This window comes from Halichoerus grypus, chromosome 5 (assembly GCF_964656455.1).
Source record: "Halichoerus grypus chromosome 5, mHalGry1.hap1.1, whole genome shotgun sequence".
NCBI classification, from domain to species: domain Eukaryota; kingdom Metazoa; phylum Chordata; class Mammalia; order Carnivora; family Phocidae; genus Halichoerus; species Halichoerus grypus.
In genome coordinates this window covers 104,494,144-104,758,679 of record NC_135716.1, presented here as the reverse complement: position 1 = coordinate 104,758,679, position 264,536 = coordinate 104,494,144, and the positions used below count along the sequence as shown (strand labels likewise).

General features: G+C 40.8%; 3 protein-coding genes, 1 long non-coding RNA gene and 1 pseudogene across 13 annotated transcripts in view; 3 read left to right on the top strand and 2 right to left on the bottom strand.

Moving 5' to 3' along the window:
- The window catches only part of RTCA (RNA 3'-terminal phosphate cyclase), a 23,307-nt gene extending 15,153 nt beyond the window's left edge, over positions 1–8,154 (top strand). For 5 of the 6 annotated variants that reach the window (XM_078072695.1, XM_078072699.1, XM_036069535.2 and 2 more), the window contains 3 exons: positions 2,097–2,191; positions 3,976–4,080; positions 7,797–8,154. In XM_078072695.1, coding sequence (XP_077928821.1) covers positions 2,097–2,191; positions 3,976–4,080; positions 7,797–7,895 — 299 coding nt within the window. In that variant the 3' untranslated portion in view covers positions 7,896–8,154. Of the gene's footprint in view, positions 1–2,096; positions 2,192–3,975; positions 4,081–6,094; positions 6,201–7,796 lie in introns of those variants that run through there. The other variant, XM_078072694.1, reaches the window with a different exon arrangement.
- Positions 8,155–50,520: 42,366 nt separating this feature from the next.
- CDC14A (cell division cycle 14A) lies at positions 50,521–220,341 on the top strand. Of its 5 annotated transcripts, XM_078072693.1 has the most exons (17): positions 50,525–51,192; positions 51,986–52,076; positions 72,473–72,548; positions 86,360–86,452; positions 114,283–114,362; positions 132,846–132,912; positions 136,159–136,221; positions 148,208–148,295; positions 156,661–156,891; positions 165,459–165,597; positions 186,032–186,191; positions 194,770–194,885; positions 196,713–196,760; positions 198,788–198,910; positions 199,607–199,940; positions 201,335–201,345; positions 205,916–207,831. In XM_078072693.1, the coding sequence occupies exons 1-17, from the start codon at positions 51,144–51,146 to the stop codon at positions 205,980–205,982; spliced, it is 1,836 nt and encodes a 611-aa protein (XP_077928819.1). In that variant the 5' UTR covers positions 50,525–51,143; the 3' UTR covers positions 205,983–207,831. The 5 variants fall into 5 exon arrangements, with proteins under 5 accessions (XP_035925414.2, XP_077928819.1, XP_077928818.1 ...); XM_078072690.1 differs by lacking the exons at positions 201,335–201,345; positions 205,916–207,831 and adding an exon at positions 218,316–220,341 and having other exon boundaries at positions 50,544–51,192; XM_036069521.2 differs by lacking the exon at positions 205,916–207,831 and having other exon boundaries at positions 50,521–51,192; positions 199,607–202,133.
- On the bottom strand, positions 98,387–98,484 carry LOC118521172 (U2 spliceosomal RNA; annotated as a pseudogene).
- Positions 147,621–157,440, bottom strand: LOC144381894 (uncharacterized). The gene is made up of 3 exons (XR_013448023.1): positions 157,335–157,440; positions 154,624–154,773; positions 147,621–147,745 (listed from the first exon to the last, which is right to left on the bottom strand). It is a non-coding gene; the product is annotated as an uncharacterized LOC144381894 (long non-coding RNA).
- An 18,396-nt stretch (positions 220,342–238,737) lies between the features above and the next one.
- On the top strand, positions 238,738–242,419 carry GPR88 (G protein-coupled receptor 88). The gene is made up of 2 exons (XM_036069520.2): positions 238,738–238,867; positions 239,253–242,419. Exon 2 carries the CDS (start codon positions 239,322–239,324, stop codon positions 240,474–240,476), a length of 1,155 nt encoding a protein of 384 aa, XP_035925413.1. The 5' UTR covers positions 238,738–238,867; positions 239,253–239,321; the 3' UTR covers positions 240,477–242,419.
- Positions 242,420–264,536: the final 22,117 nt, after the last annotated feature.

Here is a 264,536-nt window from a genome sequence, read left to right as displayed (position 1 = left end):
AGAACCACTGTCCTGTTTCCTGGCTTAGTCTGGCAGAAGAGACAAACAGTGCAATAATTTTGGTATTCCCAGGGTTCCGTAGATTGTCCGTTAGAAAAGCATTAAAATTTCAGAGGAAATTAGGATTTTGCTCTTTTTTTAAGAACATACTACTAATAAGCAGATTTCTCATATATACTTCATTTTGTTGAGTTGCCACAGACCTCTAGTAATAGCTGGTAATGATGTAGATCCATTCATACCATTATTCACTATCAAGGCGGCTGGGTAAGAGGGTGTGTGAACGGCTGTGGGAAACACTTTGCCACTTGGCAGAGAAACCTTAGCACGTCTGCTGCTCTCTAATACTGCCAAGTCAGGAACTCTTTCCTTCTCCCTCATCCTCCATGCAAATTTTAGCCATTCTTAAAGCACTCACTTGAGTCCTTTATGCTTCATGAAACCTTCTCTAATTGTTCTAGAACCTATAATCTTTTCCTTCTCTGAACTTTCACTGGGGATATAGTTTATACCTTAGAGCTTAGTCCCTGCTTATCCTCTGGTTCTCTAATATATGAGTATTTTTTTATGTTGTCTTACCAGAGGAACCAGTTCCTATTACTTAGTGTGGGACACACATACTAGGTGCTCAGTATTAACTGTTATTATCAATAGCTTATTATGAACCAGTCATGGTAACATATGCTTTATAAATATTATCTCTAATTTCTGTAACAACTTTGCAGCTTAGGTTTTATCATATCCATTTCCATCTCCACTTGGAAGAAGAAACAGAAGAGGCTGAGTAGTTGAGATTGATACCACATATTCCAGACCACTTCATTCAGTCATGTACTTGACTGATGGATGTTGTAAAGATAGTTAATTTATTATATTATAATAACTGCTGTAAGGAAAAACAGTTAAAATTTTGAAAATTCCACTTTTCTGGGAAATCTTACCAAGGCATATTCATAATCAAATGAATTTCCAAATATAAAATAGAAATAAAAACTAACCACATTGTCATGTCTTAAAAGACATTTTTATTTGTAGCCAGGGGCTTCTTTTAGTTTAAAATAAATACTTTAAAAGAATCATTTGAGGGATGCCTGGGTGGCTCAGTTGGTTAAGCAGCCGACTCTTGATTTCAGCTTGGGTCATGATTTCAGGGTCCTGGGATCCAGCCCTGGGTCAGGCTCTGTGCTCAGCAGGGAGTCTGCTTGAGGATTCTCTCTCCCTCTTCCTCTGTCCCTCTGCCCCTCCCCCTGCACTCTCTCTCTCTCAAATAAATAAATCTTAAAAAAAAAATCATTTGATATTCCACTACTTTTGACAGACTTATTTTATATTCAGCATTGTATGAGGATTTGGGGTAAGTGTGGAGAATCAGAGAGTAGGGCATGGGGATAAATATTCTGCCTTATTTTCAAAATAAGATAATGCCTGTTTAAATCTTAAAGGAATAAAATTTTACAATATTTGACATGAGAATTTTTATCTGCTCTTCCTTAGATGAAAATTAATTCTCTGACTTTTAAAAAAATCCTTTAATTCTAAAAGAATTGCCTGCAGACTAATTATAACATGTATAAATTGCAAATTTAAAATTTTGAAGTTGAGGTATAACAATATAGGATCATAACTTAGTTATAAATTGGTTTCATAATTTTAAAATTGTTTTTAAGATTGATTGATTTATTTTGAGAGCATACAAGCGGGAGGAGCAGAGGGAGAAAGAAAGAATCTCCAGCAGACTCCATGTTGAGTGCAGAGCCCCATGTGGGGCTCAATCCCAGGACCCTGAGATCATGACCCGAGCCGAAACCAAGAGTCAGACACCTAACCAACTGAGCCACCCAGGCGCCCCTCATAATTAGTACTTCTAAAACGGCCAAAGCAGCCTGGTTTTTCCGCCACTAGGTTCATTTAAAGATATAAATTATTTGCCTGTGCTAAACTCTCAGAAGATTAAATATACTTAAAGGTCTTATCCTAAAAATTGCGTTGGGTGAATTCAGAGGCCTAAAAAATGTTAGGTCGGTGCTAACTGGGATATATTAATTCAACTTTTTGCCTCTTTGTAATTTAATTTTTTTCCATTGTGTCTGTCCTAGGTGTAAATGCAGACAAGGTTGGAATTGAAGCTGCTGAAATGCTATTAGCAAATCTTAGACATGGTGGTGCTGTGGATGAGTATCTGCAAGACCAGGTAATGATACTTTTAGGATAAAAACCTTTGCACCTGTTAGATTTGAATATTTGGTAATTAGATTGAATATAAAATTCATTTTAAGTTAAGTAATCTCTATACCCCATGTGGGCCTTGAACTCACGACCCTGAGATCAAGAATTGTACACTTCTCCGACTGAGCCCGCTAGGTGCCCCAGAATGAATATAAATTTTAATCATTGACTTTCAGAGACTGATTGGCATGTCCTAGTTCAACCAGTTTTTAAATATTCTGGAATTATATACCTCAAATTTCAGTTTTCATCTTCACCTGGCTACAGCATTTGGCACAATTGATCACTCTTTCCTTCTTGAAATACTTTCCTCACTTGCTTTCTTTTTTTAATTTTTAAATTTTTTAGAGTTGGGGATGGGTGCAGAGGGAGAGGGAAAGAGAGACTCTTAAGCAGGCCCCATGGCCAGGACAGAGCCCCAGGACAGGGCCCCGCAGGTTGGATCTCACAACCCTGAGATCATGACCTGAACCGAAATCAGGAGTTAACATGCTTAATCAACTGAGCCACCCAGGCGCCCCTCTCACTTGCTTTCTGAAACATTATCATCTTTCTTTTTCCCTGGCCATGTATTCTAGTCTCTTTGCTAGTTTGTTATTACCATTGTTTTCATCTTCTCAACTTCTAAATTTTGGAGAATCCCTAGGCTCAGACTCCTGCGTCTTTTCTTTACCTATATTCACTCCCTCACGTGTTTCAAAACCAGTGTCACAGCTTATGTACCACCTGTGTACGAACAACTCCCACCTTTATATCACTAGCTCAGGCCTTTCTCCTTAACTCCAAATTCATATCCCTTGTATCTGTCAGCATTTCCACTTGGATGTGTCCTAGACCTCTCAAACTTAACACATCTACTTACATGGAGAGATGCTGGTGAATATTTCCAAGGAAGATCTTTTTATGGCCCACTGTCTTGATAGATTTTCTTTTTTTTCTATCACACTTTTCTCTCCTTCATCTCAAACCAGCAATCTATATTTAGAAATATACTCTTCAGGATTTCTTAACCAGTTTCTTTCTTTCTTTCTTTTTCTTTCTTTCTTTTTTCCTTTCCTTTCCTTTCCTTTCCTTTCCTTTCTTTCCTTCCTTTCTTTCCTTCCTTTCTTTTCTTCCTTTCTTCCTTTCTTCCTTTCTTTCTTTCTCTTTCTTTCTTTTCTTTCTTTCCCTTCTTTCTTTCTTTTTTTTTTAAGATTTTATTATTTTAAGTAACTCTACACCCAGCATGAGGCTTGAACTCACAACCCCAAATCAAGAGTTGAATGCTCCTCTGACTGGGCCGGCCAGGCGCCCCCCCCAACTAGTTTCTTAAGACAATTTCCCTTATTTCTAGTCTCTTCCTTCTTACCCTGGTGTACTCTATAATCCCAGTAATTCTGTATTAGTGTGTTTATTTACCTGTTCAAATGTTGTAATTTTAGAGAGTGGAAGAAGTTTGTCATATATTCAGCTTGTAGAGACAGTTGGTCTGATTAAGTATATTAACTTTTAACTCTATATTTTTTCTTAAACAGTAATTTTAGAAAATCTATGTTGACAACTGCTGCTAAGCATTTCTGTACCATACCACAGACTGTGGGTGACACAGGTTTTCTATCATCATCTTAGGACTTTTGGAAACCTAAAGAAGTAGAAATTCTTTTAGCTGTTTTGATTTCTAATAGTATTTTCATGTGGTAAGCAGTAGAATTTTAACTCCAAATATTGGTAAATGTGTGAAATTTTTCTTCTTTGTTCTTTTTTTAATAGCTGATAATTTTTATGGCATTAGCCTGTGGAGTTTCCAGAATAAAAACAGGACCAGTTACACTCCATACACAAACGGCTATTCATTTTGCTGAACAGCTAGCAAAGGTGAGTATTCCATTAGAAAGAGTAACTGATTTTTACTGTAGCCAGTTTTGGGTCAGATTGTAATAAACAGAAAACTTAATGGTTGGGTGCCTAGGTGGCTCAGTTGGTTAAGCGACTGCCTTCGGCTCAGGTCATGATCCTGGAGTCCCAGGATCGAGTCCCGCATCGGGCTCCCTGCTCAGCAGGGAGTCTGCTTCTCCCTCTGACCCTCCCCCCTCTCATGTGCTTTCTCTCTCTCAAATAAATAAATAAAATCTTTAAAAAAAAAAAAAAACTTAATGGTAATCATAATTGCTATCACTCAGCTAGTACTTCCTGTGTGGCAGACATTGAGCTAACTCAGCAATTTACCTGCATCATCTTACTCTGCATAACCATTTTATTATTTATTTATTTAAAGATTTTATTTATTTATTTGAGAGAGAGCATAGGCAAGGGGAGAGGCAGAGGGAGAGGAAGAAGCAGACTTCTGCTGAGCAGGGAGCCCGATGAAGAGTTTGATCCCAGTACCCCAAGATCATGACCTGAGCCAAAGGCAGATGCTTAACTGACTAAGCCACCCAGGCGCCCATATTTATTTATTTTCAAGGATTCATTTATTTATTAGAGCACAAGAGCTAGGGGGAGGGGCACAGGGAGAGGGAAAGAGAATCTCAAGCAGACTCCCCTCCAAGTGTGGAGCCCCACATGGGGCTCGATCCCACGAACCCAAGGTCACGACTTGAGCCGAAATCAAGAGTCCAACGCTCAACTGACTGAGCCACCCAGGTGTCCCTCTGCATAACCATTTTAGGTGGCTGTTTATTATTATTCTTCATTTTGCATGTGAGTGAAGTGAGGTAGAGGGATTCAGTTAATTGCTCAAGACCATATAGTTTCTTAGTGGCAGAACTGTACTTTGAGCAAACCCAGGAAAGCATGCATCAGAGCCCGCAGTGGTACTGCCTTACAGAATAAAGATGTTTTGATGAGAACTATGAAATCAAATCATAAGGGATTTATAGTTGGCCATAAACTTAAGTATTTATATAACATTTTAAATGTTTTGTTTTCTTATGATTCTGTGGTAGAATGGGATATTTGCTGAAATTTTAATACCAACCCTCTTAACTTTTACCAGAATAGATTTACAGTTTTTAGTGAAATAGGATTTAGTATTGTATAAGCTCATATTTGTACCTTTTCTACAGCATTCTTAATTTAAAAGAGTGACTAACATGTATATTTCATCTGGAACTAACATAATTTCCTTATAGAAAATTTGGAAAAAAACCTGCCATAATTCCCTTTTGCCAGTAAAACCACTGTTGACATTTAGGTATTTTCCTCTTAAAAGGGTTTTCTTTTTGTATTTTTTTTTACACTTAATGCATACAGCTCCATTTCTTGCCTTTTTCAGTAATGTTGCATAGTTCCATTTTGCTGTAGTCTTTGTAATTTCATAAAGTGATATGAAATTTATAACTCAGAATTTTATGAAGGTGCTGACCTTACGTATTTTTAAAAATTATAAAAGTAACTCACACTATTTAAAAAAAATAACCACTGTAGAAGTGTACTAAGCACAAAGTCACTGTTGCCCTACTCCCAACAGTTTATTTGTCTGATTTTTATTAACATACATCTTTTTTCTTATAGAAAGCATAGATAAGGGGCACCTGGGTGGCGCAGTCAGTTAAATGTCCGACTCTTCGTTTTGGCTCAGGTCATGATCTCATGGTTGTGAGACTGAGCCCCACATCAGGCTCTGCACTGAGCACAGAGTCTGCTTGAGATTCTCTTTCCCTCTCCCTCTGTCCCTCCTGCTTATGCTCTTTTTCTCTCTCTTTCTAAAATAAAGAAATAAGTCTTTAAAAAAAAAAAGGGAAAAACAAGCATAGATAAATATTGGTTCAATTGTAGGAAAAGGCTAATAGGAATTAAAGGCAAATTATATTTGATGTAGAGAGATAGTTAACTGTATTTTTTATTTTTCCATTAATGCTGTATTTGTAATTGTTGTCTTTCTTTGTAGACTATGATCTCCTTGAGAGTTAAGGACCAAGTTGTATTCATTTAGTCTTCCCTTTTATAGTACTTTGCATATGATAGACACTGACATGTTATTTGAAGTGAGTACACAGTGAAAAGTGCTGTGACTTGGCATTTATAGCTCTGGTTTCTTGTTCAGCTTTGTTGTATTTTAACTGAGGGACTTCGGGTGAGCTGCTTTATCTTGCTGTGCCTCAGTGCAGATAATTGATCTGTAAAATTAGACTGGTACATAATCCCTTAAGGCTCCTTCCAGCTTTAAATTTTTGTAGTTTTCAATATGTTTATATATAGGTTAGAAATGATTTCCTTGATTGTTCCTATGTTTCATGTTTATATAATGCTTACAATGTTAAAAATACATATACACATATATAATAACATAAATAATTTGGCTATATAGCTCAGAATTCAGTGTTTATTCATTCAACAATAATTTTCAGTACCTACTGTGTATCAGTACACTGCCACATAATACTGAAACTGGAATAATTTGTGAATATTACTATTTAACAGGACCCCAGAATGATGGTTTTCAAATTGTGTTTCATAGAATCCTAAGGTTTTAGGCACACCTGAAATCCCTTTGCTACAAATTCAATCCACTCTGTTTTGATTTTAATTGTTTTGTTAGAATGAACACAGTAGCTTTTTTTTTTTTAAAGATTTTATTTATTTGACAGAGAGAGAGACAGCGAGAGAGGGAACACAAGCAGGGGGAGTGGGAGAGGGAGAAGCAGGCTTCCCGCCGAGCAGGGAGCCCGACTTGGGGCTCGATCCCAGGACCCTGGGATCATGGCCCAAGCTGAAGCCAGACGCTTAACGACTGAGCCACCCAGGCACCCCAACACAGTAGCTTTAAAAAAAAAAATGTTTCTAGGGGTGCCTGGGTGGCTCAGTCGATTAAGCAGCTGCCTTTGGCTCAGGTCATGATCCCCGGGGTCATGGGATCGACCCCCACATCCGGCTCCCTGCTCAGTGGAGAGCCTACTTCTCCCTCTCTCTCTGCCTGCCGCTCTGCCTACCTGTGCTTTCTCTCTCTCTGTCAAATAAATAAATAAAATCTTAAGAAAAAAAAAAAGTTTCCAGAATACAGTGATAGAGATATATTTCAAAGCCAAACTTGAATTAGTTAACAAGTGAAAAATACAATGTTAAGCCCAATAAAGATGAAGGGCCTCCCCCCACCTTCCTTCTCTGAACTAGATTTTTTTTGAATAGTGTATTTAGGGAATTAAATTGGCAAGAAAAATTTGAGGGAAATTAAAAACTTGGATACTTGACAAAATAAGAAGTATAAACGCTTCAGTGCCATGTTTTAGAAAAAATTTAGGAAGTAAGTAGTGAAGGTATGTTACAGCTAACAGTTGAGATTTTAAAAATGATAATTGCCTAGCCTACAAATATCCTGGGGATTTTGATTCAGTGGATATGGAGTGGGGCCCAGGCTATACATTCTGACAGAACTGCACAAGTATTGTTTCTGAACAAGAGTCATGGTTCTGGAGCAAAATATCTTATATCCAGGCTACTGAATTTCTCATGAGTCATTTGATCTTTGTGCCTCTAGCTGCTTCAGTAAAATGAGTTTGATATTAACTGCCTGCCTTTTTAAATTGGATTTATGGGCTCTCCCTCCATCCCTCCTCATATTACTTATATACTAAATACTTTTCTGGTTTCAGGCTAAATTCTCTGTGAAGAAATCAGAAGATGAAGATGCATCTAAAGACACTTATGTTATTGAGTGCCAAGGAATTGGAATGACAAATCCGTATCTATAGGGTATTTGCCTTTTAAATAATACCTCAGTGATGTATTGCACTAATTCATAAATCCTAGAAAACAATGAATGAGAAGTAACTTATTAAAGGACCTGACATAAAGATGGAATGAAGTACAGAGTGTCGTAGATTTGCTGAGATTTGCTGAGAATGCTTCATCAAATTAATCTCCCTTTATCTCCTGAGATAAGGACAATGAAATATGAGAGCTGATGGATATGTATGATAGCTGATTTCAATATTAAAGTATTGAAATAGAGTATTCTTTCCACCTGAAGTGTGTTTTTCTTTCTTATATAATAGAGGAAGTAGATTTGGTCTGTAATTTGGGTCTCGTGCTTATCACTTTACCAAAACCTCATGTAAAGTATGATGAGACAGCTTTTTGCACAAGTACTTGTTGTGTCAACAATAACATTTAATAAGCGTTTTCTTATTCGACTTATGTGTACCTTCTTTACAATAGGCACTTGGTAAATACTGGTTTGAATCCGTGGAATGTTTTGAAAGCCAAACAATGAGGATTGCAAAATTTGAACCCTAGTAAATTTGTCCAAATTCAGCCTCGATATGTTTTTGTTTGGCTTTCAAAACATTCAACAGACTCAAAATCTAATTAAAAAATAATTGAGCACCTTTAGAACAGTGTGTGCTTTTCATCCCACTCTATTATCTTATACCTAGTCTGCTTCCACATTTAGATTACTTCCTGGTCCCTGCAGGCAGTTGAGGTTGTGACTCAGATGAAACTGGTTTGGTGTAGCAGCTAACTATGCTGTCCTGTAATACAGTGAGGAAGTCTTTTAAACTTGGTTCTGTTTTGGACTTTATCCAGGGATGATTAAAACATAGTCCAAGATATAGGGGCGCCTGGGTGGCTCAGTCGTTAAGCGTCTGCCTTTGGCTCAGGTCATGGTCCCAGGGTCCTGGGATCGAGCCCTCATCGGGCTCCCTGCTCGGCGGGAAGCCTGCTTCTCCCTCTCCCACTCCCCCTGCTTGTGTCCCCTCTCTCGCTGTCTCTCTCTCTGTCAAATAAATAAATAAAATCTTTAAAAAAAAAAAACAAAAAACATAGTCCAAGATATAGATCCAGGGGATGGTATTATAATACATTCAGAAAGTGTTGAATTAGTCTGTATAGAACAGTGTAATAAAAAAAAATTACTCCCATGTATATAATCATGATTATGATACCAGTGATTTTTGTGGCTTCGGACGGTTAGGTTGAATTTGCTCTAAAGATGTGATAATACTATTGCTTGCTATTTATGTTCAGATGAAGGAGATAAATTTTATAAGCTCATCTGTATAACAAAGTTTTTGGAGGGATTGTGATAAATTTGATGGATCTTTAGGGTAACATGATCCTTGCTGCTTCTGGCAGGGTGTGCGGCAGTGTTAAATAGGTAGGCTGGAACACAGAAATTGGGAATTTTGGAGGCGCCTGTTAAGGTTAAGCGACTGCCTTCGGCTCAGGTCATGATCCCGGGGTCCTGGGATCGAGCCCCATGTGGGGCTTCCTGCTCAGTGGGGAGTCTGCTTCTCCCTCTCCCTCTGCCCCATCGCTCTGCTCTTGCTTTCTCTTGTGCGTGCGCTCGCTCTCTGTCTCTCCAATAAATAAATAAAATCTTAAAAAAAAAAATGAAATTGGGAATTTTGTAATGAGAGCTTTAAGGTCAGATGTGTACATGATGACTTTATGATTAATCTTGGCTTCGGTGTGTCACTATTGTTGAGCCTCATCTCGGGTAAAATGAGGGTGGAACAACTGCAAAGGAATTTTTGCGAAGTCCTAGAAGTGATTTAAATTTCTATTTTTCCCAAATAAAATTGTATTTCTCTGTTTTTTCACCCTCTTATTGTTGGTTTTATTTTTTTTCTTTTATAATCTTAATAATGCTATAACTGTGCATTTTCTTTACTAAGTCTGTTAGAGTTTTGCTTTTGCCAATTACACTGCCTTTCTAATTTGATTTCTGTTGTCTTAATGCCTTTCTGCTTTATTTATTTATTTTTTTATTTAAACTTTATGTTTTTAGTTCTCTCTACACCCAACATGGGGCTCGAACTCACGACCCCAAGATCAAGAGTCAACATGCTCTTCCCAGTGAGCCAGCCAGGTGCCCCCTTCCTGCTCTTTTTAGATTTACTTTGCTTATATGCTATCATTCACTATCCATTAAGCTCCTACAATGTGCTAGTCATTGTGCTAGGCAGGGCTGGCAATAATGTTGAGGAAGACAGACTGTTGTCCTTGAGTTGGAAGTTGTATTTCTGTTTCTACTTCTATGTCTAAAAGTCTCTTTCAGATATTTCTTTCTTCCGTTTTTTAAGACCTCTTCATACAAGTAATTCTGTTGATTTGATGCTATATGCACAATGGTCGTTAAGAATATTCTTTAAGCCAGTAGCCTTCAGATGGGTGTATTTATAACCACTTGAGTTTCACAGAGCCTTCCCATGAAATTCAAGTTTGCAGATGACAGTTTTTAGAGAATTGTTTCTAAATTTCTCTGCTAAAATATGTACTTCCTCCTAAAACTGAGTTGCCTGCTGTCAAGGTAGGACTTTGTAGGTTCTCCTTTTTAGCTTCTTTCTCACAACTGCCATTTTTCCTCTTTACAAAAGAAAAGTGTATTTTTTATCCATCCTATTTTTACAACAGTGCATTCCCCAGAGTATAAGAAAATCTCCAAGGCACCAAATAAAGGGACAATTTGAAATATTAGTCTCCAAAAACCCTACTCAAACTAAGATATAAACTTGCATCTTATAAAATATATTTGCATGATTTTAAGTAAGGAGGTGAAAGCATCAGTGTTTACTTTCTACACATCAACCTTACATCTTTATTTATTTATTTTTAAGATTTTATTTATTTGAGAGAGAGAGAATGAGAGAGAGAGAAATCCCATGGGGGGGGAGGGTCAGAGGGAGAAGCAGACTCCCCGCCAAGCAGGGAGCCCGATGCGGGACTCGATCCAGGGACTCCAGGATCATGACCTGAGCCAAAGGCAGTTGCCCAACCAACTGAGCCACCCAGGTGCCCCAACCTTACATCTTTAAATAAAACATTTTTCTGATTATTGGGAGAAATATTTTCATTAGCTTTGCCAAAGGCTACTAGAAAGTTTAAATCCGTTTTGTTTTTTTTTTAAACTTTGGGAGTTTATTGCTTAGTAGGAGTTATCAATTACTTCTTTGCTTTCTATTCATTCCTACCAAATGGAGTATGTTTTAGCATCTATATATTTTTAACATTCTGTAAATATGCACATAATTATTAATATATATATTTTAAGCCCCACACTTGCTCAATAACCTGTTTTGCAATTGATTTCCAGTGAGCTCTGCCTCATCTCAGTACCATAGATACATGATCTCATTTTTTTAAAAAGAGCATCAGGGGCACCTGGGTGGCTCAGTCATTAGGCGTCTGCCTTCAGCTCAGGTCAGGTCCTGGGATCAAGCCCCACATCGGGCTCCCTGCTCAGCGGGAAGCCTGCTTCTCCCTCTCCCACTCCCCTGCTTGTGTTCCCTCTCTCGCTGTGTCTCCCTCTGTCAAATAAATAAGTAAAATCTTAAAATAAAATAAAATAGAAAGAGCATCAATCTGGGGTACCTGGCTGGCTCAGTCAGTACAGCATGTGACTCTTGATCTCGAGGTTGTGAGTTCAAGCCTCAAGTTGGACATAGAGCTTTCTTTAAAAAACAAAAAAACAACAAAACCAGCATTGGGGAGCCTGAGTGGCTCAGTCAGTTGAGTATCCGACTCTTGATTTAGGCTCAGGTCATGATCTCAGGGTGGTGAGATTGAGCCCTGAGTCGGGGCTCTGTGCTGAGTGCCAAGCCTGCTTGGGATTCTCTCTCCCTCTCCCTCTGCCCCTCCCTCCTCTCTCTCTCTCTCTCTTTTTCTCTCAAATAAATCTTTATTTTTTATTTATTTGTTTTTACTTTATTGATATATTTGAGAGAGAGAGAGAGAGAAGCGCACAAGCGGGGGGAGGGGGAGAGGGAGAAGCAGGCTCTCCGCTGAGCAGGGAGCCTGACGTGGGACTCGATCTCAGGACCCCAGGATCATGACCTGAGCTGAAGGCAGATGCTTAACCGACTGAGCCACCCAGGAGGCCCTAAATAAATCTTAAAACAAAACAAAACCCAGCATCAATGTCATTAAGAGATCTACATCCATAAAATTTTACTTTTATATTTAATACTTGAAAACACATTTGTAATGCTCAACTCTGTAGTAATACTAATTGTAATTAATCAAGCCAGGAGAAATTTAAAACGCTTTTAAGAGTCTTGTGTTTACTGAATGTTTTAAAGCAATGCAAATTAATATGCATATTTTTATTGCAGAGAAATAGGACAAGGTGAACTTTTAAGCATTAAAATATGATAAAATTATGAGGGAATTGGAATGTATTTCTTTTAATGGAGATAGTGGATATCAAATAGCTATAGCATTTAGAGTCCGGCGGACAAATTTGAGAATGATGGAGTAGTTTTATTTGAAAATGGCCATATTTATAAAACAAAATGAGATTCTTTGCTGTAACTATTGAAACTTATGATGAAAAATTTTGATGCCCAGTAACTGGTAAAAGAGTATTTCTCTCTATATCTGTGAGGGTATTTCCAGAAGAGATTAGCCTCTGAATTAGTGAATGAGTAAGGCAGAGGGTCCTTCCCAATGTGGTGGGCCTTGTCTAACCCACTAAAGACCTGAATGGAACAACATGGCAAAGGAAGGTTGAATTCTCTCTCTACCTGTTGGACCCAGGACATCAATCTTCTCCTGCCCTTAGTGCTCTTAGTTCTTAGGTCTTCTCACCCAGACTGGAATGTACACCATTGGCTCTTTAGCTCTCAGGCCTTTGAACTACACCCTGGCTTTCCTGGGTCCCCAGCCTGCAGATGGCAGATTGTGGGACTTCTCAGCCTCTGTAGATCTCTCTCTCCCTCCCTCCCCCCACTTGTATGTGTGTGTATAAAGTATACCAGTTCTCTTTCTCTGGAGAACCCTGACTAATGCAGCTGGTGTCACCAGAGCCTATGAGTTTGAAGGAGGTGTTCTCTTGGGGCTGATGATCAGATCTCTTAAGAAGGGGTACATTTTAGCTGGTGATGAGACGGCAGGAGCATTGCAGCTGGTACTCAGACTCTCAAGGGAGAGGGATGCTCCCAGACAGGTGCCTGCAGCCTGGCCCCGCAGGTGAGGGAGCGCAGTGGGGCTAATATTCCTACTGCCAAGGAGGCACTGCAGAGTATGGGGCAGGGCCAGCTGAAAGAGGCTGGGGGCCATGGTTTGCTGCCGCTGTTGCTGGAGCGATCCTGATAGAAACTAGAAGGAAGAGTTTTTTTCTCTCGTTTGTCTTCCACGCTCCACCCAGGTTTCCCTGTTGCAGAACTTAATCAGAAGCCAGCGGGCATAGGAGTCTGGAAATTATAATTTACATGTGAAAACAGAGTTGGACAGAGTTTTTTTTTCTTTTTTTTTTTTTAAAGATTTTATTTATTTATTTGAGAGAGAGAGAATGAGAGAGAGTGAGTACATGAGAGGGGGGAGGGTCAGAGGGAGAAGCAGACTCCCTGCCGAGCAGGGAGCCCGATGCGGGACTCGATCCAGGGACTCTAGGATCATGACCTGAGCCGAAGGCAGTCACTTAACCAACTGAGCCACCCAGGCGCCCCTTGGACAGAGTTTTGAAAGGTGTACTAGGAGCTGAAACTGTAAATAGCAAGATCTATGGTGTTGGTCATTCATTATCCATTTACTTGTTTCTGTCTTACAACAACATTGACGTCTTTTTGCTTTTGCCTAGCAAGATACAACCCATCCCTTTTACAAAGTTTTTTCCATCTTCTTCCTCAAAAGAGAGGCCCGAAGTCCCAGCAGTCACCATAACCATCTCTGAGTGATGTTATTTTCTATTTTATTGAATCCCATCTGATTCTCGAACATATAAATTGTGAAGTTAATCACCAAGAAGAGTCCTTATTCAAACTAAAGAGGGATGATGAGGGGGAGGGGAAAAGTAAGTAAATGTATATCAATATATACATGACAAATAAGGAAGAACATTTTCATAACTGCTACAGTCCTGTGTGCTCATCATGTCTGTTATACACTCTGTTCCCTTTATCCTCAACGGTCACTGCAGCCAGTCGGGGCTGTTTTCCTGGTGGAGGTCATCCAAACCCTCCTTCCCAAAGGGTCTAAACCTTTGTGGTCTGTCTCATGTATTGCTGTAGTTTTGCCTTAGCTTTTACTACTACTGGATTTGAGAATACTGAGTGCCTCAAAGAAGCTCTTGGGCTCCTGACATAGCCCTTGTCTGTGTCCAGGGTTAGAATGGCCACTCAGTTTACCCTTCGTAATTGGGATCAATTGTCCATTGCAAAAGCAATGATCCCTCCTTTGTTATTTCCGTGGCATGGAAGTCTCATCTTCCAATTCTTTGGCGCCATTGTCGTGACCTCTGGCGGAAGCATTTCTCCTTGGGGGGATTAAAACCTCTAACCCAGCAACAATCTGAGTTTCCGGGATGGGAAACAAAATTTAGGAGATTGTGGTGAACTGTAGTAGAGTGGAGGAGCCACTCACTGCTACCCTGTGGTCCACGTATCCTGGCTGTGGAAGGAAGAGTGCCCTGTATCAGGCTCTGGTCCCAAGAATAGCCCACATCCTATAGGATAGTGCTTGAACCTTTCAGAGTATTGTTTCCTAACTGGCACTGTAACTGGATCTTCAGCTCTACTGCTTCTGAGGGATGTCCTACCTGGCAAGACCAGCACACTCGATGGGAATGACCTTATCGGTATACTCTTTTTAGCTGAGAAGTGAGTTCCCTGATGAGAAGCAATATTGTGTAAAACATCCGTAAGTCCGCAGATAATCATTATATTTATCTGTTGCTGCATCACAGATTGTTTCAAAACTTAGCAGCTTAAAACAGTAAACATTATTTCATAATTTTTGTTTGTCAGGAATATAGGACCAGCTTAGCTGGGTGGTTCTGGCTCATGGTATCTCATGAGTTTGCAGTCAAGCCAAGCCACTGGGTGGAGCTACAAGTCATCTCAAGACTTGAATGGAGTTAAGTATCCACTTTCAACCTCACTCATGATTGTTGGCAGGCTTCAAACAGGGCTTCAGTTCCTTGCCATGCCACATGGGCCTTCCCACAGGACTTCTCACAACAAGGCAGCTTGTTTTCTCCGTGTGAGTGGAGAGAGAGAGGAAGCAAGGGAGAGAAAGCAGGGGAAAGCCCCCAAAATGGAAGCCAGTGTCTTTATCACCTAATCCCAGAAGTGCTATCCCAGCCCATATTCTATTAATGAGAAGCAAGCCACTAGTCCAGCTGATACTGAAGGGGCCAGGATGACTCAAGGGCATGGAAAGCAGGAGGCGGGAATCATTGGAGGCCATTTTAGAGGCTGCCTACAAAAGTCATGCTAGCAGAAACACCAGCCGTTAGGGTTTTGGAATAGATAAATATTTTTTCAGAAACCGCTCTTGGTTTGCTACTGGACCCTAGTAGAGACAGAACTTCTGATCTGGGACATTTGGAAACCACGTAACCTAAGCTTCCCATGAAGAACTGGATGTTTTCTGACCCACCAAGATACAAAGTTGGTTGAAGGCATCAGCAATCCAACATCAAGTGGAGACGGCATAAGTGAGCTCAGATGCAGAGTGAGGTTAGCTCCTAAAGATAGAAGCTCTTTGCACGAGAGGTTCCGTGTCCCGCACACCCTACTCCTGCTACGTCACTGCCTCTTTACCAGCCTATGACCTTGCGGGGAGGGAGGCGGCAGTTCCCTGAGGAAGAAAAAGCTAAGGCCTCGTTTACAGATAGTTTGGCACAATGTGTCGGCATCACCTTGAAGCAGCATTTCAATCCCATTCTGGAATGGTCCAGCGAGACAGTATTGATGTGAGATCCTCCCAGGCACAGAACTTGGAGCAGTACATTTGGTTGTCCACTCTGACAGTGATTGGCAGTTTGGCTGAAATGTTGGGAACTCAGAAAACAAAGATTTGGCAGATGGTAACGAAGAAGATAGGGGAACTGAAGCATGTGGATGAGACTTTCAGAATGAGCATAAGGTGTGAAAAAAAATGGTGCCCATGTGAGTACGAGACAAGAGAGCATCCACAGAGAGAAGACTTTCAATAACCAGGCGGACAAAATGAACTGGTCTGTGTATGACAGTCAGCCTTTTTTGGCAGTTACCTTAGTGCTTGCTCAGCAGCCACAATGGTGGGGATGAGGTTATGCGTGGGCCCGACAACATGAACTTTCCTCGCCAAGGCTGGGCTGGCTGTTCTCACTGCTGAGTCACTAACCTGCCGATAACAGAAACTGACACTGAGCCCTCTATACAGCACCTTTCCCCAAGAAAGACCAAAAAACCACCTCCTGGCAGGTTGATCACAATGGAGGCAGCAGTTTGTCCTCACTGGAAAGAACTTATTCAGGGTGTGGATTTGCCTTCCCTGAGCACAATGCTTCTGCATATGTAACTATGCTTATACTAATGGAAGTTTGACACAATATTGCTTCTGACCAAGAAGCTCATTTCTAAGTCATCCTTACATTAGGAAAAGGCAGGTTTCTTTAAAGAAGGAACGAAAGGAAGAAAAGAAAGAGAAAAACTAGAAGGTAATATGTCAATGGGAAATACGGTAGTATGTATATATACTGCTCTTTCAGTCTTTTCCTATTTTCTACGTTATGTATCTGGAATCATACATTGAAATAAATTATAAAGGCCATTGAAGATAATTTTTAAACTGCATTCCTGAAAGATTGCAGTTTCCTGACTAAGAAAGGATTGGTTGGAGGGTGCTCTATTTTAATCCTGATTTCAGTTCTCCTATTTTCAAACCACCCAGGCCCAGACTGCTGCAGTCTCAGCCGATGATATTTCTCTATAATCTTAGTGATTCTCAAACTTCTGTGAACATAAGCATCTTCAGGGAGACATAAAATGCAAACTCCCAGTCCACCCCTCTGCCCTGGAGATTCTGACTGGGTAGTTCTGGGAGGGACCCAGGAAACTGTATATAGCTGACTCTTGAACAACTCAGGTTTGAACTGCACAGGTCCACTTATACTCAGATATTGTTCTTTTTTTTTTTGACAGACAGCGAGAGAGGGAACACAAACGGGGAGTGGGAGAGGGAGAAGCAGGCTTCCTGTGGAGCAGGGAGCCCGATGCGGGGCTCGATCATGACCTGAGCCGAAGGCAGATGCTTAACGACTGAGCCACCCAGGCACCCCAATACTCAGATATTTTTCAATAAATACAGGACTGTAAATGTATTTTGTTTTCCTTCTTTCCTTCTTTTTTTAAATTAACATATAATGTATTATTTGTTTCAGAGGTACAGGTCTGTGATTCACCAGTCTTACACAATTCACAGCGCTCACCATAGCACATACCCTCCCCAATGTCCATCACCCAACCACCCCATGCCTCCCACCCCCCACCACTCCAGCAACCCTCAGTTTGTTTCCTGAGATTAAGAGTCTCTTATGGTTTGTCTCCCTCTCCTTATTACTTTCTTAATACCATTTTTTTTTTTTCTCTAGCTTACTTTATTAGTAAGAATATAGTATATAATACATATACAAAGTATTTGTTAATTGACTATTTCTGTTATCAGTAAGGCTTCTGGTCAACAGTAGGCTATTAGTAGTCAAGTTTTTGGGGGGTCAAAGTTATACATGGATCTGCAACTGCATAGGAGGAAGCCAGTGTCCCTAACCCCATCCCCACCCCTGTTGTTCAAAGGTTAACTGTATTTTTTTAAAGGTTTATTTGATTTTTTAAAATTTATGAGAGAGAGAACAAGCAGGGGGAGCGGCAAAGGGAGAGAGAGAAGCAGGCTCCTCGCCAAGCAGGGAGCCCAATGTGGGGGCTCGATCCCAGGACCCTGGGATGATGACCTGAGCCAAAGGCAGATGCTTAACTGATTGAGCCATCCAGGAGCCCCAAAATGTTTTTGTTTAGGATTTTATTTATTTATTTATTTGAGAGAGAGGGTGAGTGGGAGGGAGAGGGAGAGAGAATATGAAGCTGACTCCGCACAGAGCCAAACGCGGGGCCGATCCCACGATCGCAAGATCATGACCTGAGCCGAAACCAAGAGTCGGATGCTCAACCAACTGAGCCATCCAGGCACCCTAAAAGTTAACTGTATTTTAAAAAGGGCCCCAAATGAGTGATCGTTGTTTAGGTGGTCCACATTAACATGGTTTAAAGAACACTGCTTTGGATTTACAGGAGGCTCCAAGGCTGAGGAAAAATCTAGGAAGAAGTCAAGTAAGACTGAGGGGAAATACAGGTGCAAGTTCTTATTCTGTTGTCAACAGGATCAGATTCCAGAAACACAACCCAAAACCCTTTTTGCCTTTGGTTAGCATTGATTCAAAATGTAGCATGTCATTGCACTCACGTTACCAATCTAGGTATGCAGAACAGGTCTCTATCTGCATGAGAAAGGCTACACAACAAAATGGGTGCTGGTATCAGATTGCTCTTTCACGACCGTATCACAGCTCCCTCTAAAACCAGTGGAGACAAACAGATCTGAGTTTGAACACTAGCTTCATCCTTATTCATTGTTGGTTTTAGGTGAAATGACTAAGCCCTCAGAGCCTTGGCTTTTTCATGGGAAAAAATATCTTTGAGCTTTTACAGAAGTATGACTTAGGTTGAAATATGTAATCGTTCTAGACTTAAGTTCTTTTATAGAATAAAGAAGACTAGAATCTCTGATATTCTCTTCAGCTCTAAAATTCTTTGTATGTTTTATTAGGATCCTGTTTCTATTATAAACTAAGTGAAAACATTCAGATGATACTTGCAGAAAACCTAAAATCATGACGTTGAGATAAAAGTCATGAAAATAATTCTGTTTCTTTGGGCAGAAAAATTTAAAATAACCAGTATATTCCTCAATTGAATAATGACAGATAAGGCAATGATTACTTCAGGTGAAATGACACTTCATGGTGAAGATGTAAGGTTTCCCGAACTGAAGGCAATCTTTGGGGCCTGCCCCCCAAGGGCTGCTTATCAGATGAATCCTGTGAATGTCCTCAGTGGACTTCCTGTCAGGGAAAAAGAGTGTCCAGTGATGAGAAACTGGAGTTCTGTCTGAAGTTAGTGGCTCCAAAGTGGGGTATATGAAGAGTGGATGACACTAAATTCCTAAGGAGCCTTTGAGTTAAAATAGGGCATGGTGTCTCATCTCACTCCTGCTGTGTCTCCCTAGATTTCCCTTCATTGCTGTCACCACCAGAGAATACAAAGGGAAAAGGTTTTCCTATCGAAGACGATGAGCCTGGAATCCTGCCTTTTTCCACTTTCCCTTTTCTGGCACCCACCTTGTCCACTCCAACACACATTGTTTAGGTTTATGTAGACAACTGACGTATACTGCATAGTGGGGATTCTGAGGCACAAACACTCCATAGTTGAGATTTTTTCTCAAGTGCACTTCATATCATTCAGTTGGCTTTATATAGTTATTAAATCTCCCAGTTATGCATGCTCGCCATCAGACTTGCAGATTTAAAGTATTAAGCAGAGTCTTTTTGGCGTTGCACTTGGCTAAGGGACCCCACCCTTGGGAGTATAGTTATTCTGATGGCTCTTTTGCCCTTTCCATACCACGGGCCTTTCTGTTTTGTGGAGGACTTCTCGCTCTGAGAGGTAGCAGATAGATGGCATCATTGAGTTAAGGAGAAACTGAGAGTAAGTAAGTAAACCAGGTTCAAGAAAAGGCCAGGAATGAAGCGCAATAGAAAATGGCAGGATTCTCTCCAATCACATAGTGGGAAAAAGTTTGTGAGAGTCAGGGGTCATGGAGCAGTTACAGGTTAAGCCAGGAGAGCACTCAGGAAACCACACAGACAAGAAGACCTGGAAACAGAGCTGAAGTCTACTGCAGAAAGGGAGCACCATATAGTGTTTTCTTTTTGTTATCTCATGGAATTCTTATTTTTTTTTTATTAAAGATTTTATTTATTTATTTGACAAAGAGAGAGAGTTAGTGAGAGCAGGAACACAAGCGGGGGAGTGGGAGAGGGAGAAGCAGGCTTCCCGCGGAGCAGGGAGCCCAATGCGGGGCTCCATCCCAGGACCCTGGGATCATGACCTGAGCCGAAGGCAGACGCTTAACAACTGAGCCACCCAGGCACCCCTCTCATGGAATTCTTATTGAATGAGGGACCCAGCTGACATACTTTCCCAGACAGGCTGATCCAATGCAAGGCTGAAAAACTTACCTTGCCTCCTCTGAAAGAATTGATTGCATCCTGTTTGTGATCTAGATCTGTACCATTATTAATTCTAATAATGTGTCTGTAGATTCTTTTGCATCTTCTATTTGGGCAGTCATATTGTCTGTGAGTAGTGGAAATGTCTTCTTCCTAATCCTTTTTACCATTATGTTTTAAGCGATTATCTGTTGAAAAGGAGGATTAGCATGAAGGAATCTGGCCATAATATGAATAATAAAGAATTCGAGACTTCTGTTATAAGGCTCCATCAATGTAGACAACTTTTTTTTAATTAACTTTTATTTTTTTTAAAGATTTTATTTATTTATTTGACAGAGAGAGAGAGCACACAGCAGGGGGAGCAGCGGGCAGAGGGAGAGGGAGAAGCAGGCTCCCCGCTGAGCAGGGAGCCTAATGTGGGGCCCCCTCCGACCTGAGCCAAAGGCAGATGCTTAACCAACTGAGCCACCCAGGCGTCCCAACAACTGTTTCCTTTGCTCACATCTACCAAGATGGAGATCCTGAATGGTCATGAACTTGTAGCCTAAAAGGTTCTTTAATAATTAAGATTCTCAAAGACTATAAGTTCTAATTCTGTGAAGTCTCTTTGATGTTATTAAGGCAAACTAACAGCAGGAATGACAAACAAATTTCCCATAAAAGAGAAGCAGAGCCAGTCTTTCTTTCTTTCTTTCTTTCTTTCTTTCTTTCTTTCTTTCTTTCTTTCTTTCTTTCTTTCTTTCTTTCTTTTATTTATTTTTAGAGAGAGAGAGTGCATGCATGCAGGGGGTGGGGGCAGGGGCAGAAGGAGAGGGAGAGAGAGAATCTCAAGCAGACTCTGCACTGAGCTCAGAGTCCAACCTGGGTTCGATCTCATGACTCTGACAACATGACCTAAGCCGAAATCAAGAGTTGGACACTTAACTGACTGAATCACCCAGGTGCCCCAAAAGCCTTTATAAATAGGAACCAAAGTCTTAAAGATATGGTTTATTGATCTTTCCATTTTCTTTATCCCCAGGTGACTGCTGAAGCAGAGCATAAGCCTCTAGCCCTACCTAGACTAAGTGGATATTTTGACATATTAAATGTATCTTCTTGGGGCTCCTGGGTGGCTCAGTCGTTATCTGCCTTCGGCTCAGGTCATGATCCCAGGGTCCTGGGATCGAGCCCCGCATCGGGCTCCCTGCTCCACGGGAAGCCTGCTTCTCCCTCTCCCACTCCCTCTGCTTGTGTTCCCTCTCTTGCTCTCTCTCTCTTTCTGTCAAATAAATAAAATCTTTAAAAAAAAAAAATGTATCTTCTCCGCAGCAAGCAGGACTCCATTTCTGTGATTGTACCAAATAAGGGGCTGCCTGTGTTGGACAGGAAGAGGGAGGGGAAGAGAATTAGGGGAGCAAGCTGGGACAGGCAGGGGAAGCATAGCTGGAAACAACTTTGAGTTGTGGTAGGGATGGAGAGAAAGCAAACAGTGAGGATGCTGACTTTTCCATAGAACATTAAATTTGGGGAAAACAGCAAAGTATAAAAAAAATACAAAAATAAAGTCATCCATGGTTCAGCCACCACCGAGACTTAGATTTTTATAGGAGTATTAAAGTAGAGATGGATAAGTAAGCTTTTTAAAAATAAAATTAGAATCATAGTCCATATAGTTGTGTCTAACTCCCTAACTCCCCCCTGCCATTTGTAAACCTTGAACATTTCCTCAGGGAAGTATACATTCCTTAAAAATGTTGGATTTAAATCCAATAATCCAGAACAGAAACAGAGTTCACCAAGCCCAGACCAATGTGACATCTAGGCCACGGAAGAGTCTAATTCCCTCGGGGTAAGCAGGATTAGAAAAGATACCAGAGTAGCAGGGCTGAAGGCTGTCTTGTTCTTCAGTGGACACGCAGTCTTCCCAGGCCCCACCCCAAGATGCTGTGAGAAACTGGAGCCACTCCTTGAAAGGAGACTCTGTGCCCTTGTCTGTCTGTGCTCTGGGTTTATTCTTCCCTGAATTAAAGTCCTAGACCTGAGACAAAGACACAGCTTTTCAGGTAAGGAAAGAGAAAACAAGGAATATGATAAAAGAGGAAAAGAATAAGGTGATATTGAAGGAAAAGAGAAGTAAGGAAAGAACCAACATAGAGGAGGTGGTGAAGCCTGCCCTATATACTTTTTGCTTCTTGTTTGCTGTAAGAGAAGCAGGTGTCAATGAGAAGAATCTTGATAGCCACTGGAAAACTGGGTGGTTTTGCTTGTTCTGACTTTGTTACAGAGTCTCCCCTAGAAACTTGAACAGCAGAAGTCATCTTTCCTGCATGTAAATGGGGGGTAGCCTAAGGTCATTGAGTGATAATGTCAGCTAATGATTCTCATGTCTCATGTCCAACTGTGCCATCTTTCTACCGGAACAACCCTATATTTTCAGTCATCAACTCAACATTTTCATTTTACTCTGTTGCTTCAAATGCAGTTTGAATAAAATCAAACTCATTGCCCTACCTCTGTCGTCCACTCAAGTTCATCTTCCCTTATTTTTACATTTAATAGTTTTTTTCACTTAAAAAGACATGTCTTACATATCTTTGTTGTGGCTAGATGCTATGTTAGGCTAAGGAGAAGCCTCTCTGGGCTCAGGGGATTTACAGCCAGTCGGTGGGGGGCATGGAGGGTGACTAGGGAGACACCTTACAAGTCAACCCACTGAAGTGTAATTATGCTGTGGGACCAGAAATTACCCTTAAATTCTGAATATAATCAACCATTTAACCCCTTCTTCTCCATCTCTCAGTCCATGCCCTAGTCTGAGCCCTAGACACTTTGGCCTGGATAACAACATGGCTTTTCTGATAGTGTCTCTGTCTCTGAGTTTTCTTCTCCTCAATCTAACCCAGCACCACTGCCAAACTAGTCTTGTACACAGCTTTCAACAACCTCAGTGACTGTGGAATCAAGTTTATACTTTTCCACCAGCTCTTGAAAGCCTTGTGACTTAGCTTCATCAAGGCCAGCCCAGGACTTTCTGTCTTGTCATTGTGATATCTTCTGTGCACTTAGAAAATGCTATTGAAGATTTGCCAAGAAGAATGACGATTGAGATGAAGCCATTGGATTTTGCAGCGAGGAAATTATTGGTAACTTCCCAAAGTAAAATATCTTTATAATGATTAGACCAAAAGCCATTAAACAGGTGTTTAAGAACAGTGAGGGATCAAGAAAGAGATGCACAGGTTGTAAACTGTGCTAAGAATTTTGGCTGTGAAATAAGAAGGAAACTGTTGTTCAGTGTTTTGGTCATTTCTAATGTAGACATTGATGCTTTGGGTAACCAGTGCCAGAAGTTGCATATTTTATTTGACTCATTGTACATGGTGATGAGTGTACTTTTGTAGGTAAAGAAAATCTACCCTAATCAATAATGAACACTGTATTCAATACAAAACTCAGAGGACTTTTTTTTTAATTTTTTTTTTTAAGATTTTATTTATTTATCTGACAGAGAGACACAGCTAGAGAGGGAACACAAGAAGGAGGAGTGGGAGAGGGAGAAGCAGGCTTCCCGCCGAGCAGGGAGCCCGATGCGGGGCTCGATCCCAGGACCCTGGGATCATGACCTGAGCCGAAGGCAGACGCTTAACGACTGAGCCACCCCGGCGCCCCACTCAGAGGACTTTTTAATGAAAATGTTTCTCTTCTTCCTGTCACATATAATATATCCAATTTGGGGCCAAACTTCTTGTGATTAAAAATGGCTTTCAGAAAATGTAGTTATAAAATAAAGTTAATATTAACATAAGTAATAAAAATATAAAACACTTAGGAACGCCTGGCTGGCTCATCAGTAAAGCATGTGATTCTTGATCTCGGGGTTGTGAGTTCAAGTTCCACGTTGGGTGTAGAGATTATTTATAAACAAACAAATAAATAAGTAAAACAAAATTAAATAGTGCTTACTATATGCCAGGAAACTTTCTTAGTGTTTTACATATATTAACTTATGTAATTCTCACAGTAAGCTGTTTTAAGAAACGAAGAAATAGATTAACTTGCCCAAGGCCACACAACTAGTAAATAGCCATGATCCAAGCCTAGATGGTGTGGCTCTATAAGCCAGGCTCTTGACTACTTCACTGTACTGCTAAGATTCAGTTTACCTCCCTACATTTCTCTGATACTCTCAAGGCATGGCCTGTGCATTAATCATAGTGTTCTTGGTCGATGAAGCCCTAGGATCTCAGGAGCCAGTTCAAGTTCCCTAAGCTCTTCATGCTTAGGTGTGTATATAGAGAGCTTTTTTTATTGTTTTGCATGGCTAACTGTTATTTTGGATGCAGTTGAAAGAAGTTGACCAAGAAGCCATGGAAAAACTGAACAGAAGTGACTCATGGGGGCTGACTTAGACAAAATTGTGAAAGGAGATTTTGCTTAGATGCTCCCCTCTTTCCCCCATGACCTTTGCTCCCAAACCAGTGCCAAGCTATGGGGTACTAGTGTGAGACAGGGTTTTTGTTTTTGTTTTTTTTTAATGTAAGCTCTACTGGGCTCGAACTCATGACCCTGAGATCAAGAGTTGCATGCTCCACTGACTAAGCCTGCCAGGTGCCTCTGACAATTATTCTTGAGTGGTGTGAAGTCTTAGTAGAAGAGAATATCACCTATTATTCTGCCTTGACAAGAATATTTTGGAAAACAGCATTTTGTGGTAAGGATCAGCATACCTTTCCCCTTGGGTAGCAACACAAAGGAGTCAAGAAGTTTGCTAAATTCAATTCTAAAGAAAATAACAAGCAGCAGGTTATCTTACTGAATTCTGTCCTAGTTTCCTCCTAGCAGGAATCTAAAAGGACTATGGGTTTGAGAACTTTTTGGATTTTTTAATCTTTTTTAACACTCTTGTGTTTTTTGTTTGTTTGTTTGTTTTACTTTGGCATTTTCCTTTCAATTTCCCTACTGTTAACAATAAAATCCTTATAAATTGAGAGTTCTTGTGTTTTTCTTTGAAGGCAGCAAGATGGGGATAGGTGGAGAGACCACAGTCAACTCCAAATTTTGTGCCACGTGATAGGATCCCAAGAAGTAGTGTAGAGAATGTCTGCAGACAGGGTCCAGTGCAGGGAATAAACATGACAAGCACTGAGAAATGCTCTGGATCCAAGAAAGAGCCAAGGTGGAGCAGTAGGAAGGTGGTCATGGGACTTCTCAGCAGTTGGTTACTTTCAAATATCAGAACCGATATTCTATTGAGAGTATTTCAGTAATTTTTGCCTTTACAACAGAGATGTCACCGACTATATTTCTAATATTCTAATATTCTATATTTCTAATATTCTAATATTCCAGAAATTCTAAATTCCTAATATCTATTTCTATTCCTCTTTGTTATTTCACAATTCCATGAAATACCAAAAAGCTGGTGAAGTCTTGTCAAGATGCTCTGTCAAAAGTTAAGTAGAAAATTAAAGTTAAGTAGAAAAGTTGAAGTAGAAAATTGCTAAAGAATTGCTAGAGAATTGCTAGAGAACTGAGAAGGAGTATATACCCCTTACCCCACCCCCACCACCAGAAGGTCATGGAATCACTGGGGAGTCCCCCTTAGATGGCTCCCATGGATTCGAATCATTAAGGGAAACCTCTCTTGGAATGTTGGATTCAGCGGATCAGGGTCTTACAATAGCAGAGGGAGAGAATGGAATGAAGGACTGTAGCCTTTGGAAAAAGAAGGAATATTTCTTTCTCTCAAATTTGTGGGAATAAATAAATGGTAGTTAGAGATACAGGGAAACATTGAGGTGACTGGATAAAAGTTAGCCACAAACAGGGGTGCTTGACTGGCTCAGTTTTAAGTGACCCACTCTTGATTTTAACTCAGGTCGTGTTCTCCAGATCGTGAGGTCAGCCCCGCAATGCGTTCCACATTGGGCATGGAACCTGCTTAAGATTCTCTCTCTCTCTCTGCATACCACCCTCCCCCCTCCCCATGCCCGTGCGTGCTTATGTGCTCATACTCTCAAAAAAAAGTTAGTCATGACATTTGGATTCTGGTATTGAATCTTCAGAAAGACTGTTAAAATGCAAATACCACTTTGGAAGGGAGTCATATTGGCCAATTAGCATAGATAATCACATCATTTTGGCACTGATCAATTTTCAGAATAATTAGCCACCACCTCAGAAAGCATAAGAAAACAGGAAGGCTGGAGGCTGTCCCTAGACAAAATTATGTGATAGAAGTTAATTTTCTTCGTCTTCTCACTTCCTCATTCAGCGCCCTTATTGTATGTTGAATTCTCCTTTTTTTTCTTTAAAGATTTTATTTATTTATTTGACAGAGAGAGAGATAGAGAGCACAAGCAGGGGGAGTGGCAGGCAGATGGAGAGGGAGAAGCAGTCTCCCCACTGAGCAGGGAGCCCAATCGGGATCTGATCCCAGGACCCTGGGATCGTGACCTGAGCAAAAGACAGATGCTTAACCGACTGAGCCATCCAGGCATCCCTGTTGAATTCTCCTTAACCCTACTTTACTTTTTTCTTCCGAAGTCAATTTTGATGCTCTTCCCCAAATATTTTACTTTAGATGTCAACCAAAATGGTAAGTTTAGCTGCAACCCTCATCTTTGTGTTTCTGAGGTTCAAACTGCCTGATTGACTCTAGGAATGACCTAGATAATGGTGGAACTTGAGTTATGTTTATGCAACTGATTTCACCCCATTACTGGAGAATACACATTTTTTTTCAAGGAAACATGGGCATATATGAAAATTGACCGTGTACTTACTTGTCCATAGAACAAATTCCTAAAAGTTTGCAAAGAATGGGGGTGCCTGGGTGGCTCAGTCGTTAAGCGTCTGCCTTCAGCTCAGGTCACGATCCCAGGGTCCTGGGATCGAGTCCTGCATCGGGCTCCCTGCTCCTCGGGAAGCCTGCTTCTCCCTCTCCCACTCCCCCTGCTTGTGTTCCCTCTTTCGCTGTGTCTCTCTCTGTCAAATAAATAAAATCTTAAAAAAAAAGTTTGCAGAGAATGAATACCAAATATAACACATTCATGGACATCAGTGCATTTAAGTTAGAAATCAATAACAAAGACACCTTAAAAATCATATACATTTGGAAATTAATCCATGGTTAAAGAGAAATCATAGTAATAATTAGAAAATACTGATAACTGAATATTAATAAGGATTGTATAAGTAAACACTTGGAGAGGCATCCAGAACACTAATTAAGAGACTAGGAACTGCTTGGTCACATTATCTTCATAGAAATGCAAATGGAAACAATGAGGTACCATAGCACACTCTTGAGAGGTTGGCAAAATTTTAAAATCTGAAGTGTTAGCAAGGATGTGGAACAAAAGGACCTCTCATGTGCTGCTGGTGGAAGTATAATTAGTTCACTGCTTTGGAACAGAGGCTGATATTACTCAATAAACTTGAAGATGGGTGATCCTACAACCCAGAATTTCTCTCGTAGATATATAACTGATGGACTCTTATATATGTGCACCAGACTGTATATACAAGAACGTTTATAGGAGGGGGCGCCTGGGTGGCTCAATCAGTTAAGTGACCGACTCTTAATCTCATTTGAGGTCTTGATCTCAGGGTCGTGAGTTCAAGCCCCCCATTGGGCTCCATGCTGGGCATGGAGCCTACTTAAAAAAATAGTGTGTTTATAGGAGTATTATTGAAAATAGCTCAAAAAGGGGCACCTGGGTGGCTCAGTTGCTAAGCGTCTGCCTTCGGCTCAGGTCGTGATCCCAGGGTCCTTCGGGCTCCCTGCTCTGCGGGAAGCCTGTTTCTCCCTCTCCCACTCCCCCTGCTTGTGTTCCTGCTCTCACTATCTCTCTCTGTCAAATAAATAAATAAAATCTTTAAAAAAATAGTTCAAAAAGAGCAAACAAGTCAAATGCATATGGAGAATGCCTAAGGGAAGTGTGGTACAGCCCTACAGTGGAATATTACATAGCAGAACAAGGAATAACCAATGAATTACTACTACATGGACAAATATCAAAACTACTCTGAGCTGAGAAGGCAAGTCACAGAGACATACATCCAGTGTAATTCCCTTTATGAATGTTTCAAAAACATGCAAAGGGGCGCCTGGGTGGCTCAGTCGTTAAGCGTCTGCCTTCGGCTCAGGTCATGATCCTGGGGTCCTGGAATCGAGCCCCGCATCGGGTTCCCTGCTCAGCAGGAAGCCTGCTTCTCCTTCTCCCACTCCCCCTGCTTGTGTTCCCTCTCTCGCCATGTCTCTCTCTGTCAAATAAATAAATAAAATCTTAAAAAAAAAAAACATGCAGAACTATTATCTTACTGGGCTACAATAAATCCCAAGATAATGGGAGAACTCAATTTTTAGAAAAGTGACTACTCTGGGGTAGTGTGGGAAAGAACAAACAAAAAAGTACACAGAATGGGTTTCCAAAGTGCTGGTGATGTTCTATGACTTAAGCTGGGTGGTAGGCACGTGGAATGTTGCATTGTTATTCTAGAAAATATACACAGAAGTCGTTATGTGTATGCCATTTTGTATGTACGGTATGTTTATATTATCCATATATGCAATGTATTTCATAATAGATTTCACAACCACAGAAAGGATTACTCTGGTAGCTATGTGGAAGAGAGTAATAGACTCAGAAACAAGTAACGCCGTTCATGCAGTAGCGACAAAATAAAAAAGGACAACAAAGGTCACATGCCTTTTGAAATAGAATTTAAGACTTTTGAATTAACTAGATGCTGAAGGTTGGAAGAAAAGAAAAATTTGACGATTATTCAATTTTTGAGCTTCTGAGACTGTACATTTTTACGAATTAACAGAAAATTTCTGAAAGGCTAGCTATGAACTAGCAACAATGTTACTTTCTTTTCTTTTTTATTTCTTTTAAGATTTTATTTTTTTATTTGACACAGAGAGAGAGAGAGAGAGAGAGCAGGGGGAAGCCAGAGAAGCAGGCTTCCCACCAAGCAGGGAGCCCAATGCGGTGCTCGATCCCAGGATCCTGGGATCATGACCTGAGCCGAAGGCAGACGCTTAACTGACTGAACCACCCAGGCGTCCCCTCTTTTCTTTTTTAAAGATTTTTTTTTTTTTAATTTGAGAGAGAGAGAGGGAGCACATGAGCAGGGGCGGGGGCGGGGTGCGCAGAGAGGGGCAGAGGGAGAGGGAGAAGCCAACTCCCCGCTGAACAGGGAACCCCAAGCGGCTTGATCCCAGGACCCTGAGATCATGAGCTGAGCCCAAGGCAGACACTTAACAGACTGAGCCACCCAGGGGCCCCAACAACAGTTACTTTTATTGGAGAAGTGAATGGTTCCAGGCGAGGAGGGAGGGAAATGTACTTCTTTTCACTGTCCCTCTAGAATTCTGAACCACATCCGTGTATTACTTGTTCTGTAGTAGAGTATGATGATGGAAATGACTTCACCTGTGTTCTGTGATCCGCTGCTGAATTAGGGTAAACAGTAAACCTTTTGTATTTACTCTAGGTCAGGGTGGGAGTGAGGGCTGACCACCCTCTGGTCAAGGGCTGAAATTTGCTGAGGTAAAACATGGGTGCTAGAGTTGCCCTTCAGGAGGTCTGTGGGTGGGGCAGTCATCGTGATTGACGTGTTTGGTATAGCATCACAAAGAAACTGTATAATAAAGCCGAGGCATTCCTTGTGGCTGCAACAGCACCATTAAAGATTATGAGTAGAGGTTGGTCCTTGACATTATCTTACCTGCCCTTTCTGTGTTTTTTCCTATCAGGATCCTTTCCTGTATATAATCCTACATACATGTTAGCTGCTCATCAGTAAACTGCTGACTGATAAAGCCTTAAGGTATTAACCGTCCAAGGCATTAATGCTCCAAGGGTGGTCAAAAATCCTAAAAAACAACAACAAACCCCCCCCAAAAAACAAAAAGCTCAAAACTAAAAAAAAAATCCAAATGTTATTGTGAGTTTTCTAATATTTATGTCTTTTCCATTGTACTATTTGACTAATTACTAAGGCTGATCCTGCCTCTCACTTTAGGATGTCATTTACGTAACATAAACATTTTGATCATTGTTTTAATTTTTATTCATACCTCACCTCATTTCACAAAATATTTGAGGTGCTTTATGATATGCCCATACCATAAAATGGTGAGTTTCAAATAAGAAATTACAAATCAGGCCCAGAGAAATAAAAACTAGAGGAGAAAGTCATGTCCAGGCGTAAAAGTAGAACATGAGTGAGCCACTAGAATTGAGTTTCAGGCTTGGTCTAGGATCCTTGGCAAAAGAAAAACGGGAGACATGATAGGTTATTAGTTATCTGCTCTCCCTTCCCCCATCATTCCTCCAAAGCCCACTATTTCCTTAAGGGAAGCATGTAGTTTTTCCTAACACATGACCTGAGAAGAAACTTCTCACATGGGGCTATAAGGTTTTATTATTACCTCTGAGTCTGCATAGCTCTGCATAATAAAGCGTGCAAAGATAAGAAGAAAATACATTCTAGCTGAATTAAAATTGTGCAAATGGTTAATTTGTGCGTTGGGCAATGCAGAAAACAGTAGGCGGAGCTGACCTGACTTGAGAGAGCTATGTATTTGCTTACCAATTTATATCTCAGTAGCAAATAACTAGGGATTTAAGAATCCTCATTTGTGTGCTTTGGAAATATCATGCAATCACCTGTTACAGTTGCATCATTTTGGGGGATTCATATGAAAATAGGTGAAGTGATGTTCACTTGAAATTTCTGTTTGCTGAACTTTGTGATTTATGTGTCGTTTTGTAACATATTTAAGTTGTGCTCTGCATGATTAAATGCCTTCATTTAATGGGCCACTGGGGAACTAATCCTAGTTTTCTTTCTTTTTTTTTATTATGTTATGTTAATCACCATACATTACATCATTAGTTTTTGATGTAGTGTTCCATGATTCATTGTTTGCATATAACACCCAGTGCTCCATGCAGAATGTGCCCTCCTCAATACCCATCACCAGGCTAACCCATCCTCCCACCCCCCTCCCCTCTAGAACCCTCAGTTTGTTTCTCAGAGTCCATCGTCTCTCATGGTTCGTCTCCCCCTCTGCTAATCCTAGTTTTCTAAGGAAAAGTTTCATTCAGTTTGTTTATCAATGATCAGGGTGAAGGCAGAGTATATTGATTGAAACGGTAATGGGCACAAAGCTGATTAATTCAAACAGTGGATGACATAAGCCAGGTCTCATTCCATCTTGGGCCCTTAGATGACCATATCACAAGTTACCTGAAACAAATTCAGATCCAGCCAAAGGCATTTCTGCCTGTCTGTGGAATTTTTCCACACCATTTCCTGCTCTGAGCTGCTCTTCCGTGTGGTGCTCTGTGGCTCCAGTCGTTCAGCCCCTCTCATCCCAGGGTTTTGCTGCAGGTCTTCTTGCTTACTGACCTATTTGGACCCACTTCTCCAGCTACGCCCTTGGCGCTGTTTCCTGCAGATGATCTGGTGTTCAGACTTTGGCTCTGTGCCCCGAAGCTCTGTGGAAATGTGCTCCTGCCTTCCCCCGCTCCTGTGAGCCTGGCCCAGCTTGGCCCAGCTTGGCGTGTTCCCTCATGGTCTGCAAGTGTGTGTGGGGTGTGATCAGTGTTTGTCTCCTTCGTGTGTTGACTGGAGTCAAAGAATGAGGAACCCTAAGTGCTACTCAGAGCTGCATCACAAAGTGAAAAAGCGCAAAAGTATCTTCATTCATTGACCATTCGTTCGTTCGTTCATTCATTGGCCATTGTGTGCTGGGCACTGAGAACACTGAGGTAAAAATGACAGACACTGTCTTATCTTCACAGCGTTGAATTCACGGCAAGGGAGGAAATAATGTTAAGGCAGCTTTTGGTGTGTGTGATTTATTTACTATTTAGTTACATGGTGGACACAGTTGGTTCAGTCGAGAGCGATTTGACAAGATGGTGTGTCCTTAACGGCAGCTAATGACTGATAGCACAGTGGTCCTCAGACTGGGGTGCTTTTGCCTCTGGCCCCCCACCCCCACCCCAGAGACATTTGGCAATGTGTGGAGACACTTCTGGATGTCATAACTAGGGTAGTGCTACATGGTGGTTAGAAGTCAGGAATGCTGCTAAACATCCTACAGTGCATATCGGGACAGTCACCCATGACAAAGAATTATCAAGTCCAAACTGTCAACAGTACTGAGACTGAGAATCCCTGGCTGGTGTATGTGTCAATCAGAATGTTTTCGAGGGAATAACTATTAGGAAGACTTCGTTTAGCCTGATATTTGTTATTACGAATGGCTGACATTTATTGAGCCCTTACTATATGCCGTCCACTTTAAGTGGGTTATCTCATTTAATCATCAAAAACTCTACAGGGTGGGTATTATTATTAGCTCTATTGTATGAATGGAGAAACAGGTTTAGTGGAGATAAGAACCTAAGAAACTTGCCAAAGATCTCGTTGCTAACAAGTGGCAGAGCAGGGAGTTGAACCCAAGAAGTCTGGTCTTCATTCTTCACTACCACAAACAGTTAGCATCTCTAACTTAGAGGCCAAGCCTCCTTTCAGCTGTTCCTTAGCTCATTAGAAATTGCGTTAGTAACAGACTGAGCTAGCTCAGCCCTCTGTCGTTTATAGGCTTCTCCTGGAAGCCAGAGGGGAAAGAGAGGTTGACACGACAGTGTATAATTCAACCAATTTGGAAAAGAGAATTTAACATAACCTTAAAACAGCAACATTTAGTTTATGATTAATGGTTCTCCCACATGGGGGTGCAGCTGGCACATTAATCTGACCCAATTAAAGAGAATCACCCAAGACTGTTAGTCATATCGAATTCAGCTATGATTGTGTCGACACAGAATAAACCACAGTACTATAAATAGCAGAATCGAGCTAACAGGCTCTGAGTCAGTCGGCTTTCATTATCTTACACTTCAGTTTTACTTTTCATTATTTTGCACTTCTGCTTTACCAAGAGCTTCCGGGCAGTTTCTGGTAAAGTTTTAGGATCAGATCACCCTTTTCTTTTTTTTTTTTTTGTCAGTTGGTGTTTTCTGAAGGCAAAGCAGCAGTCATCCATACCTTTACTTGCATTACAGTGCCTGAAGACTCCTACACTGTAATTTGATCTAGTTCCTCGACCCTATAATCTAACTGATAGAACGTAATCAAACACTCTGTCTGCCCATGTGATAGGGCAGAATTCTTCTGTCTTCTCACCCGAGTACAACAGGCTTGTGCCGCCCAGAAGGATGAAAAGGTAGCTCAGAATATGTGGGGTCCTTATAGCCCAAGCGGATATCCTTATGAAGAAGAGGAAGTATGGGCCCCACAAATTGCAGGTCAGTGTGGAGGGGGTGTGGTTTTGGCCACAGTAGTTTCCTGAAATGACTTGCTCTGAGAAATATATATGTGGGTACCCATAGATCTGGCTGCTTCATTTTGAGGTCCTGGAAGTATGTATGCGTGGGTGTGGGCATCTTTAACATGTCCAAGGCATTTTTAGAAAGAGTCACTTCCCTGGAATTCGTCTCTGGTGGGTGGACCATGAAATCACCCTTGTACTCAGGGCCGGTAGTGGGTTAAATGTCAAGAATGTTGATTTGTTTGTTTGTTTGTTTTATTATCTCTGTAGTATGAACTGTTATGTAAGGGGAGGTTGGCAGGTGAAGAGTTTTTGTGGGGAAGTGCCTTTTTCCTTGTTTGTTATTAAGACTGGTGTATTGGGCGCCTGGGTGGCTCAGTTGGTTAAGCAACTGCCTTCGGCTCAGGTCATGATCCTGGAGTCCCAGGATCGAGTCCCGCATCGGGCTCCCTGCTCAGCAGGAAGTCGGCTTCTCCCTCTGGCCCTCCCTCCTCTCATTCTCTCTTTCTCAAATAAATAAATAAAGTCTTAAAAAAAAAAAAAAAAAAAGCCTCTGTGCTTACTACCAATGTACTTCCATAGCTAAAACAAAATTAAAAAAAAAAAAAAGACTGGTGTATTACCTTTGTACCATATAATTCAATAGGTCTCATAGACACTATTGCATTAATCACCTTTGAATTCCTGGGTTATGGCTGCCTGGCTATTTTTGTTTGTTTCTTTTGTTTTGTTTATTCTTTTGTCCTTTACAAGTTATAGAGAGGTTAAATATGTTAAACTGAGCAATAACATAGTGCGGCTACCATTTATTTACCGCAGTGTGCCAAGCTCAGTACCGATCTGCCTTACATGTGCTTTCTCACTTCACCAGGTGAAGTTTTTTTTTGTTCTTTTGTTTTTTAAAGATTTTATTTATTTATTTGACAGAGAGAGAGAGGGAGAGATAGCAAGAGCAGGAACACAAGCAGGGGGAGTGGGAGAGGGAGAAGCAGGCTTCCCGCGGAGCAGGGAGCCCGATGCGGGGCTCGATCCCAGGACCGTGGGATCATGACCTGAGCTGAAGGCAGACGCTTAACAACTGAGCCACCCAGGCGCCCCACGGACAGGTGAAGTTTTATTGATTCTTTTATTTATTTATTCTCCTTTTACAGAAAAGTGAAGTTCATGTGATTCACCCCTCTCCTGCAGTGGGCTCCCTCTTTAGGCTCGGGGTTTAGCTGGAGGACTGTGGAACATGGAGACAATGGAGTAAGAAGTGAAAGAATAGAGTTGCAGTAAAGGAGTGGAGCTTTCTTCCAGAAAACTGATTGGATATCAATTTGTTTCTAATTTTTCTCAGTCAGGTTCTGCTTCTGCATTTCACAACAATTCTAAAAGTGGCAAATTCCTCTAGGAAGACGGATGTCACTTTCCAGATAGATAATACAGTATTTGTGAATTTCACTTTTAAGGGCAGACACTTAAAACATCTTCTTAGTGTTACAGATCTCAGGCTTATTTCAGATAGAATTTCCTACCCTGTCCTTTTCCCATTAAGAGGCAAATAGAAACTTAATTAAGACTCTTAACTAAGAGGCTTTATTATGGGATGCCTGGAGGGCTCAGTCAGTTAAGCATCTGCCTTTGGTTCAGGTCATGATCCCAGGGTCCTGGGATCGAGCCCCTCATCGGGCTCCCTGCTCCTCGGGGAGCCTGCTTCTCTGTCTCCCTCTGCCTGCCGCTCCCCCTGCTTCTGCTCTCTCTCTCTCTGTCAAATAAATAAATAAATAAAATCTTTTTAAAAAGGAGGCTTAATTACTGGTAGTGAAGTGGTCATTTGATCAGAGATATGTTGAGTTACATGTAATATGTTGAGATTCTTCTGACTACTGTTGACCCTAAAAGTAAAACAGCCAGGGGCGCCTGGCTGGCTCATTTGGTTGAGCGTCCAACTCTTGGTTTTGGTTCAGGTGGTGATCTTGCAGTCGCAGGATTGAGCCCCAAACCTGGCTCCACACTTGGGGCGGAGTCTGCTTCAGATTCTCTCTCCCTCTCCCTCCCCCTCTGTCCCTTCCCCTGCTCACGTGTACACCCTCTCTCTCTCTCTCTAAAATAAACAAAATCTTAAAAAAAAAAAAAAGTAAAACAGCTGGTTATTTTAGCAGCAAAATGGGATTATTTGGGAATAACAGAGGAATTGCAGTTCAGGACCTGCATCCTGTGGCAAACCATAGGCAAGTCTGGAGATCAAAGGGATAGAGACTTTAATAGAGAAAATTTTGGTGAACATTGGAAGGTTGCTGCTTTGAATGACAGTCCACTGAAGGAAAGCAAGAGTTCAGGGTGGTGACAGTTTCTCATTAGCTGAGTTGTGTTTTTTTTTCTCTTCTCTTCTCTTCTCTTTTCTCCCTTCCTATCCCCCCACCTGAAATGTAACCTCTTTAAAGGGATTTTTGTTTTGTTTTGTTTTGTCTGTTGTTCACTGTTCTACTTCCATCATCAAGAACAATGCCTGGTACAAGGAAGATGCTCAATATATATTTGTTCAATTAATGGATCAGTTAAAATGTGAATTTTCAGCCTCTGGAGATGCTTAGAATGCTCACCTTTTATCTTTTTCAACTTTTTCCTATTTTTAAGGCCGTGTGCCAAAGCATCACCTGGAATGCTTGCTTAAAAAATGCAGATTTCTAGTACTTATCCCCAGATATAATTATGCTAATAATCCCAGATCACATGTTTAAAAACTGTAAGGTCTGTGTCATTTCAGACTCTTACGTAGTTAGTTACAGACAATAAAACTCAAATGGACCCAAAAGAAGAATTTAGTGGCTCACAAAATAAAAAATATTATGTGTAGCTTCTTCCATCGTGGTTGATCTAGTGATGTCACCAAGTCCTGTTTCTATTCCTCTCTGCTCTGCCTTTCATGGCTGCCTTTATTCTTGAGTTCTGCTTGGTGGCAAAAAGGTGGCTACAGTTCCAGATGTTAACTTTTCTCCCCACATCATTCATCATTCAGCTTTTTTGGAAGCTGCTCTGACACAGAATTTGGGATTCACTCTTTCTCTTTGGCCCTGTTCTGCGAAAGGGAGGTATAAACAAGACAACCTCCAAAGGCCTAAGGAGCCTAAGAAGGAAGAAAGGGGCCCGACAAGTCTGGCTTGATAAATGGTTTATTAAGGGGACTTACGGACAGAAGCATGTCTTGGGTTATTGCAAGATGAGTAGATCTCCACCACCTTGCTCTGGAGACCAGCTTTTATACCCGAGAGCCTGGGTTTTATGAGCTAGGAGACCACTTGGAAGGAAATGTTTGAATCATAGTCCTATCTCCAGAGCAGATCAAGGATGTTATGCCTCAAGGGTATACTTAAGGGTGTGGTTAAACAAGAAGAAAGAATGTGGAGCGGTGCTTTGCTCAAGAAGGCTTCAGGTCACAGAATGATCAATGATCATCATGGCAGATTTGTCCAAAATGGTGTTGGATGGTTCACACAGGCCCAGACCACATTCCTTCTTCATTCCCAGCTTAGTCATTGTGACCATTATGGAGGATAGGATATGCTGAATGGCTGAATGGATAAGCCAGCCAGAACCCACGTCTAGAGCTGAGGGGGAAGGCTGAGATTAATGCTGCCACAACCACATATTTGGCAGTGGTTGAGAAGCAAATGTTTCAAAAGCAAATTAGGGTGCTGTTGGAGGAAGAAGGGAAAAGGAAGACAGTCAACATAAGACTAGCTTCATGAAGTCTTTCTCTTCAGATAATTGACCTTCTCTGTTCCCAGGACTGGTCCTGATAAAACACAATGGTGCGTGGGTTGGTTTCTAGTCTCTATTTGGCAATATTTCCTCCATTCCTCTCTGTATTTCTTTCTTTTTTTTTTAAGATTTTATTTATTTATTTGTCATAGAGAGAGTGAGAGAGGACAAGCAGGGGGAGGGGCAGAGGGAGAGGGAGAAGCAGGCTCCCCACTGAGCAGGGAGCCCGACATGGGGCTCGATCCCAGGACCCTGGGATGGTGACCTGAGCCGAAGGCAGACGCTTAACTGACTGAGCCACTCAGGCGCTCCCCTTTCTGTATTTCAAATATTCACCACTCTCCACAAAACCCCTACCTAGTCCCACTCCCCTCCTAGGTGATCCTAACTTCTAATTCATAAAGAAAATAGAGGTAAGGAGAGGCAAGTGTACCATTTCCACCCTTGCCTATCCAATTCATAAACTTAAATACATTTGCTCTCATTCATACCGCCTCCCCTATAATCTTAGAGTTGGGGTTGGCAACCTACAGTCTGGGGGCCTGCAATATGATTTGTAAATAAAATTGTATTGGAAGACAGCTATGCCCGTTTGTTTATGTATTGTCTATGGCTCCTTTTGCAATCCAAAGGGGAGATGAGTAGTTGCAACAGAGACGTTGTGACTTAAAAAGCCTAAAATATTTATTATCTGGCTTTTTAAAAAGTTTGCTGTTCCCTGTCTTAGAAGATGGGATGATCCTCACATGATCAAGCCTAACCTTTCTCATTCTTAATCCAGTCCTCTTCCATTTCTTCAGATTACTTAGGCTTTCCATCTGGCCTTGGCCTTTCCAACTCCACTGTCCTCTTTCCCTCTAATCCATCAGTGTGCTCAAAGATACCAGCCTTAAAACAATAAAACAAAACAAAACAAAACATTCCCTTTGTCCTTCAACACTCTCACGTGCTTGCCTTATCTCTCACCTTCCTTCTGACCCAAGCTTCTTAAAAGTGTTGCTTTCCTGATCTGTCTCATACTCCTCACCTTCTAGTCACTTCTCAAACCACTTAGTCTTACTTCTGTCCTCACCAGTTGTTGTTAGTTAATTAAACTAATCAGTCGATTTAATTAATTACACAGTTAGTGAATTAACTAAAATATTTGTTGGGGTACCACCATGTGCCAGGTTCTGTATTAGACTCTGGGACACAATGGTGAACCAAATTGGCAGAAGTTCTTGCCACGTGACATTTATAATCTAGAGGGGGAGGCAGACATGGAACAAAATAAGTAAAATATCCAGTACGTTAGAAAGTCGTAAGTGCTATGGAGACAAATCAGTAAGGGAAGGGAGACAGGGAATGCTGGTAGGGGATGAGAGGTTCAGATTTTAAAAGCGGTCATGAAAGGATTCTCTGAGAACATGACATTTGAGTAAAGACCAAAGGGAGATGAGAGAGAGTCCCTGGCAGAGGGAACAGGAAAGGCAAGAGCCCTGAAGTGGGAATATGTCTGGGATGTTCAAGAAACTGCAAGGACCAGTGTGGCCGGAGTGAATAGGAACAAGGGGCAAAATGATAGAAGGTGGAGTTGGAGGGGGTAATGAGAGGCTGTGTCCTGTCCCTTAGAGCCTTTTTCATGCCATTTTAAGGGTTTTGGCTTTTACTCTGAATGATTTGGGACAGTATTAGAGGGTTTTGAGCCAAGAAGTGGTAGGATCTGACTTAGCATTTTATTTTATTATTTTTATTTAGTTATTTATTTTTTGAGAGGGAGTGTGTGTAGGGGGGCAGGGGGTTGTGTGGGGGGACAGAAGGAGAGGGAGAGAGAGAATATTAAGCAGGTTCCACGCAGAGCATGGAGCCCCACGTGGGGCTTGATCTCAAGACCCTGAAGTGATGACCTGAGCTGAAGTCAAGAGTCGGATGTTTGACTGACTGAGCCACCCAGGCGCCCCTAACTTAGCAATTTGATCCTTTGGCTGCTCTGTTAAGACTAGGCCATAGTTGACAAGGGCAGAATGAGGGAAACCAGTTAGGAGATTGTTGCAGTTATTCCCAGATGATGGTGGTTTGCCTGTGGTTTGGTAGTGAAGAACTGTTCCAGTTCTGAGTATATTTTGAAGGTAGAGGTGCTGCAGGTTAGATGTGGTACATCATATAAAGAGGGGAGTCAAGGATAAATCCCAAGTTTTTGGCCTGAGCCACTGAAAAAGGTAGAATTGGCCGAGATGAGAAAGTTTGTATTTGGAGCAAGTTTTAGGGGAAAGATGAGGAGTTTGTTTGGCGGCACATTGCTTGAGGTGCCTTTGAAGCATTCAAGTGAAAATGTCTAGTGTGCAGTTGGATATATAAGTTGGGGGATCAGTGGAGAGGTCAGCGTTAGAGATAAGCATGTGGAGGTCAGCATACAGATCAGAGTTAAAGCCACACGACAAGATGAGATCATAGCAAGAGTGGCTAAGATAGAGAAGTGTATAGACTTGGGAGACTTCGGTTTTAAGAGGTTGAGAAAATGAGGAGGAACAGAGTCTAAAGAAGCAGTAGTCGATGAGACAGAAGGGACACCAGGAATATGGTGTCATGGAAACCAAGTGAGGAAAGTGATTCAAGGAGAAGGAAGCAAACAATGGGGTTCAATGTTGCTAATAGGTTAAGAAGTGACCATTGAATTTAGCATTATGTGGGTCATTGGTGATCTTGACAAGAGCAGTTTTAGTGAAATGGTGGGTACAGAAGCCTGACTGGAGTGTGTTCAAGACAGAATGAGAGGAGAATGGGAGACAGAGAAGACAGAAAAATTCTGAGGAGATTTGCCATGAAAGGCAGTAGTGACATCACCTCTAATGGGCAAATCCAAAGACACATGTCACTTCTAATTTTGTTTATCTGTTATTGTTGACACTATGTGCTCACACCTCCCCTGGCTGTGAGAGAAGTAACCTCCCCAGGAGGATCCTGCAAACAATGGCTGGTAGGAGGTGGTAGATAAATATCAGAGTTCTTTTGCCCTTTGGGTGAATTAGGAGGCAGGTGGCTTTACACCATGACCCAGTGCACCCAGGGGAATCAGCTCTAGTTGCCTACAATGAATGGTAGCTGGGTCTGAAGACACACCCTCTACTGGTTGCCTTCCCTCCCTTGCCCCATTTCCCCACTCTTCAGTTGGCATCCTCTGCTCCTCCCAAATAGATGACTTGCACTTGAATCCTTTTTCAGAATCTGCTTCTTGGGGAACCTAAACTAAGACACTGTATAGTCAGACATAATCTAAAACTTAATAAAGTTTCAATGGACCCATGTTATGCAATAAATACTGACTTTCAGCTTATAGTTCACATATTTGCAGTTAAAAGCCCCTTTCTTTCTTTCTTTCTTTCTTTCTTTCTTTCTTTCTTTCTTTCTTTCTTTCTTTCTTTCTTTCTTTCTTTCTTTCTTTTCTTTCATAGAAAGAGACACAGCGAGAGAGGGAACACAGCAGGGGGAGTGGGAGAGGGAGAAGCAGGCTTCCCGCGGAACAGGGAGCCCGATGCGGGGCTCGATCCCAGGACCGTGGGATCATGACCTGAGCTGAAGGCAGACGCCTAATGACTGAGCCACCCAGGCGCCCCAAAGCCCCTTCTTAACAAATAGTTTTGGGCAATTATAAAATAGAAAGATTGAGAAAGCTTCCTTTCCCAAATAATCCCTAGGCCTTTCTTTTTCTACCTGTGAAAATAAATATATATTTTGTCTTCTTCCCATTTCTTTTTTTAAAAAATATTTTATTTATTTATTGAGAGAGAGAGAGGGAAAGCGTGCATGAGTGGGGGGAAGGACAGTGGGAGAGGGAGAGACAGAATCTCAAGCAGACTCCACGCTGAGCGCAGAGCCTGACGTGGGGCTCAATCTCACAACCCTGAGATCACGACCTGAGCCGAAATCAAGATCAAGAGTCGGTCTCTCTCTTTTTTTTTTTTTTTTAAAGATTTTATTTATTTATTTGACAGAGCCCGATGCAGGGCTTGATCCCAGGACCCTGGGATCATGACCTGAGCTGAAGGCGGACACTTAACGACTGAGCCATCCAGGCCATCCCAAGAGTCGGTCGCTTAACCGACTGAAGCACCAGGCGTCCCAGTCTTCTTCCCATTTCTGACACAGAGCTTCTAAGACTTTGGAATTTCCTGAAGGATAGGGGTGAGAGGAGCATCTTTGCTTATTCATAACAAGTCATACCTGAGTTTATGCTATGAGGTGGTTCCTGGTGGGCTCCTAGATCGCTTCAGGATGGGACTGATTACCAGAGGGACCGACCATGTGATTAGAGGGGTTGGAACTTTCAGCCTCACCTCTAGACCTCAGGGGGAGGGGAGAGAGGCTGGAGATTGAGGTCAGTCACTAATGGCCAATGATTAAAGATGGGAATCCAAGCGCTTTTGAGTTGGTGAACACAGGGAGGTTCTGACAGGGTGACACGCCCAGAAAGGGCATGGAAGCTCTGAGCCCCTCCCCCATACTTGGCCTTATGCACCATTTGGCGGTTCCCGATTTGTATCCATTATAATAAACTGGTAATAGGAAGTACAATGTTTTCCTGAGGCCTGTCAGCTTTTCTAGCAAATTATTGAACCTGAGGAGGGGGTTGTGGGGACCCCTGATTTATAGCCCGTTGGTCAGTGCAGGTGACAGTCTTGAACGAGTGCCTGGCATCTGAAGCAGAGCAGTCTCATGGAGCTGAGCCCTTCACCTGTGGGGTCAGTGCCAACTCCAGGTAGATAGTGGCGAATTGAAGCTGGTGTCTGCGGAGAATTGGACAATTGCTTGGTTTGGAAAGCACCCACATATTTGGTGTGAGAAGTGTTGTGGGTAGAAACAGGAGAGAACTACCAAAAACGAAATTCTTTTAAAAGGGTATGTTTCCTGCATTTTAAAGGCATTAGCACACTATGAGCATTGCCTGCTACGGGGACGAGAGCAAAGATCTGATTTCATGCCAGGGATATTCATTTTGTATCTGTGGTTTTTAATCATGTAAAATCTAGGAAATTATTAATTAGATAGTAATACTCAGTGCTCTTAAGAGATTTTCCTTTTGGAACACTTTAGGAGGTTATTCAACCTAGAATCTGAAGTAGATTATTTTACAGTCAAAGTGGTTAGGGACAACCAACATGCCATATAAGAAGTCAAGTAATCAAATCATTTATGTTAATTTATTATTTCTGAAATTTTTTTAAAAAAGCTTTTCAGAAATCAAATTCTTACAAATCCTGTTACTTTGTTAGTTAATTAAAATATTTTAATCAAGTGTAATTCTGGTATATTCTATATTTTACATTTGCTTAGGGTCTTTGTACTAAAAAAAACAGTATAGAAGAAATATACATTGTCTTATCCACATTTATCTGCAATATTTGCAAATTAAATTTCAGGAATCTCAGACAACTCTTCCCTTTATGCACCTAATTATGTTCTGTAAAAAATGGGCAAGTTCTACTTTGTCTTTTTAATAGTGAGAGCAAAAAAAGAAAGAAAGAATGGAAGATCCTATTAAGTGAACCTAAGTCTATATTCTTGCTATAATTCTGCTTCTTTGAGGATTAATGGAGTAAGCTCCAATCCGTTTACAATTAGTTTAAATACTTCACAGACTATTGCTGGCAATTTTAAAATCTCTACCTGACTAGGCTTTGCCTACTTAATATATTTCATTTTGGGACCCCATTACCCTCTGGATAAAGTCAAAATTTTTAACCTTTCATACCAAGATTCTTTTCCCTTTCCTCCCACTTCATTCTCTATGCTGGAGCCAAATGGAAGTTTGAACCCGCCTTTTCTCTATTGCATCCCAGCCTATGCACATACACTTCCCTCAGTCTGAGACTTTGTCTTTGTGTCTTTCTCCTTCCCACCTTCCTGCCACCTTGCTCCCTCTATAGGCTGGCTTCCACCGCCTGGCTAGCTCCTATTCAACCTTCAAGTTTAGGATTCTCTGGTGTTTTTGTTTGTTTGATGTATGTATGTATGTATTTATTTATCTATTTTTAAAGTAAGCTCTACTCCCAACGTGGGGCTTGAACTCATGACCTTGAGTTGAAGAGTTGCATGCTTGGGGCGCCTGGTGGCTCAGTTGTTGGGCATCCTACTCTTGGTTTCGGCTCAGGTCGTGATCTCATGGGTCGTGGGATCTAGCCCTGTGTTGGGCTCCACGCTCCACCGGAAGTCTGCTTGAAGATTCTCTCCCTCTGCCGCTCCCCCTGCTCGCCTGCTCTCTCTCAGGTAAATAAATAAATCTTAAAAAAAAAAAAAAAAGAGTTGCGTGCTCCACCGACTGAGCCAGCCAGGCACCACAGATCTAGGATTCTTTAGGGAACTCTTCCCTTGCTTCTCAGCTTGGATCCTATTCAAAGTTTCTCTACTACATGTATCCTGCTTATGGAGCCTGCTTGCTTACCTACATCCCTCTCTAGAATGTTGCTTCCTTAAGAACAATAAGTTGGCCTTGTTCTTGATTTTAATCCTAGCACTTGGCACAATGCCAAGTACATAGTGCACAGTTAATATTTGCTAAATTAATGGATGCCTAAATATGAAAATGTATATGTGATGTTATGAGAAATAAAACATAGTTATGACGAGAAATATTTAATCTAAAATATCCTAATATATTTTAGGATAAGCAGAAATTATTTTCGTTTGTGTGCATGTCAGATTACTCATGTTATGATTATCCTACATTCATAAATCTGAATTGTACTTCGAGGATATACTCTGAAGAATGACATAGATCCTAATGTAGGAAGGCTTGGTCCATGGAAGATATAAAGTATGTTTTTCCCCCATGGGAATCAATACAAGTACAGGTGTTAACAGCAACAGCAAGAATAACCATCAGTTCTGTGCAATTATACAGTATTCTGTGATTGGAAAAATGGAAACCAAGGGCCTCTTGTTAGTTTATTGAAAAGATTATTTTCTCTTGGAGTTTCTGCACAGGAGTGAACACCAGAAACCTAGGGTTCCAAAGGGGCCTCAAGGGTCCCCATGGGAACTGCAGGGAACAACATTTGTGTCCCAGGCTTCTGGAACAGAATGATTAAAAGAATGTGAGCCAGAGCAGGGGAATTTAGGAATCCACTGAGGATGCCTGAATGGGGTCCTTGGCCCCCCTCACACTCTAGAGATAGTATCATGGCTATAAGCAGTCAGAAATGAAAAACAAAGTTAACTTGTACCTTGTGGGGATGTCCTCAGTTGATAAAAAGAACTTCTCCGTGAGTGTCTATTTTGCTTATGTTATTGGCCAGAAGTAAATTAAGAATACCTAGATCCAAAGAAATATAATAGTTTGAGGCTTGTGAATATCTGATTTTGGAAATAATTTTGTATTTAATATAAGCTTTAACATTAATAACAAATATTTATACAATGGCATCACATCATGGCACTCTTATTTAATTCTACTATTATTCCTGTGAATTAGAAATTATTATAATCCCTATTTAATGCCAGAGGAAACAGTCTAAGATAATACACACAGCTGGTGATAGAGTGATGCCTGAAACCCGGCTTCTGAGGATAAATCCAGTAGTTTTTCCATGACTCCCGGCTGCAAAGGAACTGCTTTGCATAAAGAAGTGATTCAGGTAAGTTCATTCCCCAACATTTTAATTACTCATTTATCTATTCATGCTCCATGCATCTGTTTTGTGGCAGTTTTCTCATTTGTAAGATGGGAATAATAATAGTAGCTACCTCATAGGCAACTGATGTGAGGGCTGAGGTATAAATTGCTGTGCACGGTTTTCAACAAAACTTAACTGTTAATTATTATTACTTTCCTGATAGAAACATGTATAGAGTATAGTAGGGACATGTATTAGATGGGCATGTGAGGGCACATTGGAAACTTGAGATCAAAACGTTATCACTAAAGTGATGGTGATGAGGGTGGTGGTAGTTGAGGCAGTGGTGATGGGGGTGAGGAGTGGCACACAGAATATTATTTTATATATTTTTGGAGAAAAAAATGTTCACTTCTTTATTTTCTCTTCATAGAAAGAGTAGAAATGACAAGTGTAGATAGATAAATTCTGTAAGGTTTTTTTTCTTAAGATTTTATTTATTTATTTGACACAGAGAGATATAGCGAGAGAGGGAACACAAGCAGGAGGAGTGAGAGAGGGAGAAGCAGGCTTCCTGCCGAGCAGGGAGCCTGATGTGAGGCTTGATCCAAGGATGCTGGGATCATGACCTGAGCTGAAGGCAGACGCTTAACGACTGAGCCACCCAGGCGCCCAATTCTGTAAGTTTTTTTTAAAAAAGATTTATTTATTTATGTGAGAGAGAGAGAGCATGGTGGGGGAAGGACAGAGGGAGAGGGAGAGAGAAACTTCAAGTAGACTCCGCGCTGAGTGCAGAGCCCGACATGGGGCTTGATCTTATGACCCAGAGATCAGGATCCTGAGATCAGGACCTGAGCCAAAACCAAGAGTTGGATGCTTAATCAACTATGCCATCCAGGTGCCCCAAATTCTGTAAGTTTTAAAACTGTATTGAGTTGTTAGCCTATTTGAAAAAATTTAGCAAATTGGCCAATAAATTGAGCACTGTTAAGTATATTGACCTAGCCATGGAACTTTCTTTCATCTTCTAAAAAGATGTCATTCTTTACTGGCTGCATCAGTCAAGGATAAGATGATTATTGAATTGAGTTGTTATATTTAATGTTCACTAAATTTCTCAAACTATGTTCTATAGAATACTGGTTATACTATTAAGAAATAGTAGAAAAAATAATTCAGATTTTTATAGAAGCCATATCACAACAATAGCAATGGCAGATAATGCAATATCTCTTATTTTTCCATTCAGAGCTTAAATTATTTCAATATTTCCTTTAAAAATTTGAAGAAAAGATTAGGCATATACATTATTATTGCTTGACATTTTATCATCTCAAAAATTTAAGAACCCATGAGCTAAACAATGTAAGATGAGCTAAGTTAGAAGAAAATTGAGAAAAAATTATTGGTATTAGTGCAAATAATGAATACTGGTCTTGTTTCTACCACCAATCAGTTATGTGACTTCAGAAAATTAATTATCCACCACGGACCTCAGTTTCTTCTTCTGTTTTCTTTCCTCTATCTGCCACATCATTTTTACAAGTGAAATATTTTGTAGTAGCCCTGCGTGCTTATCCATCATTCTCCACCCCCATCCCTAGGTGGGGCCTTTGCTACCTTAGGCTCTATGGAGCCTGTTTGAAAACTGGAACTAGCCGATCTCTCAGATCCTTCCAGATTCTTACCATCTTTGATTCTGGTTTGGAGTTCTTAAACAGGCATTGGTGATCAGTGTGATGCAGAATTTGTCTGGGTTAGGCCAAGATTTTAGCATCTGTGGGCAGCTGTTTCACGAGTCACATTATCTACATATTTTTGGTATTTTGATTGTTCTGTAATAACAGTTTGTAATAGTAATTATATATATAATATATTACATATAATATATATATAATTATATATAATATATATAATTATATATATATTTAAAGCTGGAAGAATCATTGAGAAGCACTATTATATTATTATATTATAAGTGTTATTATATATAATAATGTATAATAATATACAATATAAAATAATTATAACTAAATTTTGCTTTAAATTTAAATTATAACTAAAAATTGCTTTAAATTATTTTTGGTACCAGGCAAGGAACCAAAATATTTAAACAATTCAAATTACTTTGAATATCAAATTACTCAGAAGCACAGTTTTCCTTGTTTCACAGTTAAACTGAAAATTAATTTTTAGAAAGAATTCAAAGTATGGGGGCACCTGGGTGGCTCAGTCATTAAGCGTCTGCCTTCGGCTCAGGTCATGGTCCCAGGGTCCTGGGATCGAGCCCCACATCGGGCTCCCTGCTCCGCGGGAGGCCTGCTTCTCCCTCTCCCACTCCCCCTGCTTGTGTTCCCTCTCTCGCTCTATCTCTCTCTGTCAAATAATTAAATAAAATCTTTAAAAAAAAAAAAGAATTCAAAGTATGTATTCTATAGTTTTTTACTTGCTCATATAACATCATCATGACTGAAAAGAGCAACTAAAAGAGCATGTTCCCATAATATATCTTAATAAGAAATGATACTTTGAATAGAATATGTAAATATCACAGTTGTCAGGTCTTTGATTAGCCTAAGCAACTTTTTCCTTACCCTTCTCCAACAAGAGAGAATAGTTTCCTTCTTTTTGCAACTAAATGATCAAACTTGGTTCTTTTACGTTTTTCATCGCCTTCATTCTCATCTGAATCTTCTATCAGTGTTTTTTTCTGATCTCAGAACTAGTCACACTAGGTCATCACTGGCCTGCATTCAGTTCTGGGACACACTTATTAAGGGAGATAGACACATTGGAGAAGAAAGTGACTGGACTTGAAGCCATGTAATTTAAGAAAAGGTTGAAAGAAATGAGGATTTTAATCTGGGAAAAATTAAGAGGAAGAAGTGGTCCAGGGGAGCTGCCTTTGCATTTTTGAAGAGGTGTTATGTTCAAGAATGACTAAGGGTGTTCAGTACGGCCTCAAGGGACAGAATTAGAACCAGACATATTTTGGTGACAAATTTTGGAGCTGCCTCCTACAGTGAGTTTTCTAGCTCTGCAAGTACACACACATAGTCTGTAGACTGCCTCTCACTGTGTGAGAGACAGGATTCAAGTGATGTTCGCAGAGTTACTGTCGTTGAGACAATTTTATACTTAACTGTTAGATTTCTATGTATAATATTCCTTCCTTTTCTTCATTGAGTGACATCTTAGTTCTCTCAGTATTTTCTTTATGTGTGAAACACGTTTATTGTTGTTAAAAATTAAAGTCATTTCCTAACACTTTTATTAAGTTGGATGATTGGAAAGAAGTTTCTTCCATTATCTTCCTCCATAGACTGAAATCATGCCTTTATTATGAAACTGCAGCCAGTAGGAACACTGACCTCATGATAATTGAGGGAATAAAGCATTTTATGATCTCATTAGAACCTTGAGGTGGATGTGTGCTGTGCGTGCGCACTAGCTTGTTTACAATTTTCCTTGTAGAATATTCCATATCTTTTAGATTGTGCAGATTTTGGTTTAAAGAGATTTGATTATACTGATAATCACTTATTTTTCTTTCGTGCAACATTAAAAAATTACTTAGAGAGTCTTCAAGAATTTCATTATAATACCCATATTGTAAATATGCTAAGGAAAAAGAAACTTTTTCATTTTGAGTTCTTAATTTTAAAAACTTTTATTTGTTCAGGTCATAATTCACTCTTCATGACCAAAATTTCTAAGCCAGGGAATTATGTGAAAGAAATGTTTTTGTAAATTCATTTTAGAAAATAACAAGAGGGTGTTCAATTAAAGCTGCTTTCTCTGAAAATGCAGATTTAGAGTTCATTAGACTACTTCTTGAGATTAAAAGTTTATATGTTGTATGAGAAGGTGGACTTCTTTTTTCCTGCAATTTTTGCAATACAGACTGAGATGAAAAGTTTTTAGGAAATTTGCAAGTGAATTTAGATTCTACAGGAATGTTAAATCAGCAAATTTGGAAACAGATTACCACCATGAATTCAGACTTCTAAACAAAGGGGTTAAGTTTGTTGAGACATTCATTCGCTTTCCTTTGCCATCTTTCACATACAAAAGCTGTTAGATATTTTCAATAAAATAATTTGATTTGGCCAACATGATTGTTGACACCAAGACTGGGGGAATATCAGGCAAAATTCAAGTAATTGTGTGAATGTGGACATCATATTTGAGAGATATTTTCCTCCTTTAGAACTCCATAGCCATGGCCAGTGGCCTGTAAGACATTGAATGCATCTCAACACAAAACACTCATTACAATTCATCTTTCAGGACTTTTATAGTTTTAAAAACTCTTGATATTTCATGTGAAGATTAAACGGTGCTGTATGGGCATAGGGTATAGGAGGTGCTTCTCAGTGATTCTTCCAGCTTTAAATTTATATGGTCTAAAGAATTGGATGTTAGGTTTTTCTTTTTACTCTCTTACAAGGACATGATCGATTAGAATTGAGATGTTCTATTGTTTTTGAATATCTAAGAAATACATATTTTTTCTTCTTATGCGAGCAATTAAAAAAAAAAATCAAACCACCCAGGTTTCCAAAAGCAGCTTATATTTATTTTCTGTTCCTGTTTCGCTTTTTGGACTAACGGGCTAAGACCGAGGAGTTGAGTTCTACACGCTGGCCTCACAGCGCTCCTTCGAAGTCGGCCGGGCCGCTCTTCACTTGTGCGCCCCCTTTCTCCCAAAGGCGGGCGCAAATCCCTTTCTGTTTCTGGAGAAACCGCTCAGAGCGCATGCTCTTCTGATGATGGAGCCATAGCGCCATTTTCATATCCAAGGGACTCTCCTGTAATTAGGCGCGTCCTCGGGCACCAAGTATCAAAGTTGTTCAATGTGAGGAGCTTCACAGAAACAAGACAAGGGCTTTTTTGAGACGACCCACTCCCTGCAGCGCTTCAGCTAAGACTACGTAAAGAGATTCTTTTGTGTTAATTTCCCCCGTGTTCAAGTGGTCCTCTCCTGTGTCGCTGGCCTCGCTCCCTCGCCCCCCCTCCTGGGCCAGAGCAATATAGAGGTTAGGCATTTGTGATGATTTTGCGCCCACAGTGGTGGCCCCACTGAGAGGACGTGGGGGACCGCATGGAAAGGTTTTCCCCCGTGAGAACAAAGCACAAGTTATATCAAAGTCCAGTATGTGTAGAGGAAACCGGTACATGTTCTTTTGAGCGAGGAGGTAGCGCTTTTTTAAATTTTATTTATTTTTTTAAATAACGATTGAGATGCGTCAGTGGTGGGGGGATGCGGAGCGCTTGAAAGATCTGCTATAGGAGGCAGGGCGCGGAGATCTGAAGTCTTTTAAGTGTGTGTGTGTGTGTGTGTGTGTGTGTGCGCGCGCCCGCGCGCGCGCGCAAGAGTTTAAGAGAACGTGGGTGAGGGGGTGAAAGAGAGACAGAGAAGGAAAATCTAGAGGGGGAGAAGACTTAGTGGGCGCATCCTTGCTTATTAAGCCGCAATAGCCCCTTTCCCGACATCCACTCCCTACTCCACCGTTTCATTCATAAGTTTCTGGTCTGGAAGCCCCGCCCGTCTCCCCTGGGCCGAGGGCCCCGTTTCCTGTACAGCAATTGGTGGACGGCAACAAAGCCTTAGCAACTGGCTCCTAGTGACCCGCGGGGCGCCTGGTAACTGGGGCGCGGGGCCGGCACCGAGAAAGGAGCGGGGCTGTCCCTTTAAGGGATGGCCGCGGAGCCGTGAAAGTGGAGGGGGCTGAGGGAGGGCGGGGAGGAAGGTCTGAGGGCGGACCTAGGGGGGAGGAGGAGGAAGAGTTGCTGCTGAAAGGAGGTGGCGAAGGAGGAGCCGGAGCAGCTGCTGCCAGCCCGCGGGCACCGGAGTTCTGCCCGCTGCCGCACGAGTAGCCACGGGCGGGATCGGGTCCAGACGTCTCCTCCTCCATGATCACTTTGGGAGCGGGGGGAAGACTTTGCCCGGCCGTGAGAGCTGGTCTGCGTTTCCCTGGCGCGGCGGCGGCGGAGCAGCGGCAGCAGCCGGGTCCGAATCGGAGCGGCCACAGCCTGGGGCGTGTGCGCCCCGCGCGGAGCGGGCTTGGGTTCCCCACGGAATGTCCCCGGGGCGCCCCGCGCGCTGACCCCCCAGCCGCCTCCGCCTTCGGCGCCTGCTGCCTCTCTCGGGCGGGTTCGGTGTTCGGGACTGCAAGCTTCCCGGCTCCTGGGCGGTGGGGAAGCCCCCGGGGGCGGGTGACCTCAGCTGGCCACGACCCAGCCCTCCCCCGTGCGTATCTCGCTTAAGATGGCAGCGGAGTCAGGGGAACTAATCGGGGCTTGCGAGTTCATGAAAGGTGAGGAGCAGCCGCCCCGCATCCTCCAACCCTCCCTCGCCCCCAACTCTTCACTTCTAACCCCTACGTCCCAGCCGCTGCCTCCGGCTTCTCCAGGGGCCTCCGGTGTCCTGCAGCCGCTGCGCGCGCTCTCGTCCCCTCTCCGTACTATCCTCTCCCCGAGGACCCCCTGCTTCCGGCTTCTCTGTCTTTCTTGAGTCCCTGGTTCCCTCTGCAGCTCCCTCGGATGGCCTCCCCGCCCGGTAATGGGACAGCGCCGGGCTCGGTCCGGCTTCTGCACGCAGCAGCTGGTGGGGGTCCTGCTCCGGTTGATTTTTTCGGTCTCCTTTATCCCGCTCTTGCTCGCCTCGGTTTTCGGGACATCCCCCCAGGCACACCTCCCTGTCTCTTCCTCCCTTCCTCTTCTTGAAGTCTTCGGAGCTGCAGGCTCGCCTCTCTTCCCCTTCCGCAGCTGCTGAGGTCTGGAGATTTGTGAGCCAAACTTGCATCTCCAGTTCTACGGGTACCCCTAGCTTCTGTCTGCTCCCGCTGGCCTGAAGCTGGGAAGATTATGGGAACTCTGCTCCCCAGCTGAGTGTCTCAGTCGGGTCCCCTTCTCGCCTCTCCGTTGTGCTCTTGGGTCTCTGGGTTTCTGGGAGAGATCAGGTTTCTGCAAGAATTCCACGTGTTAATGGGGTCTTTAAATAATGGGTAGCAGTTATTATTTTGATCTTTCGTGTATTATCACCACTCCCCACGTTCAGCTTTCCTCCTTCTCATATGTTTTCTCCCGTCTTTTAAACTTGTCTTTCAGATCGGTTATATTTTGCTACTTTAAGGAATAGACCAAAAAGCACAGTAAATACCCACTATTTCTCCATCGATGAGGAGCTGGTCTATGAAAAGTAAGTTTCTATTTTTTTTTTTCTCTTAACTTTTTAGCCTGTTGGCTCTTTGGTGAAGGAACCCTATGCACCTTTATGGCAGTTTTATTCACTACCCGCCCCCCCCCCCCCCCCCTCGTGGTGCAAGTTAACACCACCATTTTTTGAAGACTCAGATGCTTGGGGAGAGGTGCAGGCGAGTTAACATAATGTGAACCTGTCGACAGCCCAGTCATTTTAGACCTTTGTCTCCGTGAGCTCTTCCTGCCACCACCACAAATTGCAACCGCAGATACCTAACACTCCCCAGAGTAGGACCAGGGAGACTCTGTCCTTGCTGGCGCTGTAATTGGCCTGTGAATCAGCCCCGGAGTATTTATGGAGCACCCACAGAGTACAGGGAAGTGTGTGCATTACAGGTGCTTCAGCTTTCCAGTTCACAAGGCTTCTGTTGTCTCGCAGGATGTTTCTGTTTCTGCAGCTCGTTTTTGGAAAGTGGGACATGTTTAGCTGAAGGGGGCTGTACCCAAGTCATATCTATGAGTAAGGTTTTACCTGTGTGAGAAATTATCGGATTATTTTCTTTGGGTGCCCCAAGCTTCCGAGTATTACTTTCTTTGTCTTTGAGGAAGTGGTATAGGAGTGCTGATTTACTTTCTTTGGTTACTTTGCTTCTGTGGGATTAGGATTTGAGAGTGTAAAATAAGAATAGGAAACTGTTATCTGTGAAAGGCAATTAATTTACAGGAAAAGGATATCTTAATACTTTAAGGGCAATAAAAATTTAATTAAAGGGAGATAAATCTCTACTCAATAAAAGCAACAGATAATAAGGAATAGGAAGGCTGAATTGACTTGATTATGTTCTCATTAAAAGAGCTGGTGTTGGGGCGCCTGGGTGGCTCAGTCGTTAAGCATCTGCCTTTGGCTCAGGTCATGATCCCAGGGTCTTGGGATCGAGCCCGCAGCATCATCGGGCTCCCTGCTCAGCGGGAAGCCTGCTTCTCCCTCTCCCACTACCCCTGCTTGTGTTCCTGCTCTCACTATCTCTCTCTCTGTCAAATAAATACATAAAATCTTAAAAAAAATAAAAGTGCTGGTGTTTCAGAGTAGTCCAGTATATTTTAACTTAAACATTTAATTTGAATTTCTTGTTGTTTAACCAAACAGGCAATTGAATGAACATAGTTAAATGAACCATAGTGACTCTAGTAAGCTTCCTAGGACAAGTCCCCTTAAAAGGGATTTTGGTTAAAAAGGATTTTGGGGCGCCTGGGTGGCTCAGTTGGTTAAGCGACTGCCTTCGGCTCAGGTCATGATCCTGGAGTCCCGGGATCGAGTCCCACATCGGGCTCCCTGCTCGGCAGGGAGTCTGCTTCTCCCTCTGACCCTCCCCCCTCTCATGCTCTCTGTATCTCATTCTCTCTCTCAAATAAATAAATAAAATCTTTAAAAAAAAAAAAAAAAAAAAAAAAAAAAAGGATTTTGGCCGATCTGCCTAAGGATGTGTGGGTACCACCAAGGCATTTGAAGAGTGAGAGCATTCTCAACTTTTAAGAGCGTCATCTTTTATTTGAGGGCAAACCGTCTTTAACTGTCACTTCATCATAGGGATTCTTGAGACTGATGTCTTCAGGATGTTGCTCTTAGTGGTACTGGAGGCAGGATGCTTCTTGAATGGCTGAAGTCAAAGTGGGAATGAAAGAGTCCTTTGCGGCTGCAATGAGGTCTAAATCCCTGGTGTCAGATTACAGCCCTGCCGCTAGACCCAGTGGAGGACTGCGCTGCCTGCTCCCTGACCCGGATACCTGGATGATGTCACTGCTAGCTGTGTTTAGTGACTGAGCACTCTATTGTTGGCAGTGTGCATTGTTGTGGCTTTCTTTTTGTGAGGTTAGGGTTCCGGGACCTCTTGTGCGTCTGAGGGTAGGGACTGTGGATGTGTCATTATGTTCCATTCTGCAGTGACTGACATGCCAGAGGCTGTTAATATATCACGGAACAAGCTTCCGTCATTGAGGTCTGAGTTGCTTCTTCAGAGATGGCTCAATGGTAGATCTAGCAGGAAATTACATTTAGCCACTCAACGCAGTTGCTCGATGGTTTTTTGATTGTAGCATTGATAGGTGAGGAACAGTTTTTGAGTATTTTAATGCTGCTATTTTAGGATAGGGCGACAAATCCCATTCCTCTTATATTTACTCTACTGTATTTCTGGTGTCTTGTAAAGAAAGACTCGCTGGAGAGACCATCCCATTTCTGTTGTGAGTTTTGACGTCATCTGAAACTGTGAAGAGGACCCCAATCTGGGCAGAGCATACCCTTCTCTTGGTTTGGACTTGCCCAGCTACCGTGTCACAGCAATGGCTGTGCTTCTAATTAGCCATGATTCCATCTTTTTTGTAACCCCAACATATTACTCATGGCTAAATGCTGGAGAGAATACGGTGACGATGAATGCACATATGACCTTTGAGGAGCCACAAGCCTGAAGGGAGAATAACAGCAGTGCAGTGAGAGGTACAGAAAGAGAACTGTCTTCAGGTTAGCATAGCCCCTGTGCTAAGAGGAGTTCCTAGGCAGGTGGGAGCACATTTGGTTGAAGTGTTTAGAAAAGGGCTTCATGGAGTTACAATTGGTTTGAAGGATGGACAGAGTTTTATCAGGCAGAGATGTGAGAGGAGAGATCCCAGAAGCAAGAACACAAGGATGAGGAAGGAGGTTCTGGAGTGGGTTCAGGGACTAGTAAGTCCCCCAATTTGCCTGGTATGTATTCAGGTCCCAAGGGGATGTGCAATATGAAGTTGAAAGGTCAGTGGGGTGCGGACTGAATGCCAAGGTGGGGATCCACCTTTTCATCAGACGTCAATGGACTCCTGCGGGTTTTGGGGCAGTCCATGGTATGACTGGATCTGGGCTAATGGCAAATAATGGCAAACATTTATTGAGTGTTTAAATGCATGCTAGGTGCTGTTCTAGGTGCCCCACAACTATTAATCATGAATTCATTTTATTTTCACAACAATTCCACGAGGCCGGTACTATTATCATCCTTAGTGTACAGAGATGATGAGAGTTAGGGTACAGAGAGGTTAGGCAACTTGCTCAAGGTCCCAGAATGAAGATGTAGCAGAGCTGGAGTTTGAAACTGGGCCCTCTGGTTCTGGAGTATGTAGATCTCCTCTCAAAAAGTTAATACGATAGAATCATTTAAGATGGGTTAGGGTGGAAGTAGAAGCCCATTTAGAAAAATTCTGGAACGCTCAAGGGGAAGATAAGTGCCTAGATTAGGATTGGTGGCAATGGTGGTGGACAGAAGAGATCTGAATCCATGTGACTGGCAGCAGATCAGGTGGGTGGGTTGGGGGCTGCTGAGGAAAAAGAGGAGGGAAAGAAGTCCTTAACACAGCCTGGGTTCCAGTGAGCCTGCTGGGGCCATTCGCTGAGCAAGAAGTAGGGTGGAGGAATTGGCATTAGTGGGGACATCAGGCATTCCATTTTGATCAGGTTGAATTTAAGGATTTTAAGGGACATCACATAGACTTGAAGTTCTTAAATTTGGGGAGTTTTCCCCGAAGGGTTGATAAAGCTGCGAGAATGATGTGATTTGGGGGAAGAAAGAGAAGATATCAAAGTGTGTATTTCACAGGCAGGGTTAGGAAGAGAGGAGCAAGGGAAGGAGGAGGAAATAAACAGAGAAGGAGGTGGACAAACGGCAGAGAGCGAGAAGAAAGGGAGGAAGGACAGAGGTCCGGGAATTCATCTTGTCAGCGCTACTTCTTTAGGAAGTGTAGGATGAGAGATTCTGCAAAGCCCCTGGAAACATGTATAGTAACCTGTGTTCTATCTGTGGAGGATGTCTTGTGGGGAGAAAAATGTTGACTGTCAAATCATACTGTACACCTCTCCAAGGAAAGGAGTGTGTTTACACACATTATCACACAGGTCTTGTACGGCCCTGTAACTGTGTACTACTCACTGAATGTATAAATGAAATGCTGCCTCTCTGGCTAAATTATCACCTTGGAAATGCAACTATTATTTTTGAATCAGGAAATACTCTTTAACTATTAGGCTGTGGGTACTCTGGACGCAGCTGTGTTTTGTGCAGATGTTGTTAGTTCTAAGCGGATGATAGCGCTCCATGACTGAAATGGCAACCTTCTGAGAAGCTGGTGGAGAAAATTTAACAAAGTGGCCCCATGAGGTGAGGCTATTTATTAGAAATGAAAGTCTGAATTTTCTGTTTGATTTTAAAACAGAATTTATCACATTAATATAAAGGCCTGAGGAGTTTTAGTAAAATAAAATGTGGTTGATAAGAAAGCCATACATTTATCCTCGGGTTATAATTTCACAGATCAGAATTAAAATCAGAGTATAGGCTAACACACCCGTGGGACAGAAATAGCCCCATAAAAAGGGAGCCTTTCAAAGATTTATCTGTATTTGATTAAGCTACAAATAACATGCAACTCTCCAGAAAGGCTAATTCTTTGGTTTTGGAATTGGGCCCTGTAATCCAAATAGAGGCTTACTTTTTATAACTTGGCTCAAATATTTTTGGCTCAAAAGTTAGCAAGATGAAATATGTTAATTGTTATAACCTTTGTGTGCCCCTCCTGACTATGATGATGGGAATAGGGTTGGATGTTAATGCATGGAAAGCCAGTTTGCTGTGAGGGATAGTGTAGAGGGTCTTCATTTTCAGCCTTGTCCATTTTCATTTCTCCTCTCATTTTGTTTGCAAAGGAAAGGTATTGAGAATGCAGGAGAGAACTTTTCATGGACATACTCTGGGGACTGAATATTAAGCAGTTTCTGAAGTGACTCGAAGCATTTCACCAAATGTTTTAGCATGGAAGAATGAGCAGCCTCTAGTGAGGACTAATTAGCTAAATTGAAGATTTAAATCATTTAAAATCTTCAATTTTCACTTAAACTTTATTAAAGCACCCTGATATTAATGCAACCAGAGATTCTTGAGTAAATAATGTATAGAAGACTGATTTCTTTTATAGTCTGCAGAGTAGATGTGAGTCAGAATGTGGACCTAGGACATCCTTGAGAGAAATACAGAAAAATTTCCCTTGCCTGGAAATATTTGTGGGAATGGAGTGAGAAGGAGCCCTTTTTGTTTTCAATTTAATATGTGGCAGGGGTGCCTGGGTGGCACAGTCCTTTGGGTGCCCGACTCTTGGTGTCGGCTCAGGTTGTGATCTCAGGGTTGTAAAATCAAGCCCCTTGTTGGCTCTGTGCTCAGAGGGGAGACGGATGGAGTTTCTCTGTCTCCCTCTGCCTCTGCCCCTCCTGCTCGTGCTCTCTCTCTCTAAAACAAATAAATAAATCTTCTAAAATTTTTTAAATTTGTGGCTAGTAGGTTAATTGAGTGGCTAATGCCATTTATGGACATGCACACATAGACAAATATATGATCTTATAGCGTCTTAGGGCCATCATTTGGTACCTCAGTTTTCATTATCAATTACTATGATATTGACAGAAGAGGAGATATAGTTGAATTTGGAGACAAATTTCCCCATGGGAATAAAAATCAAATCATAACAATAGCTTACATTTATAGTCCCGTGCCAGGCAGTGTTCTGTGTGCTCTGTATGCATTCACTCAGTCTTCAGAAGAACCCTGGGAGTTAGGTGCCATTATTATCACCGCTTTACAGATGAGGAAGCTGAGGCTCAGAGGGCAAGCAGCACCAAAGGTCATTGAGCTAGTAGTTAAGTTGTTGAGTTGGGATTCAAGCCATGGGTAGTTGGCCTTGGAGTTCATACTCTTATGCTTCTAGCAAGTTCCCAGTTGTCTTGAGCTGGAGGCTCGTGGGAAGGGTGCAGAACAGCCCCACCCCTCCCTGGCATGCCTGGCCCTTCTAACTTGGGTGGTGATGGCTTTGGTAAGAAACGTGCTGCTGACAGTGTGGGCACCAACTTTATGTCCGGGCCATGTCTGGGAATGTGTGGTGGTAATGAAAATGATTTTTCCACTTTTGTGCGTGTAATTTTGCTTTTTTTTCCCTTTCAGTGGACTACCCCCCCAAAAAAGAAAATAAATTGAATTAATTATCATTATATATTAATAGGATGGATGAAAACAAAAGAAGCCCAGCTTCTGAAAACTTCTTTTGCAGGCTGCCTGGTGAAATGTTCTTGCTTCTTAACTGGTATAACTTAAGATATAATAGTTTCTGTATAGAATTCTCCTAAAAACTCAGAAAACTTTTTAGCTTTAAAAGATGGTGTGTTCATACTTTCTTCTCCCTTTCGCCTTTCTTCCATCCTAACCTTGCAAAAATAACTCAGCATTGTTCAGGGCTACTTTTTTTTTTTTTTTTTTTTTTTTAAAGATTTTATTTATTTATTTGAGAGAGAGAGAATGAGAGACAGAGAGCATGAGAGGGAAGAGGGCACAGGGAGAAGCAGACCCCCCGCTGAGCAGGGAGCCCGATGTGGGACTCGATCCCGGGACTCCAGGATCATGACCTGAGCCGAAGGCAGTCGCTTAACCAACTGAGCCACCCAGGCGCCCGACTGAGCCACCCAGGCGCCCTGTTCAGGGCTACTTTTTTTCATCCTCTGTTTTGAACACATAAGTTTTAGGTGTGTATGTATGTGTATCTGTATATATAATTGACAGTACTACGTAGTATGTGTGATGAGGAAATGCACATTTCTGTGTATACACTGACCAGCCAATTCTAAATTCAGTGACATACTAGAGTCAAATTTTACTTTCTAGTTATTGATTTAATTAAATACTTGCTCTTTTGGGGTGCCTTGGTGGCGCAGTCGGTTGGGCAGATGACTTGGTTTCAGCTCAGGTTGTGATCTCAGGGTTATAGGATCGAACCCTGAGTCAGGCTCCATGCTCAGTGTGGAGTCTGCTTGAGTTTCTCTCTCCCTCTGCCCCTCCCCACTGTGCTCTCTCTCTCTCTCAAATAAATAAATAAATCATTAAAAAAAACACTTGCTGTTTTGACCTATTAGGCATTCATAGTGGGTAGTCTGTCTCTAATCTTCATAAGGACAATTATTATTCAGTTTTTTCAATTTCCTTAAGATGAGCCTGACAAATACATAAAATTTAACCAAGGTGCTAAGGACTCAGTTAAAACTAACAGCGCTGGTCTTAATCAGGCGGACTGACAAAGAATCCTAATGGGCTGTAGGAATGTCCAATGGAGAGCCGTCTGCCGTCCAAGTTCTTTCTATGCCAAGTCACCATGGGGTGGCTTCATTATTTTGTTTGAAGTAGATTCCTAAGACATCAGATGTTCTCATTTGTAAGTTCATAAACACATTCCAAAGCCCAAAGCAAATGACTTTTACTAACCCACAGCTTTAATACACCTTTGTGCTTAAAAAAAAAAAAAAAGACCCTTGACACATTTTCATAGGAAGTGAAAAAAGCAACACTTAAAACTTAGAAGTGGTTGAAAATTGCTGGAGAAGGAACTACCATTTAGGTGGGCTAGATTTCTGGGCAGAGCTCTGTGCTAATGCTTTGGGGGTACACAAATACATAAACAAGGCAATGAATACAAATACAGTGAAGGGCAATATATGACAAAAGCTGCAAAGGTATGTGTTAGGAATCCAAGAAACGCAGAGATTATTACTGCCCAGGGTGATAAAGACTTCATAGAATGGTTTGAGCTAGCTTTTAAAGGGCATGGAAGAGCAAAGAGTGTATTTCATCATCTCTGTGAGGACAAGTACTACTGTTTTTGCTTACCATGGTATCCCTACAACCCAGCGCGGTGCCTGACGCACAGCTGGTGCTCAAGAAATTTTAGCTGAATGAATGAATGAGTGAGCAAAGGAGGAAGGAAAGAAAGTGGAGATTCCAGTGTTTGGGGTTAGCAAGATTCTGTTAGGTGAGGCAAGATATTTGAATGCAGAGAGGTGCCAGGGGAGGCTGGACACGTAGTTGGGGACTGGATGGTGGAAAACCATTTGGACCTCACTTGTGCTGGTTTATCAACGGCAGAGAGACTGGTCAGAGCTCTCTGGTTTAGGCTGGGAGGTGGGGGTCTGTTTAGGCTTTGGCAGGATTGGATTAGGGTTGTAGTGGTGGGAACAGAAAGGCCAGACCCGGAGAAGAAGCTAAAAGGGGAAGAAGCTAGAAGGGATGGATTGACTGTATTTGGGATTGACCAGGTTGGGGAGGAGGGTGAGGAATTGAAAGTAAGTTCAAGGTTTCTGGCCTGGGTGACTGGGACAAAGGGACACCTTAAAGGAGGCAATGTATATAAATCAGAAGGAGGGTTTGCCGTTTTATTGCTTGGTTTTGTTTTGGGGATGGGGAAAGGACGTAAAAAGGGGGGTTTATAATGAAAGTAAAAGAGGAGTCTTTGTCTTTTATGATCTTTAAGGAAAAAAACAGACAATGCCTGCTCAGGATTTTTAGATATTTACTTGTTTAAACACTGAGAAGGTGGGTGGGACGCTGATCTTAAGTTCCTTTCTGACTCCCTAATTTGAACTGGGCTTTCTAAGCTTAAGTGTCAAATCATTGTTTCTTTTAAAATAACCTTTTTTTTTTTTTTTTAAAGATTTTATTTATTCGACAGAGAGAGACACAGCGAGAGCAGGAACACAGCAGGGGGAGTGGGAGAGGGAGACGCAGGCTTCCCACGGAGCAGGGAGCCCGATATGGGGCTCGATCCCAGGAGCCTGGGATCATGACCTGAGCCAAAGGCAGACGCTTAACAACTGAGCCACCCAGGTGCCCTAAAAAAATCTTTAAAAAAAAATTTTTTTTTTTTAAAGATTTTATTTACTTATTTGACAGAGTGAGAGATAGCGAGAGCAGGAACACAAGCAGGGGGAGTGGGAGAGGGAGAAGCAGGCTTCCCGCTGAGCAGGGAGCCCGATGTGGGACTCGATCCCAAGACCCTGGGATCACGACCTGAGCCGAAGGCAGACGCTTAACGACTGAGCCACCCAGGCGCCCTAAAAAAATCTTTTTTTGAGCTTTAGTTTCTCAATTTACCTAAAAAAACTTTGGGTTTGTTAATCATCTAAATACTTCCAGGACCACCAAAGAATCAGATGTTGAATGAGAACCATCAAAATATCATCTTATTTATTGAAAGTATGTACTATTTATTCCTGGTCCTCATAACTTGGAAACATCTGGTGAATGATCACAATTATTTGTAATTGACAGTGAATTCCTTTATAGTAAATAGTTTGTGTGAACTATAGTTTTTGAATAAAATGGTTTTTTTAAAAAGATTTTATGTATTTGAGAGAGAGAACGAGCAGTGGGGAGGGGCAGAGGAAGAGAGAGAGAGAAGCAGACTCCCTGCTGAGCAGGGAGCCCAATGACTCAGGGGCTAGGTCCCAGGACCCTGAGATCATGACCTGAGCTGAAGGCAGAGGCTTAACCGACTGAGCCACCCAGGCACCCCTGAATAAAATGTTTGATGTATTAATTTATACATTTAATATTTTGGTCTTAAAGATGTTTACATCCTATTGATGAATTGAAGAATTTGCTAGTTTGGACTTGTTCTTTTGTTAAAAAATTTAATTTTCTTTTGGAGAACCAGCAAAGATGGTTTATTTCACATTTGTTCTCCTTGATGGATATAGTCTAGTAATAATGCATTTGTCTGGTTGTGTCTGGAAATGTGGCATTCCAGGGAGGCAGCTCTTACAAAGAGTTGGGAAATCACATCTTGAAATATGAAAGCAGTTTTATCATTTGTGGGACTTTTTTTTTTTTAAAGATTATTTATTTATTTATTTGACAGAGACACAGCGAGAGAGGGAACACAAGCAGGGGGAGTGGGAGAAGGAGAAGCAGGCTCCCCATTGAGCAGGGAGCCCAATGCGGGGCTCGATCCCAGGACCCTGGGACCATGACCTGAGCCGAAGGCAGACGCTCAACGACTGAGCCACCCAGGCACCACTTGTGAGACTTTTCTAAGATGAATCTGCCTTTCTGCCTTCTTGAAGAGTTTACTGCTTATGATTTGCTTTTTTTTTTCTGTAATACTCAGACTCTATTATAAGTGCATTTTTTTATACAGTTTCCCTGTAATTCAAGGATGGTTTTAGCTGCTCCTAAGGAATGAAGGGCTCTCTGTTTATGTAGCAAATGGTGCCTGTTTGCTAAACATCTCGTTATCTTTTAGTGGTTTTAATTTATTCAGTGAGTTTTTATCGATGGCTAACTACTAGGAGTTGTGTACGTTTTAGGTGCTGCTTACTATTGGGTTAGCTTTTGACATTACTGTCAGTGGGGCAGCCCCTAATAGCGGCCTTGTCCCTACGGTCTGTCTGATAAGTCTAATAGACTATGGGTGTAGAAACCAGACATCATATTTTATTAGCCTTTGGTACAAAATAAGACTAAATAGACTCTGTGTGAGAGTGGGACTCTCTTATAAACACGGCTAAAGGGCATGGGTTTTGTGGCAGCCTTTAGAAGAAACAATATGACTTTGTTTTTTTGGCTTACTTAAAATTCTCATTTTTATTCCAGATTGAGATTTCTGAATTGAGGATCCTTGAATAACTGGTTTCTTTCTTTCTTTCTTTCTTTCTTTCTTTCTTTCTTTCTTTCTTTCTTTCTTTCTTTCTTTCTTTCTTTCTTCTTTCTTTCTTTCTCTCTCTCTCTCTCTCTCTCTCTCTTCCTTCCTTCCTTCCTTCCTTCCTTCCTTCCTTCCTTTCTGAGGGAGAGAAGATGGGGGAGGGGCAGAGGGAGAGAGAGAATCTAAAGCAGGCTCCACGCCCGGCGCAGAGCCCAATGTGGGGCTCAGTGTCACAACCCTGAGATCATGACCTGAGCTGAAATCAAGAGTCAGCCACTTAACCGACTGAGCCACCCAGGCGCCCCAAATAACTGGTTTCTTATTCTATACATTTCTCTTTCTTTTAAGAGAGTGTGTATTGGTATAGCATTTATATTAGTCCTGGTAGTCAATGAATGATTCTCTGCAGCTGAATTAATCTGAAACGTTAAAAAAATTTTTTTTTCTAAATGTGAGATAAAAGGTTTAAAAAGATCTCTTCTAGGAAGCTGTGAATGGTGGGCTTGTAAAATAGTGCCTTTCCTGTTCTGATAGACCCTCCCTAGGGTCCGACATTGCACTTTGTTCTGCAAGCCCCACAGCAGATTGGCTGCAACTCTAGAAAACCAGAAAGTAAAGGCTCAGGATGATTTTAATGCGGCAGAACTCTCAGAACTGAAGGGGCTGATAAGACAAAAGGAGTTGGGGTAATGTATAGTCAGGGTGAGTCTTTTTAGATTGGGGGTTACTTCTGGAGCGGGCTACCCTGGGAACAAGCTGGTAATAAAGATACAGGCTGAAGGGGGGATGGTGGGGCTGGGCTCTAGACCTTTCCCTGCATTTGAGAGGTGGGCCATCTTGCTATTCTCCTTCCCCTTTACTGCCTTTACATCTTAGGTCATTTTTGTCAATTTTGTCTAGTTAGTTTTATTATGTGCCTAAAGCTAATAAAATGTGACATCTGGTATCTCTCCCCACATTAATCTGGTGTATGGTTTAGAAAGATTAAATGGAAACAGGCAGTGTTTTTGCAGATGAACCAGCCACATCTCAGTCTTTCATTCCTTACTCAGTCATCTCTGTGCCAGGCACTAGGGATATAACATAACACTGAGCACATGCGAACCCAGCCCTATGTTCATGGAGCTTCTATCGTCCAGTGGGCAGTAGGGAGGATATTAATCAAATATTCAGACATAGGATTATTTGTAAGTACTCTGAAGCAAAGATCTACTAGAAGCACATAACAATGGAGCCTGGCCTGTGGGGGTGGGATGGGAGTGTGGGGGTGTGTGTGAAATGGGGTGAGGGCCAAGGTGGGTGTGGGAGAGGGATCAGGGAAAGAGTCTCTGAGGAAGTGTGACTAGAGCTGACACCTAAAGGGTAGGTAGAAATTAACTAGGCCTGGGAGGGTGATGTGCTAAAGGCCTGAGGTGGGGACTAAAAGGAATAGCTTGGCTGGAGCTTACTAGTATTAAAACCAGGGAAATGAAGCCCCAGAGATAGAGAGGTAGGGACTGCACCAGCCTGGACCTCACAGTCAAGTATGAGGGTTTTGCTTTTAATTCTAAGAGTTTAGAGGGGTAATATGATCATTACTGGGTTTTAGAGTAATTATTTTCCTTTTCAAGGCCTTAGTTACTTTATGAAATGTGAGGAGGGTTAGTCTTTTAGGTACAGGGCATCAGTCATCATTCTGTTTTCTGTTTTCTATCAAAGCCACGAGTGTACTGTCTGCATAGTCCTCTTGCCTTCAATACCTGCCATTGAATAAAGGGGTTAACTTACACTGCTTGAGACTGTTTCTGTGGGAGTGAATTTTAATTTTACCAGTGCATTCCTGAAGAAATCTCCTATTGTTTTCATTACTGTGAGTCTCAGAGGGGGTTTTCATTAATTGACTTGCTCCAAAGAGGGAAGTCACAGAATGACAGACTCTGATACTGGAAGCTTGCTTGACACCATCTAGTCTGTTGTTTGGCTTAAAGGCAAAGTGGCGACACTAACCCATTTTACAGCAGCAGCAGGGCCTTGCTACTTGCCGCAGGGTAAGAAGGTACTAAGCGGAGAAGGCTTCCTCATACTTCCGGTATTGTCTGCCTGTAACTTTCCTAAAAACCGAGAATAATGTACCAAAGACCAGGAGTCAGAGTTGATATTGGGGTTCTCTCCTTCCTTTGTGATCTCAACAAATGTCAAACTTCATGCAGGCAAGTAAATGGTAATGAGATCAAGCTTCCTATGAAGACACTTTCTGGTCTGTGGGTTTGTTCCCCAGCTGTGCAGAAAGCGTAGTGAATTTCAGGGGGAAAGCTGTAAGGTTCTTCCCCTTCTTGGAGGAGCTATTCTGAGGGAAATGCCTTTGTACCCAGACTCAACACATTGAGAGGGCAGAATGCATCCAATAGGGCTAGTAGCCCTTGGGAGACATGTGCACTGTTGAATGGGTTTGTCCAATATGTATAACTAGAGTCTTAGACTCTTCAGACTCTAGTATATATATATGTGTGTGTATATATATATATATATATATGTATACACACAGTACATATTATAATATACATATAATAGTCTATAATGTATATAATGGCTAGAAATGTGATATATGATATGATATAATATTTGGAAAGAACTTTAGAACCTTAATTCAGCAGCTTCCTCTGATGGACGAGGATGTGGAGTGCCAGGCACACGTCAGGGACACTGAGCAATCAAGTTGGGGCTAGAACCCCTTGTTTCCCAGTGGTCTTTGGTTTTCTGTCAGACTCTGTGTGACTTTTATGGAGTTGGGGAGCTTCTTCAATGCGCCATCTCTCTTCCCTGAAAGTCAATGTCAATGTGACTGTGGTTTGCTATGCCATAAGGGCTTGAGTATAAGCCTTGAACTGTAAGGGCTTCAGACTGTACTCTTAGATTAGTGTTGGCTAAGCAGTTGAAGCTTTTTTGAAATTTGATTATTATGAGTTTTAGCCATGTACAAGAACTTTATCATCTGACTGGAGGGGTGTGGATAATATTCCAGTGATAGGGAAATTATTAGGTGGTGTGTGGAGCCCACGGGGCTGCACTGATTAATTTCACTAAAATTGTATATATGTACACACATATATGTAATCTCACTGTGCTTCAGAGGGTACTGCTACTCAGTGTTTATCACACTGTGATAAGGTTTACTTGTCTTCTCATTAGGTGGTGAGCTCTTTTTGAGCACGGAATAGCAGTCTGTAGGCTTTCAGTAAATATTTGAGTGAGTGAGTGAATGAACAGACAAAAACTGTCAGCAGTTGTGGTAAAAAATTGAAGAGTTGGTATGCCTTAAAATAATCTTATAGAATTTTTCCATCCTATCATAAAGCAGTTAAATTTTTTTTTTTGTAGGGGCGCCTGGGTGACTCAGTCAGTTGAGCATCCGACTCTTGGTTTCGGCTCAGGTCATGATCTCCGGGTCATGGAATTGAGCCCTGAGTCAGGCTCCCTGATCAGCATGGAGTCTACTCAAGATTCTTTCTCCCTCTCCTTCCTCTTTTGCCCCTCTCCCAAATAAATAAAATAAAAAAATTTTTTTTTTGTATTGTCAGCACTCTGATTAATATACCAACTTATAGTGCCTTACCCAGAGTAAGTGGTCATAAATTTTGTTGAATGAATGAGTACTGCTTGGAATATAGCTTATCTTTTTGCTGAGGGGTTGAAAATTTTTAGATGAAACTTCTGATATGCAGAATAAGGTACAAGAGTGCTTTACACAATGAGTTCTCTGAGAATGGACCCACTTAAATTCGGGTTTGTTTGAAAAACCAAACACAAAATAATGATATGTCATGAACTTCATAAATCTTATAAGAAGACTTAGATACTTTGGGTATAGCAAAAAGGCTTCTAGGCCCAATTTATATTTTACTTCAAATCTGTAGGGCCAGCAGTGTGGGTATTAGGTGACCCTGTGGGTATTGGGTGACCCTGGTAAACGGTTGCTCTGATCCTTGGGCTCCCATTTCTTTGTCCTCCCCAGAAGGAGATGACTCTCTCTTCTCTCCTCTCCCCACTTGCAAGGCTCCCAATTCTTTTAACTTCCTTCCTTTCAAAACAGGAAAGAATTTGATTTTAGCTATTTATACTTACCAAATAAAAGACAGATGAACTGACTTTTACTGAATAATTCATGAGTTTCGCTCTGGTTATTGACCCATAATTTGCCAACCTACAAGGGGAAATTTACAAATAGGTAAGAGAAGTTCATTTGTTCGTTCGTTCATTCATTCCTTCGGAGGGAAAGCTGAAGGTACTCTGAAATAATCAAATAATATATCCATGGTTTTCCCTGCCCAAATGAGGCCAAATGAGACCAGATTATCCCTCCCTCCCCCACCCAAGAAAAAGTGGTGGCCATTGCTTGGTTGTGGCTCTGGAGGCCTCTTCCTGGGAATTGCCGGAATGGAGAAGACACTATTGTGTCGTTAACTTCAGACTTAGGAGCCCACTCAGCCCTCAGGTTTTTCTTTCTTATGTCTCTGCAGGACTCATCTCTGCCATTTCTCTTCCTCTTTCACTGTCCCCGGGTTGATGACTTCCATTTCTTCTACCCTGAGCCCAACTCCTTCATTCTCCTGCCTTGGTTGCAAGTTGCCCAAGTACATATTTTTTTTTTAAACATTTTTTTTTTTAAGATTTTATTTATTTATTTTACAGAGAGACACAGCAAGAGAGGGAACACAAGCAGGGGGAGTGGGAGAGGGAGAAGCAGGTTTCCCGCGTAGCAGGGAGCCCGATATGGGGCTCGATCCCAGGACCCTGGGATCATGACCTGAGCCGAAGGCAGATGCTTAATGACTGAGCCACCCAGGCGCTCTGCCCAAGTACATATTTTATACTTTTTAGCACATTTGACTTACTTCAATTGATATCAATTGGTTTTTGTATTTTAATATTTCTCTCTAGTAATGGTCTGGCTTATTAAATGTGTTCCCATTTTCCCCCACCTCTGGTGAAGAGGATTCTTATAAAGAAGCATGTTGTTGCTAGGTATTTACCCCCAAAATAAAAAATACTAATTCATAGGGATACATGCACCCCGATGCTTATAGCAACATTATCTACTATAGTCAAGTTATGGGAACAGCCCAAGTGTCCATTGATGAATGGATAAAGAAGATGTGGTATATATATATACAGTGGAATATTACTCAGCTATAAAAAGGATGATATCTTGCCACTTGCAACGACATGGATGGAGCTAGAGAGTATAATGCTAACCAAATAAGTCATTCAGAGAAAGACAAATACCATATGATTTCACTCATATGTAGAATTTAAGAAACAAAACAAGTGAGCAAAGGGAAAAAAGAGAGAGAGAGGCAAACCAAGGAAACAGACTCTTACCTATAGAGAACACACTGATGGTTACCGGAGGGGAGGTGACGGGGGGATGGGTGAAATAGGTGATGGGGATTAAGGAGGGCACTTGTTGTGATGAGCAGCAGGTGTTGTATGGAAGTGTTAAATCACTATATTGTGCACCTCAAACTAATATTATACTGTATGTTGACTAACTGGAATTTAAATAAAAACCTAAAGAAAAAAAGGAAGCTTATTGTTGGAAGGTGTCTTCTTTACTCATGGCATTTTATTATATCAAAATTGGTGATAACCCAGAACAGTGTGAGCAGCTATGACCATATTTTGCCCCAATGATCTTGACATTTTCAGAATGTATTTAACCAGTTAGAAACAATATAAAAACATAAAACTATATTATTATAAATACATATATATTCTTAGAAATGCTAACATTGTGAGGAAAGAATATATGAAATGGCCTTAGGATAGAGTTTGTTGGGACGCCTGGGTGGCTCAGTCGGTTAAGCGTCTGCCTTCGGCTCAGGTCATGATCGCAGGGTCCTGGGATCGAGTCCCCATCAGGCTCCTTGCTCTGTGCTTCTCCCTCTGCCTGCCTCTGTCTCTCTCTCTCTGATAAATAAATAAAATCTTAAAAAAATATATTAAAAAAAAAAGAGTTTGTTGGCTTTATATTTGCCTGCAACATTTCTGATTTTTGAAGATCTGTTCTAAATTGCTCTTGGCTGTGCAAAGGTTTTGACTGCATTTCTTAGTATGACTTGAGGCTCATCCCTCCTTTTGTGAAATATGAAAGCTGGCCCATTGAGCTTTAAGATTTTGTAAGGTGGGAAACTGGGTTCAGATTGCTTTTCATCTCCCCTTAACCTGCTGCTCTGGCCAAGATGCAGGTATAGCTTCTTACAGCTGTCTGATTCTCTTACAGCAACTTGTTTCTTTGAGAGACAGTAGAAAAGAGTGGGGACAGGATCCTCTTCTATTTTTCTCTCCTCCCCTGCTCTAGGTCTCAAATTATCTTTTTGGAAATATGACCTCCTTGAACAAAAGGGGATAGGAATTCCCAGAGCCTAATTTCACTGTGGGGAACTATGTAGGCCTCTGAAGGGGAAGGACATCAATTTCTTCAAACACTTTATCCATACCTCACTCAGGTTACTTGGCAATTTCTCTAGTGTTTTATAGTTACTTTTGTCCTCATCTTTTCATCTTGAATGGTGTTTTCTATGAGTGCAGAACATTTTCCGCAATGATGGAAATGTTCTGTATTTTCATTTTCCAAATCAGTAGCCATTAGCTACATGAAGCTTTTGAATGCTTGAAATGGGCTAATTAATATGATGGGAGTACTGAATTTTAATTTATTTAACTTTAATATTAGTTAATTAAAATTTTTTTATTTGACTATAGTTGACACAATGTTACTTAGTTTTAGGTGTACAACATAGTGATTCAACTTCTCTATACATTATGCTACAGTCACCACAAATTTGCTACTGTCTGTCACCATACAACACCTTTACAATACCATTCACCATACCACACCATACAATACCAGTCCCTGACTAGATTCCCTGTATCTTATATCCCCATGACTTATTCATTCCATAACTGGAAGCCCGTATCTCCCACTCCTCTTTACCCATTTTGTCTGAACCTCACCCCTCTCCCCTCTGACAACCAGCAGTTTGCTCTCTGTATTTATAGGTCTGGTTCTACTTTTTGTTTATTTATTCATTTCTTGTTTTAGATTCCACATATGAGTAAAATCATATGGTATTTGTCTTTCTGTCTGACTTATTCCGCTTAGAATTATACCCTCTAGGTCCATCCATGTTGTCACAAATGGCATGATCTCATCCTTTCTTATGGCTGAGTAATATTCCACTGTGTGTGTGTGTGTGTGTGTGTGTGTGTGTGTGTACACATCTTTATTCATTCATCTATGTGTGTACACTAGGGTTGGTCCCATGTCTTAGCTATTGTAAATAATGCTGCGATAGAAATAGGGTGTATAACTTTAATTAATTTAAATTTAAATAGCCACAGGTGTTGGAGAGTACAGATCAACTTAACAACATGGTCTGTATTTGATGTACTTTTCCTGTTTTATTGGAGTATACCAGTTTACTTATCCGATGTTTGGTGAAACAGGTGTGTTTGTTAACCATGTTGCTTCCAAAAGTACACGTGGCTAAGCTGGCTGTGCAGTTAGAAACGATACAGTTATGAGTTTGAAACTAAAGTTGGTTTCTGATGGTTAGTATGAAACTGGAATTAGATGCTTCAAATTCTTTGTGCCTTCCTGAAATTTATTCAAAGTGAATCTAAAAAGCTGATAAAACCACCATAACTAAAAATTCTAGATTTACCTTAACATTCTACAAGTGTCAACATTCATGTTTGAGTAGGAAAAAACAGGGGTTATTAGCTAAGAGTGTTACTTCCAGTAACTCAAGGACAAGGAAATCTCTTGTGATAGAAACAGGGCTGTCTTAATCATGCTGGTAGGTGCTTATTTTTATATATTTTTCATTTTGATTCTTTTGAGTGGATTCTTGTTTACCATCCAAGACTGGTCAGTAATTAGGTGTAATAAACATAGTTCATTTTGAATTCATGGGTATTTTGTTTATACTTACAACACAGCATCACACTGGGAACTTTAGAAATATATCAATAACTTTTTATTTCAAATCATTGCAAGTTTCCTTTTTTGGCAACTCTGTTTTTTCTCTCATGAAGCCTGTATATCGGGACAGCAAATTTTGGTGTTAACTAGAATATAAGTTCCAAAATATTACCAATCTGGCTCCTGGCCGATTTGATGTAGTTTAATGATGTATCTATGATACTGTAATTCAGGTAGCAGAAAAAAAGTAAATGACTCCCTCAAAATAAAGGTCTTTTGGGGATGGATTTTTGAAACTTACTGATAATTTAATAAATTTTTGAAACTTGTTGATATTTAGTAAATTTGTGGTCTAGGCTAAATTGAATCCGAGCACATTAGTGAGCAAAATATTCAAAATGAGGACTCGTTTGTTGAAGTTTTATATTATGAGCAGGATGTTCTTCTAAGCCTATACGGTATAAGATAGAGCCCCGGAGTGAGAGGCTTACCCTGTAGTTGGGCAGATAGGAACTACACGTAAAAAAAAAAAAAGATAATTCACAATATGTGATAGTGTCTCAGATGGTAAGTTTTGGGAACTTTGAGAGAAGGGTAGTGTTTCCTAAGGGTGACTGGAAAGGTAGGATTTGAACTGGATTTTGAGGAAGCTAGAGAGAAGCAGAAAGAGAAAAAGGAGGGCATTCCAGCCAAGGAGACCAGTGTGAGCTGAGGCTTGGATTAAGAATATGCATATGGAGTATTTGGGAATGAGGAATGGACATGTTTGTTGGAATACAGATTCCAAATGGGGCCCTTTAGGAGATAAGGCCATCCTGTAAGTGAGGGGCATGATGTGTAGGGCTTTGATTGCTGGGCCAAGGAATTATTTTGAAGGGAGTAAGGAGCCATTAAACATTTTTGACTGGTGGGAAGGTATGTGAGAAGTGAGATGTTATGAAGATTAATCTTTGGAGTGGCATACAGGATGATTGGGCAAGGGAGTGGGAGAATTTAAGCAGTAAGGATGTGAGATGAAGACTCTCTGCCCTTTCGTTGCTAACATTGGAATGGAAAAGCAAGGGATGACTTAAGAGTAGTAGCTTTTCTGGTGTACGAGAATTAAATTGATATTTATTTGTTGCCCTGTTGTGACTGAAAGGTTTCATGGCCGAATAACTGGGAGAAGCAAGTGTTTTGAGTCTGGTGGGCTGATTTGAAGGAAAGATGTGTTGAGTTTTAGATGTTCTGAGTTCCAGGTAATGGAAGGACCTGTAGATGTGAGGTTCACAGGTAGTTGAAGATGAAAAGGCTGATGCTGGGTCTCAAGTGTGGAAGCCATCTAATCTCTCTTCCATAGGGTTATCAGTGAAATTCATGATAGTGGGTGCGAGAGAGCTGCAGACTGCTGACTGTAGCCTGGAGACATCTGGGGTGGGGAGAGGGAGAAGGGCCAGTGTGTCACATGATGCAGAAAGTTCAAGGAGAAGAAAACTGAAAGAAGACCACTAGATTGAAGATCCTTGAGAACTGAGAGCGATGTTTGAGGGGAATAGTTAGAATTGGTAACTGAGTAGATGATAAATAAAAGTAGGAAGTGAACATGTTATGTTCTTGTTGCTTCTTTTGTTGCCTGCTTTTTAGTCCTTTTTCTGAATGTCCTGGCAGGGAGATAGAAGGAGGTAGAACTTGGAACTGTCCAAACAGTTCCCTGTTAAGAGACCGGAGACTGGTTATAGTAATTGGTGATCCTCAGGAGGGTAAAACCATTAGTTATTTGGATTCTATATATATTGACCCTCATTCTTGACAATAACTAAAATTTGTTTGCAATTTTAATGAAAATAAAAATGAGCGTTGATGTTACTGAAAATTATATTTCTACTAAATACTACTTTTTTTTTTTTAAACAATCTCAGTTTTTATGCAGATTTTGGACCTCTGAACTTGGCAATGGTGTACAGATACTGCTGTAAACTAAACAAGAAACTGAAAGTGAGTATTATGGTGATGTTTATATTTTGGTATTAAAAACTGGAACTTTGAAATCTGACCACTGGGATTGCTGTGCACACACCATTTAGTTAGGTAATCTTGATCTTTGGATATTTATATGAGTGGTTCACCCAGAAGTTGAAACTGATCCACCTGAGTATTCCATAAAGGACATGTTAACCTCTCATTTTTCAGGATGAATTGAAATGTGAGCTGGAATGAAGTCATTGGAATAGTGATCTAAGAAAGAAAGCACAAATCCTTTCAGGTTGTTGTTTAATGAGTCTATCAAATTCCTTCCTAGGATGATTTTTCTGAAACCAGGTGATGAAGGGGCTCATCACTGCATGGCAGGAGCTCTGGAGCTTTTCCTGTCTGATCAAGATAGAAATTTTTACGTATTTCTTGAAGGTCATCTTTGTAGAGTTAACAGCCAAGTGAGATTGATGAACTAGTAGTGATACAAGAGGGACTTTACCTGTTATGACAGAATTTGGGTCATACATTCGGTATTCATCTATATTTTTGATTTTACATTTTTTTTTTCTCTTAAACTCTAAACATATAGGAAGAAAAGCAATATGTATACTCCTGGTTTTGGTAAATTTATTTCACCACATAGAAAGAAATATTTCTCTTTTTCTTCCAATTTTCTAAATGAGGATCTTAAGTGTAATGTTTCAGTTTGGAAGGTCAAATACTACACAGCATGCTGTTAAAGATGACTGCTAAATTACAATGCTCAGGTTGTTTATTCTTTCTGCTGGTTAAAATGTTACTGGTGTGACGTAGTACTATGCCTTGTACATATTAGCTGCTTGGTGATCATCTTTTGAATTGACTGGTTTTTATTGAACTTAGGTAGAAAAGACAGTGTATGGTGGAGAATTTGCTGTAAAATATGTTGTGAATTTTTGAATTCACAGATTTTTGCCACTGATCTGAAAATGCTAAATGATCATGAATGAATGCCAAAGAAATATTTTTTTTTAGTTAATCATTGTATAACATAAGATCTGTTGCAATCAACTGTTTAAAGACTTAATTTGTAAAGTATTAGCTGACTTGAAAATATGTATGTAAATGCCTTTAACTGAACTGATCTACATTTTGCAGAAAAGAAGCTACTGCCTGTAGTTTAGAAAATAAACTTGAAACTTTTGTAATCACCAAGGAAGCAAATAATATCCTTAAAAGGATTTAAATATAAAAATATAAAATGACTTTTTAGTGGGTGAATTAACAAGGAAAGGAGAGTTCATAAATAATTGAAGCTTATTTCTTCCTTTTGAGGACCTAGGAATTTTTTTTGCTTTCTTGATTAGTCCTGTTAGTATGTCGTTGGTATGAACTGGGTATTATAATTAACAATTTGCAAACTGACTATTATTTAGAAGATTGAAGAGAAGAGAATCATTATTTTGAAAATAAAATTTTTGGTCTGACTTAGTGTTCTTATAGCAGTCACGTAAGAGTAGATGGCTTGAGTAAGGCTATTTTTCTACCATGTTCGATACCAAACCCTATAAGTAAGTGTATACATGGACTTGTTTCGATTTGTTTTCATTTACAAAGCTTTCTTTCAACATTATATGAAAGTTTAATAGAGTTCAGCAATCCCTTGTTTCATTTCAGTGATCAGGTAATCTGATGGATTCCTAGAAGGACTTTTTAGCTTTAATACGGCTAGTGGTACCCTGTTACTTGCTGAAGGAATGAATGTTAAAACCCAAATGTTAATAAGCCATGGATTATTTTGAAGCATCCAAGTACAATCTCTATGTTAGGAGAAAAAGACTGACTACCAATCCAAAGCTACAATTGCTTCAGCCTTGTGGAATCTCAGTTTCTTTAGCTATAACATAGGGGTTACAGAGCTCCCACAGAGGGGTGGTTAGGATTATATTAGAAAATATATGTAAAAAGTCTTTGCAAATTTCAATGACTTATGGCGAAGAAAGTTACTAATGGAACATTTATGACTTTGGGTAAGAAATAACAATAAGAGTTTTTCAACCCAGTTTATGAACGCCTTCTCAGCCCCCCTAGCTATTATTTCCATATTCAAAAGCTGTCCGATATAATTTTAGGAATGGAAATGACCATTTAGTCCAGCCAATTAATTTTATCGGTGCAAAAAGGGAGGCCCAGGAGAGTCAGGTGACTTGGCCAAGGCTGCAAGGGAAAGTGGGGGCTCGATTTCAAGGCTCTCGACTTATTCCTGCTCTTCTCCACCTTCGTTGCTAGCCGAGCCTCTGTGGTTTATAATCTTTCCAGGCGTGCTCACAACACTGCCCCAGCTGACTTCACCTTGTTGTCCCATAGTGGTCTCGAGACTCCTCCGCCTCGTTTGCTCCAGTGACTCCGGCTGCTTTTCTTCTAGGAAACCAGACTCCAGGCTTTTCTGCTTTGAATGGACCCTTCTCGTTCCGTACCTCCCATATTCTGTCTCCCTCACCTTCATGTAATCTCCAGGCCCTCAGGCTCCGTATTTTCTCAGGCTCCCTGTTGGTGTTTCTCGTCTGCAGCCCGTGTTCACTCATCCTGGTGAGACCTTTGGGCACCTTGCTTCCGTGCCTTTTGTCTTGCTTGCCTTGACAGCTGCCGCCCTTGGCGTCTTTCCCGGTGGATGATTTCATGCGCGAACTTACTGATTTACTGCATATCACAGTACCCCTTCGACTCCCAGCTGTGCACTTTACCCTGAGCCACACCAGTTGCTCCACACAATGGCTTGTGACGTCCAGTCTGACTTGAGTGCCCCTTTTCTCTGGTTTGATCACTCCTTTACGCCTTCAAGGAGGCATCTCCTCGCGCTACCGAGGAAGGTGGGAGGTGCCTCCCGTTTCCCCAGAATTCTCTGTGCAGATCTCTATTATTGAAGAATTATAATTACCTGTTAGGTTAGCATTGCTCTCTCTCACTAGACTAGACGCTCCTAGGAGATGGAGATGTGACATATAATTCTGTGTCCCCAGTGCCCAGCACAGGGTCACCAGACCCACAGAAACTTCTGTCGATCTTATCGTGATCCCCTTGACTTCATGATCTCCTTGACTTACAGGTCCCCTTTTAGCCTTTTGCCTCTGGAGATTTCAGAATACTCTGCCCTCACTGTTTACATCCTCACTACGCACTGATTTCTTAATCCTTTGCTGTCTCACTTTTGCCTTACTTACCCTGCTGAAACTGCTCTGGTGACATTTTTTAAAAAAAGATTTTATTTATTTGAGAGAGAGAGAGAGAGAGAGCACCAGCCGGGGGGAGGGGCAGAGGAAGAAGCAGACTCCCTGCTGAGCAGGGAGCCTGGTGTGGGGCTCAATCCCAGGACCCCAAGACCACGATCTGAGCAGATGCTTAACTGACTGAGCCACCCAGGTGCCCCGCTCTGGTGACATCTTAAACACCAGATCTGATGGTGTTTACTTGGTCATCAAACTCTACTTCTCTGAATAATTTGCCACTATTTTAACCGATTACAACTTCTTGGAATATTTCTCCTGTGTGGTTTCCTAGCTCTTTTAGGCATGTCTTATTTTCTACTTTGGCAATTTTTATTTCTTCCAATAAAGCTTTTATGTTTTTTTCTTCTTTATTTGATACTTTATATAGATAGGTAATATTTTGCAGTGCATTCTACATTTTTTATTTTTATATTATCAGAAGGTATTTTTTTCAAGTTGATGATTTGAGGTGGTGATTTATTGCTATTTTTTGTGTGTCAATATACATTCTATTCCCAGTGACTTTCATTTTAATTATGTTGATTAGAATGGAAAATTATCCATCAAACATATACTTAGATTCAAAAACCAAAAGTAGGGGTGCCTGAATGGCCCAGTGGGCTAAGGGTTTGCCTTTGGCTCAGGTCATGTTGGGCTCCTTGCTCAGCGAGGAATCTGCTTCTCCCTCTTCCTCTGCCCCTTCCCCTCAGCTCATGCTCTGTCTCTCGCTCTCTCCCTTGAATAAATAAATAAAATCTTAAAAAAAATCCACAAAACAAAAACCAAAAGTGGAAATCACTACCATCAACAAAAAAACCTATATTTTAAAATTTAAACTATATTTTAAAAAGTGTAAGCACTAATTGTTGTGCAGTGATAGGTTGTAGTTTGCAGTTTCTGGTCAGTAGTTACTGTAATGAGCTAAGCAGTCCAAAGAAGGAAGATTTATTGAAGTAAGAACAATTGGTAAAACTCTGTATGTTGTTTAATGTAAAATGCCATCAGTGATTGATAGGCTAGACCAGAATTCAGTAATTTGGTATTTTAAGAGTTCCATAAACCCCTGAAATTATATATAAAATTTTATGTGTATTTACATTTTCCTGTGAGAAGATGCATAACTTTTAAAACAGTTCTTAAAGGGATTCTTGCCACAGACAATGGTAAAAACACTGGGTTAGAATATACAGTCTTCTAAAAGGGAAGACCGTTCTAACAACATAGTGATATTTTAAAAAACAATACCTTCTTCAAATTTAGTCATGTAAGAAAATCTTTCAATGACTGATACAATAATAGGAAAGTTTTATAAACATGATTGAACTAGTTTTTCCTAAAATGGTCAATACAGTTTTTTTTTTTTTTTTAAGATTTTATTTATTTGACAGAGAGACAGAGCGAGCGAGCACAAGAAGGGGGAGTGGGAGGGGGAGAAGCAGTCTCCCCGCTGAGCAGGGAGTCAGATATGGGGCTCGATCCCAGCACCCTGAGATCATGACCTGAGCCGAAGGCAGACGCTTAACCGACTGAGCCGCCCAAGTGCCCCAATGGTCAATACAGTTTTAACTGTTGATTTCACTTTTCCTCTGAGAAAATGAAAACCTCAGTCTGTGAAAGAAAAAATCTAAGAGCATCACTGAAAAAAGGGGACATTTTCTAGGGCAGTGATTTCTTTTTAATACTGCTTTTATGATTCAACAGGACAATTACAGTAATCTTGAGGACTGCTTTTAAAAGGTTTAAAAGAATATTGACAGAAGTGTAATTTTAAATGTACAAAACATCCCACATAGCCATTTCAGGGTAAAAGGAAAAGGGGGGGGTGGGCCTGGTGAAATGGACAATTGTATTAAAGCACTGAAAGTACCTGGCAGATGGTGGGGGCTCGGGGACTGTCCTTGTTGTTGAATGAATCAGTGCAGCAATCCTATCTGCTAACCAGGCACCTGCCATGGTATCAGGTGATTGTACACAAGAACTCTTTTGATATAATGATAGGGCCACCCTCTTTTTATAACTACAAAAATATGTTGAGATTTCTTCATGAGGTTACCTTCTGTTTCAGATTCATGGGCTTTGGGGGGAAGAAAAGCAAGTTACATTTTGGATACAGTTCATGTAGTTTAAAGAGGTATCAGGGGTTCTAAAGCAGTGTTAATTCACACGGGAGTGAGTGGACATAGAATTTGCAAGGCACGGAGTCCTTCCTGATGCCCATTTAGAAATCCTCAGGCAATAAGAACCCCTTTAATGGAGAATCCCCAAATGCCATCAACCAAATTATCATCATGGTCAAATAATCTTTATGAGCAACTTTTCTCTGACATGTTGACTTCTGCTCTGATCAAATGTGCCATTTCATTAATGAAACATATTGGGTTTGAAATAAAACAGACCATACAGAGACACCTTTTTCTTTTTAAAGGAACTACTCAACCTATTTTGTTTTAGCTCAAAATAAAAACATAAACCATATTTTGTTTTGTACAGCCAAAGAAAATTTTCAAGAATATCCCTTTCCTGGGAAAGTTGGAGGTAAAACATGTAGAGGTCATGGCTGCTGACAGGAAGACCTGTTCATTTTCTCGCTTTTGCAATGAGATGACAACTGATTGCTTTGGAGACGCTGATTGCTGCGGCCATTACTGGGCTAGCCTAGTCACCTGTAAGAGAATGATGCCTTGATCACCACGGCCCCCGTGCCATAATCTACTTAATATGAGCACCATCACTGGCCGAGCTTGCTTGTTTAGGGAAGTGCATGGGCTCTCTCTCTCTCTCTTTTTTTTATTAAAGAACATATTGTCCAGCCTGCACTAATGTCTTCCTTAGCTCAATCAGGCTGATTCACACAGTTTAATTAAACATGGTGTTCCAACCAAATGACTTGAAGATTTTACTTTTAAGCATGGCAAACAACTTTACTAAAAGGCTGCTTAAAAATCTGTTTTTCTAAATTATGCATTAACTCTTTTGTGTGTGTGTGTGCGCTAGCGCGTTTTGGCTTTGAGCTTAATTACACCACCTGGCGCCACCTTTTGTTTTTGAATGGTTGAGTAGTTTGTGGTCTCCTGCCCTAAGCTGAGCAAGTGCATGATTTGTATATGTCACCACCATCCGAGGATAGCCTGGGCTATTTGTGATTCGTGTAGCATGTCGACATTTTCTCTCTCTGAGTTGCCGTGGCATGTTTTTCTCCAAGAGTGAGCCCTCCAGAATGCAACCTTTCACATAGTGTTCTTTTATGAGATAGAAAATGTCTGACTGGGGTCAATACCCTCATCTTAATTTGTATTGTTCTCTCATAGCCGCCGTCATACTTTGGTTTACAAGTACCATTAAACGTTTATATGCTAGATTGCACACTTGTCATGATTTACATAACAGTGGTAAAACTCTGACTCTCAGGTAAGCAATCCAGCTCTGGAAATTTCCATAGGTTTGATTATATTAATTGGTAGATATTCAGTACTATATTCTATCTTTTATCTATTATTTTTTACCTTGTTAAAGGAAATAATTACTATACCTGTAATTAAGATCATTCTGTTGGTCCTTGCTCTGCTATGAATGCATCCTTAGGTAGTTGTTCTCTTTTGTTTGTAATAAGCCTTGGTCAATATTTCCCCCTTGGTTAGCATCAAATATTCATTAGACTGTGAATGCTTATGAGGCTAGAGAATGAGGTTCTGCTCCCTTGTTACTGCATCGTTCAGCACTGTCTTTGACACATAGCAGCTGCTCAATTCATGCCGATAAAACCAATAGAACTTTCTTCAGCCACAGCATCCTGGCACACAGATTTGGCGAACTGGTTGCCTATGGGCTGCATTCAGTTCTGTAATGTTTCCTTGGGCATGAATGCTGTTTAAAAATTTTGAATTCATGGTTAACATCTATAATTTATGAAAATTTCCACTTAATTCTGGATTTTTGGCTTCTCTTAAATATTAAAGTATGCGATTATGGGCCCAGATTCCTACATGGGAGTAGGAGGTTGAAGCTAAGTCTTCTTGGGATAGGGCATGCTTTTCTAGTTTACCAACTTACCTACTTCAAATTCTTGGCCCCTGAGGGCATCTGAACTTTGAATCTCTGGAATAATGCCATTTAAGGCAGCTCAGTTACTGAATCATTAAAGGAACTTTTCCTAAGGTGTTATCATCTGGAATGCAAGAATTTACAAATTGTGATACAGTTTTCTGAGGAATCTGGGGAAATGTGTTTTTTATAACATGCTTTTAAAAGGCATATGGAGGGGCGCCTGGGTGGCTCAGTCGGTTAAGTGTCTGCCTTCGGCTCTGGTCATGATCCCTGGGATCGAGTGCTGCGGTGGCTCCCTGCTCAGCGGGGAGTCTGCTTCTCCCTCTGCCTCTACCCCTCCCCCCCCAGCTCATGTGTGTGCGTGCGCTCCCTCTCTCTGTCTCTCTGACAAATAAATAAATAAAATCTTTTAAAAGGCTTATGGAATGATTTGGAGTTCCTAAGATAATTTAAATATGTCTTTTGGGGCTACTTGACCAAATAGACAGTGTTTTAGGAGCCATGTAAAACATTTCCAGGGGATGACCAGTCACATTTTTATGTAGCATAGCAGATATCAGCGCGCTGTCCCTGGACCAGCAACATCAGAATTACTGAGGAACTCGTTAAAAATAAAATTCTTGGGCCCAGCAATCTTTTTTTTTTTTTTAATTTTATTATGTTGTGTTAGTCATCATACAGTACATCCTTAAAGCAATCTGTATTTTAATAAGCCCTCTAGGTTACCCTAAACCTGCCTGTTAACAGGATGAAATATAATAATAAAATATAATTTAGATTGATATTTGTTTTTATTTCTGAAAAGTTTTAGTAATATTGACTAATTCAACAAATTCTTTTTTTTAAATGCATGTTTATTTCTTTTTTCTTAAGATTTCTGTTTTTGTATTTTTTTTTTAAGATTTTATTTATTTATTTGACAGAGAGAGACACAGCGAGAGAGGGAACACAAACACGGGGAGTGGAAGAGGGAGAAGCAGGCTTTCCTTAGAGCAGGGAGCCCGATGCGGGGCTTGATCCCAGGACCCTGGGATCATGACCTGAGCCGAAGGCAGATGCTTAACGACTGAGCCACCCAGGCACCCCAGTGCTCCTTAAGATTTCTATTTTTAAGTAATCTCTACATCCAGCATGGGGCTTGAACCCACAACCCCGATATCAAGAGTCGCATGCTCCACTGACTGAGCCAGCCAGGTGCCCCTGTTGGCCTGAGAATTATTTAAATTTTGAACCATGAAACTTGTGGCCTTATAATTGAGATTTACACGAACTATCAAACTCAGTGAGAGAGTTCTGGATTTCTTCCATCTACCATACTTGCTGAGAGAACTCAACTGTCTGGGATCTGACATAGGAGATACTGACCTAGTGTGATAAGCCAGGCCCTCTCTGGCTCCTAGCTTTTGTTCTCTTGGTAAAAGAGAGACATAGAATTCTCATTATTCTTAAGCCTTGCCCAGGACCTCTGGTTTGGGAGTCACACTGTGTCTGGTCAAATTGGGCCCCTTTGGTACTATTTCTATGCTTTCGGAAATGATGGAATGTAGCAATAAATGTTAGCTGTCATTATTATAGAGGGCTGGCTACATCCACTTAGGTTAAGAAGGTTCGGAAGGCTCTATACTGTAGTTTCTAGATAGAAATCTAAAATACATGTGAATAGGGGCTACAGGTTATCATTTGTAATTGGTCATGTGCAGGCTTGCTACAGAGCAGGCAAATAGTTCAGAGGTCTTAGTATTCCTTCTGTGACATCCTCCCCTTTATATTTAAGACTACATTCATTTGTTTTACCAGCTTCTAACTTTACTTTGTTATCATACAGTGTTTTTGTAATCTCTGAACTTCTCATGTAAAGCAAAAACCGTCTGTAATAGAGCAGGTAGCTCATTGAAGCCAGAGGTGATGGTCTAACTTTGCAAGTGCTCTCCTTTTTTTTTTTTTTAAAGATTTTATTTATTTATTTGAGAGAGGAGAGAGAGAGAGAGAGAACAAGCAGGGAGAGTGGCAGAGGGAAAAGGGAAAAGCGGGCTCCCCACTGAGCAGGGAGCCAGACGTGGGGCTCGATCCCAGGACCCTGGGATAATGACCTGAGCCGAAGGCAGACGCTTAATGACTGAGCCACCCAGGCGCCCCTGCAAGTGCTCTCCTTGAAGGGCCTGGTCAGCATACCCAACCACAGAGGAATTGGGCCAAAGTAAGGAAGACACAGTTCAGTTTGGAGGCATGAAGTTTTCTTGGTATTAGGGCAGAATCTGAGAAAATATCTACTGGGCTCATTCATAAATTAGAGTCCTCTTGTCTACACACTGTGCCTTTCTCTTCCTCCATGGTAAGTTCCTCCAGGAAAGATCTTGAAGATCTTTCTTCAAGGATGTTTCTCTAAAGGGACTTGAGTCATTGGTGTCTCCAGTGGATTGTATTGTTTCTTCTGGAATGCTTTAATATGTAATAGGTCGTTTTTTAAAACTTTTTTTTTTTTTTAATTTTTAAGTAATCTCTACACCCAATGTGGAGTTTGAACTCATAACCCCTATTAAGAGTTGCATGCTCTACCGACTGAGCCAGCCAGGTGCCTCATCCTTGAAATTTTTCATTCCAGTACCAGAATATCTGCTATGTTACAATAGCATTACTGGTGTAAGCCTGGGGCAAGGTGACCTATGAGAGGAAGGCCTGGCTGTGACCAGGAAGGAAATTAGGGCAAGGCCAGTAAGATTTAAGAGTTTTCTCTGTTCTCATTTATTGTGAATTAGTTTTGATTCCTTGAGTGAGAACTCAAACTTTGTGATCTGACCTGGGAGACATTGGCCAAATTTCACTAGGCAGATGATTTCTTGACTGTAATGCTTTTGAGACTTAACTGAGAAAAACAATGGCATTCCGAAAACATTTATGTAAGGTAAATGCTAGGAGCTTAAAAAATTTTCCTAAAAATTAGAAAGCTGTAGTTAAAAAGTCAGTTATTGTAATGTACACCATGGTGACCATAGTTAATAATACTGTATTATATATTTGAAAGTTGTCAAGAGAGTAAATTTTAAAGGTTCTTATCACAAGAAAAAAATTTTGTCATTATGTATGGTAATGGATGTTAAAAAAATTGTTTCCATCTATAGGCAGCTTCCAATAGATATTTTAAAATAGTTAAAATTTGTAGGTGTATTTTACGAGAATATTCTTTATCTGATGTAATTTCTGAAAGCTTGTAAAGTTTAAAAATTCTTCTAAAGTCCTCAATAGTTTAATTTGTATTATATTTACTTTAAGAAATTTATGGGTTTATAGTGAAAAGAAAGTTTCTACTAGAATTTCATCCTGTAGCTTCATGGTTTCTGTTGCAGGATGGTCTCTGCAACATATACTAAAGTATATCCCATATACTTTCAAAGAAGAGTGAAAAAACAAAAACCAAGGAAATGCAAAACGTTTGAAAACAACCAAAAAGACTATTGGTGATAAAAGCACAGCCTTATGAGTTTGTCCCTTTTGGTGAATGGATTTGTAAAATAAATTTAATTCCACATTATTAAATGATAGCAGTAGTTTGTTGTGAAATCTAAATTCTTAGTGGAAAAGGGCATTAAAACAGACAATCCAAACTCCAGATCAGTTGTGGATATTTTCTTCCCCACAGGTGTTTTAGGGAACTAGGAAATGTAATTAGTGAGAGGCCGGGAGCCGAAAGAGCTGAGTCCTTATGCTCAGCCTGACTCATGTTTGCAGGGGCCCGGCCTGTGGAAGACAGTCTTTAGGTTTGGGATCAGACACCTAAAAATCTGCTTAAGTTTTAAGGGTCTTGACTCTCCTTTCGGTAAATCAAAACTAACTTATTGATGGAGAACAATAAATGGCAAGAACAAGCCAAAAGACAAACCAACAAACAAATAATAAAAACAAAAGGAAATGTCCTGCAGACAATGGTTTCAAATTGAGGAAGCAGGGGCGCCTGGGTGGCTCAGTCGGTTAAACATCCGACCCTTTTTTTTTAAAAGATTTATTTATTTATTTGAGAGAGAGAGAGGGAGAAAGAGGGAATGAGCGGGGGAAGGGGCAGAGGGAGACAGAGGGAGAGATCTCAAGCAGACTCCCCAGTGAGCATGGAGCCCTTTGTGGGGCTCAGTCTCACAACCCTGAGATCATGACCTAAGCCAAAACCAAGAGTCAGATGCTCATCCAACTGAACCACCCAGGTGCCCCTAAATGTTGACTCTTGATTTCGGCTCAGTTCATGATCTCAGGGTCATGAAATTGAGCCCCACATGGGGCTCCATGCTCAGGGGTGGGTCTGCTTCTCTTCCTCTTTCTCCCTCTGCCCCCTCACCCCCCCCCACCCCGCTTGTGTGCTGTCTTTCTCTCTCTCAAAAATAAATAAATAAATCTTAGAAAGAAAACAAACGACAATTTGAGGAAGCAAGGAGACAGGTGTCAGCATGATTGATAGTGACCTTGACATCTTTAGATAACTTCAGTGTGTTGACTGAACTGAATTTAATGAAATGTATTTTTAAAGCTTTATTTCATAGGGGTATTTTCATAAGTCTGTCTGGAAATGAGGACTTCAGTAATGAGACCCACTTTGAGGCAAACCGTTACTTTTTGAAGTTCAATTTAAAAGAGCAATACCATTTTCAGAATCCGTGATTCTTTTTTTTTTTAAGATTTTATTTATTTATTTGACAGAGAGAGACACAGAGAGAGAGGGAACACAAGTAGGGGGAGAGGGAGAGGGAGAAGCAGGCTTCCCGTGGAGCAGGGAGCCCAATGTGGGGCTCAATCCCAGGACCCCCAGACCATGACCCGAGCCGAAGGCAGACGCTTAACGACTGAGCCACCCAGATGCCCCTGTGATTCTTGATTAGGAAAGAAATGCCTAAAGGGATGGTGAAGGTTTGCAGGCTCATTGCTGGTATACAATACAGCTATGTTTTCTGTGGTTACATCAAAACCAGAACACTGCAGTTTCCTGTAGAATAGACCTCAGAGTTGGAAGAGTTTCTTTTCCTTGTAGAAAATAGCCAGGTGAACAAAGAAGGGTAGGTAGTTGAGCTCTCTTACATTTTTAAAGGAGCTGTAAAAGCAGGTATTCTGTGGGTTGTGGTCAGTGTGTAAGGTATAAAAAGCTGCTTTTACAGTCAGCTTGAATTTATGGGCAAATATTAAGAGGTACCTATGTATCTGTATTTTGAAAACCATTTGTCAAAATGCTGTAACTGTTTTGGAATATGAGGAAATTGAGCAGATTTCATTTAGTTGCATCAGTGTTCTCATTGTTTTATGTTTATTTGAGTTTGATGAATACTTTGATTTCATTTTAACAGCTTTTTTTACTTTTCATGTTTAGCAGGTATACAGCATACCAAGTTGCTAATTTTTGGATTTAGTTGAATACTTGAGCACGCAACATTTGCATGGCATATAGCAGGTGCTTAATAACTGTTTGTTTGAGTCCATGTATTGTATTAAGATGTCTGCTGATCCCACCCTTTTGGTGGTTCATCTTTTCCCATTAACCATTTATCTTCAGATAACTGAAAGGGGATTTTTTGTAGAACATTCTAGAAAGAAAATATGAGTATTGATGCTCTGTTAATATTAGTATTGGTGCTCTGAGTTAAATAGACTGACACATTTAAAAATAAACTGTAAAATATGAAAAGTACAGATAACTTTTTTGGGAGTATGGTATGTAGGGAAGGAAAAAGGATGAATAATTACTCAGCCTTAAAAAAGAACTTGCCATTTGTGTCAACATGGATGGACCTAGAGGGTATTATGCTAAGTAAAATAAGGCAGAGAAAAACAAATACCATATGATTTCACTTATATGTGGAATCTAAAAAACAAAACAAACGAACAAACAAATAACAACAACAACAACAACACAAACAGACTTATAAATACAGAGAATGAACTAGTGGTTGCCAGAGAGGAGGGGTGTGGGGGGGATGGATGAAACAGATGAAAGGGATAAAGAGGTACAAACTTCCAGTTATAAAATAAGTTGCGAAGATGAAAAGTACAGCATATTGATGTAATCAATAATGTTGTACTAATGTTGTATGGTGATACACGGTAACTACACTTATCATGGTAAACAATGTGTAATCTATAGTATTGTGGAATCACTATGTTGTACACCTGAAACTAATAAAACATTATATGTCAACTGTACTTAAATAATAAAAATTCAAAAAAGAAAAAAAGATGAATAGATTTTACATATAATATTTAGAGTAAATTTTCAAAAATGTTCCCACTAGTAAAGATGCCAATAATTTAATTCTTTCCCATTGCATGTCTCCCTGCTTGGAGAGAAATATGTGTTCTATTGTCAAATCGGCATCATGATTGGGCTGCAAAAAGTCAACGCCAGTAACCCTCCACCCCTCAAAAGCTCATGTACAAATGCCATAGAAATGAAAGTTGAAAGTTGGTAGATTTCACTGATTGTGACACATCTTGGAAGTTGAGATGATGTTTACCTTCTGTATATTTTAACATTGTCTCTATGGTTACACTCTTTTTATTCCCTCTTTTCAGTCATACAGTTTATCAAGAAAGAAAATAGTGCACTACACCTGTTTTGATCAACGGAAAAGAGCAAATGCGGCATTTTTGATAGGTGCTTATGCTGTAAGTACTTTTTCATGATTATTTTCTATAATCAGGCCAATGGAATGCTAACACTGTCACATAAAATCCAGGCCACTTTTTCAGTGGAATTGGGAGATGGTGAAAATTATTAACACCCTGGGAATGGATATGGAACGGAAAGTGTGGACTCCTATCCATTGGCTGTTTAACTCCCAGATTTTATTTCCTAGTAGCTAATGAGAGAATCTTAGAACCAAAATGGGTAGCTTGGATCCCGCAGTTGTATAGGTGTTTTTAAAAAAAGAATATCCAGAAAGAATATTTCTAGGGAAAAGAATATATAGTGGAAGATATTTATTTTTATTTATTTTATTTTATTTATTTTTTTAAGTAGGCTCCATGCCCAGCGTGGAGCTTGAACTTATAACCCTGAGATCAAGACCTGAGCTGAGATCAAGAGTTGGACATGTAATGGATTGAGCCACCCGGGCGCCCCTATAGTGGAAGATGTGTTTTTTGTTTTTGTTTTTGTTTTTGCAAGAGAGAGGGGTGCGAGGGGCAGTGGGACTGGGAGAGAGAGAATCAGCCTTCATGCTGGGCTCAATCTCACAACCCTGAGATCATGAAGAGTCGGATGCTTACCCTACTGAACCATCCAGGTGCCCCAGTATAGTGGAAGATTTTTAAAGACTGTTGAGGTGTTCCTCTTTTGCAAAAGAGGAAATCGTAGATTGCATGGGGGAGGGTTGTTATTATTATTATTTTTATCAATCCATTTATTAATCTATACATGTGTTTGTAGAGGCAAACCAAACATAAAGCCTGCATATATTACAGCTTCCCTAAGAACTGGACAAGACTTTCCCAAAATAATTTTGATTGGAAATTTTATTCTCTGTAAGCACTAAAATGTAAATGTGAGTTCCACGTGAATGTGCTGCAGAGTTCTGGTGCGACTATTTCTAGAATTTTCTATATATACTGGGATTGGGCAAAAAGTTGGAAGGCAGAAGCCATCAGGGCCAAAACTCATCTGTAACCTGTACTGCTTTTTAGGGACATGTGTGATATGCACTTAGGAATATGCTGGTCTAAAGGCAGGGGAGCGAGGCATCATTTCCCATCATCCTTGGGGAGGGTGTGCTTCTCTGAAGCCTGGAAGCACACTGCTGTGTGACCTTTCAACAGCCTCCTTCTGAAGATCTTGCCGGAAGGAGGCACCACCTACTATACCTCACATTCTGCCACATCAAACCAAAAGCTCTGGGGGAGAAAACCCAGAGGTGGCGTGGGAATGACTGTCAGATATTGTAGGGTGTAGGCTGAGAAGAGTGGCAGGCCGACAGCCTGACTGCAGCCCGGGGTCTTGTTTCCAGGGCTGAGATGTCCAGCTCTGCCCATCTTTTCTCCCCCTGATGTAGCTCCAATAAAGCCTGGGGCCATCCCTTGTGGTACTTTTCTTTCCCACTCTGTAGGCAGCATGGTATAATATCAAGAATCATGACTAAAAACATTTTTTCATCCTGAAGTGGCTCTGGGATGATGGGTAAACCACTTTATCTCTCTTCGCTTTATTTAGTTTCCTTATCTGTAAACTGATAGGGTTGGCTATAATGACCTCTAAGTTTCCTTCCAATTCTGAGGATACGAGGATTATTTGTAGTGCCAGACAGACTACTGCTTTTATTTTAAAAGTGTGCACGAAAAGCTGGCTGTTGGCGTGAAGGTTCAGCGAAGTGCTGGTAAGCTGAATTAAGCAGGCATGCTTATTTTTCACTTTGCGTTGATAATTATTACTCATTTGAAACTGATCATTGCCACCATGTTTAGAATATGGAGAGCTTGTACTAACCTTTGGATTCAAGCCATCTGAGCAAGCGTGTCTTTCCTGAGGAGTTTTGTGATGCCGTGTGAGCATGTTCCCCGGGAGTCCATCATAAGGGATTGCCATCAGGAAGAGGTCATCCGCTGCTCTCTCTCTCCTTCCTCTCTTCCCTGCCCTCTCCTCTTCCCTTTCTTCTTTCCTTCTTAATGCCCGGCCTTCCCGTTTCTGGTGTCATCCTTAATTTCATCAATGGCACCTCTAGGGCTTTGAAAGGAAGCTCAGTCGCAATAGGTGCACTGAGCTTGGATCTGCTGAAGTTTCCACCACTTTAATGCAACCAAATGAAGGAAAAGCAGTCTCAGCAGGGTTGAAGAAGTGCTGAGGGCAGCACGAGCTTGCCTTACATGCTCGTTAACAGTCCAGAGAAGCCATGGAAAGTAATTATTCTTGTACCATTTATTTCCTAATTGATTTTCTTTTCCAATTTTGGGAGTGCATTTCCCAGAAAGCTTTTCGACACACTTAATAAAAATGAAAACCAAGAATTATATTCTTTCCTTAAAGAGAATTTGGTGCCTTACTTCGTGTTGTGTGTATGCATTTAATTGTTGGCACAAGTTTTGTAGGAAGAGAGTCAGTAATGTGCATTATGTATACATCTCCGTGAAGTTACACGTGTATTAAATGTTGCTATTTGGGAAGCCGGACTCTTCTGGGGGAATCTTCCTATTATTAAGGTCAAATATCCAACTTTGTGTTTGTATCTCCACATTATGTCTCTAAATGATATCTCACACTTATTGTGGCAAAACAGAACTTTATTCCTTTTCTCTACGAAACTATTTATTGCCATGGTCGTTGCCTGTTCAGTAAATGGACCACCATCAGTGACTTGCTGAAGCAAAGAATAGTAGTCATGTTCATTAACTCCTGTTTCCTCTTCCCATGTTATACTCATCAGTAAGTTTGGTCAGCTCTGCTTCTAAAACATATATTGAGTCAGAATACTTCTTTCCATTTCTGTTGTTGTCCCCTAGCTCCAGCCATTGTCGCTGTTCACCTGGATGATCACCAGAGCATCATACATTGTTTCCTTTTTACAGTCTTGCTTTTCTTTAATCACAGTTGCCACACAATTTTCAGAGTAATCTTGTAAGACTATAAATTAGATCATTCATGGCCCTGTTTCAAATCTGTCTAGTGCTTGCTCACTGTTCTTGGCGTTAAATTCAACCTCCTTACCAATGCCAGTAAGATCCTCCCTGATCTGGCCCTGTCTACCTCTGTGTTCTCCTTGCTCAGGATGCCCCCATCACACTGGCCTTCTAACCATGAAAATCTCAAGCTTATTCCCACCAGAAGGCCTTGATATTTCTGTTCTCTCTGCCTGGAGTGTTTTTACCTAAAACCTTTGCCTTCCTGATTCCTTGTAATGTCACTTCCTCAGAGACATCTTTTCAGGTTTTACTCTGCTCCCCCCATCCCCAGTCACTCTCTAGTCCCTTGTTGCTTTGTTTTCTTTACAGCACTCTACTCTTAGAAATTATCTGATTGATTTATGTGTTTATTGTTTATTATCTCTTTCCTAGACTAGAGGGTAGGAATCTTGTCTGTTCTGTTCATTGCTGTGTCTGGGAGGCGATAAAACATTTAACAAGGAGTTAGGCCCAGCCATTCACCAGTTGAATTGGAAGCTGGCCACCATGGAGCCTTCCTGTTACGCTGAGTCATGGGGAAGTCCAGGGTGGGGGATGTCCCAGGGAAGAGATGAGGTGGCCGGTGTGGAGGGGCATGGGATACTGCAGACCGCAGCTACTTACCAACTGGTTTGGAACTATTTCAGTATTTCAACGCTGAGCATCAGCTTAGAACCGTGCCCTGCACATAGTAGGTGCTCCGTAAATATCTACACAATGAATGAATAATGCGAAGACAAAATATGGAAAAAGGAAGGAAGGTAACTTCCTTTAGGTAACTTCAGAGGGAAACTGAAAACGATCATATTGGACATAAAGTGTTATCTTCCTCATTACCAGAACGTTGTGATCTTGACTGAGTCAACTATGGCCTTTACAGATGCAGAACCAAAGCAGAGATCACAGTCCAAGGGCAGTACCCACTATGTAAAGTCCCATCACTACCTTGCCTTTTTTCTGGATGAAATTTTTTTTCCAATTTTTAAAATTGTAAAATACACACAATATAAAATTTATTGTCTTGCCATTTCTTTCTTTTTATTTCCTTATTTAATTTTTTAAATCTACTTTTTAAGGACTTTATTTATTTATTTGTCAGAGAGAGAGCACAAGAAGGGGGAGTGGCAGGCAGGGGGAGAAGCAGGGTCCCTGCTGAGCAGGGAGCCCGATGCGGGATTCGATCCCAGGACCCTGGGCTCATGACCTGAGCTGAAGGCAGATGCTTAACTGACTGAACCCAGGAGTCCCTTTAATTATTTTTTTAATTGAAGTATAATTGACATAACATTATATTACTTTCAGATGTACAATTTAATGATTTAATATTTGTATATATTGAAAGATGATCACCATGATAAGTCCAGTTAACATTTGTCAGCATACGTAGTGACAAAAACATTTTTTTCCTTGTGATGAGTCTTAACCTCTTTCAGCATAACAGCTCAGTAGCATTAGGTACATTCGTATTGTTCTGCAGCTATCATATCTTGCTTGTGAGTGTGACGTCTTGTGCCAAACACGCACGTACAGAGTCACGGCTTTGCCTGTGTTTTCTCCGTTAGATCAGGACTTTAAGTATGTCACACAAGCTTTTGTGTTTCTATTTTCTTATCTCTAAGTGGGGGAGAGCCTTTTTATGTTTTATCTCATAGAACTGTCATGAGTATTAAGAAGGAGATAAAATATAGAACACCGTGTTCAGTAGGAAATCCACAAACCTGTCTCTGTGGGTGATTCTAAAGCCAGGGTTGCTAGAACAATGTGGCCACTGGAGATCACAGTGACCTGAACAGACAGATGATACGCACTGTTTCAGGGAAGTCTCTACTCAGGAAGTATCTCTTTATCCCTAAGCTGTGACATTATCCTTCTTGAGATGAAGGGCACAGGTTTTAAGTAGAGATCAACTTTGTCAGGAAGGTGTTTGCCTTCCAGGACAATACTCAGGGCAGTGCTGGAGTTGGGGGTCAGGATGCTTGGATCATAGTGGTAACCACAGTACTCTGACATGAGTTTGAAGAAGATGGCCTGAATATATTGTAAGCATGAATTAATTAGGTTCTTGCTACATGCTTAAAGACCAAATCCTCACTAGTTACCATCTTGCTTTCAGTTCACAGAACTAGGTCAGGGAGAATTTGGATCAGGCCCATGTTACTGGAGGATTGGAAAAATAATATGTGTGAGAAGTTACAACAAATGTGATGGTTTAGCTTAGAAAATGAAGTTCAGAGTTAAAGTATTAAGATTCCTTTTTTTCTCCCAGATATGTGGAGGATGCTTAAACAGAGGCGGTAACCACAATGTATTTTCCTTAACCCCCTTGTTAAGTCCTCACATTGCTAAATAAGGGGTCTAATTATGGATTAACTGGACCTGGGCTGAGCCAGATGTCATGTCTGAATTAGAGATGACAAGGCTAAGGTTTGTAGACTTTGTAATCATGTCTGTGTCTGCTATTTATTCTGTAGACTACACTTAACGCCTTAGTAGGTATATTCTACTTCTAAGTCTACTACTAATTGCAAAGAAGCCATTCTCCATCTGGCTTAATGGTTGAGAGCAGAGACATGAGCAGGGAGCCACAGGTTTGGCCTTGAATCTGCTTGGTAGTTTTATGTCTTGAGCTAGTTATTTAACTCATCCAAATTCACCAGTTTTTTTCATCTTTAAAATAGAGATAATAATACCCCACCTAACATAGTTGTGGTGAGGACTGCAGGAGGTCATGTTCATGCAGGTGTCCTGGGGCAGTGCCTGGCATTTTAAGCATTTAGGAATGGCTGGCAGCTCTAGGCAGAAAAGTTGTGTGGCCTTCCAGAAAGTTTTCTGAGCTATTGTCTCACCTCCCCTGAAGAGCTGAAGCCTCCTGCTCCTTTCCACCCCATTTTACACTTACACCCTTTCTTGGCTCAGTGACACTCAGATGGTTGTTAATCTGTTGATTGCTTAGGATAAATCACTGGAAGGTATGGTATGAGATTTTTTTTTTGTAGGTTGTTGTTTGCATTTTAAAGGAAGAAACTGTCCGAACCAAGCAGATTTCTCATTTTTGATTAGTGTATTCAGGCATTCTTTAGTTCAGTAAATATTTATTTAGCTCAGATGAGCTTGACCTAGTGACCCAGTGCTGTGGTGGGCTCTGGGGAATACAAAAAGATGAAAAAGAGGAAAAAGAATGAATGCCTGGCTTAAAATGGGGGACAGATAAGTAATAAAAAATTGAGAAAAATGTGCAGTAGGTGCCAAATTGGATAAATATAAATCGACAAGTGTTTTTCCAGCCCTTATTCATGAGGCCTTGTTCTGGGAGTTGAGGATGTAAGGTGAATAACTCTGTGCCTTCTGGGGAGGGTGTTTGGGGACCAGGGTCAAACCTGAGGGGAGGGAGGGATCAATGATGACCAACCCCCGTAGGCCAAGTTTGTGAAGGAATATTGAGGGGGGGTGGGGAGAACAGCATGGAGGGGAAGATGTTTCCTTGGGGGGGTGTTGGGAAATGATTAAATGTATTTTAAATATCTAGTTTGAAAGGGGATAATTCAGTGAATTTAATTAAAAAGTTTTTTTTAATTAAAAAAGTGGCATAACCACATTATAGAAGAAAAGTAGGAAAATTCTCCTGCAGTGACATCATTCTAAACCTGAATATTCACTGAAGTATAATTGCCACATAGTTTTGTCAGCCTTTTTTCACTTGGCCTTCATATGTTTTGCCTTTTTGCTACTTAGATGATGAAATAATATTCCATTTAGAGGGCATACCATTGTTTGTTTAACGTTTTAGATGCCTTTGCAACATTTTCTTATAATGTGACAAATACCATTGGGCATTATAAATATTTCTTTTTGTGGATTTTTGTCTTTAGATCACCAGAAGTAGGATTAATAGATTTTAAAAATGTAAGCATTTAAAAAAATATTTATTTATTTATTTGAGAGAGAGAGAGAGAGAGAGTGCGTGTGCACGTGGAGGGGAAGAGCAGAAGGAGAGAGAGAATCTCAGGCAGACTCCCTGCTGAGTGTGGAGTCCAATGCTGGACTCCATCCCATGACCCTTAGATCATGACCTGAGCCAAAATCAAGTGTCAGATATTTAACCCATTGAGCCACCCAGGTGCCCCTAAGCATTTTTTAGGTTCTTGGAGCATTATTAACATACTCAAGCCAGTTTGTACTAAATTTGGCATTAGGTGAACTAAATCTCCTGCATCATATACCTTTGCATATTGGGTATAGACATTAAAAATCTAGAAATCTAATTAGTGAAAATGATACCTCATTGTTTTACTAATCATTTTTTGATTATTAATGAGATTTATTATTCCTGTATTTATTTGTAGGTTTATTAACTTTTGACTAGTTGGTGTTTTGAAAATCTGTTTCCTGTATTTGGACCATTAAAAGTTGAAAAGTATCAGTTTCTTCTTTCCTTTAAGAAAAGAATTCAGGGCACCTGGGTGGCTCAGTCAGTTGGGCATCTGCCTTCGGCTCGGGTCATGATCCCAGGGTCCTGGGATCGAGCCCCGCATTGGGCTCCCTGCTCGGCCTGGAAGCCTGCTTCTCCCTCTCCCACTCCCCCTGCTTGTGTTCCCTCTCTCGCTGTCTCTCTCTCTGTCAAATAAATAAATAAAATCTTAAAAAAAAAAAGAAAAGAAAAGAATTCATTTCGGGGCTCCTGGGTGGCTCAGTCAGTTAAGTGGCCGACTGTTGATTTTGGCTCGGGTCATGACCTAGGGGATCATGAGATCGAAGGAGCTCTGAGTTGGGCTCTGCACTCAGCAGGGAGTCTGCTTGAGATTCTCTCTCTCCCTCTCCCTCTGCCCCTCCCTGCCCCACACTTGCTCTCTCTCAAATAAATAAATAAATCTTAAAAAAAAAAAAAGGAAAGAAGTCATTTCCCTGAACCTAATTTGTATCAATAGATGTAGACCTCTAGAAATCACACCCATCAGTCCAAGCTTCTGTAAGAAATTAAGAAGTCCATAAACCTTAAATTCTGTTACTTTTCAAAAAGCTATGTTAATAAGTACTTACATATATCTGAATACAAAGGAACTGCTGAAAATGGATCTATTGATTATTCAACACCTAGTGGTCTACTGAATATACAGAAAATTATATTCAGGATAGTATTATTTGAAAGTGGTTCATGTATATGTGCTTAAACCACTGAAAAGTGGTAATCTAGGCCAACTAACTCTGAATTTGTTTTTGTTTTTATCGTTTGGGACAAACATGTTAGTTTCCTTAATCTCTAATTCACAATTCATCTGTAAATTGCAATTTCAGAACTGCTTTAACTTGTCATCAAAAAGCTATAGGTTTAGCACATGTTATCTAAAAACATAGGTGAAATCATCAAGAAAAATGTTGGTTCAGAATAATAAAGACATTTACCTTAAATATTTATTGAAACAGTAATAAAGCAGATGTCAGCTCCTAGTGTTCTGTCAACCTCTGTGGCTTCTCAGTAAATCTAACAGCGTTTGCTTCTTCTGCTTATGGAAATTGTGGAGAGGAAGGGGGGTGTGGCACAAGGCTGGGGCAGGGCAGTTTCCTGTTTGCAGTTCCTTCCTTTTACAGCTTGATAGGCAAGAATGCTTTTGTGGTATTGCCTTTAAATGGGCCAGACAGGCTTTTATCCCTGTAGACTTGTATTTTTGGTGGTTTTAAAAACAGGTGAGGCTCCCTAAGGTCACACAGCATTTTCAATTTCAAACTCCTTGAATTTGGAAATTCCGTTAGTCTTCAGCATCTAGGAGGAGCAATATTATCTTTTATTCCAGCCCCCCCACCCCCCCTTTGCGTGTGACAATTAGCTGTGGGCTAGGAAAATCAGCTGTTTGCTTTTCTTTGGTGAAAGGTGTGTTTCTCAAGTTTAACTGAATAAATCTTTTCAGTATTTTTTTTTTCTATTCTCCTTTTGGCATCCTGATAATGACCTTCCTCTATGCTATAAATAAGCTCACAAATTTATATACACATACATATGTACACACACAACACACATACACACACATGCACACAGTGTATTTAGTACTATAAATTTAAGTGCTGATACATTATGCTTACAGCACAAATTTTTGAATCTTAGTAGCCTTGAAAAGACATACTTTCTCTGTGACAAAGTTTACGTCCATTTGTTGCACTTATATACTGAATTAAAGGGATGTACTTTTTCACTGCTTGGAATTGTGTATTTACTCGTTTATTGTCTTTCCCTTTAAGGGAAGGAACTGTGTTTTGTACCTCACAGTAGCTCCAGCATGTAGAACATTGTGGGACATATCCTAAGTGCTCAGTAAATATTTGTGGCACGAATGGCTGAATGTTTAATAAATAAATATTAATAACATTGATATAAACATTGATAAATAAAAGTTAATCTTCCACAATTCTTGAAAGTGTAATATGGAATAATTTAAAAGCTGTAGTACTTGAAAATAAATTTTGAAGTCAGGGCTAATTGTAAAAGTAATAGCAAGAGGGGCGCCTGGGTGGTTCAGTTGTTAAGCATCTGCCTTCGGCTCGGGTCATGATCCCAGGGTCCTGGGATCGAGCCCCGCGTCGGGCTCCCTGCTCCGTGGGAAGCCTGCTTCTCCCTCTCCCACGCCCCCTGCTTGTGTTCCCTCTCTCACTGTGTCTCTCTTTGTCAAATAAATAAATAAAATCTTTAAAAAAAAGATTTAAAAAAATAATAGCAAGAATCATAATATCTTAAGGTATTAATTTCTACTTTTAAAGTTACTGAGTAAGACAAAATGTTTTATGTAACTGCAATTTTAGAATTGAAATGCGCTTTGTTAATATACAAGCATTTGAAATCAGTATTATGGATGAGAGTCTTAATTTTGGCCTCAGAATTTTTTGTTTTTCTCAATAGGGGAAAAACCTTATTTATACATTATACATTTGTTGCTAACGAATGTCAGTAATTTTTTTTAACAGCTGTCCTTGCAATTTTATGATAATTTTCAGTAAGAAGTAACCCAAAAGCTTAAAGGAAGAATACTAGAAAACTTTTTAATCAGAGTTGGATCTTTAAAAATTTAAACTGGATGCATTTTTTTTATGGAAAAAAAATTAAAAAGAGGTACCCGAGGCCTTGAAGAGATTGCCTGTTATCAGAGTGTCACTTGAAATGTATTTGTAATGCCTGATGTGAGTGCAGGTGATCGGCCCATCTGGGTTAGTCTGCAATTAACATGTCGTATATATGTTTGCCTGGGCCTCACCTGGCAATTACATGTTTCGGAGCTGTCTCTGTTCAGTTTTATACGAATGTCTGGACAGAACAGACTCGCATTTAGATGTATCCCTAGTGAAGCACTGTAAGTTCCTACTCAATGAGATATGTATGAAAATATATACAGAATTATATATATATATAGAATATATGCATATATAGAATAGAATATATGCAGAATATATACCTCTGGAGGTAATACATCCAAGTTTTATGCAAAATGAAGTTATTTGGCTGCTAAAGAACTGCCATGGTGATTTCCACCTTGGTAAAAATCGATATTGAATCCATTTGATTGTGTTTATTGATTATGTTTAGTTTTTGCTATTGTTTATTGTTTATTGTGTCTATTGTCTAAAAATAAATGTATGTTAATTTAGAAAAGTAGACTCACTTTTGCAGAACCCTTAAGGTACCTCTACAAGAAATTCGCTAGGAAAAACTCTGCTGCAGTCCTGCTTTCTCATGTTTCAGTCGGAGAATCTGAGCCCAGAGAGACCACGTACCTTGCCCAAGGTCAAATTCAGTTAGTGAGAGACTAGAACCCAAACCCCCAAGTTCCTAGTTGGAGCTTCAACCATTCACAGCATATAACTGAGCAGTGCTAGTCTTAGAATAATGCTACATCTAAACCAGAATATTCTGCAGAAGATTCAAAATCGCATGCAGTGTGGAAGGGCAGAGTTTTCCAGTTACAAAGCAGTGTTTCACTCACTTATGCAGTTTATTTTCCAGGTAGCATCTGAGATTTAATTCTGGCTAACGGGGCTAACACCCCAAATACCTTTATGTACCAGCCAGATGCAGTGGCAATTCTGCTCACACTTGCTTTGGTGATGTCCATGGATTGCTTAGAGTAAGTCTGAGTGTCAGAAGTGATAGGAGAACAGGAGAACCAAGGAATGACATGAAGCAGTTTAGACCGGATCTCAGGACAGGGCTTTCCAAGCTTCTTTCACTATAAACCACAGTAAGAACCATATTTCACACTACTCCTTAGTACCCGCACTCACACACACACACCATTCACATGTATAACTGAAACAAAATGTTTATGAAACAATTCTTCCTTTACAATAGGTGAGGTATACTGACATTTTATATTCTGCCCTATTTTATGAAAAAAAAATCTTTACCCTATTAAACTGATTTTGCTACTCAATAATGGGTAGTTACCTGCAGTTTGCAAAACACAGCCATTGCAGAATCTGCTTACTATGCTTCAATCTGAAATGTATTTGCATATTTTTTAGGGTATCAGTTTTGGCACGGAATACACAGGGGATTGTTTGGCCCATCTGGGTTAGCCCACGATTAAACATGAACAACCTAAGGAAAATGGAAAGTGTTCTGAACTCTTCAAAAAGCTCCTCTGTCTAAATATCAAGATGTCTAGCTGGCTTCCACATGATATTGATTCAGTTGATACTTGATGGCTGGGAAAAGCTGAGTTTGTTTTAAGACCTCAAGTAATGCAATCTGTCTTTTCTTATCTCACTTTCATTTGAATCACTGTTTCCCTCAAGCTCCTATGCATCCCCTTCTTCCTGGCAGCCAAAATGTGCGTTTATTCACTTGTGATAACCTTGAATGAGAGAAGCCTGTGCTTGGGTCAGCACTGGGGGACCTGGGGAGCCAGCGCTGAGCCGGTTTCTGAGTCTGTTATGGGACTGCCTCGTCCAGTGTGGTTGCTATATTCATGCTGATGGTACGTGATGCCCTATGCACTTTGTGACATCTAATCTTAAACTGATAAGAGCAGATACTACACTTGATCTTAGCCAAAAGGCCGAGAAGCTATATGTGACATCTAATCTTAAACCTTAGGTTTATAAGAGTTTTTGAATGCATAATTTTAATCTATGTAAGTTTCATTTCACGAAATCTCTTCTGTTTGATATAGTGAGTAAAATAGTAGCCTTTTCCCCATTGTGGACAGTGAATTGAAATAAAAAGCCCTCTCCATATGTATTTTCTGAAATTTTAAATAAAGGAGGAGCTAACTGGAGCTCCTGGTGAGGTTGCTGTGTGTTGAGTTGTTCCTAAGACCTTTAGTGCCCAAAACATGGTGACCGCGTGAGTAAACTTAGCCATGCCCATGTCAGCTACTAGGTTCCTCTGTTAGCGCCACTCTGCCCTGTGTGTCTTTCTTAGTTCTCTTCTTTATTGCTCCTCTGCCCCAGCCTTGCGTCCCCTGTGCCCACCCTCCTCACCGCCCCATGACAAATGCTTGTAGGGCCCCTGAGTTTTCATTATGGAAAACCAAGCTTTTATAATGAGGACTGAAAGCCAGGGATGTAGTTAGCTAATTCACAGTTAATCAAAGAGAATAGTGGGAGGACTAGGAAACTGTTACCTCAGTCTGAAAGAACTGTTGGGAGTTGGTGCAGCACCTCAGAGCATTATTGAATAGGGGAGTGACATTCGTGGTTCATAGTTTCAAATTAATGAGTAGACAGACAAGCCTTTCCATGTGAAGATACGTACCGTGGGATGAATCAGACATTACACTTGTGTTGAGAGGTGGTGTGTGAGTCATTTAGTGGGGCTTGCTTTGGGAAATTTCTAAGTAATAAGAGAAAACCACAATTCCCTTCTCAGAGAAACCCTTCCTGATGTTTTCTCCATAATTTGTTTGCCTACTCCTCCCCTATCCTCCCCACCCCCCGGTTGTTTATTTTGTCATTTCTTATTATTTGACCCAGACCGTGGCTTAATGCTAGCGTTTTTTTTTTGTTTTGTTTTGTTTTTACCTCGTCTTACAGTTGATTATGTGCAGTATCAACTGCTAGAATAAGCTCCTTGCAATCACTTGCTTCGCCACCTGTCTTCCACTAGAGTGAGCTCCTTGAGGGAAGGGATGACTCTCCCTCGTGTTTGTATCCTCAGTGCCTAGCTCTTGTTTCAAGGAATAGAGGAATGAGTGAAGTATGAGACAGCCCTGGAGGGGATTCAGATTTCCAATAGTGACTGATCTCGTGTTAATAGCATGTTTGAAATGATGCAGATGGACTCCATACCTGGGGTCTACATCACACCACTCCTACCCCCAGCTCCTGGCCTTGACTTCTGTCACCGGGGTCTCGGCTGTCATGCTTTAATTTGAAATCAACTGCTTGTTAAAAGCTATGGGAATGGACCCATCCTGTACAAAGAATTGATGGATATGCTGTAACTCTTCTAATAGCATCTTCTATTGTCTGCCTTGGAATTGGGGACACTTAAAATCCCACTAGTTGAATGTGATAAAATATTTCTGTTCCCTTCAGAAATGTCTGAAATTCTGAGAAAATTCTCAGTGTCTGCCAGTGTGTAGTAGTTTTGACAGCAAGCTACATCTTTTACCTGGAGCCACATTTTAAGTTTTATTCTTTTCCTGGAAACACATCTGTGAAATAATGGAAAGAGTGACAAAATGGGATTAAAACAGTTTCTAAAATCATTTTGTTTGCTTGTTTCCAAGTCAGATGTATGAATTAAAAACCAACCACATCCACTTTTAGGATATCCTGGCATTGGGCTATGCCATTATTAGCACAGAGTTAAAAAAAATATATTAGATACTACATTTTATACATGTGTACTCACTGAGGACAATATTTTCCTTCTGAATTCATGGAAGAGGAAGTCAGATTTAAGTTGTTGATTAAGATCCTTCTATTACAACAAGGACTTTTGGGATTGACCCAGAATGTGGGCCACTAGACTCTTTGTATAAACTCTATTTTACTTTTTTAAAGGAATATTGGTTGACCTAGATCTGAAGTTAAGTACGAAGACTGCAGGATGGGATTCTGGCTTTTACCGTATCTACCATAGCAATTCAGGGACTAATTTCTCCTCTGAAGAATTAATTGCTCCAGTGGAGCTGTGTACAGTACAGTGATTCTGCCCTAAGTTACAGAAGCAGACAGATCTGAGAGAGAGGTCCTCTCTTTGCCCTGCCTGCCCACCCCTACCCTTCGCCGCTCCTCCTCCTTACCACTCTAGGAAACCCAGAGAAATTAAGGAACTTGACCCAAGAGGAAGAACAGGGAGGACCCAGAACCCCTCTACTTTTAGCATTCCAGTCCTTCTTCCTCTGTTAGTTAGCAGTCCCCAGCTTATTGAGACGCCCAGAGTCTCGGTTAGCGCCACTGTGTGAAATAACAAGTTACCCGTTTTCTTACACTTTGCCCTTGGCTTCCTTTATGGCTGTTACTCATCTACCACTCCTAGTTATCTCTGCGTGGCTCTCCTTCATCTTTGTGTTTTCCCTGCTACTTCCACCTCTTTTTGCTCCCTCCGTTTCTGATCACTTCTCTCCTGTTGCTTTGTTTCCTTCCTTTCCCCGCTCCTTTCTTCATTGGCTCCTATGTAGAATAACAGTATTGTCATACTTTGAGTTTTTTGGTTACATGTCACAGAATCTGGCTCTGACTTGCTCACGCTTAAAACTTGAATTTTTATGATTTTCCTGATAGCTTAGTCGAAAGAGGGAAGTAGAGGGCTCCTGTAGCCTTCATTGTTTAATAAGCACTCTCTATTCATCTTTTTTTTTCTGAAGGTTTTATTATTTATTTGACAGAGAGAGCAGGAACACAAGCAGGGGGAGTGGGAGAGGGAGAAGCAGGCTTCCTGCCGAGCAGGGAGCCCGATGTGGGACTCGATCCCAGGATCCAGGGATCATGACCTGAGCTGAAGGCAGATGCTTAACGACTGAGCCACCCAGGCGCCTGCACTCTCTATTCATCTTAATGGGAAAGTCTTTCCCTCTCCCGTTCTGTCTGGCTCCTTTGTTCTTTCTGTTGTTGGAACAAATAATTATTGAGCAGCTGTGCCAGATGCTCTTCTAGGCTCTGAAGGATCTAGCAATGGACAGGAGAGATAAAATCCTTGTCCTCATGGAGCTTGTATTCTGCTGTGGGACAGTGACTCTGTGGTAATAGGATAGGGACTGGCTGGCTGCTTCAGATTGGGAGTTCAGAGAAACCCTCTCTGAGGTGATGACGGTTAAGCTGATAAAGAAGAAGAACATTTTAGGCAGAGGAAATAGCATGTAGAAAGCCTTTCAAGGTGGGAATGACCTTGGTATGACTGAGGATCCAAGAGAAAGCTGAGGTGGCCGGAACACAGAGGGCAGGGGCTGAGGTCTCCACCAGGGCTCTTGTATGAGAGGAAGAGTTGGATTTAAGTCTCCATAAGGGAAGTTGTTGGAGAGTTGAAATGATCTGTTTTGCACTGAAAAAGGCTTTTATTTTTTTTTTTAAAGATTTTATTTATTTATTTGACAGAAAGAGAGAAAGAGAGCATAAGCAGGGGAGCAGCAGAGAGGGAGGGAGAAGCAGGCTCCCCACTGAGCAAGGAGCCCAATGCAGGGCTCGATCCCAGGACCCTGAGATCATGACCTGAGGAGAGGGCAGACGCTTAACCAACTGAGCCACCCAGGTGCCCCTGAAAAAGACTCTTAAAACTCATCTTTTAGAACTCTGCTTAAAGCTCTCCATGGTACCGTTTAGCTCTGGGTTTCAGATTTCTCTTATGCTACCATGCCATAAGTCTGATTATTTACATGTCTGCCTTCCCTACTGTCTTCATTTTTGTGTCCCTAAAATATAACTCAGTCCCTACTAGAAGACATGAATGAAGAGGTAGATTTGTCACATGGGTTGTCAAGGACAGAGGCAAAGCCTTTTGTTGTGCCCTTGGAATTTCACAGAGAATGTTGGCTTCCTTATCAACTATCACTTAAAGCTAATGAAATAATATGTATATGTAGTTCTGTGATATAATTCAGGTATTTAAACTTCTCACTTCTGTAATGCTTATTATAACAGAGGTTCTAAACCATGATTTTGTTTCAGAAATACCCACGGGCCAGACCTCTCATATCTGGTGAATCAGAATCTCAGGGGGGTGGAAATCCAATATCGATATCTTAAAACAGCTTTGAAGGTTTTTTTCTGAGGCATATTTGAAGTTGGGGATCCCCTGGCTTCTTTTTTTTTTTTTTTAAGATTTAATTTATTCATTTGATACAGAGAGAGAGAGTGAGAGCAGGAACACAAGCAAGGGGAGTGGGAGAGGGAGAAGCAGGCTTCCCGCTGAGCAGGGAGCCCGATGCGGGGCTTGATCCCAGGACCCTGGGATCATGACCTGAGCCGAAGGCAGACGCTTGACTGAGCCACCCAGGCGTCCCCCCTGGCTTCTCTTAGAAGATGTGAAGTAATGTAGAAGCGATTCTCCTGAGGCTAGGAATATATTTGACTTGTTCTTGGTGTTATCTATGGTGCCTGGTACCAGTAATTCTTTACTGAATGAAGAAATGAATCACCTGTGTGTAAAACTGTGGCAAATTCTCTGCTCATCTCCTTCTTTTCCTTTCTTCTCCTTCCTTGTTTTTCTTACTACAAGTATATCTGTCCTTGAGTCTTGCTGCTGATCAAGACAGGGTGAGAAATCACTGACCAGGGTGAAGTGGGGGGATGACTTTCTGGAAGTAGTGAGGTTTAGCTACAGCAGTGAGCTGGAACGGGAGGGAAATTTCCAGTAACTGCAGGGTAGGTGGATAGACTTCCTATATGTTATATATATTGGCTATGCATGCAATAGATCTGTTGGTTGGATTTTTTTTTTAAAGATTTTATTTATTTATTTATCTGACAGAGAGACACACAGCGAGAGAGGGAACACAAGCAGGGGGAGTAGGAGAGGGAGAAGCAGGCTTCCCGCCGAGCAGGGAGCCCGATGCGGGGCTCGATCCCAGGACCCTGGGATCATGACCCAAGCAGAGGGTAGACGCTTAACGACTGAGCCACCCAGGTGCCCCTGTTGGTTGGATTTAAGTTACTTTTATTTAAGGTGGAATTGCCTTCACTTGTTTCAGTTGTACTGTTTGTGGAATTAATAAACTTTTAGGGAACATGGTTACTTCTTTAAAAAGTCTATACACATTTCAGAATGATTCATTCCATTATGTTCCTGAAGGACAGTTCTGTCATGTGGCATATTTTTGAACAGGTCGGGCTAATGCCCAGTAAAATGGCCCTGGAATGCTTTCTGCAAACACCTGACTGATGGGCAAAGCTCTTGTTTCTCCCGCTTTCTCTAAGCAACAGTAAATAATCTTTGTAAATACTGGAAAGGAACAACCAGTTCCTTGTTTCTGTTCATTGTTGGTTTTCTATTCTTGAGTCAATTCAAAGAACAGTAGTTAACAAGTTACTATGAGATTCTAGATCTGAGATTTAGTTCATGTGCTATGTGGATTCTGTCTTCAATTTGGAAAAGGATAAGATGACTATATTCGAAAAGGCTTCTTTTTTTGTTCCTCAGGTGCTTGTTCTAGTTGCTAAAATGAATACATTTAATTGTCTGGTCTACCTCCTTCCTCTGCCTAAGCTGCTGTAAGTTGCTTTCCCACCCTGGTTGGGTTCCATTCCTGGAGAGTTTGGCAGTCTGTGTTTGTCCAGAAAGTTTCTGACTTTTCTCATCCACATTTCTTCCCAATTATCTCCTTTTGTTTACAGCAAGAAAATCTTTCTCCTCTCGTTGTCACGCCTCCTTTTGCCTCTGATTTGGACTCAGTCCTAATCATAATGCCAAATATTGGGGAAGGTTCTGCATTTTGAAGTGGAATTAGATATATTAAAGTACCAATCCAAACATTTGAAATAATTCACAGTTCACTTTAAAGTCATTCTGAACATGTGCATTGGTTTCCTCGTGTTTTTATTTTTCTAATCTAGGCTTTCCTCAAGTATTCTTAGCATTGAGGGAAGAGAATTTAAAAAGTAAACATGCCTCTTTAATTTAAGTATTTTGTTTTAGTTTTTAGTTTTTGAAATCATGTTTTCCACCAAATTTTATTTTAGATGTATGATTTTAATGATAAAGTGGACTCTATAATCATTTTTGGACTAGCCTAAGAGACTGACAACCATAAGATTTTAACTTTGGGAAACTATTTCCAAAGATCTAAATATTAGCCTTTACAAATACACTTTTAGAATATAATTCATCTGCAAGTTAAAGACATTCTATAATTGGTTATAGGTGTTAAGAGAATTCAAACACTGATGCTTGGTCTGTTGTGGATCTGTCATCTGTATCTTCATCATAAATGAAGTTATGGTCTTTGCCTTCTAAGCTCGATCAAATTCAGTCCTTGGCTTAAAGAACACACCACTTTTTTTTTGCTTTTCTTTCTTAATTTGAGAGGTTTTATGAAATAAAATTCATACTATATCCAGAAGTAATCAGTGAAACTCAGCATGAGGAATTTTTGACACGGAACCATTCCATTTGAGAGTATTATTCAAGTAATGTTCTGGAATGAGTCTGTTTTTGTGTTTCATATAGGGACTGGCTTCTGACGATGAATGATGGGTGATATACAAGGTTATGTTTACCTGTGTGTCGAAATATAACAGCATTATACTCTTGTGTGAGACTAGGGACTCAGGTTTTCTTGGGACCAAATATTTTTTCCTTTTCCCCCTTAAAAGGGGCTCTTTAGACGTCTGCGTGCTGAGAACATTGGCTTAGTGTTTCCTTGGTTTGCTTTAATAAGGGGCTGTGCTGGTTCAGTGAGATACAAGCAGCTCGGCAGTGTCTGTGCTGGAACGTGAGCTCTCTCCAGGCAGGAAAAGCCTGAAGCGTTACTGAGACACAGCTAGCAAGAGATGTGTATTTGTCTGGGCTGTAGCTGTCAGTTCTGGAAGAATATCTTTGCAGGCCACTAAAATTCTGGTTCCCGTCAAAGTTGACGGGGAGACACATCGGGCTAATGTTGTGTACACTTTTCCTAAATTGCCCATCGAAGAGCTGCCACTGGTTTCACTCTCTTCACGCCCATGAGAGGCAGAGATAGTATTTCTATTCTAAATGAGTTCTCAAATAAAGAAAGTCCACTGTGTATCAAATCTCAAATCCAAATTAAAATGTAAAGAGATGTCACTTGAGAATATTTCAGAGCAAACATCAGCTCAGCCAAAGAGTACAGTCATTCCTAGACCTTGTTCTCATAAGGATGTCAGATGAGTGTTAAGTATTTTTAGGGCAGAAATAAGCGATGCGGATGGAGGTCTGGCATCAGATTCTGCCTGACTTCTAGACTTAGTGTGGCCTCCATATTTATTCAGCAAATGCATTGTCTTTGCAGGCCTCATACTCTGTGACTTATAATAGACTCAAAACTGGAAGAACAGGGAGAACAACCTACCTTCCTTTATAATGTGTTAAAGACAAGGTGCATTCATTCTTGTTTTAATTAGACTATTCAGTACAATAGATTTAAAATAGATAGAATAAAATACAGGCTGTTTTAAATATTCAGTTGCATTTCTGGTTTGCAATCAGACTTAACTATCTAATTTGTAAGTGATCATTTAACACTGAATATTTTTATTTCCATAAACAATGAGAACAAAAGTAGAGTCAATGTGCATTTGAGGAATGTTTGGCTTTTTTCTTTTCTTTCTTTTTTTTTTTTTAAGTTTTAAAGCTGAATGTAGGTATTGTTTTCTCCGTCATTGGTTATAATGAAAGGAAATGATTAAGAAGAGAAATGTTGCTAAAAAGAGTAAAATTAAACATTTTGTTTGTGCTTGCATACGACAGTTAAACTTAATGCTGTCTTCAGGAAAAGGCAGTTTATAAATTAAGTGCCCCGACACTTAAGAAGTCTGAGAACCAAAGTGTTAGGAGCCAAGGAAGAGACTTTAGAAGCTTTATGTTTCAACTCTTTGCCGAGTTTCTCACCTCTTAGTGTGTTTTTGTGGATGTTCATTCGATGGACTTTGGTGGCTCATTCTTTGCTGGTTACTGGTAATTGCTTTCCTCTCCTAAAAATAAACCTAGCCTAGTGTTCTTACTCTTTTGTTCATGAGAAGCTCACATAAGGAAAAAGGAGTACAGCATCAATTCTCTTCTGGTTACATGTACTTTGTTGAGGAAAGATGTGGACCACCTCAAGGATCTTCTGATATTTTGACAATGGATTTGATAAAACGGGGTCCACAGCATTTATCTTATGATTGTTGATTCTAAGGCACCAGGAGACTCAGGGGCCATTTGAAGAGGCAGAACTGAGAGTAGGATCAACATCTGTACTTTCAAATGAGAGGGTTGAATTAAATGATGGTCTGTATGTTACGGTTTTTGTATATAGCAGTCATGGGAGACGTTTATAACCTCATGTTTTGATGTTTACACACATAGACAGGCTTTAGGACTCAGGTGTCAGAAATAACAGTTGTGGATCCAGATTCACGTGGATACAGGTGGTCAAAAGGAGAAAAGAAATATTTTGGGACCAAAGTTTATCTCCTTTCTGTGGTCCCTTGCTATAAAAGAGCTGTGTGCTTGATACAAATCTGAGCATTTTACATATAATATTAATTCATTACATCTTCCCAACAGTCTTAGGAGGCAGTTACAGTTCTTATCCCTACTCCACAGGTAAGGAAATGGAGGCACAGAGAGTTAATGTAATACGGGTCATACATGAAAGAGCCTGGATTTGAATCTAGGCAGCTTGGCCGCGGACTCAGGGTGCCTAACCACTGCACTCTGTCACCTGCACTCTAGATAGATGATCTGTGTCCTGTGACCACATCACACTTGTTCTCACATAGAATGCCCTCTTTCCCTCCACTCTTTGTTCATGCATCCATCAACCATTTTTTGAGTATGCTCCCCGTGCCAGGCAGTGTTGAGTCCTGCAGATAGGGAAGAGGCAAACATCCTGCTCGACTTATAGTCTAGCCAGGGAGACAGACAAACTTGGGTAAGAATTTGAAGGAGGAAGGCAGGGCACTTTGAGAACAGAGGGAGGGACCTGATCTCATCAGGTTGCCAAAGAAGGCTGCCCCACCAGAGTGGCTTAGAGCTGTGGTCCCAAGGAAGGGAGGAGGTAGCCATCTAAATGCGATCACGTTGCAAGGAAGGCTTGAGTCGAGTCTGGTTCCTTCGCGGACTGTACCCCAGCCCTACTTACAGCCCTTGTCAGCAATTTTAAACTCCTTCACCAGGTTGCGGAATTTCCCCGTGTCTTGGTGTGTATGCAGGTTCCCCTGCAAAACTGTAAGCATTAAGTGCATACACATTGATCTTTGGTGACTTGTGTTCTGTTCTACCTCCTGCTTCCTGCCTTTCACCGGGTGTTGGGAGTGGCAGAGGGTAGATTCCGAACAGACACAGGGGAAGTGGGACAATGAATGTCTGGGTCAGGCAGTATGCCTTATCTCTTGAAATACTTAGTATGAGCTAAAGCAAGTCATCTGAAATAGAGCTCTTGTTTGTAGAATCAGTCTGTATCTTACCTTTTCTTTTAGCACATCACTGAAGAATCGACTACACCTAGTTTGATGCTCTCAAATAACTGGGCTCTGAAAGTTAATTTCACTAGCTCCCTTGGGCATTATCACTAAAATTGCAGTGACACATTTAGAAAGTCTCATTCACTTAATTATTATTTAAGCTAAATTAACTCTCTAGGGTGGATGCACTTGTAGGACCGTACACGTTTAAAGCAGTTATCCACCAAACATATATTTCCAGAATATCTATCTGATAGGAGGCATTGTAAGGCTTATAAAGGTATAAAAACAATAAAAACATGTTTACTGCACTTAAGGAGCTTTATACTTCAGTATAATGGAAAATAATTACGACAGAGCTGTCAGGAGCCCATCAGGAAGTGGTTAGGAGTGCTGTGGGGAGCCAGACTGCCTGACTCCACCACACCCTAGCTGTGTGACCTTGAGCAACTGATTCTCAGCATTTCATGTACAAATGGAAATGGGTTAATAATGGAACCGTCTTCAGGGTGATTGTGAGGATTATTAAGCCAAATTATGTCAAGTGCTTAGAATAGCACTTGGCACATAGTATGCACCCTATAACTTTTTTTTATTGTTATCATCATTATCATGGTTATTATTATTCTTATAGTTGAGTCTAAGGAAGAGGGGAGGGGTTTCTGAGCTCAAGAAAAAATACATGGCGGAGGTGGTATTCAAGTGAAGTCTAATGAAATAGGAAGAATTTTAATAACAGAGATGGTGTGGAGTATTCCAGAAGAAACCTCAGATGAAGGTGTCAGGTATGCTTAGGGAATGGTGAGGAGTCCAGACTAGCGGTTGGGGTTCATTTAAGCAGCAATGAGAAATTCACCTGGAGAGATCAGTTGGCACCTTGTCTTGGTGAAGGGTGGGCAGTCTGGCCGGGGTTTTTGAGCAGGACTGAGACTCTCAGAGTCCTGTTCCAGAATTGCTGGAGTAGGCAGAAGTGGAGGCAGAGAGAAACCGTGTTAGTGCGAGTGTGGTGATAAGGGTTTGAAATAAGGTGATGGTATAGTCATGAAAGAAAGGTCAAATGCAGATTCACCGGAAAACTAAATGCAGTTTAAGATTCAGGGCCTTTAACATGGTTGGGCCTCTCTCTCTCAAGGTCGTTGGAGGGACCCCAAGTAGTGGTTTTATAAAATTTGAGAAGATATTTGTGTACTTTTCTTTCTCTCCCCAAATGTTCTGTTTCAGCCCCTCAGGCTGTAGAGGATATAGAGAAAGAATCAGTCCGGGTATTGACCGGATGAGGATGGACACAATGAAAGAGAGAGGCCAGAGTCACAGGTGGCTTTGGAGATTGAGTTTGGCTGACTGGGAGCAACCCTGGATGACAGACACAGGGGGGATGATGGGAGAAGCCAGTGAGGGTGCAGGGCTTTCAAACCAAGCAGGTGCTCTACACTGGTCAGCTGCACCAGGGAAAGAAACATCGTCTTATTACCTCTGCCCATCCCCGTCCTCAATTGCTGTCTTGCAAGTGTGATAATTTTAAGTTATATGGGGCTTGGGAAAGGGGCCCATGCATGACTGTTAATTTAGCGGAATAGAATCCAAAGCACATATCACACAGAGGGACATCTTTGTAACATCCCCATTTAGCACTCTGTATATGCTAGAACTACCTGTCTGAAAATTTTAAGGAAAATTTCTCTTTTGGTTTAAGTCTTCCATATTTGGTAAGTTTTAGGGCTTCTAGACTGTTTTTAAGTTATAACATCTGTTTTCTGGAAACTTCTATTTTGAAGAAATTTAATTGACTCAGCAACGGTCAGAATGCTAATGCACAGCTATCATGTCCGTGTTCTGGTGGTGGTACTTGACTGGGAAAGGCTGTTCTCAGCATCTGTTTTCTCTTTTATAAACAAGCAAAATAGTAAACAAATAACAGGAAATCAAATGCCACAATTAAAGAATACTCTCTCAGATGACCAAATCAAATTCTCAAGAGTATTTCCACTTTACAGATCACAGAAAATAAATATAATTAAAATAGGAGCACAGGTTTCATCTTTAGATATATACATGGGATGTGTGTATGTGTTGCATTTTATAATAAGTCTTTTTTGGAGAAATAATAGCCCCTAAAAACACAGCTAAACACATACTTAGAACTGAGGCAAATGTCCCCAGATAAAGACCATCAGCCAATTTGTGACTCAAAGTCTGGTGTAGCCCTTCTATATTAAGCCATTTGTTGTTTGAAGAATCACCTTTTATGTATCAGAGAGATTAAATGATCTGAGTAGAGAAATATCATTGTAAATTTCAAAATGCTTCTGAAATTTATGCATATTATTTCTCGACAGGCTTTAAAGATTTAATGACCATAGGATTTAGTAAAAAGAAATGATTTAGAAGTATTTTTGGATTAATTTAAAGAGGATTTTATTTAACTTCCCAAGTTGGTCTGCTGTTCTTCTATAAAATTAGCCCAAACTTGATTTTCTTTTTTTTTAAGATTTTATTTATTTATTTGACAGAGAGAGACACGGCGAGAGAGGGAACACAAGCAGGGGGAGTGGGAGAGGGAGAAGCAGGCTTCCTGCAGAGCAGGGAGCCCGATGCGGGGCTCGATCCCAGGACTCTGGGATCATGACCTGAGCCGAAGGCAGACGCTTAACGACTGAGCCACCCAGGCGCCCCCCAAACTTGATATTTTGAAGCGTTGTTTCTCAGTGTGTGGTGTGCACAAATCTTTGAATATTTTAAATTATGTATTTTAATATTCATTTATGTCTAGACTCTACATGGCAAATGATAGTGGTTTTCTGTTAATAGCAATGATATAAAACACTTTAGAATAAATTGATTTAAATGGGTGTGTCTGTTTAAAGAGAAATAGTAATACATGGTGCTACTTGTGGTGGCGGAAGTTGGGAAAGTTGATGCATGATTCATTAAAGTGTGGGAAACATTGGCTTATTGGTAAGTCATATAAATTATGCTATCTTATAGTACTATAACTTCAGTGATGTTGTTAAACAAAAACCTCACAGCCATTGGTTATTTATTTATTTATTTATTTATTTTAGAATGCTGGCTCTTTAAGAATCTTTTAGTAAAGAAATTGAGAGAGTTATTTGGGTCCTTGGTACCTGGCATTAAAGTTAATTAAGCAAAAACACAATCATTTTAATTGGTTGGCTTCTAGTAAATTTAAAAAAATGTGGGACGCCTGGGTGGCTCACTCGTTAAGCATCTGCCTTCAGCTCAGGTCATGATCCCAGGATCCTGGGATCGAGCCCCGCATCGGGCTCCCTGCTCAGCCGGAAGCCTGCTTCTCCCTCTCCCACTCCGCCTGCTTGTGTTCCCTCTCTCGCTGTCTCTCTCTGTCAAATAAATAAATAAAATCTAAAAAAAAAACAAACCCCGCATTATGTCCAGTGCTGTTCTATTGAGAAGTTTCGAGGACTTCCTGGCAAGAGTAGTACACTCTGATAAAAGGTAATGCATGTCCTCACTCCTCCAGGGGTAACTTAGCATGATACATACACCAAGCACTACGCAGAAGGCTTTTGTTAAATTTTACCTATCAAAAGTTTGGGAAGATTCTTTCAGTTTGGGTTTATCTATGCTAATATCTAGTGAGGAAAGTAGACAGCATATTATTTCTTCCCCTGGGAAGCAGAAAAGGAAAATCAAAATATTTAGAAGATGCTTTGAGATTAATTTTATTCAGAAAATATTTTTAGAGATATTAGAATATCTGGCAACCAATTATTGATATTAAATTTGGTTTTAGTTTTATTAAAAAAATTTTTTTTATTTATTCATTTCAGAGAGAGAGCACATGCGCCTGTGAGCCAGAGAGCATGAGCAGGGGGAGGGGAGAAGGGAGAGAAGGAAGCAGGCTTCCCGCTGAGCTGGGAGCCCAACGTGGGGCGCGATCCCAGGACCCTGGGATCATGACCTGAGCCGAAGGCAGACGCTTAACGACTGAGCCACCCAGGCGCCCCTAAATTTGATATTCTAATGACCCTAGCATGTGTACATACAGTAATGCACTCATTTATTACATTTCACCTATCATCAGGTTGTAAAAGGGCATTGTATTTACCTGCCCCCGGACCCTTCCTGGAATTTATATGGCCTCTGCTGGGTTTCACTTTGCACTTATTAATAATTTAGCACTGGGATAAAAATAAAAACAGACTCTCATCTTACAGTGTGAGAACATGGGTCATGTGTGCTAAGTCATGCAGGTAAGATGAGTAGCTAAACCCTGTGGGGTATCCAGTCTAAAGAAGGATTTCATGTGGACTGTTGCCTCTCCTGCAGAATGGCTGCCTCGAAATTAAAGGGAATTAATGTAATTGCTCCTGAGGAGGGAAGTGTAGTTTTGCTTTTCAAAGGTCGTTGTCTGAGCTTTAATTACGCCATCCAAACACAGAAGTCTTTTATAGCAGCTTTCCCTTTTAGCAGAGGTAGTCAACTTTCCAGTAGTGCTGCATCTTTAGGCTTGAGAAATCACCGCATTATAACCGACTCTCTTTATAGGGTATAACCTACCCATTAAGGCCCAGCAAAATCCTGTTTTCATATTGGTTACTCAAAAGGGGCTTTAAAGCTAGGGTTGGTTTAAGTGGATTTTTCTAATTATTTGAGCTGCAACTAGAGCTGTGATTCTCCCTTTGTAGAATCAGTGACTCACGTCTAGATCATTCTTTTACGGTGGTTTTATTTTCTGGGCTGTTTTGGTTTCATGTTCGATTGGCTTTGGTTGGTGTGTGCCCTATCAGACCGTCAGACTTACTTGTCAAATGAATATAGAGCTTTTTTTTAAACGCTGGAAGTCTCTTTTATGTATTTATTTTAGTTTCCTTTCTTTAGAGAAGACAGAATTAAGGTGTTTTCTAGTTCTGAAAATGTTAATAATTAAAAATGCATGTAATATATTGCTAGTGGGATAGCTTAAAACTCAAAGGAAATTTGTAAGTAAAGAGGAAGGTCCTCCTTTTTAAGAACTGAGGCCCTGCCACTCTTGCTGAAATGCACAGGGTTTTGAAATAATGCCATTAATTCTAGGTAGAGAGGATCTTTGGGAATAAAATTTGATTCAAACTGTAGAGGAAAATGACCAATGTCCTCAGCTCAAAGTTAAGATATTAAATTATACTTAGAATAAAATCGGAGTCTGCCTATGGTTTGTATTGCTCTGCACTATTTGGCCGCCACTTGGTTCTCCTATCCTGTGTTCTAGCCACACCGAGGATCTCTCTGTCCAATCACCAAGCTCTTTCCCTCAGCAAGGATGGTGCCCTCGTTATTCCTGCTGCCTGGCAAGCCCTTCCTCCTCTTCCTTGCTTTTCCATGGACTGTCCCCTGCAGATCTTACCCTACATGTCTACCAGGGAGCCCTCCCTGTGCCTTCCCTCAAGTAGCCCCTTTCTATTCTCTTTCCAGAACGCTGTTTATTTCCTTTTTAGCACCTATCTCAGACTGCATTTATTTTGTTAACTATTGTCTTTGCCCCATAATGTAAATTCTATTAAGAGAGGTACCCGTACCTGGCACATATTATATAGTCAGTACGCTGATTAAGTTGTTTACTGGTTTTAAGAGCTCCTTTTTGTTTCTTTAAGATTAGTTTATCATGCTGGGCCAGAGGGATTTATTTAAGTATCCTCGATATCAACAGTCAAGCCAGTGTGTTTTCTAGTGCTCTTTTTTAAAAAAATTATTTTTGAATATTTTTATTTATTTATTTGAGAGAGAGAGAGAGAAGAAACCCAGGAAGACTCTGCATTGAGCATGGAGCTCGATGTGGGGCTTGATCCCACAACCCTAGACCACGACCCCAGCCGAAACCAAGAGTCGGGCGCTTGACCGACTGAGCCACTCAGGTGTCCCTCTAGTGCTCTTACCTGCATTCATTTTCAGTTTTGTTGTGATTTATTTTACTGTACTTTATTTTATTGTACTGTGAATGCACAGTACAATAATGGAAGTAGAATTGTTCTGCTCCCAAAAGGGAAAACTCTGCCATTGTATCTGTTCAGTGTGCCTTGTAAACAGCCCTGGATGGCCTCTTTATGGATCTGCCCTCTGTCTCTAAGCTCTTACCCATTTGTAAGCCAAAGGCTGCAGCTTAGCTTCAAGCTGAAAAGGAAATTTTGGCAGCTTGGTTGCTGTCTTTTAAAGGTTAGCATTATCACCATGACTGACAGTTGTCAAAGTGGAAAAAGGGAAATGCAAATTTGGTGAGTAATTAAATTAGTTTTGTGTCATTCTTTGGTGGTGTTCTAAATGTTGCTATTTATCTGTCTTAGGTAATCTATTTAAAGAAGACACCAGAAGAAGCCTACAGAGCACTCCTATCTGGCTCAAACCCCCCCTATCTTCCGTTCAGGTATAACTCTTGTGAGATTGGGCTAATAGCACTTGGCTAGACAGCTGCTGCCGTAGAGTTGGATTGCTGTGTTTTTAGTTGTCTTAAGACTGTGACCATGATGTTATACAGAATTAAATGAGATGGTAGCTTTTATTATTTTATTTTTGCGGAGTTCTTTTCCCCCTATCTAGTAAGAATAAAACAGCTTTTTCCTTTTAGGAATTAATTTTCTCCTTGAATTCTTTCTGTATCTTGACCTTTCAGCACAAAGAGTGCCTGATTTATGAGCTAATAACCATGTCAAGATTTGATTTGTTAGATTTCAGTACTCTACATCATTGATTCATCCATTCAGTCTTTCATTTCATGAGCATGAGTGAGCTCTGACTGAATGTCGGTGCTGGGGATAGAGAATAAGACCCTCAAGGTACCTTCCCAGAGACACATGTTCCATGGGGACCCGAAATGACCTGTTTAGCACATGAATCTAGCTTATATCTTGAGGAAGGCTGTTTCTCATTACAGTGTTGGAAAATACTTTTTAGGTATCAGCTGAAGAAGGTTTTTTAAAAATTTCAGGTAAACTTGAGCTTGTTTAAAAAATGGAAGGGAACATATAGCCAAACTCCTATAATAGTCATTTCTGATAGAATTATGAATGATTCTAACAGTTTTATTTTTGCTTTTTGTTTATTTGTGTGTCCAAATCTATAAACATCTGTAATTCTTTTTTTTTTTTTTAAGATTTTGTTTATTTGAGAGAGTGAGCAAGAGAGCATAAGCAGGGGGGAGGGGCAGAGGGAGAGGGAGAAGGAAGCTTCCCGCAGAGCAGGGAGCCTGACATGGGGCTCGATCCCAGGACCCTGAGACCATGGCCTGAGCCGAAGGCAGGTGCTTAATGGACTGAGCCACCCAGGCGCCCCAGCATATGTATTTCTTATTGCTGCTAATCTCATAATTACCGACAATAATGAAAGAAAGGAAGAGCAAAGATTGAGGAGGCCTCTTTGTCCGCCTTCCTTACTCTCCTGTAAACTCACAGGGGGCAGGTCTTGGTGCCTGATACTTAAAAGTGATTTTAGCAAATATTTGAATGAATAAATCAAGACTAAATCCCTTCAGGGGCACCTGGGTGGCTCAGTCAGTTAAGCGTCTGCCTCCGGCTCAGGTCATGATCCCGGGGTCCTGGGATCGAGCCCCGCATTGGGCTCCCTGCTCAGTGGGAAGCCTGCTTCTCGCTCTCCCACTCACCCTGCTTGTGTTCCCTCTCTTGCTGTCTCTCTCTCTCTGTCAAATAAATAAATAAAATCTTTAAAAAAAAAAAAAAAATCTCTAAAAAAAAAAAAAAAAAAAAAGACTAAATCCCTTCAGATCCAAGGGGTTCCCATTTCTGTTTCTCAGGCCATAGGAGGGAGTGTTAATTAGGCACAGGGTGGGTGTCAAGGTCGGGAGGAGGAATGGGGGAGATACTGCCTAATGTGCTTGATCTGCTTGATCTGTTTGGTAGTCTCAGGAAGTCAGAGGAAAGTAGTGAGAGGAAAATATCCTCCAGTGATCTAGGGGATGAACTAATTAGCTACTGAAGGGCAGATAAAAAGTGACAGATTATGTATAGAAGCATTTGAACATGGAGACAAAGCTTGTTTTTTCCTTCCACTCCAAATGGCTTCTATAATTTGAAAGCCTTTGTAAAATACAATTCTAATTTTTAGAAAAGGGTAATTATTTTAGTCAGTGTGGGCTACTGTAACAAAGTAGCATAGACTATTATGGGTGGCTTATAAACAACAGAAATTTATTTCTCAGTTCTAGAGGCTGGATCAGGGTGGTCATGTTCTGGTGAGGGCCCTCTTCAGGAATGCAGACTGCTAACTTGTATCCTCACATGGTAGAATGAAGGAGAGAAAGATCTCTGGGGTACCTTTTTTTTTTTAAGATTTTATTCATTTATTTGAGAGAGAGAGAAAAAGTGGGATGAGGGGCAGAGGGAAAGGGAGAGGGAGAAGCAGACTGCCCGCTGAGCAGGGAGCTTGACATGGGGCTCGATCCCAGGACCCCAGGATCATGACCTGAGCCGAAGGCAGACGCTTAACCCACTGAGCCACCCAGGCACCTCATGGGGTGCCTTATAAGGGCACTAATCCCATCTTGAGGGCCTCACCCTCACGACCTAATCACCTCCCAAAGGTCCATCTCCTCTAATATCATCACCTTGGGGGTTAAGATTTCAACATGTGCATTTTGGGGGGATACCAACACTCAGTCCTTTGCAGTAATAATGAAAATATTAATCACTCTACTAAGTTCTAAGCCTAGTGGTTAAGAATATATGCCTTGGAGGCAGAGACACTGGGTTTGAAGGCTCATTCTGCTTTTTACTACCTGTAGAAAGGATAAGCAACTTGAGCAAGTTACTTCTACTCTCTGAGCCTCTGTTTCCTTTTCTGTAAAATGGCTTCAGGCTGTCCTGGGAATTAAGTGAAGTAATGCATTTATCATTATGTCTGGCACAGTAACTGGCTTTTGTTTTTTTCCATGTTGTTAGTACGATTACTATTATTAATAAGAACTAAGGATTTTCCACATGGATATAAATATGAATAGAAAGTATTTCTTCTAATGATCACACCTTCTAGTTGGGGCAAGCAGATCTCTAGGCACATTAATTAACTGTAAAATAGTTAGGTTGTATAAAAATAGAGGATAAGATTAATTCTTTTTTTATTAACATATAATGTATTATTTGTTTCAGGGGTACAGCTCTGTGATTCATCAGTCTTACACAATTCACAGTGCTCACCACAACACATGCCCTCCCCAGTGTCCCTTCCCCCAGCCACCCCATCCCTCCCACCCCCTCCACTCCAGCAACCCCAGTTTGTTTCCTGAGATTAGGAGTCTCTTAGGGTTTGTCTCCCTCTCTGGTTTTGTCTTTCATTTTTCCCTCCCTTCCCCTATGATCCTCTGTCTTGTTTCTCAAATGAGGATAAGATTAATTCTGACAGAGATTTGGGAAAGTATCAGACTCATTTAAGCTGAGCTTTTATTTATTTATTATTTTTTATTTTAAGGATTTTATTTATTTATTTGAGAGAGTGGGCGAGAGAGAGCACGAGTAGGGGCAGGGGGAGAGGGAGAAGCAGACACCCGGCTGAGCAGGGAGCCCGATGCGGGGCTCCATCCCAGGACCCTGAGATCATGACCTGAGCTGAAGGCAGACGCTTAACCTACTGAGCCACTCAGGTGCCCCTAAGCTGAGCTTTTAAAGCTAGATAAGAGTTTGGAGAATGGATGCACTATGCACTATGGTATGCACTATGGAAAACCCTGGAGGTGTGAGGTTTCTAAGTTGACCTCAGAAGTTCTCTGTGGGAGGAGTACAGTGTCCGTGGTAAGAGAGGGGTCATGTCTGCACAGGATTACTGAGGCACTTTACCCAGGGACAGTGAGGGCCCATTCAGTTTGTTTGCTAAATCAGAAATATGTTTGCAATTTTTTTGGTTGTTATTTTGAAAAATAACACACACAGCTGGAAATTATAATGCTGTAATATTTGTAAAATTGTAATGTCAGTCAGTAGGCCCGCTGGACAGTGTAGCTATTTAAAAATTTTAAGTGGAAAATATATATTAAATTTTATGCTGGTGATACTATCCATTCAGAAGTCAAGGAAGATGTATTTCTCTTTCACTAGCTAGATGACCCTTGCTATCCTTAATTGTCAATTTAGGTGAAGATATTGGAGGAGGAGGAAAGAATAAATTCTTTTAATCATAATTATATGTTTAGCTTATATATGCTAGGTAATTAATTTGTTTCCTGAGAACTAGAATTTTTGACTAATTAAGATCAGAATGGAAGAAAAGATAGGAAGAAAATTATTATTACTTAACATAGAATTAAGCAATAATTATTACAATTGTAGCCTATTTTTCTAAATTGTTTTTATTTAAATATTTGAAAATATAAATATATTAACATGGTTCAGAAATTTTTTTTTTAAAAGATTTTATTTATTTATTCATGAGAGACACAGAGAGAGAGAGAGAGAAGCAGGCTCCCAAGGATCAGGGAGCCCGATGCGGGGCTTGATCCCAGGACCCTGGGATCCTGACCTGAGCCGAAGGCAGACGTTTAACCATCTGAGCCACCCAGGCACCCCTAACATGGTTCAGAAATTTAAAAAGTATGTAAGGTTTACAGTGAAAACTCTCTCTCCCACCCTTGATCTTATCTCTTTAATTTTTTATGGATAACTTCTGGTATTTGTTTCTTCCATATCCTTCTAGAGTTTCTTTATGCACATATAAGCAAGTAAAGATATATGTACATTTAAAAAAATTCCAGTATAATTAGTGTTATATTAGTTTCAGGTATACAATATAGTGATTTAGGAGTTCTACACGTTACTCAGTGCTCATTACCATAAGTGCACTCTTAATTCTTTTCACCTCTTTCACCCATCCCTGCCTCTCCCCCCCCACCTCCCCTCTGGTAATCATGTTTGTTTTCTATAGTTAATTCTGCTTTTTTGTCTCTTTTTTTCTTTGTTTTGTTTCTTAAAATCCACATATGAGTTAAATCATGTGATATTTGTCTTTCTCTGACTGATTTATTTCACTTAGCCTTATACCCTCCATATCCATCCATGTAGTTGCAAATGGCAAGATTTCATTCTTTTTTAATGGCTAACATATGTCTTCTTATTTTTCATTTTTATCACAAAATGTAGCACACTGTATATACTATTCTATACCTTGATTTTTTTCACTTAACTCGCCTTGGATATCTTTTCATATCAGTACACAGAGAGCGTCCTTCCCCATTCTGTATTATTTCTGTGTAATGTACAAGAACACATGTAACCAGTCTGACATGTAGACATTTAGGTTGTTTGCTATCATTTCAGTTGTAACTTTTCAATTCATGTGGTCTGAAATGTATTTTAGAAGAAAGAAACTGAGACACTACTATGGAGAAAATTATAGTGTTGTGGTTAGATGTAAAGGGATTTTAGTAATCTGTTTGCATAAAGGTATTCATTATATGAAAAAAGAATGGTTAATGAAAAGATGAGGCATTTCTTCCTTGGTTTAGGCACCTGTTTCCTACTAAAAGGTTGAATGTAACTTGAACGTAACTCTAAGTTTTACCTTTCTGATAGCCCAAGACATCAAGAGTTGTGTTTACATTAAGCTATGTTTCTAAACCCAGACTCTTCATAAGCCATACATTTGAAGCAGAAAATACCACAAAGTAGTGTAAAAAAATGTAGTTGAAGAAATAGTACAGGTTTTCTGGAATTTGACTAAAGAAACTTACTTTTTTCCTAATGCTAAGATAAGGTGGGAGTTGGTTTTAGTCTCTAGCCCAGACCAGCTAAGGCTAATGTAATATTAACAAGAATCATCTTACAGTTCTGGTCAGCCATCATTGCCTTGGCCTTCATTTGTAATCTGGATTCTGTCATCCACTAGGTTTTTTACATCATTTATTGTTATACTTTTATCTTCATTGTCTAGATTTCTTTTTAATATGCTATTGTAGTAACACTTTTTTTTTTTTAAGATTTTATTTATTTATTTGACAGAGAGACACAGCGAGAGAGGGAACACAAGCAGGGGGAGTGGGAGAGGAAGAAGCAGGCTTCCCGCTGAACAGGGAGCCCAATGTGGGGTTCGATCCCAGGACCCTGGGATCATGACCTGAGCCAAAGGCAGACGCTCAATGACTGAGCCACCCAGGCGCTCCTCAGTAACACTTTTATTTAAAAAACAAGAAGCCTTAAAGGGACGTCCATTTAAGTGTTATCGTTTTATTGTTGAAAAGTTTTTAAAAATGAAGACCAGTTTGAAGGCTTCTTGAAGTGTGGTTGGTGTCTTTATGTGCCTTCTTCACTGAAATGCCTGTTTCTATTTATTCTCTAAATTCTTAGTGTGTTTCTAATAAAGGGGTTTTAAGGCTACTGTGAGTTTAAATAACATTGTTCTTCAAGATTTATTCCTTTAACAAAAATTTATCTAAACAGTCTCTTCTGTTAAAGCCTTTCCTCATTTTTCTAGAGAGGCTTGGCAGGTCCTTCGCCTGTAATTCCCTATTATATTTTGTGTATTGCATTTTGTTCAGGCCCCTTTACATTTGCCACATACATGATTAAAACAAATGTCTTGGGGCACCTGGGTGGCTCAGTTGGTTAAGCATCTGCCTTCGGCTCAGGTCATGATCCCAGAGTCCCAGGATCGAGTCTCGCATCGGGCTCCCTGCTCAGCGGGAAGTCTGCTTCTCCCTCTGATCCTCCCCCTCTCGTCCTTTCTCTCTCTTACTCTCTCTCTCTCAAATAAATAAATAAAATCTTTACATTGAGATGTAATTGACATCAACACTTTCTAAGTTTAACATGTACAGCATAATGACTTGACATACATATGTTGTGAAATGATTATCACGATAAATTTAGTTAACACTCATCACCTCATATAGTTACAAAAAATTTCTTTTTGCCCTTTTGATGAGAACTTTTAAGATCTATTCTCTTAGCAGCTTTCAAATCTACCATACAGCAATGTTGACTGTAGTCATCATGTTGTAGATGACATCTTCAGTATTTATTTTATAACTGAAAGTTTGTACCTTTTGACCACCTTCACCCAATTCCCCAATTTACTGCTTGTTCTTGATTACATTAATTATAGTAGACTTTAGAGATAGTTGAATTTCTGGCTTGGTGTGACACTCAAGGAGTGTTTGTTGTGATGTTATTGTTTGCAAGTCAGTCTTAGTTCCATTAAGTTAATGGAATTAAGTTCCATTTAATTGTAAAGCAGTTGTGTCCAAAAATATACCTTTGCTTGTATTGAGGATAGCCAATATGTTTGTCAAGAGTGACTTTAGTTAGGGGCGCCTGGGTGGCTCAGTTGGTTAAGTGTCTGCCTTCGGCTCAGGTCATGATCCCAGGGTCCTGGGATCGAGTCCCTTGTCGAGTTCCCAGCTCAGTGGGGAGTCTGCTTCTCCCTTTCCATCTGCCTCTCCCCCTGCTCATGCTCTCTCTCTCTCTCTCTCTCAAATAAATAAATAAAATCTTAAAAAAAAAAGAGTGACTTTAGCTGAAAACTAGAGGAAAAGGGTATTTTTCACCTAATTCAGTTCCTCGAGTCCATCCATCTTTCATGTTGGCTTGGCAGTTGGCCTTCAAGGGAACAAGAGGCCGTTCAGTTCTGGGGTCAGAGTCAGCAGAGTTTGAACTGGCAAGCCTAGCATGAATCTTTTTAGGTACTTTTCCTTTCAGCGTATTACCAAATTTATAGTCTATACTATTGACCAGTTGTTCCATGAACTCATATTAATTGTGCTTGTCTAAGGTCTCATGAGACTACCAACTCTTAGTGGAATTCTCAGATTGTCTTCTTGGCAGTCAGTGGCCATGGTTTTCAAATCCTCCTTCTCTGATGTTCATAAAACAGTGTTGGTGAAAACTCTCAGCCTCATAAAACATGGAGAATTGCACAACTCTTCTTTTTGATTTCTTTTGTGCTTTTAAATTCATTTTATAAAACTAACTTCTTTGTTTATGGGTCTATATGTGTTGACTTGGTAAGTTTTTTTGGTATTGATGATGGCCCATAAATCTATTGAAGTCAACTTTTCTATGACATATAATATAAAATGGAGAATAGAACTATACAGACAATAAATAACATCCAGGCTCCCAGTTTTGAAGACAAATACAGAAAGCATGATTTGAGAAATAATGACTAGGTGCAGAGGTGAGGTTGAGGTAGGGTGCTGTGCTGACACCCAATGGAATCAAGCAGATTGGGTGTTGAATGTTCTGTCTCCAGCTGTTAGTTTAGTTTTTTCTTTTTTTCGGTGTTGGTTTTTTGCAGGTCTCTTCCTGGATAGGTCCAGGAATGCATTTTTGTGGGCTATTTTATTTTAGGTTGGAGAAGACTCTAGAACTTATAGGTAGTATTTCCCAAAGTTACGTTGGTTCTCATATTTGGTTTTTAAAAGTCTGAGGGACTTTAAAAAATATTGGTGCCTGGGTTCTATTCCTGGAAATGTTGACATAATTGGTGTAGGGTATTGGGATTTTCAAAGACTTCCTACAAATTTCCAGTATGCTGGCAAGGTTGAGAACTACTGCGGTATACGATCTACCGTGGCAAAATAAAAAGAAAAATAAACGAATAAAAAGATTCAAAGGACAATTAAATTTGGAACTCTCCATCTTGGAGATTTAAAAAACACATTCTCATTTGAAAGATTCTGAATGGTTCTGAGTAATAAAGAAACCTGTTTAACTTTGTTTAACTCAGACTTTTCCCAAGTACTTCATCCTGAATCCCTTTCTACTCCCCCCCAGTTCTGTTGCTATCTGGCAGTACCAGTGTTCTGAAACACTCTAGGACACATTTCCTGATCCACACCTGTGTGAAACAAAATAGATCTCTTGGGATTAGAATAATACGCTGCCATTTATGGAACTGTTTTTGTACTGTTTCCTGAGAGTCTTGGAAATAGATGGCTTATCAAATAATGGTATTTTATCTAATATGAACAGGAACATGAAACTTTTAGAGTAGGTGTGAGGCCAGAAAAACTTTCCTTATGGGAGGACCCACAAACCTCCCACTGGCAATCCTTGAAAGACATTTGACATTGAAATGAATCCATACTGTTTGTATTAAGGGAGAGGTTTGTTGTGTTTGGGGGATGACCCCTAGTGATATCCCTGTTGCTGAGCTATGTCTTAATGTGGGAAATCTCTGAAGCAATTACTCTAGATCATCTGGGCATGCCAGAACTTGTAGGTCTCTTAACAAAGGCTCAAAGGGGTCAGCCACTTAGAACTTGGCATTAGGCTGCCTTCTTTCTTCTAAAGCAAAGTAAACATGTGCTGGTAGATGTTAGATGTAATTATAAAATATATCTCTTCACAGAAAATGTTGAACCAGGTATTTGTTAGCTTAAATATGATATTGTGATTTTTGTCAAAGTTTATTTAGCAATTAACTTTGTATTTCAAAGGAAAAGTTTTCCTTACCATGTTTTTCTTTTGAGTATCAAAAATGTAGAAACAAAATTTATTTTATGCTTTTCAGTGTATCTTATGATGGCTACCCTTCTGCTTCACAGTGTTGATCTTTGGGGTTATTTCTGCCCCCATGGATCTTTAATAAACCTTTGCTTTTAATGCTTGGTGTGATGAGAAAGATCTGCATTAGTTTTGAATAGTGAGGATGTGCTAGTTTCCTGAGTGTTGAAAATAGATGGGAGTAGATAGCTTATCCATTCCAAACTATTCAATCCATTCTCAACAGCTGAGACGTGTTGAGTAACTTGGACCACCATCAAAAGCAGACTCTTTATCAGATTTTTCTTGTTAAAGTAGTAAATAAGTGCCATGAGAACAGGATCTGAGAACAGAAACAACTGTCAGGGTCTCTATGACTCACTAAATACATGTAAGGAAGTGAGTTACATCTATTCTTTTTTTTTGGAACATGGCGGTGCTTCAATGGTTTGAGTTGTGAAAGTTGGTTCAGATGACTTTTTTTGTTATTCCTATTTTGATGGTCCCAGATCTGTGTTACCAAGTTTCTATAGAATAGTCAGTGCCAAACTTTTGTACTCTTTATAGTACATTTCTGATAGCCAGTCTTAGTTGATAAAGGTGGTTTAGAAAACTACTTTACATTAATTTAATGTATTTACATTAATTTACATCAATGAATTTACATTTACATTAATGAATATAGTTATTTTGTTGAATGTCTTGTTGAATGTCTTTTCAGTACCTAAACTAAAGGCAATTTGCTATTATTTATTATTTTTTAAGAGATTTATGTATTTATTTGAGAGAGAGAGAGAGAGAGAACATGAGCAGGGCAAGGGGCAGAGGGAGAGGAAGAGAGAGAGAATCCTCAAGCAGATTCCCCACTGAGCGCGGAGCCCGATGCAGGACTCTATCCCAGAACCCTGGAATCATGACCTGAGCCGAAATCAAGAGGCAGCCCCTTAACTGACTGAGCCATCCAGGAGCCCCCAATTTACTACTATTTTTATCTGTAAAGCAAAATTAGTGTGGTTAAATGGGTGTCACTCACATCTTGATGAAAGGCGCAGAACACAGAGGTCTGTTTTTTTTTTTGGTGCCTATTATTGCTAGTTCTTGACAGATTCTATTCTGCTTAGTTTATGTGACCTTTTAAGCCATGATTTAGAGATGAATTTTTACGTATCTGTTTCTTTGGATGAACAGAGTGATTAGTGTGTAGCTTTATGTTCCATCTGAAAAGTGGGGTGTTCTGTGTTCTGTTTTTTGTTAGGTGCTGGTCATGCCCAGCTTTTGGCCCTGCCCCGGGAAGCCATTTGATTTTGCTCTTTGAGTGGGAGATGGCTTTGTTCTTCCCACGAATTCTCAGCAAATTTCATCTTGTAGTCTTAGATGATATAAGCAATCAGCTTTTTCTTTTCCCTGGACCTGGTTCACATGTGTCATGGATTTGTTGAGAGATTGGAAGTCAAGTATAATTTGGGTAATGATGTGTAGTATTTTGGGGCATTATCTACTCACGAAATATCCATATAATATAGTCTAGAGCCAAACTACCTAGTACAGTAGCTACTAGCCGCTAGTCATGTGTGCTTTTGAGCACTTGAAATTTGTTTCGTCCAAACATTTTGAAGATTTAGTATAAAAAAAGTAAAATATCTTCTTTATAATTATGTTGATTACATGCTGAAATGATAATTTTTCAGATATATTGGAGTAAAAAAAATATATTACTCATTAATTTCACTTGTTTCTTTTTACTTTTTTAAATATGGTTTTGAAAAAAATTAAAATTACGTATTGACTCTCTTGTGGATGGCATCATATTCCCATTGGACAGCAATGCTCTCGATTGTGTTTTTGTTCCTGTACATTAAAGATTGTTTTATATAATTTTTGCTTTGAGAAGTCAGTAGTTCCCAACCACTGGAGTTGTTCAGATATAAGTTGAATGATGTCTTGGTAATGATCATTTATTCATTCATTCAACATCTACAGCATATTAATGTGCCCAACACTGTGCTGGCCTCTGGGCATGCAGACATAAAGGACACATTCTCGGTCCTTAAGAAGCTCATGATCTTGTGGCAGTTGTGTAGATGGGATTCAGGTCAGTGCTTGGAAGGGTGTTTTCATGACCTTTGAGGTCCTTTCCAACCCATTGCTCTGCAGGTATTTGCATACCTCCTAACCACCTGTTATCCAGAGAACTTACTGAGAATCATGGAATCAAAACATATGTAGATCATAGCCATCCCCAATATTTCTTCATCCAATTCTGTCAGCTCTTTTATTCTTCAGTAGTCTCTATATCTTAAACCCTGTGCCTCTGTTCTTTATTCTTTCTTCATTTCAAACAACCTCATTACCAGAAATGCCTTCTCGTTGCTTTGTTTGATTATAGTCTTTCATTTCCGGTTTTGTCTCCTCATTGTTAACATTTACAAGGTTGCTTCTTTCTGAGTGATGGTCTAGATGCTTAGGTTACAAGCAGTGGTATGTTGGTAAACTGGCTCTGTAAGTAAAAAGTGCTTGTTGATTTCTATGGTGTAAATACACCCACCAATGCTGATTTGGTTCTCAAAATTCCTGAATATTTAATAATCACTTATTGGGAACCTATAGGAGACAGTTCTATGACACTAGTGGACTAAGCCATTTCTCTTTGTATCTAATTGTGCATGGTGGTTCTTGTTTTCTTAAATTTAATTTTTCTTCTATTGCTTCTCTGCAAAATAAATGCAAAAATGTAAAAATAAAACAAAAATCCCAACTGCTTCGTCTGTTCAGATATGCATTCATTTAGTTTTTCATTCAGCAAATACGTATTGACTGCCAACTGCTCCCAAGGTCATAGTTACTGGGTTTTTATAATGACTTCATAATAGCTTTATGGTTCAGTTGACTATTATGCTAGATGTCGCATTTAGAAAGAACTTTGGCGGGATAGGTGGAGCTTAGATGGTCAAGCATGAGGTTGGGTTAAATTTGTATCTGGGTGTGTCTAGACAGCTATTGGGGTATTAACTTATCTCTGAATGAAGAGCAGCCTTGTGTTTACTTGCTTGAGAGAGTTAATGCAACACATGGCAAAACTATCATGACAGATAAAGGTAAGAGCTGTGGTTTTCCCAGGCAGCATGGCGGGTGCAGACTTTTTCCTGCAGTTGAAGTCTGTGGACTTCAGTGGTCCTTTATGGGGGAGGTAACAATACAACATGCCCTCTTATTTAACTCAGCAAATATTTGGCTCAGTAAGTATGAATGAGTGAATGAATGAATACATGGATAAATGAGTAAAAAAAGGCAAATCAGGAGTTAAGTAAACAGTTGGGAACTGTAATTGCAAATAAAAACTGTGGGACTTTAAAACTTTCTATCACATCAATATGGTGATTTAAGTTCTAAAAGCTCTGTATAGTCTCTCCAAAGTGTCTGGGTTAAAATAAAAGTGTGTTTAATACCACTTTACTTAATTTACATGTTTATTCAGTATCTCTTTTGTGCCAGGCAGTGTATCAGGTACTAGGGAGAGAAGGGTGAGTAAAAAATGTATAGATCCTGCCTTCTTTGAGACTATTATAGAGAGAGCGGCAGAGTCAAATAAGCATGCCACAATATAATTCAACTATAGTTAAGTCCAATAAAAAAAATTGGGGGACCTGCTCTAGCCAGGGTGGCATTGAGGTTTTTCCCCGGAGACTTTGATCTGTGAGCTGGGATCTGAAGGGTGACCCAGTCAAAAGTGAATGGGAGAACATGTGGCCAGCAGGAGCAAAGGCCCTGTGGTGAGAGCAGAAGGCCCTATCCGAGGGGCTTAGGCAAGGCCTTGTGATGGGCAGATTGTGGCGGAGCATGATATGAGGAGGCCTAGGCAGGCGGGTCAGATACCACCAGGCCTTGTATTCGTTGACGATTTGAACTTTCCCATGAAAGCAACAGAAGTTCGTGAAAAGTGACTGGATCAGATTTACCTTTAAAAAAATATCACTCTGGCTGTTGTGAGAAGACTGAGCAGGAAGGTGAGGCATGGGTGTGGGAAGGCTGTTGCAGGAGTCCGCCTGAGAGGTGGTGGGGAAATTGGGGAGAAGTCAATGCAGGCAAGAGGCAGTTAAGAGGGAAAAGCAACGGAGCACGGTGGCGGACAGGATGAGGGGAATTGAGAGCTGGAGGGACATCTGGGCTCTAGCTTGAGTGATTGTGGAAGCTGCGTCTTTTACGAGACAGGCAGTGCTGGAGGACCGGGTTATTGTTGTTGTTTTGGGGTGGGGCAGCTGCAAGAGAGTCTTCCCACACAGTGAGATGCCTTAAGACACCTAAATGGGAAGGTCGTGTGTGTGGTTGGCTATACTGTTTTCCAGTTTTAAGGAGTTTGTGCTAGAGAGAGCAATTTGAGGATCATTTGCAGATTGATGGCAATTTATATGGATGAGATTGTGTCAGGCAGTTCTCCAAACGTGCTCCTTCCTACCAGCAGCATCGATATCTCCTGGAAACCTGTTAGAAATGCAGATTCTCAGGCCCTGCCCCAGACCTACTGGATCAGGACCTTGGGTGGGGCCCAGTATTCTGTGTTTAAGGAACCATCAGGTGCTGCTGATGCACTCCATTTAGTCCTGGGTTAGGGAGAGAGCACAAAGTGACAGGAATCTGAGTCTGGGATTGAATGTTAAGAAGCTCTAACTTTTAAGGATTGGGAGGCGAAGGATGGCTTTGCCAAGGAGATTGGGTAGGAGCTGTGTTTGGAGAAGTACAAGAAAAATCCAGGAAGCCAGTGAATAGAGTATTCAAAGGAACGAGATACTTGTTGCCGACAAGCTCAGTAAAATGATGCTTGGGAAATGTTCCCTGGGCTTAGAAGAAGCAGATCCAGAGAGACAGAAAGTAGATTATTGCTTGCCAGGGGTGGAGAGGGAGAGTGAGCAGTTACTGTAAATGGGCACAGAGTTTCTTTTTTGGGGAACACAACTGTTTTGGAATTAGTGGTGATATGAATTGTGAATATACCAAAAGCCACAGCATTGTGAATATACTAAAGGAAGTCACTGAATTGTACACTTTAAAAAGGCTAAATTGTGAATTTTATCTGAATTAAAAACAAAGCCCCCCCCCCCCACCCCCCCCCGGCCCCGGGCTTAGCAATATGGAGATAATGGTGACTTTAGTGTGAAATGTTCATGGCATGGATGAGGGTGGAAACAGAACAGAGGCTGTTAAGATATGAGAGTAGGGAAAATGGAGGCCGGGAGAGAAGTGATCCTTCAGAGAAGTCTCGTTTTATTTTATTTTATTTTTTTAAAAGATTTTATTTATTTATTTATTTGACAGAGAGAGACACAGTGAGAGAGGGAACACAAGCAGGGGGAGTGGGAGAGGGAGAAGCAGGCTTCCAGGCCGAGCAGGGAGCCCGATGGGGGGGCTCGATCCCAGGACCCTGGGATCATGACCTGAGCCGAAGGCAGACGCTTAACGACTGAGCCACCCAGGTGCTCCAGAAGTCTTGTTTTAAAGGGGAGGCCAAAGTGAGGGTGGTGGAGGGAAGATACCGAGTCAAGAAAGTTTGGGATGGTTTTTCTTTTGAAGATGGTAGAGACCTGAAAATGTTTAAATTCTGTTGGGAAGGTCCCAGGGCAGAGATCTGGAGAAGAAAGTGATCGTCAGTTGTGTTGAATAACGATACAGTTTCAGAGTTGAAGGGACTTCTGTGGTTAATGGTGTTTTCCTAACCTGGAACTCCATTTCATACAACAAAGTAGGCGAAAAATAATCCTGAAGCAAAGTTCCAATTTAAACTTGAACATTGTGTGGGGCAGGAATCCTGCTGTCTTCCAGGGCCAACCATTCTATTTTCAGATGGTTTTGACTATACTGGGGGGTGGGGTTGAGGGAAATCAGCAGGGAAGAACTGATTGATCACAGGGGAGATAATGTTTCTTTTATGGAATAAAACCTCTCTGCTTCTTAAATGGACTTTAATCTTATTTCAGTAATTTTCTTCATTCTCACTCCCCGAAGGACCCATTGTTGCCAATTCCCGAAACTTTGGGAAAGTTTCTAGTATTAGTTGGGTTGATTCTCTGACTTTTTTACTGGTACCTTAATATTCAGTTTTCTTGGTTTTGTAATTTATCACCACTCATCTCTCTGATTTCCAGCTTTTGGAATTTTATTGCTATTTTCTCCTCTCTTATTCTCCCTGAACTTGTTGGATTCTATTTTTAAAAAATCTTTCAAAATTCTCTTTTTAGTGTGGTTTTGGTAGACACATGTGTCCAATCTGCCACCTCTACCTTCTCTCTCTCTTCTTTTTAAAGATTTTATTTATTTATTTTATTTTATTTTATTTTTTTAAAAGATTTTATTTATTTGACAGAGAGAGACACAGCAAGAGAGGGAACACAGTCAGGGGGGAGTGGGAGAAGGAGAAGCAGGCTTCCCGCCGAGCAGGGAGCCCGATGTGGGGCTCGATCCCAGGACCCTGGGATCATAACCTGGGCCGAAGGCAGACGCCCAACGACTGAGCCACCCAGGTGCCCCATAAAGATTTTATTTATTTATTTGACAGAGAGAGAGGGAACACAAGCAGGGGGAGTGGCAGGCAGAGGGAGAAGCAGGCTCCCTGCTAAGCAGGGAACCCGATGTGGGACTTGATCTCAGGACCCTGGGATCATGACTTGAGCCGAAGGCAGATGCTTAACTGACTAAGCCACGCAGGCGCCCCTCTACCTTCTCTTGTTCTCTCTTTTTTTCTGCCAGAGAATATGTAACGTGTTTTTGTATCCCTTCACTTTTATGGTTACTCTCCTTTGACTAAGTAGGAGGCAGGTTGCAGTAATAAGCCATTTCTCTTGCTCGGTATGGGGGCAGGTTTTGGGAACCTATTGTCTTTGTGCAGCCGTCACGAGGATTAATCACCCTGAGTAATGGGTATAATCTCCTTTGGTGTGTCATCTCCTTTCCCCCATTCTGAGAATGTGACCTCATTTTATTGCATCCCTTATTATATTTCAAGCCGTAAACTTCTCCCTGAGTTTCCAGCCTGCTGTGACTGCTTTGTGTCCTGATTCTGTCCCCTGGCAGGTTTACCTGGCCCTCCTCTCTCCAGCCTGTAGATTTGACCATCAGGTCACCAGAGCTCTTTTCAGGCCCCAGGAAAAACTGTGGCTGGGGTAGGACAGGAGATGTCATGATCGTCTCACCAAACTTTGCAGAGAGAAAGACCGGGTCTGGCTCTTTTCTGATGATTTATGCATGTGAATTTGTTTAGGTGACTCTAGGCGTGGGAAAATATACTTCAGAGAATAAGGAGTACCTCCAATTCTTACAGTTGTCTTACTCTTTTAAATAAAAAGAACTGTTTTTTTCCCCCCCTTTTCTTTACTAAAGCAGTCATTTTTAATCGAAGGCCTGTGGAGAAAGTACAGAGAGTTGCTGAATTTGGATGACAAGAAAAGAGTTTGGTTTCACTAATCTTATAACTGATAAGATTACATTCAATTATAAATGTTAGAAATAAACTATAGTATTATTAGCAATACAAATGACTGTCACAATCAAAATTACAGATATTTTTATATCCCATTATAGTTTTTGCATGCATCTTATATATTTCATGTATCTTATTATTTATGTTCATTCCTTCTTCAAATTATAGTCATTATTAGATCTACTAGATCTTGTTTATGTTAATAAAACAGTAAATAATTAAATATTATGGTATTGTAAGTTTTTTATATTTTGATAATTTGACTGAATTAGCCTTCTATTATTCATTTATATTTTATTTTATGCATTTAAAAACACTATCTGAAAAAAGAGGTTCACAGGCTTCATCAGATTGCTAAGGGGTTCATGACACACAAAAGATTCTGAACCCTTGTCCCAAAGAGACAAGTGCCTATAAAGGAATATGTGATTATTTATATAAACTACTATTTTATCTTGGATCCCCAGCTACACCTTTCTCTGGTTTAGTCCATTAAAATTTGCTTTTTAACATATGGTTTACGTCTTTACAAGGTATTGGAAAAGGGTCTATTTTGGTTTTCAGTGACCCGTGAGTTCAGAGGGCATTAAAAAAAGAAGTCTTGAAATCAAACTTACTTATCAAGAATAACCCTTCTTATTTACATAGGTTAACTTTGAAGTTTCAGGACTTAAGCATTTCTGTTAAGTCGCTTTTCTAACTTACTGTTTTTGTATGAGGTTGTCAGGATGCTGAAACCCAGTGATGTTGAAGCTCCATTTTAATTCACGGCTTAGCGGCCATAGGTTCAAGTTACCTTGGATGGTTGTGATATAAAACTCAGTTTTATGTTAATTATATGTTAAAGCCCTACAAGGTCATTTTCTCTCCAAGGAACATCATCATCTGGCACCTTCCCCACTGCCGCCCTTGGACCGCCTTTGTGTGGTGCATTTGACTTTGTCATTGGCAGGTGCCTTTGGGTTCCTTTGGGTCAGCAATGGGGGCTGGGCAGAGAGACAGAGCCTTGAGGTCAAGTTTCTTGCCTTGGACACCTTGGAACATTGCTAGTGTTAAAGCTCCAGTGCCAGTTCTTGCTTAACTGACCTGAACTTGATACTTCAGTTTTATGTTGCCTAAAGCAAGTCTGCTAAGTTGCTCTAAAAACTTGAATAAAGTATGAAGTACTCAAATTTCAGTGCAGTAGATTCCCATTCCTTTTGATACAACACTTCATGGTGCATTAGAAGCTCCCATTGATCCTGAGAGGAGATTGTTTGGAAGTGTGACTGAGTTTTCCATAGTTTTTTTTTTTTGGGGGGGGGTTGGTCGGAGGGGTGGCATTTAATCCATGAAAATAATAGCTACCTTCTGTTGACCTGCCTACATTGTCCTCCTTACATTTTTATGCTTGTATTTACCATATTCCTGATAGGTGGTTGTTCCTCTGTCAGAATACCTTTAGTGATTGTGAATCTTTTACTTAATGAAACAGTCCAGTTCATTGTTAATAATATAAAGAAGAGTCGTAATATTTATTAGGTGCTTCCTATATGCTAGGCTCTTATATGAAGGACTTTACATTTATTAAATGCAATCTGACAACAATCCTAAGAATGGTAGATACCATCAGTAACATCGTTTCAGAGATGGGAAACCAAGCAGCAGAAGTAAAATAACTTGCTCAAGGCTCCAGCCAGTATGTGGCAGAGTTGGAATTTGAACAAAGGCAATCTGACTTCAGAGCTCAGGCTCTTAGATCTGCTTTTCTTCCTAATTCTGCCTATTGGATTAAAGCAATTTCAGAAATGCTTCATTTAAGCTGTAAGAGTAGTTAGCTAGTAGGATCTGATGTGTTACATTAATTTACCATGTTGACAGCTGTGAAGCCAAACAAGCAGTCTTCAGTTGACTTTGGTATTTTATTATTTGAATATTCTGAATGCGCATTTTTAGCATTTTTTTTTGTGTGTGTTTATAGGGATGCTTCCTTTGGAAATTGCACTTACAATCTCACCATCCTCGACTGTTTGCAGGGAATCAGAAAGGTAATAATAATTCTCCTTGCTATAGTTGGCGCAGAAGTTTCAAAATATGAAAAAGGAATAATGTCAATATCCTTGTTTGCTTTGGAGAGAAGAGAAGGCAGGCAGTTAGCAGAAGGCTTTCCACTTCTTGATGGAATGATTGATCTGTAAAATACAGCCTGTCGAGCAAATTGAGGGGTGCCCGGGGGTAACTCTCTAGCTCCTTTTGAAGTAGAAGGGGTTTCCCTTTCTCATTTAAATGATTCCTCTTCCTGGGCAGACGTATTGCTTCTATCTGCCTCTGTGCTTGTGACATTGCTTTGTCACCGGCCTAGCTTCCTTATCAAGCTCGAGCTTGGTGTGGGAGAGATAGGAAGCCACTCCGCACCTCTGTTCATGTGGAGGAGAACATTTCCATGTAGGTTTCCTACCTGGATATTATTACATGCCGGTAAAGAAGTAAGTGGGCCAGATACTATTATCTCATTGTTTTAGCTGAGGAAACAACCCCAGGGAGGTTAAGTCACTCTTAGGGCCACAGGGAATGAGCAGGGCTCATTCTAACTCACATTTCCTTATCAATTTGGAGCTTTCTAATATCCTATCAGGGTGTCTTATAAATCAATGGTTTGTCAAAGCGTGGGGCTCGCTAGAGACGCAAATTCTCAGTCCTTCTCCGAGACTGACGGAACCATAAATTATGGGAGTGGGGCCGTGCAGTCTGTGTTTGAACAGCCCTTCTGGGTGATTTGATGCACTTTACAGTTTGGAGGCATAGTTATTTAAGTTATTCATATGTATAATGGAGAAGTGAATCTAAAATATTTTTGAGAACTTTTAGAACTTGTTCTAGAAGCATTGATTTACTGAAAAGTCATGCATGTTATACTGTGAAGTTCTTTTTTTTTTAATTTTTAAAAAGATTTTATTTATTTATTTGAGAGAGAGAGCATGAGCAGGGGGAGGGTCAGAGGGAGAAGCAGACTCTCTGCTGAGTAGGGAGCCCCATGTGGGGCTCGATCCCAGGACCCTGGGATCATGACCTCAGCTTAACTGACTGAGTCACCCAGGTGCCCCTATACTGTGAAATTCTAATGAAGGTCCAAAGTACATCATTCCATCTTGAACATATAGCCATGATTTATCAGTCAGGAATGTACATATTGCATAGCCCATAGGCAAGTGTCCTTATGGATTATAGATACACTATGAGCATGATTCTTGTTCTAGTTTCTTTTGAACTCTGATGTAATATAAGACTGATTTTGAGTTGAGAAAATTGGTATGATAAGTATGCTAGTTTTATGTATGTTTGTTTTTGACTTTGATATTTCATTTAAAAATGAATTTAAACTCTGTAGAAGTTTAAAATAGTTTCAAATATTTTTCTTTCCACTTAAAGACTGTCAAAATACTCTAGCTCACCCCGCAAGTAATGTCACCAACCCAGACTTCTAGTATCACAAGTTAAGAACCCTTATGGAGAGATTATTCAATATATAAGCCACAATTACAGCATTTAAGAAGTATGCCCAAGGGGAAAAAACAAGTAATTTATTATTGTTATTGTTGTTGTTGTTACTGTTTTGCCTATTCTGCCATCTGGTACTGGCTATTTCTTTTATAAATGTATGAAGTTCAGGAAGAGTTCACACTGGAATATCCCTGCCTGTTATGGTAGCTTGGTAACTGGATATAGAAATTTATGACATCCTTCCTGTTAGAGAGGAAAGGTGTGACTTTGTTCATGGATAAGGTCTTCTGTAAATTTCTTGTTTCATCAAATGCTGGGGTTTATTTTACCCAAACGCAGATGAGATTTTAGAAGATCTGACAGATGTTCAACATGTCTTTAAGCAACTGAGACACATTACCTCACTCCACCTTAAATAAACCCCATATTCTGGGCAATTGCCATGGCAATGAGTACCAGACTCCTAAGAGTGTAGACAGAGTATGGCTGCATTTTTGCCTCTTTAGGAAGCATATCTTTCTGATTTTGTTGTATTAGCATCATCATAAGCATAGTTTACATGGGTGTGAACTACACACAGAAACCTACATAAATACACACTTTAAATGAAGAGAAAGGAAGGAAGGTTGAAGGCCCGGGTATATTTTTCTCAGTTCTTTCACTGGAATGGTGCATATGGATCCACTTAAGTTGCTTTGTTTAAAGGTAAGATAATTTAAATAACTTGCTTTGCTTCTAATAGTAGGGGTTGACTAACCCAGTGTTGTCAGGATTTATCATTTATAAGAATCACCTAGAAGGCATGTTAACATGCTGATCTACCCCCAGAGAATCACATTTAATAGTTCTGGGATTTAGGGGTTTAGGACTGTATTTTAAATCTAAATTACTGCAAGTGCTTCTGTTGCAGTTGATCTGTGTTCTGCATTTTAGAAAACATTGGTCTCTAACTATTTTGAAGATAGATGTACTGGAGCTTGGCTTCATAGTTTCTTCTATTTTTAATGACTTGAATATGTAACTTTTAAAAGTAACAGTGGTTTTGTATTCTATTATAATCTGTACAGCTTCATGACTTACAAAATAAAAGACTGTCCTCTTCAAAATATTATATCTGAGCAAGCTGGATAGTTTTTAAAAGTTCTAAGTCATTAGTTATAAAAAGGAGTAATGAATGTTCTCTTTTTGTTGTTAAAAATATCAGCTCTTCCTCTAAATTGTAAGAGCAGTCAAGTACACTTTTACTCTGTCAGTAACTATGACCATAAAACAAATGCTCTCGAAGAGTTTTAGGAACAAATAAGGGCCTATGAAGTAGAAATGCCCTTTTTGCTAAGTATCTCATTAATGATAAAAGGAAAACAAAACCTCCCAAGAATATTCTTCTCCTATCTGAAAAGTTAATCACTATTATAAATCCTATCATAGTTTGATATGAATTAATTGCATAGCTCCCAATAGGTTTTAATTCTACATTTGCTAGTATGTTCCATTATATATATATATATATATATAATTAATTTATTACATATAAAACTAATGTAAATTAGGACTCTAGATATATTTTGTGGAACATATTTTCATGCTTTTCTAAATGTTAAGTCCCACTTGTGAGAAAGTCTCAATGCAAAATTACCAATGTTAGAAGATGATATCTAGATATGCATTATGAATGAAAGGTTTCAAGCTTTTTCCTTCAGGTGAGTGAGAATCATTTGTGAGCAGGAATTCTAGGAATGGCTAGAGGACTTATCAATTTGGTGTGGAAAAACTAATTCAAATTCTGCTTCTAGGGATTACAACATGGATTTTTTGACTTTGAGACATTTGATGTGGATGAATATGAACATTATGAGGTTTGTACATTTTAATTTTTTACAAGATATAATTTCATGTTAATTAAAATCCCCTGCCCCCCATTCTCCCCTCTGCCCCCCAACACTCAGGTATAGCAAATTGAGTGGCTGCTAAAATAAAAACATTCTGGAGTTTTCTATAGTTGTCAGTTTTGTCCTTTCAGCTTTGGTTATTGCCTTTGAACCAGGAATCACCAAAATTTTAGTTTGGGAAAATGTCATATCTATAATGTTCTTTCACCAAACCTCTGTTAACAGTTACTTTGCACATTTAGTTTATAAGAAAAAATAATTTCGAAGTACAGTTTGATAGTGAAACTGAGTTTCTGTTATTTTAAAAATTCAGGTTCTGTTTAAAACAAAACTGGACTTGTGCCTTGTAATATTTTTGACTGCATAAATTTTATTTTGAAATATGGCTGAATTTACCTAGTTGTAAGAGTTGGCTGAATTCTTTCCCCATAGCATCATGAAGCTTTCGAATAATGTCTTGCCTGTTCAGAGTTGAGGCAAGGGCTGCCCCAGCTAGGTTGTGGTATAAGAAGACACTGAAGAAGCAGTTAGCTTTTCTGGAAGGTGAGAAGCTTGTAGAAAGTGACTAGGACCAATGTTCTATGAAAGTGAGCTCATCTGTTGGGGTTCTCCAGAGGACTTGTGAAATCTATCACCACCCTCAGTAAGAGAGGGCAGCCCTCCCCCTTTGGGCTCTGGTTCAGGATGTCTGTTTGGATATCCTGCTTACGTGTTAAACTTAACATGTCTGAAAAGAAACTGACGATCTTTCACTCAAACATGGTCTTCTGCTTCATTCATCTGTATTAATGGCACCACTATCCTGCAGTTTACCCGGGCTCAAGAACAGAAATGCTTCTCTTTCCCTCCCTAATCTAACCAGTATTTGAATTCTTGGGCTGTGTTTCATCTTTCCTGTCCTTTCTGTTCTCACTTCCTTCCCTCTGGCTCAGGTGTTGTGTCCTCTCTTGTGGACTATTAGAAGCACTCTCTAGCGAGCACTGGCCCTTCTTCCCTGTTGGTCTGTCTTTCACCCACGTGACAGAGTGATCTTAGAACAGAACTCTCATCATTCTTGGCCCCAAACTGCATTGCCCTGCAGAAATGGGGATAAACTCCTCTGTCCTGGCATTCTTAGCGTGGATGGGCTCTAGCCCACCTTGCTAGCCTTGTCTTCTGTTTGCTTACCATGCACCCTCTGCATGCCAGCCCCACTGAGCTCTGTGTTCACTGCTTCCTGACTGTCCCCATGTCCTGGCTGAGCTTCCTTTCTGCCAGATACCTGTCCCCTTTAACGTTTCCCCTCCTCCATTTCGTGTAGGTCACATCTACACAGATCATTACTCTCTTGAGTATTTTCTCCCTTCAATTTCATGTGTTACAATTTGTACTTTCCATGTTTCCTGTATCTTGGTTTTATTTTTCTTACCGGATTGAAAATTCCTTGTGGGTAGGACATGACTAAGTGAAAAAATTTATACTGAGTACTTGGATAGAAAGGTTTAACATCATAAAACTGCTATTTCTCCTCAAATTAATAAATTTAGTACAATTAAAAATCTTGAGTATTCCTTTTTTTTTTTTTTTTTAAACCATAAAAACGTTGTTCAACGTGGCATTTTTAGTAGTGGCAAAAGAATCCACCCCCTCAAGCCCCGCGCCCACCCCAATTAGAAACAGAGACTGTGCACTCGTAAGGGAAGGTTGAATAACCTATAGTACACACGTGCCATGGAATGTTATGTGCTCATGTGAAAAGGTGAATTTGAGCTATATCACTTGTCTTGGAATGATTTCCATAATATGTCGTTTAGAAGAAAAGATACAGACACGTGCTCATAATATAATCCTCTCCTTTAATTAACAATAATGAGATCCTATTTCACTCATATATGTATATCTGTATTATATGAGCAGAACTGATTTCCTGTGAAGCTAATAAAGCTTAAATTTTAGAGACCCCCTCCCACTTTCATGGGCACCTTTTTAAGGTCCTATATCTAATTTTGTCTTCATAATTTTGTATTCTTTTCTTAAAGTGGGCTTCCAAATTAGATAAGTTTCATGTTCCATGTATATGAACATGGAGAAAATCATATGGCAAAATGCTAACGCCATTTCCATTAAAGGAGATGTTGGGGTGGGGACTCAAGAGGAGGAGGAAGGAACAAATACCATTAATAAAGAGAAAAGATTAGTTGACATTTTACTTATTCCTTTATCTTTTTTTAATTTTATTTTATTTTAAAGATTTTATTTGTTTATTTGACAGAGAGAGACCCAGCGAGAGAGGGAACACAAGCAGGGGGAGTGGGAGAGGGAGAAACAGGCTTCCCGCCGAGCAGGGAGCCCAATGCGGGGCTCGAACCCAGGACCCTGGGATCATGACCTGAGCCGAAGGCAGGTGCTTAATGACTGAGCCACGCAGGCACCCCCTTTATTTTAAAAAATTTAGTGTTGATGTTGAGAGGTAGTTGGAAAAGCTGTTGAAAAACCTGAGACAGTACAGTCTCATTCTTGCAAACCAGCCAACCGGCCAACCAAAAAAATCTGTTAAGAATGTAGTCATATCCTCACCTGAATAAACAACAATAACAACAACAACCTGAGTAATAATGGGAGGCAGGAGGCAGTTGGCGAACATTTGAAAAGTTTTCTGTCATATTACTTCCTTTCTGAGATTGATATATCTATTCTATCATAAAGACCAAGAGAAGAAAATCACAAAGAGAACTATACTTTTTGGGGAGTGAGCATTTCATAAATGCCACTTAATGAATAAATAAAGGAACTCTCTTCCTGACAATCTGTCAGGAAGGCCTGATCCTTTCTTGTCATAATTCCTCTCACTGTTCTCTCGCGGGCTTTAGCGAGTTTGGACATTGGGTGTACTTGTGGGATAGCTAGATACACATATTTCGTGTGTTCCAACAAAGTCCGTATTCCAATGAACACATTGTGGTTTTCAAAGTAAGATTTTATCATTGGCAACAAATTAGAAAACTGTAAGTCTTGATTATGGGGGATGTTCAGGATGAAGCTTTTCAAAGGCACTTCTTGACTGAAATACATTTAATATATAATTTGGCTCAAGAAAAAGCCTAAAATTAATGAGACTGCATCTCTGTGTGAGACTGAAGGGCAGTTTTATGATAAGAATGCCAAATGTTAATGACAAGGTCAGCAGAACACGGGAAATACTCATTTTATAAAGTCTACAGGTAAACCTTTGCTCATTCTGCAAAGGGTTATATCCATTTTCCTCCTGCGATTCATGGGTCTAGAGCAGTGCTGTCCAATAGAAATATGAGAATTATAGATATTATAAACATTCCAGCAGCCACATTTAGAAAAAGTAAAAAGAAATGATGAAATTAATTATAATATATTTTATTTAATCCAATATACCTAAAATATCATTTCAACATATAATCAATATAAAAATTGTTAATGAGGTATTTTACATTTTTATTTTTGAACTAAGCCTTCAAATCTCAGCATTCATTTGCTCTATGGCACATCTCAGTTTGGACTAGTCACATTTTTTTTTTAAAGTAGGCTCCACACCCAGCATGGAGCCCAATGTGGGGCTTGAACTCATGACCCTGAAATCAAGACATGAGCTGAGATCAATAGTTAAAAGCTTAACCAACTGAGCCACCAGGTGCCCGTGGACTAGGCACATTTCCAGCGCTCAGTAGCTGCATGTAGCTAGAGGCAGATTCTGTAGGGACAGGCTTGGCCATGATCTATTGGGGTCCCTCAGAATGACATGGGATTAGCAGAACAAGTTATGTGGCCTTGCTTCAGGTGATCTAATTATTCACATAAGAGTTAAAGCCATGTCATATTTAGAAGGCTTGGGGTAAGATATCTCAGGCTCTTGCTTTATTTTCATGGGACTTGCAAAATGGCCCATTAATTATTGATGAAGAAAAGTATCTTCCAAAATGTGGTCTCTCAGGTCCTTTACCAAGTTGTTGAACTGTGCATTTTTCACATTGGTGCTGATAAACAGATGTAATTCTGGCAGCTATGCCATGAAGGTCCCATAAAGTAACTGCAAGAAGGTGGTCCCAAAACTTCTCCTAAGAATCAGTGTCCAAGCATTCATACTTTTCCAACAGGTTTCTTAAGGTACTTTCAAAGAACTGAGAGAGCGGCCACCCCTTTGAAATGTAGCCATTCATGGGTTCACTTGACAAGTGGAAATAGACCTTTTGCCCTCGGGAATAGCAGTGAAGATGAAAGAGCTTGAGTAATCAAATTATGTTCCTATGGGTATGTGAGGCTACGGCTCACATACGTACCCTCACAAACCTCTATATTGTTACTGCTCATGTATGATAATACTCTGCCTGTGAGACCCCGAAGTAGCACCCATACACAGAGTCCGCCTTCAGTCAGCCTTTTTAAAATTCTTTTTTGGGGAACCATCCTTACCAAATAAGGCCTTGCCGAAAATTAATGGTGCTGCTCTTAAGCATTATTTTAAGTCATTATTCCTCAAAGAGAACTTGAAGTTGTGTCTTACATTTGTTATTTGGATGTCTCTGAGGGACTTTCTACTGTTTACCGGAAGGCGGCCGTTTCGATGATGTCTCTTTGTTGGCCACACACAGAGCAGCATCCTGTCCCCAGGAGAGGGAGGGGGAGAGAAGGGCAAGAAACAGGCTTCAGGGGCAGCACGTGGAGATGCCTCATGGCCGTGGCAGGCATTTATTATCCCATCCAGAATTCGGCCCATGCAATGGCTAGAAGTTGCCTTAAACACCTTTTTGGGGATTAGATGGAGCTTCAGGTTTATATAAAGCCTACTTCAAAAATGAAGAAATTACTTTGACTTCATTCTTGGAGTTATTTTTTATCTTCCACTATCTTTTTTTTCCCTCCATGAATCATTCCTTTTTTGAGAAAAAAAAAAAAGTGCTCTCAGTGAAGTAGCATTGTCAGTGTGAGGATAGTTCCCAGAATTATTGACTTGACACTTTGCTTTCACATGCTGCCAACCCAGGGCCACTTTACCAGTCGTTACTTGATGGGCGGTTAGAGTCGCCCCTGGCTACTGCAGGCCAGGTGACGGACTGACGGGTTATTGCCCAGTTGAGCATGGAGTCACAGCACGGGCCTTCTTTTGTTTCTCTCATCAAGGCACACGTGGAAAAGGATAATATTTGTTCAGCACCCTGTGATTATAGCTCACAGCTGTTGACAACTGGCCTGGGGCTTCGGGCTGCCCTGATCCCTACCCAGGCAACTGCATTCTGTTTCACTGGGTGGGAAGCTTTGTCCAACAGAAATAATGGTGTACAGATAAACTCTTGTTATGTGAGGGTCAAGAAGCTGCATTACACTCTTTATGGCCTCACGTTGATGACTTTTCAGTTCGTTTATTGAACAGATGTTTAAGTACCTCCTGTTTTCTCAGTGTATTTGCTAGGTGCAATACTTTTTCTTTCTTTCTTTTTTTTTTTTTCCTCAAGAGGCTCCCTGCAATTTCATCTCTTCATGTGTGGGGTTAGACCCTTTGTTCTTATCGTCTGTCATTAGAATCCATATATTCTTGCAGAAGTTATCACGCCTGACCTTTGTCACAAGCCCCCTCTTCGTGCTTATCAGATGAGTTGTCTACACAGAATTTCTCCTTCATCCATGGCAGGCTGAATGTGGAAAATTTTGCTCCTGAGATAGTCTAGCAATTTATAAGTCGTCATTATTGGCTATCTTCACCTACAGGGTGTTCTTTTGGGAAAAGAACATTGCTATTCTAGAAGGCGACTTCACATTATCTTAGCCACATTACAACGGAGCCCACGTGAGAACTGTTTACAAGAAAGTGTTGGTTGATTCTGGATGTCTGAGAGTGGGTCTTGACTCTTGGGCCTTTTCCATATTACTATTAGAGTATATGTTGTAGAAATTGAGTCTGATTATATCAGTCTCCTGCATTAAGTACTCCATGGGCCCCACACTGACCAAAAGTGGGAGGAAAAGCAAACTCCTTAATATGGCCCCAAAGGCCCTCTTAACATGGGTTAAGCAGACTTCCCTTCCACTCTTACCCTTTTCTGTTCTCTTCTCAGACCCAAATCCACATAGCTTCCCAGATGGCAGTGCTTCTTCATGCTTTTGTGCCTTCCGACATGCTCTTGCTCCCCCTCCTGCCTGTGATCCCTTCTTTCCTGCCCACGATATTTATGTAGATGTGTCTATGTCATCCTCAGCTCCGTGGGAGCTCTTCTCACACGGTGTTCCTTGATGCTCTGTTTACACATCTGTGTCTTCCCTGCACTCTGGCTCCTTGAGCTCAGGAACCATGTCTTATTCATCTTAGTATGAGTAAGTACCCGGTAGTGTAGTACGCTCATAGTGGGCGCTCATTAAATGTTTGTAGAATGAAAGAATAAATGATTGAATGAATACTAAAAACAGAAGTGTAACACCTTCCAGGATATTTGATATAATCTGTTAAAGGTAACTACTTTTCAATGGAAAGTAACCAAGACTTATGAATGAAGAATGCATTCTGATTTTTTAGTAACACTCCTGGGGAAAAAGGTATGACTGTGGTAGACAACATCTTTAAATGATGTTTCTTTCTTTCATTACCAGCCAACCTATGCTTCAGGAGTGAGTTTTTTTTAAAGATTTTATTTATTTATTTGAGAGAGAGAGAGCACAAGCGGGGCAGAGGGGCAGTGGGAGAGAGAGAAGCAGACTCCCCGCTGAGCAGGGAACCCGATGTGGGGCTCGATCCCAGGACCCTGAGATCATGACCTGAGCTGAAGGCAGGTGCTTAACCGACTGAGCTACCCAGGTGCCCAAGAGTGAGGTTTTTTTTTTTTTTAAACCATTTATGTGCAATACAGATTGCTAGGTATTATAGTCTTCAACCAGGCTGTCCATGTAACATCAGTTTGGTTTAATATATGAGCAGAGATTGTCTCCAGGTTGATTATGTTATCCTTCATTGCAGTTAGTAAGTAAATTGTCAAACTGACTGGGTGGTATAGACTCCCGAGGATGGCCTTCTGTACGTACCTTGAGCACGAAGGTTAGGTCTCCCATTGCTCAATCTGCCATCTCAGGTCAACAGCAGGAGTTATGGCTGTTGAACACCCGAGGTGTGATGTTTCAAGGCTTTGCTTGGGATTAGAGATTGTCTACCAAACCAGAATGTAATCTGGGTGTTGCTTGCTTGGTCTGCCCTCTTGTTCATGGATTACAGAACTGGAAACCTGGGGATTTCCGCCCTTGTTATTGTAAATTCCTGCCATAGGACTGGAGTTAAGCAAGCTCCAGAAGGCAGGTAGGTGAGCACATCCTCACCACCTGGAGGAACTGTGGAGGTATGCCTCCCACAGGGATGTGACTACTCAAAGAACTGTTAGAAGCATTTCCCTGGAGCTATCCTGTAAGACTGATTATACCACTTCAAAGGCTACAAGTTCAAGGAAGCAGAACTCCTTCCTGGACACTGCAGCTGCTAATGCGGAGGGACCCAGTGTTGCCACATCTACTAATCCACTATACCCATTGCTGGTTCAAAGATCATGTTGGTTAACACTATAAAATGTTTTGAGGTCTACCTTGTCTAAGAATTTCCCATGGTTTTTTCTTCCTCTTTAATTGCTGTTTGGTTTCTGTCCCTTCTTTTACCTCCAAGCTTCTTAACAGAGCAGTCTTGACTCTGTTATTAGTCAGTCAGTCATTTGGTTATGGTTTGGCCTTTACCTTTGTGAGTCTCATGAAACTGTCCTTGCTCATTGAAGAGTCGGCAAACCAGATGGTTGTGTTGGTCTCCTTCCTACTTGATTTGTTCTGTGGCCACTCTCTAATTCTGGACACTCCCTTTCCTTCCCTAACTTCTAAGGTTCCATCTCTTGCTTTTCTCTTCCTTGCATCTCTGGCCATCTTTCTCAGTCTCCTTTGCAAGCACTTTCTCTTCCTTTGCCCACCTGAAATGCTGCCCTTCTCTAGGGCTCTGGGTTTGTGGCTGAACACACTCTCTGCGAGTGAGGGCACCTGCTTCCAAGTTTCAACAATCGTATATGTGCTTGTGACCTCAAATTGCCATGTCTTGAGCAGCGGCACCTGCATACGTGCCCTGGGTTCCTGCTGCCTGCGGCTGCATCTGCACAGGCGTCACTGGTCTGAGCGGCTGGAGCAGTCCCCTAAGGGTTTTCCACCAGCCGGGTCTCCCTACCCCAGCTGGAGTGAGCAGAGGTGGAACAGTCATCCACATGGGGCCCTCCTCTTTCCCTCCACCACACTGTCTCTCTCAGAAGCAAATCTAAATTAATAATCTAGAGTTTAATTATCTAAAGCCAGATGGCATGGCATTTTAATTTAAACCAAATAACTCAAATATTTACTTTGCTTTAAGAACATAAAGTGCCTATTACTGCAGCATATTTGCATTTATGTAATACAACTACACCATCAACACTATTTTATTGTTTTAGAAGTTAGGGAAATATAAGGAAGGTACTTTTTAATGAATAAAAAGAAACTTTGTAGTTCTGTCTTTTTGATTTTTCAAATAGTCTTGTGCCATCGTTAAACCTCTTAAATACTTCTATTATAGCTCTTTTCAAAGTGTAATGCAACTTTTTTTTTTTTTAATTGGTGTCTTAATCTGGGCTTCTGTAACAAAAATACCATGCCTTGGGTGGCTTAAACAACAACAAACCATTATTTCTCACAGTTCTGGAGACTGGGAAATCCAAGGTCAAGGCGCCAGCAGATGTGGTGTCTGGTGGCCTTCTTCTGTGGCCATATTCTCCCTGTGTCTTCGCATGGTAGAAGGGCAAGGGCACTCTCTGGGCTCTCTTTTATAAGGACGCTTATCCCATTCATGAGGGCTCCAACCTTATGACTTAACTGCCTCCCAAAGTCCCTACCTCCAAATATCATCGTACTGGGGATTAGGTTTTGACATATGAATTTTGAGGGGACACAAACATTTGGTCTATAGCAATGGGTACAAGATGGCGCTAATAACACCTACCTCATAGGGCTGCTGTAAGCATGAAGTGAGTTGCATGTGACAGAGTAAGGGAATCAATCCTGTAATTGTTGACCTCAAGGCCTATCTTTCCTATTTTACTGTCTGTTTATTACAATGGTAAAAGGCCAAACGATTTTCAGTATTGGGACTGAAAAATATATTTCTGACCATTACAACAGAGGCATGCCTTAGCGGCATAGAAGTATTTCTTAGAAGTTGTAAAAATTTATGTTTTCAAGTCAAATTATGTTTACTTTTTAATTTTTTTCAGGTTTAATACTGTTATTTACTTTGTAAGCAACCTTGATTTCTTTTTCCCCCCAAATTATATTTAAATGCATCAACAGAATTACCTATTTCAAAGAAATCTAGTTGTAGACTGAATCTTTTGTAGACTGAAGAATCCTATAGTAAAGTGAGTATTAACACTTAAGTATATCAGTTTCAGGAATTCAAATTTTTATTTTTATTTTATTTCCTTATAGTGAAGAACAGGTGCAGTTTTCCTACATAGTACTTGGTAGGCAGTAGGCTTTGGAATGTAAGAGGTAAAACCATCCTCTTGCCTCCTCCTTGCTGAGATGTTTGTTTGTAAAATATGGTAGGGTTGGAAAGTACCTTCAGTTCCTGTCTGATCTAGATTTCTTTGAAGTGTGTGTATTTAATTAGAAAACCAATTTGTGTCATCTTAAATATTTTATTATTGATAAATATTGATAATTTGTATAATTCACTGAAAGAAGGCACAAATATTAATTTGGGAAGCTTACTGAAGTAAGCTTATGTTATATTAATCAGTTGAAAGCTGTAACTTTCTTATTAATTTTTTTTTCAGATTTGAATCTAAGACCCAAATCTCATTGTTTACTCCATCAACCTTATCCAAGCTACTGAATATAGTCCAATATTATCTAATGTTTATCTTTTTGGGTAGGCAGATTTGCAAACATATTCTTTTGGTTTTGTGAGTGAATGTATCTTAGTAAGTCCACTGTCTTTCTCCATATGATTGTTTATAAAAGGTTACTGTTTAACTAAATGTCTATAACCCAAATAAATAGACATAGCACAATATATTTATCTAGGCTTACTTAGTGGTCAAGGATACAGAAATAGTGAACATAGAAACCTATTTTCTTTTACTGTTCATAAAGAATTGCCTTTGGCCTTTTGATGATTAGAGCATGATGATTAGAGCATACCTTTATTTTTGAATTTCTAAGTAATGTTTTAAGCTTATTAATTACTTACGAGGGATATTGGACCGTTAGAAACTGCTTTATTTAAACAAGAAAAAGTTTAATTATCATAAAGAGTTATATATTAGATTCTTTATTCAAATTGTTATGAATAGATAGTTACGCCTGAGATACAATTTGGCATATGTAATCATAACGCTCAGTAGCTCTAAGATTTTATTTCTGGTATTATGGGGATATTATATTTATTATAGTTAGATTAATGCAATTCAGACATTTATAAGGTGTCACGTAAAGTTTCATTTATAACTTTTTATAACTGGAAGGAAACATCTCATTTTAAACTTAGAAATTGTACAGTTAAGTTTTGATTTTAATGAAAATTGGAAATGATAATAGTAGTATAACTAATTCAAGTAGAGGCTCCAATTTCCTTGATGGTGTTACTCCAATTAATCGAACAAATACCTAAAAGCTCTTACAGTAGAATGCAGACTGTATTTGATACATATTCCTACCTTTGAGGTATGTGCCATGTGGTGGTGGAGAAGAAAGCTTTTTTAATGGATATTCTTGGCCCAGTAAAGAGAACTGCTTTCCTTCCCAGCCTGTGGAGGTATCTGTGCAGTGCTAGAGAGTCCGGAGGGTGGAGATGGAGACTAGAAGCTGGCCTGGTGGTGGGGTGGGGGTGAGGGTTTTGGGTGGGCTAAAGAACGCTTATGTGAAGAAGTGATACATATATATTTTATGATGCATGCACAGATGTGTCCCAATTCCCTGCAAATCTTGGGGGTACCTTCAGCTCTGCCCCAGTGTTCCAGGGGTTTAGAGGCACATCGGGAAGGGAAGGAAATGGAGGAGATAATGGAGCAGTGGGAGGATGCTGGGCCCCTTCCCTGGTCTTCAAGCCTTTTCTGAGGATCCTTTAGAGAGTGTAGACCAGAGTTTGACAACTGGTGATCAAAGTCGGCCCAAAGGTGTGTTCTATTTGGTTTCATTTTATTTAAAAACTTAAAATAGTCAACATCAAGTATAGAGAGATTCACATAAAAACCCATTCAGCAGGTCAGCCACATTCAGTTAGCCTTTCCTGCAGGGTGACCCTTTAGCCAGAGCTGAGGAGCCATCTGCCATTATTTATGTCTCTCACCTGGCCTTTGTAGCTGTTTAGGTTTGCAACCCCTGCCAGACACCTTGGCTGACTCGTTTGTGGTGTACCTCGGGAGTTTGATGATCCTCTGTTCTTCACTCCTGCCTCGTTCCATTTCCCAGTTGAAAAATCAGCATTGACAACAGTAGCAACCTATAAAAACAGAAAAAAAAAATGGAAGTGTGTTCATTATGACCCTGATATTTATAAATTTTTTTCATTCTTTAAAACATGTTTACCATGTTCATGGAAAGTGCTTATATTTCCTTTTATCTTCTCTCCCTTTATTTATTGCGGGGACAAGCAATGTTTGTTTTCATTTCATTTCATTGCAAGGTAGCCAGGAGACAAAATTATTTTAAGCAAAGTACCTCCACTTTAAGTAAAGTTTTTTAAATTTTTCAAACAGTCTAGATAGTAAAGCTTTTTCTGAAGAGGATTGAAATACCATTTTGAGAATCAGATGCATGTTTTTATTTTAAGCTGTATTACTTTGTCTTCATGTACATCCAATAGTACTAACAGAGTGAAAAGCAGTTTTATTTGTAAGGGTTTCCTAAATTGTATAAGAATTATAAAATATTTTTCTTCTCTTTTCTCACAAAATTCTACCAGCGAGTTGAAAATGGTGACTTCAACTGGATTGTTCCAGGAAAATTTTTAGCATTTAGTGGACCACATCCAAAAAGCAAAATTGAAAATGGTAGGTTTTTCTTTACTTTACCATCCAAAAATTTATTTCAGTTCATCTTCTTTAATTTCCTAAGATAATCCTTTCTTTTGGTAATAGTCCCCAAAGAATATTTATTTATTAAAAAATTGAACAGTAGTAATTAGTGTGTTAAATATTATAGTTTAGTAGGTAGAACTTTAATCTCGTTTTAAAACTAGAAAATTTGGGGGGCACCTGGGTAGCTCAGTCAGTTAAGCATCTGCCTTAGGCTCAGGTCATGATCCCAGGGTCCTGGGATCGAGTCCTGTATTGGGCTCCCTGCTTCTTCCTCTGCCTCTGCCTCTCTCTCTGTCGCTCATGAATAAAATAAAAAAATAAAAATCTAAAAAAATAAATAAAACTAGAAAATTTTTAAATTGCCATAAATAGGCACTTTACCTGACCCAGTTATCAAAGAAGAATCTGAGAAGCAGGCTGGTCAAACTAGTAAGCAGACTATTGAATTCTATCAGTGGTTCTGAGATTTATTTGGTGGTAGAGTGCTACATCAAGGTAATCTTTGGGGAACATCATGTGGAACAATAACAATGATGATGATGATGACAATAGGTGTCATTTATTGAGTACTTGCTATGCACTAGTTACTATCTAAGCACCACATTATCTCATTTAATACTCACCTCTATGAGATATAGGTACATTTATCTCCATAAGCACCACGTTATCTCATTTAATACACACCTCTATGAGATATAGATACACTTATCTCCATTTTGCAGAGGGAGAAACTGAGACTTATGAGTAGGGAATTTGCCCAGAGTAATAGGGGGAACTGGTTCTCCATCCCAGAGCTGGGCTCCTAAACATTGCCACTGCACTGATCTATTTTTTTCTATTATGACAATGAGAACACCTTTCCAGCTGACAGTAAGTAAATTACTCATTTGCAGTGTATGTTTAGACAGGGGCACACATACTCAGGAAAACAAAAAAAAGCAAAACAAAGAATAAGTCTTTTGAATGAAACATAAATTAGCTATGTGAGTTTTCCCATTAATATTTATTATCTATTTATTTATTTTCATCTGCCAACATTCCTAGAAGACAAGTAATGATAGGCACCAAAGGTTTAAGAATAATTTATGGGAGGAGTACATAAAATTAAAAAATTTCACCTATGAACCTAATAGCTCCCTTTTTTTTTTTTGCTCTTTATCTGTTCATAGATCTGGAACATCAGTCTTTTGAAGGAACATAATCTGAAACCCCTAGTTTAGATTTATTCTCCTTTTATCACCATTATCTTCCTAAGTATTAATTCTACAAGCTAGTTTCATTGTATATTGTGAATCATGCATTCAGATTTGCTGATTTGTTTGAGTTTCCACAGATGTGCTTCTCACTTCATGCCCACGACATCTCTTCCGGGGAACTCTGTTTGAATCATGGTTTCCCTGTGATGGGTAATGCAAGTCTAGAGAGTTAAGCTACCAAATAGGAGGCCTGTGTACTGAAGCCAGAATTACATCTTCTCATTCATGAATTTGCTAATGAATCTATTTTGTTCCAGACATTGATTAACCTCTGTCACGTTGGGTTGTCAGGAGGAACATGTTAAGTGCCTAAGGAAACTGCTTTCTGGCAGTTGGTCTTTCAAGACAGAATTGATTCAATTTACCTTTGGCCTTCTGTGCAAAGCGATCTGACTCAGACCCAGGAAATCTTAGTAGGTGTATGGTTTTAGTCATGGCTTTGTTGGTGGGTGTTCGTTTGATGAAGTTGAAAGATTTTTGCCATTTCGGATTCCTGTGTTTTATGACATTTTCTTCAAGAGAAGATGAGAGGTGTAATTTATAGAATCATTTAAGATATTTTTAGAGAGTTAATACATGCTTATATTAAAAAACAAAATGCAGATGAATTAATAAAAAGCATGTAAAAATGACCTATAATTCTACCCAAGTTTTCTAGGGCTAGGAGTTGGTGGTGGGATTATGGGGGTTTTAATTTTCTTTTCATCTGCTTCTCTGTATTTCCGTGCACACATTTTTTTCCTCTTCCAGTGAACACGCGCGCACACACACACACACACACTTACAAAAATAAACCTTTCTTTCTTATAAGTAGAACATCACAATTACTGTCTTTTAAAAAAGGAAAGATTTATTTATTTATTTATTTTAGAGCGTGAGAGAGTGTGAGTGAGGGGAGGGGCAGAGGGAGAGGGAGAGAGAATCTCAAGCAGGCTCCCCGCTGAGCGCACAGCCCCACACAGAGCTCGATCTCACAACCCTGAGATCGTGACCTGAGCCAAAATCAAGAGTTGGCCGTTTAACCGACTGAGTCACCCAGGTGCCCCATGATTACTGTCTTATATCAGCTTTTTTCACTTAACATATCACAGACTTCTTTCCATGGTAGTAAATGTTGCTTTTCATTATACTTTTCCATGACTGCATTGTATATTATTCTGTGCTGTGCCATAATGCTGTTACTTTTTGAATGAGATCTACATTGTTTACAGTTTTTCAATTTTCATGGGTGGCAAATGTTCCTACATTTCTTTGTAGTTCTCCTTTCCTCTCTAAATTCTTAAGTAGTAGAATCAGTGGATAAAAGGCTATGAATAGGTGCGCCTGGGTGGCTCAGTCGTTAAATGTCTGCCTTTGGCTCAGGTCATGATCCCAGGGTCCTGGGATCGAGCCCCGCATTGGGCTCCCTGCTCCACGGGAAGCTTGCTTCTCCTTCTCCCACTCCCCCTGCTTGTGTTCCCTCCTTGCTATGTCTCTCTCTGTCAAATAAATAAAATCTTTAAAAAAATATTAAAAAAAAAAGGCTATGAATATTTTGTGTGACAATTCTTTTTTTTTTTAATTGAAGAACAGTTGACCTACAATATTGTATTAGTTTTAGGTGTACAATATAGTGATTGGATATTTCTCTACATCAGGACCTGGTCCCCACATTCAGTCTAGTTACCATCTGTCATCATACACAGTCGTTACATTATTATTGACTACATTCCCTATGCTGTATATTACATCCCCGTGTCTTGTTTATTTTCTAATGGGAAGATTGTACCTTCTTAATTGCCAAAATCTTTAAAAATTCCTTTTGGCCGCATATTATAGTATTGGGAAATAATTATAGCTACATTTGCTTATATGCCAGGAATGGGGCTGATAAACCTTTTGTACATGTATCATCTCTTCAAGGATCAGAACCACCCTCTCAGGGAGGTAGTAGTTATTTTATGGAAGAGAAGATAGAGGCTCGGAGGAGTTACCTCACTTTCCCAGATTTACACAGCCAGAAAGTGGCAGTGTGTGGATTCAAACACAGGTCTCTTTGATTCCAAATTCTGTGTTTTCATCTTATTACAGAGGAAGTACATGCTCACTACAGAAAATTTAAGCAATATAGAGAAAAAGTCACCTATAATTACATAATCTAGAAATAAACACTTAAGATACTGCTCTATATGCATCTTTTTTTCCCCCATGCATCTATTGTGCCCTCTTACATTGAGGGAAAAAAGGTCTGAAAGCGCTATTTACCTACTATTTGTTGTTTTTTATGATATCTAGGACAATTTCACTTAAGGCTGTCATTAGTAAATATTGACATTTGACTGGACTCCCCATTTTAAGATTGAATAGTCACTAGAAGCTTCATCATATTTTTTGTAAAAGAGTTTTTAACTTTGTAAATCTTTTTTGAGCTTAATAAAATAATTGTATGATGGAACTAATAAACTTGATCCAATTACGGTGAAATCTAGGTGCTTGCTTGCCTTTTTTTTTTAATTGAGAAACTGTGTTTCCTGAGGAGGCTGAAAATCATGTTAGGGGGTTGTTAATAGAAAAGGTAGATTTTTACAGAAATTAACACTCAAATAGCTGTTGCTAGGATGTAGGCAAAGAAGCCCTAAAATCCTGCGATCTGGGCAGAATGCATTGTAAGAGTCTTAAGTGTGTCTTGTGTCAACACAGAGCAAGTAGAGTTTGTTACGCTCATCTTGGTTCACAGTGTTTTGATGGTGGGGAAGAGAAGAGCCCTACCTTTTTTTGGTTAAATAAATTTGAATTGATATATGAATAATAAAGCAGTAGAATGAAACATATTTTGGATTTCCAGTTTTCCCCCAAATCCCCCAAACTCTCAGGTGGCAATGTCCTTCTCCTCTCTCAAAAAAAAAAAAAAAAAAAAAGAAAAGAAAAGAAAAGAAAAAAAGCACAGAGAAAGATAGCCTGAGGCAGGGAATGGCAACAATCCGAAGCCTGTTCAGCTTGGTCATATAACGAGAGAAGCAGGTGTGCAGGGCTTGGGCAGAGGAACCTGACTCTGCCCCTTACTGGCTGTGTGAATTTCCCAGAGTTTTGCAACATTCTCTGAGCATCCGTTTCCTTGTAGGTCAAACAGGGGAAAAAGGATGCACAACGCACATCTAGTGATGATTAGAGATACTAGATGAAGTGTCTTGCACAGTGTCAGGCACAGAATAGGTGCTTATTAGATAGCAGATATTCTGATTACATTTTTCTCATTAATGAGCCTAAATAAACATTTTATTGCTTCCTACATTTACCTGCCCATTTTGAAGTTTTAACTTTTTTTAAAAAAGATTTTATTTATTTATTTGAGAGAGAGAGAGAAAGAGCGAGCTAGCACGAAAAGGGGAAGGGGGGTAGAAGCTGACTCCGCACTGAGCAGGGAGCCCAACGTGGGACCCTGGGATCCGGACCTGAGCCGAAGGCAGATACTTAACCAACGGAGCCACCGAGGCACCCCAAATTTATTAATAATGACTGGGTGGACTAGTCATTTGACTCTTCTTCAGGGCTCTAACTTTAAATGAGGGGCTGGGAAGAGAGGAATTTGGAATCTCTCCGCTCTGAAATTCTGTTTGGTCGGCTCTTGGGCTCTGCCTGTGCTTTACTGATGCCAGGGCGCCATCTAGTGGCCAAATGGAGGAAGGGGCTGCTGAATTCTCTGTCCTCTCTGCATGCTGCTAAAACCAGTCCGAAATGCAGTGATAACACCCACAAACAGTTATTCAGAGGTCATAGGATATTGTCACTGTCGTTGGTTATAACTCACTTGAAACAGTTTTGAGGATTTTAAAGAAACCTGCTCACGAACTCTAGGAAGCGTAGCCCATAATGTTCGTATAACAGTCCTTTATTTGGGGACCTAACAGAGTCAAGTTGGATCTTACTTGAAATCAGCCCCAGCACAGGCCCTGGAATCTGACTGCCAGGGTTCAAATGCTGCCTCTGTCTCTTACTAGCTGTGTGTGCCTGGGCTAGTTTACTTTTCTAGGCAGCAATAACTGGGTAATTGCAAGGTTTAATGAGATGATCCATATGAAGCACTTTGTTTAGTGCCTGGCACATAGTAAGTGCTTAGTAAATGTTAGTTATGATTATTATCATTATTATTATTATTTCAATGTCCTATTTCCATATTTGAATAACTGTCCAGTTTTTTAAAAACCCAGATATACACATAATTTCTCTTAATAGTTGGTTTAGGTATATTTACTCCTGAGAGAAATTAATATATAAGAAGAAACTTCTTCCTCCTCTTCTTCTTGGTGGAGGAGGGGAGGGGATAGACACCAAACCAGCCATTAGCACATCTGGTAACAGGTGCCATCACAGAGGTGCCAGGTATGCTAGGAACCCAGGGTCAGAGGTGCTCACCAGCCACACCAGGGGAAGACTTCCCATGTGTTTATGAGTACTCTCCTTCCCATTCTTACATGATAGAAAAGCTCGTTTCCTTATGCCATCTGATGTGGTTTGAAGCGGGGTCCATAAATCATCAGCCAAGGAAGAATTCTTGAGATGTTTTCAGTGCAAAGAAGTATTTTTATTATAGCATGGGGACAGGACCCATGGGCAGAAAGATCTGCCCCGGGATGGTGAGGAGCAATTGATTAGATACTTTGGAGTTGGGGGAGATAAAGACAAAGGAAGTTTCCAAGAGGATTTTCACATGCTAAAGACTTATAGGATACTGGAGGCCTAGCTGTTGTCAAACTCAGGTTGTTTTTCCCTCTAAGCAAAGTACTGAAACAGTTGGGAGTTCCTAGAGGACTGTCTCAAGTATTTGTCAGTGGGCTGCACGTTATAAGGAAACTTAATTTTATCTACATTTCCTTCTTGCCTTTGTTCCCCCACCAACCACAACTCTTTTCTCCTTTAGGTTGTAAATCTGTTGCTGGAAAATAATTTGAACTAAGTAGGAAAACAGATTTGTTTTTTCCAAGTAGAAAACTGCATCCATTTTCTCTAAATGTGTGTGTGTAAGTTATTGTTTCTACACAGAAGATTGAAAATAAGCTCTGTATTACCTGTTTGCCCGGAAGCAGCATGGCCTGTGAGAATCTTGTATCTGGGCCGCGGAGTAGTTTGATCTGCCTTCCAGTTCTGCCTCCATCCATTGTGTGACCTTGGCCAAGGATACCAGTTAGGGCTCTTGGTTGCAGGCAGCAGAACCACCTCTGGTAAATTAAACCAAAAAAGGCATTGATTGGAATGATGCTGGGGATCTCACAGCCTCCAAGGGAAGGCTGGAGAATGAAGCCTAGAAAATGAACAGGATCCAAGGGAGACGATGTCTCAGCAGGGTCCAGGCAGGGAAATGGAAACCACACCATTTCAAACAGAGGGAATTTAATACAAGGGATTTTTTACAGAGAAGGCTAAAAAGGAAAAGGGCAACACTGAAGAAACCAGAATATTATGGAGGAAAGAGCTCCTGCCTTTAGAAAGGTAGAAAGTGAGGTCACCAGAATCTGGGGGCTTGGAAGGGGAGCCAGGCTGGTATTGGGAGCTCTGAAGGGAATGCCACCAGCTGGTGTGTGCATTTGGGGGCTGAGGAGCAGAGACCAGGTGGCTGGGCCGCAGACTGGTACTGGGAGTACGATGCTGAGCTGGGAGCTCTGGTTGCTCCTATCTTCTTCGGCTGAAGCCTCCTGGCCCCTACCCAGAAGCCTCCAGTCACTCCAGTTGTGCTTCATGCCTCCCATGTTTTGAACTGACAGCGAGCCAGCTGCAAATGCCCTCTGCAGACCCTGGCCCCAGCATGGGAGGGTTGGCTTGCTGCTGAGAGAAAATAGGAAATGACCAGCATATGCAGAGTCTGAGGCAGCGCGAGATAGGGCCAAGGACGCAGCGAAGAAATTGCTGGTTTACTTTGCGGGCTAATGCCGCCCATACGCTGTGGGCCCACCATCACGAAAGAGTTCTGAATGAGACTGTCTCACCCGGTATGCCCCGCGTCAGTGAGCCCTGCATACGTTACAGGTGTGGTCATCAGGGTGCTGAGAAGTTAGTCCTGCGTGAATCCCTGGTGCTGCGGGCCAGGTCTGCAGTGGCCAAAGGCCCCCTGCCCCTGGTCACCTCGGTTGATTGGCCAAGTCTAGGTCGCATATCTGTAAGGCAGCTGACTCTGTAGCTCCCAGGAACACTCACACGATGCTGGATCCCCTGGAAATGGAAGGCGGTTTAGGGGCTGACCACCTGTACCGCTGGGCCTCCCTCAGTGAGAATGTCTACAGAAAAATCATTCAACTTTTTTAGTTTCTCCACCTGTTAAATGGGGTTTACTATTCTTACCTTAACAGGCTGTTTGGAGAATTAAAAGAAATGATATACAATGGTGACTTAGACGTGGTAGGTGCTTAATAATTATTCCTCTCTTTTGTGGGGGATTGCACTATAGAGTGAAACGAGTCACCCAGCACAAGGGCTTTAACTGTAGTTGAAAAGTATTTGTTGGGGCTCCTGGGTGGCTCAGTCGTTAGGCGGCTGCCTTCAGCTCAGGTCATGGTCCCAGGGTCCTGGGATCAAGCCCCACATCGGGCTCCCTGCTCCTCAGGAAGCCTGCTTCTCCCTCTCCCACTCCCCCTGCTTGTGTTCCCTCTCTTGCTGTCTCTCTCTGTCAAATAAATAAATAAAATCTTAAAAAAAAAGTATTTGTCAAGTGGAAGAAAAAGCACAAAGAATCATGCCAGCAGGCCTCCTGGGCACCTTTGACCTTTGAGTGGCCCCCGGATGCCTTTGTTTTGGCTTGGGAGGAGTGTATGCTCCCAGGATTTGAATCCTATGGATAGAGGTTTCGGATTTTCATGAGCGATTTCCAATATCCAGAGTAGGTTTTTCTCCCCCCTCCTGTGGTGTGTGTGTGTGTGTGTGTGTGTGTGTGTACGGCTCTTCAGGCTGCTGCTTTAGGAAAGTGCTTCCACCTCTTTCTTACTCTCTCAGGAAATGCCCTTTCCTCGTAAGCTCTGTGGAGATTCATAAACTTGACCGTGAAGGGTTCTGGCGCTCCTGGGTGTGTCAGGGGAAACGCGTGCCTTTTGCTCACAGCTCCGTTTTCCCTTCAGGCTATCCTCTTCACGCCCCTGAAGCCTACTTTCCTTATTTCAAAAAGCACAACGTGACGGCAGTCGTGAGGCTGAACAAAAAGATTTACGAGGCGAAGCGCTTCACAGACGCGGGCTTCGAGCACTACGACCTGTTCTTCATCGACGGCAGCACGCCCAGCGACAACATCGTGCGGAGGTTCCTGAACATCTGCGAGAACACGGACGGGGCGATCGCGGTTCACTGCAAAGGTGCGTGCGGCCTCGGCGGCCACTCTGGAAGGGCACGCGGCCGAAAGCTGCCAGTCATGCAGAGCCAAACCAGCTCGTGGCGGCCGAAAAGGACCACGAGTGTTTTTGTTTGTCTGAGAACACTGGAACACAAACCCATTTAAATAACCCCTTCCCGAGGCAAGGCTTGCTTGGATGCGGACAATCGGTGGAGGTCTGCCTTTCCCCAAACCCATTTAAATAACCCCTTCCCGAGGCAAGGCTTGCTTGGATGCGGACAATCGGTGGAGGTCTGCCTTTCCCCAAACCCATTTAAATAACCCCTTCCCGAGGCAAGGCTTGCTTGGATGCGGACAATCGGTGGAGGTCTGCCTTTCCCCAAACCCATTTAAATAACCCCTTCCCGAGGCAAGGCTTGCTTGGATGCGGATAATCGGTGGAGGTCTGCCTTTCCCCGGCCTTACCTTACCCAGCTCCTGCTCGCGGACGCCAGGCAATCGCCACATGGCCCCGTCCGTGGGTCGGCAGGAATACCCTGACTAGGTACAGTTGTCAAGAGGCAGTTTTCCCCCTCTTTTTCTTCCAGAATTGCCAATCTCCTTTCTACCCTCCTCCACCCATGTGATATTTAATGCTCCCATTTAGGACCCAGCCGTCTGGGCCCCATTTTGCCCTCTACTCCCCGCTTCCCTTACTGGTCTTCTGCATAACGGACCAGAGTGTCTTCCCTGCCCATTGCTAGCGGATGGCAGCATGCTGGGGTCGCTGGCGAGCTTGCTTGCTGCACATGTGTTAACTGTTTCTTTGCGTGAACTTGGTTATGTAAAGACTTGGTTATATAAACGAATCTCTGCTCTCTAGGGGTGGGTACTTCCTCAGGCAGGGGTCTTTCAGACTACAGGGGCCCTAAGGTTGCCAGATTCAGTAAATAAAAATACAGGACGCCTCGTTAAATTTGAATTTTTGACAAACCAATGAATACTTTTTTAGTATGTTTCGAATATGTCCCGGAACATACATTCTGCATTTTAGCTGGCAACCTCGTGTCGGCTACTCAGAAAATGTGAAATAACATTTTCTCCAAGCCTAGTTGTTAGACTCTGAGGAGGATCAAATTCCGTTTTAGATTTTCCAGCCCTGGATGGAGGTCTTTTACTGGGGTCTTTGGAGTGACAGGAAATAATCTCTGGCCGCTCTGGGATGGAGACTAGTTCCTCGCACGCAGCATCTCCTCCTGCCACTGGGTGGCGCTGCTCTCACGATTTTGAGTCTGATCACTAGTTTCTGTGGAGTTTATGCTAATTGCCTAGTAGGTGTTGGGGATTATACTGTTCTTTTCAAGTGCCTAGTGCTGCTGTAACTGACTTATTCAGACAAGCATGGCTTCGGTTCTGACAGAAATTAAAATACCATTTTGTAGGCCTTTGTTTCTATGTTTAAGATTTGAGTAGGTGGAGGTACTTGGCTGACATGTGAGCGGCAACGGGAAGCTGCGTTTTGCCAGAGACCCGGAGAGACGCACGTGGCCGCGATTCGGCTGAGGGCTCCTTGTGTCGGGCTCCATCCACTTCGGCCGAGCCGCCGCCACCCCTCCTCTTCCGCTTTCTTAGCCGGGTGGGGCCCTGGCGTGCAGGACGTCCTAGCTCTCCGAGGAGGGTGTGTGTGGGGGGGTGTGTGGGGGGTGTTGGGGGGGGGATCGGGCTAGGAAGGTGTCTTGTTCTCTCATCCGGAGAGTGCTTTCAGCTCTCATCAGGTCACAGTGGAGTGGTGGGGAGCTGGCTTGCCCTGGATGGGGTCCATTTGCGCTCTGACTTTGCCTTTCCAGCTCATTTTGTTAAAGATTGCCCAGGCCAGAGAAAAAGCCAGCATTGCGCGCATTTCAAATATCAGTGGACCTTGAGAGCTAATGGGACTAGAGCAGCTACCAACCTTTAGTGGGAGATGTTTGTGCGCTCTTTTTCAAAGTTTATTTTTGTGTCACAAAATTAGTATTTTTCCTCCCAGTAATTTGGCCTTATTTCCTAGTCGATTAATTTTATGGTTACCGAGTCATAGAGCTTATCTGCGTGTCATATGTTGGATTGACAAATTCATGGAAGAAGAAATGCAAAACTGTCATTAAAACTCAGTATCTTTCTCTTTTTAACAGAAGTATAGTTGATTCACAATGTTATATTAGTTTCAAGTGTACAACATAGTGATGGGACAAGTTTATACATTATGCTGTGCTCACCACAAGCGCAGCTCCCATCTGTCACCATACAACGCTATTATAATACCATTGACTATATTCCCTATGCTGTGCCTTTTATTCCTGTGATTTATTCATTCCATAACTAGAGGCCTGTACCTCCCACTCCCCTTCACCCATTTTGTCCCTCCCTTCATTCCCTTCCACTCTGGCAACCACCAGTTTGTTCTCTGTATTTATGGGTCTGTTTCTGCTTTTTCTTTCTTTCTTTCTTTCTTTCTTTTTTTTGTTTTTTTAGATTCTACATATGAATGAAATTGTATGTTATTTGTCTTTCCATCTGACATATTTCACTTAGCATAATACCTTCTAGGTCCATCCATGTTGTTGCAAATGGCAAAATCTCATTCTTTTTTATGGCTGAGTAATATTACATTATATATACATATATACATATACATCTCTCTCTCTCTCTCTCTATATATACTTCCTTATTCATTCATCTATCAATGGACACTTAGGTTAGCTATTGTAAATAATAAACAGGGGTGCATATATCTTTTTGAATTAGTGTTTTCATTTTCTTTTGGGTATCTGCATCTCTCTTGATAGCATTTCTCACCTAACTGAAATTATAAAAATGAAACTCTCTGATGTTCAACATTCTTATTACAGGTATTCTCTGTATTATATCCTAGATTTGTGAATGTTAACATTTAAAAAAATACAGTATGGGTATATGAGTTGTGTGTGTATGTATTGTATACTGCAGAGGTTTATATATTGTTATTTAAACTCAGAACCATTAGCACTGAGGTGAGTTCTTGTATGGGAAGGTCACATTCACATGTGGTGACATCTTTTGGATAACGTTATTTCATTTGCTTCCACTTGTACACACATGTAGGACTCCTTTATAAAGATTACACCTTCCGTTTAATTACAGCTGTATTGCTTTTAATAGCATACTTATCTACTAGAGGCCTGTTAATTATTTTGACATCTGCCCTAATTAAGTCAGTTTAATTTTCTGGGAATTGAAGCATCACTGAGCATTTTAACTGAAGTACAAGGAGGAGGGAGAGAGAATCTTATCCTATGTCACATGAACTTCAGTAGCTGCTGGAAAGGGAATGAAGATGTCATGCCTCAACATAAAGTGCTAGATAGAGAGACAAACTAGAAATTGATTTGCTGGGAATGGGTGAAATCTGACCAATGATCCAGTGTCTATAGTTCACTTTCTGGTGGATAAAAGGGATGGCTATGATTTGTTTTTGAAAATTTCTAGCACAAATAATAATTTAAAAAAATGGGAACACAGTGATGTTCTGGTATGTGATTGTTGATATTCTGTAGGATATCAGAAAATGCCTGGAACTACAAGGGAATCAGCATTCAACTTGGTATAAATAGAGTACTTTTCAACGTCTTGTCTTGCTGTGTCAGGGAGCCCTTTAATTATGAACGCTTTAAGAAATTTGTTAAAGTTTTTATAGAAACTTAGTGAAATGTTCCTATTCTGTTGAATTGTGGTAAGAGCTCCTAACTATTGAGTGCTAAGTACGTTCTTTTTATAGATCTAAATTATAGACTCTTTTTAAAAGGGGGAAGCAACTTTAGTTTCAGAGAAATTTGAAAATTTTCTGCACCACCTTTTTTGGTGGTGTGTGTGACTAGGAGCCTAGCCGAGGGAATGGGACAGCCCCTTCTTTGCACAGGGAGGGGAGCAGTGAGAGGTAGGGCTGCCTCCAGAAAGACCATCTCCTCTCCAGACAGAGAGGAGACTCCAAGGAGGGACTCTAGAAAGTCCTTGCGCGCTGGCTGCTACGCAGGTTCCTACTGAGGTTCCTACAGCAGGATGTCTCCGCTGTGTTTTATGCACAGGATTACCTATAGTCTTGTCAGATGTCTGAGAGTTAACAACGCTGCAGAGGCAGAGAGCATCTGCTCTGGACAGAAACAGAAAGGCAAATTGCTCTTCACTCTAATGTTAAAGGAAGAGCCCCACTGAGACCACAATTAAATTTTACTCTTTTCTAAAGAATGTTGATGTTTGATCTGGGGCAAAATGTACTTCAGATGGAAACAGGCTACACGCACACACACACACACACACACACTCCTCATCTAATAAAACATTGTAAATATAATTTTTAAAAAGGAAGGCTTAATGGGAAGGGAATGTCAAGCATCTGTAAACATGAGCTTGGTTGTAATTTTATTTGCATTTTTTAATAAAGGTTTTATTTTTAAGTAATCTCTACACCAGTGTGGGGGATCGAACTCATAATCTTGACATCAAGAGTACATGTTCCTCCAACTGAGCCCGCCAGGTGCCCCTCATTTGCATTTTGATGTGTCTTTTCAACCTGCCTTTATTGCCTCCAAGGAGGGAGAATTGTTTTTTTTTTTTTTTTTTTTTTTTTTTTTTTTGCAGGGGTTGGGGTGGGGAGGAACCATTCTTTTTCTGTATAAAGCATAGATTTACGTACCGTACATAGAGATATGCAGTATACTGTGCACTAACATTTCATGGGAGATGATCAGGAAAAATGTCTTAAAGAGGCTCTTAGAGGAGGCAATAAGGAAAAAAAGATTGAGAAACACTGATTTAGAGACTGCTTTTCATACTTTCACATTTATGGAACTAGGATGGATCTGAAAATGGGTAGCATGTCATAGTATAATTTTTTCTTACTTAGGTGGAATTTAAAAAATGGTGCATATCACACTGTTAGGCGACTTGATGGTATCTTAGATTTGGGGAGACACTGTGTATTTCGAAGTACTGAAGAGATTAGAGAAGATACTCTTTGTTATTTGACCAGCAAAGCTGACAAAAGGGCTCCTTTTTTTTTTTTTAAAGATCATTTATTTATTTGACAGAACTAGAGAGAGACAGTGAGAGAGGGAACACAAGCAGGGGGAGTGGGAGAGGGAGAAGCAGGCTTCCCGTGGAGCAGGGAGCCCCACGCGGGGCCTGATGCCAGGACCCTGGGATCATGACCTGAGCTGAAGGCAGACGCTTAACGACTGAGCCACCCAGGCGCCCCCGGGGGAAAAGATTCTTAAACATATTAAAAACAAAGCTGTCAACTTTCCCGTTTCCTTTTCTAACTAAATGTTTTCACGGATGAAATTGACCTTGGACCAGTTTTCCAGGCCAGAAATACCAGTCATCTTTGACTTTCCCTGTGACTCAGTCCAAGTGTCTTTCTAATTCAGCTCCTCCTTTTTATCACCAAGGTCCATCCAGCCCCATCTGTGCCCCTCCCAGCCGCCTCGCCCTCCTGCCCACCTCTCTGCCCCAGCCTCCTAGCTGCTCCCTGGCTCCCCTCTCTGTACTCTCCAACATTGTCCGTGTGCTGCTTCCTGAGCATCTGCTTTTATCACGGTACTTTCTTGCCCCCAAATACATGGCAACTTTATTTTGCCCTTTACATTGGTTGAAGGAAAAAATACAGATTTTTTACATAATAGCAGTTGTATGTTTATTAGCTATTGATAATATCACGAATTCTTTAATACTTTTAAAATGAGTTGAATTTTGTTCATCAAAGCATCATTTACATATATTTGAGGAGTAATAATGCATACACCCAGGAGATGTGACTTAACTGGTACTCAGAGCACGGTGGACCTGGCTCTGGAGACTCCTAATTATAACTCAGTGGTCCTTTGTGTCTTTGGCCCACAACTTGGAATCTACTTCACCTCAGCTCGGGCCCTTCCACTTGACTCAGAGGTACTCTATTTTCTGGCCTTTTCCACCCATCCGACCTTATTCTGCACTCGACACACACTGACACATTCTTCAGCCAAGCTTTCATTCATCACACCCTTTGCTGAAAATATTCTGTGACCTTCCTATTCTTTAGAGTCTGCTAAAATCCGTGTCAGCAATGACACATTCTTTGAAGACACCAGAGGCTCACACAGCGTCCCCCACTTTCTCTGAGAGCCCAGTTTCTTTGTTGTTGTTATCTTTCCCATTTCTTTGTTATTGTTTCTGGCTTAATATTCTGCAACTGCTCTGATACTCATCATGGTCAAAAATTATATCCTATACTTGCTTATATCCTTGTCCTATGAGCAGAACCCTGTCCTGAGAATCTTGAATAAGCATTTGACTAGCTGAATTTAATGTTTAAAGACAGAGCTACTTTCTTTTTCTTTTCTTTTTTTTTTTTTTAAAGATTTTATTTATCCATTTGATGGAGAGAGAGAGGGAACACAAGCAGGGGGAGTGGGAGAGGGAGAAGCAGGCTTCCCGCCAAGCAGGGTGCCCAATGCGGGGCTCGATCCCAGGACCCTGGGATCATGACCTGAGCCGAAGGCAGACGCTTAACGACTGAGCCACCCAGGCGCCCCATCTTTTTCTTTTCTTTTTTAAAGATTTATTTATTTGAGAGAGAGAGAGTGTGTGAGTGCAAGTGGACAGAGGGGCAGAGGGAGAGACTCTTCAAGCAGACTCCGTGCTGAGCATGGAGCCCGACGTGGGGCTCAATCTCATGACCCATGAGATCGTGACCTGAGCCGGATGCTCAACTGACTGAGCCATCCAGGCACCCCAGAGCCACTTTATTCTTCTATAAGAAAAAGTGTAGGGACGTCTGGGTGGCTCAGCACGTTAGCGTCTGCCTTTGGCTCAGGTCATGATCCCAAGGTCCTGGGATCGAGTCCTGTATTGGGCTCCTTGCTCAGCAGGGAGCCTGCTTCTCCCTCTGCCTGTCGCTCCCCCTAGTTGTGCTCGCATGCTCCCCCTCTGACAAATAAATAAATAAAATCTTAAAAAAAAGTGTATATGATACAAACAGATTTTAAGTAGTGGAAAAATAACTCTGCATACTGCTTTGCTCATGGGTGATATGTAAATAAAAATTTACAGTACTGAGTCTAACACCAAGAAGCCAGATATGGAAAGATTTAGAAAATGCTTGTAAATGAGCATTATTGGTTCAGTCCTATATACTTCCTGAGGGCAGGCATCCTGCTTGTCTTCATATTTCTGTTTCTAGATCTTTCACGGTGGCTTGTACACAGTCAGTCTCAATCAGTACCTGTAAAATGAGTGACAGGATGCGAGCCAAGAGTGGAAAGAATTCTGGGATGAGAATCAGGACCATGGGGGAATTTTAGTCCTGAATTCAGTACTCTCTTGTTATATGAGTCAGTTGGTTGGTATCTTTGGGCCTCCGTTGTTCTGGTATGTGAACAAGCACCACTATCAAGAACCTGTGGCTTGATAAAGTTTTTGAATATTTTTGCAAAAGGAGGAAACCAGTGTGTATTTTTTTAAAAAGATTGGCTAAAATGCAAATCAAGTCCTATCACTACTATTTCTTTGGAGAGAGGGTAAAAAATACAGCAATTGGTAAAAACACTTTGAAGAAATCAGAGCTCACGATAATAACCAGTATTTCATTGAAAGTCATTTTTTTGAAAGTCATTTCTAACTGTATTACTTAATCTTATGTAACAGAGAGTGCATTCAACATAAAGAACATAAGCTAACACCAAAGTTCTTAGAAAATGAAGGAGCCTGGGGAAATGAAATTTGAGCACTTCTGTTTGCTTTGTTCTTCCTCAGTGGACTGTGTACTCTCCCAAGGGCAGGGGCAATATCTCTTTTATTTGTCACTGTGCCCCCAGCTCCTAGCACAGTACCTGGCAGGTCGTAGGTACTCCATCCATACCTACTGACTGAGGAAATCATGAAATCCTGGGGTCTGATGGAGTGACAGGGAGGTCGGATGACCATCTGATAAAGGTAGTATTGAAACAGTTGTGGGCTAGGGAGTTGATGATGCTTGGTGACATCTATGGTGTCTTCCAACTTTGATTCTATGATTCCTTATTCTACAATAAGTTAAAAAAAAAAACCACCCTAACCATTTAAACAAGCTATAAATGGGCCATGATAATATAATCAGTTACACGGCTGACTCAGAGGTCACACAGACAAACTATTAACTGTAGATTCATCTCAGCCTGGGCTGGGGTCCAGGGTGGGGAGGGTGAAGACACCCGACAGGTGATATTTTGCAAGTGCTTGTCATGGAAGCCCCATTGCTTTAACAATATCCACAATGACGGGCATCCCCAAAGGCCCCTGGGGGTTGAGCTTGATCTTTTTTCAAGACCCTTGCTCTGATTTGTATATGTTCTTACATAGGCTTATTTTAATTCTATGATCTGTTTTTAGAAGATTTCTTGAGTTAGAATTATCTTTTAACCCCACATCATGTAGAAAAGCATTATGTTATTGTCTGGGTTTACAACACTTGCATTTTACTTGAAACCATTGCAGTTTCTGGGCAGGGTTTGATTTTGGGATTTTTGTGGGTACCTTTGCTATATTTTGTCTTTCTTGGTCTGTTTCCTTTTCTTGCAGCTGGTCTTGGAAGAACAGGGACGTTGATAGCCTGTTATGTCATGAAACACTACAGGTTTACACACGCTGAAATAATTGCTTGGATCAGAATATGCCGGCCAGGCTCCATTATAGGACCCCAGCAGCACTTCCTGGAAGAGTAAGTATATGGCCTCCATTACCATATTATGTCCTTGGTTCTGATCATTTCTACGTCGTGTTCTCCTGGCTGTGGACTGTGTCAAGCCTGTGCTCATAAAATGGCTGCGCTGTGAGAGAAGTCTGTGCCTCTAATGGAATATTGTTGATTTGACAGCTAATGCATTCTAACTTTGTACCTTTTTTATCTCTCAGATCAGGTGAGAGAAGAAAATCACAGAGCCATCTCTGCCTACCTTTTTTCTGTCATTTTCTATGTGTGATCTGGCTACAGTGCAATTTTCTTATGTCATCCTACTTGACACTTTTCATTCTTTTCTTTTGTTTGCGTGTCTAAAAGCAGAATGAAAAAAACCACAACTAAGGTCCGTCAGTGATTTGGGTGACATTGCTGCTTTCCTGGCAACGAACTAAACTGCTAAAGTAGCTGCAACTTACGAGTTACCAAGGAAGAAAAAAGAGAACTGGGTTTTAGTCCTGGCCATGCCACTAAATGGCTTTATGACCATTATTTGGAAGAATACTTATAAATTCATTCATTCATTCATTCATTCGCATATGCATGAACTGTTTGTCAAACCCCAGCCCATAAGGTGGAGAGATTTAAATCCTAAAAGAACGATTCTTTCTGGTTGTCGCATAAAATTTTAGAAATTACCACTGATTTATCCATTAATAAAATGAGGAGATGAAATTAACACTAGCTGATTTGGGTCCAGCTCTAAAATATTATCAATTATATCTTATTAAGAAATTTTATTTTTTTCTTTTTATGCTGCAATAGCTGTATCTTGAATAGCATTCTTTTTTATATAATTAATTTCTTTTCCCGTTTAATCTCTTTCTGTTGGTGAGAAACAAATGATTGTGACTTTCACAGAAAAGATGCTCTAAGTATGTCATAAGCATCTGAAATGGTTAAAAGGATTTGAAGAATCCTGCTGAGGAAACTACTTCGGTTGCCGGCCCCAGGGGTTGTGAGGGGGTGGGGGGAGGAGATAAGAACAGTGCTGGAAATGTGAATTTATATCTTTGCTTCAAAGAATGAAATAGAAGTGTAATGAATACACAAGATAAAATACCAAGAACAGGATCATTAAGAAGACAGAGATTCCTAGGGTTGGCCTATGAGATACAAATAAAGTAATCCTATTATTACAGAGATTTATTCTTTATCAGATTCTCAGTGAGGGTTTCCTCTGCTTTATGTGTGCCTAGAGCATGGAGCTTGGTGCTGTGTATCTGCCAGGGGCTTGTTGTACTAATTGCTCACTAAAGTTAAGTAAATTAGGATTAGGAAACAGAAACCAAGACACTACTAAGCCTGCTTCTTTAAGAAGTTCCATCAATCTCTTAATTAAAACTGTTGTTGGGAAAAAACAAAAACAAAACAAAAACTGTTGTTGGGAAGAATGTTCATTCATTAGGTACCTACTGAATACTCCCCTTGCTCCCAGGAGTCTGCTAGGTGTGGCTCCCGGGGTGAGGAGATGTAGCTGAGAATTGCACCTCATTTTCCCCGGGGTGTCAGATACCACAACCCTCCCGCCTCATGCCTGTTCATGCCCCCCGCCTCCCTCCCTACTATGCCTCTTCTCTCTGCCACATCTCAAAATAACAACAGAAGAAATTAGGTTATGAGGCAAGAAGGGCACTCTACACTGAAAAAAGGTTTTTTGTTTTTTTTTTTTTCATTTCATTTCAGCTAGAAAACTCAGGATATTTCCTTTGGTGTGAGTCCATATTATAGTTTTCTAAGTATTTTTCTATAAGAACTGAGGTGCAGGAATTACTTCCTTGCATAACTGAAGCATTAAAATCAGTCATTAATTAAAGTTATTAAATTAAGATGAGGCCTAGAATAAGTCATTAATGCTTAGGTCAGAACCTTCCTGAAGGCAGATTCTTTGAGGCACTAGACCTTCCATGTTTTGCAGTATTTCTCATGGAGCTAGCGTGGGGAAAATGCCTGCATCATTTCCTAGGCTTTATTAGATCACCTCCATCAAGGTAGGGGTCTAATCTGCTTTATGCTTTGAATGGCGCCAGAGGTACTATTGTGCTTTACTCGACTGTGCATGCTTCTTCTCTTCTCCTCTTCTTTTTTTTCCTTTCCAAGCCTGTATCTTGATGTACCCCATAGCAGAAGACATTGCTTAGTGCATTCGTGACGTTCATTCATCTGACAGAGATTTATTAGACATGCACTCTCTGTCAGGCCGTGCTCTTGGGCCTGGGGTGACAGCAGGGAACATGCCAGACAAGGGGATTTACTCCCAGGTGTAATATCTCTAGTGGAAGGAGCAGACAATGAACAAGCGTGTAAGTTTATAGACAGATAATTTCTGACAGCGATACGAACAATGGAGACTAGCGGTAGGGGAGGGGGGTGATTACAGGGGATGGGAGAGCCCTTTGGCCAAGGAGTGCTTCTTGAAAGAGAGCCAGAACCTCGAGGGTGAAAGGAACCAGTGCTGGTGGTCTGAATTGTGTCCTGGGTAGCAGGCACGCGGAGGTCCTGAGATGGGAACGTGCACCATTTCTGAAGCCCAGAAAGAAGGCTAGTGTGGGTAGAATACCATGAGCTGGAGTGGGTGGTTTGAGAGGTCGGCTCAGTCAATTTTCACAAAGTGAACATACCCCTGTAACCACACTGCAGATCAGGAAATAGAACGATTAGCAGCATCCAGAAGCCTCCTTTGTACTCCTTCCATTCACTACCCAGCTCTTCTGCCTGTGTGACCATTACGCTTACTTCTAACATCATAGATGAGTTTTGCCTGATTGTAACCTTACACAAATGGAATCAGTATGTATATCTGGCTTCTTTCAGTCAGCATTATTTTATTGTTATGTGTAAAAGTAGCGTGTTCATTTTCATTGCTGGATAAAATTCCATTGTTTGAATACATAATATTTTAGCTCTTCTGTTGATGGATATTTAAGTTGTGTCCAGTTTGGGGCTATTTCCTATCTTTGGTATATCTAATCTGTTGGATGAATGCCTGTGAGTGGAACATTCAGTTATAGCAGGTATCACTAAAGACTTTTCCAAAGTAGGTTTGCCACCTTAGATTCCTATCAACAGCGGGTGGGAGTTCTACTTTCTTCACATACTTACTAATACTTGATATTGTCAGTTTTTTAAAGTTAAGTCATTATACTCTGCTCGTAGTGGTATTTCACTTTGCAGTTTTAATTTGCTGTTCGCTGATAGCTAATGTGGTTGAACTTTTCGTGTATTTGTTGGCCATTTGTGTATTCTCTCTTTTTTTAAAAAAGATTTTATTTATTCATTTGAGAGAGAGAGAGAGAGAGCACAAATCAGGAGGAGGGTTAGGGGGAGAGAGAGGAGCAGGCTCCCCGCTGAGTAGGGAGCCCAATGTGGGGCTCGATCCCAGGATCCTGGGATCACGACCTGAGCTGAACGCAGACGCTTAAGCAACTGGGCCACCCAGGCGCCACTGTATATTCTCTTTTATGAAATATATTTTCAAATCTCTTACCCATCTTTCTATCAGACTTTTTTCTTGTCGATGTGTAGGAGTCTCAATATTCTGGCTACATGCACACTGTCCATTCTATGTAATGCAGATATATTCTGCTTGTCTTGGGGTTTGCTTTTTCACTCTGTAGTGTGTTTTGAATAGAATTTCTTGTGGTGAGAATTTTTAAGATCTGCTCTCTTAGAATTTTAAAATATGCAAATACAGTAGTATTAACTGTAGTCATCATGCTGCATATTATACCATCAGGACTTATTTATCTTATAACTGGAAGTTTGTACGTTTTGACCCCCGTCACCCATTTCTCTCACCCCCCACCTCTGGCAATCACCAATCTGTTATCTGTATCTATGAGCTTGTTTTTTTTTTTTTTAGATTCCACATATAAATAAGATCATATAGTATTTGTTTTCTCTGTATGACTTATTTCACTTAGCATAATGCCCTCAAAGTCCATCCATGTTGTCACAAGATTTCCTTTGTTTTTATGGCTGAATAATATTTAATTATATATATATATATATATATATATAAAATACATTTTCTCTATTCATTCATCCATCAGTGGATGAATCTTCAATTTTTTCTATGTTTAGCTATTATAAATAATGCTATAACGAACATGGGGGTATAGATACCTTTTTGAGTTAGTGTTTTCATTTTCTTCGGATGAATGCACAGAAGTGCAAACGCTGGATCATGTGGTAGTTCTATTTTAAATTTTTTGAGGAACCTCCACACTGTTTTCCATAGTAGCTGCACCAATTTACATTCCCCCCCCACAGCACACTGAGGTTCCCTTTTAGTCATTTTCTGATTTCTAATGCCATAGATTTGTTTTACTTGTTCTTGGGCTTTGTTTTCTTCTCAAAATATTGTTTTTGAGATAGATTCATGTTAAGTATGTCAGTAGTATGTTTCTTTTTATTACTTAGTATTCCACTGTATGAAAATATCATGATATATTGACCCATACAACCGTTGATGGGTATTTGGGTGATGTGTAGTTTTTGGTTTTTATGAATGAAACTGCTGTGAATATTCTTCTACAAGTCTTTTTGTGGACATATGTCTTCATTTCCTTTATTTAAATACCTGGGAATGAAGGTCACTGGATCATAGGTTTAGATATAGTTTCACTTTATGAGGAATGATTTTCCAAGGTGGTTAAATCATTTTATATGCTACTTGTAGGAATATGAGTTCTGATTGTTCCACATCTTTGCCAACATTTTGTTTTTAAACTTGTTTTTTGGGCAGGGGTGGAGTCATTCTGGTTGGTGTGAAATAGTGTCTCAATTTGTATTTTCCTGATGACTAATGATGTTGAACATTTTTCATATACATATGTATCTTTGGTGAGATGTTTGGCCAAGTCTTTGCCTATTTAAAAATTTTTTTTCTTTCTGTTAATTGTGGTGGTTCTTTATATATTTTATGTTATTATTTTATTTTATTTTCAAAATATATTTTGTTTCTTTCCCAAATGTTTTTTGCAGAATTTCCAAGGTATTATTTTATTTTAAAAATATTTGTTGAGGTTAGTATAAAACCATTATTTTTCACAGTACTATATACAGAGTTGATTGAAAATATATTGTTTTTCTACAGATTATTTAATATTAGGAAGAGCATTTTTAAAGTTGTGTGTTGCAGCTTTACAACAGGCATTTCTGCTTTTCATTGAGATTTGTTTTTTTAAAGATTTTATTTATTTATTTGAGAGAGAGAGAGAGCATGAGCAGGGGGTAAGGGGTAGGGGCAGAGGGAGAAGCAGACTCCCAGCAGAGCAGGGAACCAGACACAGGGCTCAATCCCAGGACCCTGAGATCATGACCTGAGCTGAAGGCAGACGCTTAACTGACTGAGCCACCCAGGCGTCCCAGTGAGATTTTTTTTAAATTGAGGTGTAACTGAATGTAACATTATATTAATTTCAGGCGTACAACATAATGATATGATATTTGTATATATATATTTTAGATACAAGTCTTTTGTCAGATACATTGTGCTGTATGTCTTTTAATGAACAGAATTTAAAATTTTGCTGAAATTGATTTTTGAAAATTAACCATGTATCTTGCAACCTTACTAATTTCACTTATTAGTTCTGGTAGTTTTCCTTTTTTTCCTTATTGCTGAGATTTCCAGTACAATATCAATGTTAGTTGGGGAAAATGGACATCCTGGTCTTGCTCTTGATATTAGAGAGACAGCATTCATTCTTTCACCACTCAGTGTGATGTGGGTCTTTCACAGATGACTTTTATCTGAATGAGGAAATTTCCTCCCATTTCTAGTTTATTGAGAGTTTCTATTAATAATGGGTATTGATTTTGTCAGTTTTTTCTACGTCTATCAAGATAATCATATAATTTTTTCTCCTTTGTTCTGCTAAATGTGAATTACATTGCTTTTCACCATAATGGTCATGATGTGCTTTTATGTTTTCATATGGATGGATTTGATATGCTGATGTTTTCTTAGGGATTTTTGTGTTCATGTTCATGAAAGGTAATGATGTGTGATTTTCTTTTCTTGTAATACTTTTAAGTTTCAGTATCAGGGTTATGCGGACTTCATAAGATGAATTGTGAAGCATTTTCATCTTTATTTTCTGAAAAGAATATTATAAGATGGTATTACTGGATTTGAGGGGTGGGATGGGAAATTAGGAGATGTAAGTGTCCTTTGGAGATAAGGGTCTAGTTGATGTTGGAGGACCTGGAAGGGTTGGTGTCGGGATATGACAGGGGTAAACCAAGGTGTGTGCCATGATGGGTTTGGTTCTGAAAGTCTTTTAGAGCCAGGTGGGTCATCAGTAGAGGCCATGGGGTATGGGCCATCAGATGACTTTCTATTAAGCAATTCCTGGGGATATGGTGGCCAAGGGGATGAGTGAAGATCCCCACTGGGACCACTTGCTTAGGTGTCTAGAAGGGAAGTGTGGGGTACCTACGTAATCTCTGCTGCACTGCAGTGTGGTGCTGTGGCCCACTGGGGGCAGGTACCGGGTCACAGGGAGCCTAAGGTGCCGTGGTCACTACACACTTCTGTTCACTTCCTTCCCTGACTATTTTTTTTAAAAGATTTTATTTATTTATTTTTTAGAGAGAGAGAGGGAGTGCAAACAAGTAGGGGGAGGGGGACTGGAGAGGGAAGAGAGCGAATATCAAGCAGACTCTGTGCTGAGTACGGGCCCGTCGCGGGGCTTGATCCCATGAGCCTGAGATCATGACCTGAGCCAAAACCAAGAGTTGGAGACTTAACCAACTGAGCCACCCAGGCGCCGCCTGACTACTTTTAACCATCCTGTCTGGAAAGTTTATTTCACATTTTACATACCTTTCTCTAAACATTCTAAACATAACCTCAACCCTTCTCCTAAACTATATTATATATATATATAAAAAAAATATATTTATATAAATTATATATATTTACATATATATATTATATATATTTACATATATAAATTTATTTATATAAATTTATATACACACACACATACACACACAAACACATATACTATTAATTAAAATTTTTATTTTGAGGTAATTATAGATTAACATACATTTGTAAGAAATAATAGAGAGGGCTCCTATATATTTACCCACTTTCCCCGAATGCTAACATCTTGCAAAATTATAGAATAATATCATAATCAAGATATTGACATTGATAGAGTTAAGACATAGAGACCTGTCACCACAGAGTTCCTCACATTGCCTTTGTATAGCCACACTCATGTTTTTTCTGCCCTTATCCCCTCGTTACCTTTTGACAACTGCTGATCTGTTCTCCATTTACATATTTTGTCATTTTGAGAATGTTACGTATATGGAATCACAGAGTATGCAACCTTTTAGGCTTGGCATTTTTCATTCAGTGTAATTCTCTGGAGGTTCATCCAGGCTGTTGCACATATCGGTAACTTGTTCCTTTTTTTTTTTTTAACTATTTATTTATTTGAGAGAGAGAGTGCATCTATGAGTAGGAGGGGCAGAGGGAGAGGGAGAGAGAGAATCCCAAGCAGACTCCCCACTGAGTGCAGAGTCCAGCGCAGGGCTCGATCCCACGACCCTGAGATCATGACCTGAGCTGAAATCAAGAATTAGGTGGTCAAGTGACTGAGCCACCCAGGCGCCCCTCACTTGTTCCTTTTTATGGCTGAGTAGTATTCCAGGGTATGAATGGACTACTGTTTGTTAACCATGAAGGATAGCTGGGCTGTTTACAGTTTTTGGCTATTATGAATAAAGATGCTATAAATGTTTGTATATAGGTTTTTGTGTGAACATAAGTTTTCATTTCTCTGGGATAAGTGCCCAAGACTGCAGTTGGTAAGTTGTATGGTACATGTTTAGTTTTATAAGAAACTGTCAAACTGTTTATTCTAGAGTGGCTGTTTCATTTTACATTCTCACTAGCAATGCATGAATGATTTTTTCTTTATATTTGCCAGCATTGCTGTTTTGTTTTAGCCATTCTGATAGGTATGTAATGATATATCATTACGGTTTTAAATTGCATTCCCCTAGTAAGTAATTGTAAACAACTTCTCATGTACTTATTTGCCATCCATGTATCTTTTTGGTGAAGTGTCTGTTCAAATCCTTTGTCCATTCTTATTGAGTTGTTTGTTTTCTTATTATTGCGTTTTGAGAGTTCTTTTTAAAAAATATTTTATTTATTTATTTGAGAGACAGAGAGCAGAGCGCGAGAGAGAGCACGAGTGGCGGGGAGGAGCAGAGGGAGAGGGAGAAGCAGACTCCCCACTGATTAGGGAGCTCAGCCTAGGACCCTGAGATCATGACCTGAGCCAAAGGCAGATGCTTAACTGACTGAGGCACCCAGGTGCCCCTTGAGAAGTTCCTTATACATTCTAGGTACCAGTTTTTTGTCTGATAAATATTTTGAAAATATTTTCTCTCAGTCTATAACTTATCTTTCATTCTCTTAATAGGCTCTTTCACAGAGGAAAAATTTTAAATTTTGATGAAGTCCCATTTATCATTTTTTCCCTTTTTTAGATCATGCTTTTAGTATCAAATCTAAGATCTCTCTGCTTAGCTCTTAGATCCCCAGAATTTCTCATGTTTTTTCTAAAAGGTTTGTAGTTAGGTGTTTTCATTTAAGTCGGTGGTTCATTTTGAGTTAATTTTTGTATGAGGTGTGAGACGTAGGTTAAGGTTCTTTTCTTTTTGCCTATGGATGTCCAGTTGCTCTGGCACTCTTTGTTGGAAAGGTTGTATTTTCTCCATTGAATTGCTTTGACAGCTTTGTTAAAAATTAGATGGGCATAGGTATGGATCTATTTCTTTGTTCTTTATTCTGTTTGTTCCATTGGTCCTTCTTCTAATACCACACTCTCTGGATACTGTACCTATATAGTGAGTGAGCCTTCATGTCGGAAGAGTGGTTTCTCCTACTTTCTCCTTCTTTAACAAAATTGTCTTAGCAATGCCAGACCTTTTCTTTTCTATGTAAATTTTAGAATAATCTTGTCCATATCTACAAAAAAATCATGCTGCGATTTTGATAGGAATGTGTTAAACCTCTATCTATATTGGTTTGGGGAGAATTGACATCTTTAGTACTGTTGAGTCTTCCAGTCCATAAACACAATATGTGTCTTCATTTATTTAGATCTCTTTTGATTTCTTTCATCAGTAATGTGTAGCTTTCAGCTTACAAGTCCTGTTTTGTTGGATTTACATTTAAGTATTTTGGTTTTTTTGCATGATTATAAATAGTATTTTATTTTAAATTTCAGAGTTCATGTGTTCATCACTAGTATGTATAAATACAATTGATTTTCTGTCTATGTTTATTTTATATCCTGAAACTTAGGGGTGTGTGTGTGTGTGTGTGTGTGTGTGCATGCATGTGCACACATGAATTCCTGGGGATTTCTGCAAAGACAATCATGTTATCTACAAATAGGGACAGTTTTATTTCCTTTCCAATCTGCATGTCTTTTCTTTTCTTTTCTTTTCTTCCCTTGGTGCATAGTCTGAACTTTTAGCACTATGATGAATAAGAGTGGTGAGAGCAGACATTCTTCATTTGTTCCTATCTTTGGGTTGGGGGGAAGCATTCACCATTAAATATAATGTTAATTAGAGGCTTGCTATAGATGTACTTTATCAAGTGGAGGAAGTTCCCCTCTCTTTTCCAGAGAGTTTTATCATGAATGAGTATGGAATTTTGTCATGCTTTTCCTGCATTGATTGATAATGTCATTTTCTTCGTTAGCCTGTTAATTTGGTGGATTGCATTGATCTAAAAAAAACCATGTTAAATAAGCCTTGCATCCCAGGAATAAACCCCACTCAATATATTATAAATGGGGATCCTGCAAATGTGATCAAGTTAAGGATCTTGAAGTGGAATGATTGTCCTGGATCAGTCTGGTAGGTTCAATCTAATCACAGGGATGCAGGAGGAGTCAATTAAAAGAAATGTGATGATGGAAAGAGAGATTGAATTGATGTAATTTGCAGCTGGAGGAAGGGGCCATAAACCAAGAAATACAGGCAGCTGCTGGTAGCTGAAAAAAGCAAGGAACCAGATTCTCCCGTGGAGCCTCCAGAAAGAAGCAACCCTGCCAATACCTTGACTTTAGCTCAGTGAAACTGATGTTGGCCTTCTGACTTCCAGAACTGCGTGGAAGTAAATATGTCTTCTTCTGAGCCACGAGGTGTGTGGTAATTTGTTACAGCAGCTTTGTGTAGATAGGAAACTCATATATCTGTGTAGACAGTGTACACGGGTGTGGATAGTCAGGAAATAGGTACAGTAAGATACACAGATCCTCTGTGAGCATGGGCATTTTGAACTTCTCTTATTCATCATATTTCTACTTTAGGCTATTTAAAGTAGGAGAGTCCTGAGATACACACGTTATTTAAAGAATACTGGGCTGCAGCAATGCGTAAAATGAACCAGGTGGAGGGAGACTGAAAAGAGACTATTGTCATCTAAAGGGGACGGCTCTTGTTGAAGGGGCCAGAAGTTAGACTGGGGAGTTAGAGACAGGTGGGTACCAGAAAGTCAGTCTCAGGCTTTGAAGCCTGACTAATGGTAGGAGAGGTGTAGGGCTTTGAAGCCTGACTAATGGTAGGAGAGATGAAGAGAGTGACACCATCGATGACGCAAAAGCATGAATAAGTAACACTTTCATTAGGAGAGAAGTAAGAGGATTAAAAAGTTTTCTGACAGGTTTTCATCTGTCAAAAATGACTGTGTAAGTTAGAGGGATTGTATTCTTTCAGAGGTGAAAAATCCAATCATTGCCTTTTAGGTAATGTTAATTCTAAATCTATGACTTTAGGGAAGCACATCCTGCGAGTCCTTGAAGACTAAAATATGGCCAGGTGTTGGATTTCTGCATCTTGAAGAAAGCTTCCTCTTATTTCACCAGTAAGAAGGATGTTTATTAACATCCTTGTGAGTTGATGAATTTATGTATTGGCAGATCAAGACCTCTTCTTTGTTATATCTGAAATCTCATATTTAAATTTTTTTCTAGGATATAAATAAAGTTGTTTACAAAACAACCATCAAGTTGTTTTTCTTCTATATAAAACTGTTGTTTTTAAGCTAAAAAGTCCATTCTGAACCCAAAATATGTGTTCTACCAGACATCCTCAAAGTTTTTAAAATGAGGCACAAACACATCTCTTTTATTATTGAGCCAAGTTTAAACTCATCCTTCTCGGGGACAGACTGTGGAAGTACAGAGGTGGGATCAGGCTGCTTTTATGACTTGTTTGATTCTGTTTATTGAATGTTCAGTTTGTGGCACTATGCAGACCTCTGGATCATGATCCATTAAAGCTTTCATTCATTCATTCATTAGAAAGGACTTCAGCCCACGGAGATTCTTTACAATGGGGCATGATATAATGTTGTTTTATTTTTATTTATGTATTTATTTTTAATTTAAAAATTAAAAAATTTTTATTAACATGTAATTGACATGTAACATTATATTAGTTTCAGGTGTACAATATAATATTTGATAATTGTATATATTGTGAAATAATCACCATCGTAAGTCTAGTTAACATCCGTCACCACAACATAGTTATGAATTTCTTTTTCTTGTGATGAGAACTTTCAAGATTTATTCTCTTAACAGCTTTCAGTTATACAGTATGGTGTTATTAACTATAGTCAGTCTCCATGCCGTACATTACATCTCCAGGACTTATTTTATAATTGGATGTTTGTACCTTTTGACCCCCTTCACCCATTTTGCCCACGTCCCATCCCACATATCTGGCAACCACCAATCTGTTCTCTCTCTTTTTTTTTATTTAAAAATTTTTAATAGATATTTTTATTAACATAATGTATTATTTGTTTTAGGGGTACAGGTCTGTGATTCATCAGTCCTACACAATTCACAGCGCTCACCATTGCACTTACCCACCCCCCCACCCCCCTCCACTCCAGCAAACCTCAGCTTGTTTCCTGAGATTAAGAGTCTCTTATGGTTTGTCTCCCTCTCTGGTTTCATCTTGTTTCATTTTTCCCTCCCTTTCCCTATGATCCTCTGTCTTGTTTCTCAAATTCCTCATATCAGTGAGATCATATGATACTTGTCTTTCTCTGATTGACTTATTTTGCTTAGCATAATACCGTGAGCCTCCATTTTTTATTGCCCCTCATTAATAGCCTTTTTGATTTCGACTTGGTTAGATTTTAGTTCTTTTATTTCTCCAGAAAGGGATTCTCTAGTATCCTCTATGCTTTTTTGAAGCCCAGCTAGTATCTTTATAATCGTCATTCTGAACTCTAGTTCCAACATCTTGCTAATGTCTGTATTGATTAGGTCCCTGGCAGTAAGTACTGCCTCTTGATCTTTTTTTTGAGGTGAGTTTTTCTGTCTTGTCATTTTATCCAGAGGAGAATTGATGAATGAGAGAATAAAATGCTGAAAGGGTAACAACAACTCCAGAAAAATATGCGCTAAACAAATCAGAGAGATCTTCCAGAAAGTGGTCACTTTTCTGTTCATAGAACTGCTGCTATTCTTTTCTTCGATTACCTTTTGAGTTTATAGGTGTTCAGAATGGTTTGATAACTATCAAGCTGAATTCCTGGGACCAGACGAAATTTAGATCTCCTACTCCTCCGCCATCTTGCTCTTAATCTGTTCTCTTTATCTGTGAATTATCTTTCTTTAGAATTCATATATAAGTGAGATCACATGGTGTTTGTCTTTCTCTTTCTGGCTTATTTCACTTAGCACAATGCCCACAAGTTCCATCCATGTTGTTGCTAATGGTAAGATTTCCTTCTTTTTTATGGCTGAATAATATTCTTTATGTATTTATGTTATATTTTTTATGTATTTATGTGATTTATGTATCAGATTATGTGTGTGTGTATTCACACTTTATTTGTTCATCTATTAATGGACACTTAGGTTGCTAACATGTCTTTGCTGTTGTAAATAATGTTGCAATGAACATAGCAGTGTATATATTTTTTCAAATTAGTGTTTTCATTTCATGCAGAAGTGGAATTGCTGGATCATATGGTAACCCTATTTAAAATTCTTTGATGAAATTCCATACTGTTTCCCATAATGGCTGCACCAATTTACATGCCAAACAACAGTGCACAAAGGTTTCCTTTTTCCACAATCTCTCCAACACTTGCTATTTCTTGTTTGTTTGTTTGTTTGTTTTGATAATAGCTATTCTGGCAGGTGTAAAATGATATCTCATTGTCATTTTGATTTATATTTCCCTGATAATTAGTGATGGTGAGCACCTTTCCATGTACTTGTTGCCATCTGTATGTCTTTAGGAAAATGTCTATTCAGATCCTCTGCCCATTTTTTAATCTGATTGTTTTTTTGCTATGGAGTTGTGTGAGTTCTTTATATATTATGAGTATTAATCCCTTTCAGCCATATGATTTGTAAATCTTTTCTCCCATTTGGTAAGCTGCCTTTTCATTTTGTTGAAGGTTTACTTTGCTGCGCAGAAGCTTTTTAGTTTGATATAGTCCCACTTGTTTATTTTTGTTTTTGTTGCCTTTGCTTTTGATGTCAGAACCAAAAACTCACTGCCACAGCTGATATCAAGGAGCTTATTGCCTATGTTTCCTTCTGAGGGTTTTATGGTTGTAGGTCTAATGTTCAGTTCTTTAATTCATTTTGAGTTGACTTTTGTGTATGGTGTAAGATAGTGGTCCAGTTTCATTCTTTTGTATATGGCTGCCCAGTGTTCCCAAAACCATTTATTGAAGAGACTGTCCTTTCCCCATTGTGTATTCTTGGCTCCTTTGTTATAAATTATCTTATATGTGTGGGTTTATTTCTGGGCTCTCTATTTTGTTTCACTGATCTATGTCTGCTTTTATGACCTTACCATACTGTTTTGATCATTTTAGCTTTGTAATATAGTTTGAAATCAGGAAGTGTGATGCCTCCAGATTTGTTCTTTTTCAGGATTGTTTTGGCTATTTGGGATCTTTTGCGGGTTCCATACAAATTTTAGGATTGTTTGTTTTATTTCTGTGAAAGATGTCATTGGAATCTTGATAGGGATTGCACTGAGTGTGTAGATTGCTTTGGGTGGTATCAACATTTCAGTATTAATTCTTCCAACCCATGAGCATGGAAGTTCTTTTTACTTTGAAGTTTCCTCTTGACACAGAACTCACATAAAGCCTAAATCTGGACCCTGTCTTTGTAAAGTAGAGCTTCCATTTTGAATAAAGTCATCTTTAAGGGAGCAACAATTTTGTGGTTGGATTCTTTTTTTATTCCTAAGTTCCTAAATCAAAAATTCCCCCTTTCTGCTTTATTATCATAGATATTTTCATCAATTTCCAGTCAGTTGGATATTTGTCAACATCTAATTTAGTTGTAAGCCTTCAGTTATCTGTAGTACTTCTTAAATACTAAAGTGTGTAAGAATCACTTGGGGATCTTATTAAATGCAGTTTCTGGTTCACTAGGTCTAGGATGGGACTTGAGATTCTGCATTTCTAATAAGCTTCCAGGTGATATGATGCTGCTGGTCCCCCAACCACATTGTATAACAAGGGTCCATGGGTCATTCTTACCCTGTAAATATCACTTATGCTACATTCAATTTGGTACTTTCAGCATTTGGTAAGTTTCACAATTGGAATGAGCACCATCAGAAATTAGTAGTTAAACCATTGCTTTTTATTTTAGGAAATTACCAAAAATAAGATGAGGAAAACCTGTTCAGGAATATGGAAGAATTCTTGAAAATGTCTAACAATAATGGCTTGAGTTTTTTTTTTTTAAGATTTTATTTATTTATTTGACAGAGGGAGAGATAGCCAGAGCAGGAACACAAGGAGGGGGAGTGGGAGAGGGAGAAGTAAGCTTCCTGCCGAGCAGGGAGCCCAATGTGGGGCTTGATCCCAGGACCCCGGGATCATGACCTGAGCCAAAGGCAGATGCCTAATGACTGAGCCACCCAGGCACCCCGATGGCTTGAGTTTTTAATTATAATTGATTCCTACTGTTTATTTTTTGTATTTTTTTTTTTTTTAGATACATGTAGTAGTTCAAGGAATATGTATTAGGATTTTTTATAATCTATTTTAAAGATTTAAGAATTTATCTTTCTTAAAATACAGAAATTAAAACCTGAACTATTATAAACCAGAATTTAAAATAACCATAGACAATATCGTGGTTTACTTATAAGAATAACAAGCGCATTGCATAGGTTCGAGCTTGCACTATTTGACAGTCACATTTTTTGCAGTAACACTCATTTATAAACCTCTGAATTGCTCTTCAGTATTTACTGTTCCATCATTTTATTCATTTACTGACTGTCAGTTGTATCGAATCTATTGGCTAAGCAAAAATGAAATCCTAATGTGGGTTCCAATATTAAGGATATGGTATATATAAGAATTGTGGGCAATGGTGACATCAGAAATTTGCCCTGAAATACTCATGACAGTACTAAAGATAGGAGATTGAACAGTTTTTGTTTCATTTCTAGTGTGAAAAGGGTTAGAGGTGGAAAAAGAATGTCTTGTAAGCAATAATGCATCAGGTTTAGTTGTAAAGTTTATATTTTGGCATGATACCACCGAGTCAGCTTCTGACTGTTTAGGTCTATACCCTAGAACTAGCTTTGAGAATTCTCTAACTCATTTTTTCTCTTCCAGCTACATTTTCTTGTGTGTTTCAGAATGAAGAACCTTCCCTTCTGCCCTCAAGTTCTCTGTCTAAACATCTTCCTAGTAAATCTTCCATTTGTACCAAAGTATGAGTAGAACTCCTTGAATACCTGTCTCCTTTCCACCTCCTGAACCTTGGGTACTGCTTTCTGGTCTATCTTCCTTTGATATCAAGTTAGATCATTTTATTAGTCCCGTTCTTTCGACTGGGAACTATCTCTGTTTCCATAATAGCATGGGGCAGTAGGGTAGGAGGCATGCAAGGCAGGCTGGTGCCCCAGTCACAGCTAAAGTAGGCCTACCTCGAGCTAGAACACGGGCTGGGTTTCTATATAGAATCACCAAATGGTGGCTTTGGATGGACACTGAGGTCAGCGTACTGGACAAATAAGCGTCCAGGATGGAAGAAGTGATGAAGATGAAGACAGAGAGTTAAGGTGGTGGGGAGATAGGCTTAGTTTGGACTCAAGGATGTGAGGAAGAAGAGGTCAGCTACAAACAGAAGAAGCTGCACGTGACTATCATTGTGTTCTGAATTCAAAACCAGAAACACCTGGAACAATGCAACTGAGTGGGGGGAGGGGCACAGAGAGAGGGAGAGAGACTCTCAAGCTGATTCCCTCCCCTCCCCCCAGCTGAGCGAGGAGCCTGTCATGGGGCTCCGTCTCATGACCCCAAGATCATGACCTGATCCGAAATCAAGAATAAGATGCTTAACCGCCTGAGCCTGGCCTGAGCCACCCAGGCGCCCCTCAAAGCAGATTTTTAAAAAGACTTGTGAAGACTGTGGCTTGGCTTATAATGAAGCCAAGTTAATTATTTTCTTATGTCTCAGGCCTGATTAACCCAGGGCCAGGACTCGGCCAGAAACACTTGACCCCCAACACTGGCTACCTCTCTCAAAAGGCTCTGTTTAAATCAAGACGGATCTCTTTCTGTTATTTCAAAGCACATGTTCTTTTGGCAGAGGGTTAGTAATCTCATGCTGTCTTAGAAAATCCACAACGTTACTGGAGGATTTACTCTGAGCTAGTGTGTGAGCTTCATAGGATTTGATTTTTAAATGCTAAATACTTAAAAATACACGTTTTACTTCTTCTGTCTGAGATGAGGCTTTTAAGGAGTAATAGACCCCACAATAAAAGCCAGTGAGGTTCCTGTTGTCAATAAAAAAGGGATTTGCGTGAAGTGCTGCTTTTTCTTAAGAAGCACTTTCGTAGAGCATCACTTAGCAACACACAAATCAGCTTTGACACCTTATTCATCTTTAATATTCAGGTTCAAATCAAGTCTTTCCAGTGATGGGACAGATGGAGTCTTTGAAACCAAGCAAGCGAAAGGTGTCACTTTGTAATTTCCATCTTTAGGTTGGCAGCCCTATCAGAGTTTTCATTTTATAACATTTTGGAATGGGAATTTTTTTTTCAATTCTCAGATCTAAATTCCTTAGCATGTCGTGTAGGGTCCATCATGGGCTGGTTGCTGCTTCTGTCATAACCTCTGCTGCAGCCAAATCAAACAGCCCAGTTTCCCAAACGTGCTGGGTTCTTTGATAGCACTATTCCTTCAAGCCCATGTTGTTTCTTTGCTTTGGGAAAACTCTTTGCTGGCTAAGTTCTGCTAATCTTTCTAGATAATTTTGAATTCTCAGGGACCTTGTCTCTGATTCTTTCAGGTTGAGTTAAGGGCAGATCTAGGTCATAGGGCCATTGGATTTTAGTTGTTCGTTTTTCTTATATGTAACTGGGAACTTTTGAGGGACAGGAATTCTGTCTTTTATCTGTATATCCCTATCCTTTCTGTATGTTTCATTTATCTGAATTTCTTACTATCTGTGGCAGAGGTGAGTCTTCTCTCCCTGTGAAATAGTAGTTCTTTATTACTGATTTTTTGACCAGAAGCTCAAGGTAGTCATTTATGAATTTAACAGTTATCTTTTGAATTGTTCATACTGTGTCAAGGACTATGCTGTTTGTTTATTACTATTTTGGAAGGATATAAGAGTCAACCGTCAGAGAAAGAGTTATACTGGGTGTAGCATTAAGTGGAAAAAATCTGGAGGAATAAAAAATTAAAGCAAGGATTTCTGAAAATGCAAGGTAGCAGGGAGGCTATACCATGGTTTTATGAAGGTTTTCACAAAGGAAGCAAAATTTAAGAGTTTCTTTATGAATACATTTTTTGGTTGGTATAGAAAAATTGAAAGTGACTCAGTGAATAGGGTAACTCCATTGATTTATATATCTTAAGCTCAGAAAATATTCCTCAGTGGTTTGCTTCCAAAAAGTACCTTCTGCCATAATAGAAGGCAGATACTGCCACACTCCCTAGTGAACTGGTGTGTGTAGATTTCTGGAGTCTTTATTCATATCTTTAAAATTTCACTGGTTTTTGTTTTAAAATTTAATCCGTTTAACATGCTGGAAATTTCTTAAAATAATTTAAATGAATTCCAATTTTAGAACAATGCTTGAAGTATTAAGTTAGTCTTATATGTGGACAACATATTTTATATCTAGAGCCTCTATACTATATGTCTTGAAATAGGATCTAAAGGTATTCCTTTTTCCTTTTGTTTTATTTGGAAAATACTGAAAAGTGAGCAAAAATTAAAAGAAAAAAACACCTCTTATTTGAAAGTGGAGTAGGATATTATATTTAAAAAAAAAGAAAGCCTCCCAACCATCTAGTCCCATCCCAAACTGTTAATCTTTGGGCACTTAGTAAATTGACTTCTTTCTAAAGGTATTTATAAATACTGTTGTTAAAACAATGCAGTGATATGCTGTCTGCTATCTTTTATGAAAGCAACTTTAAAGGTTCCTTTCCATACTAAAGCTAGCTTTGTTCTGCTTTGATCTGTCTATCTATCTATCATCTATCTATCTATCTATCTATCTATCATCTATCACTTTTTTTTTTTTTAACAAAAGCACATGAGGCACATTGTTTTAAAAAAGTCAAACAGCTAGACATGTAATAGAAAGTGAAAGTTTCCTTTTGTTGTTGGGAGTAACTGGTCAATATGTTGCTGTATGTTCTAGACGCCTGAGTGGCTCAGTTGGTTAAGCGACTGCCTTCGGCTCAGGTCATGATCCTGGAGTCCCCGGATCGAGTCCCGCATTGGGCTCCCTGCTCAGCGGGGAGTCTGCTTCTCCCTCTGACCCTCCCCCCTCTCATGCTCTCTCACTCTCATTCTCTCTCTCAAATAAATAAATAAAATCTTCGAAAAAAATAAAATAAAATAGGTCCTGCTTAATGGGATCATTAAAAAAAAAAATTACAACTTCTTTTTATACAAAAAATGGGATCGTACTTTCCACTCTGTCACTTATATTTTTCATTCACGAACGCTTTATTTCATAGCTGCTCTTCTTTATTACTACATGGAGGTCCATCCCAAGCTTTTTACTGGCTGTATAATATTTCACAGAATGGATCTACTGTTAATAAGCTGGTTGTCCATTAGGTATCTCCAGTAGTTTTTTTATTACAAATAATGCTGAAATAAGCATTTTTGTATCTTGTATACAGGTATGTATCTATAGGGTGATACCCAGGTAGATACACTTGGTTGGAGGCATTGCACATGTAAAATTTCGCTGTATAATTTAAAAGTTAATCTTTTCTTCAAGACTTTCAACAGTATTTAATCATAAACAAAAGTTCTGATTTGAGAGTAAACTCTTTTAAAAAGGAAAGGTGGATTCCTTTCTTGAGGGTCTAATGAGACAGTACAGTTCAGGGAGGATTTTTTGTCATTGTTTTTCTCCTCCTGTTTTAGCCTGAATTTTATTTGGAATCTTTGAGAGAAAATACCCCTTGGTCTTTCTATTGCCTCAGAAAATAAATCTGTGTTCTTATTGGTAGCACCTCCTTGATAATGCTGTTATTTCCTTGGATGTTGATATTCCTTATGATGAGCCACAATTTTAGCTTAATTCTATTCTGTCCAGTATGACATAGCATAGAATGAAAACTATCTGATGGGTAATTTATCTTAAAAGAAATGTGGGAAGGTGACTCTAACAATAAAAATTTTAAACCCAGACTGTCATTTTGTTTACATATCTTAAGTTCTTTTCCTGTAACCTTGAAAACAGTTAAAATTGTGCCTTATTGAATAAAAGAAAACTTATAGATGAAGCACATTTTCTGGTTCTTAAAGGATAATCTAACTGAGGCTCTATATACCTTGCTTTTAGGTGGTAAGAGTAGGTTTCTAAAGTTTTGTGTTTTTTCATGCTGCCACACACAATTATGGATTTAGTAGTCTTTTAGGTACTCTCTCTGTTTGATTCAAGTTTCTTCACCTACTTCTTTGAGTCCAGTTCACTCCAGCTGTTTTTATAGACATATCAAATTGCTATTTGAGAAATACCTTACAGATTTCCAATTCATATGTAAAAGACAAATGGGCTCACGGTGTTTTTTGTTGCTGTTGTTGTAAGCATCTAAGAGCCTCAATAGGCAACTCGTGTATAGTTATATAAACATATATTGGAAGAGAGGTATTTGTGTTTCACATAGAACTTTAATATAATTTATCTAATTTAATTCATATAACTTAAACTTTAAGAAAATGACTTTTAAAAACAATTCTCAGATTTCATAGTCTTTCTGACTTGTAAAGGTTTATCTGCTAATCTCTTTATCTATAAGATATTATATTTCCGAGGAGATGATAGTAATTTATTTTACAGATTATTTTGTTTTCTCTCCTTTTTACAGAAAACAGGCATCGTTATGGGTCCAAGGAGACATTTTCCGATCCAAGCTGAAAAATAGACCATCCAGTGAAGGAAGTATTAATAAAATTCTTTCTAGCTTGGATGATATGTCTATTGGTGGAAACTTATCTAAAATACAAAACGTGGAAAGATTTGGAGAGGTGAGTTTTCCTCAGGAAGATTTTCATGTCTCCTTAGGACTAACGTTCTGCATTTCTTTGTTTCCCAGCTGAACATTTATAACACAGCAATATCTCTTTTCTGAGATGCTGAGAGTACCAATATTTTTAGGTGTAGAATCATCCACCTGTAAAACAAGAATCCATAGCAAAGAAAGCAATTATCCTTAAAAAAAAAAAAAGCTGTAATTTAAGGAGCACAATTATAAAGGAGACCACTCTGGTTTGGAGACTATGTACAAAAAGGAAATAGAAGAGCAAATTTTCTATTTGAAGATGAAAGTGGATGAAAAGAAGAAAGAATTAATGTGACAATTGAAGAAACAGTACATGGCACAAGTGGTTTTTTGAAAGTCTCAAATTCATATTGATTTCTAAAGTCCAGAGTTGAAAACATAATTAGGGGCAACTTTTTTTTTTTTTAAATTGAGGCTCTAAACAAACCACTTTAAACAGCTGACATCTATGGTCTCATTTAGTCTTTACAACTAGCTGGTGATAGGTAATATCAGCAATATTACCCAAGCAATATGATCTCTACTTTATAGTAAGGAAATTGAATGTCAGGGAAGTTCTAACCTTGGTGATTCCAATCCACATCCATCTGATTCTGAATCTGTGTTTTTTCTGTTATACCCTGCTAACCTAAAAATGGAAGTGACTTACAACAGGTAGGATCATGGGCATTTTTGGAACTGGAAGCAAGCTTGAAATCATTTGTTCTCCTTCCCTCTCGTGCGGATCAGAAGCCGGGGGCCCCACTGAATCCCATGACTTGCTAAAGGTCATGGCGTTGTTTAGTAGTGGGACTACCTTGAGACTGGGAGTCTCCCTCCTGGTTTAGCTCTTTCTACCACAGTATGCCTGAGGTGAAACTAAGCACTTGGTTTGTAGTTATATTTTTATATCCCTGAAGGAGCAAAAGGAGCTGTTAAAAATATTTAAGCAATGGGGAGGCTGGGTGGCTCAGTCAGTTAAGCGTCCGACTCTTGGTTTCAGCTCAGGTCATGATCTAGGGGTCGTGGGATGGAGCCCCATGTCAGGCTCCCTGCTCAGTGGGGAGTCTGCTTGAGATTCTCTTCCTCTCCCTTTGCCTCTTCCCCAACTCAAATAAATAAATAAATCTTAAAAAAATATTTAGGCAGCGAGTGTGGATTTGCATTCTATTAGGTGGTGACCTGTTGGACCTGGACAAGGGTCTTGAGCAAAATACTGTGGTTCACGTTTGACCCTCAGGGAACCCAAAATGGAACAAGTGGCATGCCAAACATGTTTCTTTCACCAAGAAAGATAACCAGAGTGCTTGGCAATAGGGAGAGTGGGCTTTCTTCAAGGACACAGGATGAAGACTGCCATAAGAACCAGTTTTTCAACCCTGTGGTCTCTACTCCAGCACAGCCTCTGAAGAAGTGGCTAAGTTTACTTGTGTGAATCATCTGTCCTGACAAAATGTAAATCTTAGCCAAGGTCATGTTGATGTTCAGAGCCTTTGTTGACTTTTTCTTGTCTCTGTGTTGTAGTCTGGCCTATTCAAAGCAAACAAAAGGATCTGAACTGACATTTTAATGTGATAGTATAGCTAAGCAAGAGTACTTTTCTTGCTCTGGTCAGCATTTCCTTCTCACATTTTGTTCAAGTAAACAGTGCTTTGAATTATCACCTCTGAAAAGATACACATACAATTTATCCATCTCTCTGGAAAACATATTTATCTTATAGAAATATAATGTTTTCTATATCATAATCCATATTAAACGAGCATCTGGTAGTTAGAACATTTTGTTCTCATACTTTTTTAGATCTCAATTTGTTGAACTTAAGACTAATTAACATTTATTTATCACTGAAGAATGAAATATGAAATTTAAAATAAGTCAGTTTTAAATAAAAGCATGTATTCAGATATTGGGCTATTTCTCTTCCTCTTTCTTATTCCCTGCACCGCCAAATTAATTACTTAAGCTCTAGCCATTCAGAAGTGGTATGATTTTTGAAATTAGAGCACAGAAATGCAAGAATTCAGAAATAACACAGAACGATGGTGTGGTTAAGACTTCAGACGGTGACATATATGGGCGCCTGGGTGGCTCAGTTGGTTAAGCGACTGCCTTCGGCTCAGGTCATGATCCTGGAGTCCCAGGATCGAGTCCCGCATCGGGCTCCCTGCTCAGCAGGGAGTCTGCTTCTCCCTCTGACCCTCCTCCCTCTCATGCTCTCTGTCTCTCATTCTCTCTCTCTCAAATAAATAAAATCTTTAAAAAAAAAAAAAAAAAGACTTCAGACGGTGACATATATATAGGTTTTGGACTACTTTATGGTTAGGTGATGCGTTGTGTAAATAACACTTTTAGTCCCTTTTCTTGCTATGTTTATCTGGTGCTGGCTCCAGAACGTTACATGAATATGGGGAATTAGTTTACTCAAAAGTGAATGTAATAGAGGTAGTGATATCTTTGTCGTTCTTTTGAATTCTAAGTGGGAAAATAAGTTGAGAATGCTGCAAGGATTTTAATATGTTTCAAGTTCCATACCAATGTTCAGGATAGAAGCCCATGGAAGTTCTGGGTTTATTAGTTTGTACATAAAGAAAGTGCAAAAAGGCGCTATTCTTCTAGAGGTTGCTTCTTTTTTTTTTTTCTTTTTAGAAGTAATGTCACATTGAAAATGAGATACTAAATTATTTTTCTGATTTCTAGGCCTACAGGGATTTTCCTGGGGTTGGTTATTCGGAAGCTCTGTAATTACTTGATTGGGAAGGTTTGAATATATAGTTTTTCAGTGCCCAGGAGGTGAGTGAATAGGCAAAAAGGATTAACCAGAAGGATTCAGGCCACATTAATGGACTAGGCTGCAGCTGTAATGAATTCTCTTTGCCTACTTAGAGTCATGAAAAATCTTTTATAAATAGAGGCTTTATCTTGACTGAAGCTGGTCTTCAGTGCTAGGCTAGGCACTATGAAATATACCCGGCCCATCCTGTGGGTCTAGGTTAGGCTTGCTGCTTTGTGCTCCTGCCTTGCACTGTATTTTTCCTCCATGGTCCTTAACACCTCCTTCCCTGCCCGGCAATACACGCTGTGAAGATCGAGGCTTCTATCTGCCCTCGTTGTGAGCCTATTCCTAGCCCACAGGGCCTTCGTAAATGTTGCTTGAAAGAATGGAGAAGGCTTACGAAGGAGCCTGGAGCTTGAAAGAATGGAGAAGGCTTTTAATAGAAAAACAAACAAGAAAACAGACATGAAATTGGTAATAATCCAAGCTATCCAAGGGTAGTCTGTGCTCAAATACAAAATAGTACCAGCAATAAGTGCTCACTCAGACATGCCAGGGCCTAAGGGTCCATCATGCATTGGGGTTATAAAAAATGGCTTTAAGAAGATGGAATTTAAAATTAACACTTTATTTAAGGGGCCGATACTTAAGGAGTTAAGTGAGGAGCTTAGAATGTAACAACAACCTAAATAGCATCTACTAGGTGCTAGGCACTGTTCTAGGTGCTTTACAAGGATTAACTTTTTTTTTTTTTAAAGATTTTATTCATTCATTTGAGAGAGAGAAAGCATGAGCAGGGAGGGGGGGTGGGAGCAGCAGAGGGAGATGAAGAAGCAGACTCCCCGATGAGCAGGGAGCCCGATGCGGGGCTCGATCCCAAGACCCCGAGATCATGACCTGAGCTGAAGGCAGATGCTTAACCGACTGAGCCACCCAGGTGCCCCTACATGGATTAACTCTTAGTTCTTATAACAGCTGTATGAAATAGGCACTGTTACTAGGCCCTTTTTAACAGATGGCATAACCGAGATAGAGAAAGTTAAACTGCCCCAGATCACAAAGTATGCAGTGGCGCCGGCAGTTAGACGCAGGCGCTCTGGCTTCGGAGGCTCCTCTCAGCCACCCACTGTGAGGCCTCGCTCCGTACCCTGTTGCCTCTCCATGAGGTCCTAAGTGTGGCTTTAGTATATTACATCAGTAGGTTTGAACATAACCTTAGTCAGCCTGTCCCAATAAATTTCTCCTGGAACTGTGATTGTTGTTAACTTTTCCTTCTCCAGGGTGATAATCCAATATTAGCACACTTATCGATCAGATGCTCTTGACTTAGATATTAATTAGGTACAGGTGCTGCTCCTATTCAGCCAAGTTCACATAAATTGACAGGTAAATAAGAATTTAGCGTTTTAGGGGCGCCTGGGTGGCTCAGATGGTTAAGCGTCTGCCTTCGGCTCAGGTCATGATCCCAGGATCCTGGGATCGAGCCCCACATCGGGCTCCTGGCTCAGCGGGGAGCCTGCTTCTCCCTCTCCCTCTGCCTCTCTCCCTGCTCATGCTCTCTCTCTCTCTCTCTCTCTGTATCTCTGTGTCTCAAATGAATAAATAAAATCTTTTAAAAAAAAAGTATTTAGTGTTTTAATTAATTAATTAATTTTTAAAGATTTTATTTTTAAGCAATCTCTACACCCAACATGGGGTTCAAACCCATAACCCAGAGATCAAGAGTCACATGCTCCACCGACTGAGCCAGCCAGGTGCCCCAAGAATGTACTGTTTTAATTACATCATGGAGATACTGTGATTTATAAAATCCTTTGCTCTTTTACATCAAATGCCCAAGTACAGGGTGCATCTTAGAAAAAAATCCATGAAGTAAGAAATTAACTCTCTAAGACCCTACTTTCAAGCACTATTCTTTCTACTCTTGGGACCACTATGGCATTCCAGTTCCAATCTGAATGCCACTGGGATCCGGGAGAGGCTCTAGGACAGGAGAGTGACAATACAACACAGAGCCAGGGTTTGGGGAGACTGCTCTGGCTGTGAGGGAAAGGGGTGCTGGGGTCTGTGTTCGGCCAGGGGTGGGAGGCCAGGAAGTTGGTGATGGGGGAGTGGTCCCAGGTGATAAAGGTCTCAACCGGTGGCAGTGAGGAAGGAGAGAAGACGGACTCGGGGACCCAGATAAATCCAAACTTTTTATGATCAGAAGCAACTTGTTATGAAGATGACATCTTTGCCTTTCCCCAGCTTTTATACCTCACAGTTTCAGCATCTGAGAGCTGAAAGAATTTTGGAGATGACCCAGCCACCTTTCCTAGCCAAATCACTTAAACCTGCTAAAAATCCATTATCATCTTTCTCTTCCAATCCTTTCACTTCTATTTTTACTCATTTCTATTTCAAACTCTCTTTTTATGTCATTTTTCTATTATAACTCTTCCATCTTTTTTCCCTACTGTGCTATATTTTATCTAATAGATTTTTTTTCTTAATGGCACACACCGCAGCCTCCCCAGTAGCTCACTCTGTCACCATTTGATTAATGCGTTGGTCAGTAATTACTCTATCCAACTGAAACCTATGAGTGCCTTTTATTTTCATTTTCATCTTGTCTATATTTAGAGAACAACCAATGGCATAAAATAAATCTTTCTATTTTGCAACTATTATTTGTTCTTTAGCTAGACCATCATCTGTAAATAAGTACATCTTTTGAAATGGTCCTTCTTCATGTATTTTAGTTTGCTCTCATTTTCCTGCCTTTATGTAGGGCAGGCTGGGTTTAATAAATATATTTATTAATATATATTTAAATAAATATATATATTTATAGATATATATTTTTTCTTTAGAAAAGACATGGCTTCCTTCTCCAGAGGTTGAGAGCCGAGACTTAATAAATAATGTTTTCTTTTTCTTTGAGAGCTAGGGTATTTAAGTAAATTCCTTAAGAGAAAGAGCTTAAATAGAAAATATATTGAATCTGGCTAGTTAGGTGCATGGCTCTCTGTTGCAGTGTTTTTGTTGTTTTCTACATTTGAAATGCATTACATTTAAAAGATTTCACCTTTAAGATACATAATAAAGTGGGAGAGAAAATACTTGTGACATAACTATATGTAAAATATTAGCAATTTTTTTTGTTTAATTGTGTATCTTGTTAAATTAGTATTTTTTTTCAAGTAATATGTGACCACACTTTTAGAAATGTCAGAAAGTACTGAATTCTAATAAAAAATATCAGTCCCCTATCCCACCTTTCTGTACTCCAAGACCAACTCCCAAGCGGGGGAACCCCTAAGCAAATTATATCAGCATTTTCACTACCATTATTTCTACACATCAATGTCTTGCTTATAATGCTATTTAAAACAGTTTATTGATTTTGGACATTTTTTGATTGCCTTCTGGTTGTGGTAGACAGGATTTTAGCTCTCCCTCCCCCCCCCCCCCCCCCCCCCGCCCAGGTGTTACTCCTATTCCCCCGTGCTTCCCCATATGGCTACATCATAATTTTTTGTTAAACCCAAAAATATGTACATTATTACTATGTAAGGACTGTTCACTCTTGAGCATGGTAGTCTACTCTGTTTTTTTTATTGAAGTACAGTTGACACAATGTTATATGAGTTCAGGTGTGAGTTAATTGCCTTTTTATTTGCATAGTTTTCTGTGTACTTGGGAAAACATAAGGCTACTCTCTCCTCCCCGCAATTATGCCAAGCAATTTAAAATTTATTCAAAATCTTAACACAGCAAAAAATTTTACCAAGTTCATTCTTTTCCCAAAGAGTCTTTTCCTCTCCACCCTGGACTGGTTGTTTTTTAGCCTTACTGTATAGTTCTGACCCAAGGCCTTCTTTTCACCCTCTTCAGTTGGAGTCCTAATTTTCCTGGATTTCCTCTTGTCTTCTTAACTTTTCCCTGATGTACATCCTGTAATAGTTTTCTCAGAGAGATTGTGTGAGAGGTGAATTTTTTTATCTTTGTTTTACCTTTACGTTTGACTGTTGGGTTGAATTTTGGAATTCCAGGTTGAGGCTCACTTTTCCTTAGAATTTTGAAGGTGTTTCAGAGCTGGGAACACAAAGATCCTCCTGGTTGGAAGGACAAACAAGCTTTCCTGGCTTTCCCACAAAGGTGCCCATTAGACAATGAACCTGACCAATAAGGGTGAGGATCCTGTCAGGTCCTTCAAGAAGCCAGTCCCATATTCTAGAGACTCTGGCTGTGTGCTGGTCCTTCCATCAGGTACAAGTAACTGGTATCAGGTACAAGTAACTGGTAACAACACCCATGTTGATTGCTGGGTGAAGCTAAGCCCACCTCCTCAGGTGTACCGTCCTGCTAGCAAGCCTAACCTTCAGGCCTGCCTTATTTCTATTCCTGCAGGCTTCCTTGGGTGATAATGGATTCATTCCCACTGGGGTTGCATGGGCAGAGATGAATGATATAACCAATTCCTGGAGACTTTATAGATGGGCAACTTATGACTTTAAGAGAATCCTCTGACTTTAAGGTTCCACGAACCTGTGACTGTTGAACTGGTGTTCTTTGCCAGGATGACCCTTCCTGTGATCTTGGCCTGCTTCTCTCCACACTCCTTCTTTAAGACTCAGTTAAGGGATTTCCTCCTCTAGGAAGCTTTCATCTTCATTTCTTCTTCTTTCCTACCAGCTGTGTGCTTTGTGTGTCTATTTTTCTTTTTTAAACTCAGAGTTATAGTAGTAAGGTGTGGTCTTTTTACCCAGGACATGTCTACTGACCCCAGATGTATCCTTGCAACCCAACCTAGGTGGCAGGGAGTAAAGAAGTGTTTTGAGCCAGGAATGGCTATCAGAAATGACTAGAATGTGACTGAGGGAAGTATGTTTTTGTATATCCTTCATCAAATAAGAGTTCTAGATTTAAAGAGTGGAGGGGACTTTTATGGCTGCAAGGAATCTTAGCAAATTCAAGGTGTATGAATTATTAAGGGGAGGGAAATGGGCAAAATAAAATCTTTACTGGTGCAGTGTTAGTGTACCATTGTATCTGGGGTCAAGAAATCTGATTTTAAAATCATTGCTGTCATGAAGAGCTTCGGGGAGCTTGGGTAATATTCCTAACTTCTGTGAGCACCTCCTTTTTTTTCATCTTTATAGGTAACAGTGTCTTCCCCGCCCTGAATTGTAAGAATTAAATGTGAACTAGCATGTGAAAAGACCTTGTGTGGTACTTCTGTTTTTTAGTCTATAAGACTTATGTCAGCAGGAAACACTTTCCCAATCTAGTAAACTTTAACTCCTTCTGGAAAGGTCTTGAGTGCTTTTACTAGTGTTAGTTGATCCTAGTAAGTTATCGTCTAGATGTCCTAAATTGTTTTGTCTTTCATTTCTGTAAACAAGTTATAAAATTTACAGTGATTGATCCTAGTAGTTTCTGGAAACATATTTGTAATGTATCTATTGAGCCAGCCTGTATCTGAGCTATATTCCAAAGCATGATTTTGTCTGCGTGAGAGTCTCTTTGGTTGTGGTCCCTTGTAATAAAGAGCTCTTTTTAAATTCTACCACATCCATACCCATGCTTTGATTTAGAGTTGATTTGACCAGTATATTTAATTGATGAATAGTTGAACAATCTCTAGTATATATATAGACAATGCTGAATTCATAGAGCATTAAAGCTATTTAAGATAATCTATGTTAAGACAATCTATATTAATAGTTTATGGTCTATTAAGAAAGCTATATAAAGCAAAATTATTCATAATAACCTTTCTATGGAACATGCATTTTTTTTCCAGAATAATTTAGAAGAGGATGAAGATGTGGAAATGAAAAATGGTATAACCCAGGGAGACAAACTACGTGCCTTAAAAAGTCAGAGACAGCCACGCTCCTCACCATCCTGTGCTTTTAGGTAGATCCATTTTAAACTTCTGAATTTATATTTTGCCTCCATTTGTGGATAGAATATTTAATCTTCTCTTTTGAATATCATTCTACAAGTGCCATGTTTACCTCTTGTTTTTTGGTTTATTACTATTTTGTGTTGTTTATTATTTTGTCACTATAGAGAGCAGCTAAGTTTTAGAAGCTTACAGAAAGCAGCTCCTGCAATCTCAGTCTCTGGAAATCCCACCTTAAACTGCTGTGCCATTGGGTGTCTCTGGGACTGTGTTCAAAATTCCTTTTGGAATTCTACTCTTCCCCCATGAGTGGATGTCCTGTCTTGTGGCAAATCCTCACAGGTGTACTGAGGCTTTTGTTTTGAATCTAGAGTGTGTAGAAAAGTATTGAATGCCAAGCTTTGGTATATCCTAACTCCTTAGTTTTATGTTCTATATTTGAGAATTGAATAAACAATTCTTAACCTGTGTCTGTAAAGTTTGAAGTCTAAAATTACTAATCAGAATCAATTGATGGAACCTGACTTGTGATCATAACATTTAAAACCTGCTAATGGTTCAGATTAGTTAAAAAAGAAAGTCTTTAGGATCAATGTAGGTACAAAAATCTGTGAATATCTTCCAGATTCTTTACTGTAATATATGGGATGGTGACAAGTTCACAAATGATTATAATAGGAAATGGCTGCTTTTCTTTGCCTTTTAAGTGAGAGACATGCACAGCAAGAGGGGTGTTTTGCCAGCATGACACGTCAAACAGCCTCACAGAGAGTGTAATTTTCATGTGTTATCTGGGAGGATTATAACACAAGTCAGATTAAGTCTGAACACATCATTACCTATGCTTTGAGTACTGGTTCCTTGACCTGGGGAATGAAGGTTTATGTGGCTCACATTCAAGCTGATCGTTTTCCATAGTAATGTGAGAAGATGGGACAGCAAGCCTCGTGCTTAGTAGTAACCGCCAACTACCACTAGAAAATTGAAGGGACGCATCATTCACTGAGCAGCATGTTAGGTGTTTAGTTTGGTTATGAAGATTAACTGAATTAACATAAAAGGTATGCATCATTACCCACATTTGGGTTGGTTGCTTGAGGTTAGGGAGGTTAAATCCCTCCCCAGTGGGATGGAGTTGGAACAGAGCTGATATTCACACCCAGTACTGTTCAATCTGTGCTCTGCCCGCTATGGATATCATCTAAGTCAGTGGAAGGTTCTTCAAGATTACTAATCTCTTTATTTGCCATTTTTCCCCTTGAAACTCTTAAGAAAGCCTTTATATTGCTTAAAATTAATTTCCAACAGATTTAGATTTGATTTTGAAGAAATCATAAGGGGGAGGGAGGGATAAATTGGCATATAGCTTGGCACGTAAGTAGGCAAAAGAAGTGAGAGAACCTCCACGACACAAATTTTAGAAGGCTATTCCAATATGATTTTTCTATTTTTTTTTTAATTCTTAGAAATTTTCTCATTTTTTAGAATTTAATTTTCCTCGGAAATTTTCTCATTTTTTAGAATTCAATTTTCCTAACGGCATCATGGTATCATCATTGAACGTTTTTTTTACCCTGAGTGGCTGCAACGCCACCTTCTGATTTAAAGAAATTTGCTGTAAATTAAATTTAAGATGAAACAAAATGACTAAAATGGGTTTCCTGCTGGTTCTAGGATTTATTTTAGAAACAGGATGAGTACTAATATCCATTTGGGAGGTTTCTCCCTTTTGCCAATTTAATATTTTTACTGGTCTGACTCCATATGCTCTGCCTTTTGGTTTTTGCTTAAATGTATGAACCCGGTGATGCGTGAGCTTTTGTCTTTGATTTCCACAGGTTGGATGATATGAAAGGGCACCCAAGAGCAGTATCCCAGCCTTTCAGGTACTGTTACTGAGGTGAATTTCTAGTAGCTTGTAAATAAATGCTCCCCTTTAGATACATTTCCCAACCCTGAAACTGGTGAAAACAAATTGCACACAGCTTTTCACTTTTTAAGCCCCTTCCTTTCTGTTCCAGATTGTTACACTACACCTTATTTTTAATGCTCACCATGAAGGGGATTTTGGTTTTCCTGAGGTGCCCGCAGGTGTGGCTGTGGTAGGGACATCAGCGTAGTCTGTGCTTCCAGCACGTTCTGGGGTCTCTAAGAAACTACACTTGCTCAGCAATGTGCCTTTCAATCCAGTGACCGATTTTGCCTCGAGGTTTTAACATTTCTGTTTGTCCTTTTCGCCCCTAGTTTTACATATGTTCTTTATTTTCTAGTTTTATTTCCTTCCCCGTCCTCCATCTGAAGAGGAAACATTAGTGTTTCTCTCTGGAAAAATGTCCCCCAAACAGTCCCGGGGTGGTTTCAAGATACTAGTGGTACCAGAGTGTAGTGTAGGGCTTGGTGAGGGCCGTGGACATGTTTGCCAAGACTGTTGATGAGATAGGGGTAGAAAGCTGATTCACCCCTCACCTCTGGTTCTTATTCAGCCCGAGGTTTTAGGGTTGTTTCGTGCGGGCAGTTCGAAGAGGGCTCAGACTTCTCCAGAAACTTGAGCTGCTTTCTTGTACCACTTTTCCCATTCGTGTTTTAGAGGCAAACCATGTACTTGAAATGTTATTTGTGGGGAGGATGATGAAGGAAAGAGTCTACAAGTAAGTAAGCTTTCTAGAGCAGATAGGAAAACAAGGTCCAGGTGCATTAAATGGTTTGTTCGGGTTAAAATAGGTTTGGTATTAAAACCATGATTCTGCCCTGGCTGTTCAGGTTTGAGTCTGTTTTCCCTCAAACATTAATGAACATCCTCTCTGAGTCTGGCACTGGACTAGCCACTGGGAATAGAAATGAGAGACAGTCCTTTGCCCTCAGTGGAGCTTATATCAAGGGAAATAGACAAATACCAGACAATGAAGTATGGCATAAGGGCTATGATTTACTATGAGAATATATGACGAAACAGGATGCTTACCCTGCCTGGGAATTCAGTGAAGGCTTGCTGTATAGGGTACTAGCTGATTGGACCAGCAAAGGATAAGCAATGGGAATGAGGCAGATGGAGGTGGAGGGGAGGTAAGGAGAGGAGAAGATGCTCTGGCAGGAAAAGCAGCATATGCAAGCTGGACACAGGTGTGAATGCAGTCCATTCAGGGAACTGAGAACAGTTCGTGTCGCTGGAGTAGAGGTGCCTAATGGGAAAGTGTGGGTAGAAAGGACCTGCTCACAAAGGCTAGTGCCAGAGTTTGGAGGGTTTCATAAGTACAGCCAAGGAGCTCAGGCTTCCTGGACACTGAGGAAAGATTAAATGGTTTAAACAGTGGGGTGACATAATTAAATATTTTAGATTCCACCGGAGACTATTCAGAATTTGAATTTTAAGGAATAAGATTAAAAGAGGTTGCTAGTAGTCAAGAGGAAGGAGTAGTGATGGCCTCAGCTAGGGCAGTTGCAGAGTGGAAGGAAGAGGACAGGTTTAAAATATAAAGAAGTAGAATTAAGGACATGTGAAGAAAGAACGCTGCCATCAAAGAAGGGAAGTGACCAAGCATGGCAAGATCATGGTTAAGGACAGGACTGTGGAGCCTGGATTTGAATCCCAGCTCTGTCCCTTGCTCACTGAGTGACTTTGGATGAGGAGCTTTTCCTTTGTGGCTCTGTTTCCTCACTTGCAGAGTGGGGATTGCAATCTTAGCTGCCTCATAGGGCTGTTGTGAGGATGAGCTGACTTACCATCTATAAGGCTCTCAGAAGAGAGTCTGGCACAGAGCGAGTGCTCTGTTGGCTTTGACTGCTGCTACTGTCACTGTTGTCGTGACCTGCTGTGATCTCTTTAATGTTATTAGTTTACCGTGTCTTAGTTGATTGCTGCATGTTAGGATGACACAGCTCTTGTGTGACATTTTGCCCCTTTGTTTCCACAAAGATTGACTTCGTCCGCACAAGGATCTGCAACTACTTTGAAGACCTCGAAAGTGGCTTTGTCCCCTTCAGTGACGGCCAAGAGGATAAACAGAGGTTCTTTGTCCTCAGGTGCCAGTGTACGAAGGTGATTTTTCTCTACTTCTCAGATATCGGTGGGAGGTAAAGGGAGTCCGTAGCAGACAATGAGTTTGGCTGAAGTTTGTCAGAGGAGGGAACCGGGGAGAAGGGGAGAAATAGCAGAAGGCTCTGTGACCCTCCGGGGCTTCTGTTCCTGTCTCACGTGGTGGGGGACAAGGCCGTGGAGGGAGTGCCGGATGGCATCCCTTTCTACAGTGAAGCTCCAGCTTGCCTAACGTGATCAGGAAATTGGAGTTCCGTGGCACATACTAATGCTATGTGGTATGGTCATTTCTCCTGCGATGGGTAGGGACGTTAGAATGAGTACGTGTAAGCTAAATCTTACACTTAAGTCTACTTTTTACTCTCCCGTCATATAGCCCTTTTCCTGTACTCTCCACCTCAGGACACATAGAGCCCCCAGATGTTCTGTCTCAACATCTCCTGTCAACGTGGTTGAGCCAGCTTCTTGGGTCTGAATTAACTGCTCAGACAGGAAGTTAATGTGTATAACTCAAGGCCCCATATGATACTATCACCAAGAGCGATAAAGAAGCCATTCTGTCGCCATTTGCATTGATCAGAACTGTCTGCATCCCATTCCCCTCATGTCCTAATTATGTGTTTTAGAAACATGAACTCTGCGTGAGTATACATCGTTGTCTATGTCCCCCCCCGCCCACAACCTGTGTTTTCCATTCAGCTTTTCCATAAACTCCCGGCTAGCCAGTTCTCTAGGCAACTTGAACACTGCGACACAGGAGCCAGAGAACAAAAAGGCCTCCTCGTCCTCTAAGGCGGGTTTCATAGCCGGCCCGCTCACCAACCTCTTGAACGGCAGCTCCCAGCCGCCTGCCAGAAATTACCCTGAGCTCAACAACAACCAGTACAGCCGAAGCAACAGCAGTGGTGGGAGCACCCTGCGCAGCCAGCCGAGCCCCCACAGCGTCAAGACCGAGGAGCACCCCACCCTCCTCCGGCCCTCCTACACCGGCCTCTCTTCTTCCTCAGCGAGATTCCTGAGCCGTTCAATCCCCGTAAGTTCGCAGACACCACCTCTTGGTCCTCAGAACCCTGAACGCAACTTTTGTGCCTTGCCTTCCCAGCCAAGGCTGCCACCCAAGAAATTTAATAGCGCCAAGGAAGCCTTCTGAGCGATGCCTTCCCTCTGTGCTGTGGAACTGTCCATGCACGTGCATTCTGCTGGCTCCTCTTCAAGTAAATGCCAAGTTTCAACTGGGGTTTCTTCCTTCCTTCTTTTTGTCCTCCTCCTCCCACTCCTTTTCAGGTGATTTCGAAGGGAAACAGCTTTCATTCCCTTCATCATGAACACTGTTGACTCAAGTTACTTTTCAGTTAAGTTTGCAAATCACTCTGAATATCTGGTGCCAAGCCAGGAGCTGATTCATACAGTAGATGGTATTGGCTTTGGTTGTGGTGGTTTTAGGAATCGTCGCTTTTCCACATCACATGCTAATGAATGAATTCCAGAGTATTTATTTTTAAGATTTTTATTTATTTATTTGACAGAGAGAGACACAGCGAGAGAGGGAACACAAGCAGGGGGAGTGGGAGAGGGAGAAGCAGGCTTCCCGCTGGGCAGGGAGCCCGATGCGGGCTCGATCCCAGGACCCTGAGATCATGACCTGAGCCGAAGGCAGACGCTTAACCGACTGAGCCACCCAGGCGCCCCCTCAGAGTATTTAAATGTGGAAGGTGCTGAATGAACAGGATCTTCTCATAACTAACCATTAGGCCCCTGAATAAGTCACCTCCTGCAGGGCACTGACCCTACAGAATTAACAACATGGCAAACGGGAGGTGTTGATAAGGAAGGCTTATAGGTCGGTATCTGGGATGTCGGAGAGGGGAAGACAGAGTATCAGGAAGATGTTTAGAATTAGCCATCACTCTTCCGGAGACAGGACGAAAGTTTGCCAAACACATTCTCCCTGTGAACTCAGTATTTAGGTTGCCAAGCTCCCCCCAACCCCAGCTTTTAATCAGAAATCCCTGTTAGGTCAAATCTGTTGGTTCACCCCCTGCTATGAATCACTTTAATCACATATTTTGATTGCCTAGAAGGGAATCGAGATCTATGGGAATGTGAGTTTTGATTTGAGAGAACAAGAACAAAATGGGAAGGAGAAATCGATCTCACAGATCAAAGAAATGTGAATCGGAGTGATTCCAGTCAGGGCACAAGCCAGCTCCAGTGTCCTGGGAGGGCTGGGACCTGGGACTCCTTCATGCCTGATATTCTTCAAACATATCCTCAGCCATTGTCCAAGGAGAGGCTGATTTCTGCAGGGGAGCGGGGGGAGGGCAATGTGCCTTTTTTGGGGAACGATAGCCCCATGGGAATAGTTAACGAGACCCACTTTCCTTAGATGATAGTTTAGGGACCATCTTTCCTAACACGAGGATGCAGTGCACGTGTGTGCATGCACATGTGTGTTGGTTGGACTTATTACCACTCTCATCCCTACCTCAGCCTCTTTTCAGAGGTTTTTTTTTTTTTCTCTCTTCTATGCACACACAGTCCTTCCTGGCACATACAGTTGACCCTTGAGCAACACAGGCTTGAACTGCAAGGGTCCACTTATACATGGATTTCTTTCAATAAATACGGTACAGTAAATGTGTTTTCTCTTTCTTATGATTTTCCAAATAACATTTCCTTTTCTCTAGTTTACTTTATTGTAAGAATTCAGTATATAATACATAGAACATACTAATTGACTGTTGATGTTCTTGCTAAGGCTTCTGGTCAACAGTAGGCTATTAGTAGTTAAGTTTTGGGGGAGTCAAAAGTTTTGGGGGAGCAGATTTTTGACTACGTGGGAGCCGGCACCCCTAACCCATGCATTGTTCACATTGTTCAAGGGTCAACTGTATAATTTTCCCAGTAAGATTTTATTCCCCGTGATGTTTTTCAACATTATTTTAGATTCCTGTATAGATCAGGGCCCCAAGCAACTGCCAGCCCACTCCACCCCTTAATTTGCCTCTGATCCCACTGTATTATGCGTATAGGTGTATCAGTAAAACTTAGATCTTAGTAATTAGGGGGTTAGATGGAAAATGATAGGTATTTACCTTTTCACAACAAGGTTTACAAGTCGTGTGCTTCCCAGCAGGAGTTGAGTTATCAGTATTTTCATCTACCAATTGTGGATCAGCCTCGTTTTTAGACCAGAGCACAGACCTGTTCATTTTTGGAAAAAGTGTTACACATACAGATATATAGATAATTATATAAATATCTCGCTGGTTTCATGGCGAAAGAGTTAGTGAAACCTACATTTGCAGCTGAATACCAGAAGCATCAGGAGCCTGACAAAGAATAGCATTCTACTTTTTCTGGATCTCAGTTTTCCTCTTGGCTAGTTGAAGTATGGGGGTGTTCTTTAGGTGATTGTTGATCTCCCCCCCCCCATATTTATATAATTTAGTTTTTGGTGTCATTCCATGTTTTGTTATTTGTCTTCACCTCTCCTCCTTCTCCTCATCCCTCTCCTGGCCTGAATAGAGTGATTTTCCAATAATTAAAGTAATAGTCTGTGTGGGCAGCTGCTGCTGTTCGCCTCTTCTGCCTCTTAAATCTGTCATCTTATTGTAAAGAGAAGCATTTAGAAATAGAATCGCCAGCATGACAACATTTTCCTCCTTCTCACCCTCCTGGGAAGTAAGAAGTAGCAGGTCTCTTAGGGCTGACTTTCACTTCTTTATCTTTGCCTAGAAAACCTCTGTGGGAGGGAAGGCTCCCAAAAAAGTCTAAATTCAGATGGAAATTCCCATGTTAATGTGGAATAAAGCAGGAGGTGGTGAGTTGTTCTCCTTTATCGGTCCGCTACACTTGCTTTTCTAATTGTGGGTTTCTTGTCTAAAGGAGGTGGTCCTTCCCTGCAGGGCTTCCTAAGCTCTGAGGCATATGGCCCCTGAAGAACAAGGAATAAATCACTCAACAGAAATGTTTTCAGATCCTTGGGTAGGAAATGAAGTCTGTACGGCAATATCCTCCCAGCACCTTTAAGAAAGACCCAGAAACTCCTAGGGGATGAGGGTGACGTGTGTTTAGAGGGAGTCTAATATTTTAGAAGCTGCAATTAACATCTCTTTTGAAAGCTGCAATTGCTCTCTCACTTTATGCAGCAGTTCAGCCCCCAGAAAAATGTAAAAATGATTTCCTTGTTCTGTCATTAAACGCTTTAACACAGAAAACAAGAGCAAATGTTAAGGAATTCTTCTGGTGGTGACAGAAAGCCGAGAAACCATCCGATTTTATTTTTATTTATTTGGCCTCTTCTGTGAGCCTCAAGGTTTCTACTGCCCAGGACAATGCACAAGGTTTCATTTTTATTAACCCACTTATTGTTAAAAAAAAAAAAATCAGTTTTCCTTCCCTGACATTCAGAGGAGTTTTCAAATGCTTAAGAAATGAGGGACATGTGATTATGGTGTAGGTGGGGTGGAAGTATTTTATTAAATTGAAATTACTTGAGGTATCTGTCTTGAATATTTGCTGTTTTATTTTTAAAATGAGACTTGCCACTGAATTGCTATTCATCTCCGCTGTCCTTACCTGACCCCTGAAGTCTGGGTTATGTCGTGATGCCTTCCCCATAAGCTCTTCTATACCCTGCCTTGGTCTTAATCAATACTCCTCTCGCTCTGCATTTTACCCATCTGTTCACTTATCTGTATCCCCCACTAGACTGTAAGCTCTGTGAGGTCCGGGACCGTGCCTCTGTTTTCTGTGCCACAGTATGCCACAGTTGTATGCTCTGAGCATACAGTAGGCACTCGTTAAGTATTTCTTGAATGGATATATGAATGCTTGGGTGTTTAAATGAGTCATGTGTTAAGAGTTATTGCCTCCATTTTAAGGATGAAGAACTGGAGGGTTTGAGAGGTTAAATATTTTGGCCTAGGCCTAGATTGTACCACAAATATGTAGCAGAGGCATAATTTGCACCTAGGTCAGTTTGACTCCAAAAAGCATATTCTTTTGATTACATTATGTCACACATATACTGTGGTAGGTGTTTAAAAGACAGGGATAGCTAAAGGATAGCTCATTTTTTCAGGAGAGGTCAAGGAAAGATGTGAAGAAGGGATACCACTTTAGTCGGGCTTTGGAGGATGAATAGGAGCCTGCTGGGAATCTAGCCGTGAAAACAGGAAGAGGAGAAATGGTCATTGCAGGCAATGGGAACCATACGACCAGAAGTGCAGCCTTGTACTTAGACTCTTAGGTTCTGAAGACACGTAGACCTAGGTTCAAATTTTCTCTCTGCCATTTCCTTATGGTGAGTACTTTGGCAAGTTATTTAACCTTGCTGAGCCTCAGTAAAATGGGAATAATGGGAATGATAATAATCAAGGGCAGATCTAGGTTTTGTGCACCCTGAAGCTTATACAATTTAGTGGGACCTATGTAAGAAAAAGAAGGCAAAATATGAATTTTTGTGAATTTTATACAACATAGGGCTGTGTACTTTGAAAGGAGTTTGTGTGACTATGGGGCCTTGAGGCTTATGGGGTAGTGATCATAGTGTCTTTGTAATAGGGTGGTTGTAATGATTAACTGAGGAGATAAATCATGTGAAGTAGTTTACCCTGTTGGCTTACAGATGGTGCTCAATAATTGCTAGCTATTATTGTTTTAAGAGCAGTGAGTATTCCAGTGTAGCTAAAGCCAGGGGAGGTCAGCTGTAGTTGAGGCTGGAAAGTTAAGCTGAAGCCAGCGTCAGCTATCTGAATCTTGTCAGCAGACTGGCTTGATCAGATCTGATCCGATGATAATTCTGGCAGTCGTGTGCAGGACAGATCTCGGTGGAAACCCTGAAGGCAGGGAGACTGGTTTGAGTCCTATCTGCTGTCCTCTGTCCCTGCCTTAGCAGGTGTCCTTGGGTAAACGCTATGCTTGTTCAACGATTATTGCGTGTTTTACTATGCACAGTAGTATTGATGCTGTTAAATAACCATACATGACCAACAGATCCATCATATATTTATTATTAACTTTTAAATGATGTATTTATTTTTGTAAATGGAAACTTAACTACCCAAAGGAGAATTATGGTCCTTAGTAAACATCTTTTTTATAACAGTGAGCTTTTGGAGGAGTTGTCAAATAATGTGCTTTCTATAAAATATATGTATATGTATGTATATATAGAGTCAGCTTGGTTACAAAGAATTTTTTGTCACTTCAGTGTCACGGGATCACATTAATCTTTGCTGTATGGAGTAGCCTTTTAGAATAAGCTTTTGTTGTACTGATCTGTAGGGTATATAAATATTAATAAGATAAGCTGCTCTATAATGAGGTTCTTCTGAAAACTGCTTTGGGCATCACCTATTAAAATCTTTTTTTGTGATCTTATTTTATTACTATTCCTAAGCAGTAGCTTAGGAATGTCTTCGGACATTTCCAGAGATATTCTCACGGTGCTGTTGCAGGTTATATTGATGAGGCCATTCATTGTCTCTTGGAATTTCCCCATTTTCCTCTATTCTGCTGTTCTCTCATCTTTGTTGTTGTTGTGTTAGCCTCATTGATGATCTTCCTAACTCAGTCTCTTAATTCATTCATACTGTAAGTAGGGGCCCAAACTCTTTCTGTAAAGGGCCTGATAGTCAATGTTTTGGCTGTGTGTCCCAACTCTTCAACTCGATACATAAACAAATGGTATGGTTGTGTCTCGGTGAAACTTTATTGACAAAAACAGGTGGTGGGCTGGATTTGGCCCCTGGGCTATAGTTTGCCAAGCCCACTTTAAAGCAGTGCCAGGTAAGAGAGAACTGATCTCATCATTTGACTCACCTGTTCAAAAGTGACCAGGATCCCCTAGTGCTAGAACATTAATCCTGAATTCCTTTGCTGAGCTTTCAGGCCCTCTGTCCTCAGGTCCCCTTATCGTATCTTTGTACCTCGTTTACCCTGCTTGTCCCTGAATGTGGGTTCCCTGGCCCTCCTTCCCCACTACGTTCTCGTTATTGCCTACCTCTTGGCCTTTGGAAAGCCCTTTCCTGAAAGCCCCCTGCCCTCTTCACCAATTTCTCATTTTTAAAGAGATATACTACCTTCCATCTACTCTCTGAAGCTTTCCTCCGGAAACTGAACCGACCCTTTTTAACCTCTTGTTCCTGCCCACGATGCATATTTAGTACCTTATCAGTATGTGCGGTTGCTATGACATACCTGAGCATCTGTGTTTGTTTACCTGTTGTCCATGTATATGAGACTTGTCTCCAACTTTTAAACTTTCTTTGTGTGTCAATACACAAAGTTCCATAAAGTTCTTTTATATCTTATGGTTTCTAACATAGTACTAGACACAGAAAGGAATTAAAAAAATATTCCTTTGGTTTACAGTTGAAAGGAAAATTGAAATGAACTGTTGTGTGTGTGCTTACTGTTTTACCCTCGCGTTCTCCTTATGCCACAGTTGAAATTGTCGGGCACGCAGTTCCCTGTGTGAGGGGCGCAACCGTGTTTATACTCAGCGGGTTAGTCTGCTCTTTGGTTCTGAAGACTCTGTGGATGGGTTCTCCATCGCAAATTTATTTATCTTTTTGGTAATCATGAGGCAACTTTATTTTTGTCTCCAATATTATTGTTATCCCTTTACATTTGTTTGTTGGCTATAGTTCTTCTTTTTTACTGACGTGTAGTTGACACACACTGTTACATTAGTTTCCCAGGTGTACCTCACAGCAATTCAACCTTTCTATACCTTATGCTGTGCTCACCACAAGTGTAGCTCCCATCTGTCGCCAGACAACCATCGACTATATTCCTATGCTGTACTTTTCATCGCTGTGACTTACTCATTCTGTAACTGGAAGCCTGTATCTCCCACTCCCCTTCACCCATTTTGCCCATCCCTCACCTCCATCTACTCTGGCGACCACCAGTTTGTTCTCTGTGTTCTCTATCTCAGATTTCAGAACAACCTTGGTAGCCTGTGAATAGGTTAAGTTCTTCTGTGTTCTGGCATTAGTCAGAAAATATGTATATATATACTTATAGAATTATATATATAAGGAATTACTGATTTTTAAAGTAGGACTTGGAATAAGATCAAAATATTAGATCCAGCTTGGTAAAATACTCAGTTTGGTGAAAGTCTGAGTGATTGGCATGTGCATGAAAGCTTGCTTCATTTTTACTTTGGAGTAATGTTTGTGTGACGGTGATGAGCTACTTATTGTTTGAACATTCATTCCCAATAAAATGCTTCCACTTTCCAGTGGGATGTTAATGGCTTTTCTTGATTTAAACTTGATGTCTTTCCCCTCTGCCCATTCCCCATTCTAAGAACTGTCATCCTGTTCTGATTTTAAATATAATCTTGGATCACAAAGCTTAAAGATTAAATATTATATTTAATACTAAGGATTAGTACCAGCTTTCTAACCTTGTATGTTTAAGTTGCTATGGTTTTCCCCTCTCCTCTCTGTGTTGTGGCATTACCTTAAATTTGATGGAATTTTCAGCTAAGGGATGTTAATCATTATCAAGAACATGAGCTCCGTCTTTGAACCGCATCTTTGGCCTTTATTCAGTGTTGGTATTCTTTTGTTTCCGTTCCAAGGGGACTTGAGAATGTTACTTGACAAAGCATCAGATTGTTTTGAGGTCAGCGTGGTTCAGATGGTGCCTTTAAATTTGCATATAAGCTATTAGGTACACGCAGTGTTTGCAGATAGAGCTAAGGATAATTTCAGTTTCCAGGGTTAAATAGGGGTTTACATTAATTTGCTGTACAAAGCCTGTCAGCTGTGTTTGACTCTCCATTTGAAAGGACTCTTTCAAATACAGAACTTGCTTTAATCTCAAGTACATCGGAGTTATTAATTGCCTTCGTTGTTCAACTTAATTTGACACCTTCTTTTTTACGTGATACCAATAACACTGCTAAGTCAATAGAAAAGAGTCTTATTCTAATCTTGCTTTATTTATTTATTTGGCCAGGAGCAAAAGAGAGAGCTTTTTATATATGTATAAACACTTGTCCAATTAAAAAATTATCTAATATGTATATGAGTGTATACCATGAGCGCAGTATTGTTTTGGTAGAGGAAGGTAAGACAAAGACGTATAAGCCATTGCCTCCCACTAGATGGAAAGCTCCATGAGGGCATCTTCTGGCTTAATTGATCGTCCCTCGTTTTTCTGGTCCCTTCTATCTGGCTTTGTAGTGCTGCCAGAATCTGCTTAAAATACTAGTTACCTAATGTCATCCTTTGCTTAAAAAGCTTCTGTGGTTGAAGAACAAAACCAATTATTATAAGATTTGTTTCTTTTTCCCTGAGGTTCTACAGTTTCACCATAATATACCTAGATATGGACTCTGTATAGTTTATCCTTTTGGGCCTCAGTGTGTGCTTTCAGTCTTAGGGCTGATGGCTTGTTCAATGATGGAAAGTTCTTAGGCATTATCTTTTTGGATATTACCTGCCTTTCCCCTACTTCTCCTTTTGTAACATCCCCTAGACTTATGTTCAATCTGCCCTCAGTATTTCTTTCTTTTTTTTAAAAAAAATTTTATTCATTTATTTGACAGAGAGATAGAGAGCACAAGCAGGGGGAGTGGCAGGTAGAGGGAGAGGGAGAAGCTGGCTCACCGCTGAGCAGGGAGCCCGATGTGGGGATTGATCCTGGGATCATGACCCAAGCCGAAGGCAGCCGCCCAACCGACCGAGCTACCCAGGCGCCCATGTCCTCAGTATTTCTTACCTTCTGTTTTACATTTTTTTAAATTCCTGTTGCTGAATTCCTCCTGCTATTTTCCAATCCACTAATTCTCTTTTAACTGTGTCCATTCTGGAATGTATCCCCAACCATTTTGGTTTCAATGGCTATGTCTTTTATTTCCAGCATTTATAATTCATTCTTTATGACAGCCATCTGTTTTTATTTGGACCTGCCTATTTTTGTTTCATAGTTTCTTGTCCTTTTTATGGGTATTCTTCATGTTTTCACCTTGAAGACAGGTCATTGTGAGATTGCTTTGTTATTTGCATTTCAGCCTGTGAGCATCCATCTCCTGGTTGGAGGCTTTGTTAGTTCTCTTGGTGTTCATGTTCCTTGTGTGTTTTAGAATTTTCATTTGTAGGTTCACACTAGATGGGAGTTTCTGTTTCTCTCCCCTCTCTCTGTGATTTCCCTTCCTCATCCACTGGCTTTCTTCTTGGTTCCACTTGAACCGCTCCCCCGCCCCCAAGCCCAGGTCCTCCAGTCTAGAAACAGACCTTCATGACCCAGGCTCTGTCCCTTGGTGAGCTCGGCAGGCTGGCTTCTCAGGCAAGGATGCAGCTCTGCCTAAACCCTGGCCCAAGGGCCCCCTTCACGGGTGGGAGAGCCTGATCCCAGCCCCAGTTTCAGGCCTGGGGCCTTTGGCCTGTAGACCCTCAGGAATGGAACACATGGCCGCCTCTGCTGGTTTCCAGCTCTGTAGCCAGCGACCTACCACCGTGACTTGATTTGTTTGTGGGCCATAAAGAAGTTGATCATATTTTTGCATCCTGCTGTGCCTTTTCTTTTTTTTTTTTTTAAGATTTTATTTATTTATTTGACACAGAGAGACACAGTGAGAGAGGGAACACAAACGGGGGAGTGGGAGAGGGAGAAGCAGGCCTCCCGCGGAACAGGGAGCCCGATGCGGGGCTCGATCCCAGGACTCTGGGATCACGACCTGAGCCGAAGGCAGACGCTTAACAACTGAGCCACCCAGGTGCCCCTGCTGTGCCTTTTCTCCCATGCATTTTTTAAAAAAAAGATTTTATTTATTTATTTATGAGAGAGAGAGAGAGAGAGAGCAAGCTGGAGGGAGAGGGAGAGAGAATTGAAGAACTGAGTGCAGAGCCTGACACGGGGCTTGATCTCATGACCTGAGCTGAAACCAAGGGTCAGCTGCTTAACCGAATGCACCACCCAGGTGCCCCTCTCCCACACATTCTATCCTCACATGGTTGTGTGAAGGTGAGAGAGAGCTCTGGGCCCCAGTTATAGGAAAACTGATCCCATTCATGGAGTCCCCATTCTTATGACCTAATTGTCTCCCAAAGGCTCCCTCCTAATACCATCATATTGCAGGTTAGGGTTTCAACACATAAATTTGGAGGTAGTGGGGAACACAAACGTTAAGACCATCGCAAGCAGTAAACTAAAAGAGAAAATTAAAACGTGTCTATTTGAAAGTGAACAAAATAAGGCTGACCTATTCCAGCCTAATTCCCCTTATTCACCCCTTAAATGCAAATTGCTTTCTCTCTGGTAACTTCCAAATCTTTACAGGTAAGAGGTAAACACTGTGTTCTGACGTTTTAAACACTGCTTTTGGACTCTCCTCTCCTTTGGAAACTCCACCCAGTGATCTGCTGCTCCTTTTGTCCCCATCACTGCCATTTACTTACCTTCATTCCTTGACTTTTGCTTTACTTTGTAGCTACCAGGCTACTGCCAACATTCTCTGTAACATTTTCCTAATCGTGGTGCTCATCATCATCAGTGACTTAGTGACTACCTCCAGTGTGCCAGACATCGGACTAGGTGCTTCATATATACATTATCTTATGGATTTAGTCCACAATTTCCAGATGAGGATATCAAGATTCAGAGAGGCAGTGAGTTGGCCAAAGTCTCACAGCTACTCTATTTTAAACTTTCTTAACTTGGGTGATCTTTATTTTTATTCACTTGGAAATCCATTTCATTGACCTTTTTGTCACTCAGTGCATTGTTTCTGATATCTTGAATCCTGTGAGGCTCCTTTCATACAGTTAGTCCACCTACTAACCCTTCCCCATGGCCTCTCTATGATCCCTACCTGCCTCCCCAGCCCTCTCCATTCTCTGCCTTCTCTGATCCACAGAGTCCTTTCTGCTTTCTCTTTCCTACATTCTCTGTTACACTTGGGTCTTCTTTCTGTAGCCACTGGATTGCTAGCCTCCAAAATAAGATCAATTCGACCATTTCTTGTCTGTTCTGAGTCTCTCTCTTTCTAAGCACTATTGGTGAAAATGTCATCACCTGGCTGTCAGTTGACTCCATTTCAAATGAAGTTCTAATACCTGGCCCTTCAGTGCTCATAAATACTTTAGTTATCCCATTTTGGCTCCCATGCTCTTCCTCAGACCGGCTATTCCAAAACTTCCTAACATTCTTGTCAACACAGCCTCTCCAGCCTCCAGGGCTGGTTGACTTTGCCTTGAGTCCCACCGAAAACCTAGAATTTATCAGGAGTGATTTCCCTTAACTGTCCTCTTCTCTACCTCAAAGTGTACCTACATCTGACTTGTCCTTTTTTTTTTTCTTCCCTTTTAGATTACAAGAATCATTACTATTTTCCCATGGTAACTCCACTCACCTGTACTGTTCTTCCTGAACAGTTCTAGGGAGTTTCCCCATCCAGCTCCTTCCTCCTTTATGTCTTCAGTCTCTTACCCTCCATTTGCCTGTCTCCTCACCTGCAAACAGGTACATCCGAATTGGTCAGAGTGGTCTTGCCAATCACTTCCCTCAGTCCTGTCACTTCTCACAATGTCTCCTTTTTTTTTAAATAAGATTTTATTTATTTATTTGACAGAGAGCTAGAGAGCACAAGCAGGGGGAGGGGCAGAGGGAGAGGGAGAAGCAGGCTCCCCACTGAGCAGGGAGCGCCACATGGGACTCCATCCCAGCACCCTGGGATTAAGCCCTGAGCCAAAGACAGATGCTTAACTGACTGAGCCACCCAGATGCCCACAATGTCTCCTTTATGGCCAAACTTGGGGCAAGAGAGGTGACCCCCCCATTCCGGTGAGAGTCTCCCACAGGCTGCCCTTGACTTCTTTAAGGCCAGATCAGACGATCTCCTCCTTCTTAGTCTTTCTGCAGCATTTGACAATGTTAGCCAACATTTTGTCTATTATTTTTTGTCTCCTTTGTGTTTTAGAATGCTCTTTTCCCATTTATTTTCCTCCCTCCCCTTTAAACTGTTACCTGTGTGTCTTCCTCTGCCCGCCCCTTCATGATTTGTCCCAAGGCTCTGACCTTGGCCTACTTCGGTGTCTGGGTAAGCATCTCGTGGGCATTGGATCTACATGTCTAACTTTTTATGGGCATTACCTGGGACAGAATACACGCTCCTTCAGTCGCCTGCTCCTCCTTTCATCTCCTGCCTTAGTAACTGTCATCCAAGCTAGAAATCTGGAATCCTCTTTGACACTACTCCTGCCTTTCCACCTGCACATCCAGCCACTCGGTCCTATCAGCCATTCCTCTGAGATGTCTGGTTTTTGTTCTTCCATTCTCATCACTGTTGCCCTAATTGAGGTCTTCATGGACTGTGGGAATAGCCCTTTAAATTTTCTTCCTGCCTTAAGTGTCTCTCGACTTTAATCTTTTGTCTATACTGCTGCCAGTGTTAGATTTGTAAGACACAGCAGATTAAACCGTTCCTATGTTCCGAATTATTCGTTGTCTCTGCTGCGCCTGTGGGGTCCCGTCTGGATCCCGTGGCTTGCCACTCGGGGCCCTTCCCCGACAGACCGTGTGCCTCCCCCCACCCCCCACCCCCATGTCTCTCCAGCATCTCCGCCCGGCATGCTGACGGGCACTCTGCAGGAGTGCCTGCCTCGTGCCTGAACCCTAGCACATGCTCTGCTTTTCCTCGTCTCTGCGTGGTTTTATCATTCTTGGCCTGGCTCCACAATTATCTTTTTGATGCAGCATTTGTGACCCATCCTTCTCGACTCTGGTGGCACTTTGTTCACATGCCCCCTGCCACCTTCTCATTGCTCTCATATTCTACTTAAGCTGTATGTGATTCTCTCTTCCCTCTGCTGGCTTGTAAGCTTCTTGGAGGCATCTTTGTTGTCTCAGGCTCCAAAGTATAGTGAGTGCCTAATAAATATTTATTGAACTAAAAATTGAATAATATATCTAGGACCATGAATGCGAAGCGAAGAGCTACAGTGCTTAGGAGCCCATTATCACAGGAAGCACTTACAAAACAGAAAACAGATTTTCAGCTTTAGCTTTAATATACAGTCATCTGAGATGTGTTTTTTTTTCTCTTCTAGAAATGTGGCTTTACTAAAATAAGAGACAATACATGTTAACCGAGCTTGCATCGATACAATTTTGGCGTTCAAATGAACTGGAAACACAAATGGTTGGCTGAGTCAAGTAGAGTGTCAACAACAATCTGTCATCTAACAATTGAGCTTTTTGTGATTGTTGAAAAGCACAGATTAAGTTCACTCAGAAAAAAAGAATCTATTAAAAGTTAGGTAGGAAGGTGGAAGAATATTTTATATAGCATTTTAATTAACTGAAATTGGCTTGTTAAATCTTGGGGTCCCTGTAATGCTTTGAGAACACTATAGAAAAATGTTTACACCTCCTTCAAAGCTGATTTTATCAAAAAACCTTAGCCTTTTTGTGTTAATATGATGCCAATAAAACCTTCTCCAGCTATGTTTCTCTACTAGTGTTACTGGAGAAGTATAACTATGTTAGCAAAGGCAAAAACTTTCAGTATTCTGAAACCACATTTGTGGAAATGGGAATCAATGCACACATTTTGTGTGCTTGTAACTTACAAGCAATACAAAAACTGGAAACTCTTTATCGCAAAGTCCTAAAAGACCCCAGAGTATAGAGCCAATTATAGATAAACTTATTATTCCTCAGTGTTTATTTTTTCCCCGTTTGTTCATTAAAATTCAATACTGGAGTTATATATAAAATAGGATACCATATTACCAAACGTATTTTTTTCTTTTAATTATCTATGCCATGAAAACAAACCACTTTTTAAGGTGCTTTTTGCCTCTGTAGTTAGAACTCACACCAAGGGTAGCTAAGTAGACTGCTTTTTCTTCCTTAAGGGACTTGGCTAGATGGGGAAATGCAGGAGACAAAAAGTCAGTGTGGCAAAAGCACATGGTGATTGTGAGTCAGGATTTTGACTGAGTAGGAAACTTAACATTCCAGGTCATAAGGCCTTTGGTCTAAGTTATTTGAACATTAAGACGTCATTTCATTCATTTGCTGGCAAAGACCTAAATTTTTCATTATTCTTTACAGCTTGCTGTTTTTGATAGTCAATGTATAATTGTATTTATTAACCATCTTAACAGTATTTATATCTATAATTATTAGACATTTTTCTACCATGATTAGGTAACTGGGCTGTTTAAAAAAGAAACACCTCCAGAATAGCTAAATTTTTAAAGTCACTACCTACATCTGCCAAAACAGATTAGTAGCAAATTTCCAGAACAGAACAAATTGTCTTGATCTCCTTACCTAACACTTTGTTTTATGTCAAATCTAACTGCTTTCAGGGAACAAGACTTCTTGATGGAAGCTTATATTTTGACATAAAAATTTTGGGGGCTGCAAGTGTAAAGTAATTTTATCCTTATTTTGCAGGCTGAATATTGCTGTATTATTAGTTTTATGGTATTCACACTATAAAAACACCATATATTCATGAGAAACTTGGTCTGGTCTTAGCTCACTATAACCCTGTTGAACTTACTGGCTCAGGAACTTGAATATTCTGTTTGAGAAATTATATATATATAAATAAGCACTACCTTGTAAAATAATATTTACACCTCAGGTGCCACTTCCTTTGTAATCATATCCATTGTAATTCTTGAATTTTTGTAAAAATTTCAGGTGCATTAGGTATTAATTCTTATGGTAGTGATAAACATTGGCCAAGCAGAATTAAAACTTTAATCAGAGTACTTAAGCGTGGGTATTCTTATAAGGAAAAATTTTTTTTAGCATATTCCTGAAAATTACTTTGATTCAGTCCTAAAAGGATTTTTCATTTTAAAATGTCTGTGTCTCCTTTATAGTATAATAAATACTGCTTTCTCTTTTTGTAATTTAATATTTCTTTTCTCACTCAGGATCATACCCTGCTTCCAGTTATTATTTGTCTGTGTTAGAGTGATAGACAATGTCTAGTTGACTATGCAGTGATCACAGGACAAAAGCTAGAAGCGTCTTGCGGCCTTATACGATGGTGGCTAAGGGTTTGGGCTTTAAGCCAGACTGCTGAGCTCCATGACCTTCTCGTTGTGTGACCTTGGGCAAAGTACTTCACCGCTCCGTGCCTCAATCTCCTCATCTGTAAAATGAGTTGCCTGGAGCATTTAATGAGTTAATACATATAAAATGTTTAGAACTGTGCCTGGTATATAGAAGTGCTCAATAAGTATCTATCACAGAATAATTGACCTCTCCAGTCATATATCTAATTTATTAAGAATTCCGGATCGTGGTACTTGAATCTGTTTTCTGAATAACAAAATCAATAGCAAGAATGATATTGTTTATGGAGTACAAATACATTTGCATCTTTGCTATTAAAATTTGGCAATGCTAATAATGGTTATTATGTTTTCTGGGATATTTATTAGTAACTTTAGGATACAGGTACCAGAGGCCCTTGGTACAGCCCCATCATGGAAGCATATGGAATCTAAATGTCACTTTCATCCCACATGATTGCTTCCCCAGTGAAAAGGCCTTGAAATATTAGTTATGTTTTTTTCTACTAAATATGTCTCCTAGTCTTTAACAATTCTCTTTCTTCCCGAAGTCCACTTCCATTAAGATTTTTGTTTTAGATTGAAAATGAAAGGGAGTTAATTTGTTACCAAACGCTGATGTCAGAATAATTTGTTAAGCCCTTTTTACTGATCTATTATTTCCTTTAACGTTCTTTATACCACATAAAGAAATCATGGACGAACTTTGGTATCTTATTTTATCCCCCAGTGCCAATGTATACTATTGCTGTTTAGTAATTATTTGTTGAATTAATTAACCAGCATGACAGAAGGTCCATTCTTCAGCCAAATCATCTCTTTATTTGTTTACGGAGGACCCAGAGCCAGCTAGGCAACATTAAGCGAGCACACTGGGTGGATGGCAAAGGAAGGCAGTAGGGATTGTGCTAAACTCTATCTGTAGGTTGGATTAAACAGCAGCTAGAGTTTACGACCTCTGCTGTGTGTAAGGAAAGTCTTCTGCCAGAAGGCAAATACGAATATATACTTCATATGAATGATAGACATCCCTAAAATTATTCTAGACTAATGTTTTCCATTAGTTTTCCAGGAGCATCGTGATTCCATAAAATAAATAAAGATAAGTACCTACACATATTTACCCCCTATATATTGATGCATATTAAAAATACTTTACCTGGAAGAAAGTTTAGCAAAGGCCACTTGCCTGGTGTCTGTTCATTTGCTCTATCTCCGTCTATTGAGAATTATTGGAACTTTAGGAGTGCTTGCAAAAACAACTCTGTTCTGAATTAACAGCAATCTGAGGAGCTACATAATTTCTGTTAGTGGAAACACGAATAACTTTTCTAATTGGAACAAAAGCAATATTTAACTATTCCTATGAAAGCATCCTATGATGGCATGCATGCTTCGCAGTCTTGCCGCTGGGGAGATCTTATGGCCCTGCCCTCCCTGCCTACTTGCTAGACTTCAGAAGAAACTGGGAAAAAGCAGCTAGAAGAGTCATAGTCCACTGTGAAGCTCTAATTGTTAGGATGGCAACTGATGGGCCTACACGTTAAATGTACGTGGACTTCAAGGCAGTAGACCAGTTTCACTGGACTTTCTCAGTCTTACCTCTTAGGCTCTCCGTGAGTTCAGGTACACTTATATGATAGTGCCCTACTTCTTGATCGTCTCCCCTGTTCTGAAGGCTTAGCATAAACCACATTCTGTGGTGAGAAAGTCAACTGGACAACCTTTTTCATTCTTCCTAACATTTCCATTCTCCCTCTTCACATTTCACCTCTTCTTGGAAACTTGCAGGCTCGGGAACCACTCTTCTCCCTGAGCCTTCCCTTCCCACTCTTTGCCTCATGCTTTGCTTGTGTACAGTGTTACTCTCACCCTACACACATTATTGAACGTGGACACCTTTGCCTTTTCACTTTATGTTTGTGTGACAGTGTGGGCTTTTGCCGTTTGAGGGCAGGCTGGTAACTTTTTGACTCACAGCGTTGATAGATACTTAGTAAATGGCTGTCCATAGGGTATAAAATTCACAGGGATTGTGAAGCAATGAGAATGAACAAAGAGAGTTTGAATCCTTTTGTAGATGATTTGCCCAACAGACAGATTCTTTTTACTGATATGCCTACCATCAACAAAATGGACTCGTCTCAGAATTAAGAAGACCTATGAATACCATGCTGCAGATCAGTTTGAAAAAGAATTATTGGGGGAGGAGAAAAGGACATTTGGTAGCAAATCAAGTAAACTCTGTTGTTTAAGGTGTTAGATTAGAAGAATTGTACAAAAGAATTTGTTAATATTCAGACTGATTTGTGTTCCTTCTTTTTAGTTGTTTTTTGCTTCTCAAAAATAAGTATCTGGCAAATTTTTTCGACCTATCTTTATCTTTTCCTGGTTAATATCTATTATCAGTGCATTCTTTTTTTTTTTTTAAGATTTTATTTATTTATTTGACAGAGAGAGACACAGTGAGAGAGGGAACACAAGCAGGGGGAGCGGGAGAGGGAGAAGCAGGCTTCCCACTGAGCAGGGATCCCGATGTGGGGCTCGATCCCAGGACCCTGGGATCATGACCTGAGCCGAAGGCAGATGCTTAACAACTGAGCCACCCAGGCACCCCGATTATCAGTGCATTCTTGATTACATATCCCCATCATGTTCCTTTTATATGTGATTATCTAATATGATGTGGGAGGGATTTGCATTGTTTACTTTTCTCAAAAGCTGCCCACTATTTATTATGTTATGACTGCAAGATTCTTCTGCACAAGTACTTTTGGGTCTTAAGCTTACATTTCAAAGCTGGTAGTGCTCTGTGTCCCCCTAAATGGAAAGGATTTGTAAGCTATTTATTAAATTCAAGCATTCTTAAGGAATTTATTTAAATGACGGCTAATTCTACTGCTTTAGAAGCACTGTTTGTTATGCATTAGATTCAATAAAGTATGTATAATCTTAAAGTATATTCTAATAAATTTCAATTTAGTTACAGATGTCGTTTAATATTTTTGAGTCAAACTCAGTATTATTGCACAAAAGCTTAGAAGTGAGTTTGGTGCCACCTGCCAATTTGCAAATAGCACTTACTTTTTAACTGCTACGAATAAATCGTAAGCCTTTTAAAATACGGTTTTCTTGCAATCACGTCACATTATCGAGTATCTTATTCTTAGCAAATGCTTTGTTTTTTTTTCATCCTTTTCTATTTTCTTCTTAGTTTATTTCATTGATCTTTTATATTATAGACGCAAACTGCCTTGTGTTGAAGGAGGAAGCTGCAGGATGTACTACCAGTTTTGTATGTGATGGACTTTAACCTGGGTTTCTGTCTCTCCCCCACACAGTCCCTTCAGTCTGAATATGTTCATTACTAAGGCCCCGCCACTCCAGTGAAAGCACTCCACTCTTAGACACAAGGTCTTCGTCTGCCTGAGCAATGTAGAGAGAGAGCAGCTGATTGCCGGAGGAGTCTTTCTGCCTTCTTACCTTAAATTAAGGAAAGCACTAACATAAGACCTTCAAGAGACTTGAAACCAGAAAACTCTGGCTAATGACTACTCTAAATGCACTGAAACTGGGTTTATGGAGCTGTTAACACTTTTTAAGACAGTTTTAATGTTGAATTTGGTATCTCGAAAGGTTATTTTTAATGTATTTCGGTAATACATTTGTTATTACATTTACATGTACAGTGTTACATTATGTATGTATTGTGAACTTTAAGAGACTATTTTGATAAATTTATAAATATATAAAATTATGTAAAAACTAGACTATATTTTGACTTAGATTTTTCTTGCTGTTTGCTACCAAAAATTTGTATTTTGAATTTGTTTAGTATGGTTTTGTCTACAATGAATACATAATTCCTCTTTAGGAAGAAAAAATAAGGGAGAGAGTTTTTAGAAAGTGATTTTTATGTTCCCACTGTGAACGTGGCACATCAGTTCATTCTTTTGGGAAGTCAGTCGAATATGATGAGTTTATCCAAGCTGATCTCTGGTGAGAGGAGGATGATCGGTTAATATGGCTTCTTTAGACCATTTCCTTTCCCTTTGTTTTTGTTGCCAGCCATTTCATTTTGCATCCTTGTGGGGCTTTAACACAATTTAACATCCAGTTGGAGATCAGAATTCACTGAATGTTTCTCCTGAAAACACAGCTTTTCTCTAAGTGAAATGATTCAACATTCCAAATGCCTTTATTTCTTTCCTCCTCTCACAAGAGCCCTGACCCCAGTTAGGACATTCTGCGTTTGGTACGAGGTCGTCGGCTGTAACCACACATGGTCCGGCACCCGTTTTAAATCAATGAAGAGAGAAAACTGGAAAAAAAAAAAAAAAAAAAAGATGCTGCTAAGTAGTTCTCTGTATCAAAGGAGATATGTTTGAAACAGATGACAAACACCTAACACACAAGCTAGGGTATCAGAAGCCCGACATGAGAACCAAGGGACTCCTTATAGGTACTCACAGCCCATTTACTAAGTGTAATCTTGTGTTTCGGCCTCAGAAGCCCGGAGGCTTCATTTCTCTGGGCAGTTGGGGAGCCTTTGATGCTGATTGTTTTCCATGCTGCCTTAGAACGGACTCCTCACCCAGTTAAATGGATCCGTATGAAGTGCTCTGCTCGCCACCACTGAGTTCTTTATAATCTATTTATTAGGAGGGGGTACCTTGAGGCTGTTACACATGCTTCAGCAAAACAGCGCGTTGGTGTTTTCCATTTTAAAAAGGCATTTGAATTACTGGCTCAGGTTCATGACTTAAACTTCAGTAACTGCAGTACCAAATAATTGCACTAAAGCTGATGGGAAAAAATGAATTGTTATGTTTTAGGAGTCAAAAATTAAAATAAGTGGAATTAAATTGTATGCCTTTTCTAAAGCCAAAAGAATAAAATATTTTATTATGAGTTGTGAAAAAAAAAAAAAAGATTGGTTAGTTGTATAGGAAGATGATAGTATTTTTAAAATTTATCAGTGAAAAGTAATTCAGACGATGTTCGAGAAGTGGGGAAAAGGGAACCATGTTGACAGTTTTAGTTCTGTGAACACTAATTTGTGTGCAGCTATTAAAATGATTGTAAAATTGACTACTATAAATTTTCCATAATTATGTGTGTATATTAGTCATGTGTATCTACATGTGTATGTCTTAAAATTATTTGTACACATGTAGATACTTAGACAAACCAAGAAGTGTATGTATATAATATAGAAAGTATATAGCAAAGTAATTCTACTCCAAAAATAAAAATTGTTGACATGTATTTTGTTATGAATAGTTTACCTTCCAAAAGATATTTTGTTCTATTTTAAAGTGTAGAAGAATGCACTGCTAATTAATAATAAAAGTTTTATGCAATTTATGTTTTCCCTGACTTTTATAATTTGGATTTTGAGTTATCAATGTACTGAAGTCTCTTTGTAATTTTCTATTTGATCCGATCTGGTTGGTGCCTTTCAAGTGTCTCAAGCTCTCCATTCTGGATTTTTAGTTTATCTTTTATTGACTTTCCAGGTTGTGGCCATTTTTTGAAGTATATGACAATGAGCACAAAGAAATCTTATCCTTTGCCTTTCACAAAAGTCAGATAATGTCAGGCTCTTGCTGTCTTTCTAATTTTCCTTTCTGTTAATAAAACACTGATTGTGATCAGAGTTTTGGGTCCTGCTTAGTCATTTATGACTACTGGATGATATACTGGTCATCAGTGCCTTTTGAGAAAAATGGCCATTTTTCTTAAGGAGAAATTATAGAAATAAATCAGATGGAACAAACCTCACCACTTGGATCTATGCCCTGAAGAGCCAGCTTGAGAAGAAGAAGCTGCACTATTTATTGAAGATATTTTATGCATTAAACTGGATCTCTCTGGGTTATGATGTTTCTGAGGTTTTGCCCTTCTCTTTTGTCTTTCAATTTTTTTTTTTTTTTTCAGAACACATAGGAAAGGATGTGAGTGGGAAGGTAGTTTCACTTCTTGAGTTGAAAATCTGCCAATTAGCAGTTCTCACAACACTGCATGAGACAGTTGGGGTACGGAGGTTGTCATGGGACCACATCTCAGGGAAGAAGAGTTCTTATGAATTCATGAACCTGGGTAGAAGGGCTGAGAATCCTCTTCTTCAGATTTAGTTCTTATGCAAAAAAAAAATAGTAAAACGAATCAGTTAATTAGTTCCAACAAATTTCTCACCTAGCCGTCATGGAGTTCACATGATTTTGTTGTCGATGTCAATTGATTTATAAACCTCCAGACACACCCGGAGCGGCTACCCAATACCTATATTCAACTGCAGTGCAGCCAACAGCAGGAACACGAGTTTACCAAAGATAAGCCACAGAAATGTATTTTCAAAATTGTTCGCACTCGTATGCTTTCCTTTGTGATATTTGTTAAGCCATCAATATATTAAAAAGTTTCTGCTTAAACCAGTTGTTGGCCTGTCAGCTGAAGGGTACTCTGTGGTGGTTCATGTTCTAGACGAAGTCTGTGCTCTTTCCCAAAGTGCCCTTTGAAGGCAGAGTTAACGGTGCCTGCAGAAGCCTTGCAGTCCTCTCCGCAACACACAGCAAAGCAAAAATTCGGTCACTGCCTGTCTCGTCTGAAGATTAATTAGGAAAATTTCCAATTATGGCAAGATCGAATTTACAGCTAAGATAAAAACTCCCTTATTTACCCATAGCTCACACAGTAGGGGCACCCGTGGCACAGAAAGTAGAAAATAATTGTATTAAGTTATTTTGAGCTGGATTGAAATGTTAATATATTCCCACCCGTTCCTTCTCTATGGATTGAATTATGATAATCATATCGAGAAAGAGAAAAACAGCTTTTCTAGGGAATTTTAAACTTTTTCGGTGAGGACAAGTAGAAACTTCTATCGAAAGACTACTTTTAAGGCAGCATACAATTATTTGGAACTGGTTTTAAACGGACAAACATAAGTTAACTGACCTTTTCACTCACCAGACCTTGCTTTAGCCAGCAGGCCACCAAAATAGGGATGATTCACGTCACCACTCGCTATTTCTCCTTTGGTTCAAATCAAGTGGACCGAAGCTGTTTTGAAAGGTGGTCTGCTAGTGAAAAATGAGTTCAGGGTAGTAACTGTAGAAATGACTCCAGCTGCAAATTTTACATTGACATTAAACTTCAGATTCAGGGGTAATGGTCTATCAAATGTATTTTGTTTATTTATATTATGGCTCCCTTCCAAAAGGATTTAAGCTGGTCTCAAAGAATGGACCAGGTGTACCATAGAGGAGCAAGAAGGGCTTTGGACACCAAATTTTGAGGCAACCGATGCTGGGACTTAAAGCTGAGACGAATAGCGTGCTCAGATGTCGCAGGATATTGGTCCTCTCCTTCTACATTGGGCAAAGTTACACTAAATGCTCACCTTCAGTCAGCTCCAGGACTCCTTATTGGGATTTATTTTCCTCAAAATGTTAAGAATAGTACAATATGTGATTATTAACTATAAGCTCTATGCTGTACAGTAGATCTCTAGGATGTACTCATATAACTGAAACTTTGTACTCTTTGGCTAATTTGCTAAGAGGGTAGATCTTAGCTTAAGTGCTTTTGCCACAAAATAATATTGATGACAATTATTATAAGAGGATGGGAGGAAATTTTTGGAGGTGATGGATAAGTTTATGGCCTAGATCGTGGTAGTGGTTTCATGGAGGTGTACTTACTTCCAAACCCATCAAGTTGTATACATTAAATCTGCACAGCTTTTTGGATGTCAGTCATGCCCTAATAAAGTGGTTTAAAAATGTTTTCAAAGAAGAGATTATCTCCAAGTGAGATTGTCAATTTTGACACCCAGATCTCCACAAATGATTGTCAGGTACATAGAATAGAAAGTTGAAAAGATAAATTGAAATCAGAGATCAGAATAGTATAATGATAGTCTATATAAGTATCTATCTATCTATCAGTTATCTAGTGTACATCTGGCCTTTACTGAGAGCTAATGGAGATGAAGCTGAGAAGTATAACACATGTTTTTTTGTACTGAAGTAAAACCTGGAAGATATGGGGGTCCTAGAGATTTGAGATTAAAGGAGCCAATCTGTTCTTGTCTTAAAAAAAATAGAGTAAGACTCTGGAGGAAATGACACCATTTTTAAAAAATCTAGGTTTCTTGCCGGCAGAGTGACTTTTCCCACCACACTGCACATTCTGAGACAGATACCATGCCCCAAGAGGCAAGTTCCAGGCAGTTTTTTTCAATTCTAGAAAGATGTAATCAATTAGCTTCTCCTATAGCTTGGGTTGTAAATAACATGGCACATGCTGACTGTGACCAGGGGGGTTTTAGATAGGCCTAGTTTTTCCTGATCTGAGAAAATATAAAATATTCACTTCTTCTCTCCCTTGGCCATTCTTTACACCTATTTCCTTCACAAGTACAACAGCCAGCCCGAGATTTATTTTCCTGCTGCTTGAGGCTGAGTTAGTACCTTACTTTATCACTTAGATCACATGCCTTCAATGACCATGGAGTCATGGCCAGTGGACCACGTCAATGACCCCCTGCGCTCAGAGCATCTCAGGTCCCATCAGCACGGAGCACCAGCCTCAGACTTCTCCTTCTCAGACACTGTGCCAGAGCCTGAGTGAGGGGCCCTGGCCCCGAGATTCCTATTGAAGTGACAGGTGGTTGGGGCTGTTAATTTCTAGAGTAATCCAAAAGAGGAAAAGTTCACCCATCTGGTCTAGAAGAGAGCTAAACGTCAATGACTAAGTCAGGAACTAATTATCAACCATTCTGCAGCTAGGAGAAGCCCTGTTTGTCCGAGTCCCCAAGGTCAACCCCCCCGCCCCGTTCTATGATTTGTTAGGACTCACATGACTCAGCATATGGCTGCACTCACAGCTAAAATTTATTACAGTGAAAGGAAACAGCAAAATTAGCAGAAGGGAAGAGGTGTGTGGAGTAAGGTCTGGAGGACGCCAGGTGCAAGCTTCCAAGGGTCCTCTCCCAGTGGAGTCACACAGGATGGTGCTTAACTCTCCCCCAGCCAGTGGTGACAACACAAGTGAAGTGTTGTCTACCTGGGAAGCTCATTAGAGACTAGGCACCAGGGTTCTTACCGGGGGCTGGTCACGTGAGCACCCTCTGATCAGCATGAACCAAAACTCCAGACCTCCCGAAGGAAAGCCGGCGTTCTGCAAAAACCTTAGCATTTGCATGGTCTGGGCACAGCGAACCACCATTATCATTAGGGGAAGTCTGACATCAGAGCAGGAAGCTGTTTCCAGGTGGAAGCCAAGGCCAACCTTGAAAGCGGGCCTTTCTACAGACACCGGTCTCATGCCCGCTATGTAAACATTTTTTTAAAAAAGATTTTATTTGTCAGAAAGAGAGAGAGCGAGCATGAGCAGGGGGAGGAGGGGCAGAGGCAGAGGGAGAAGCAGGCTCCCCACTGAGCAGGGAGCTTGATGCGGGACTGGATCCCTGGACCGTGGGATCATGACCTGAGTCGAGGCAAGGCAGACGCTTAACTGAGCCATCCAGGCGTCCCAAATATTTTAGCTGACTAATTTTGTAGTAACCAAAGCCCATTTGAATGAATGTGCAGTTCTACTTTATGAAGTTGACCCACGGTCCTGTTTGTGAAGACTTCTTTGTGGAGGGGAGGAGTTGTGATCTAGTAGAAAGGAATGCTATCCTTTTGGGTCTCCAGGGCTCCAGATGGGCCAGAGTTCTCTTTTCTGGTTTTTGTTTTTTGTTTTTTTACTCCACGCTGAGCGTGGAGCCGGGCACTGCGGGGCTGGACCTTACAACCCTGAGATCATGACCTGAGCAGAAATCAAGAATCAAACGCTTAATCAACTGAACCACCCAGGTGCTCCTATGTTTTGTTTTTAAATGGATAAAATCAAAAGTGGTTTCCTTTCAGGGCAAACTAGAGTAGGAAAAAACACCCTGAATCATCTTTGCTTTAAGAGAGAAGTTTCAAAATTTTGCTCCTAGTATTTACCTGTTATTTAATAAGTGAAAGAAATAAAAAAAGATTAATATAGCTTTAACAATATCTCGATTTCAAAAATATTGAAGTAAAAAAGTAATTGAAAAAATTAAAGCTAAAAAATAATGACCCCAATGAAAATAAAGACAACAGTGAGGCTTTTAAAAAGGTACACTTAAAACCATAAAAAATAGAAATTAAAATGATAAAATATTGATATAAATTGCTAAACTGCTTAAAATGAGGTAAACAGAAATCTAAAAGTGAGACAGTGAAAAAATAAAGCATTTAGGAGCTGAAAATTTAAAAGGATGAGCTAGAATAATCTAAAATAAATGAAGAGTAAATCAAAAAAGGCCTGGATTTTCAAAAAAAAAAAACAAAACAACCAAAAACACAAAATAAAGAAGTTTAAAACACTTTCAACGAAGCAACAGGGCTGCTTGTGCAGAGAAAGTTACAGATGCCAACAGGCTTCCCATTTTGCCTGATCTCCAGGTTGAGCTACCCTGGACAGGCGTTGTACCAGTCAAAATTCCCAAGAATATTCTAGAGAAAAGACCTATGAGCCAGACACTTTGTCAGCTCAAATGATCCCAGTTACATTTCCAGCCTGGCATCTGTGGACCTTTTTTAAGGTTTTATTTATTTATTTGAGAGAGAGAGAGAGCACGAGAGGGGGGAGGGTTAGAGGGAGAGGGAGAAGAAGGCTCCCCGCTGAGCAGGGAGCCCGATGCGGGGCTCGATCCCAGGACCCTGGGATCATGACTTGAGCCGAAGGCAGACGCTTAACCGACTGAGCCACCCAGGCGCCCCTGCCTTGAGGGAATGTTAACAATACATTTTCTGAGTGATTATTGTAATCCAGACAATGCACTAGGTAAATCTATAAGTAAATCCATAAGTTATCTCGCTAGACAGCACTGAGAGGTTTTAGGTGGAGGGAGCGGACATGGAGAAGTGAATGACTTGCCCAAGGTCATACAGCCAGCAAGTGGTCCAGCCCAGATTTAAACATTGCCTTAATGGCAAAGCCAAGCTCCTGACATGTAGCCAGTCTGACGGGTGTGAAAGGACATATCAAAATAAAATAAACAGAAACATCTCAAGCAAGACAGCTGTCAGCATGTTAAAGCTTCAGGCTGGTGTACACATTGTTAGGTCCAGAAAAAGTTTGGTTAAAACATGCTATTGCTTTGAAAAGAGATCACGTTTTGGGGCAAGGAGACTTCGAGTCATATATAAAGTACTAATCCCTTGCTAATTCTCAGCTAGCACGAAGAATCTAGAAAGTCCAAGAATTCATACCCTTGGAACTGATATAAGAAAATGAGATTCTTAAAATCGTAAAAAAAAATTGTTTTAATGTAGCGTTGAAAGGATTAGTTGGCCAAAAGGCAGAAAGTTCAGATTTGAGGTTTCCACAACAACCTGCCCCGGCACCTTTGTAGCCTGCTCCAGAAAAACTGCTCTTCCTGTGCTCACACAACAATGAGCAATATCCAGTAAACAGCCTGTGGTTGTTCAGGGATTCTTTAGATGAATTTTAACCTTGTCCCAATAATAAACCCTGGGCAATTCTTTTCAAAGTTATATTGTTCTTTGGGTTTCAATGGGCTTAAACACTATGCATTAATGTACCTGACTATATTATAATTGGAATTCTACTTCATAACATATTTTATGGAAAGCACGTATTGTGGTTTTTACTCAACATATTACTTTTATTTTAAGACGTAATATGATTCTTGTAAAAAAATCAGAGATTAGTAAGAGTAAAAGATTTAAATCCCTCAAATCGGCTAACCTGAATTGTGTTGACGGATCATATGTCCAGATTTTTTTTTTTCTGAAAGCTTGTTCTGTGCTTAAATAATGACGCTGTCTGAATGTTATGTGTTTTGTTGTTCCTACACAAACATGCCCAGTGTTCCAAATGACAGGCTGGGTAAAAACAGACCCTCTTGTGAATTACATTTTAAGGCTTCTGCTTCCTTATTTTACTTGCCACATACTGTCAGTTGTTTAAGTGGTCAGCTTGTGATATGTTGTGTTTGGTAAAGTGTGATTTCTCCCCCCTCACTAAGCTGTGGCATCCTTAATTAATGTCTGCTTTTTGTCACTCTATCCCAGGTACCTGACTCATAATAGGTACAGATGGGACCCTTTTATTTCACTTGACTTCTACCTTTTTCATATTTTCTCTGAGGGCTTCAGAAATACGTGTGATAGAGATTTCACTTTCTTGGGTAGATTCTTAGCCATTAGTTGTAGAAACCTGAGTGAAGCCTGGTTTGACACAGCTTCCTGCTAGGAGCAGACCTTTGAAGAGGCTTTATCACAAAGGATTTGGGAAGGTTTAATGGGCTGCTGCCTCTGGTGTTCTTGATGGTCTAGAAAAGAAGTGAGACAGCAAGAAAGGAATCAAAGAAAGTGATTCACACTGACCCCCAGAGATTGGAAAGTTGACTGTGGATTGCTATTTTATTCATTCATTCATCCGAACAAATTTAGTGAGTGACTACTGAGGAGCTACGGATATAAAGTTAAAACCCCTGTGCTCAAGCTCCTAGTCTTTCGAGGAACACAGACACCTAAACAATGGCCAGCCATTTGGATGACGCGCTTTTCCTGGGAAGGGCTGATGTTCTTGAGGGAGGAGCGTGAGTGTGGTTAAAACGAGAAGAGAAGGTGCGGTCTGAGGAGCCTTTACAGAGGAGGAGCATGTGTTGAGATGGTTTGAAGGCAGCAGGAGGTGTAGGAGTAAATATTGGTATCTTTCGTTTCTAATTAAAAACCCGAATGTGTTCATCTGGCAAAGAATGAGAAGAAACAGACCAGTGGAGCCATCTGGTATCGCGCTCCCACCAACTCTCCACCCCAGCAGGCTCTGTACTTTCTAAACTTCAAGGTGATACCAAGAGGAGAAGAGACCGTTGGTAGGACAAAATGAGCTGCCTGCTGAGCCCTTACTACTTTTCCACAAACGGACAACATTGACTAAGAGATGAACAACTTTTCAACTTCATTGGAATATAACTTTCCAGACTGTCCATTTCCCCGACTGGCTGTGTTTAAAGGATGTATGTAAATTTAACATTAAAACAAGCGTAAAGTGCATTTCATATGGAACAATGATTCTTAATTCTGACTGCTTTAGAACACATGGGGAGTGTTTTAAAAAATAGTGGCACCAAGGCCCTACCCCAGACTGGCTGAACCAGAAAGTGGAGCATTAAGCCTGAAATTGTTTTTTTAAGCTCTTCCTTCCCTGCCTCCCTCCCTCCCATCCTTCTTTCCTTTTAAAAAACTTGTCCAGTAATCCCTGGTACACACCAGGGTTAAGAAATTGGGAGAAGAAAGCCAAGCTTTCCAATCATTTACCATTGTCTTTTTTAAAATAAGATTTTAAGGGCACGTGGGTGGCTCAGTTGTGAAGTGGCTGACTCTCGATGTTGGCTTATGTCATGGTCTCAGTGTTGTGAGATCCAGAGAGCCCCACATTGGGTTCCATGCTCAGCATGGAGCCTGCTTAAGATCCTTTCTCTAGGGGCGCCTGGGTGGTTCAGCGTCTGCCTTCGGCTCAGGTCATGATCCCAGGGTCCTGGGATCGAGCCCCACATCGGGCTCTCTGCCCAGCTGGAAGTCTGCTTCTCCTCCCCATCCTCAACTCCTGCTCTCTCTCTCACAAATAAATAAATAAAAATCTTTTAAAAAGATTCTCTTTCCCCCTCTCCCTCTGCCCTTCCCCTGCTCTCATTCTTTCTCTAAATAAATTAAATAAATAAATAAATAAATAAATAAGATTTTAATTCTTCAGGGTGGCTCTCAAAATTGACATTTAGGTTGAGATATAATAGACTAAATAGTACCCTCTTATCTGTCAGTTAACATATATCTTGCTCAAGGGATTGTGCTAGGAGCTATGGGGAGGGGGGAATAAAAAGAAGTGGGACAATGACAAGAAGGCATCTTTTCCATGCCTTCGTCATGTCTGCAAGGAGTTCACAATCCAGTTGAGGAAATTATGTGATCATGGGTTGGTTAGTCTTTTTTGATTGTGAGAGATACCCAACTTTAGCTTAGGACACAAGGGGCTTATAGAACCCAAGGACTAGGAAGTGGCTGGACTTCAGGTATAGTTGGAGCCAGGAGCTTGAAACCAGCAGGAATCCCTTCTCTCATTCTCTGCATGGCAGATAGCATGGCTACTGACAGCTGTAGACCTACAAACCATATCTAGCAGTTTGAGGGAATTGGGCTCACAGAAGAACAGGACACCTCTCTTTGAAATCAGGTAAAGGATAGTAGTACGTGTCCTAATCCCCCCAGAAAGTATGAATAAGGGGTTTGCTCGGCAGTTTACAAAACAAATGTGCACTACACTTGTATAGCAAGACAAAGATATTAGAGGATAGCACCGGAGAACCATGTGGTCCAGCAATAATGACCAACAGATGGTAGAGACTATTGCTGTGCCCCACTCGAAGAAAGCTGGACCTTTGGAGCTGCCTCTCTGCGGACCGGATCCGTGCGCACATTTAGTTTTCCCCACCAGATGTGGGGGTTGGGGGGCTGGTTAGGAAGATATGAGGCAGTGCTCATAGGGTGCTTAGCACACAGAACGCCTCCGCCTACCCCACGCCCCAACAAAAGGCAAGCATGGAGAGTTTGGGTTTTGTCTATGGTGTTGGAAGGACATCTAAGTGGATATGTGGATATGCAGTGCCAAAATGTAGTGATGTCCTTAACTCTTAAATTCCATGATGAGAGGCTTCAAACACATATTTGGCAGCTATTTTCACAGGGGCTGCAGAGGCTGTGTCCAGCCAGCATCCAGGGAAGTTTCTCGTGGATTATGGAAGAAAGAAATATGCTGCGAAAAGGCTGCTGGACATTGACAGTGCCAATTTGCTTCCCAAGCAGGCTCCTTATTTGTGAGCTGAGGAAAATAGAATATATTACTTTTTCTAACCACCAGTGGTTGTCTCGATGAGGTAGAAACAGGATAGGCGCTCCTGGTTGTCTTATTTGTTTCCCGATCAATCTAATTTAGGCTTCAAAATTACATGAACAGTTTCTCAGATTTTTCTTAACTTGTTTCATTTGTTATCTTGTCGATCCTGCTCAACTCCAATTAAGGATGATAATGATTGTGGCCAAATATGGGAGAGTGTATGATCTTTTCCCCCATCAGTGATAGGAGAGAAAACACACTCACACACACACACACACACACACAGCGCTCTTTTAAAGTAATTTGATCCACTTCAGTTACCTAAAATAATTCCTAAATGCTTGAAAACATGAAACTGGATGGTCTCCATCCAGTCCCTATCTCTACCAGACAGAAATATTCTTTAAGCACATTAAAAAAAATAAACTATATTAAACCCTTACTGGAAAAAAAGCCACTTCTGGACAGAGACCAAGCCAAAGCAATTTTAGTTTAAATTGGTTTTCCTGGAAAAGCTGAAAATGTAGTTCAGAAAAGAAATGCTTTGGCAAATTTACAAATCAACACTCAAAAACTAACATGATCAGTCTCCATATATCCTCTGCTTTGGTGATTCTCAAATACTAGTGTAGAAGAGAATTTCCTGGGGAGCTTGTTAGAATCAGATTCCTGGGCCCGGAGAGTAGCTCTGATCCAGACCCAGGTGATTTTGGTATAGGAGATTTGAAGATCACCATTCAACTAACTCTGAAAAGACAAATTTAGGGCTTTATAATTTGATAGGGCTAGAAGGAGGAGTTGTGTTTGTGTTTATTATGTTATCTTGTTGTGTGTTTATAAACTGCTTTAATCTCATAGCCCCCTTCAGTGGGGACCCCTGCACCAGTCTCGCGGGACAGCCTGGTTGGAGACATAGAAAAGGCTGCTGGACACTGATGGTGCCAATTTGCTTCCCGAGCAGACTCCTTATTTCTGAGCTGAGGAAAATAGAATAGATTACTTTTTCTGTGTGATTTGGGGTAAGTCATTTACTGTTTTTAGGTTGGGTTTTCCGTAAAGGGAGGAGATTGAATGACATCAGTGACTCTTAACCCTTTGAGGTTACAGACTCCTTTGAGATGCTGAAATAATTATTTAATCTTCTCCAGGAAAATGCACAAATATGCACATACATGTTTGCACGCAAATTTGGGGAGGATCACAGTTTTCTTAAAATGCTTAGAGGGACTTCCTGTGGCAGTGACTCAGAGCTGGAGAATTGGTTTATCTAAATCTAGGTTTTGTAAGGCACCCCACACTCCCTCCAGATTTGTTCTTTGGGAGGGTGCATCCCTTTATGCCCTCCACTCCCCATCCCCTGTGGGGAAGCACCATTGTCCTTAATGTGTGCGGCACACTTACACACGGTCCACTTTGGTGAAGCTGTTTGCATAAATTTAATCATTAAAAGCCCCCCGCCCCCCGCCCCTTACAGGTAGGTGACGTTATTTGCATTTTACAAATGAGAAAACTGAGATCCGCAAAAAGTGAAATAACTTGCCAGCAACTACAAACAGGCTCTGGCTTTTGCCCTGAGCTCTTAACCTCTCTGGCAGGGTTTCTCAGTCTGGGCATTGCTGACACTTTGAGCTGGATAATTCTTTGTTAGGGGATTCTGTCCTGTGTATTGTGAAATGTTTAGTAGCATCCCTAGTCTCTAGCTATTAGATGGAGCGACACCCGCTGCCCCCACGTGTGACAACCAAAAGTGCTTCCAGACATTTCCAGTTGGCCCCCAGCTGAGAACCATACTCTGTGGTACTTCCCTGATAGGGAGCGCTACCACTGGAGTGAACCGCTGTTGCTGAGGCGAGGTGAGATGCTCTCTCAAGTCCGACAGGGCAGAAGAAAAGTTGGGAACCATCATTACAAGGCCTCAGGTATCCCAGGTAAAGAGCTTCAGGAAGGAACAAACGACAGGTCATTTCTAGCACCATGATTTTCTAAATGCGTAATTTCTACAAACTCTACCATTGAGCTTTCTCCTAATGGTAAATGCTCTCATGCAGTTGAATCACTCCTAAATCGGGTCGTAAAGCAACCTAAAGCTATTGTTCCTTTGCAAAACCTCTTTTACAGTCCAAAGAAGCTTATACCAACAGGATTCTCAGTTGTGTTCCTACTGAGAGACCAAGATTGGAGGAAACACAGCTGGGGTTTGAAACGGGATTTTCGACCGTCTCAGCGTCGTGCTTAGTGAGGCTGCTCTGTGGCTTGGCTAACAGCAGACGGGGAAGGCACAGGAAGTGAGCGATTTTTCACTGCTGCCACTCACCCTTTGGTTTTCCAAAGTATGTGAGACAGTAGTGAGAGCACGCGTTTTGGTGGATTTTGAAATCGAGTACTAGGAAAAGTACACATTGGATCCTGTCGGGGTGGGTGTGGGGTTGTATGAGCGGGGGTTGTTATCAACAAAAGCTCTATTTAAAAATAATTTGGTGGCATAAAGCATGAGGATGCGGTTACATGAAGCTTTTAAAGTATTTTAGAAAGATCAGTAATAACAATGCTTTGCTGCGTGACTCTGACTGCTGGTTGTATCTCCTGAGAAAGCAATCAAGACTGAAATCTTGAGCCCACATATCAAAGGTTCCCAAGGGACCTATTCAGTCAACAAATGTTTAAGTATTTACAATGTGTCAGGGCACTCTGACCAAAAAGAGAGCCTTGCCCTGACTAATTTACCATTTGGAGAGGGCGTAACCAATCCCTGGGGAGCCTGGCTGTGGCAGCGATACACGCCTGGGCTTTGAGGCACACAGGCTGTCATGGGGGGCAAGAAAGACTCCTTGCAGGAGGTGAAGTCTGAGCTCAGACCTGGAAGGTCAGTAGGACTTAGCTAGGCAAAGGTGGGGGCAGATTGCAAAGAGGCAGCCAGGGGAATGGCCGGCCCTGAACAAACAGACATGGCTAGCTGGGAGCAAGAGGAGAAACTGAGGCACGCTCAAGGAAGGCAGGTCCGCAGTCTGGTTGGAGCAGGGCTGGGGGAGGGAGAGATGGGGTGGAGAGGTGAGAATGGAAGAGGTTACAGGGGGGACTTATGCAGGGCTATTTTAAGACCTGTGCAGACCTCAGCACTTACGGAGGTCCTATCACGCATCATAGCAAACATATCAAAATGTAGCCAGATCCCAACTTAAAGTAGTTTATAAATAATGAGTTGATTTGCAGTTGACTATTTTTTAATTTTTTATTTAAATTTTAGTTAGTTAATATATAGTGCAATATTGGTTTCAGGAGTAGAATTCAGTGATTCATCACTTACATACATCATCCAGTGCTCATCATAACAAGTGCCCTTCTTCATCCCCAACCCCCATATAGCCCATCCCCCACCCACCTCCCTCCATCGAACTTCAGTTTGTTTTCTATCTTTCAGAGTCTTTTTTCGGGGGCGCCTGGATGGCTCAGTTGGTTAAGGTTAAGGGTCCGGCGCTTGATTTTGGCTCAGGTCATGATCTCAGGGTTGTGAGATCGGGCCCACGTCCGGCTCCTTGCAGAGTCTGCTTGTCTCCCCTCACTCTCTCTCTCTCTCATAAATAAATAAAAAATCTTAAAAAAAAAAGTCTCTTATGGTTTGTTTCCCTCTTCCCTTCCCCCTTCCCATATGTTCATCTGTTTTGTTTCTTAAATTCCACATATGAGTGAAATCCAATGGTATTTGTCTTTCTCTGACTGACTTCTTTCGCTTAGCACAATGCACTCTAGCTCCATCCACATTGCAAATGGCTGAGTAATATTCCATTATATATCTATATATCCATATCTATATACCACATCTTCTTTATCCATTCATCTGTTGATAGACATTTGGGCTCTCGCCATGGTTTGGCTGTTGTCGATAATGTGCAGTTGACTCTTTAATAGCATATTAATTTCTATTTCAAACTTTTCTTTTTTATATATCAGAGCCAGGAATTCTTTTTTTCAGCTATGAAACATTTTCAAAGGATCTCGAAAAGCTGGTATGCTCAAGGCACGATGCTTAAAGGGCCCAAATGGTAACAGCCTTATTTTATTTAAGTTGCAGGTTTAAACTGGGGTGACCCTGGTAACTGGCTTCCCTCTACTGCCCACTGTCTGCTCTCTCCTTTCTCCTGCCCTTCCGGAGTTCGGGCAGGACATGTGATCACTCAGCTAGCGTGGCCCCAGCTTCTCCGAATGCCTCAAGCAGCAACCATGTGACTAAGGTTGTCACTGTTTGGGGTATATGCCGAAGTGTTCTGTGAACTTTTCTGTTCAGGAAGCTGGCTGCCCCTCTTTCTTCTTTCCTCATCTCTGCCAGCTGGCATGTGGATGTGGCAGTGGTGAAAGGATGTCATCCACGCAGACAAGGATAGCATCCTAAGGCAGTGGTTCTCGAACTTTAGCAAGCATCAGAGTCCCTTGGAGGGCTCGTTAAAACAGATCCCTGGTCCCCATCACCAGAAATTCTGATTCAGTGGGTCTGAATCATTTCTAACACGTTTCCAAGAGATGTTGATGCCACTGGTCAGGGACCACACTTTGAATGCCCCGGTCCTAAGGGGTGGGGGAGCACTGAGGAGATCCCTGGGTTTCTGGATTACCTGGTGTAGTAGATCTGCCTTCCACCTGGACTGTTCATTCACCTTTGTGAGAGATAAATGGGTTATTCATTTTTTGAACCTCCATAGTTTTGGGTCTCCTTGTTATATCAGCTTTATATACAGCAGCTAATCCCTGTTAAGGAATTTCAACTTAACCAAGGGAGGTAGTATAGTGTGGTGGTTGAGACTGGAGCAATGGGTTTGGATCCCAGTTATGCTGCTTCCTAGCTGTGTGATCTTGGGCAAGTTATTTAACTTACCCAGTTAAAAAAATCACTGCCCAAATTATTTTTGTGACTCAGTTTTCTCGTCTACTAAATGGATCCAAGGGGACAAGTTCACCTAGAACTCACATGCCCTTTCTAGACCATGTTCATCGGCAAGGACCCCCAGAATTCCCTGCCCAGTGGCCATGAACACACTTTCATGATCTGTGTGGACCTCTGCTCCGGCTTTGTCCTTCTGATGGCTGCCTCTGCCTTCCAGGTACCATCATAGGTCTGAGATGGCGCCAAGGGAAAGCTGTGTGACAGGGGTGTGGCTGGGGCTTGGATGGGCAGGCTGGACTGTCCTATATCGCAGGTCCCTCTGGCATGTGATGACAGAGCCGAGGGTAGGGAGAGAAGTGGATGGACTGCAGGATGGAGGCAAGTTCACCAAGTGGTCACATTCCAGGAGCATGGAACAATCTATGAATCTGAGAATTCTAAATTTGAGCCCAGCTTTCCAGGGGTCATGAAAGTATGTTTGTCAAGTTAGGAGAACAGCATATTATTTAACAGTTTGATGGCTTGATTTATGATTTAAAAATATTTAGACATATAGCCTGGGGACATATCTGGACTCCTGCCCCGGGCTGTAAGTTCAGAGGTAAGCCTAGTTACCTTGTAGGCCTGACATGAGGGCGAAATGAAACAATAGATGAAAAATCCTCAAAACAATGTCGGGTACAAGAGGTGTGTGCTCGGTAACGTTAGCAATGATGATGCTTACGGTTCTCCTGAGCACAATAGGGTCTTAGTGAGAGAACTGAAGCACAATAGTGACATTTGCTCACTATTTCCTTCAATATTGATTAAGGGTATACTGTCTATCTGGCACTGTTCTGGGAGCTTCCAATAATACTAGTAATCAACGCAAAGCTCCTATTTTCAAGGAATTTACATTAGAGCGGAGGGTGGGGAAACATAAAAAAATGTAACACCTATGAAGTGGTGTCTTTCAGTCTTAGAAAGTTGGAAGGAGGTAAGATGGTAAGTAGACCTCAGTTAGGAGCTTGTTGGGAAAATTTAGAGAAGAGATGCTTATTGTCTGATACCAGGTAATGGCAGAGTGAATGGAGATCAGTGAACAGATTTAAAAAAAAATTACTGTGGTAGAATGAGGACGCTTGGTGATTGATGGATATAGGGAGGAAGAGAGAAAAGAAGGAATCAAACAAGACAGCTAGGATTCTGACTTAGGCATCAGGATAATGGTGATGCTGGTCACTGGGACTGGAATATAGGAAAAGGAAGGATTGGTTTGGAAAGCAGAGGAGGAGATCCATTTTGGACATTTGGGGTTTTGAGATGTCCACAGAACACCCAAGTAGCAATGTCTGGTAGGCAACTTTGTATATGGGTAGAATTTAAGCCAGGTGGCAACCGTCTCAGGGGTGAGAGCAAACGCAGTGTGGGGTGGGCACTGGGTGGGAGAAACCGAGCCCCTCTGCCAGGAGCCCGAGAGAGCTTGTGTAGGCAGCTTGAGAAGAAGATGAAGCGCAGGGGAAGCTTTTATTCAGTTGTGGAGAAACTGGCATTTCTGGAAATGCTTTCTTGGAAAGCAACCAGTTGGGGGTAAAGAGACTGGACATACCTCAGAAGGGTGGTTGAGGGGGCAAGTTCCTGTGGGGGGTAGGAGGAACGAGATGGTTATGTAAATCACTTACCAAATGTTTCACCATGGAAAAAAACCTGAAATCATTTATATAGCCATCCATTCACTGATTCAGTAATTATTTATCGAGTACCTTCTACATGCCACGCATTGTCCTGGTGCTGGGAATGAGAGAGAAAACCCCCCTACCCTATTTTATGTAAGTTCAATAGCTTAAAACAAAACCCACACCAAATACAAACAAAAACTTGCCCCTGCCTGGCCAGGGCTGCAGAAGGCATGGTCTTGACAGAAATGTGAGTGACTTCAAGAGCCTCTCAGCAGGGGATTTTGCTCATTCCCACAGGCAAACGGTAAGGCAGCTAGGATTCTGGAATTCAAATATGCCTTGGTGTGAGAGGAAATTTTTATTTATTTATTTATTTTTTGTTTATTTTAATTTTTTTTAAAAAATATTTTATTTGTTTATTTGACAGAGAGAGAGCACAAGCAGGGGGAGCGGGAGAGGGAGAAGCAGGATCCCCGCTGAGCAGGGAGCCTGATGTGGGGCTCCATCCCAGGACTCTGGGATCATGACCTGAGCTGAAGGCAGGGGCTTAACCGACTGAACCACCCAGGCGCCCTGAGAGGAAATTTTTATCTCAACAAATTTTAACTCTAAATAATTAGAGGAATCCCTTGCAGGCGTGCTGTGCTTGATGTACTCAGAGACTCAGTAAAGACAAATGACCACTGGGAAAGGACAATGGCAAATTCTCTTCAACATCAATGAACTTGATATCTGAACCTTTCGGTCCTCTGAAAAGCACATCTCTGGTTCTTCTCTTTAATCCTTCAACTCAACTCATTCCACTTAATTACTGCCTAAAAGGACTAAACCCATCAAGTCAGGCTTAGCTCGAACCCCATTAGAGTTGTTAGCAGTCATTAATTAATACCGTTCTTTGAAAGGGAGAGAGGAAAGCCGAGGGAGCACGCCTTGCACTCCATTCTGAAATGTTACCCTATGGACAGCCGGGAAAGGACTCAGGCTGTAGGATCTAGGACTACAGCACGCATTAGGCAGAGGAGGTACGTTTCTATTGTCAGAACTAGGGAGGAGAAATGTTAAATTTATGCGTGGGGATTCACAGAAAGTTTGAAAAGAAAGGCCTTGGAAGTCACTGAGTGAAAACTTCTTCTTTGACCCATCACAAGACCGGTTGGTGGATGCTCAGCTTAGAACTCAGGTGTCCTGAAACCCCACCGAGCATTTTTTCCATTATGCCATGTTACCATATTCCATACTGAGTTCAGTTTTCAAATAAATGATTTTTGCAGTGAAAATCGATTTATGGGGTGGGGGGGGCGAAGAATGGCTTTTATGGAGAATTTCCCATGCAGAATAATTAAATAAGAGCTTGCGTCAAAGAAGTTTCCGACATCTGACTGCAAATCTCCATCTAAGACCACAAAATAAAAAGTTCTCAAGGAAAGAGCCATCTTTGTCATGGACACTGTGGATTATTCAGGTTTCTTTCTTTCTCCCCGACACCTACTTTTAACTTGACCATTTCATTTTTACCCTCTAATCATTTCATTCCTGAACACAAGCCAAACTCCAGAAAGGAGTTTGGTGATGAGAATAAAATCAAAATGATGATTTAAATGGAGACCTGGGGATTTTCTGTGGATAATTACCCATGTCCCACTTTACCAAAGAAAAAATGAATTTCATTTAGGTTATAAAGTAATTCTCTCTGCAAGTGTGGGATGGAAGAGATCAGTCCTGGGTACTGGGAGTATATTCATCCCTCGGAAAAATCTTGCCACAGAATGCACAGGGCTAGGATGAAATATATTAGGAGCATATTAAATTTTATTCAAACACGGATGAGAGGAATAAAAAACGAAGGGAAGAAAAATGAAGCAGGGTGAAAAATAAGGTGATTGAGAGAAAGAGAGAAAAGACAAGACAGAGAAACTTGTTAATTACAGGACTTTCTGAACAAGATATTTTTTTCCTTCCACAAGATAGAAGCTATTGAATAATTCATGCCAAGCGTGGAAAGGCTGCCTTTTCCCTGGGTGATGTATAAGTGAGCACGAGAGAGCTTCGTGTGGGTTCACCGCATCAGCCACCACTCTTGCTTCTGAGCACAGGGTGCTCTCCTCTTGAGCTCAGCTTCTGCTTTTGCAGCCAAGCATCCCTGCTTCTGCTCCCTGCCTGCCCATCCTTCTGGGCTTGCAGCCTGCCACTTGACTTTCCCCAGCCCTGCTGCCAGCTGAGAAATCTCCCTGCAGCTGCCGATTTCTGCCTAGGACCATGTGTGTGGATGCTGCTTGGGAGAAGCGAGCACTTGCTCCTGGCACTGATCCCAGCTGAGTTTCTCCTGTTGATTTTGGGACCACAGATGCTGCTGTGAGGAGGTATTTCCTGGCATCCCTGCCTCCGCGACTGCCAGCCAACGACCAGCCCAAAAGTAAGGTACCCCCGAACTCCTCTCCCCTGGCATTTTCCCCAGCTGGGATATCTCTGCTTTCTCCTGGAAACTAGGGGCTCTGTCTGGCAATATTCCCAACTGTGTGTGTGTGTGTGTGTGTGTGTGTGCGTGCACGTGTGTGTTTGGGGGGAGAAGAGGAGACTCTTGGTATTGCTCTGTCCCAGGGCTTGGGCTTCCCTGGTGCCTACTGAATGCAAAGAGGCCTTTCCCCTGGCACTGGAGACATTTCCGAGGCAGGTACCTGTCATCTGCCACCCCCGTCCTCCTCGAGCTCCCTCTCTCCCCCTCCCCCAGCCCATTATTCGGCTTCAGCCTTTCGTGTCGGTGGCAGAGGGCTGAAGGGATGTCTCTGCCCTCCCTGCAGGCGGCCCTCAGGATGGGCCACGCTGTGAGAAGCTGATGCTAGCAAGCGAGGTGTGAAGAGTTGGCCAGAATGACCAACTCCTCCTCCACGTCCACGTCCTCCACCACCGGGGGATCGCTGCTTCTGTTCTGCGAGGAAGAGGAGTCGTGGGCGGGCCGGCGCATCCCCGTGTCCCTTCTGTACTCGGGCCTGGCCATCGGGGGCACGCTGGCCAACGGCATGGTCATCTATCTCGTGTCGTCCTTCCGAAAGCTGCAGACCACCAGCAACGCCTTCATCGTGAACGGCTGCGCCGCCGACCTCAGCGTCTGCGCCCTCTGGATGCCGCAGGAGGCGGTGCTCGGGCTCCTGCCCACCGGCTCGGCGGAGCCCCCCGCGGACTGGGACGGCGCCGGCGGCAGCTACCGCCTGCTGCGGGGCGGGCTGCTAGGCCTCGGGCTCACCGTGTCCCTCTTGTCCCACTGCCTGGTGGCCCTGAACCGCTACCTGCTCATCACCCGGGCGCCTGCCACCTACCAGGCGCTGTACCAGCGGCGCCACACGGCGGGCATGCTGGCGCTCTCCTGGGCGCTCGCGCTGGGCCTCGTGCTGCTGCTGCCGCCCTGGGCGCCGCGGCCCGGCGCCGCGCCCCCGCGCGTCCACTACCCGGCGCTGCTGGCCGCCGCGGCGCTGCTGGCGCAGACGGCGCTGCTGCTGCACTGCTACCTGGGCATCGTGCGCCGCGTGCGCGTCAGCGTCAAGCGGGTCAGCGTCCTCAACTTCCACCTGCTGCACCAGCTGCCCGGCTGCGCCGCCGCCGCCGCCGCCTTCCCGGGCGCGCAGCACGCGCCGGGCCCGGGTGGTGCGGCGCACCCGGCGCAGGCCCAGCCCCTGCCGCCCGCGCTGCAGCCGCGGCGGGCGCAGCGGCGTCTCAGCGGCCTGTCGGTGCTGCTGCTCTGCTGCGTCTTCCTGCTGGCCACGCAGCCGCTCGCGTGGGTGAGCCTGGCCAGCGGCTTCTCGCTGCCCGTGCCCTGGGGCGTGCAGGCGGCCAGCTGGCTCCTGTGCTGCGCCCTGTCCGCGCTCAACCCGCTGCTCTACACGTGGAGGAACGAGGAGTTCCGGCGCTCCGTGCGCTCCGTCCTGCCCGGCGTCGGCGACGCGGCGGCCGCCGCCGCTGCCGCCACGGCCGTGCCCGCGGTGTCCCAGGCGCAGCTGGGCACCCGCGCCGCCGGCCAGCACTGGTGACCCGGCCCCGGCCCGAGGGAAGCGGGGATGCCGGCCTCCAACGTCCTTGGCCGGCATCGCCTCCTGCCCTTGTAAAGTACCCGCTGTCGGAACGAAGACTCCTGCAGGCCGGGCCGATAAATCGGTGCGAAGATTTCGCCTTCGACCCCAGTGGGACACCTGGGAACCGAGGTCTCTCCCTAAATGGGGTCCCCGAAGTCATTTTGAACAGCCACCTGGTTTTTAGCCTTTGTTTCTGTGTTTTAGAGCAATCCTAAAGTCAAGACGCCGGAAACTTCAAGAACTTGCTACCCTGACCTTTTAAAAGAACAGGTTAATTTATCTCAGCACTGGTTTTGAAAAGAGCTTTGATAACGTATTACTGTATTACCGTTCCCACCTTCATCGTCTTATAATAGAGATGAAGCGCCTCGAGTGCACATAAGCCAAAGGAAATAATATTGATGAAGGAAATAAGATTTAAGAAGTGTTTTAGAAAGTAACTTATCTTTGATGATGCTTCTCTTATGCTTTAGCCTTTGTATGAACCTGAAGAATGAAGCCACAGATGTGCACACCAGTATGAGTGGCCATTAAGACCTCAAGCCCTTTATTCTTAAAAGGGTTTTTATAAAGTCAAATCATTGCCGAATGAGAGAATCTTAGCCAGTGAGAAAAGAGAAAACAGATTTATTACTTTACACCTGTTTTTGCACTCCTAAGACCGAACATTGGCATTAGATGTTAAAGCGAAAATTTCCCCTCGTGCTGATTGATGGTCTGAGCCAGCGATGGAATTTTTGAAAACAAATAAGGGGGTTATCCATTTTAGGTACCAGTTTCATGTTTTCTATAGCATGCACACTTGTTGCTACCTTTGTTTTGTAATCAGTTTACTTGCCTTATGAGTGTGACTGCAGCTTTGAACATTCTGTACTATAATGGTTGCTAAGGAGAATAAGTCCTTCTGTTTTCTCTTTAACATTTAAAATATCTCAATGCACATGATATAATTAAACACTAGTAATACCATGACTGCATAGCTAATCTTAGCTGCTATTGCATGCTCCTAGATGCTAGAACTTACTGGGCATGTGGTATATACTAAAGCAATACCTATTAGACAAGGACATTTTACTTCTTCCAGACACCCGAAGAAGTGGCCTTCAATTATTTGAAAAAGAAACACGGAGATACCCTGGCTACCTACGGTTCTTGTCTTGACCCAATTTATGAGAAACTCCCAGTTGGGACTTTATCTTGCAAATGGAACCACAGTCAAGATGGATCAATAATAATGGTTTTGGCTCTGCAAAGCAGTCTGTGCTCTTTTAGGGTTTAGATAAGCCACACATTAGAAAGGAACACCGGTTTTTTATGTAGCTCGCCTATATATTACCATGACACTCAACGTTAATATTGTGTCTGTTGAAGGAGGTGTAATAACTCAGTTATAAATAGCAAACAGTTCAAATGGGAATCTATTTTAAAATGTATGATTTGAGGCTTGTCTTTGGTTTACTAAATTTATTTAGAAATAGCTGAGATGCAAAATCATGTGAAATCACTTTATGAAATTAAAATGGGAAAAAAGTAATTGAAGATAACCATCTATTAGCATTATGACTGCTAACTACATCAAATCTGGGGCCGAACAACCTCAATTAACTGTGTAGTTCGGAATAGAAACAGCTTGCTTTATTGCACTCTTGAACATCATAAGTTAGGGTAGTGGGAACCTGCGTGCGTTTGAATAATTATGGGAGTTGCAGGAAACTTAGACATGTTTGTAGTAAAACAAAACAAATATGTTCATTACCAATAATAGGTCAGCAGTCATTGTATTAATCTCTCCCCTTTGTGCATGTACCATTTCTCTCTCACTAAGGTTTCATCTATTCCCATTTTCCTTGATTCAAATATTTAATTATGATTCAAATGTTTAATTAAAGTTCAGACAACTATTTCTCTGAGTTTTTTCCTTCTGTCTCTGGTCTTCTGGCATATCTCCTTGAGAACACTGTAACAGAGGACACTGTATTCCAAAGCACTAGTGATGAGAATCACTTCGTTGTTCTGGCTCTATTTAATTTTATTTTTCATTTCTCAAATTATTTCTACCTTACATAATTAAATAGGGTTGTATGCCAGCATTAAAAAGAAATAGGTGTGATTTCCTTTCTGTAAACATAATTGAGTTGGGGGATAGGTTGCAACAACAACAGAGAGCTGAAGATTTTCCTTTGAGGGGGCGGGGCTGAGGGGACAATTTTCTAAATCTCTATCAAAGAGGTCTTCTTTTAATCAGGCTTTTATTTTTGTTTCTCACTGTGGATGCTGCAAATGATGTCTCCTGCTGATCCCCAAAGCATTTGCCACACATAGAAACTTAGCTTTTCAAGTACCTGGTATCTTCCAATGTTTCTGGTTAACACCGAGAACCGGTTATGCTGGCTCAGTGCCATTTGAGAGACCTACTTTAGGTTATATTTACTGGTAATTAACTCCACAGGACTGATTCACTTTTAATTTCGAAGTAGCAATGATGTGTCTAAAAATGCCTTACTAGGGCAATAGCTGGAGTGTTGGAGTTATTGCTTTTACAAATTAAGTTAATGGAGATTGTGTTCTTACTTAAATGAAACCACATATTATCCACTCAGGAATAAAATATCCTAATTGCTGTTGTGGGCTGCCCTACTTTGCTTTTTCTACTTTTTTTTTCTTTAGATGTCTGCCTGTTAAGACACATAGCACCTGCAGTCCACCCCACCCCACCACCCCCCACTTACACTTGAATGACTGAATTCTAGGATGTAATGGGGATTACTCCTAGCACTTCTCTCCTTCCAGAATGAAGTATTTTTTTCATAAACAATAATTCTGTCATACAAAGGCATCCGCAGGTGGTTTTTGTTTTAAACACCACAGGGCTTTAACTCTCTGGTAGAGAAAGCCCTTGAAAAGATCTGCTCACCAAGAGAATGTTGGTCTGCTTTGTGGCCTCGTGGTTCAATGCATTCCCGTTCTTCTGATGACAACCATCTCGGTCAACTTCATTGTCTCATGTGTAAACTTTATTCCACTCCCCCAGGCACTCAGACAATGCCCATCTGGCTCTCTGGCGGTCCTAGGAGCTGAACTGACCAAAGACATCAGTGCATACATTTAAATTCAAGAACATTGAGAAAAATTGTAGGTGGCACTTCCTTTCAGAGGCCTGCCCTTAACGTTTGTGGGTTGTGGGGCAAGAATGGAGCTCCAGATGGGAGTTCTTCGTCTGTAGGACCAAGGCAGGGGCAGGGGAACCCTTTCTTTCTCCCTCTACTCTCTTCTTTAGTATTTTTAGGGGCCTCACACATATGTGAGCAGCCTCAGCCCACAGGTCTAAGCTCTGCCTGCATCTACCTCTCAACCAACCAGCTGCCCACCTCTAGGATTTCATGGTGCACATAGCTGGGGAGAGCATGTCCTAGAGGTGGCTTCAAGACATTTAAGCAGGAAATGCCTGGGTTCCAGGTACCATACCAGGGCTTGTGAGGAGGCGCAGGCTCCAGGTGGGGGACCTTTCCTTGGGACTCCTTCCCCTGTGGAAAGGAGAGTGGCCAGAGGAGGGTGGGAGCAGGCCCTTTAAAGCATGAAACTCAGGTTGGGACCCATGTATCTCAAGTCTAAGGTGGATACTGCTTTCACATAGGTCCTCCTCAGGTAGCCTTTCCTAGCTCCTCCCACCTGCGGGAGTTCCTTAACCAGGTGCTCCCAGGTACCGAATCCTATCAGGCCTAATGCAATAGGTAAGGGGGATGTTGAGGAGGGAGTGGGAAGGGTGGATGCGTACGTGGGGCGGATTACACGATTGCCTTGACTTGTGTGCATCTTTGCCAATTTTCACAATGAAAGTTGAAAAAGGTAAAGCCAAACTCAGAAAAAAAGAAAGATGAAAAGAAGGAAGGAAGTAAAAAAATAAAGAAAAGTAATGAACGTGCCTAACGTCATGTAGCAATTAAATAGAAAAACTGGGGTTTAAGCCTTTTGTCTGACTCCAGAGCGTGGGAAGTCACCATTGTGCTATAGGATAAAATCAGAAGTTTTTAGTCAGGTGTGGAATTCCCTCCATGGTGTGACTATTCCCTAATTTCCCCAATCTCTTTCTCTTCTACTTGCAACCTTTGCTATAGCCTAGTTGGTCCATACATTGACTTCTAAACGTGCCCCATGTTCTATGTCTGAGATTTGTTCATTCAAAGACCTTCCTGGAGTGTCCTTGAGTCTCATCATTTACCCAATCCCCATCCTTCCTTCCAAGAAGGTTCACTGAGTTTCTAGCTCCTCATTAAAGCCCTGCCCGTTGCCCCCACCACTGCCCCCACCCTCCCCCAGCCGTAAGCTCTGCCTCCACAGAATTCCTGCATTGCTTTGTTCTCACCCTGTATTCTCTTGTATCATCTCCGACGTAATGTATGTCATCTTCAAAACTAGGAAAGTTTTTTGGTTTATTTTTCATTCCCTTGATTTTTTTTAGAGCAAATACTGCCTTTTGTCTTTTACTAACCAGTTACCTGAAATATACTAGATAATTAATATATGTTTATAGTTAAAGACAATAATTTTGAAAGAAAAAAAGATCTGATTCTTTCCCTTGCATGTCTTTTTTCCTCTTAATGATATAGACCCAAGAATAAATCACATTTCTCAACTCCTGTCTTGCCAAAGGATATCCCAGAGTAGTAATGTATGGGATTATGAGCCATGTGTATAAATCACCAGCTGTCAGTGCTATCATTCGGGGGAGATTTATACTCCTGGTATGCAAGTTCTGTTCATATTCTGAACAAATATCAGTAATTATACATACAGTTATTTTGCAGGGCCTTGCATAGAAAAGCTGTGTATTTTTCAGTTCTAAAATCCTTAGACATTGCTAATCAATGGCCATGCTATTTTGCTAGGATCCCTGGAGAAATAACCGTGGAATGTCTTTCCCTTTCTTTCTCAGTTCACTGAATGGTAGACCCAGAGATGGTCCAGTCCAGCTCCTTGCTATTTTTATTAGACAGAAAGTGCTTTAATTTTTTATTTTTTCTTGGCTAAATTAGGCCCATTTCCCATTTTTCTCTTCTCAGGTAGTAGTAAACTACGTAGCATCATTTCTATGGTAATGTTGTAACAGATACAGTTCTTTCAGCCAAATGAAAGTTCTATGAAACGGTCAACATGGTTGAATTAAAAAATTTGCCCTTATGAAAGTTTCACTTCTTGAAAATAAGTTTTTTTTCTATATTTTACAAATTTCCTAAAATTTGTAAGATACGAAACATAGAAGAAGTTACATTATCCATAGCTCCACTTCCCAAAGATTGCCACTCTTTTAAAAAAATTTTTTTTTAATATTTTATTTATTTATTTGAAAGAGAGAGAACATGAGCAGGGAGGGAGGGGCAGAGGGAGAGGGAGAAGCAGGCTCCCCACTGAGCAGGGAGCCCTATGCGGGGCTCCCTCCCAAGATCCTGCAATCATGACCTGAGGCGAAGGCAGACGCTTAACCAACTGAGCCACCCAAGTGCCCCAAGATTACCACTCTTAACATTTTACTGTACTTATCTATTCTTTTTAAAATTTATTTTCCTATGTACACTTAATTGTACATAATTACAGCCAGAAAGTATATGCTGACATATATTTACGTGTGTGTGATATATACATGTGATATATCTATATATCACACACACCCAGCTATATTTAAAAAGTGTAAGGAAAAGAAAAATGTTATAAAGAGGGACGCCTGGGTGGCTCAGTCGGTTAAGTGGCTGCCTTCAGCCTGGGTCATGATCCCAGGGTCCTGGGATCGAGTCCCACATCGGGCTCCTTGCTCAGCGGGGAGCCTGCTTCTCTCTCTCTCTCCCTCTGCTTGTGCTCGCTCTGTCAAATAAATAAAATCTTTAAAAAAAAGAAGAAAAGATGTTATAAAGAGGGGCCTACTGACAGATTCTATTTGCCACTCATGCCTGTAACAATTAGAATATCTTCACTACGAGGTGCCTGGATTGCTCAGTTGCTTAAGCGTCTGACTCTTGATTTCAGCTCAGGTCATGATCTCAGGGTCGTAAGATCGAGCCCCTCATTGGGCTCTGCGCTGGGCATGGAACCTGCTTGGGATTCTCTCTCTCCCTCTCCCTCTGCACCCCACTCCCCCCCCCCGCTTGCAAGCTCTCTCTCTCTAAAGAGAGAGAATATTTTCACTACAAGTAACAGACTTCTTAGCTAAAAATGGCTTATACAGTGATGACATTTCATCAACATAAATGAGAAGTCCACAGGTAGGTAATTCCATAATTTGTTCAGTATCATCCTGATGTCTTCAAGGGCCCAGGTTCTTTGCATCCTACTCCGTCAATCTCAGTGTTGTCGCTTTATGGTTCCAAGATATCTGCTGTAATTACAGGATAGCACAGAAGAGAGGGAAATAGGCTCTCCTTGCTTGTCTCTATTTTTCCTAAGAGAGGAAACTCCAAGAAGGTCCTGAAAAGGACTTTTCTCTCAAAAGGCTAGAAGTAGGTCACATGGCCACCCCTAAAGGCAGCTGAGCGCTGAATATCTGGCATGAAAAAAATTATCATGAGAAGTCTATCCAGTGCTTGTCGATGTACATGATGGATGGTTTGCCATTTGTGCTGCTCTCTACCTACTTGGTGGATCTTACCACTTTTTCAGAACTTAACAGCTGACTTGCAGGTTAAAATCAGTAACAATTTCTAGTGTCTAGAAGTCATTTATTTAAGTCTGTTGCGCTGAAATAGGATCTGCTGTGACCCTTATTACTTAGCTTGTTGATAGTGAACAGATGGAGCATGTGAAAAGCTACAACCTACCAGGCCTCTTGCTGTCTCTATCCCTCTCGTAGTGGTTTTCTGACTGATGGTAAAAAGTGAACTCCTGCTGGGGGTGGAGCAGGGCAGAAGGCCAGAGCAGCCCCCTGGGGCTTCCTCAGACAGCAACACTCATGCAGTGAGATTTTTTCCAGATTATGGTCAGAAAATACTGGGGTCTGGACGTGGCCAGTAAATAGCACCCCTCTTCACTCACTGATCATGTGATAAAGAACATGAAGTGTACAAAGGCTGAACCACAACATCATCTCTATAATGAAAAAGCCTAGGTGGGAGGATGCAAATTAATATGAGGGCCAACACGAGCTTACCACCTCCCTCCTTACCGATCTAGTCCTTCAAATAAGCAGGTCAACTAACTCTCACTGGTCCGGGTGGAGAGGGGAGGCCAACCAGATCACATTTCTTGGGCTCATGACGTTGTTAAATTAGCTCCTCTCTATTGAGAAACTGGGCTAGTGGCTATTGCCTATTCACCAGGTAATTCACTACACCTCCAAGAGCTAGACTAGGAGATGCAGCAAGACCAGCAAAAATGTTCTCTCTTGGAGACCAGATGAGTGACAAGAAGGCATTCTCCTCCAAAAGTAAAGACCTTATATTGAAACAGGGTGCCATCAGGAGGGGCAAGCAGACTGATGGTGGAGTCGTCCAGATGAGCCATGGACCTGCTTTCTGTCCAGTTTTATCAACTAGAGGAAATCCACCCTCATTTCTGGCAATTGGTAAACCGCCAACTGTATCGGGGAGTGTTAGCCAGATATCATTTAAATTAGACACTAAATGCAAACTCAAGCTGTAAGCAAGTGCAGGATCTAGATCTGGGAAAGAATAATTTTTGCCATAATTATGATTGGAGAAGGAGATGCTCAGCCTGGGAAAGACCTTATGGAAAAATGAGGTTCTTCTTAAATATCTGAAAGGTTGTTAAGCAGAGTAATAATGCCAGCTTCCGTTTGCTGATAACATACTGATAACTGTACTATGTCCTTTAGAACGTGTTACCGGATCTGATATTCACACTAGCCCTACAAAGCAGGCGCTGTGACTCCAGTTTTAGAGTCGAAAACGCTGCTTCTTTGAGAGGTAGACTTGCTCCAGGTTGCCCCACTGGCAAAGGAAGGAGCTGACAATTGACCTTGAGTCTGGCCGACTCCAAAGCCTGGGCTTGGAAACACAGCACCCAGTTGCAGGGAAGGGAGAAAACATGTATGGTGTGCAGTTCTAGAGGTAAGATTTGGCTTGGCGAGTGGGAGATAGATTTCCATTTAATAGGAGGAAAAAACTTTGTCCCAATTATAGGTGCTTGAAATAGTATGGGCTGTCTCAGGAAATTGCGGTTTTCCTAACACTTGAGGAATTCAAGTAGGGTGTGGAGGACTAACTCTGGAAAGGATGTCTGTATTATGTGGGAAGTTTTATCAGATCAACTCTGAGATGCCTTTCAAATAGACTTTCTAGGATCATACAATATTTCTTCTGCGTGGAGGTAACAGGACCCTTGTTGCCCTGGGCTTTATCACTTTTCTAATGATTAGTCAGAAGGAATGTGGTGGGCAACAACTTTACCCACAACAGCCGATAGAATAGCAAGGTTAGGTGACCAGGGATGTCCCTCCTTGGGCACTGGAATGTGAATATGCCACATTTTTGGTGACTTTACCCTGTATCTGCTGTTCTCTATTGGTCTGCTCTTTGTTCCCACTTCGTGCTCAAACATTTTTATGGAATCTAGGCTGAAACAAATACATCGTACTTAAAATTACTCAGGCTAAATAGCAGGGCTCTATGGGCTACTTACTTCACTTAAGAACTTTCATAAGCATGACACCTGAAGACTTTTTTTTGTGAGTTGAGCAGATAGAGATTGTTTGGATGAGAGATGAGCTACCGTTGGCTCCCCACGTTAAAGCTACCTCTGATGAAAATTCCTGGTTGAGCTTCTCATGTGACAAAGTCCCAAGCAGATTTTAACCGAAGTCTACTTGTATGTTTAGAACTGGCACAGCAGACTGACAATCTGGCTGCTTTCAATGTTTTGACACAATGAGAGAGAAAGACTGAAATACTAAAAGTTGCCAATACAAAAGCTTAGTACTGAGCTATTTTGGATTTGTTGGAGACTAATAATAGACTGTAGTGTATATAACCTAAAATCTTAGACATGGTGCTTTCCAGTTTACTTGAACAAAAATTTTGAAACTCCTCAATTTATAAGCCCTAGAACTTCCTGTTATGAGAATATGGAAATGATGCCACTTACCTTCTTGTTTTACTAGGAGCGAATACGGCTTTCTTTATTATCTTCGTCATTGTTATTGTCATTGTTGTCATGGCCAGCATTATCCTCATCATCATGAGCACCAGCCAAAATTATTTACCAACAGCCTAAGGCAGAGCATTGAGTTACATATAAATTAGCTTTTTCTGTTTAACAAACTACCCCACAAACAATGACTTAAAACAACAATCACTGATTGGCTCAGGATTCTGTGGGTTAGAAAACTGGATGGGGTCATTTGAGTTCTTCTTCTGGTCCGCTTAGCCAACTCTTGAGTCTGCCGGCAGCTGGTAGTCCGAGGTCCGCACACCTGTCTGACATTTGACCAGCTAACCGTTGGCTGGGCTAGCGGTTGGATGACTGGAACAGCCCAGGCTCGTTCACCTGATGGTGTTCTCAGCGTCAAGTGTCTGCTTCTACATTTGCTAATGTACACTGACAAAAGCAAGTTATAGGACCAACCCAGATTCAAGGGGTAGAGGAATAGAATCCATCTTTTGGTGGGACTATCTTCAAAGTCACATTGCAGAAGTGTAGATACTAGCACGGAAAGGATGTGTGGCCTTTTTTTGCAAGGGACCACAGTTACTAATACATCACCCTTGTTCTTAAGGGTCTCAAAATCTCACTATGGAGCTAGAACATAGGTATGAACAAATAACTAACTCCCTTAAGTATATGTGCCAATCAAGTAGAACAGAGCAGGGAGTGATCCATGAGGTCAGGATCGCTTCACTGACAATGTGGGATTTAGAACAATGTAGGAAAGGAATTGCAAACACCGAGAAAGGTAGCAAAAGACATTGTATTAGTTTTCTATTGTCGCCTTAAAGTTACCAGGAGCTTTGTGGCGTACATTAACTCAAGTTTATTATTTTAAAGTTCTGCAGTTCAGAAGTTCACTACGGTCTCGCCAGGTTACAATCAAAGGGTTGGCAGGCTGTGTTCCTTTTTGGAGACTGTAAGGGAGAATCCATTTCCTGCTCATTTGTGTTGTTGGCAGACTACAGCTCCTTGCAGTTGTAGGACTGAGGTCTGTGTTTTGTTGCTGGCTATAAACTGAGGACCATTCTCAGCTTCCAGACACTGCCACTCTCCCTGGCTCCCGGTCTCCTTCCTCGATCTTCAGAGCCATCAGTGGTGAGTTTAATCCTTATGTCTATCTCTGACCTATCTTTCTGCCTTCCTGGCACTTTTTAAGGACTCGTGAGATTAGATCGGGCCCACCCAGATAATCCAGGATAATCTCATCTCAAATTCTTTAACTTTAATCTTAACACAAAGTCCCTTTTGTCTTATAAAGTAACACATTCACATGTTCCAGGAATTAAGATGTGGCATCTTTGGGGGAGTCATTATTCTGCCCATGGAAACAGGACTGTACATGGTGTGTTTGCGAAGAGTAAAGTTAAAATAGGGAGAAAGAGGTGAAAGGTAAAATTAAACTGATCTAATCACATTCCTTCTACTTATCCTATTTTGGGGACAATATTATGACTGGCCTTTTTAGGCCTATGCCTTCCTTGACTAAACATAAATATTTTAGGCCTCCTTAGTGATTCTGAAACTTTTTCTTCATATCCTTGTTAACCAAAAAATGTATACTAAGTTTCAATTTTTTGGTGTTTGTATTACGAAACGATATTTTTTTAAATATAAATTTATATTTCAACTATTTCAATATGCTTAAAAAGCTATACATTCCCTCCCTGCATCAGTCTACCGGATCTGCAGGCCCTCTGTTGTCTTCCGACTCCTCAACAGCAGGAAGTAGGATTCTCTCTGTCGGACACCCCATCTGTGCTGATGCCACATTTCAGGTGACGGCTTTGACCTTGTCCATATCACTTGTTCGAGCAGGAAGTGACCTGGCTGACATGAAGCACACCCTCATCTTCAGGACCTTATATAAACTGCATTTTTTTGGTGGGATCCTTCAGCTCATTTTTATAGGACACAAGCATATTTACAAATATGGTTTAAAAAATCTCTATTTATATGATGTCAGCTTCTTATTAACCAATTGTATCATTGTGGAACATCATGTCTCAGACCAGACCCGCAGCCACATTTTTGTTTTGTTCTCTTTGGGCTGAGTTTCCCCTGCTAGTTTGAGTTTGCAGTGTCTTTACAAAAAGTCTGAGGGACCATTCTCAGGAATAGCAACAAGCAGCCCAGTAAAGGCTCTTTGAACCGCTGAGCTGGGGTGGAGATTAAAGGAGAAATGCTCTTTGCCTTAAAGACTGTTTTCTTTCTTCATAAAAGCAATCAGCCTTACTTTACTCTGAAAAATGTTAAGAACAAGAGAACTCATTTGCAAAGATGAAAACCTGAAAACATAAAGGAATGGTAATTTGCTGTAGCTAAAAATAGACCCCACCTTGATGCATTCTATCACGTGGGTTGTTAGCAGCGTTGTCCAGGCTTCATCTACAAAGAGATGATGTCAGAGCCGGCAGTCAGGAATCAGAGCCAGTTGGTTTTAGTACGCTTTGCTCCAAAGTGGAACACATTTTAGTGATTTCTTCTGTACTGTCCGCACAGACATAAGGGGAGGCATGATTATTCTATTTCTGGTTCCAGTCATTTATCGTGAGACTACACATACCTATGCAAACTGTACAGTCACAGTCCCTGCCTCCAGGGGACTTAGGTCCAGGAGGGCAGAGAAACATAAGACAAATAATTACACATTCTTTAGTTACAGTTGGGATAAGTGACAAGAAACCGAAGGGGAAGTGCCATGAACATTTATAAAAGGAAGAACTAAATTAGTTTGGGTGTCAATAAAAGCCTAAGAAAGTGACATTTGAAAGACCTGACCAATGAGCAGAAGTTAATCGAGTGATGCTGAGTAGGGAGCTGGAGGAGAGGGAAGTGAGCTCCAGGTGCCATTCAGGCAGCAATTTGCAAAGTGAGCTGACGGCCATATTTCCACTTTTCACTTGACTTCCATCCTTAATGTGGAAACCAGAGACCCAGAAGATTCCGAAGAGTCTCTCTAGGTGAAGACAGACTTTCCACCACGAAAAGCTTCCTGGGAGAAGCAGCAAGGACCCCTTGTGGCATCCTGTTAAATTGCTTACATCATCACTATTTTTTCAAAGAACAGTTTTCACTTTAAAGAGATGAGAAGTACCGAGCTAATGTTTCAGATTAAGTGTTCAATTTCAATAGACATTTCACATTTAAAATATTTTTTTGTTTTAATTTTCAAGCCAGTCTTTGGTGTGATTGCTCACCTAGCCTATACTACACTTCAACTCAATGGCCATGTCCTGAAACTTGTTACCACCTGCAAAAAAATCTTAACATTCAAAGAAGCTCCTCTTTGACCACAATCTTATCCAGATCTCTCCTTGGATACTGTGTCTATACAAGTTCTTTGATTTTATTAAAACTTCCCTCCATTCCTGGAACTCTCCATATTTTCCCAATAGCCCTCTTTTCTACCTTCAATTTCTTTCTGATCCAGCTTAGATAACATGGACTATCACTTCAAACCCCCTTGACAACACCCTCATCTCAACTTGACTTATTGTACGCCTTTGTGCTCAAACGGCATGAACCCAATCATGCCATCCAAATGTTGGCTTTCTATAGTCCTGTACGTAGGCTGACAAATGTTCATGGAAGGAGTCACACAATCACAGGATGAATGCCACAGTGCTTTCCCTAGCCTTCTGAACTTCACAAATTAGATCATTCGTTTAGAAATCAGGCAATTGCTCCCTCCTTCTCTACATTTTCTGACTTTCTGACCTCCTAAAACTGAGTTAGGTACTCTCCCTACATTTTCTCATAGCTCCCTGGGATTAAGCTATAACTCCTATCTTGCTAGTTAGCAATATTTTTTGTTGTGTACTTTTCTGTATGCTTCTGTAGGCCATAAATTCCTTGAAGGCAAGGGTCATCTAGATAAATGCTAGAAGCATGAAAGAGAGTCCGTTGACACTGGGACATTAATCTCTTCACTGAAGCCATCATCTCATCAGTTAAGTTCCTCCCACCCACATCCTGTGTCTTCAACCTGGATTCTTCACACCAGCACTTCAATATGTTCAAGCTGATGCCACAGCAAAGAAATTTTTTCTTGATAAGATATCTCCATTTAGCTCTTGCTTTATTTCTCTTCTTACCTTTGTTTCCATCTTTCTAGTGAAATTACCCATATTATCTTGCATGTTGTCCACCTTTTCTAGTAGAGACTTTAACATCTTAAAAACTAAGCTTTCCGTTTCAGCATTGCTCTGTCTCTTGGCAGTGTGTGGTTTTCCTATGCTTCATAATATTTTGTTGACAGCTCTAAGACAGGAGATTCTGAGGCAGATTGTTTTATACCTGGAAAGGGGCATATCTTTCCTTCTGCTAGGCCTTTGGCATGGGGATTTGAATTAATTTAGTTAGGAATTAAGCTAGGTTTGAAGCTTGCTGTTCCTAGAGTTAGCTTCTGCACCACGGGCTTCAGATACCTCTGGTGTACCTTGTGTTCCTGGTGGGGCTGCTTTGTCAGTGAGTTTTCACAGTGTTGGCCCCCGCCCTTCCCCCCCCCCCCCCCCCCCCCCCCCCCCCCCGCTACCGCCGCTTTAGGTCTTCTCTTTGCATTGCACTCACAAAGGGCCTGTCTCCATCCTCTTGCAACTCTCCCAATGGTATTCGACAGTTCTTTGTTCCTCAATGTTTGCCAACCTTGAGTGGGAGGTGAGGGGAGTTTTCCATTCTGCTGATTAAGCTTTGGTTGTCAGCAGGTACTCTGTCCCTGGGTCTTGGGGATGTCACCTTTCCAGTGCTCCTACCCCTTTCCCGGTTGTAATGCTAGCTCCGTCAGGTGTTCTTTCCCTCTGCCCTGGAGTAGAGAGTTTTTCGTATAAGCTTCCCCAGCTGCAATGGGTTTTCACCAGAACCCCAAAGGCAACAGTCCGTCCCATCACCTTGGACACCAGGAACTGTCAGCTCTTTTTCTCTTACTCCTTTACCTTTGATTCTTGTTCTTCGCTGGCTTCTGTTCCATGGAATTTTAACATGCTCAAATCTTTGTCCTGACAGCCAAAATTATTAACTGAGTAGTCTCTACTCCCTGACTCTTCTTTCTCAGCCCTCCTCCACTCCCAAAACTTTCCCATCTGGTTTCCACTATTCCTGTGACATTCCTCTTGTCAAAGTTTCCAATGGCCTCCTTGACACGTAATCCGATTGACTCTTGACTGTCTTTATCTTGATTGGTCCATGGTCAGTGTTTGGCACTGTGGACTACAATCCTCAGAGACCATGCTAGACCTTCTGCACCTTTCCCAGAATATCTCTGCAAAATAATGACTGAGAAGTAGGAAAACAAGTGCCAAAAGAATAACCAAGCTGGTGGCACTTCAGCAAGCAAACATTACAGTCAATTATTTATAGTGCAGCATAAATTGTTCTTAAAAATTAAAGATGCAGATGATTGGAGGCATCTGGCTATAATAAGCAAGTTCTACACAGTGGAGTCCAAACAAGAGGGCTTTCTTTATTTATAGTTACTCTCATTTATTTATCATTTGTGTCTATTATTGAATTTGAAATTCTGTTTTAGTGTGCTTTATTTGGAGTTTGAATTAATGTGGAGTTAAAGTCTTAAATGCTTTCCAACCCTGAGACAGTGGGTTAAATTTCAAACATAATCTTTTTGTCTACAAATTCTTCTGAAGCTTTATGACTCTCGTACGTTTGTTTGGGTGTTAATTGCTAGGGGTTCTTTCTGAACACTGGTGACCAGAAAATAATATTTCATTGAGCAAAGCTGCCATTATTTATTCCTTTTGACACAAATTAACACAAACTGTCTCAGCACATAAAGATAATGTTTCTGACAATGAAGATAATTAACAGAACGGTTTTCATATTGCATGCAAATTAAAATGTAATCTGAGAAAGCCATTATTCTTTCTTCTGTGAGTTGATACCTAAAAAAAAAAAAAAAAGACAGGTGGACAGTGGTTAAAAGCACTGACTTTTGAGTCTAATAGTCACTGGCTTCACCACTTATTAGCTGGGCGACCTTGGGCAAGTTATTCAACATGTCTGAGCTTCATTGTCTAATGTGTAAAAACAGTAATTCATAGGATTTTTGTAGTGTCTGAATAATAATTTTGCCCAGGGCCTGACATATAATAAGCACTAAATAAATGGTAGCTATAACTAGTAACAATCTCATTAGACATTTACTATACGAAAATGAAATGGCATGCATGTTCAAGGAGAATTCAACAATGCATTCCAGCTTCAGGCTTGACAATTCCTTTCACTTTCAGGTTAGTCAGATTTAGCCATAGAATTGTCTGAAAGAATTAGAAGTAGTACTTCCATTTGTTCACAGTGAATTTGAGGGGAAAGCACAGAGGTTTCCTGCACACCCCTTACTTGACAGATGCATAGCCTCCCCTATCAGAGTAGTACATTTATTACAATAGATGAACCTACATTGACACATCATAATCATCCATGGTCTCTAGTTTATATTATGGTTCACTCTGCTGTTGAGTATCCTATGGATTTGGACAAATATATAATGACACGTATATATTACTATAGTATTATACAGAGTATTTTCATTGCCCTAAAAACCTTCTGTGCTCCTCCTATTCATCCTTCTAATCATCTCCAAATCCCTGGCAACCACCGATTTTGTTATTTTCTTCATAGTTTTGCCCTTTCCAGAACGTCATATGGTTGGAATCATACAATATGTAGTCTTTTCAGATTGGCTCTGTCACTTAGCATTTAAGATTCCTCCATGTCTTCTTGTAGTTCACTTCTTTTTAGTGCTGAATAATATTCCATTGTTTGTATGTACTATGGTTTATCCACTCACCACTGAAGGACATCTTAGTTGCTTCCAAGTTTTGGCAATTATGAGTAAAGCTGCTTATAAACATCTGTGTGCAGGTTTTTGTGGACATGTTTTCATCTTCTTAGGTTGAATACAAGAAGTGTAAGTCTGACCACAGTGAGGGCTTACATAGGATCCAAACCAGCCGTACAACAGTGGGAAGAAAGCAATTATTACCTTTATCCTATTCCAGCCAGTGTGGCGACCTGAGCACAATTCATTTTAAAGATTAAGAAATCAAAGCTTGGGGTGCCTGGGTGGCTCAGTCGGTTAAGTGTCTGCCTTCGGCTCAGGTCATGATCCCAGGTCCTGGGACTGAGGCCCGCATGGGGCGCCTTGCTCAGAGGGGAGTCTGCTTCTCCTTCTTCCTCTGCCACTCCCCCTGCTTGTGCTCTCTTGCTCTCTCTCTGTCAAATAAAAAATTAAAATCTTAAAAAAAAAAAAAGAAATCAGAGCTCTGTGAAGTTGTCAGGAAGCCAGTAAGTTCAAATTCATGTTCGCTGACTCCAAACTCAGTGCTCTAAACCTTCAGTAAAATGACAAGGAAAGATTTGTCAAGTTTCTTTCACTTCTGGCTTCATTTTGTGATATAACATTTCAGTCCATTTGCACAGACAATCTTCTCACTAAAACAACTAAAAGCTTCATGGCAGTTTTGATAAGCCTAAGCTGGGAAATAAAAATAATTCTGAGATTTGAACTCTGGATGAACTTCACATATTTTTAGCAAGCTTTTGTGGGTATTTAGCAGAGCCTGTTACTGTTTTTGATTAAGACTGGAATTTCAATTGCATTTTGGATTGTAAAAATACATTTTCATGATTTCCTCCTTCTCCCACCCATCCTCCCCTCATTGCTGCCCATCCTCTGCATGATAATTCTTTCAAGGTAGATGCTATGGGTTATTTGACCCGAGTCCATACCTATTGGCAGCTGTGCCATAGGCAGCTAGGGCAGCAATGTGCCAGCTGGTTCGCCAGCCCTCTGAGATCTTCCCCACACAGATTAGTTTCAGATGTAGCACTGTAAGGGCAGGCTGTGGTCGGAGGAGAGTTGTAAATAAAAGCGACAGCCTGTAATTTCCTCCTGTCTTTTGTTTTGAAATTTGCAAGTAGATTATTTGAGATGGTAGTAGGACTTTCTAGATCCGTCCCCTTGAGAAAGAAACACAATTTACGTCCCTTTGCCTGATTTCAAGAGTAGCTCTACTCTCCTTAACAATTATATGTATTTTTTCAACTGTGTTATTTATCATAAGTCCTGTCTTGCATATCGCCTTAAGAAGTAAAGTAACTTCATTAATATTTACACTTAAGGAAAAGAAAGTTTGTGCATTTTACTGGTGTATAAAAATAGGCATTAACTTACAGTGTTGAAGGATGCAGAAAGTTAGTTGGGTTCTCTGTGTAGAGAGTCTCCATAGTGAAGTTTATAAACTGGCTACACACACACACACACACACACACACACAGCCACAGAGGTAGTCCTAGGTTAAAGCAAATTAAGCAATTGCCTATACCACATCTTGCTAGATTTTAAGAACACTCACTTCCTCTACTATGAAAATATTGACTTTGATTGTTGCCTGTGGATATGTAACATTTTATTCATATGAATATAATTTAGGTAAATTTTATTATATAAGTGAAAGTGCTTTTTTCAATTGTTTTTAAAGCAGAGACATTGTGTTGTGGGGTTTTCATCTGCAGAATCAATGGAAGTGAATATTATCAGATATCCATTTAGAATAAATAAATGAGCAATTATTTATCTTGATAGAATACAAAATGTTTCTTATAGACCTGGACTTCTCTTGCAAATGTGCCTCCCCAGCCACTATTTAGACCAAGTAGATCCCACAGGAATATGAGCATTTCAATTTGTCATTTCCCTGATGCATTACTCACCCCAGAGATTCTGGTTTACCACAATTGCTGGAACTCAGTAATTAAAGTAGCTTTATGAACACATTAAATTAAAAGAAACACATTAAATCAAATAATACTGAATTAAGTCAAATTGTTCACAGTTAGTAATTAATAAACAACAATAAGGATATGGCCATTAAAGATGTTCAGAAGGAAGTGAACATGACATGAACATGATACGCAATAAGACAAGAAAAGGAAATAAAATATATACAGATTGGGAAAGAAAAAACTGTATTTGCAGATGATGTGATTTTTTTTTGCAATTCAACATTTTAATAAAATCAGAATATGTACAGCACATGCAATGTTGGCATCTAAGTTCATACAAAAAGCAATTACTGCAGCGACAGTAACTTGAGTTTCAATCTTTACATTCAGCAAGCTTAAATCCATTCTTACATAATTTTTGAAATCTTTTTTTTTTTAAAAGAATTTATTTATTTGACAGAGAGAGACAGCGAGAGAGGGAACACAAGCAGGGGGAGTGGGAGAGGGAGAAGCAGGCTTCCCTCCAAGCAGGGAGCCCGATGTGGGACTCGAGCCCAGGACCCTGGGATCATGACCTGAGCCGAAGGCAGATGCTCAATGACTGAGCCACCCAGGCAGCCCGATTTTTGAAATCTTATTTACTGTAGCTCCTCTCACCTCATGGTCTTAATTGGCAATGTGGCTACCACCTGTGCCTGGGAAGCTCCTCTTGCTGCCACCCGTGGCCACTGTAATCATCCAGCTCTCCCTAGTGATGACATTTCTCTCAGCAAGTCTGGAGAGAATCCTTCCCCCACAGGTATCACGCTGCTTTGGGCTCCTTAAAGCTACTGGGCGCCTGTCTTTTTTTTTTTTTTTTAAACCCTAGACAAGCTTCCCCCGGACAGGGTCAGAGTGTCAAGGTGACTCTAGCCAATGTTCTTCCTAAGAGCCCCTGTCTCTTCTGAATATCAATGATACCCCAGGAAGCTCTTGGTATCTCATCCTCAAAAGGTTGAGTTTGTGTCTCCAACCCAACTCTCTTTCAAGTCTGTTCCACAGTTTTAATTCCTGGACCTAATCATCAGTCAAAAATATCAATCATCATTTACAAAGAGAAAAAAAAAAGTATTTAAAAATGGGTCCTCTTTGCTGTTTCTTGCAAGAAGCCCTAATATTTCCTAGTGACCCTGATCGCTCCTATGGGGACAAGTTGATTTGTCTCTTCCTTGGACCCTCTCATCTCACATGAAATGAGAGATACCACACTTATCCCATTAGCCTTTTATTCTTTTATAAAAACAGGTCTTTTCTCACATTATAAAGGGATATTTTGAGTCAGTTCCCAGAAATTGCCTTTGGCCATTGAACTTAATGATTCTGGACGCCCCTGAGTCTCTTTTAATACCTTGTTATGGATTTATTGTTTGTTAATTAACTTGCACTCTTTCTGAACCTAATTACTGTGTGGCTTCCATTGTGCAATTTCATTTTTTTTAAAGATTTTATTTATTTGACAGAGAGAGACACAGCGAGAGAAGGAACACAAGCAGGGGGAGTGGGAGAGGGAGAAGCAGGCTTCCCATGGAGCAGGGAGCCTGATGCGGGGCTCGATCCCAGGACCCTGGGATCATGACCCGAGCTGAAGACAGACGCTTAACAACTGAGCCACCAGGTGCCCCCCATTATACAATTTTAAAACTCATCTCAACAATGCAGATGAAAGTGTGGTGGCCTGCGCTGGTCTTAGGCTTGGTTTACCTCCCCGAGTACACCCAACTAGGATCATCTTTTCACTTTAGACATTCTCGTGGGAGACTTTGTAATCTCTAAAACCTACCTGTTGATCCAGGGGTTAAATTTAGAGGTGATCTGTAGAAATATGGTCCATCGCTTTAAAAACTTAATTGATGTTTTATGCAGATTTCCCTGGTCTGGGAAATGACAGCGTGTGAAAGCCCTGAGTCAAGCTCCGTGCTGGGTGTGTAGTCTGTTTAATGTTCTCTCCCTCTGCCCTTCCTCAACACCCCACCCCCCCACTCCCGTGCTCGCGTGCTCAAGCTCTCTCTCTCTCACTCTCACTAAAAAGAAAAAAAAAAGATGGTGTTGAATAAATTCACCAAAAAGGGAAAGGAAAGGAGAGGAGGAGAGAGAGGTCTGGTGGTCCCCAGAAGACAGGCCAAGATTGCAGGGATATGAAGAGCTGGGGGACCAGGCCACAAGTCCAGCTCATAGGAGAGGATGGAAGAGAATGGAAGGTAAATGCTCTAAAACCTGGGTGGTTTCGCCATCAACCACAGGGCTTGTGTAAGGCTTCTACACAGCATGACTTTGTAACCCGAGAGAACCTCCGTTCCTAGGTTTGTGGATTTTAGGTTCGTCTTTCACGATGATCTCAGACACTCACTCCCTGATATTTTACTCCTCTCACCTCACCCCTGCATCCTCACTTCCATCCCTCCCTGGCTACCACTGCTGCTTCATGTCACATTGAACCCATGTTTGCCTCTGTCTAGCAGGAGGGGCAAGATGCTAAAGACAAATGGGGGGCCCCACTAAGTTTTCTCTCTAAGTGAATCAGAGATTTGAAATGCAGAAACACTGGGAGGAAATCCTGTGTTGAAGAAAGACAGTAGGAGGACAGCTGTGTTTCCGTCGTTCTCTGGACCCACTCCTCTGAGATGGGGGAGGTGATCCTGAGCCCCATGTTTGTTTGGATGGTGAAGCTCCAGGGACTTCTGTTGAACAGAGTGTTCCCAATTCCAGGGCAAGACTGCTGAGACTGCAAAGCTCAGCCTTTAAAATAACATCTCTCTGGACAAGGATCTCTGGGGCCGGGCGCAGGGCCTTGCATATTGGAATGAGACAAAAGGTAACCATGGGATTTTGAACTTAGCAAATGGGGGAAGGCTTGTGGGTGCCAGGGAGTTGCTTTTTTAGTTTTAACAATTTTTTTTAGGGGAAAAATGGACAGTTTTTATAAGTTGACCAAGTTGTTGGCAGATTCTCAGCTATTATTGTCACTGTGAATAGTACCTGGAGAAATAGAGCTGATCAAAGCTACTGATTGCCCGGGGCTTTGGACCCAACCTTGTATCTCTTTCTCAGTCACTTTTAACTTTGCAAAGTGATGCTTCATTTAGGGTAATTAGAATGTTATTATGATCCGAGAAACTCTGGGCAATTATTTAGATTTCTGAGTTGGTTTCCTTTCTGTAAATTGGGTCTAAAAAAGGTTGGTGTGAGAAATAAATAAGATCTGAAAATAAAAACCCTAACACATAACCCTAGTGCCTCTGCTCTTTTCTTTACCCTGCTCTGTTTTAAGGTATTAGGGACAAATGATAATTTCAGACAAATTTTCATCGGTGGACATGGTAGAGACAGTAGAGTGTACTCTTTCTTGCAGGTGACAGAAGAACAAGGAGAAGGTTGTGGACAGGATAAATTAGTCTCACTTCTGGTCAGGGAATCTTGTCAAGGTACTGTTTCCATGAGGCAGACCCATCCACAAGCTGGATGTTTGGACAATCTAGAAACAACGTAGGGCTTTAATAGGAAATGCCACTAGTTAATTAAAAACAAAAAAATAAAAATAAAAATGAAAGCACTTCTGCTTGGCATAGTAACCTGAGAGCCAAATCAAAATCTGGCTCTGCTATTGACTTCCTGGGGCCCCATGGCCCCAGAAACCACTTTTGTTCTCACAGGCCTCGACCACCATTTCTTCGCAATCCTTTAGGCTCCAAACGAAAGTAGTTTTTGTTTGTTTGTTTTTGTTTTTGTTTTTGTTTTTTTTTAAGGAATCTCATTGACTTTTCTCCTCTTTATTGTTCCTATTTAGACTCCAGGAACAGAGAGTCTCCCTGGACAGTTTGGAGCCGCTGCAGGAATGCTAACCTTCTCTGAAGGGGGTTGTTGCACAGAGGGGAAATGCTTGCTTTTCAAAAATACCTCCTTTCAGAGGCCATCAGCTGCCTCGTTTTTGCTCAGTCAGGGAAATTTCATCCTCAGTCAGGGTTTGAGAATAGTTGGCTGTGATTACCTAAAAGACTCCACAAGGACAAATGTCCAGAACATAGTCACCCCCATGACAGGGGCCAAGGTTTCTTTGTTTTTACCCCTTGTAGCTTTTCCTGCATTCTTATTCTATCTGTCTCAATCTCATGCCCTGTTCTGGGTCTGGAAGGAATCACAGCCATTGGGAGTATGCCTGGAATAATCTATCAAGAATCAATATATGGTGTGCCTTCTTCTTTCATTCATTAATTTGTTAGTTCGTACATTCATTCATTCATCTGAGTAGAATTTTATATTGTTAAGAAACATCTATTACATAACATCATTGTTTTTCTAACCACAAGTCACGGAGAGGATGCTGACTTCCTTTGTTTTGTTCCTCTAAAGACATGTGGAAGCAGGGTTTTTAAAAAAGTAAGTACTTTGATGAATGGTATTTTTACTCTCCCCCTTAACCCCCCCACCATAAGGTTTTTGGGACCCATTTAACTGGAAACATTCAGTTTTCCAGCTTTGTTCTCCCCTCAGGGTCTGTGAAAGATCAAAGAATTAAGAGGGCATAAAGTGGACAATGACAAGTTTAAGCTCAAGTGTACAGCTAGAATCCAAGTCCATCCAGCACCCAACTAAGAAAGGAACCTTCTTTGTGGCAAATGCACACTCCTGAACATTGTGGGTTGGTCTAGTTTGGGTGTGCATTGGTCTGAAGATGCAAGGCACCTGGTGTGTCTTTCTCATTCTCCACATCTCCATTATTCAAATAGTAGCATCATGTGGTGTTTATATGTTAAGAGATTTTTCCTTAATTATATCCCTAATACATCCTCAGGGAAGGTGTTATAAAGACTGTAAAGAGAGTACACCAAGAACTTCATTATCTATGGTGTATCATATATAAAGAGAGCATTTGCTTATACCCTGAAAGGATGTCAGGGAGATTTTATATTCACTTCTCAAATCAAATGTCAGCCAGAATACCATTTTGAAATAGAAGTGACTCAGTGCCGTGAGCAGGCCCCAGGCATAAGTGTGAAGTAGCTAAGTTGCTCTTTGATGTCTTCCATCATTTCTGCTTTACTCTCTCCCCCACTTTAACAGTACCCTTTCTTCCCACACTACCCTGTACTCATCTCTCTCTCTCTCTTCTTTTATGTCAAATCTCCAGTATCCAGAAATGACCCCAAACCTACTCCTTCTAGAGGGTAGAAATGACTCAATTTGATTTTTCACTCATGAGACTTCGAATGTAATAAAAAGAAAAAAATAAAAAAGGAATGAAGACTTAAATGCAGATTTTCATCCATGTGGGAATTGGGTGGGAGGGTCTTCAAGGGATGAGAGCTTCCTCGAGTCCCTGGAATCAGGTGGCGTAGGTGAGCTGACTCACTCCTGTTGTTTGATTTCTCAGCAGCATCTGACACACTGACAACTCCCCTTTCTATAAAACCCTCTTCCACCTTGGATTTTCTGTTATCATACTTTATGTCTCCCCCAATTCACCATCCAAAGCATCTCAGATTCCTTTGATGGATCCACCTCCATTAACCTGTCAGAGATCAGTCTCAGACCTTCTTCTTTCTTTCTTATAATGTCCCTCCAGGTTGCCTTGTCCATTCTCATGGCTTTTGTGCAGATGACCTGTAAATGTTTATGTTCAGTCCCCTGAGTTCTAGACTCATTCAAATGTCTACTGGACATGTCCAACTTAAGACAGCTAAATCAAAACCCTTGCCTTTTCTAACACTTGTTTTGCTTCTCTACCAGTCTTTCTTAGCTCAATAAATGGCACCACCAAATGCCTGGTTTATTGCTTACACCTGAGATCTTAGAGTCATCTGTGATCCCTCTCTTTTTCTCTTCTCCTCTAGCCACTGCATCATCAAATCCTGTCAATTCTACTACCTGAATGTATCTGAAATCCTTTGTCATATCTTGTCTCCTCTTTCGTCCCTTTTCCCACCCCACCAAATTCTTACTCAACTTAAAAGCAAAAGTGCGGTGGTTAAGAGTACATACTCTGGGGCACCTGGATGGCTCAGTTGGTTAAGAGTCTTGGGATCCCTGCTCAGTGGGGAGTCTGCTTCTCTCTCTCCCTTTGCCCCTCCCCCTGGCTTGTGTTCTCTCCCACCC

Bases quoted from the DNA above. Each gene is read 5' to 3' on its own strand.
- CDC14A (XM_036069521.2), top strand. From the start codon at position 51,144: ATGGCAGCGGAGTCAGGGGAACTAATCGGGGCTTGCGAGTTCATGAAA. The intron at 148,296-156,660 runs GTAGGTTTTTCT...TTTTCCCTTCAG, and splicing joins AAAAAGCAAAATTGAAAATG to GCTATCCTCTTCACGCCCCT. The intron at 186,192-194,769 runs GTGAGTTTTCCT...TTTTTTTTCCAG, and splicing joins ACGTGGAAAGATTTGGAGAG to AATAATTTAGAAGAGGATGA.
- GPR88 (XM_036069520.2), top strand. From the start codon at position 239,322: ATGACCAACTCCTCCTCCACGTCCACGTCCTCCACCACCGGGGGATCG.